Source organism: Choloepus didactylus, chromosome 18 (assembly GCF_015220235.1).
Source record: "Choloepus didactylus isolate mChoDid1 chromosome 18, mChoDid1.pri, whole genome shotgun sequence".
NCBI lineage: Eukaryota > Metazoa > Chordata > Mammalia > Pilosa > Megalonychidae > Choloepus > Choloepus didactylus.
In genome coordinates this window covers 62,962,364-63,172,249 of record NC_051324.1, presented here as the reverse complement: position 1 = coordinate 63,172,249, position 209,886 = coordinate 62,962,364, and the positions used below count along the sequence as shown (strand labels likewise).

General features: G+C 44.3%; 5 protein-coding genes across 24 annotated transcripts; 2 read left to right on the top strand and 3 right to left on the bottom strand.

Annotated features, from left to right (window-relative positions):
* Nucleotides 1-21,213: 21,213 nt before the first annotated feature.
* Nucleotides 21,214-23,008, bottom strand: LOC119513987 (coiled-coil domain-containing protein 86-like). Its single transcript, XM_037809477.1, has one exon. The coding sequence runs from the start codon at nt 22,968-22,970 to the stop codon at nt 21,909-21,911; it is 1,062 nt and encodes a 353-aa protein (XP_037665405.1). The 5' UTR covers nt 22,971-23,008; the 3' UTR covers nt 21,214-21,908.
* Nucleotides 23,009-25,080: 2,072 nt separating this feature from the next.
* WIPI1 (WD repeat domain, phosphoinositide interacting 1) lies at nt 25,081-55,088 on the top strand. The gene is made up of 13 exons (XM_037810801.1): nt 25,081-25,246; nt 29,136-29,218; nt 30,678-30,847; nt 35,155-35,251; nt 41,587-41,684; nt 42,375-42,467; nt 43,157-43,227; nt 44,965-45,072; nt 49,248-49,412; nt 50,154-50,261; nt 50,938-51,056; nt 51,513-51,613; nt 54,565-55,088. The coding sequence occupies exons 1-13, from the start codon at nt 25,167-25,169 to the stop codon at nt 54,610-54,612; spliced, it is 1,341 nt and encodes a 446-aa protein (XP_037666729.1). The 5' UTR covers nt 25,081-25,166; the 3' UTR covers nt 54,613-55,088.
* A 12-nt stretch (nt 55,089-55,100) lies between these two features.
* ARSG (arylsulfatase G) lies at nt 55,101-177,757 on the bottom strand. Of its 9 annotated transcripts, XM_037810794.1 has the most exons (13): nt 177,524-177,751; nt 133,340-133,471; nt 123,860-124,681; nt 103,500-103,687; nt 100,287-100,334; nt 96,285-96,396; nt 93,594-93,731; nt 84,995-85,191; nt 84,033-84,113; nt 72,853-73,000; nt 67,074-67,194; nt 62,400-62,490; nt 55,101-56,182 (listed from the first exon to the last, which is right to left on the bottom strand). In XM_037810794.1, the coding sequence occupies exons 3-13, from the start codon at nt 124,075-124,077 to the stop codon at nt 55,908-55,910; spliced, it is 1,617 nt and encodes a 538-aa protein (XP_037666722.1). In that variant the 5' UTR covers nt 124,078-124,681; nt 133,340-133,471; nt 177,524-177,751; the 3' UTR covers nt 55,101-55,907. The 9 variants fall into 9 exon arrangements, 8 of the variants coding, with proteins under 8 accessions (XP_037666722.1, XP_037666721.1, XP_037666724.1 ...); XM_037810793.1 differs by lacking the exon at nt 133,340-133,471; XM_037810796.1 differs by lacking the exon at nt 133,340-133,471 and having other exon boundaries at nt 72,892-73,000; nt 177,524-177,749.
* Nucleotides 139,065-155,506, top strand: SLC16A6 (solute carrier family 16 member 6). 4 transcript variants are annotated; one of them, XM_037810789.1, is made up of 7 exons: nt 139,394-139,690; nt 144,214-145,489; nt 146,050-146,288; nt 148,282-148,425; nt 149,387-149,515; nt 151,565-152,380; nt 153,291-155,506. In XM_037810789.1, exons 2-7 carry the CDS (start codon nt 145,338-145,340, stop codon nt 153,539-153,541), a joined length of 1,731 nt encoding a protein of 576 aa, XP_037666717.1. In that variant the 5' UTR covers nt 139,394-139,690; nt 144,214-145,337; the 3' UTR covers nt 153,542-155,506. The 4 variants fall into 4 exon arrangements, with proteins under 4 accessions (XP_037666718.1, XP_037666717.1, XP_037666719.1 ...); XM_037810790.1 differs by lacking the exons at nt 139,394-139,690; nt 144,214-145,489 and adding an exon at nt 139,065-139,267; XM_037810791.1 differs by lacking the exon at nt 144,214-145,489.
* A 1,954-nt stretch (nt 177,758-179,711) lies between the features above and the next one.
* AMZ2 (archaelysin family metallopeptidase 2) lies at nt 179,712-191,512 on the bottom strand. 9 transcript variants are annotated; one of them, XM_037809686.1, is made up of 8 exons: nt 191,375-191,512; nt 190,777-190,885; nt 189,551-189,789; nt 189,024-189,197; nt 188,809-188,937; nt 184,410-184,573; nt 180,961-181,137; nt 179,712-180,056 (listed from the first exon to the last, which is right to left on the bottom strand). In XM_037809686.1, exons 3-8 carry the CDS (start codon nt 189,729-189,731, stop codon nt 179,901-179,903), a joined length of 981 nt encoding a protein of 326 aa, XP_037665614.1. In that variant the 5' UTR covers nt 189,732-189,789; nt 190,777-190,885; nt 191,375-191,512; the 3' UTR covers nt 179,712-179,900. The 9 variants fall into 9 exon arrangements, with proteins under 9 accessions (XP_037665614.1, XP_037665612.1, XP_037665608.1 ...); XM_037809684.1 differs by having other exon boundaries at nt 189,551-189,843; nt 191,375-191,511; XM_037809680.1 differs by having other exon boundaries at nt 189,561-189,843; nt 191,375-191,511.
* Between the last annotated feature and the right edge of the window lie 18,374 nt (nt 191,513-209,886).

Genomic DNA, 209,886 nt, shown 5'->3' with positions numbered 1-209,886 from the left:
CAGAGACATGAGCTTCATGAGAGCATGTTGTAACTCCAGTGCTTACAACAGTATCTGACACACACAAGATGCTAAATAAATATATTTTCAATGAGTGAATGAATGAATATGAGAAAGATCATTAGCACAGGAGAAAGTCAGAAAATACTGACAAATTAAAATATTTGTAAATATTCCTCTTATTACATAGCATAGTGCCATGCTAGATAAATTTTGATTAACTAATTCGATGGCCTTCATTTGAAAACTCTAGAATATAAAAGTGCACCTGATGGTAGTCTATTTCTCAGTGGTAGAATTATGGGTAATTATGGTTGTTTATATTTTTCTGATTTTTATTAATAAAACAATATTTTGAGCTCACAGTGCTATGTATGTACATGAATGTCTTATTGAATGCACACAACATCAACTTTGGGAAGTAACTAACATTAGTACACCCATTCACACTTAGGTAACTGAGGCATATTAAGATGAATAAATTATACAAAGTAACACAGCCAGTCAGCAGTGGAGCCGGAATTCAAACTCAAGTTTGAATCCAGATCACGTAACCACTCCACTGTGTTGCTACTTTCACAATGAGCATCATTTATTTTTATGATATGACGAGGGAGGAAAAGCCTTATTTAAATGAAGGAGGAGGAGAAGAAAATAAGAGAGCAAGAATAAGAAGAACAAGATAAAATGAACAAGAAGAATCTCATGGTAAAGAGATCGTGCCTCCTGACACTACAGCCTCATAATTTTCATAGAACAGCCTCCTGGAAAGCACTGATGCTTTCAAGACTCTATAGTCCTATAGAATCAAAAATCCCATGGGATCTTCTCTGCATAGTCCAGAGACTCTGACTAATGTGAAAACTGATTGCATAATTGGTGGATTCCTGGGAGAGTCTTCTGCTCCGTTTTGATCAATCAACAGCCTGTCAAATCACCAAGTGTGTTATGGACTGGGAGACTTGAACATTGACCTTAAAGTATGTTTCTTTAGGTCAATGAATTAAACAGAAATTTTGGACATGAAGAATATGCAGCTCTTGAGTCTTTTGAGAGAATAATTGGAATGTTTCCTCCTTCACTCACCAGGGCCTCTATTCTCCAAAAGCTTCTGATGCAAAATGAAGTCTAGCTCTGTGGAGCAGGCACAGTGGCCATTTTACTAACAGGGGGAGGGGAGTGGGAGAATTTTAAGGGTCCTATTTCCAGAGCAAAGGATCAAAGGCGGCCACCAGAGGGAAATATTTTTAGAAGGCTTAACTCACTAGAAGCAACAAATGTCTTCTCCTTTTTCTTTGCCCTCTCTCTTCTGCAAAGCAGGCCAACTTACCTAGGTCTAGGACAATATCCTTGTACAATATCCTTGAACAATATCCACATTCAACTCTGTGTGGATGTGAAGTCAATAATTGTCTCCCACTCACTCTCCACCTGGGTTGAGCTGACCTTTAATTTTAGACAAGTAGTACCGTGTGCACAAACTATTGCCGATGATTTTGTGGGTAAAATAATCAGCAGAAAGGCAGACCACGGTTGGTCCTTGAGTCTAGCAAATCCCAGAAGTTCAGGCTGATCTTTGAGTCTTTAGCAAAACATGTTTACAAATGTCAAAACATTCCTTTAAGTAATATTTGGATCAAAGAAGTGACCGTAATAATGGAAGTGTTTAGGCCTGAGCAACAATGAAAAGACTACATATCAAAATGGCTGAGATGAAGCTCAAACAGGAGCTAGAGGAAATGTCCCAGGCTACGTACTTCCTTCTGTACTTTGCTTTATTTGCTCAGCATTGTGGTTCTTGAGATTTTATTGTCAAATGAAGATTTGGTTCATCCATTTAACTGCTATATAGAGAGGCGTTAGGCACACTTGTCCTGCCTGACTCAATGGACATTCTCAAAGGAAATTTATTTGCTACACTTTTTTGGTAGATATTTTTTATTAGGTTTAGGAGGTTCCCTTCTACTCCTAGCTTGTTGGACATTTTTATCAGGCATGTGTGTTGAAATTTATCTATCCACTGAGAGATCTATTTCAAGGACTGTGTTTCCCACTTTGTCGATTAATATATTAAAATTGCGTTAAATGCATTGATTTTTTCAAATGTTTAAACCACTTTTCATTGTAGAAATAAATCCAAGTCAGATTTTAAAAGTGAAAAAAAAAGACATTTAAAAATGTTGATTGATTGATTGATTTAAACAAATAGGGACACTCTGGCAATTTGATTTTGAATGTCAGCTTTCTTTGATTTTTATTTCATGAGCTGATTGAGAGACACCTTCCCTGGGAGCTGCAGCAGGCGCCAGCTGACACTGGGTTCGGCTGACCGTTCGTCACGTGACCGGAGGCCCCCACTGCCTTCCTGTCGCCAGCCTTCTCACTATGTGTGACATCAAGGCCACCGGAGATGAAGCAGGCTCCTGGGACGCTGCTGTCCAAGGCACCCAGCCCTCAGACGATGCCTGTGCACACACGCCAAGTCCAAAGCAGGAAACAACCTCCTGTCAGCATCCCCTTCATTCATTAGGAAGCACACTTCACCTTATTAGAACAGCCACAGTGACAGCTGACTCCCTACCTTTCCAAAATTTAGTCCCAGGAAAAAGCAGAGTCAAGCTGACTTAATGCTCTAAATTTGGAAATGTTCCAGGGGTAAAATTTTTCAGTTGAATCAGAGACAGCTAAACTATATATAGCTACATATAATAGAAAATGAATACAAAATATATACTCAATGATTTTAGAAGGATGAGCAAGAATCAAAATATTACCAATGATCACCTTTGAGTACTAGGATTGTAACATGCATTTGTTTATTGTATGATATTATTGTATATTATATGATTGTAACACACATGTAAATGACTTCAACATGCATTTCTTTCTCTAAGAGGTCTTTTTCTTGTTAAGTTTTTAAATCGAAAAATTAATACATGCACATATTTAAAAAGCCAAACAGTGCAAAATTATACAAATGAAAAGTAAATTCCCTCCCACCTCATTGCCAAGGCTTTGGAGAATGGGAAGGGACCTGAAATCACTGTTTCCAGTTTCTTGTGATTCTTTAAAAAATCAACAATGAGTATCCAAGGGAGACAGAACAATTGATTGGTAGATTGATAGATTAGTGGATAGATCAACAGTTCTATCTTTAAACAGAGACAGACTGCTAGATTTTTTTCTTTCATGCAAATGGTAGCTTGCTACATACACTCTTTGGCTTCTTATTTTAATTTTTTTTTTTAACTGTTGTTTAACTTTCTTAAAAGTCATCTACTGGTTCTATTTTTCATAATTTTAATTGAAAAAGTATGCACATGACAAAAACTTAGAAAATATTGAAGCAAAAATCAGTCCTTTTCTATTCCTTAGCCTGTCAGTCCATTTGCTTGGAGACAACCACTATCCAGCTCCCTTCTAGAAATACTTTATACATATAAAAATTTAGCAAGGCGCTGTGTGGGACTTTTCTTGTTGTCTCTAGATTTTGGCCAAAGTCCCTAAACTGAAGACAATAGGTGATAAATACCTCCACATTCTAAGAGAGGGGTTAGAAACACCCACACAAGACTTTCTATAAGATGGCAGAATTGGTACAAGTATCCATCTCCATCACCCTGAAGGAGGGAATCTTTGGAGGCGGCAATTTTAGGAGTGGAGAGTGCTATTCTCCTCTCCCAAGGAAGGCAGGAACGGGTATGTGACCTGTGCAGTCACACGGGGCCACGCACCTGCTTTAATGCTCTGTCTGCCGCCATCTGGGCATTCTTAATCATTTTGTTTTTGGACTTCGGGGTTTTAAGTGAAGTCAAACCTGACAGTAGAGCAGGGGGTGGAGCAATGCTAACGTGGGCAGGGACTCAGTCCAAGGGCATGCAGCCCAGCAAACGGGCTGACAGTCCAGGGTGTGCGCGCACACGTGCACACACGCCCCTGGGAAGTGTGGGGTGCCACAGGACCCCCAGGGTGGCCGGGCCAGGATGGATGGGAGTCACAGTGATAGCAGCAGCAAAAGTAAGTGTCCACATGCAGGCAGCACTGGACCCACCATCCCTGTGGTGTCTAAACAAGTACTAAATCTGCAGCCTGAGCGCCAGGCGGGAACGGCCAGCACACAGCTAGTAAACTTTGTCAGTGAATTATACAAAATAACAGGGTCACATGGACATTGTAACGAAATGTCAGGGAATGATTAGAATTCTTCAATGAGTTTGGAAGTTCTAATTTTGAAAACTGCTGCAACGTTGCAAAGCAAATATCCACAGGCTTAGAAGCAGAAATTATATTTCAATGTCATCACATGTGATGGAAAAGAATGCTATTTTATATGATGCTTCAGAGGAGCCAATTATTAATGAGGATAGTAATTTTTAATATAGCTTTATTGAGATATATTCACACACCCTACAATCAATCATCCACAATGTACAGTTATTGACACTACAATCATATAGTTGTGCATTCATCACCAAAATCAATTTCTGAACATTTTCCTTCCTCCAAAAAATAAAAATAAATAAAAATAAAAGTAAAAAGAACACCTAAAACATTCCATCCCTCCCATCCCACCTGTGATGGTTAGGTTCGTGTGTCAGCTTGGCCAGGTGATGGTACCCAGGTGTCTGGTCAAACAAGCACTGGCCTAACCATTACTGCAAGGACATTTGTGGCTGGTTAATAAACCAGAGGCTGGTTTATTAAATCATCAGTCAGTTGGCTGCAGCTGTGACTGATCACATCAACAAAAGGAGTGTCTTCCACAATGAGAGAATCCAATCAGCTGGATTTAATCCAATCAGCCGAAGACTCTTAAGCTAGACAGATAGAGGACCTTCACTTCTTCTGTGGCTGACCAGTGAAGGTTTTCCTGAGGAGTTCATCGAAGTTGCCAGTTCGTGGCCTGAGGATTTCATTGAACACGTTCATCGGAGTTGCCAGTTTGCTGCCTGAGGATTTCATCCAACATCTTCAATGTAGTTGCCAGTCTGCTGCCTGCCCTATGGAATTTGGACTCATGTATACCCACAGTTGCGTGAGACACTTTCATTAATCTTATATTTATAGATATCTCTTGTTGATTCTGTTTCCCTAGAGAACCCTAACTAATACACCACGCTATTTTTCATTTAGTTTTTGTCCCCATTTTTCTACTCATCTGTCCATGCACTGGATAAAGGGAGTATGAGCCATGAGATTTTCACAATCACACAGTCACACCGTGTAAGTTACATAGTTATGCAATTGCCTTCAAGAATCAAGGCTATTGGGTTGTAGTTTGACAGTTTCAGGTATTTCCTTCTAGCTGTTCCAATACACTAAAAACTAAAAAGGGATATCTACATAGTGCATAAGAATGCCCTCCAGAGTGACCTCTCCATTCCATTTGAAATCTCTCAGCCACTGAAACTATTTTGTTTCATTTCTCTTCCCCCATTTGGTCTAGAAGATTTTCTCAATCCCACGATGCTGGGTCCAGGCTCATCCCCGGAATCATGTCCCATGTTGCCAGGGAGATTTATACCCCTGGGAGTCAGGTCCTACATGGGGGGAGGGCAGTGAGTTTCCAGCTGAGTGGGCTTAGAGAGAGAGAGGCCACATCTGAGCAACAAAAGAGGTTCTCTGGGGGAGACTCAGGCACAATTATAAGTAGGCTTAGCCTCTCCTTTGCAGTAACAAGCTTCATAAGGGCAAGCCCCAAGATTGAGGGCTTGTCCTACTAAATTGTTAGTCCTCAATGTTTCTGAGAATATCAGTAATAATCCAGGTGGGGAAGACCAACATTTCTGCATTTTTCCCCAGTTCCTCAGGGGGGCCCTGTAAATATATTTTTATTCTCTGCCCAAATTACTTTGGGATGTATCAGGATTTCAGACTAACCTGTACAAAACTATCAGATCTCACTTCCTATTCAAAGTTCCATGTAATTATGGTGTTTGAATAAACTGACCATACAAGTTAAATTATTTAGTGTGCTGCAGAAAATACAGATCCTGCACCAAATAAACATCTCTTTCCTTGGTCTCATACAGAAGTTGAAGTTTTAAAACACAGTCAATATCGGAGGATGGCAATTTTTAAATTAATTTTGTTTTTTGTAATAGAAGATATAGCTATAGAATACATTAACAGGGTATTTGAGTAATATAAAAAGCAAAAAGCCACTGTGGGTTTCTTGTGTGACCTCCACAAGTTATGGAAACGTCAGAGGCAACATTAAAATGCTGTTGTATCCATTTACATTTAAAATAAAATTCGGACACACAAAAATGATCTGTATGAAGAGTTAAATCTATTTTAGAAAAATTATTCCCCAGGAATCATCAGCTTTAGCTGGATATACTAAAATTTTTATTTCTAAATAATTTATTAGAAACATCCCAATGTTGTCCCCAACATAAAATACTCTTAACAGTTCCAGTAACAGTTACATCAGCAGAAATATGCTTCCCCAAATTAAAAATTATCAAAAATTATTTTCAATCTTGTATTTGCCAAGAACAACTGACTTCACTCTGAACTATATTGGTTGAAAATGAAGTTGCTATAAGTATAAATTTTGATAACCTAATAAATGAATTTGCAGAAAAATTAGCCAGAAATATCTAATGGTCAATCAATATATCATATTAATAAACTATTATATTAGATAAAATTATGACACTAAAATATTTTTTGCAATTTGTAAGTTTATGTTTATACTCGTGTCATTATCACATTTTATAAGTAACAAATTTTTTTTAATAGTGAAAGCATTATAGTATAGTGCCATGAACAGCACTTTTTCCTGCTTTTGTTAACAGGGGATCCTGCATTTCCATTTTGCACTGGGCCTCACTAATTATGTAGCAGGCCTTGGCTAGAAACTTTGTCGAGCTGCAAAGAAAAGACTCACAGGCCCATCCAGTATAGCAGAGAGAGGGGAAAGCTCTTGGGAGTTTGGCCTGTATCTCCTAGGATGTGGGGGGCAAGGATTTGAACATAGAGCCTGGTGGCTGCCTCCTTCCAGTGGGTAATACAGAGAGGGCATCAGTGGGGCAAGACTCTACTCCAAGCCATGGCAAAGGAAGGATTCTAAGTTTCCTGAGTAAGGGAGCCTGAGGACGTTATCAAGGTGGGCGCCATTTTGAATGGCCCCGCCTGCTGGCTGCCAGAGCCACTGGTCCCAGGAGAAAGAGGCTGCAGGTGAGCACAGGGGAGGGAAGCTGAGAGGGAAAGTCTGCTGAAGAGCACATCGCTCGTATCAGGAGCTGGGCAGTGCAGAGGGTTCCTCAGGAGTTGGTTGAAAAACCACAAATGGGGCCATTAAGGCATGTGGGTTGCTGCCTGTTATGGGTTGAATTGCAACCCCCCCATCCCCCCAAAAAAGACATGTGCAAGTCCTAACCCTCCACAGCACCGTCCTGTGAATGTGAACTTATCTGTAAATGGGATCCTTGAAGACATGATTAGTTAAGATGAAGCCAAACTAGATTTGGGGTAGGGGGGTGGGGGAGCCTGATCCAATACCACTGGTGTCCTTACAGGTAGAGGAAATTTGGGTATGGACAGAGAGAGAGGGAGAGAGAGACAGCTATGTGAGATTACATTATGGCGCCACAAGCCAAGGCCCACTACGGACTGTGGTCACCCCCAGGAGCCAGGTCTGGGGCATGGAACGGATTCAACCTTTTGAGAGGAAGCCTGGCCCTGCCTTCACTTGGCAGACTTCTAGCCTCCAGCACCATGAGATAAAAAATAATTCTGTTGCTTAAGCAGTCTGTAGTACTTTGCTATAGGAGCCCTAGCAACTAAGGGCTAACTAAAAAACTAATAAATAACTAGTAGAAGAGCGTTAGGCAAGAGAGAGCTATCTACAGGAGCATCTGAGCACAGACTTGACCACTCCAATCTCCTCCCCTGCCTCCAACTCAGGAGAAGATGGTGATGGAGTAGGGAGTAAGAGGTGGGGAAAGAGGAAACAAGGAGCTCAGAAGTTCTGAATTGGCTGTGAAAGGAAAGTTTTGATAGTAGATATAACTGGATATTCTACTCCCTGGAAGGACTTGAAAAGTTAGGGAATCTGCCCAAGTTGTGTGTTTGAGGACAGGGAGCTGTAATTACCAAAAAAATATACTGGCTCTTGTTTGGGCCCCTACTGAGTTCATATAAGAAACCAGTTATGTGTGTACATTAATACACACATTTTTAATACAAATAACAGCAGATTATAGACCTTCTGCCACCTTGATTTTTTCACATAACAATATATCTTAAAGATGATTCTATGTCAATACCTGTAGAGTTGCCTTCTTCTTCTTAATGGCTGCATAGTATGACATCTCTAGATATGCCATAATCAATATAACCTGTTCCCCATTGATGAACATTTAGTTATTCTTTGATCTTTAATGCATTGGCTTTTTTATTTTTGTTACACATCACTGAAAGAAAACAAAGAAAATTGCATTTTTGGATTCCTTGATTAATTTAGCAAAATAATAAAGAATAACTTATACAGTGAATTATTAATTGTTTCTGTTTTCCCCCCATGGTGTGATACTCTGGCATTTGATGGTAAATAAGCATATGATTTTGGAGTAAAAGACACTCCAAGTGTGGCAGTGACCACTTATTCACCTGGTGACCTTGAATAAATTAAGTTTTCTGAGCCTTCATTTCTTTGTCTATGAAGTGGGGATAACAATTCCTACCTGCAAATGTTGAAATAACAGTTAAAGAAAATCTTTGGAAAATATGGAGTACATACTACTTGCTCAGTAAAGGCATGTATGTGGATGGTGTGTGGCTGCAACACTTTTTTTTTATTCAGTTGTATTGAGATACATTCACATACCATACAGTCATCCATGGTGTACAATCAACTGTTCACAGTACCATCGTATAGTTGTGCATTCATCACCCCAATCTATTTTTGAACATTTTCTTTATGCCAGAAAGAATCAGAATCAGAATAAAAAATAAAAATAAAAAAAGAGCACCCAAATCATCCCCCCCATCCCACCATATTTTTCATTTAGTTTTTGTCCCCATTTATCTACTCATCCATCCATACACTGGATAAAGGGAGTGCGATCCACAAGGTTTTCACAATCACACTGTCACCCCTTGTAATCTACATTGTTATACAATCATCTTCAAGAGTCAAGGCTACTGGATTGGAGTTTGGTAGTTTCAGGTATTTACTTCTAGCTATTCCAATACATTAAAACCTAAGAAGTGTTATCTACATAGTGTGTAAGAATGTCTACCAGAGTGACCTCTCGACTCCATTTGAAATCTCTCAGCCACTGAAGCTTTATTTCATTTCATTTCACATCCCCTTTGTGGTCAAGAAGATGTTCTCAATCCCATGATGCCGGGTCCAGATTCATCCCTGGGAGTCATATCCTGCATTGCCAGGGAGATTTACACCCCTGGGAGTCAGGTCACACGTAGGGGGAAGGGCAGTGAGATCACCTGCCAAGGTGGCTTAGCTAGAGAGAGAGGGCCATATCTGAGCAACAAAGAGGCACTCAGGGGGAGACTCTTAGGCACAATTATAAGCATGTTTAGCCTCTCCTTTGCAGTAACAAACTTCATGGGGTCAAGACCCAAGACAGAGAGCTCGGCATGTCAAGCCATCAGTCCCCAGTGTTTGTGAGAACATCAGCAACAATGCAGGGGAAGAAGTCCAACACCTCCACATCCTCCCTGAGGGGGGGCCCTGAATATATTTTCATTCTCCACCCAAACTACTTTGGGATGTGTTGCTATTTCATTCTAACCTATACACACCTACCATATCTCACTTCCTATTCAAAGTTCCACGTAATTGCGGTGTTTGAACAAACTGGCTGTAGAAGTTATATTGTTTAGAAAATATAGATCCTACACCAAATAAACATCTCTTCCCTTGGTCTCAAGTGGAAGTTGAGGTTTTAACACACAGTCAGTTTCAAACTTTACCCTTTGTCCCGATTTGCCCTAGTCTTAACCAGATCTGCTTCATTCATATCTCTAATTGAAGTCTGGGCTCTTTTTCAGCTTTTTTTTTTTTTTTTTTTTAAACAGTTGCTGTATGCGTTAAAACTGACATTCGTATCTGCCGAGCTCTAGCTCTGAGTTTCAGGTGTCACACAGATACCCAATATTCCAGAGACCAATCAGTTTATACACCAAGGGATCAACTTCTCAGAGTTTGGAGATAGCCATTACAATTCGGGAATAGATTTTGACTGCTGTAAGAGCTTACAGTCTAGGGGCCATTACAATAATCATTTCTGTGTTCGGCTGTACTATAAGATTCAATTCTTAGTTTAGACATTGTAATTAGTCCATATCAGTGAAGCATTATAATGTTTGTCTTTTTTTCTGGCGTACTTCATTCAAAATGCTGTCTACAGGATCCATTCACCTCATGCGTGTCTCACAACTTCACTCCTCGTAGTTGCTCAATATTCCATTGCATGCGTACACCACAGTTCACCATTCTGTTCCTCAGTCAGTGTACCCTTAGGCCACCTCCACCCACTGCAAATCATGAATACTGCCTCCATAAACACCAGTGTGCAAATGTCCATTCATGTCTCTGCTCTCAGATCTTCCATGTACATACCCCATAACGAAGTTGCAGGACCTTATGGCCCCACATACTTAGCTTCTTGTGGAACCACCACAGTGACCTCCAGAAAGGCTACACCATTCTGCCTCCTCATCAACAGTAAATAGGTACATCCCTCTCTCCATGTTTTCTCCAGCACTTTTACTCCTATTTATATTTTTTCCTATAATTTAATAGAGAGATATTCACATAACATACAATTATCCACAGTGCAACAGGTTTTTAACCTTTGGTTAGCTTTTCCATCACTATGCATCTTGATTGCCTTTGGCAATGATATATTCATGAAGAATACAAATATATTTAATATTAAGCTAAGCAAAGGATATTGAAGAGAAAAAACACAGAATTTAAAGATGATGCAGTTCAAAGGCAAAGAGAAGTATTTCCATTAATACCAATCGTTTGTTCTCAAAGTATGCTCCAAGGGCCTAAGCAAGACTCTCTCGGGGGAATGGGGGGTCTCTGAGGTCAAAACTATTTTCAAAATAATACTAAGATGTCAATTACCTCTTTTGTTCTCTTTCTCTCATGAGCACACAGTGGAGTTTTCTAGAGGCTACATGATGTGATAACACCACAGATTGAATGCAGAAGCAGATATGAGAATCCAACTGTCTTCTATCCTGACAGACATTAAAGAGATTTGTAAACTGTACAACAATGCCTCTCCCATCACTATTGTTTTGTTTGTTTTGGAAATAGAAAAATGGTATGCTATTAATATTAACATATAATGGGCTGACTATTTTTAAATAACAATAAATATTTTAAATTATTCTCCATTTTAATTTCTACTGTAGTAAGTAACGATAGATAAAATCCACATGAACAAAAGCTCCTTGGGGCACTCAATAATTTTTAAGGGGACAAAGTGGGCCCCAAAAGTTTGAGAGCTACTACTATAGCTCTAACATAGTTATTGTTATTTAACATTATAGTTAGTAAACAGTTGGTACAATATCATTGTTCAAGAGAGGTCAAAAAAAAAGGACAGATTATAAGTTAATGGAAAGCTAATTTGGGAATGATTTTTTAAAATTATTGATTCTGTGATTCACTCAGCAAATATTTCACGGGCCCCAGCAATATGGACAGATACTGCTGTGGGTGCTGGAAGAGATGCACAAGATCCTGCCCTCTTGGAACTCACATTCCCTGTAGAGGATACAGACGGAAAACAGGCAAACAAATAAATAAACACAAAAATTTCAGGTCCTGATAACTGCTTTAAAGGAAATATATAGGCTAAGGTGATAAGAACCCCTGGGGGTGGAGGGAATCGGGCAATTGCATACCTCATTTCACAAGGACCTCAGACCCCACTCTACATTCATGGATTGGGAGTGTGCAAGAGAGGAGAATAATAGACTGTCACGTAAAGATTCACTATATAAAATGGTGCAAAATGAGTGATTCTGTCTTTGGTGTGAGATAATCTCCTTTTCTCAAACAACTATCTCACTGCTCCCCGGGAGTCGCTGAAGCAGGATTCTTTCGAGAGTTCAGGAGAAAGAGAGTCCATCAGGAATGTGAACAGAAGGACATGCTGATGTCCCCTGGAATGAAAGTCAGAAGCAGCAGAGCATTCCGGAGTGCAGTCAGACAAGGGTCATCTGTACATGGAGGCTGACTTAGACCCCCACATGTGGGACAAATCCCCAGGGAGGAAGGAGACAGAGAAGAGCTGAGGGCTTATGAAAGGGTCACTTTAAATTTTTTAAGATTTGCCTTGTCAGCTTGATGTTTTTCCTTAGGGCTCTTAACTAGTCTCTGAAACTGAACTTCCATAAGAATTAGAAGCCCACTAAAGGGTGTTTCTGACCTCAAAGAAATAATGAAAACTCAATTTTCCTGCTTTAAACAGGCAGCAGTGAAAACTTACTGTCATGTTTTTGGAAACCACTCCAGCTTTTTATTCCTTATGTAAATTTGCAATCAATAAGGAAAATAGGAGAGCATGTACATAATGTGTGCCAAAATAAACTGGCACAGTCAGTTTTAGCCAATGAGCATTTGCCAGTTCACATTTCCATTTATAACAGAGGTTCTCACTCATCAACAATGTGTGACTTAGCACTGCTGAGTGTGACTTACAGCTGCTGCAGCCAGCTCAGTGCACAAGCCTGTCTCCTTTCTGATAGTGTTCCTAAAATTAAAGGAATTTTCAAAACATCAAACCAGGACATTTCATTCCAGTTCTTCACCAACTGGCACATTTTCCATTACATCTCCTCTCCTCTCCTGACTTCAGCTACTACCTCTTAATTGTTGACTCCTGAATATATCTCTCCATTCCAGATATTTCCCCTGCACCCCAGATATCAACTGCCTCCTAGACATCCCCTCTTTGATGTTGCACAGAATCTTCATATAAAGGGACAAGTCAGGGTTCTCCAGAGAAACAGAACCGATAGGATAGATAGATTGATTGATTGATAGATGTAAATATTATGAAATTTATTATAGAAATTGGCTCACACAACCATGGGGATTGGCAAGTCTGAATTCCATATGGCAGGCTGCAAGTTGGGAACTCCATTGAACATTTCAGTGATTTCCCCAGGAGAAGCCGGCTGGCTGAAATAAAAAATTCTCCCTTCTGACTGCTGAAATCATCAGTTCTCTCTTGAAGGTCTTCAACTGATTGGATGAGACTTCTCTCAATGCTGAAGGCACTCCCCTTTGTTGATTGCAGATGTCATCAGCCATATGTACAATCAACCGACTAGTGATTTAAATCCACAAAATACCCTCACAGTGAAAATCAGGCCACTGCCTGCTCTGCCAAACAACTGGACACCATAACCTGGCCAAGTTGACATATGAACATAACCATCACTGGGACCAAAGGTTCAGGTTCCCAAAAGCTGTTTCTCTTTCTGTATCATGTACCCTAGTGATCAGCCCCACTCTCCACCTTAAGCAGAAACCTGCAGAGTGGAGACCACCAGGCTGAGTCCAAGCTGGGATGCAAAACCATGTTCCAGCCTATCTGAAGAACTGGTGGTGTACTGAGGGGTTTTAGCTAACAGAATAAATGATAATAATGAAAGAACAGGTCAGGGAAGGCAGCCCAGGATCCCTTAGACATAGATCCCTTGCCTTGGCCCACGTCCTCCCATCTAAGCTTTATGAAGGGAGGGGGCTATGCATTTAAGATGAACAAACTCCCATATGTGCGTAGCAAAAAGAAACCCAGCACAGAGAGAGGTCTTGCCTTTGCCTTCAACTTCTGGGAGGTAATATCTAAGCCCTTGGAACGTCACACCTGACAGCAGTATCTTCGTTTGCCTGGGGGCTTTGGGTCACACCAGATAATAACAATGTGATTTAAGATGGGGGCTTTTGGGTCACATGGTAGTAATTGACCTGGATACCAAGATCAACCACATAGATAATCAATCAATCATGTCTACATCATGGGGCCCCAATAAAAACTCTGGACACCAAGGCTCAGGTGAGCTACCCTGGTTGGCAATTTTCTGCACATATTGTCACACGTCTCTACTGGGAGAATAATGCTCTCCTGACTCCACTCAGAGAGGACAATGGAAGCTCCGTGTTTGGTAGTTCTAGACTCTGCCCTATGTGCTTCCTCCCTCGGCTAATTTTAATCTGTATCCTTCCCCTATAACAAAGCATATCCTTTTAGTATATTACCAAACATGGGTGGTTTGCGGAACCCACTTGTGGTGACTTGGAGCTATGTACCCCAGGAAGACATTCTTAATCTTAATCCATTTCTATGGGTGTGAACTCTTGTAAATAGGAACTTTTGATAAAGTGTGGCCCAACTGGATCAAGATAGGTCTTAATCCTATTCCTGCAGTTCTTATAGTCTATACCAAAGGTCTATACTGAAGGTCTGTACTGAAGGCCACAGAGACAGAGAAAGCTACAGGAAGCAGCCGAAAGCTGAAAGTCAACAGAATCAAGAAGCCAAGAGAGGCCACCACGTGCATGTGACAGAAAAGCCAAGGACCAAGATTGCCAGAAACCAGCCTCAGAATGCCACAGTCTTCTGGGAGAAAACATCACCTTGATGATGCCTCAATTTTGGACTTCTAGCATCAAAATTGTGGGCCAATAAATTCCTGTTGTTTAGGCCAAACATTGCGTGGTATTTATTTCAGCAGCCAGGAAACTAAAATACCCCCCAATTTTGTAGTTGGTGTCAAAAGTGAGGCTGGTCTTGCAGAGGAGTGTGCACCCTCTAAACTGTACCATTTGCTCTAAAACACTCACAAAATGACACAAGGCATTTGACCCAGAATGGGGAGAGAGACTTGAGGATAGAGGGTGGCTTCGGCTTGGTGAGAGCTCTGGGGGATCCAGTACCTCTCAAATGTCCCAGGGTTTGCAACTTTGCAGGTGTGGCATGAAACTTGTGTTGTCACAGTGGACACCAGCAGTCAGGGCAGCAGTGAGGTATCACCCTAAGGCCCTTCACCAGCAGGGACATCCACGTAAGCATATCCAAAGGGCGGGTCCCCTGCACGTATGAGGTATTCCCAGGACCGGGAAAGCCTTTGAAGGTTGCCAAATGTCCCAGAGAATGTAGAGGCAAGAGTCAGTGAAATTTGGGTAACTCCTGATAATGCAACCACATTTGTAATAATAAGCCAGTGTGGCCTGCAGGAACCCAAGTTACTCTAACAGCCACTCTACACACTGACCTATCTCTACTCATTCCCGCATGTAATTGACCATTGAGTCCCAAAGATTCTACCTCCATTCCCCAGCTCCCGGCTGATTTCTGGTCTCATCATCTCTGACCTGGACTTACACAGCAGCCTCCCACCGGGTCTCTGCCTCTAATGGCCTTCCCTCTTCCACATCCTCTCCCCCACATCTGCTGCTGCAAAGAGCTACCTAAGATGCAAGTCTGATTTTGTGGATCACCATTGCTTATACTCCTGCTACAATACAGGTTGTACATTGTATGTTGTTTTGCCTAGACCCAAATCTGGGCCTTCTCTGGATGTCTGTCCATTGCCTGAGAAAGTCCGAAGTTCAGGGCAGGAGGGAAGGGTATTAAGCCCTGATCAAGCCAACAGAGTTCATAGCACAAATGTTCAGCTAAAAATGTCAGCTGGATGAGGACCCAGACAGACAAGAGGCACCAACAAAAATAATACACAGTTGTTTTTTTTTAATTGACAATATAGTGCTCATTCTTTTTCTTCATGATACAAATTGGTACACCCAGACATTTTAGGTGGGTTGCAATGTTTCAGCTTTAGAGTCACAGAATTTTAGAGTAAGAAGCAATCATTTTGTCCAGCTTTTCTCAAACTTTCTTCTCTGAAACACTAGGTTCTGATTACACCTACAGGTAAAAACAACCAGGAACGAACCTGGTCAATGTTGCTTTATTAACTTGCTACTGCAAGGGGTGCACACTCCAAATGAGCCATGTGTATCTCAATAAGAGGCTGTGGAAAGGGGCTTTTTGTAGGGCTTGGTTTTGTGCTAAATGATTCTACGGGGAGATGGGTAGGAGAAGCAGGAATCAGATCAGGACTGGACGATGTCACAAGGCAGGGCAGGTTAACAACTGGATATCTCAGAAATTTTTGTTCAGGAGGTAGAAGGAATGAATTGCAGATGGGGAAGTCATTGACAAAAAAGAATTTATCACTCAATATTATTCATTATGCAATGGCAGTGTGGCCTTGGGATAAATACTGTTTTCCACTGCTCTTGTGCTGGACTTGTTTGTAACTGTCAGGAGCATCACAGTCTGCTCATGGGGGCTGATTCTCACTTTCTCAGGTCCCACAGGAAGTTAATGGGTTTTCCTGGAAGAAAGGGGTTTTAAATAAGCCTGGGAAATACTTGTTAAACAATGCTAAATAAACATAATGCTGGGCTTTCTGGAGCCTTTAACATGCTAAAGTGAATTGTGAATCTCCTAAGACACCTTCAATTTATTTTCAACACAGTTGCTTGGGTGATTCTCTTTAAAGGTAAGTCAAACTTCCAGTGGTTTCTCATCTCACTCAGAGCAGCCCCCCACCCCATTACCTCTCTGGCCTCATCTCCTATTATTCCTACTCCCCTCCCCCACCTTGCCCTCCAGCCACACCTGCCTTCTCGCTGTTCCACCCAGTCTTGCTGTTCCTTCCGCCCCCGAGCTTTTCCTCATGTGGCTGCGTGTCACGCTCTCTTCTCTCCTGCAGGACTTTGTTCAAATGTAACCTTCCAGTGAAGCCTTCCCTGCTCATCCCATTTAAAATACAAACTGCACACCCTCCCCCCACCCCCAAAAAAAACAAATCCAAGGGCCCATACCCTGCTTTATTTTCTTTCTGAGCACTCATCACCATCTAACGTACTACATATTTTATTTATTTTTCTTATTTATGGTCTCCCTGCTCATGTGGGCAGGAATTTTTACTTGCTTTGTCTAATGGTATATCCCCAGCGTCTGAAACCAAGGCTGGTATATAACAGGCATGGATGAATACTTGTCAAATGAATGAATGAATGTGTGAGCGCCTTCCAAACTTCTCCTACAGAGGAAGCAGTGAGGGAGGCTTCTGTTTTGTCCATTTACTGACGGTAAAGAGGGTATGGAAGAACACATAGGGGGCCCGCAGGACTCTTCTTTCAGGGCTGTTGTATCAACTATCGGTTATCTAATCACTCAAGCCAGCCTTCCCCTGAAGGTCAGCCTTGGCTAGTGTTTTCCCTCCCACCTGCCAGGAACTAAATACTGTGGAGCACTAGATGGCGCTGTTCACCAACAATCGCGGGATTCTTCGCCCCGATGGCCTTGGAGATCACCTTCTTCCCAAAGAGGTGATGAATTCCGAGGAATCTTTACCACTCATACACCATCTCTCTAGACTAGGAAGAAGCCCAGAGCCACAAGGTGCCACTTCTCAACTACCCACCCCCACCCAGAAGATCAGGTCAACCCTTTGCTTGGGAGGGAAGGATGTTTCTGAATACCTGTAGTCATACCCTTGGCAGACATAAGCACAGCTTCGGTCCCCTTTGGAAAGCTGCAGGACTGTGCACCGTCCTCGTTGTGCTTGGCTTGTGGCCGTCTTGGCACCATCCTGTCTCTTTCTCTTGACCCTTGCCTCTTTGTCCCTTTATAGGATGAAGTACAGGTTAATATGCCAATTCTATTTCTAGCTTGAACCACGGCAATCTCAGAGGCAGCATCAAATGGCAACCTAGGAACAGAGCAGAACTGACAGCAAAGTACAATTGCACCATGAGCTGCTCTAGGACCATCGGAACTTAATGAACATCTCTCAGCCTTTTTGCAGCTGTGTGATAAGGATAAAAACTCCTGGACAAGGCAGATGAGCATTTGATGAGGAAATGTGTGAGGCTCCAAACCAAGCTTTCTTTCCATAAAGTTTTGTTTCTCTGCCAGGCATCATCTATAGTTACACTCTAAAATCTAAGTCAGCGTGATTGGTTGGCCTTCTCAACCCTTCTCTTCATTCTTGGCTGGTCTTAAGATTTCCTAGTGAACACAAACTCCATTCTATGAACTCCTCTGCATTGTCTTGGGTGGTAGACCCCTAGTGGCCCATATGTCAGCAAGTGTATACTTGGAAAGCTACCATCTTCACGAACATCAGCTGTGGGGTCCAAGGGCCTGGGCTCCCCCTCCCTAATGGGAATGAGACCCCAAAGCACATGGCAGCCTGCCTGACTGGGACAGAAGTTGAAGATCATCAGACCTCTTCAAGGAAGAAAGCGTGTACACAAGGTATCGTAAACAAAGCATTGAAACTCCCCTCCTCTGATCACTGTTGATAACAAACCTCCAGACCCCTGTGTCACAAGACTCTACTGAAACAGTATTCTCATACCCTATGGAATGTCTTTGTCCTAAACTCTTATAAGCTGCCCTTGCACCATCCACCCTTGCAGAGCACTGACTTCCATTTTCTGGCCAGCTGTCACCAGGAAGAAATCTTTCCTGTTCCTAAGTCCTCATAAGCTCATGTCGTACTCTGTGCCTGGCATGTTCTTTGGTTTTCGGGCAGTGCTGACCCAAGTCCTTCAAGAGCCGGGTTGGTCCCTCCCACAAGGGACATGACTCCCAAGGGAACGAATCTCCCTGGTGATGTGGAACTTGACTCCCAGGAATGAGTCTGGCCCTGGCAGCAAGGGATTGAAAATGTGTACTTGACCAAAAGGGGGAAAAAGAAAAGTAACAAGCTGAGGTTACAGTGGCTGAGAGATCCCAAATAGAGTCGAGAGGCTATCCTGGAGGTTTCTCTTACACAAGCTCCAGCTAGACATCCCGAATGGCCACAGTATGCCATGCCCTTACCAAAAGTAGTCCCCAAATACCTAGGTCCCGACCTGAGATTCTATAAAAGAGTCACTCACTAAGTTTTATCTTTCAGAAACTTAAATCCACCAAAGTGTTTCTATACCAGACAAGTCCTAAAACCCAGAGGCAATAGCCGCTTTTAGAACAACAATCAGACACATCGCCCTTCCCCATACTGTCAACACCCCCTTTCAACATGAACAAGTTAGGGTGCTCACTGCCTAGACACCCCTGATAATGTCGAGAAAGAGATTAAGTGAGAGGAAGGGGTAGCAACAAACAAGATAAGATTTAACAAAAGTCTATCAATACTGAAACTTCATATAAATGTATATATTTTTTAGATGCTGGGGTGTTGGAATAGCTGGAAGGAGGTAAATGATATCATAGAACTATAACCTATTAACATTCTTTGAAATTTTCTCTATAGCTACTAGTTGAATTGCCCTTTGGAAGTCTTCATCGTTCTGTATATACCCTATATTTCATAATAAGGAAAGAACAGAAACTGTGGAACTGTAACCCATACAATTTTTTAAATTACCTGTATAACTGTTGAGCTGCACATCAAAAGTTAACACCTTTCTGTATGCATGTTATATTTTACAAAAAATGGAAATAGCTGAACTCGTGGAACAGTGACCCATGACATTCTTTGAAATTTGCTAACTACTTATTAAATCATACCTTGGAAGTTATCACTTATATGTTAAAGTTCACAATAAAAAATGCATTTTTAAGAGATAAAACAAGAAAAAAATAAAATGCATTGGAGCATTAAAAAAAAGAGAACGCTAGGTTGGAACATCAGCCAATCAGCAAGTATTTATGGAGAAGCTGTGATTTCCCTTGGTATTTTAGGAAGATAAATCTGGAATCAAGAATAAGACAGATGAAGGGAGAGATTGAAAACAAAAGACATCAATTTTGCTCTTAGTGAAATGCCACTGTTTCTTACTCTTGTGAGCAAAATAAAAGTCAAGGAATATTAGAATGATGGTTGTTTTTGTCCCCTGTCCCCTTTTTTAAATCAGTAAAACCAAAAATAATGGTTCCGTTTGGGGAGCACGGGCATATAATCAGGGCTGTTCATTCATAGTGGCCAGGCTTTCCCACTCAGGCTGTGCCTAAGATTAGAAACAGAAGTGTCCAATGCAACCTGCTGCTCAGCTGGCTCTCAGCTCTCTAGCTGGGGCCTTTCTGTTTGCCAAAGTGAATCATCTCCTTTCCCAGAAATCACCCTAAAGCCCAGCCCCTCCTCACTTACTCTAGAAATGTCAGGCTGACTCCTGCAGCTTCCTTCACATTGTGACACAACACCCTTCCCTCCCCCCATCCCCAAATCTTGCCTACTCCATATTGTCCCCAGGGCCCTTCCTCCTTCGCCCTTTCTCAAATTACTATTACACACTTGTCTATTGTGGTTCAGCTCTTCCTCAGTTCACGTGCTGAGTGCTGAAGACGTACCAGGAAACAAAAAGGAGTTCATTTCCTGTGACTTGGTTTGATAAAAACAGAAGAGATTTTTTAAAAGGAGAGGACAGGAGTGGTGCTGGTTCACCTGGTAGTTACCCTAATTACAGACGTCTGGGTGTTATGGGCAATCGCACTGGGTGACACGAGGGTTGCATCAGACAGGATGTGTCATTTTCAACTTCATTTGTTAATGCCCTGTGCATGTCCTAATCAGCATTTTACAATTACAACCCGATTGTTACACAAATAGGAAGTCTTCCCATTAGCTGAGGATGTTTAATTCCCAGATCCCAGCTTGATTATCCCAAATTTTGCTGACTGTTTCCCCTGGAAATAATGGATGTTTTTCTGGGAAAAGACAGACATTTAGGAATTTCAATTGGAAGAAGAAGAAAAAGCCAAAATCTTGTTCCCATTGCATACAATTATGTTTTGTTTGTTTGTTTGTTTTCTTCTTCTTATCCTTTGTCACTGTTATTTAGCAGAGAAATTTCTGTTCCAAGAATGTGGAAGGATTAGGATGGCATAAGCTCAACATTCAAATCAGAACTTTTCTCTCCCATAGAAGTAGAATTTTTTTTAAAAAATCAGACTGACATTAAGTTAACTTAGTATTTCTTACTTATAACCTTTTCCTTGGCTTTTTATCGAATGGACTTCCAGAAATTTTTTTTGGAGAGGAAAGCCTCTCAAAACAGCTGCCTACACCTCTAGCATAGGTCACAAACTGGCCCTCCACAAACCACATCCGGCCAGCAGATGTATTTAGTTTGGTCCACATGGTGTTTTTTTTTTTTTTTTTTTTTTTTGGATTTTACTTGTTTATTGTCTGTTGTTCCCCCTCAGAATGAAAGCTCCTTAAGGGCGGGGACTTTTGTCTGTGGCCTGTATTCCCTGGTACCTGGAGAATTGTGCCTGTATACAGCAGGTATTCAATAAATATTTTTCTTGTTGCCTGGAATGGGTGTTGAGTTAATGAGATCTTTGGGGCTGCTGGAGAAGCTGGTACAGAAAGAGGATGATGGAGGGAAACCCTGTTCCCTGCATCCTCCCCATTTTACACTTGGAGGGGGGGCGGATTCAGCTCACTGGGTGACAGGGTCGGCGGGGTGCAGAGGTACCCCAAGCAGCCTGGGTTGGACCTGGGATGCTGAAACAGGACATTTGGGGAGTCACCTTTGTCACCAGCTCACTGAGGAACTGGAGGAATTTACAGTTCTTGATCTGAAGGCACTTGGAGAAGGAGCCGGAAGGAGACAGGGAAGAGCTGACCCTCTTCCTGCCACTGGTCTCTGCCAGGCCCCCAGGTCCCCTCCAGGCCTCTGTCCCAGAAAGACTTGCCCAAGACCCCCCAAAGGCTCGGGAGCCCCATCGGGGATGGGGTGGGGTGAGGGAGTCCCTTGTTTAGGAGCCCAGGAATTGGAGTGCTGGACCCAGCAAGGCGTCTGACCACAGGCATGAGGGGTGCCATGTCTGACGTGGTGGCTGGCTGTGGAAGATCTCGGGGCTGTCCTGAACTCAGATCTTGGCTGCTGGCCTCTGGGGCGGCTGCTTCTGCAGCAGGGCCAAGGTGTCCCGCTTCTCGATGGAGCGCAGCTGCTTCTTCTTTGCCCGCTTGAGCTTGGTGGGGTTTCGGATCACTTGGACAATCTCTGCCTTCCGCTCATTCTCCAGGCGGCGCTTCAGGTTCTCAGCCCGGCGCTGTTTCTTCTCCTGTCGGCGCTTCTCCTTCTCCTCCTCCAGGTGCCGGGCAAAGTCCTTGGCCAGGTTCCTCTCCTGTCTCTCCTTCATCTTCCGCTGCCATGGTGTGCGCAGGGGCTTGTCCTGAACCATCTGGGAGAACCTCTTCTTGGAGCGATCCTTCCACACTCGCCCCGACTTAGGTTTCCCCTTTGGGATCATGGGAACCTCCTCCTCCTCCTTCTTCAGCTTCTTGGACGCTGGGGCCTGGGCTGAAGAACCTCCTCGCTTCTTTGCCCCGAGGTCGCCTGCCACGGCCTTCCTGAATGGAAATGGCTTGCTGGACTCGGGCTGACCACGGGGGGAGTCGGGTGACTGAGGTGTCAGTTCCTGTGGTGGCCGCGAGGGCTCCGGACCTGGTGCTTGATGAGCGGGGTAAGGCTCTGGTGATCCTGGACCCGGCTGCAGCTGATGTCCGGGCGTCTCCGGGACTAGCTCTTCTTTACTCTGGGCCAGCTCAGGGTCCGGTTCTCCCTGGTCCTGGGAGAACTCTAGTGACTCCCGACTTGGCTTTAGCTGACTTCGGGGGGATTCAGGGCTCGGTTCTGGCTGTCTTTGGGACGATCCCAGGCCGAGATCTTGCTCCAGTTGCCTTCGGGGAGACTCCAGGCCTGCACTCTGCCGGAGACTGGGTGATCCGGGGCTGGTCTCCGGCAGCCGTCCGGAGGAACCCAGGCCCGGCTGCGGCACACTCAGAGGAGACCCGGGCTCCCTTGTTTCCTCTGGCTGCGACTCAAACTCCACAAGGGCCCGTCGCGCCCGTAAAACTGAAGTGGGATTCTCGAGGGATTCAGGCATTAGGCCTTCCAGACGCCGGCTGCGTCTCAGTGGCGTATCCATTGCCCAACTTGAAAGTTTCCAAGTCCAAACACACGTGCAGACACCCCACCTGGTGTTTTTATAAAAATATGTATTTGTTGTCAACATTGCTGCAACTGAAAAATGTACACTGGATTTCCAACACTTGGTACTAAAATAATGTAAGCAAGGCCATTAATAATTTTTTATATTGATTACCTGTTGAAATAGTATTTTTGATAGACTGTTTTAAATAAAATATTCTCTTACAATTGACTAGCCTGTTTCACCTTACTTGTTTTTAATGTGACAACTAGAAAATTTTAAGTTAAATACAGGGCTCACATTTGTGGCTCTCATTATCCTTCTGTTGGACAACACTGCCTCAAAACATCTCTTGGAGTTTGCCCTAACATTTCTGGTGTTTCTGCCTTCACATTAGCCAATGTTTCCTCCACTCGTAGAATTTCATATTCCTCCCCTAAACACTTCTAGGTTTCCCCTCTTCTAATCATTTCTGCACATTCTGGCCCAGTTTATCTGCCTAGCACATTGCTTTTATCATGAAACACTGCTGCTCAAAAACTAACACCAGTTCCCAACTCTACTCTATGAAGGTCAAACTCCTGAAAATGATAGCTTTCACTTTAAAAACCTTACTGTGCATTTTGTGTATATTACTTTACATAGTCCTGGCAACAACTAGCACCCAGCATGCTAGAATCTTGTTATTGTTGTTTTTTTTAATATATAGAACAGATAGGACTGCAGCCTTTGGCTGAACTGAGGGGATAATGTAGAGACAGAGAACCTTTACACAGAGAGGCTACAAAAATGATGCAGTTAAAGCATCCAAAGAAAAATTCTTTTCACTTAGGATGGCTTATATAATACCACACCACCAACTAATGAGGAATCAACACCTGTGGCTCTATGAGAGGAACTATTTTTATATCAGTTGGGAGAAAGAAAAACAGTTGAGAGAAGAAACTTAAATTTGTGTCTCAGAAAACGGAAACCAAAAATCCAACCCCAGCAGGAGCCAGCAGGTAGGGCCCCAGCCACAATCCAAGCAGCTTAAGTGAACTAGTCCTCTTCATCTATCCATTCTGAGTTCAAGGTTCCAAAATATATATAGCTTGGCCACAAATTAGAGAAATTTGAACTATGCCAATTTGAAATGCTGTGACATAAAATAATTAAAATATTTTATCTGCAAAATTTGAAAAGACAAATTAAAAATTGATCAAGAATTAAATAAACCCACAGCTGGTGGGGCAACTGATTGATAGACGGTGTTGACAGTAATTCTATTATGGCAACATGTATTTAGCTTGGGAACCGAAATCCTAGGTCAGGATTCATCTGGAATTATGTGAGTTCTGAATTGTGCTAGGTCTTCAAGACTGCCTCCTTTCATAAAATATGCCAGCTGTGTTGCTTTAGGCTGCAGTTGCCTCTTCTGTAAATTGGAAATAATAACACTTTCCTCACAAAGTATTACAAAAATTCATTTAGAATAAATATAAAATACAGTCCTTGGCCTGTAGCAAGAGTTGTCAAGAGCAGGGCAATGGATAAGATGACTTCATATCTCTCTGGCCCTAGCATCCTCATTTTAAAAACTTCTCAAAGCAGCTTGAAGACTCTACAGAAGCGGGGCTTTGGCGTCTAACGCGGTTTGCTGAACTCCAGTTGCTCCCTTAAGAAGTTTAATAGGCAGAGAGCTACACATGACAGGGGTTTGCGTGGGATGGAAACGTGCGCGTCCGCCTGTCCCCTTGGCAGCGGCCCGGACGCAGCTTCGGGGCCCGAGCCCGCATATCCCGCCCCAGCCGCGCTAATTCCCGCCTCCTCCCTTCCCCAAGGCTGCTCTGGCAATGAAAACACTACCACGTGGCCTGCAGCCCTCGCGTCACGCGCCTTCGCCCAATAGGGATCTGTGTCACGGGGTTAGGGGCGGGTCGCCAGAAAGGCGGTCCCGCCCCCAGCCGCTGTGGATTGGCTAAGAGGGCGGTGTCCGACTGCTGCGTGGCCAATGGCGGCCGGCACCGTGGGTCCCGCCCAGTCAGCAGCTCAGCTTTGCGAAACCGGAGAAAGGGGAGGTGGGGGTCGGTGGTGCGCGGGCCCAAGTGGGGCGGGGTGAGCAAGGGGCGGGGCCCGCCGAGCCGGCGCGAGCGGACTGCTGAGCTGGCTGTCGCCGTCCGGAGCCGCGGCTTCCCGGGGTCGAGCCCCGCAATGGAGGCCGAAGCCCCGGACAACCCCCCAGGCGGGGTCGAGGCGGCACTCAGCTGCTTCTCCTTCAACCAGGACTGCACGTAAGCAGAAGGGCCAGCCCCTGCCGGGGTGGGCAGGATGGCTGCGGAATGCCGCGACGAGGGGGTGTCCGGTCGGCCCCGGGAGGTCCTCCGCAGGACGACACGTGGCTGCTTGGGACGGGTTCGGGTCTCGCTATCCCCGCTGCTCCTCTCTTTCCCGCTTCCTCCCCGGAGTGGGGGAGGGGATGAAGTCCCCCCACTCCCCCGCTTTCCCCCACCCTCCCGGCTGGCGGCCGAGAGCCAAGAGAGAAGGAAGAGAATTAGCCGAGGGAGTGGGGCGTGGGGCCGCAGGGAGGCGAAGGAATATGGGGGAAGGGGCCGGTGGAAAAGCTAGTGACCCAAATGGAGATCTGGGAAGGAAGGACAGTGGCCAAAACAAAGGAGATGAGGTGGGGGTGAGGGGTTGAAAGTTGACCCGAGACGATGTAGTGGGGCCCAGGAAGGTGAGAGTAAAGAATAAACTTTCCCATTTGTCCTTGAGCATCTCAACGTGGCATCTGGGCAGGGCCTCGGACAGAGACAACCTATCCCTTTGGCCAGGACAGCCCCTGTCCCAGCCCCAACCCAGGGCATCTTGCCTGGCCGCTCTGGATATGAGGCTTTCGATTTCTCTTGCTGGGTTTTCCCACAGCCCACCCAGCCAGGCTGAATCTTCTTCTCCAAGTCACACAGCCTTCTCTGGGAAGCACGGACACTAGCCTGTTGCTTTTCAGAGGATTTTTGTTTAGCTTTAATGTCCACATTTAGACTTTGGCCAAAGAGTGGGTGTTGCCCAGCTGTGTTTCAGGCATCTTGAGGATGCCAAGGATTCTGTCTCTTGGAAGCCAATTCCTGCTTTCTTCCCTCTTTCCATGAAATAGTTAGAAGCCAGCCCTCAGCACCATATGGAATAACCTCTTTGGAATGTGCTCCAGAGCATCAGGCAGGGATGATGCTTCCCAATTTCCCACTTCCTGCTGTACCAGTTTCTGTTGTGTTCCTTTTTGGAGTCCCTTTCAAGCTTGTACCTTGGCTGCTCTAGACAGAGCTGTGCTAATATTGAACATTCAGTGGTGTGATTAAGGTCACCATGTGCCATGAGCAACCCTGGCTTCTATTCCTTTTGTGTTTCTGTTTAAAAACACCCTGTACAAAACAATATGCCTTTGTTTGAAAAAAACTATGTGTAATCATGTAATTGAGTAGCATGACAGCTTGGATAGATGAGGGGCTTTCAAACTCTTCTTGCCCACAACCCACAATAAGAAATGCATATTACAACATCACCCAATACCCATGTACATATAATATCACCAAAAAATGAGTCATTAAATAGTATTTACCTTACTTATTAATTACACTCTGGTGTTTTCAATTTCTTTTTTAAAAATCTGCTGACCCATGAAATTGTTTTTAGGATCCACTTGTGGATTAAGACCTGCAGTTTAAGAAATGATGGTCTAGATAAAATTCTGATGTTTTGTAAGAAACATTTTGTAAGAGGGTATGGCATGTCTGTTGAAATGCCCAGGAGTTATTTTCTTCTCAACTGAACATAGGTTAAAGAGGGGTGTTTGTTTGCTTTTTAGCAGTAATTGCTCTGAATTCTGCTGTGTAGCATTGTTAATTATGTTTGAAAAAAAATGGTGTTAATTTTAACTCTGGTTATCAAATAATATGAAGTCCCAAATAGCAATTAGATAAGAATGCTATTTTCAAAACTGTAGGTGCTTTGAAAGTTAATTTCTTTAGTCCCAACTGTCAGTTCTGTTTTCTTGGATGGAGGCTCTGCTGGACAGCTCTGTCTCACCTATAAATAAAAATTCTTGTCACAGTCAGTTGCTCTGAGCCATGAAAGGATATGACATTGGATTTTAAAATAAGTCAAGCCCCTTACCGAAGACATTTGGGAGTATCTGTGTGTTTTCTTTCTATAACAGGCTGAGTTTGGGATCCAGTATTTCTGGAGAAGGTGAGTGAAAGTAACTAAGCTTTACTTATATTCTACACTCATACTTCACGATCGGCACTGTGTTAGACACTTTGGGCACACTTTTCCTTTAATTAGTAACATGTTAATATCCCAAATCCTATTCCCATGAGAGGTAACAAGAATTTTTTTTTTTCCCTACAGAAAGCCTTATGGATAAAATAAGTCTAAAGTCTGAATTCCTTGATTCAAAGTAATATTCCTCTATGGCCACTGATCAATCATTTAAAACATAATAATGTTCACACTCACATTTTGTCAAATGTAAAAGTCTTCTGCTCCAAGAGCAAGCAGGGCTTATGTTCAAAATCACTTTAAACTGCTAGCTCTTTTGGTTAATCACGTAAGACTCTAGTTACAGTATTGTTTCTTCTTATAAGCTTTACAAATCTGTTTGCAATGAAAAGCGTCTATATTTGTGTGAAAATGCTTATGTGAAGAAAGTTTAAAAAGTCATCACTAAGAGTCTGTTTTGAAGTTTTAAGATGCTGCTGGCTTGCTTCTGCAGTTGCTGTTTGTCATTGTTAATACCATGTTTCCAGATGCCAAACCCCAGTTCTAACTGCACTGCTGGTGCTATACGAATGTCTAACATACCAGTTTGGCTACTCAGCAAGTTGGAAGATTAAGGGACAGGACCCTTGCTGCTTAAAAGTTGACTGTCATTGCCTATCACTGTGTCCCAGGGAAGAGCAAATGTTTGGGTAGAAAAAAAAATTCCAATAAAAAACATGTGTTCTGATTTTCAGGTTAGTGAAACAAGAGCCTTGGCCATCCAGGCTCGTAGTAGTAAGTTGCTTATTTTAGTATGTGCTTCCCTGTGAAGAACAAATCTCACCTCTTCATAAATTTGTTTTGAGTGAGAAAGTTGGACTAAAGCATCCATGTCAGCTCTAACATCCTGTTTTCCCAGGGTGGAAGTTCTCAGGGCAGACTGCTTTCTCTGTGCATGTTCCGCTTCAGATTTTGTGGTCCACTTAGGTGTTGAAGGCAAAATGGGAAACAGCTGGTTGGGATTCCCTAGCCCAGCTGTTGAGCAAAGTTGACTAGTTTGTTTTCATCACCAGGCCAAGGAAATCTGGGTTCACGCTTTGCCTTTATCTATGGGTTGAAAAGTGAGATCAGATTTTTTTAGGCAGTGTAGCCTAAAATTGTCCCACATAAATGTTTAGTTGCGAAGTTGTTTTGGTTGACTCTGATGATAGTTTTGTTCTCAACCCTGCTGCACATTAGAGAACTTAAAGGATTAAAAAAAATCCAATTAAATATAAATCTTGGGGTTGAGAGGGGGAATAGGCAGTTATCGGTAATTATCTTTCAACTCCCCAGTTGAGTTTAATGTACATCTAGGGATGGGAGCTACTGGTATAAAGTATCTGGGATATTTTCATGACTTTTAAACTGATGAAAGGAAGCATTTATTAAATTTTGCCTATTAATGACCTCCAATGCCCACTATGAACATGTGTGTCTTTTTTAATCAGGAAAAAAAATGTCACTCAGGAAATAAAAATAATTTGCCCCTCGGTAATGCACCTCTCAGATGAATGGATCATCCCTAATTATTTTGGGAGTAGAACTAAGATGAATATCCTTAAACATTCCAGTTTTTTCTTTCTGCTGAGTAGTGAAAGCTTGGTCTTTGAGAGGTTTGACATTTGTTTGATGACAGAGCTCATTCAGGTTCACGTCTCTAAAACATTTCACGGTTTTATTTTTGTCTTTGACCTTTTCCCTTTTACTCCGTCTGCCTGACAAGGTGTGCTTTATCATTTAGGAAGTTATCAAGTATCGAGGCTCCTGAGTATGTAGGTTTCCCTGTATCCCATGAGGACAGGGAAGGGTGTCTATTTTCAGACCGAGGTGTGATTGGAATACAGTACCTGTTAACCATTCCCATGCCGTCATTCTCTCCCGCAGATCCCTAGCAATTGGAACCAAAGCCGGTTATAAGCTGTTTTCCTTGAGTTCTGTGGAGCAACTGGACCAAGTCCATGGAAGCAGTAAGTGTGTGTGTGAGATCTCAGGGACACCAGATCCCCCCTCTAGACTGTAATCTGCAGTGTGACTGAGCTTTCTGCTTTCCCCTCCCTTAACTGTCAAACTTAAGGAGTCAGTATTTTTCAGATTTAAATACAAATTGTCTCCACTTGCTTAAAAAAAAAAAAAAAAAAACCCACAATGAAGCCCTTATTAAGATTTGGCAATAGATTAGGTAACTTTTTTCTGTGTTCTGAAACTCTTTGTTTGAAATCATATTGTTGACACTTTTCCGTATACCTATAGGCCCGGCCATCAATTTTTAATTGTCACACTATAAAGGTCATTTGAGATTTCTTTTTGCCATTATATTGGCACTGTAGGCTATTGGTAACATTTAATCAGTCATAGAAGTATTTTCTTTCTTTTAATAAAACAGTACTCTCCTATTTATGCAGTCCATATGAAAGATGTTGAAATACTTCCAGCAAATATTAAAAATAATTCTGTGATGAATGCACAGCTATATGATAATACTGTGAACAACTGATTGTACACTTTGGATGATTGTATGGTATGTGAATATATCTCAATAAAATTGCATTTAAAAAAATAATTCTGCTTAGAAATTTACTTCTCTTATTTTCTCATGGTAAGTAATAGTTTATGCCAGCATGATAGTGAAGAATGCACTGCCTTGGGATTTCCTGGAAAGAAAGTGGTTTGGTAAATAAAATTTGGGGCTCCTAATTTACTTGTAAGATCTTATTTTTAGTGTTCCATTTTCATGGATAGTTTGCTCTGCATCTGCCCCATGTCACTCCCTCCGGGACTTGTCCATGCACAAGAAAGGCATGCCTATGACAAGCACGTCCTCAGAAAGACACAAGATGCTCAGGAGGTGTTCTACTGTACCTTCTTGCTGAGTACAGAATTATTTTCCTGGTCATAATACCCAGGTCAAGATTGTTGCAACAGGACAGGGAATCCAGGGAGGATCAGGGAGCACAGCAAGTAGAGGTTCAACTATGTCACTCTCGGCCCATGGTGATAGCACTCTTGGCCACAGAATCAAGAGGAAATCTGAAAACCAAGGCTCCCAACTGTGGTCCCCCTTTAGGGTATATTTTGTCCAAACCTTCAAAACAAACGATGGAACCCCAGTGCCCCAGAGGGGTGATTCCACCTGTGCAGAAACCAGTGGGTGTCAGGAGAAGCTTTCAGAATCCTGGCTCTGTGTTCTAGTCACCCTCCTACGTAAGAGTTTTCTTTACTTTAGGTAACTGAAAAGGGGTTAGAACTGTAACCTCAGGAAACGATGGCGGTCCCACCATGGGGGGGAAATACTGTAAATGCACGCTAACGGAGGGCACCCAGTAAGCAGTACTTTGAGAAAGTTCCATAAACTGGCGTGAGCTGTGCCTGGTGTTTTGAGACTGACACCCTTCTCCCGTGTGACGGCGCTGCCTCTTGCCCTCCCAGACGAGATCCCAGATGTCTACATCGTGGAGCGCCTCTTCTCCAGCAGCCTGGTGGTGGTGGTGAGCCACACCAAGCCACGGCAAATGAACGTGTACCACTTCAAGAAAGGCACCGAGATCTGTAACTACAGCTACTCCAGCAACATCTTGTCCATACGGCTGAACCGGCAGGTGAGTGTGGGAAAGCCCTCAGGGCTTCACAGCTTCTGCTAATTTGAGCCAAAGACGAACAAGCATCACAGTTTAAAGAGGACTTTAATACTCAGGCCTGGGCTTATAGGAATATTGTGAAGAGATTTTACTCCATGCGCTTATCTTAAAGGTGAGTCTTCTCTGGTCCGTCTGCCTCGTGTTCTTTCTTGAACTATGGCCACTGGAACTTTCCCCCTGGCGCAGGCTGGAACCTGCAGGCACCTGTCGGAGCTCTGGCTCTAAGCGCATCCAGGGGCCCCCCCACAGGTGGCCTGAACCCAGAGGCACCCTGTTCTGGTTCAGCCCTAGACGGTGGCATCACTGCAGGCTGGTCGTACTGCTTCTGGGAATGAGACTCCCGAGGAAAAAGTGGGTCCTCCCGGGTCGGTTCTGAGGGCAGTCAGTAAAATTGCCCCATCTCTTGCCGTCTGCTTGGGTTTTCCCAGTCGTCCAGGTTTCCATTTCCCAGCTAATCCTTGAAGACTCTTTCTTGTAGTGTTCTCTTTGTTGAAGGAAGGATTATTCTTATCTTGAATGTGCAATGTGTCTTTAAAAATAAATTCTTGTTAAATAAGTCTTTAGGGTATCCGCAGAGCTTCCCTGCAGTTACTGGATTTTCAATCCTATGATGGCAGGGGCTGTGTCTGTTTTGATCACTATTGTAGACCTGGAATATAAGGCAGGGCCTGAAACATCCTCAGTAATATCTGTCTACTGACTGACTGCTGCCTAAGTAGATAAATCAATGTAAAGATTCTTTGTATGACAGTACATCTCTGTCAACTCAATTCAATATTCTCAGGAAGGTGGAGGTTGTTGTATTCATTGAGGATGATGATTTTTTTCTTCTTTGTGTCTAAACTGTTCAGAGCCTATCAATTTTTTTTTTTTTTCAGCAAATAAGAAAGTACTTTCTTAAGTTGATGAGAAGGAAGAAATTTTTTTTCTTTGAATTGATCAACTATTTTGATTGAGTATCCATTTTAAGTCCATATAAAACAGTGTGGTCAAAAATAACCTGAAAAATAGAATGTGGGAATTGGGGTAAGGCGTTAGCAGGAATAAGGAAGAAAAGAAACCCGGGTTCTGGGCAAGGGAGGGAAAGACAGTTTGAGGGTTTTCTATTGAAGGCTTTTAAGTGAAAGTTGTTGCTTAAGCGCCTTATGTGATATATGTTAGTAGCACATTAAATTTCATTGCAGAAGTTTTTATCTTTGCACATAGTAGTAACCAGAATATGAAGATGAAGTATCTGTGTTTTTGTTTTGTTTTATTTTTAGCACTTGGTTATCTTTTTAAAATTGTTGAGGTAAATGTTCTGTACTCTAACCAAAGATCAGAATTCTCAAATAGTATCTATTGTATTTAGTATAACTTCTCCCTTACTCTGATATGTTCATTAGCAAATGGGGAAAGGAAGGATAGTTCCAGGGTCTGAGTCTAGTTAACCTTTGGTGTCAGCCCTCCTCTCAATAATACTCATTAACTTTAAGGCTCTCCTCCCCCACCTGCCAAACAATATCAACACACCTGTGTTCCAGTTTGCTAATACTGCCTTATGCAAAACACCAGAAATTGATCAGCTTTTATAAAGGGGGGTAATTTGGTTAAAAAGTTGCAGTCTTAAGGCCATAAAATGTCCAAGGTAAGGCATCAACAAAGGGTACCTTCACTGGAGAAAGACCATTGGCATCCAGAAAACCTCTGTTAGCTGGGAAGGCACGTGGCTGGCGTCTGCCCACTCCCAGGTTGTCTCAAAATGGCATTCTTCAAAATGTCAGTGTCAGCTCCAACAGCCATCCTCAAAATATCTCTCAGCTGCAGCTATTCTCTCAGCTCCTGTGTGTTCTTCAAAGTGTCCCTCTTGGCTGTAGCAAGCTCGCTCCTTCTGTCAGAGCTTATATAGTGCTCTTGTAAACTAATCAAGGCTGAATGGGCAGGGCCACACCTCCATGGAAATTATCCAATCAGAGTTATCACCTACATTTGGGTGGGTCATATCTCCATGAAAACACTCAGTCAAAGAATTACAATCTAATCAACACCAATACATCTGCCCACACAAGATTGCATCAAAGAATATGGCTTTTTCTGGGGAACATAATAATATATACAAACTTGTACACACCTACAACTACTCAGCAATTAATGGCAAAGCTAATTGGAAGCCACATCTCACAGTTCTTACATCCTTTAGCATTTCTTCTCGTAAGCAGATGAATTGAAACATGTATGGGAAGACTTTTAGGTTTGCTTTCCTTAAAACATTCAGGTTTGGGATATAACTTTTGATTCTAGAAAATAAATATTAGATGACTGCTGCAGCCTCTCCTAACCAGGTGTGGGTGCACTGAGGTCCCGCAGGCCCTGCTGCCCCCCCAGAGGGGATGAAAAGAGGGGAAGAGGCAGCACTTCCTGCTCCATGGTGGTCAGCCCACCTTTTCATGAGTCCTCTGGACAGCGGAGTTCCTTTAAAAAAAAAATAATCCAAGTTAAAGATTTATGTGGGGAATCATGAGAATACAAAATCTATATTTTCCTGTAAGTATATAGAAAGGAAGAATACTTCCTACCTGGTATTTTTCCTTTTAAATTGATGTTATCCCCATTTTATCTAACTGAGGAAGTGTATTTTGTGGGCAATAAACCAGATGTATTTGGATATGTAAACACAGTTCTTTAACCATCTGCTCCAAGGACGCTTGTTATACAGATGGAGGTTGATTGGCTCCAAAGCCTCCAGCGCTAAATTGATAATGCTCAAGGGAAGAAGCTATAAATATATTTTGTAATAAATCAAAGGAGTTATTTATTATAAAACCTAGAAAAATGGATGCGCACCAAAGTGTCAGGGAAGGCACCGAGTTTAAGGTAAGACCCCAGTCTGCTGGGACTGAGAGCTGATTATTAAAGAAAGCAATTCCAAGGGTCATGTTTGTTCCAGAAGCACACCGTTCTGGTTTGATAAAGCTGCCGGAAATGCAATATACCAGAAATGGATTGGCTTTTACAATGGGGGTTTATCAATTCACAAATTTACAGTTCTAAGACCACGAGAATGTCCAAATTAATGCATCAAGAAGTAGCTCTTCTCTGAGGAAAAGGCCAATGGCATCTGGAACACCTCTGTCAGCTGGGAAGGCACGTGGCTGGCCTCTGCTGGTCCTTTGCTCCTGGGTTGCATTGCTTTCAGCTTCTGATTCCAGTGGCTTTTTCCTTAAGCATCTATGGGTTCTCACTTAGTTTCTCTGGGGCAAACTCTGGGCTTCATCTTTAGTTTAGCGTCTCCAAATGTCTGGGTCTGTGTCGGCTCTTAGCTTTCCTCAAAATGTCTCTCTCTTTTATCCTCTCATAGAGGATGCCAGTAAACTAATGAAGACCCACTGTGAATGGGCAGGGTCACATCTCCATGGAAATAATCTAATCAAAATGTCCCACACACAATTGGGTGGGTCACATCTCCATGGAAACAACCTAACCAAAAGATCCTACCCCAATAAGTCTGCCCCCACAAGACTGGATTAAAAGAATATGGCTTTTTGTGGGGTATCACTCAGGTGGGCTAAAGCATTATATTCCTTTCAACACCCAACACAGTAACACCTCGTGACCTCTTTTCACTTGGCCGAGAGCACTGCCGTTGGAAAGAGGCTCTACACCTGACGAGCTGTCATTTGAGAAGGAAGGGAAGGGTCTCCATCACTGGGGAAAGAGCTTCCAGAGAGGGGGGCTGAGTAACAGGGTTGCTGCCAGGGCATGCGGGGCACGTGGATGAGGTGTAAGATGAGGATGAAGGGCTCCTTGAATTCCCTTTGCCAGGGCTGGAGGAGAGTTTGAATGGAAAGAAGTAAGATTTGATGATAAAGACAGAAGAAACCCACATCTGTATAAGAAGGAGACCTTTCTTAAGGGCTTTGACAGGAGCCTGTCAGATGGGAATACGAATCAAAATGATTACCCAAAATTGTGTTAAATGGCAAAGGGAATCTGATCAGGAAGTATTCCAGATTCCCTGTTCTAAGCGAAGGGGAATTTTTTTTAAAAAAAGATGATGAGGAGGAGGAAGAAGTCTCAATTTCAAAATAAAATTCTTTATTTATGCGTTTGTTTACGTGAATAATTGTATGTATGCGTACATAAGCATCATCTTCAAATTGCATCCTCAAAATTCTCTCCTTTAGGATTAGAATCAGGTTAGGTCTTCATAAGAAAGATGAGTGATGTGGGTTTGGATTTGCATTTCCAAGGAATTAGTCCAGTAGACTGACGAGTCTGTGTGATTACAGAGGCTGCTGGTTTGCCTGGAGGAGTCCATTTACATACACAACATTAAAGACATGAAGCTCTTGAAGACCATTCTGGATATTCCTGCCAACCCAACAGGTAAGCTCCAGAAACAAAATAGATGCCCCGAAACCTCATGCTCCTTTCACAAGCTCTTATTCCCACCTAAATTGAAAACCTGAAGCAGTGTTTATGCTTTATAAGTCATAGAGGTGTTTTCCTTGAAGCCCTGTTTTAATGATGGCAGATTATATCAGGCTATGCGTCCTGCAGGAGGGCTGGGTGGTCACCACTGCAGCCTTAGATAAACTCCCTTCATCTGAGACCCATTCTCAGCATACATGTCAAATCATTTAAGCTAGACAGGCAGGAGATTTCATGCATGTGAGGTTGAAGGGTGTTTACCCTAATTATTTTTTGTGCTTCTTCAGTAGGGAGTAGGTGTAATAATTAAAACAGGTTTTAATTTGATGTGTCTGCATGCCTAGAAGAAAGGTGACCAGAACCTTAAAGAATGTGTTTTCTGACATTTACAAGGAAATCTCTCTATTTGGATGATATATATGATAGGATGTTGGGCTTCACCATGTAATAAAGTTCTGGTATTTATAAATGGGATTAGTTTGGACTTTTCAGATTGAAATAGCAGATGATGATGTTCTATGAATTCATTGAGGTAGATATAAAGAAAAGGAAGTCCTTCATTGTGTGGTAGAATGGGTAGTCATCACCTTAGAACAATTTCTGTATCTAATGATTCTGATTAATATTTGTTAATTGTATTCCAATTCAGTATCATTAAATGACCACTACAGTTTACAGTAGAGTTTATGAAATGCTTTCATTATGTCCTGTAGTTTCCTAATTCTTTAACTTTCAATGCATTTCAAGATGCATGTGGCCCAGGGCAAGTCACCTAGACTCTTTGAGCCTCAGTGTCCTGATCTGTGAAATGGAATAATAATACCTGTCTCACAGGATCAGCTGGGAATTAAACAAGATGTTAGTGAAAGTGACCAATACAGGGCCCGCCATGCAGTAAATATTTCCTGTGCCTCATTTCCCCCTCTGTACCTCAGTTACATAGATGGCACTTTGCTGTTGATTTCTGGGCTTTAAAGTTTCAGCTAAGACAAAATGATGTTTTTAAAGAACAAAGCAGTTAGGGCTGTTAGAAAGTTCTGTGAGATAATGACTTTGAACAGATTTCACAAAATGGAAGATGCTACATGAGGGAGCTAGGGGGTGGTGGTGGTGAGTGTTTTGTTTTAGGAATGAGAGGTTGAAATAATCTGGAAAAGTATCTGTTGGAGACCTACTATGTGCCTGGCACCTTAGCAGGCTCCATCAGGTATAGACAGGAAACTACCCATCAGGAACCTCAAATCGAGCCAGACACCGGGAGACAGGATGCTCTGTAGGAGGCGCGGGAGACAGGTGTGCCAGCGGCCTTTGGTGGAGCTGGAGCCCCGCATGGAAGCGAAGTGGGCTCCTCTGTTGGGAGGCGAGAAGTGCCCGGGGAGCTGAGCCCTCCGGAGGGGCATGGGCCGTGCTGGGCCCTGGCGGATTCGGGGAGGGAGGGGACCTCCACGCAGGCAGAAAGCAAAAAGCTGCCTCTGGCCTCTGTTCCTTTGAAAAGAGGGGAGCTGAGCAGGCTCAGTGCCCTCTCCAAAGCGGGGGGTCTGTGGGTCAGCGCGGCCGTCAGCTTCCCTCCCTCAGCTCCCGTCAGGCACCCAGACACCTCAGGCAGGAGGATGTTGCTTCCCTCGGGAATGAGGCACTGTTCCTGTGGGAAATGCGAAGTTTCTTCCCATTTACTTTTATTTTTTAGCAAATGCAGTTGCTTTTCTCAGCTTAGGAAACTCACTGGTTGCCTCACCTTTTCTTCAGCTTAAACAAGGAGAAAATAAGGTTTAAAAGTGTGGGGCTAATTGTGTTTTATGTTAGAGAGAATGTGTCTTGTTTGTAAATGGAATGATTTTTATCTCAGGAATAAATAAGAAACAATGGAAGGGTTTCTCATTGTCTCTGATGAACATTCTGAATGGATTCAGAGCTAGATTTAGCCTTTCTTTCTGGAAAACCAGGGGAGGGTTGACCTAAATGTGTCATATTACTCCGTTGACATTCTTTGGAGAGAGAGCCCAAGACCTTTGCAAGTCCTCAAATGTATAATTATCACCTCACCTTATAGTTATCTCACCTTCTTCTTCAGTAAAATGGAGATGATAATTTTTACCCCACAGGGTTTTTGTAGTGAGGTTTAACTGAAGTCTGTGGAGTAAATGAGAGCAAAGCATTTGCCCTGCCGGTGCGGGACGGTCAGCTGGGCTCACTCAGCGCCCAGCCTCCACCCTGGGGACAGCGTCCCGCAGGTCAACCTGTGTTTCAGTGACATGACCATTTCCTCACTCCAGGCCCTTCAGAGGACAGTGAACTTTCAAAGTCATGGGTTTAGAAGCCTCAGATGCCAAGTGTCTCCTTTATTGGTTCTCACTCTCTAGTTTTATTTTTTATAGGAAAACATAAGACAAAAACTGTCTCTGAATTTTCTAAGTCCATAGTGGGTACACAAGGACGACAGAATCACTTGTCTAATTGGCTTTAACACACAAAATTCTGGATGTATTTTGACTTGATGAGTGCCAAACAAATTAGCTATGCAGAGTTCTGCCGTTGCATCATGCTCAGTAGCTAATGCAGCTGTAAATTTCCTTCCTTTTGTCTATGTTTGTGTCATGCCCATTCCTGTTGTGTCAAGGATTGCAGGCCATTTCCTTTAAAGAGCTTGGGCCAGACAGGGCTCAAAGTTAATTTCCTGCTAGCACAGCAGTCAGTGCACTGAGCAGTTGAGGGTGGAAATCTCCATAAAAGATCTCCCAACTGCAGAACTCAGGTAGTTCACAGGCTTTCAGGCTCTTTTGCAATGTTGGGGGAGCAGCCACATAGCCATGTGTTTAATAGAACAAAAGAGTGGTTTCCTCCCCAGCAAGTCCTCTTTTTGACAGTGGTAACACAGGTCAGGTAAAACTCTGTCATTTGTCGTAGTATAGAGCATTTGCAGTACAGAGAACATTTCTTTCCTTTTTATTTTCGAAAATTGGAAAACATTTTGAGATGATAGCCAATTCAGAGGGAACTGTATTTTAGAAATCGCTGTTAACTGCCTTTGAGTTTGACATGTAATACTATAAAAACCAAGCTGAGAATGACTTAGAATCATAGACTTTCCTTCTGTTTCCAGCTGATGATGACATTGGCTCTTGAATCGATACCAGGCACTTCTCTTCCAGCTGTAGAAGAATTACAGCCAAACCATGGCAGTGAAATTATAGCCGCCGATGATTTATGGAACTATGTGTCGAGTCTAAAACAAGTCCAAAAGCCACATCAAAACCTAACTCCCATATAGAAAGACACTGGAAGAAAAGATGCCCCAACATCAAGAGTAGGGGTGTTAGCTTGTGGGTGACTTTCTTCCCTTTCTTTATGTTTTCTATGGCATCACTTTTATGCTATAAGATAACAGTAAAGAAAAAGCCCATTTCCTTCCAAAAATAAAGTTGGTGTGACAGCTGCAGTGGGGACAGGGCACTGATAGAATGAGAAAGCCTGGAAAAAAATCTTCCTGCTTTCCCTGGGTGTTTCACAAGGTACATTCCTGTAGCCGGTTGATTTTGTCTGAGACTTGGACAATAAGAAATAGATGGAATCGTGGTAAGCCTTTCCAAGGATCTTCATTGCACATCCAGAGTCGGCGTGCAGGATGCTTGGCTAAATTTCTATGGAGTGGCATAGGAGCAAGTCCTGAAGCAAAACCATCAAATATAGGGTATGTGTCAGGGTGAGGACCTGCCCTTGCCATTCTCCTCTGTCCCTCTTTGTTAGAATCGAGTGTCATCTAATTTGTATTAGGTATAAGCCTTTATTCCTTTCTGGATATGTACATTTTAACCAATCTAAAAGATAACTGGAAGAGTTTGCCCCAGGGCTTCTGCTTAAAGACCTCCTGGCTGTCTCTGACACAAAGATGTGCCCCAGTATTTTCAGAGGGAGGAAGTAGGTAAATGAAGACTTGGCAACTTGGAGTGTTAAAGCTGGGTGGACCCCTAGATCATCAGGACCCCCTTCCGGGCCACAAAGAACTCAGCCAGAGTTACACAGCAGGTGGTCAGGTCCCCAGCCATCTCTGCCAGATAAATATTCTTAAAGCACTGCCTTTTTATTTTAACAGCTTTACCAAGATATTATTCATATACTATACAGTTCACTCACTTAAGGTGTATAGTTCAGTGGTTTTTAGTATAGGCAGAAAGTTGTGCTACTATCACCACAACCAATTTTAGAACATTGTCATTATCCCAGAAAGCAACCCTACACCTTTTAGCCGTCATCCCCCAATTTCCCCATCCCCTCAACCCTAGACAACCCCTAATCTACTTACTGTCACTATAGATTCTGGATATTTTAGATAAATAGAATCATACAATAGGTGACCTTTTTGGTCTGCCTTCTTTCACTTAGCATAACGTTTTCAAGCCTCATCTATTTCGTAGCGTGTATCAGTGCTTTAAATATTCCATTGTAAGGACATACCACATTTTGTTTATCTCTTCACTGGTTGATGGACATTTGGGTTGGTTCTACCTTTTTGCTATTATGAATAATGCTGCTGTGGACATTCATTTACGATTTTGGAGGTAGACATACGTTTTCTGTTCTCTTGGGTGTATATCTGGGAATGGAATTGCTGGGTCATATGGTAACACTCTGTTTAACCTTTTGAGGAGCTGTAAGACTCTTTCCCAAAGCGCTGCAACATTTTACATTCCCACCAGCAGCACGAGGATTGTGATTTTGTCACAGCATCACCGACACTTGTTTTAACCCTTCTTTTTTATCCTACCCATCCTAGTAGGTGTAAAGTGGTTTCTCATTGTGATTTTGATTAACACCACCCTTTTTCAAACATATGTGCTCAGAAACCTTCAGTAGTTACCCACGATATTTGCATTTTAAGATCTTAATTCTTTAGTTTGGCACTCAAGTTCTTCCACAGTTGCCAATTGTATCTAACATCTTTCCCACTAACTACACCATGGGAACCCATCACGGGAGTCAACCTGACCTCCTGATTGTCTTCCCTCCCCAGTTTCCCAAGACCAGAATGCCTTCTGCCTGCCTAGCTGTTCTTGAAATTACATTTGGATTGCAAAGAACTCAGATGAGATGCGGAACTGGGGTTCCCAGAGCATAACTGGGAAGGTATGAGTAGTCTCTTCTAAGATCAGGGCCAGGAGTGATCTTGTATGTGCGAGGGGGTGCAGGGGTGCCAGAGTGTGCAGTGAAGGTTTCGGGGCCCAGTCACTTTCCTCCTATAGGTCTGTGTGGCTAATAAGGGTGCAGCCCTGGCGGTGTACTTGACAAAGCCATGAGAAGGTGGGGCCTTGGTTCCAATTCTAAATGTTTGATTATTTCTCTCTGATAAGGTAGGGCATGTTTTAGCCTGATCCAAATTTTTTCCTTTATTTTTATATAAACAACCCATTTAACATACTAACATAAGAAAGAAGTCAGTTACCTTTTTATTTAAAAAGATGTCTCTCTTGCATAGTTTTCTCGAAGCTCCTACTCTGGTGAGTGCTTTGGCTCTATCATATATACCTTTATTAATCTAAATCATTGTTGCGAAAATCCTTTATTTAAAGGCTGTTGAGATAACCCTTCCTCCCCCCTTAAATCCCCTTGTAAATAAAACTGCTTATGTCAGTTCACTAGTGTGATTGGCTGGTTACTCTTCCAGAATGTTGAAGCACCTTAAATTCACACTGTCCACTTTGTTTAGCTTTTTTCATGGCTAGGCACACCGTCTTAGCTGCCAACACAGACCTTAAATGAGCTTCCACCTTTGGAGGCACCCATTTCCCTTATCAAGGCAGGATATATGGCTCAGAAATGAGCGATTTCTAAATGGGACCTTTGCTTCCCATCTCCTTTTCCCCAAATTGAAATTACTGGCCAATTTTATGTATTCACCTGCCAACACACCAGAAAAGCCTTTGGACAATGGAAATAATTATTTCCGTTATGAATAAGGTCTCCTGTATCCCTACTGGGTAATGGAGTTGGAAGAGAAGCAGCTGTTGTTTAGAGCCCTTGGCGAAAATGTGAAGAAGAGCATTTTTAATATTCTAAACTGTGATTGCTTAGTTGCAGAAAGGACATGACCAGTGTGAAATCAGGAGCTTTTTCCCCTGCAAATTGACCTTTATTTCCTTTAGCTAAAATCATCAATGGGAAATAAATGTCTACAAAGCCGTTCCCCCACTGCCCAGTAGGTGTCACTGTGGTCGTACTGTTTACAGATGCCCTTTCTCACCTGCGTTTTCTCTCCATGGACACTGGCTTTTCATCTCCTGTGTCTTCCTTGCCAGGTTTATGTGCCCTCTCTATCAACCATTCCAATTCTTACTTGGCCTATCCTGGAAGCCTGACGACAGGGGAGATTGTGCTTTTTGATGGACACTCCCTGGTAAGTTGATGGTGATCCGGATGTGACCCAGCCCACCCACCATGGCCCTGTGGCCCCTGGAACGTGAGAAGCAGGCCCTGTTGGGGTGGGATGGGGCGCAGAGGTGGGAACAACCCAGGGCCGGGGGTGGTTCTGGCCACAGCGGGTGGGTGTGGAGGAGAGGGTGATGCCCGGTTATCAATGGCACTTGCTCGGGGCTGGCTATCAGGAAGCATGCTGGCGAGGCAGAGTGCCAGCTGCAGGCAGACGTCTGTGTGTAATGGAAAATGCTTGCCAGCTGAGGGCTGTCTGGTTGAATGTGTCGCCCTGCGCCTGTCACACTGCACGTGTCATGGCCCAAGGCAGAATGCAGCTGCTTCTCGTTTCCTGTCCTCTGGCCTCTGTGGCTGCACAGGACGGGCCAGGATTGCCTTGGGAAGTCCCCTAAGGATGTACGAGGGAGAGCCGCGATGGCGTCACCACCTCCTGGGAGCAGGGAAGGGATAGGAGTGGAGTGGTTCTGGAGGCCAAGTCTCGATGCACCGGAAAACAATGTACAGCTTCCATGCAGATGGTCTTGTGGAAAGAGGGAGAGACCAAGGGAGCCCAGCAGAGGAAAGAGTGTGTCTCAGAAGGAAAGAAATGAGGGGGAGACGAAAGCCATCTTCCTTCCTCCTGGCATCAGTAGCCATTTTTTCTTTTTACCAACAGAAAACCGTCTGCACTATTGCTGCCCACGAGGGGACGCTGGCTGCCATCACCTTCAACTCCTCGGGCTCCAAACTAGCCAGCGCATCTGAAAAAGTGAGTGCGTCCTGGCACCGTCTGCACCTGTCGGGGGTGTTGCTGGACAGTTCCCGCCGTGCCCAAAGACCCGATGGCCCAACACTGGTGATACGAGGACTAAGCCATCTTGGGCCCACTGAGAACATGTTTCAGAACGACCCCTGCAGGTCGTTCATCGGTTAATTCAGCAGACCCAGGGCCGACACTGTGCAAGATACTCTGCACAAAAACTGAGGCCTTGTTAAGAAATGCATCTGCAAATGCCCCGTAGATACAGCGAGAGGCTACGTTTCATAAACACAGTATGAACAAAAGGCTTTGTGCCTAGCAGGGGAGAATAATCAGGCAAGGTGATCCAGTTGAATTTCAAATGCCATGAAAAGCAGATGTATTTTGACAGGCAGCGATGGGATGTTCTCAGAAGGCAGAGCCCTTTGAGCGCAACACACACGCACACAGGCGTGTGCACACAGACACACAAGCCTTGGGCCGGGGTGGGAAGGGAGGAGGGAGGAGGTTACTTGCACATGCTCTAAGAAATGCTTTTGGGGCACATCTACACACAAAAGAAAAGCCTCCATGAGCAACACTTTGTGTTTCCTCCTCAGAGACAGATGTTCAAAAGCAATAGAACAAACCTCTCTCTAGAGGGGCCTCTGTGTGAAGCCTTTCATAGTTACAGAATGTCCATCTGTTTTCTTCTCCAGGGCACGGTCATCCGGGTGTTCTCTGTACCTGACGGGCAAAAGCTCTATGAGTTTCGGAGGGGAATGAAAAGGTCTGTGTTCAATGTAAAACCCACTGTAACATACCCTCAGGAGCCCTGCAGTGGACCCTGGCAGCCCGAGGAGAGGCCGGGTGTGCCCGCCTCTCACCTAGAGGAAGTATAACTGTACTTTCTCAGGTAACTGCCTTGGAGGCTCCACGAGTGCTTAGTAAAACCGAGAGCATGGATGCTGTTTGAACAGGGAATTCAGCCAAGAGGGGCCTTTTTTTTTAATAATTGATTTTATTAGAGCAGTTGTAGGTTTACAGAAAAATCACACAAAAAGTATGAAATTCCCATATACCCCTCCCTCCACACATACACACTTAGTTTTCCCTATTATTAACATTTTGCAGTAGTGTGGTACCTGTTTTACAATTGATGAAACATTATTATTATAATTATATTAGATGTAGGTATTTTGAAGATGTCCATTATTGAAGAAGTTCCCTGAGTTTTTGTTGTTTTGGGGTTTCTTTTTTTTTGTAGTGCAGGTGTGCCAGTGATGAATTCATTCAGCTTTTATATGCATGGGAGTCTTTCCTTTACATTTACTTTTTTTAAAATTCAATTTTGTTGAGATATATTCACATATCATACAGTCATCCAAGGTGTACAATCAGTTGTTCACAGTACCATCATATAGTTGTACATTTATCACCCCAATCTATTTTTTGAACATTTTCCTTGTACCAGAAAAAGTAAAAATAAGAATAAAAAATAAAAGTAAGAAAGAACACCAAAATCATCCCCCCCCCCATTTTTCATTTAGTTTTTTTGTCCCTATTTTTCTACTCGTCCATTCATACACTGGATAAGGGGAGTGTGATCCCCAAGGCTTTCACAATCACACTGTCACCTCTTGTAAGCTACATTGCTATATAATCATCTTCAAGAGTCAAGGCTACTGGGTTATAGTTTGATAGTTTCAGTTGTTTACTTCTAGCTATTCCACTGCATTAATACTAAAAAGGGTTATCTGCGTAGTGCGTAAGAATGTCCACCAGAGTGACCTCTCAGCTCCAGTTGGAGTCTCTCAGCCACTAAGACTTGATTTCATTTCATTTTGCATCCCCCTTTTGGTCAAGAAGACATTCTCAATCCCACAATGTCAGGTCCCGATTCATCTCCGGGAGTTATATCCTGCATTGCCAGGGAGATTTACACCCCTGGGCGTCAGGTCCCACGTAGGGGGTAGGGCAGCGAGTTCACCTGCCAAGGTGGCTTAGAGAGAGAGAGAGGCCACATCTGAGCAACAAAGAGGCACTCGGGGGGAGACTCTTAGGCACAATTGTAAGCAGGTTTAGGAGGGGCCTTTTTTGATGTGTGCATCAGTGGCTGGCAGAGGGGAAATGAGAGAGCTAGGGGGTCACGAACCAAGAACAATTTCTTCCGTGGAAACAGAGGGTGATGTGAAGTGTGATTGTTTGGGATCTTACAGCTGTGGGGTTTGCAGCAGTATTGGTGCACAGAGCAGCCGGGAGGTCCCGAGATGACTGTAAAGAGCAATTCCTCCCTCCAGCTGACTGAGGAAGGGCCCTCCCTTGTTCCTTCTCACCTGTGAACATGCCCTTTTATGACTCCTTCTGGCGTTAATTTCTAAATAATGACTAGCCTAAGGTTGAGGGGATTTTAGAATACGTAGCCTTCTTCAGATACGTTTAGTTTTCATATAAAGCTGATCTTTGAGCTCTAAGGCAGTGACCCTCATTTTCTGGCTAATGAGCCCATGTGTTGCCATGTCCCTAGGTATGTGACAATCAGCTCTCTCGTCTTCAGTATGGACTCACAATTCCTCTGTGCCTCAAGCAACACCGAGACGGTGCACATCTTCAAGCTGGAACCTCTCACCGATAGGCAAGTACAGCGCCCTGTGCCGACAGAGACCGTGGAGCGGACCCCCGAAATGCCCATTAGATAAAGAATTCAGGCGCTGGGTGGGGGTACTGTACTGCTGTCCACTGCCAGCATAGCAGGTATCTTTTGCCATAAATGTGGTTTTACTTGTTCACATCTTCTGCAAAGTGGTAAGTGGATGCTAGTGAAGTCTTGGTGGCATATGCACAAAAACCCAAAACCTGGGGGCCACCTGTTGGAATTGGCATCCCAGCTCTGCCCCTTATGAGCTGTGAGATCTTGAGCAAGGAACTGAATCTTTCCATACCTCAGTTTCCTCATCTGTAAAATGAACCTGACAATAGTGCATGCATCTTAGGGTTGTTGTGAGGATTAAACAAGTTAGTTGACCTAACATGTTTTGGATAGTGTCTGGCACATAGTTAGCACTAATAAGTGTGAGCCTGTGTAGCTATAAAAAGTTACGTATTTATTATCGCTATTAGCACCACGACTGCATGGCTGGCAACAGTTTTAATGCCTGAGAGTGTAACTAGCAGGAGTGGGGAGAAGACTGACCATGTAAAACATGTGGTAGGTGGCAGCCAGTGGTGTGTACATTTGTTTTCTGTTGCTGTTGCAACAAATTATTGCAAATTTAATGGCTTTAAACAGCACACATTCATCTCACAGCTGTGTAGGTCAAAGCCCCAGATGGAACAGCTGTGTTGTCTGCTCAGAATCTCACAGGCTGAAATCTGGGAGTTGGCCTGCTGTGTCCCATGTGGAGACCTGCGTCCCCTTCTGAGCTTGTGCCTGTAATTGGCAGAATTCAGGTCCCTGCAGTCATAGCAGCAAGGTCCCCGTTTTCTTGCTTGTCTTCATCTGGGAGCTGCTCTCAGCTCCTAGGCACTGCCCGTCTTCCTGTGCAGGTAGCCTTCAAATCTGCAGCATCATGCCATGGATTCTCATGCTTTGGGTTTCTGACTCTACCAACTGGAGAAAGCTCTCTGCTCAAGGGCTCATGTGATTAGAGCAGACCCAGCTGGCTCTCCCTGTCCAGTCAGCCACACTGTGCATCCTACCAAAGTTGTGGGAGTGATAGTTCGTCACCTTCACGTGACCTTGGGGGCCGTTTCTAGAAATCCTGCCCGCCATAATGTGTGAGCTTTAGTTTCTAGCTGTTAAGTGGTGCATGACCATATCACTTATACTCGGAGGTATTTTCCACTAGAAAACGATGAATTTTCCTTCCCACCGGCCGTCATCCATGGCAGTGTCACCTTGCCCAGCCCCCTCAAGGCAGCTCACCCCTTTCCTTGGGGGACTTCCAAGACCTTGTGTCCCCCAACAATTCTCTTTGGTGTCAGTGGAAATTGAAGCATGCGGTCTTAGTGATATGCTCAGTTGCATTCTAAAAGCAGGTGGTAGAGTCAGCAAGAACGGCACTTTCACACTGGTCTAGCACGTCATGGTCTGGAGAGAGCATTTCCAGGCTTCTTCCGTGGGTGCCGGTGATGTTCCTAGACAGCAGGCAGAGCAGGAGACGTGATTCCCGTCTCGCAACTGAGAAAGCTGAAGGCCAGTGAGGTTCAGAGCAGGCCCCGTCTCCAAACCCAGGATCCTCTGTGCTCCATTATCCACGCCTGCAGGCTTCTTCAGAGCCGCCTCAGAGCATCAACTCTGGAAAACTTCTCTAATAAGAGCCCTGAGTATGTGGTCCTGGGCTGGATTTCACAGCTGTACCACAAGCGGCCTCTGTTCTGTGACTGAGAAGAAAGAAATTCTTCTCCTAATGTCGTAGAACTTCCGTGAGAAACGTACTCTTCCCTCCGAGCTGGTGTGAGATGGTGCCTGCCCTCCGTCCCTCGCTCCACTGAACAGCCTGAGGTCACCAGCAAATGCAGCGGCTCTTTCAGCCCTGACCCTGCCTTTCCTCTAGAGGCCGAGTGCAGCGCTTTGAAAACGCCCTTTCTCCTGAACCGTTGCCCCCAGCTGGCATCTGTGACTGGACTGCTGCCCGCGTGTTCCTCAGCCTCCCCTGGAGGCTTCCGTGTGTCTGTCTCCCAAGGCTCACCGCTTGGCCAGTGGTTCTTCTCACTCTGTGCCCTCTCCCCGGCGACTAGATCTGCTTTCAGGGCTTTTCTTTCACATCTTCAGACAGCCTCTAAAACGTAAGCCCTGATCTCTTCCGAAGCTTAAGTTCATCGTTGCCGCGGTGGCTTTGAGCAGCGGGGGTGGCGGGTGGCGGAACTGCGCGAGACCTTTCACGCCGGGCATCACCGAAGGATCTCAGACCGCTCACTCCGGTTGGGTTTATTGCTGGTATGTAAAGCCTGAAGTGGCCGTGCAGACTCATTATCTTCTCCTGTCAGTGGTCTCAGGTGACAAAATCTTCAAGTCTGGACCCTCCCCTCAGCCTGTACCTGAAGTCTTCGTATGTCCCTGACCCTGTGGCCCCGCGGCCTCCTCGGCCCTGGCCCTCTGGCCGTCGCCCTAACCGGGTCTCCAGCATCCCCCAGCTGGTTGGTTTCATTCATCTTCTGTTCGGTCTCACTCCTTCCGGGCTCACCTTACCAGCCATTCTCTATCTTCTTGCCAGGTGAATCTCTTAAAATGCTCCTTTGACCATGTCACCTCCCTCCTCAGAGCCTTCAGGGACTGCCCCTTGCCCTCGGGAATAAAGCCCAGCGGCTCCTCCCTGGCGGCCAGGCTTTCCTCCGCGGTCCCGGCGCCCTTCTCTCCTGCTGCAGTCCCCCGACTCCTCCGCCTCCGCCTGCCCAGCTGGTTTGTGATGCGTTTCTCACCTGCGCCCACATACACAGTGTCTGCCTCCAGCCCCCCACAGCTCTGAGCCACACCTGCCTGTAGGGCCCACCCAGCGACCACCAACCCCAGAACCTCTTCACCCGCTCCAGCCTCGGGGACATCTTCTGATACAGTAGCATCGCCATGTACCTGGCACCTCGCTAAGCTTCCTCTTCAGTCTCGCTGCAGCCGGATCAGGGTGGGGGGTGACTGTGGCTAGCCCTGTTTTACAAATGAGGAAACGTGGGGTCAGAGAGATTAAGGAAACTCGTGAATTACCCATCCTCTCCCTCCTCTGGGGCCCTGGAGTAGCTGCAGCGTGTACCATTTAGGTGGCACCTTATATTGACGCCTGAAATTTTATTAATTTTAAAAATGTGGGCTATGTCTCCACCTTGGATGCGGGATCCAGATGTTATACCTCCCTGTAAATCCCACCCGTTAGCGCAGTGCTCTGGGGAAAGCAGTCCAGGTGCATTCCGTGCTGCTCAGGGCCCTGGATCTCAGTGGGGCGCCTGCTGGGTCCGAGCCACTTTCAGGCAGGAGCATCAGGGCCCAGGGAGGTTTTTCCAGAGATCACCTAGCAACTTGGTAACAGAGTGAGAAATAAACTCCACAACGTCTGAGCCCTGGTGTGTTCCCCACCAGGGGCTAGTCCGTTAGACAAGCCGTGTCTCAGTGGGGTCCTTCTGGGAGCCCCCCGTAGCAGCTCTGGCCCTTGGGGTGCTGTGCTGAGCACTGAGACAGGTGACTCCAAGGCCATTCTCACGTCTCTCCCCAACAGCACAGTCACCCCCTTTATCCGACAGAGACCCTGGGATGAAGCTCGATGGCTGCAGGGAAAAAACCAGGCCCATTTGAATTACGCTCACCATTTTGAATCGCTGGGGGCTTGGGTGGCTCCAGGGCTGTCCTGAAATACTGCCCCAGGTGCTTTGCCTGTAGGTTTGCATCCCACTCAGTCTGGTTCAGGAGGCCTTAAAATTGAGATCTGTCTGTTCTCTGTGAGCCCGGGACAAGGCTTGAGCTTATTTTACAGAGTTCAGATATCATTTCCATCTCATTCTCTACCCTAGTCCTCTTTGGAAATCTAGGAATCAGACTAATCACCAGATACAGCTTTTGCAATGCTAGGAAAGCAGTAGCATTGGGAACCTTTTAACAACTTCACAACAGCCCTTCTGAAGGACAAACAAGCCCTTGGTGCTATTTTATTAGTGCCAGAATAGCATGTCCTGAGTTGTTCTAGGTGGGCAGAACATTATGCTAAGGTACAGTTTCTTCCTGTGGCAGTGAGTGCAGCTAATGACACTTGGGTGTGTGGATTACTGGATAGGTGCCAGCCCCCGCAGCTCAATCCCATCTCTGCCTGTGCACTGCTCCCCTAGTCGACCGGACGAGCCTTCGACCTGGAGTGGCTACATGGGAAAGATGCTCATGGCGGCCACCAACTACCTCCCGGCCCAAGTGTCCGACATGATGAATCAGGACCGGGCCTTTGCCACCGGGCGTTTGAATTTCTCTGGGCAGAGGAACATCTGCACCTTGTCCACGTATGTATGGCACCACTGTCTCCGAACCAGCAGGAACCTTTAAAAATTTGTTTTCTCAAAGCACAAAATGCCCAGACTCGCAAAAAGAAAGGAAAGAGAAAATAGGCAAGCAGCAGGGTGGACAGCATCAAAACCCTGTCACCCTACAGTCTCCCATCAGCACTTTTCCTATTTGATCTTAGTATGTATTTGCACGGGGTGGCTGGAAGCCGGCATGGGTGTTTCAACCTTTTGGTTATGGTGACACTGTCTTGAAAAAATTCCTATTTTTATGTAACTGTGTAAAAAGCCTCTAGTTCCATTGTCTAGGTTCAGATACCTATGGGGTTGACCGATGTTTTGTTTAAGGTATTACTTGATTAAAGAAGTTTAAACATATAAAAAAATATAATAAAACTAACCAGAAAGGATGGTGAGCCAGCTTTGCACTTTCTCCCTTTCTGTCACTGTTCATGGCAGACACATACTAGTAGCTAATGCTTTTGCTGGTGGTAGCTTTTCAAAGAATAAGAGTGTGCTTTATCTCAGCCGGGCCATTATGTTCCTAGACAGGAAGGAATCCTTAAAGTAGAATGTAAAGAAGTAGCCAGAAATCCAGACTCTGGGATCAGTGGGTGAAGGGCTTGTACATGACAGGAGAAAAAGTTAGTGGCGGCTGGCATGAGCGAGGCTTTGTCAGTGAAGGCTAGTCTGTCACCCATCTTTACCACAGTCACACTTCTTGTTTTACTTGGATTTTAGGATCCAGAAATTGCCAAGGCTGTTGGTTGCATCATCCAATGGATACCTTTACATCTACAATTTGGACCCTCAAGATGGAGGAGAGTGTGTTTTAATCAAGACCCACAGGTGAAGATACTAGGTTTCAAAAGCTGGATGTGTAGAGTTGTCACTTCGCCAAGAACAATGACCAGCTTCCGGGCCCTTGATTTTATTTCTTCTTCATCAGCAGTCTCTGTAGCAAACCTTTGGCGGGCAGCTGCTTTGCTTTGGGCCCTACGTCGGGTGCCCTCAGCATGGCGAACTCTCCTGGAAAAGTGCCACCATGAGTATCATTCAACGTGCAGTCTCTTCCTGCTGGGACTGTGCTCCTAGTTCAGTCCCTAGCACATAGTGGGGGCTCAAAAATGAAGCCAATGGATTGGATTGGATTGAAAAGTCTCCCGACTTCTGCTGTCAAGGGCAGGGCCACCTTTTTTCCTGCTCTGGACAGGACATAATGAGCTGGCACTGCTGCCCCCCTCATTGTTCGCATATGTTAATGTCCATGCCTGAGTCCCAGGAAGACCAAAGGACCAATGTGGGTTTATGAAACATAAGAGAAGTGGGTCATTTTGAAGTTCAGCAATTGACCCCTGCTAAATCAAGGTCCCTGGGGCTCATGACGACCTGGCAGTGTGCCCATGGGTCTCATTTAAATCCAGGTGGCCAAGCATGTGCTACCTAGTGCTTTTCCTTTTGACGGTGTTCCGCATAACGATGATTTATTTTTTTTCTTCCTTTCCATCTTAACTGTTGCCATCAGCTTGCTTGGCTCAGGAACAACAGAAGGGAATAAAGAAAAGGACCTCAGACCTTTATTACCTCAGTCTTACGCAGCAACTGTAGCCAGACCAAGCACATTTGCAGCCTCCACGGTGCCGGGTGAGCGGATGGGGCTGACTGGGGTGAAGGGGCTGGAAGACAAGGGTGGGGAGCGCCCCTGACACGGCCTCATTCCCCTTTGTTGTCATCAGTGGGTGGTGCGCTCTCCCTGAGGTGTCTCCTTACAGGTGAGGCCACGGTTATAGCCCTTAAACTCAAGTCCCTAAACGTGGCAGGCGTAGCACCAGATGATCCTCTCCCTAACAAGCAGCCCTTTGCCTCTATGGGAATCCCAAAGAGGGTAAAGTGGTGGGCACGTGGGTGGAAGGGTGGGTGAGTCTTCCCCACCCACCAGCAGAGGCCGAGAGGGCGCCAGTGGGGGTAAGTTTGGACTTCAGCGCGGCCTCCCTGGTCGACTTGGATCGCCTCTCTCTGAGGACCCGGCTCCTGGTTAGTGGCTTAAGAACAGCCGCATGGCTCCTCTCATTACTGGTGTTTCTTGTTCTTGGTTTCCAGGTTATTCCGAGGATGGCGGGGCGCTCCGAGGAGAGGTTATTCCCGAGCACGAGTTTGCGACAGGCCCAGTGTGTCTCGATGATGAGGATGAATTTCCCCCTGTGAGCAGTAGGAATCCCTAGAAGAGCAGCTCGCTCAGTCTGTGTGCTTAGAAGAAAGCCTTGGGAGAAGTCACTTTCCCTGTTACCTCGTCTCTAGCTACTAATCCTCTCCATTAATGTTCTGAACACCATAGAAGGCTTATTGTACTTTGTACTCAGATCCTGCAGACTAGCCCTTAGGTACTGGACTACACTCTGACAGCATTAGGATAACCAGACACAATCCAGGGAACCCCTGGCTGGCCTCACTGCATTTGGAGGCCTGGAGTCCTTTACTTCCGCTTCTGTAGCACTCTCTTTGCTGCTCGTAAGGTAGAAATTTAGTCTGTATAAAGCAGGTGCTTTTCCAGAAGGCTGCCTTCGTTGTGCTGAAGGTGATGCTTTTACAGGGACAGGCTGTTGTTCACAATGAGCTGGGCTGCCGCCCTCCACAGGTGGGCCCTCGCCTCACCCCTCTCAGCCTCTGAAGCGGCAGAACTGACCCACCCCAGGAGTGGCAGGCACTCATCAAGAAGCAACCAAGGAAGGCCAGGGCCAGAGCTGCAGTGTGTGAGCTCACTGGCTTGTTTAGCTGGGCTTCCCAGCACCCTGCCCCAGCTGTCTGGCAGTGAGGGCCCCAGGCTTGAATGGGTGCAAGGCTTGGCTCCGTCTGTCTGCAGCTGGAGAGAAAGAGTCTTCCCTGGCTGGTGGCCAGGGCCTCCTTGGCTTTGGATTCTTAATGCTTCCATTTGGGGCAATGCATAGATCCCTTCTATGAGCTTCATTAGAAAATATTCCAGATAGTCAACCCGAAATCATTTAGAGAGTGGAGGCTGTGTTCAGGCCAACACTTGGAGAGCCAGCTGAGCTCAGCCTCCAGGAGCTAGAGAAGAGAAGTAGCTGTTTGGGCATTCAGTGCCCATTAGGTCTTGGCAAATAATGTTTTCTCCTGATCATTATTTTGGGTTAGTTGAGATTCCATTTGCAAAAGAATGATGTGCAGGCCTGGCTTCTTCCTCCCACATATCCATGGGGCAATCTATAAGCATATTTGGCTAAAAAAAAAAAAGCTGCTGTGGGGCCCTTTCCTGCAAGACCAGGGGCATCTGCCTGCCTTTTTTCCTGGCTTCATTTGGGGCTGTGGATTGCAGCATGAGATGTGCAGTTCTGGCTTTTAGTAGGCAGGTTGCAAAATATATTGCCACTGGTGGCGAGCAGTAGCTCTTTAAAATACTAATTATAATTAACCAACATCTAGGGACTTGCTGCTTACTTGTAAACCAGCCATGTGCCTTTGCGTTCTCCTGGCCCTGGCTATCCATAAAGGGCTTTTTGTCTGTCCCCAAAGTCGGTGGTTATCATGCCAGAGCCGGAGAACTCACTCTAAGTCAGAAGCAGTGGGGAGGAACACAGCCAGCTTCTTAGGGTTTAGAGAGTTCAGACACTCCTTAGGTTCTATTTTAGGAAGTTTGGTAAAAGCCTGTGACTGCTTTAAAAGACTATTCGATTATTAATCAGATTCTTAACTGTAATCAGAGTAAACCTCACAAGTTCTTATATTTGCAGAATGGGGGGGTACTTTGGATATTGGCTTAGGAGGTGGTTTCCTGCCAAAGAAAACTTGTGTAAAGCAATAGGTATCCTGTGTGAACCATCTGTTTGGGGGGTGGGAGTGGCAGGGATGGAGAGGTTTAAGAGCTAGTGCTAAAAATTGTCAGGGGGGCCAGGTCACCTCCATTCGGCTGGAAGCAGTGCCCAGGTGTCCTGCCTCCCTCGTTAAGGACCAAATGAGTAAAAGTTGATTTACGTTGCCGTAGGGATTTTTATTTCTGCACAAGGAACACTTCCTGCCAGTGAGATAGTTGAGCACTGAACACAGTTCCCCATGGCAGCTGTGCTGGGCAGCCCCTGCGTGCAGAGCTGGGGGCGGGAGCCGTGGATGGCTTCACGAGGGCTGAGAAGCTCAGCCTTGTTTTTGAGCCTGCAGCTTCGCCGGGGAGCAGCCCGCAGTGTCCTCCTGAAGCGGTGACGCAGTCACAGGGAGGCTTCCCCCTCAGCACCCCAGTGTCGGAAGAGTGGGTGCAGCTGGGATGCTCTCCAGCTCGGCTGTCTGGGGGCCTGCCCCTGCTGACAAAGGCTAAACCCGAGATACTAGGCAACTCCCTACTTTTTGCCTTTATTCTGAATTGTCATGCCTTTTGCAAGTGTCTGTCTAGCATCACAGTCTTAATCATGTTCTTTAAAAACTTCTGGGAGTGTGAAAGGATTTTGGGGTCTCGGCCTGGTTAAAAATCACCTCTTTTTAATACAAACCTAGGCTTACCTGGATAATCTCCATCAGGGGCTCAGAAACAACGATCCCCCCCAGGCCCTGGCCTCAAGTACGGGGTCATCACTAGTGATGTTTTATAAACACACTGACACTTTCCTGGCTGTGATCTGTTATCTCCTTGGGCTTTACTTTGCTCCAAGAACAATGAAACAAAAGAGAAGTGCTCATTTCTTGTACCTCAAAAAGATGCCATATCTGGGAGGACAAGCAGCTTCTGTTTCGGGAACAAGCCAGCCTTCAGGAGTCGGCATCCTTTCTGAGAATAGTCTTAATCTTGTGAACAAGGTTAAGGAAATTGGGACCAGAGTATTCGCTGATTTTTTAATAGTGATTTGGTTGTCTGTGTTTACAAGTAAGACAGGCCTTTTAAAAAATGCACATATAAACACACACACACACACACACACACACGCACACACATGTTTTATATATGGTCAGTATTTTCTGAAACTGTGCCATATTAGCCTGCACCTAAATGAAAGGGGTGGATTTTCTGTGGCCACAAGTGTGGGGTCAATCTGGACAGACCGAGCAGCCCTGCAGGGCCCAGCCTCCCCCTGTTGACCCTGCCCGGACACAGAGCTGTTGCTAATACAACCTTCCTGGAAAGAGTAAGGCCGTTCTGTTTTGATTTTGGTAGATAATCTTATGCCGCGGAAGTCAGAAGGGCAAAACGAAGCAGTCCTGATGAGAAGCACACCTCAGAGATCAGGACATCCCTGTCAGTGGTTTTGGAGAAAACAAGGAAGGTGGAAGAGCGGAGTGCAGTTGTGTGCACGGAGAGGGGGGCAGGAGTCCCGGGGGGCTCCGCCGCTTAGGCTGGACCTGGTTGACTCCTCGCCAAAGTCTCCCCAGCCCTGGTTGCCAGTGGGCATTGCATACATTTTATGCACATTATGCTATTTAAACTATGTTAAAAGGATTGTGTAAATGCCAACTAACATTATCGGTATATAACCAGAAATTTGTATTAAAAGGGGCATCCTTTTTAAATGTATGCTGTGTAAAAATGTATTTAGAGAAAAATCTCTTTGAATTGTATTTCTTGTACATTACAGAGAGAGAGAGAGACTATTTTAGCCAGGCAAATATTTTTGCAGTGATTGGAATAAATCATTTATTACCTTTGAGTCCCATTTAGGACACTAATAATAAAATCATGGCAATGCATCTTTGTGATTTTGAAATTATTTTTATTTTGTTTTATATCTTTAAGGGCTTCAGAGGCAAGAAGAACTCCTAAAATCTTTAAAGTACAGTCATTTGACCTTTAAAAAAAAGGTAGGGGGTGGGGAAAAGGTCATTGGTTATCATGGCCTCTTCTCCTCCGAGATCTAGAAACAGACCCGACTTCGTACTTTTTACTCAGGTTATCTCCTAGAAGCTTCTAGAAATGTGGGATCCTGGGCCCACCCCAGATCTACTGAGTCAGAATCTGCATTTCCACAAAATGCCCAGGTGATGTGTGTGCACGTTAAAGAAGGAGCAGCACTGCTGGACAGAGCTGCTGGAATGAATCTGTGCCAAGATGGCCATAGCTACTGGGGCCTTAAAAAGGAAACCAGCGTGTCCCGAGCGCCTGCCTCCACATCAGGCAACATTCCAGATGTGTTCATTTATTGGCATATTTAACACTCAAAATCAGCATGCAAGGTAGGTGCAAGCTATGTAAACAAGCTAAGGAACTTCTGAGAGGTTAAATAATTGCCCAGGTTCAAAAGCAGGGATTTGAACCTGTGTCTCACTCCAAAGCCTGTGCACTTTCCATGACATCAAGCTGCCCCAGGGCCAGTGCAGGGCCAGTGCAGGTCAGTTGTCCTCCCAAGCTGAGCCAGGACATAGCCGGCATGGGGAGCGCGCAGGGGCAGCATAGGATGTGCAAAATGCTGGCATATGTGACCACAAAGAAGGCAAAACTGAAGCCTGGAAGTGAACTGGCCCCATCCTACTTCCTGATATTCCTCCTTGTGGAAAAGCAGCCGGTTACACGGTTTGGCAGCGGCAGACAACTCGGTGGGGATTACAGCAGGGAGCTGCTAAAGGATCCTGGGTGTAGTCTGCTCTGGAGACGTTGTCATCAGCAATGTCTTGGAGAACACCCGCGAGAACCTGCCTGATCCTAGGCAGTATGGTCTGGTATTCAGCACTACCTATTTCCAGAGGCACTGCCTCTGCAACGTCATCTTCCAGGTTAAAAATAAGGGGGGGTTCATGGTACTGCTGGGGTCCAATGCCCCCATCACAGGCTCTGGCTCCACCTAGAGAGGACAAGACAACAAAGAAACTCATTAAGTCCTCCTGGGCCCTATGGTGTAGAGCAGAGCTGTGATTGATTTTAAATTAATTCCAACATGCCAGCACTTGAACATTCAAACGACTGCTCTCCCTTTCAAGGATATTACCATTGGCTCCTCCCAGGGATACCCCTGTTGTCCAGAATGATTTTGGAGTTTCTCCTTGGAACCCCAGGAAAATATTCATTCAAATCTTTTCAATCTCTACCCTGTAGAAGTAAAGTTTACTTTTTTGGAAATTTGATTTTTTGAATACCCAAAGATATTCAATCGGGTGAATAATTCTTGTATGGATTAGAGCCTGCCTAATAAGGCAGTCCCCAAAGAGGAGTGACAAAAATGTTCAGGGTGATGACTCCAAACATCCTTGGTTCTTATGATTCAGGCAAAGTTTTTTTGTCTTTTCCATACAAAAAGCAGTTAAAGTATCTGTTACAGATGAATATAAATGAATAAACAGAGGAATTAAAGCAAAGACGAGCTCTCAGAAATACAAGAGTCCCTGAACACCTCCTTTGGACTGCAGATCTGCCTTTTAGCTCCTTAGCAGCCCAACATTAATAAGATAAAAAAAAATAAAAAATAAATAAAAATTTAGGAATTGCTCAGGGGCAGCAGAGCTTTTTTTCTCCTGGAACTGAGGTCTGAGAAAAAGTTCCCCACCGGCTCTTCCAAAGGGGACCCTGTGTGATGTCGTGCTCAACAGCATCCTTAAGAAAAATACAGCTGTGTGGCGAGGGTGGTCCAGCCAATGACTTCTCGTCTCCTCCTTGGCCATGAGTCACGGGCACAGTGCCAAAGTGCAAGTCAGCAGGGGTCAAAGCCATTCTACCTAAAGGTGCAGCTCTCCGGCCCAGTTTGGCCAGAAATAAAATCCGAATAATGGCGAAGAATGGGCGGATTGCATAACCTGTAGGCAGCTTTCCAATAGTGGTTTTCCACTTGTGATTGAGATTCAGCTTGTTCAGCAGAGAGTAAAAACTATAGTCTTTCTCTAGAGTCTGGAGTAGAATCTGACCATTCTTCATTGCTTGTAAGGGGCAGTGACATGAGCTTTAACCATCACTGAAGTAAAAGTTGGGTTTGACTCCTTGTTTAAAAATTGAGGAATTCCACTTCAGGGAATGGTGGAGTAGCTTGTATGGAATTAATCCCCCCCATAGATAACAATTATCAAATCTAAACAACATATTAAAAAAAAAAACTGAAGGCACTAGAAAATAATCAAGACAAGCAAAAACCGGAAGGGATTCGACCCTTGAAAGAAGGGAAACACGCTGGGTTTGGCCCATGTTTTTAATGTTTTAAGGTTTTTCCCTTGGGGGCACTCCCCAGTCTGTGCAGCACGGAGCAGTGAGAACTCAGGCAGTTCCTTTGGCTTGAGGCGTCAGAGGACAGAGTTCAGGGCTGCCAAAATAGCTGGAAATTGATGGGGGAAATCCTGAGAAGGAAGGAGGCTTAGAGAGTGTGGTGGCTTGGAGTAACGTACCCCAGAAAGAAAAAGTTACTAATACATTCCTGTGGGCGTGAACCCATCTGTAAATAGGACTTTTGAAGATGTTAGTAAAGTGTGCCCAAGCTGAATGAGAGTGGGTCTTAATCCCATATGGCTGAAGTCCTTATAAACAAAGGAAGCTGGATACAGAGAAGCCATGGGGAGCAGCCAGAAGCTGGAAATCATTAGAACCGGAAGAGAAAGAGAAGACACCGCCATGTGCATTGCCATGTGACGGGAAAACCAAGGACCAAGGATCACCATCAGCCAGCCACAGAATGCCACAGTCTTTGGGGAGAAAGCATCACCATGCTGATGCCTCAATTTTGAACTTCTCCTAGCCTCAAAACTGTGAGTCAATAAATTCCCATCATATAAGCCAAATCATTGTCTGGTATTTGTCTTAGTAGCTGGGAAACTAAAACAGAGAGAAAGCCCCTAAATCTGTATACAAACTCCCTTCAAATCCTTGGCTGACCCCTGAACTGTGCATGCCCAGGGGACACTCCGAGGAGCCCAACATAAAGCAGCAGCTAGAAATTGACCAGCCTTTAGGTAGACTGTCCAAGGAAAACAGAGAAGACCCAAATTACTAAAATTGGGACCATAACAACCAACAATACAGAAATAAAAGGAATATAAGGGAATATGCTGAACAACAAGTTAGCCTAATGAAATAGACAAATTCCTAGAAACACACAAACTACCAAAACTAAATCAGGAAAAAACAGAAAATCTGAAGAGACCTATAACAAGCAGAGATTTGAGAGTGAGCAAAATCTTCCAGAACCATGTGGCTCACTAGTGAATTCTACCAAAAATTTAAAGAAGAATTTATACCAATCCTTCTCAAAGTTTTCCAGGAAATCGAAGAGGACAGAGAACTTCCTAATACAGTCATTCTACGAAACCAGTATTACCTTATACAAAAGCCAAAGACATCACAACAAAAGAAAACTACATACCAATATTCCTTATGAATATAGATGCAAAGATTCTGAACAAAAATACTTTCATACAGAATCCAGCAGCATGTAAAAAGGATTCTACACCATCACCAAGTGGGATTTATCCCAGGAATGCAAAGTTGGTTCAATATATGAACATCAATCATTGTAAAACACCATATTAATGGAATAAAGAACCAAAAACTCACATGATAATCTCAACAGATGTAGATAAAAGCATTTGACAGAATCTTATATCCTTTCATGATATAAATACTCAGCAAAGGAGGAAAAGAAGGGAACTTCCTCAACCTAAAAAAAAATAACGTCTATGAAAAACCCACAGTTAACTCATCATTTGTGATGCAACACGAGAAGTTTTCCCCCTAAGATCAGGAACAAGACAAGATGTCTACACTCACCATTGCTACTCAACACTGGAGCTTCTAGCCAGGGAAATTAGGCAAGATGAAGAAAAAAAGCACCTAAACTTGAAAGAAAGAAGTACAAGTCTATTTGCAGATAATATGATTTTAGTCCAAACTCTCCAGTTAAAAGGAAGAGATTGTCAAACTGGATAAAAAAGCAAGACTCAACTCTGTGCTTTCTACAATAGATGCACTTTAAATATAAACAAAGGTAGGTTGAAAGTAAAAGGAAGAGAAAAGATGTACCATGGAAGGCACACGGAGTGGCTATATTAATATCAGATAGCATATACTTCAAGCCACGGAGGACCAAGATAAAGAGGAATATTTCATAAGGATAAAGGGTCAATTTATTAAGAACACTGAACTATAAGAACATATAGACAAATCCACAATTCTAAGTAGAAAATTTAATACCCTTGTCTCAGTAATTGATAGAACTAGACAAAACTATCATAATGAATACAGAAGATTTGAACAGCTGCCAACCACCTTGACCTAACTGACATTTATAGAACATATATCCAAGACTGCAGAATGCACGTTTGCCTCAATACAACATGCAGTGTTCTTCAAGCTAGACCACGTGCCAGGCCTCAGAGTAAGTCTCAATAAACTTCAAAACACTGAAACCTTACAGAGTATGTTTTCTGACCACAACAAAATTAAATTAAAATTGTCAAAAATAAGATAGCTAGAAAGGCCCATAATTTGGAAATTAAGCAACACATTTCCAATTAACTTCTGGGTCAAGAAAGAAATTAGAATGGGAATTAGAAAATATTTCCAACTGAATGGTAATGGAAATAAAACACATCACAATTCGTAAGATGCAGATAAAGTGGGCATAAAGGGAAATCTATAAATGCTTATATTAGAAAATAAGGAAGGTTTAAAACCAATTATCTAAATATTTACCTTAGGAAGCAATAAAAAGAGTAAATTAAGCCCAAAGTAAGTACAAGTAAGAAATAATGGAAATAAAAGCAGAAATCACTGACATAGAAATAATAAAGAAAGCAAACCCAAAAGTTGTTTCTTGGAAAAGATTAATTAAAAAGAAACTAAGGGAATATTAGGAACAATTTTATGCCAATAAAATTGGCAACTTTGATGAAATGGACAAGTTTTTTGAAAAGAAACTCAACTTACCATAGCTGATACAAGAAGAAATAGAATAGCTTAATAACCTTTTTAAGAAATTAAATTTATAATCAAATACTTTTCCACCAAGAAATCTCCAGTCCCAAATGGTTTCTCTGGTGAAGTCAATCAAACATTTACACAAACCCTTTCAAAAAACAGAGGAGAAGGGAATACTCTGCAACTCATTTCATGAGGTCAGCAAAACCTTGATACCAAACTCTGACACAGGTATTTCAAGAAAGGAAAATTATAGAATGATACTCCTCATGAACACAGATGCAAAAGTTTTTAACAAAATCTTAGCAAATCAAATCCAGCAATATGTACAGCAATAATACATCTTGACTAAGTGAAGTTGATCCAGGAATGCAAAGTCAATTTAACTTTTGAAGATCCATCAGTATAATTCACAGTATAAAGAGATTACATATGCAGGTATACACATTTACAAAAACTTGTCACATTGTACATTTTTGATCTGTGGCTTTCACTGTGAATAAAGTTTATCTTAATTACCTAAAAAAGGAAAAACAATAAGGTGCGTTAATTCTAGGCTACACCAAAACACACTAGTCTCGTTTAAGGCACTCCTAGTTCCTGACCGTAAAATCATATACTCACCAGAGAAGACGCATCATTCTCTAATGTAGTAGATGCCAATTCATCTAGCTTAATCAGAAGCAGTTTTTTTTGTGTATTTTTTTGTTTGTTTTTTTAGAAGCAGTTTTAAATAGTTAAGGAGAGGAACAGAATATATCCCTGTCTCCCACTACTTGGAATTTTCATCTGATCTGTTGACAGTCCTGTCTTCCCCACCCTGATTTTTCTGAGAGTTTGGTGATCCTCAGGCCCACAACCCCTCCACCCCCTGGGTAATACAACTCCTGACTGTGATCATTTTAAACTGTCCTATTACTGCATAGGAACACTTAGGATTCCAATATTGTGGTGCCAAGGCCTTTTTGGCAGGGTTATTACTTCTGAAATCAATTCAGCCTGGAGCTCCCATACCTCTTAGATAATGTAATGTAAGGATCCTAATCTTGGAGCTTTCCCTCTGAAAGCATAACAAATATCTTACTGGTTTGCATTTTAGGTTTTGGAGAATCACAGATTTGTGTGACATTTTTAATATCCCTCAGGTTATGAACTCAAAGAACTTGTTTGGTTTTTATGCCACATTTTCTTCAGTGTCATTTATTTACACTCAGAGAAAATAATTTTTGCTCTTTATTACGTAATTCTTTGAAAAGCTCCAATAATAAAGAACTGAATCAAATTGGGATCTGCATCAGATCCCAGAATTTGTTTTGTTTTGTGTTTTTCATTCATTAAAAAAAAAAAAAAAAATGTTGGGCTTCTCCTAGGCACAAGATTCTGTGGCAGGCACTTCAGGAAAACAAAGATTAAAGAGCTGAATAAACTCTGAGTTTAAAGAGCTTAAAACTAGTAAGAGAAATAAGACATGTACATAAATAGTTGGCATATTTAACAGAATGTGATAAATATCAGCCTAAAAATCCTATCCAGCCGAGGAGGTGAGAAGGACTTTTATGAGCAAGGTGGTATTTGATTTGGGTCCTTATAAGCTGAGCAGGTTTTTAATATGAGGGTCAGGGAAGAGGCCCCAGGATGGAAACAGTCCAAATTCAGTGGGTGGCAAGAAGCAATGAGGGATTTTGAGAACCATTCTGACCTACTATGACATTTCTAAAATATAGATTTAAGCCAGTCACAGAGCCAACCAAGAAGCAGAGAGACTTCTGTCAGTTTGCTAAATAGACCTCTAAAGTCTATTTTCTGAGACAGTCTACTGTTAAGTAAATGACACTTGAAAGCATCTCTAGGCTTCCATTTAATGATCGGCCAAACTGGCATTTAGGGCATAGCAGTGGAATGAAGTGTTTTTCGCAAGAGGAGGAACAGTATAAATGTGCTCGGCTAGCTCTGAGCTAGCTGGGAAATTCAGCCAGACAGAAGAAAGATCTCGTTGGAGTATTTGTGGGTGCAGGGGGCTGGTGTTGGGCCCTTCTGCCAGACCCAGGGTCTGGGCAGCACCTTCAGAGGGTGGCCCACACCCCCTGCCAGAGGAGAGGGTCCAGATGAGGTGGCCGGAGAGACAGGGAACCCCAGTCCCCGGCGGGGCTGAGCGGCCCCTCACTCACCGGTGACGTAGAAGGCCTTGTGCCGCTGCAGGCGGACAGTCTGCAGGGCTCCGAACTCTCCGGCTGCCCCACTGTTGGGGTGAAACAGCACCTGAGGAGGGGTCGCAGGACTTCATAAGAAAACCACACCAGATACTCCCTGGGAAGCATTGCCGGCTTTGTCCCGGTCCTCCCTCCCCACCACTACCCCTGTTCCCACCTGCTGCCTCTTGGAGCCTCGGCACTGCAGCTTGTGAAATGGCTATTTTGCTGGTTCATTAATGGGAGTGGGTTACAGCCCTGGACCAGCAGGTGGAAGGTCTTGCTGGGTAGACCAGATTCCTAGGCCCAGGACACATATTTGCAGGGCCCAGTGCGGAATGAAAAAGCAGGGTAACTTGTTCAAAAATTCCTAAGAATTTCAAGACGGCCACAGCAGAGCTTTAAACCCAGGGCAGAGCCCTTCCATGTCTGGGGCACTGTGTGACCACACAGCTCGCAGATTGCTGAAATTAGCCCTGCCTGAGCTCCACTCCTCGGAGTGGCTAATTCTGTGAGTGTGGGATGGGGCCTTGGAATCTGCATGTTTAACAAACATTCCCAGGGGTTCTGGTGCAGGGATCCTCAGATCCTTTTGCAAAAGCATCCCATCTATTTTATAACTCTCACTCAAGCAAAAGTGGCATAAGAAGATAAAGATCAGGGGAGAGGACAGCTCAGTATGATTTGGGTTTGGGAACTTGAAGGGGAAAAAAAATCTCTAGAACTGGGCACAATCTAACCTCTGACCACTGATTTCCTCCTCACCTTTGACTCAATCCTATTCTATTTGGACCAAGGACATCTTTCCTCGCCAGGTCACAGATGAAAGAATTACTCCCCAAAAGATTGGAAACACCAAGTTCTGGGTTCCCACTGGAAGGATTTGGTCAAAACTGAAATGAACAGTGTCCCTGGTAGGCTGGTGAGTCTGGGCTTGAAGTTTGTGTCTGCCCTGGAATGAGTCATGACCGTATATACCACTGGAAAGACGCCTGTGTGATTCAAAGTTTCCATGGGGGTTTTAAAAAAAAACTAAAAATGAGAAACATCTGGAGGACAGTCAACAGCTGTCCCCCCGAGTTTCACAGCCCTGAGAAGATGCCCTGAGGGTGGGGCTCCTCCCACACCTGCTGACCTCGGGGCTCTCGTGACAGTCCCTACAAAGACCAAGCATGTGAGTGTGATGACAGCAGGGGCCTTCCAAACAGGAAAAGAAGTCGTCGCTCAAAAACCCTCATTCCTTCCATCCCTGCAGAACGCCAAGCCTCACGCCACAGGAGGCTGTTTTATTTCCTTCTTGGGGAGGCAGGAAGCGTGAGACTTGGAAAACCTCTTGCCAAGTGATCTCTGATGCACTCAGACATCCAGGAGACAGGAGTCAGGGTTTGCTGGTTCAAATCATTGATGTTATTTTGAGTCTCAGTAACAGAAATTGGGAACGGGCATTCGGTGTTACCAGAGGCAACTTCCAAAATCCAGGAGGAGGCAAAACTGGAATACCCTCATTCTCAGAAACGTGGATGGATTTTGGAGAACTCATATACATGCTCCCCCACCCTTAAGCAGACTGAACTGATTACAGCATTCTTGTCTGTATCAACATAGGGAGGAGGCTGGCAAATTTACACCTGAATCGAAGCTGAAGATATTTCCTCTGCAGATGCTTGGTGCAAATTTCAAAGATGACATTATCTTCTGCAAAAATGTTGAGCTTTCTCAGTGCCTTCTTTACCTGTGTGCATGCTTGCTTTGCTTTATTCTGTTTTGTCTTTTAAGTGGGCAAGCATCTCCTCACATTAGGTCCTGGAGGCCGGTGCTTAGAGTAAGCCCAGCAGGAGCAGGGAAGCACAGCTGGTTCTCCAACAGGGGTGGGTGAGGCCGACAGTGGTTTCCCGGCCACCCCTGACGGCGTCTCTCACCACTAGGGGCCTCCCTAAGAGAAGTGATCGGTGCTCGGAGACTAAAACCCAGCTGCTTTAACCTATGGCCACGAGGGCTGTGCCAAGCATTTTATGACCCACAGCAGCCCAGACTGGCCTGGCCTGGGTAGATGCACAGCCCTTAGGGAAGCCTTCCCTGTGTGGACAGTTTCTGGACCTGGTCATGACAACCTGGGGCTGAGAGAAGACTCGACCATGTGGGGCCATTACAACTTCCCTTCCGTGTGGGAGCTGGGAATGCAGAGTGGACACCTGGTTCCTGATGGTGAACCCGGCCCTTCCCTGCTCTCCTCCCTCTCTTTGTAGCTGCCCTCTCTGCCTGGGCTCAAACCCATTACAATCAGAAGCAGAAGGAGCAGCAGATGCAAGAATAGGTGACATGACGTGACAATCCCAAGGCCGATGCAGGGGGTGGTGGGAAGACCGTCCAGTGTGAAGACCCACAGCTCCTTTTTTGCCATTACACCTCTCAAGAGAGGGCCTAGGGAGGCAGCTAGAGGGTCCGTGCTCTTGGCTGCTTCATCTCTTCAACCCACTGTTACTACTTTTGCAAAACAGTGAAGAACCCAGTTGCTGAGATTATTTGCATATTATTGTCTTGAACTGAGCTTCTTGGGGTTATTTTCAGCTTCTTGAAACTGGGACAGTCTTCTAAACCAACCCACATTGAAATCCCTGTAACCTAGGACATATCCGAGGGTGAACACAACTAAATTGTGTTTATTTAAAAATATGTATCTAAACATGCATGCATGCGTGTGTGTGTGTGTGTGTGGGTGTGGGTGTGTGTACACATGCATAAAAAATCACTAATATGTTTACCTACTGGCCTTCCCCACAATCATTGCAAATTCAAGACTATTTAGTCTCTGGAGTCCTTTTACTTTGCTTCAACAGAAGAGGGCTCCCCAGAGAAAACCAAACCCAGATTCAGGGCCAACTACTCATTTGCCCTCAAATAGTCTCATCTTGAGTGTCTTCATTTAACACTGCCGGGACCTAACGCTGGGAGGGGCTGGGTGTGCCCCCCAGGTGCCAGCACTCATCTCCGGAAGATCCCATCGGCAGCTGTCTGCAAGTGCTTCCCTCGTGGCTGTCTCCTTCTGGGCTAGCAGGTGTGGTCTGGGAGCAAACCGCCAGCGACTCCAGCTGCGTTACCACACATCATAGGAAAACCCCAAACAGTGCTGTGACTTACATCTGCTTCTCTTTACCTGTTTCCGGGGCCCGACCCTGTCGGGCACTAGACCCAGAACCCTTAGCCCCGAGGACGGGGCCTCCTGAGCCTGCGGAAAGCTGCAAGCTGCTGCTCCGCTCTTTGCGGAACGAGGCGGGGCCCTCCCTTCTGAGAGCGGAAGTGAGCGCGCGAAGGACGCGGCTTCGACAGCAACGTCAAAGAGACCGGAGCCCTTGAGCCCTTCCTGGTGACCCCAGTCACTCTATTAGTAGCCATGGCAATAACACTCAGGAGCACCTCTCCGCTGACGTCTTTGAGTACCCCCCCAGGGTCACAGGCTGCTAACTTCCAGCCTGGAGGCGGAAACCATCTTCCTGCCTCGCTGCTCGGGAGAGGGGCTGGGGGGTGCTCTGCCACTCCGGAGCGGCAGATATTCTCCGGGAGCAGCGGTGCTTCCTCAGAGGACATTTCAGGCATAATCTGACAACCCCTAAAAATGGCGCCACTGTTTACAGGTGCGAAGATGACCCGCCGAGGCCCGGAGCTCCGTCCTGCAGGGGAGGCTGAGCGGGAAGGGCAGCGTCAGCACCCGCGGGGGGGGCACTGAGTCACTTCCATGTGACCCCCCGGGACAGACAGGAATAAACCCTTTGATGTCTGGGTCCTAACTGAGGAGCCTTGCGCTCTCAGGGCCTTCCACCGGGGCCCCCGCGGGCCTGCGGCACCTTCCCCCCTCCCCCCTCCACTTCCTTTGGGTGAGAGGAAAACACACGGAAATGACAGGGAAAGGCCATCAGGCCTGACATTTCCTGGCCATCAGTGCCACCGAGCACTTCAGAGCACACGGAAGAGGGGAGGGCCTCCGAGGAAGTGACGCTGGGAACTGAAAGCCCAGAGCTTTTGCTCGGTCAAGAACGGGCAGCAGGGCTGTGTGCTGGGCCTAAGAGTCAGGAGGAGTGTCGGGGGCTAACGTCCCTCACTGGTCCTGCAGTCCAGAGGCCATTTCTCCCTTCCTTCCTTCCTGCATTTATCCATTCATCCAATTCAGCTTTCCTGAATGCTGGCTAGGTGCCAGGCATGGTGTAAGTGCACTGAGAATTTGGTGGTAATCCCAATAGCTTCCCTACAGGAAGCTTCTGTTTTAATGGGGGACCCCCATGATAAGTGAATCACAGAACTAGGCAGACACTCTTCCAGCAAAAATGGACTAAGCACCTCCTTTGTGTCATAAAATTAAATACATGTGGAAAAGGTTTCTCATACATTATAGGGAATAAGCACCCAAGTATACCCAGCCTAAGCCAGGTTAGTTAAATGTAAACCTGGATTGACAAACTGGATCAACACTAGGGGAAGATGAGGAGGGGAGTGGAAAGAGAGGCTCCTCTCAAAGGAGTCACCCCTTGGGGTGTCTTAGACTGGGTTGGAACCGGCCAATACAGAGGAGGGGAGGTTCCATCTGTGCAAATGCCTGGATGAGGGATGGCAGGTCAGCCTCCTGGAGAGCAGGGGAGGGGCACCCCCTGCCCCACTTACCCTGTGCCCAGTCTGCAACCCACCAAAGAGCACCTCGGAGACATCCAATCCATCAAAGTGCCGGCCGAGGGGCAGGCTGGCCCGGGCCAGGGCCACCACCGTGGGGAAAATGTCCAGCACACTGCCAGAAGAACAAGACAATGTCGGCCCCGGCTGCTCCCAGACTCTCTCCCTGGCGGTGCTGTGGTCAACACCTGCCTGAAACTGCCCAGACCGAGCACCCGCAGCCTCCTATGTGGCCTGCCTAGTCTCCTCCTGCCTCTCCTTCCAGTTCCACCCTAGTAACTGCTCCTGCAAGAGGCAGTGGCCTGGAGGGTCAGCACCCAGACTGTGCAGCCTGGTCGTTGCCTGGGTTCTAATGCCCACCCTGCCACGTCTTAACAACTGTCTGGTTTCCCACTGCCTCAGTTTTCAACTCTAAAATGGGCATGATCATAACGGTGCCTGCCTCACAGGGTGGTTATGTGGATGAAAACAACTTGACACGGGTAAGGCCTGGCACTGAGGAAGTGCTTGTTGAATGTCCACTACCCTATCTTTCTAAGATCTAACAAGTTCCACCTGCCACCAGTGAGGCCCCAGCCACGCACTTAGAGGGACCAGTGTGTGACAGATGCCTGCAAAAGAATGTTCATTTCGTTTCTCATTCTCTGGGTCTCTGCATAGTAAATCGTGTTTGTTGAGAATGCCACGATCCATGAAACATTCTACCCCCTTTCTTTAAAGTTCTTTTTCCTCAATACAAAATAATGTATGTTTATTGTAGAAAAAATTAGAACATACAAAAATATTTAAAAACATACACACAAAAAACAGTCCCATCACCCAAAGGCAACTGTTGTTAATGTTTTGGTGTATTTTGTGAATGTAATTTTAATTTTTTTTAAATATGTGGTTCAGTCTTACCCAATGGCATAACACAGACCCCTCTGGCCTACCGTACTGGTATCAGGGAAAACTGCTCAGCGAGAACAGAGGGGCTGCCCTTTCGACAGAGCTGGTGATTTGAGGGCCTGGAGGGCAGCGTCAACGTGAGGCTAGACTTTGCCAGGAAAAACCTGAGGGCTGAGCACAGAGCGAACTTCAGGCTCACCTCCAGGGCCTTACCTCCCCACTTGTCCCACCCTGGGACCTGGGGAGGGGGTCTCCGGCCTCCAAGACGGAGGCTGCAGAAGGGACCCGCCCGCTGAGCTGCTCCTCTTCCCCACCTCAGGTAGACTCTCCCTGCTGATTACAGGACGGAGTGTTTCTGATTTGCCTTCAACTTTCACAGTCCACATAGCTGGTGGCTTATCTCCAGATATCATGCTCCAGAGCTGGCCTCCCCCATGAATGAGAGTCGAGGGGTGCGGGCTGAGCACTTGCAGGGTACAGAACAGTCCAGAACCTGTCCAAAGCCCAAGGTTCCCACAGCAAATCATGCGGCGAGGACTGCAGCACCATCTGAGAGAGCTGCAGAGGCTCCGGGCTGTTTGTTTGCGCCCTTTCTAAATTGCACCCTCCAGCAAGGCGCTGAGTGTCACAGAAGGGTCAAATCAGTGAGCAACAAAGACAGGATCTGCATTAGATTTTGGATTGTGTGGTGTGCTTTCTTCCCCCATATTATGTGTGTGTGTGTGTTTCCCCCCCTCTAGCATCCTAATTATATAGCACTGCACCTCATGCTCACAGGATCCTCAAGTCCAGAGTCTGGAAGGAACTTCAGAGGCACCTAGTCCACCAGGGGCACAAAGAAAACTTCTTGCCGAGCGCTGGCCAGCTCAGCCTGTCAGAAAGTTCTTCCTCGTGTAGAGGGGAAGCCAAGCCCGGGAGAGCAGCTCTGCAAGAGGCAGGGCTGGGCCCCGGGCTGGGCACACATTTGGGGAAGGAAGCTCAGCTGCTCCAAACCTCAAACAACCCTGCCCAAGAAACTGGTCCTGGGAGTCCTTGAAATCTTGGAGAGAGAGACAAAAACAAAAACAAAAATACATCAGCAACTTCCAAGTTTCCACAGTTCGTTGTGAGGCTTGGGATGGAGGCCTGATCTTTTGTGGGACTTTCGTGGGTCTCCTCCTCCATAAAAAAAAAAAAATACATGTGCATATTAAAATTTACTTTTGATGACTGTGTTGGGATGAAGACAAAGAAACAAAAATTATGTATTAAACGATTTTCTTCCACCCGAAAGTCCATTTTTATTTTCTTCTGATTTTTAAAGAAATTAAATCATTCTCACTAGCCCCTAAAGGTACCGCGGGACCTGGCATGGTGGCTGCTGGGCCTGCCGGAGCAGGTGGCCGTGGCCTCCGAAGGGAGGAAACCCCACGTGGACGGGTCTCGTGGTTAGGAGAAGGTGAGGCCAAGAGCCTCCCCACGAAAGACGAGGGTTGAGGTCGCTCTGCCCAGCGACCTGCCGGGCTGTCCCCTGAGTGGGCAGAATGACATCCTTGCAGGTTCTGTTGCCCAGATGAAAGTATTTTCTCTTTTCTTTGTGTGGCTTCCGCCAGCCCAGGGCTGAGGGCTGTTCGTGGGATGTGCACACATTTGCTCTCACCCAAGGAGTAAGCAGCAGAGCCTGGGCAGGGGCAGGGAGGCTGCAGCTGTGCCCTGCCCACTGGACCCCAAAGTGTGCTGCCCGCAGAGCACAAGGGCCCCAGGGGTCTCCCCCCAAACCCCGGACCTCGGGACACAGGCTGATAGGAGTGGAGGCGCTTTGCTGGGCTGTCCTGAGTAGAGGGAGGGGCTGGGGAGAGAGGGTGTTCCCCAAAAGCTGGGGGCATTTGACTGTCCATATGGGAAAAGGCAAATCCGATGTGAAGACAGAAGTGAGAGGGGTGAGGGTTGGGGGCACTTGGGCATGGGCAGGGGGGAGGCTCTTTGTCCCTGTCTCTTAGGAGTGAGGGAGGGGAGAGCACAACTTCCTCCAGACAGTGGACAAGTGGAAACAGTCCCCGGGAAGTGAGCAGCAGTTCTTTTTTTTAGCATTTAGTTGTAAGTTTCTTTCTGCATTTGGTTGTAAATTTCTTCCTGCATGGGAATCCCCTCTGGGTCTCCCCAAGCTCCCCCCCCAAGCTCAGTAAAGCTCTTTCCCCATTCCAGCCTGGGCTTAGCTTCGCCACGGAGATCTGAGGGGCTGGCCTGCGTCCACACCTCGCTTACCGGCTTCTCCCGGCCCCGCTCAGGTTCCTCCTTGAGGCCAGCAGGGCCCCAAACAGCACTGTTCTCAGGGAGAATGGGGGTCCCAGTGGGGCAGGAGTGCTCGCCAGCAAAACATGCCCGTCCGCTGCAGAGTGGAGAGAGGGGCTAGAGTGGGAGAAGGTGAGTCCAACCTCCTGCCCACTGCCAGAGGCAGGAAGAAGCCACTTTGAAGGAGGAGTGAGACTGGGTCCTGCCCAGACCTAAGCTTCATCTACTGTAGCTTCTCCTTCCGGGGCCTGTTCTGTGCCTCGAGACAGTACAGAACTGGCCAAATCCCCTCCACATGACTGCCTGCCCCCCAGAGAGCTGAAGGGCAAGACTTGCTCCCCTGGCTGCCCAGCACCTTTAGCTGCTTTTCAAATGAGATCGTTTCCAGTCCTCTAGAGCATTCTGGTCACCTTAGATGTGTCCTAGCTCATCTCCAAAAGAGTGGTCCTCTGCTCGGGGCAGAGATGGGGCCTTCCAGCTCAGACACAGAGCAGGCCCGTCCCCTTCTTGTATTTGGCTAATAGAATTTATATTAAAACTGGACTTCTCAACCCCAGGGGATGTTTGTGGTATCTGGATACATTTCTGGTTGTCATGCTTGGGGCCGGTGCGATTGCTAGTCGCATCTAGTGGGAAGAGGCCAGGGAATCTGCTAAACAGCCTATGATGCACAGGACAGCCCCACCCTGCCCCAAACAAAAAATGACCCAGTCCAAAATGTCAACAGCACCGAGGCTGAGAAACGTTGCATTACTTTTAGGTTAAAACCACCAGACCTCTTCCCCAACAGCTGCCAAAATTCTGTCCTCCTGAAGGTAAGTGGCCTCCTCCATAGTGGGGGCTTTGAGTCTGATTTCCTCATAACTCCATCCCCAGACCCTGGAACAAGGCTCGACCCAGAGTTGGACCCAACAATAAATATTCGTGGAATAAATGAGCTCTCCCCATTCTGTAACTGCCGTCGGGCTTTGGGGTCATGGGCAAGACCATTTTTTAATCTTATTGCATCACCCAGGGGTACACCAAAATATTGACAGTGGCTATCTCTGAAAGGGTGGGGCTTCGTGTGGATCTCCCCACACACACTCAGACACCTTGCTTTTCTGTATTCCTGATATTTACATCAGCTTGACTACTCCCCGATGCCCATGATCCCTTGGGGCCACTGGAATAAAGGTTTAAGGGACCCTGGCTCTGGCTCTGAGTGGCTTAATGGAGTTATCTCTGATCTGGAAGAAGCTTTCTATCCCTCCAAGGGATAACGTGCTGGAATCGGGGATAAGTAGCTTGGAGCTGAACCGTCTGGCTGGGCTCCCAAGAACATGACGTAGGAATGTCAGTTTCTTGATTAGGGATCATAATGTCTTTCTTCTGTCAACAACAAGTCCCCGAGGGACTTATGGAAAGAGGCACTAGAAACACGGCAGCTGTTCAGGCAGGGAGAAAGCTCCACCCAAGTTTTCCTTATGTGACTTCACATAGGGAAATAGCAAGAGGGTGAATTCTATTAGGACAAAACTTCCCTGCTTCCACACAGACTAATTTAACACCAAAAAATACTCTAAGAGGGGCTGCACAGGTATACTGATACAGTCTTGGTGAAATTCTCCCTGTGGGGCCTCAAGCATATGTTACTTTGGGTCAAAACTTGCTTCCTTGGGTCCCTAAGTCAGGTGCCACCTCTGAGCTCTGAGTTCTTGACGAGCTGATGCAATCTTACTGTGGGGCAGGAGCTGACTGCAGGTGCAGGTGTGTTCTCAAATGAGAAGCATGTGCTTGGTGTTTGGAGACGCAACTGGAGAGACTGCCAAGTTATGTGTGCATGTGCAACCCAGCCCAAGGAAGCTTGGCCCCTCCTGAAGAGCTCTCGGACTACATCAAGTCAGCCCTCTACAAAGCTGCCCTCCTGGCCCTCTTCCCGGCCTGACACCACAGACTCCAGGCAGAGCTGTTGTCACACCTGCTGGCCCCCGCTGACAGCATGCTGCCTCTCCTGATTGTACAGGGCTGACCCAGACATCCTGGGGCCCCACAGGCTGACAGGGATGATGCTGACCCTCCCCCTACTTTGGCCATCAGAGCCGTCCACCCTTTCCTTCCCCAGTGCTCCACACTCTCCTCTTTCTGCCCCTCAGCCTGGAGGTGCTGGCAGATGCCCGTGAAGCTTGCTTTGCCCCCCCAGGCTGTGTTCTTTATGTCAGAACCCATCTCTGGCTAATGGTGAAGAACCTCTGGAACTAGGAGATTAGGCTTTAACCAGACCCAAAACTCTGAGCATGTGAACAAGCAGCAGGTTCTGCACGGAGTCCCCCTTGTTAACTGCCTAAAAGGCAAATTATTTGGCTACCAGCAAATCTATGCTGCTACAATCAGAGTTTTGATTCCATCTGGGAACACCTGGTTTCCTTTTGATTTGACATCTCTTCCTTCTCGTTTCCTCCCTCTGAACATCTTTTCCCCAGGGAACCCTCTGGGCCAGCAATCCCCAGGGCTCCCCAAGGCTATTTTCCTTGCTGCTGTCCCTCTCCCTCCAGCCAGCCCTCCCCACAAAGGCACATGGTGGGGGGCACTTTCTGAGGTCTCTGGCCACCTGTGCATCCACGATTTTTCTCACCTGAAACTCCGAAGTCTCAAGATAGTTTGGGTCTCGTACCTTAACAAGGCAGAGCTGGTGACATTCACGGGGACTCTGCCGGGCCAGTAAGCCAGAGCCGGGACCCGGTGCCCTGCTTCCCAGGTGGTCTGCTTGGCTGGGCTTCCCCCTGCCAGAGGAGGGAGGCATTTGGTTCATCAAACATTTGGTTCATATTATCGGCACTTCTTTTCAGCTAAGAGAGGGTCTCCGGGAGCTCAGCCCTCTCCCCAGGCTTCCAGTAATTTCAATAAAGGAATGACTTCTCTTAGTAATCAGCTATTTTTACCCAACTAGCTGATTTTTCAATAAATACTTTCATTTTCCTGGACTTAAAATATGTAAACAGTTGCCTCAGTCATACTGAATATTGACTCACATCACCATAATTTCTTCGTTTCACATTCACCACTTGAAATTAACTTGTTAACGACTTGCTTATTTAAGTGTGTCTCCACACCAGGAAAGCAGGAATTTCCTCAGTTTCCTTCACTCTAATAGCACCTGAGACACAGCAGGTGCTTAACAAATACGTGTTGAACAAACGAATTTGTCCTCCTACTGATCATAATATAACTGTCTTCCTACTGATCATAACATAACTGAAAACATACAACTATTTGAACGGAGAGATATTCGGAAACTTCCCCGGCTATGTGATCTGCCCAACAACAAGTCTGGCATAGATTTTATTGTTGTATTTTGTTTTGCTTTGCCTTTCCTTGAATCACTGAGATGTTTTGATGTTGTGGAGACAATGTCATTAATAGCTTGACCTCTTGCCTCTGGGGGGGGGAGGGTAAGAGCAGAGGTACACTCCAGGAACTTGACTTTTGATAATTAAAGGAATTATTTTTGTAACCACTGAGTCAAAAGTGACTGCCAGTGTAACGATGACCAGCGGGTTGGAAGAGATGAGGTCATGTTTTATGGAAACATCCTGAATAAACGTTGCATTGAATTAACCGTGACCATCTCCCCCACCCACACACGCTCCCCCACCCTCATCCTGGCCAAGAATTCCACAAAGTTAGCGTGTAAAAGCCCTCCCAAGGCAATCACTCTATGGAGCTCACACATACCGTGTCCACGCAAGTTCCCTATGTTTGACTGGTGTAAATAACAAAAGGAATTACAAGGAACCTTTGATGTCCCTGGCCGAGCACCCACACCGGAAATGCTTGACATTCTCAGGACTTTCTCATAACCACTTTTGGAGACCTCCCCCTCAAGTGTTAAGCAACAAAACACAAAACAACTCATGTCCTATAGACTGTTTATGTTGAACCAATTGGAGTTCGTGCCGGCTGAGCAAGAAGCCTTTTGATCTTGCCCGACATTTTGCAAATACATCCAACCTCACTGAGAGCCATTTCTCCCATAAATACATAGAGTCCACTCCCAATTATTCATACACATGGAATGAAGAATGCAGAGCTGCAGCAAACATAAAACGTATTTCCACGTGGCTCTGGAATGCATGACTTATGCTTCGGCTTAAGTCCAAAGAGCAGGGAGGAAGCCTCCACAAATGCACTCCTGCCGGGGCTATTTGCATGGAAGCTTGAGGTACGGGTGGAAGAAAATATGGAGCCTGTTTATCTGCATGCCTGGAGTGTACAAAATTCAAACAGGCTTGCTTATCCTTTGAGGACAAATGCTAAGGAAGGATGACGACTTCGTTTGGTTCATAGGAACAAGCCATTAGCTCTGCTGGTCGACCAGAAGGCAGAAGCGGAGAGCTGGCACTGTGGAAGGCCACGGGCACCAGAGACAACACACAGGATGTTTCCAGAAGAGTCAACTGGCCCATAATTAATAAATTTGCTGATTGGTCCTCACCAGTAAGGATTCTGCTTGTTTACACAAACTTTTGTGCTGCTGTTTGCATTTGATTGACTTTCTTCACACATTTTTCAGAGAAAAATACTTAAATGTGTTTGCCCTATTTCAGCAGAGGGCTCCAAACTGGAGGGGTTAGGAGGAAGTCAGCCAGTTATAGAACATGTACGTGACAATAAAATGGACAATCCATGGGCAGAAATTCAGGAATTAAAAGAATGAGAGAGAAGGACTGATGGAGAGAAGCTCCTTGGAGCCCTCGCTTAAGGGGCGATCTCTCTTTATGTAGCCAAGACTGCTCAGATAGTTCTGGCTGAATCTAGGCTTCTAGCTTTAACAAAAAGATAAAATTCTATACTCCAGCCATGCAAATGATCACAGGCCCCCAGACCTCGGACTCGGAAGGAATTTATCTCAAAAAGAGTCCACCATATGGGCAAGCAACTGTAAAAAAAAAAAGCACCCACAACATGAATATCATCTTTCTCCAAATCCCAGTCTCTCACTGGCCCTGCTAAGGATACACAGAACTTTAAAAATCCAACTGGCATTATCCATGAGTCCAATTATCAGATGCATGTGCTCCTATCTACCCATGCTCCTTGTGGTCTATCTGCACCCAGGAGAGCTGCCCCTTGTTTCCCTTTCTCTTCAGTGATACCTGCCCCTACGAAGGGAAACTTACTCCTAGTTAAACATATCAGTTACAGTAACAAAAACATCTGTGGTTTACTGAGCACGTAGCCCCAAGTTAAGACCTCCTAAGCATAATGCTAAGTGAGGCCCTGCATTATCTCATTTAATCCCTATGACATGCTTGGGCGCTAGGCACTATTACCTCATTTTCCAGATGAGGAAACTAAAGCTCCGAGAGGTTACATGATTTGCCCAAGGTCACACAGCTAGCAAATGGTAGAGTCAGGATTTTAATCCAGGGCTAACTTCACAGCCAGAGCCCTTTTCCTCTAGATTACTCCATCTCTTACAGGCAGATGCAGTTTAAGAAGTGAAGTTTTCTAGGACAGCAGTTTCCATCCCTGAAAGCATCTTAGAATCACTTAGGGGAGCATTTAGAAAACGCCCATGCCAGGAACCCCTCCCCAGAGACGGTGATTTAATTGGCTGGGACACCGATATCTTTTAAAGCTCTCCCAGTGATTTAATGTGGAGAGTGACTATTCCAGGAGAAAAGAAGGAAAGGATAATATTGGGAGGAGGACGCAATGCAGTTCAAAACTAAATGTGACTTACATACTTTTTAATCTCAGGCTTTATATTGCTGCCTTTTACCTTAATGCCATAAAATCATAAATGTGACCCTATGATTTACAGTAAGAATAACAGAGAAATCCATACATTAAATTTCCATGCACTTTTCAATATCAAAAGCTATTTGTTGGTTCAGGTGGACCTCAGAGCTTCGATCAGCGCCCGGCACATCAGAAGCGTGGGCTGCATTTGGCTCCCTGCCGAGGAGTGCCCGTGCATGACCAGGGGAATGCATTTCAATGCCCTTGCAGACAGTTATGACTCCAGTTAAGGCAGAATCTCTTCCTTAAAGCAATAAATATTTAGCCTCAGCAAACAAATTATAAACAGAACCGTGATTCATGAATTCGCTTACTTGTTCTTCCCTGGCCATGGAAGCGAAGTGGTATTCGTGATGCATCAAATTCAGGCAAGCTGAGGACAACTCACGCTTAGGAATAGCAGTCCTTCTGGGGCAGGAGCCCACCGCTACATTCCACTGAGTCAGAAAGGCAGGGAAGCTACTAAGGAGGTTCGCAAACTTCTCGGTGCAGTCGAAGCACCAAGAAAACTGATTTAAAGTTTGGATTCCTGGGTTCCACCCCTAGAAATTCTGATTTCAGAAGTTGGGGGGTGGGCTCTGCTTCTAAGTGATTCTGAAGCCATTGGTCTGAGAACCAACATCAAGAAATATTAGCAGGATAAGTAGGAGGAGGCCTTTGGTGCCAGACAGATCCGAGTTCTAATTCCAGTGCCCCCAACCCTCACTCCTAACCACGTGGCAGTGGGCAGAATTCTCAACCTCCATTAGTCTCAACCGTGACTGTACTCCTCTCAAAGGGTTGTGGGAAGAGTTACATAAGATAAGGTATATAAAGTTCTAAGCAAAGTTCTTTGGCATTCAGTGCCTGCCTGGGAAAGTACCCAACAAATGCAATAAAAATTAAAATAAACACACAAACAACTGAATAAAACAAGACAAAACCAACATAACAGGTAGAAAATAGCATAACTCACAACCTGGCAGCTCACACACTGAAATCAGCCCTTTGATGGTTTGATTTGGCAGGCATAGTTGTTTTTTTTTTCTTAAACTATTAGTGAATGTCAATAGAGAGGGCCCCCCTCCAGTTGACTGAATTCCTAGCACTCCCCACCATTTACAAAAACAAACATTAGTTTATTTATGTTACCTGCCTGACCTACAAAGGCATTCGAATTTCTTACTTGGGGCAGAAGGGCACGCCTGATCTGTAATCTTCGAAAGCAGCAGGCTTCGTCTCTAAATATAAATCTGTGCCCCTGCCAAGGGCGTCCATAGCATTACTGGCTCTCTAGAAAGGACCTAGGATTCTGGCTGGCCTGGGGTGGCCCTGAGTGTGGGTGACGGGGGCTTTTGCCAAAGGTCAGGCAGGAGCCCCGACTCGCCTTCTGCTGGGGCCCCGTCAGCTGGCCGTGCCCACGTCCCCGTCCCTCGTGCCCTCACCCAGCAGCACCTCTTCCCCAAATGGGATGGAAGGCCCAGGATGCAGAGGCCACTTCCTAGGGAAAGGTTATGCAACAACATGATAGCATAAAACCATAAACAGCTATGGTCCCCCCGAAGCCTCGGAGGCCAAATTCAACAGAATGTTTCCTCATCACCAGGGGAGAGGAAGGAACAGTTCTGCTCTTCAAATAAAACAAGAAAAGATTTTCCAGACAGTGGAGCAGTCAGTTAGGGGAAAAACAAGGTGCAGGTTCTGTCCCGGGTACGAAATGGATCTGGACCGGGGAAGGGGGAGGCTGCTCCGAGCCAGGCCTCCCCTGCCCGGGCTGTGGGCTGGGGGTCAGCGGTGGGGTCCTCTCCATGCCCCATTTCTTTGGGAAATGGCTGGGCTGCTCTGCTTTGTCTCCCTCCTCCCCGACCCGCCTTCCCAGTTCAGTGTCTCTCATCCGCGCAGGACCCAGGCAAGCCAAGTGGAGCATCCACACTCAGAGACGGGGTGAAAAGATGACTCCAAGAGACGCTGCCTCATCCCATCAGCTGAGCTGGGTGGCTTGGCCAGGAAAGGAAAGAGAAGACAAGGAGGGGGGCCCAGGGGCCTCGGGAACAGGGGAAGGCAGCACGCGGCCTGACGCAGCAGGTTGGCTGCGGGCAGAAAGAAGCAGGAGTCCGGGTACTGTTTGTCCTGCTCTGTTGCGAAAACATTGATTGTCTTCTCTCTTTCATCTGCTCTCAAGACTGGCCTCCTGCTGGATGTTGAGACATCCCACTGTTGAGGAACCTGGGTGAGGAGGGGCAGGTGGTCCAGAGGGACCACAAGCCCCTTTCACCTGAGCCCCCCACCCTTGCCACACACCCCTCCCACAGTGCCTGGCCCTTGCCCAGCTCCCTGCAGGGCTCTGCCTCGCTTCCCAGAGCCCCCAGCAGGGTTCCCAGCAGAGAGGAAGAAGGAGGCCTTGTGGTTGACAGGAAACTTGTTTGGACAATGAGGAAGGGGAAATGTTTACCCTTAGGCAAAGTTTGCTTTCAGACTCTCCTGGGGGGAAAAAAAGGGACTGACATCCAACCTCCACCCCACCAGCCCCACCACAAATTCAAGCCCTGGGCCCCAGAGATACCACATCAAGCTACAAGGATGGCGGCAAGGCCCTGCCCAAAAACGAGGAGCAACTGAAGTCCAGCTTCAGAGCAAAATTCCCAAAGACAGAAATCCAGAACAGTTTTAAAGTTATCCACATGGTATTGTAAGGTGCCCACATATTTGAGGAGGATCTTCATAGTGTTTTCCAAGCCCTTTCCAGTTCTCTTCTAAGAGCACACTTAGTTTGTTTCCTTTAGCAATGAAGAAATAGACCCTTTGAGGGGCTGGTGGAGGCCAAGCCCAAGGCTGGGTGCTTCCTGTGCAAGATCGGGGTTGATTCTCGCAGCCTCCAGCAAGGGGGTCTATCACCCCCACCTCACAAACCAGGATCAGCTCTTCCTCCCAAGCTGAGTCAAGATTCAAGCCCCACTGGGCCTCCAAAGCCACTAGCTCTTTCCACCACGCAACTCTGTCTCCCACAGATGTCGATAGATCCGGACTGTCGCAGGGGCTAAAGACACTCTCCTTGTGACCATGTGGTCCAAAGAAGCTAGACAGGAGTTTCCAGACAGTGGAGCTCGGGTGTCACAGGGTGTCGAGGTCAGACTGTGTGGCTCCCTCACCCGCTGGCTGGCTGGGGTAGGCCCTGCACCCTCCCAGGCCTCCTTTTCCTCACCTGGCCACACAGGTGGTTGGAATAAAGAGTACTAGTGTATCTTTCATCCCTGGTGTTCTAGTTTGCTAATGCTGCAGAATGCAAAACACCAGAGATGGATAGGCTTTTACAAAATGGGGGCTTATTTCACTACACAGTTACAGTCTTAAGGCCACAAAACATCCAAGGTAACACATCAGTAATCGGGTACCTTCACTGGAGATGGCCAATGGCGTCCGGAAAACCTCTCTTAGCTGGGAAGGCACATGGCTGGCGTCTGCTCCAAAGTTCTGGTTTCAAAATGGCTTTCTCCCGGGATGTTCCTCTCTAGCAAGCTTGCTCCTCTTAAAAAACGTCACTCATAGCTGCACTCCGTTCTGTCTCTTTGAGTCAGCATGTTCTATATGGCTCCACTGATCAAGGCCCACCCTGAATGGGTAGGGTGACACCTCCATGGGAGTATCCCACCAGAGTCACCACCCACAGCTGGGTGGGGCACATTGCAAGCAAATCTAACCAGCACCAAAACGTCTGTCCCACAAGACCACAAAGATAATGGCAGTTGCGGGACACAATACATTGAAACTGGCACACCTGGCTTTCTTTGAGGCCTGGGGGTTTTGTTCCCGGCTTCTCTCATTTCTAATTTTTGGCTCAATGGACATGAGTCTTATTAGCACTTGCCCCTCTCCCCACCCCCGGCCCTACAGATGTTAGGGGGATCTTTTAAAATCAAATAACATGCTGGAGGAAAATGGGATGGGGGGTGACTGCCTGGTTTCTTCTGGGGTGATGAATATGTTTTGGAACTTGACAACAGCAATGGTTGCACAACATGTGACGATACTAAACACTACTGAATTGTACACTCTAAAACGGTTAATTTTATGCTATCTGAGTTTCACTTGAATTTGTAAAAACTGAAGGTTGCTCTCTTAAAATTCTTCCATGGCTCCACATTTCCTTAGAATTAATGCTAAAGTCATTAAACTGCAAGAAACGACCTGCTTTTCCTTCGGCCTCGTCTCTCCCTTCTCAACCTGCCCCCAACAAGGTCCAGACACACAGACGCCCGGGCAGCTCCCGAGGGCAGCACCAACCTTTTGGGCTCCCCACCTCCGATTCCTAGCTCTCTCCTACTCATTCTTCAAGACCCAAGCCTCTTCAGGGAAGCCTTCCTGCCCCTCTCTTGTCTGGGTGAGAAGCCCTTGTGCTCCCCTCAATCATGGAGGTATTATAATCACCTCCTAAAGTACTTGCTCCCAGCACTGTCCAATAGAACTTTCTACAGTGACGGAAACCATCTATATTTGCACCGCCCAGTAAGAAAGGCACTAGCCACATGTAGCTATTGAACCCTTGACGTGTGGCTACTGTGACCAAGGAATTTAATTTTAAATTTAATTTTAATTAATTTTAATTTAAATAACCACATGTGGCTAGGGGCTACCATATCAGACAGTGCAGCTCTGGGCAGATGGTTCTCAAATTTTAGCCTGTATCTGAATCACCTGAGAACTCATTCAAGCACAGATTGGTGGCATGTGTCCTCAGAGCTTCTGGTTCAGTTGGTGTGGGATAAGGCCCTGGAATTTCTTTCTAACAAAATGGTACTGATGCTACTGATTTGGAGAGCACACTTGGAGATCCACGAGTCTCCAGTTCTAAGTTTTAGACTCAGAAGGTCTAGATTTGGATGTTCTAGACTGGTGCTTCTCAAAGCATGATCCCTGGACCAGCAGCAGCAGCATCTCCTGGGAACTTGCTAGAAATGCAAACCGTCCATCCCTACCACAGACCTATGGGTCAGAATAGCTTTTTGACAGGCCCACACATTTAAGTCTGAAAACTCTAGATGGTGATCCCTGGGGGTCAGGGGCTTTGTCACCAGCATCCCCAGAACTGAGCACAGCTCCTGGAACGTGGTAGGTGCTTAACAAATGCTTGTAGGAGGAAGGAAGGAAAGGAGAGATGGCAAGGGACTTCCCCGCTAGTAAATGTATTTCAAATCGGGCAAAGTTCTTCTTCCAAAGAACATGCCCCCAGTCCACACCCCTAAACCTTACCCACTATTTCAAAACTGCCTCACAGGAGGGAATAGACAAGAAGAGGTGGGTCGTCCAGATGGGAGATCAGCAGAACAGAGAGCTCCCCGTGGAGGAGGCGGCTCACTCACAGATCTGTATCTCCTGGTCTCCATGCTCTCTGGACTAATGCCCTGTAGGGTCTGATTTCTGAGCTCTTCCAGGCTTTCTAACCAGCCTGGCCTGAGAGTGTCCCAGGTCCAGAGAAGATGAATTATAATCAGTTAATGCAAAACAAAAAAAGCTCAAACAAACAAACAAACCCACCACTCCCAACCCACAATGCATTTCTCCAGGTCACTGTTGTTTTCAGGCATTGAAAATATTTCCATCCACCTCCAAACCTCCCTAGCATCTTCCGCTAATCTCACTCTCCAGGAATCAGAACATACAGCGCAGCATTCTTTAACTGGAGAGAACCAAAGAGATTAATTTAGAGAGAGAAAGAAACACCAATATCCCGAGAAATTAAGTAGCTCAAGGTCACTGAGTAGAGGGGGAAGGTGACACCCAGTTCTTCTGACCCCCAATTCAAATCTCCAGACGCAAGACATGGCCACAGTTCCGGTGGCTAACTCACTTGCAAAGTCCTCAAAGGACCTGATCCAAGGCCTGCAGGTGAAAGGTGAAAAATAAAAACAAATGCTCAGCACTTCCTTCTCACCACCAGCCACGAGGTGCACAGCTGTTCTGGTCTCTAGGGAGCTACAGAGATGCTGTCAAACTGATGGGAAAAGGAGCTCGTTGTCTTCAGACCAGCAGACAGCTGGGGCCTTGGCTCAGGAGCTAACTGGACAGCAGGCAAAACCCAGCCCCAGACTTTAAATTCCGCCACAATCCTCAAAGGGAGTAATAAAAAGGCAGGCCCATTTCTGAACCCCTTCTATATGGGTACCTTCCAAAAGTTTATTTTACCTTTTTTTATACAAATAATACCAGTTTGTTGCGGAGGAAAGAACAGTAGGAAAATAACCTTTAAACCCTCCCTCCCTACCCAGAGGTAATTAATGCAAACTTTTGTTACCATTTATTACCTCTTTCAGGATTTCTTCTGAGAATATAGAAGCTTATTTTTATAAATGAAATTTTTCCTTTTATATTGTTTTGTCACCTGCTTTATTCACTGAAAAACATTTAATGCAAATCTTTCCAGGTCAATAAATGTGCATCACTTTAGGGGCTCCTCAGTATTCCTTTGAAAGATGCATTATGATTTCTTTTAGCAGTCCCCTGGTGCTGGGCACTTGGGTTATGTCCAAACAGTTTAAAAAAAAAAAAAAAAAAAAGACAAAGAAGAAGAAACTACCGTGATAAACATCCTTTTACATACATATTTGTGCACTTGGCTAATTATTCCCTAAGAAATTTCTTAGAGAAGGAATTGATGCCTCAAAGGCATGCACATTTTTCAAGCCTTTGTTCCATGCTGCCAAACTGCCCCCACCAGAGTCGCTCTCTCAGAAAGTGAGATCCTCATCTGAGTCTTTCCCAGAGCAGGTGGGATCTGAATTGGAGGCTAAACGATGGTTACAGAGAGACAGAGGGAACAGCAAGAGGGAGTATTTGGTGGTGAGGAGAACACCAACTATGACTTCAGTTAAAAGTCTGGCTCCAACATTGTATTAAAATGTCAGTGCCCTTATTTCAAATTCAAATGCTGACAGCAATGGGGTTATTTTAAATAAAACTGAGGATTTCATTTCCTGAGGCTTGATTCTTTAGAGGATGGCTGCCATTTTTGTTTTTTGTCTTTTAATGTTTTGAAAATAAACTGGAACTAATTTTAAAAACAAGGAATTAAAAAAAAAAAAACATTCACTGTCCCTCCTTGTATGTACATACAATGGAATATTTTCCGATCATAGAAAGAAAGAAGTTCTGACACATACTGCATGAATGAAACTTGAAGACCTCATGTTGAATAAATTAAGCCAGACACCGAAAGACAGATGCTACATGATCTCACTTTGCGTGAAATAACTAGAATACGCAAATTCATAGACAGAAAGTCGATTGCAGGGTATCAGGGGTGGGGGTAGAAGTGGGGAATGGGGAATTGTTTAATGGGTACAGAATTTCTGTTTGGGATAATGGAAAAGTTTTGGTAAGGGGATGGTGGTGATGCTAGCACAACCCTGTGAATGTAGTTAACACCATTGAATTGTATACTTGAATACAAATACAAATATTATGTTGTATGTAAGTAACCGTAATTAAAAAAAAAAAAAAAGTCTGGCTCCATCCTCAAAAACTGTGTGTCCCTGGACAAGTTACTTAACCTCTGTGAGCCTGTTTCCTCATCCATAAATATTTCACTGTTGTAAGAATTAATGTATGCAAAAAACCTTGCATAGCTGTGCATTAAATGCTCTTGAATGAATGAAACAATTAATGGTTGGATGGATGGAGGGATGACTAAGGAAAAAAAAAAGGAAGAAGAAAGAGCAAGGGCAGCAGGATAAAAGCAAAGGCAAAGCACATTTTTTGGAAGGCCAGTGGACTGTCTTGTTGGGGAGAGGACTGGTTCCTTTAGGGGAGACCCAGGAGAAAAGGAGAGAAAGGGATGGTCCACGCTGAACAGAAATTTTCCACCCCAACTTGTTCCTTCTTCTCTGGAGGCTAGTAGGTGAGCAACTTTGTCCCTGTTTCACAGCGGTGCCCCTAAAGACCTGGATATAGCTTGGCCCTCCTGGAGGTACAATCCCATGCTCCAGCCTTGCCTCAGTATCCACAGTGGGGTCCACCAACCCCAGCTGAGCCCCCTACCTTGGTGAGTTTGCCACGATCCGGTGAAGGGACCCACACTTCCTGCCAGCTCACACTTCTGAGCCCAAGGACCGTTGTCTCCTGGAAACCAAAAGAGCAGCATAGAATGGTCAACAAGGTAGGGGACCATTCGGCCCGTATCTCTGTGCACAGCAGGGGACTGGCTAGAAGGACTTGTAAAATCAAATATGATCCCTACCCTCGAAGGACTGACTTACAGATGAGGCCTGCCCCTGTTTTATCAATCCCATCACCATCATCCTCATGCCTGTTGACCGAGCAACTATTTATTGAGCCCCTATTAAGCATCCAGTGCTTCACATACATCATCTCATAATCCCCCAACAACGCTATGAAGAAGCTTCTATTATTAGTTCAATTTTGCAGATGAGGAAACAGAGGTCGGGATTAGAGAATGGATTCAAACCCAGGTCTCTATTTGACCCAAAAGCAGTGCTTTTAACCACTGCCCTCCATCCAACCAGGGGCCCGAGACCCACAATACCCGTGTCAGCCCTTGGGAGGGGCCACAAGTTCAGCTCCACTAAGGCCCCTCAGCCGAAAGCTATGACCTGGTGACCTGTGGCACCGGGAGTCCTGGGGACCAGGGAAAATGGTGAAGAGGGAGCCTGAGAACCACCCAAGGACTATGTACATTCACAATGTCAGGGTCATTCATTAGCAATTGAGAGCAACCCTTAGATAGCCCTAATCTCATACACAAGGGGCCCACAGAGGGGCCTCCTCTCTGTGCAAACCTTTCCAGGCTCAGCCCTGCAGGCCCCACAGATATGCACTCAGCATTCAAGCCTCAAATACTAGCAGGGCCCCAAGTTCAATTCAAAGCAAGCTCCCCAGCCTGTTAAAAGTATCACTTAGCCAGATGCACCTCTTCAAGGGACTTGTGTGGGGTTATCTATTAGAGCTCAGTCAAGCTGGCTGGTTTTTACTCCTTTCTTTACCTGTAAACCAGAGGAGTGTGTTTTCCTTTGCTGTGCGGTCAACTTTGTCCTTGATCTGGCCCACCAGGCTGTCCATCTCCCGGAGTCCTGCTCTGTACGCTCTTCGGCCCGGTGGGTCTGCTGACAGCGGGGTCCCGGATAAGGGCACGTGCATGTGGGCCAGTCCCATGTAGAGCAAGAAGGGTTTCCCACTGGTGCTGAAATGGGAAGGCCAAGAAGTAACTCTCCAGAAGGCTCTCCTGGCCTGCCCAGAGCTCCTGCAGCTCTCCCTTGCCTCGGCGGAAACCTCCAGAACATCTTCTCCATCAACAGCCACCCCACGTGCTCAGAAAATACATGTTTCTCTATCATATTCCAAGAAAATGTGGGAATAATCTGGTTAGCCAAGTGAAAAATAGCTTTAGTTGTAATAGTAATTAGAAATAATTGTAATGATTTTTGCTGTCATGAACATTTATTGAGAGCTTATTTAGTAAACTCATATTGTCTAGTTCATCTTCGGGATAACCCCCACGTTATCTTTTTCAGGTGCAGAATCAGAGGCTTAGAGGGATCGAAGGATTTGTCCAGGGTTACACAATTAGTAAGTAGCAAGACTAGATTCAACTCAGGTCTGGCCAAGCACTAAGCTCCTACCCTTAACTGCTGCACTCTGAAGTCCAATGCAAAGAAATTTTTACATTTTATCTGCTGTTTTGCAGCTTCCAGGCTATCATGTCCAGCCCCAGCCTTCACCCTTATGAAGAGATAAACAGATGGTTCAAGTAGGCCACAGGAGATTCCAAGAGTGAACGTTACCACCAGAGAACATCTACATCAAGTCTCTGTTAGAAGCCCAGGCACCCGCCACCTCTGTTTTCATCCCAGATTCCCAGGGAAGACATGGAATGAAAGGCGTGGGGTGGGGGGGACAAGATCAAGGTCAGCTGAACAGCCTTTCCCCTTTGGCAGCAGCAGGGACATCCCCAAAACCCTCTGCTACAGGTTACATCCTCGGTGGGGTGGGGTAGGGGTGACTTTCAAGAAGACACAGTGTAAGATGGTGGGTAGCTCTCAGTCAATTATGCAAACAGTGGCAATAACTCTTTTTTTACACCAGCCAACCCAGAGATTGGTTTTTCACATTGCCTCCAATCACCTTCTTAACTTACTCAGGCTTACACTGCCCCACATTATGTTCTCCGAGTCCTCCCGGCCTCAGCTCTGCATCAAAACTACCCTAAGAGGTCCCCCAATTGCAGCAGTGGGACTGGTCCTGCACTCAGCTGTCTCTAACAAGCACAAAACCCCAGACGCAGTTCCGGAGAGACGGTCCTCTGCCTTTCCCATTTTAATTCGGTTTCTCGGCAAAGTTACTGGAGTTGCATCATTCAATGCGGTGGCCACTTGCCATATGTGGCTATTTAAAAGAAAATTAATAAAACTTAAATAAAATCTAAAATGCAGTGTCTCTTTTGCCCTAGCCACATTTCAAACGCTCATGTTGCCAGTGGCTACCATTTTGGACAGTGGCGATATCGAACATTTCCTTCATTGCAGAAAGTTCTCCTGGACAGTTCTGGTCTCGAGCCTCTGCTGCCCACTCTCCACGGGGCAACCATGAACAGTTGTACAGTGCGTGTCCTGTATCGGATGTCCTGCTGAGGGGGTGAATGGGGCTTGTCTCCAGCCCACACTCTCCTGACTGAGCTGGGCATTTGCACAGGTCGGCTCCCACCAAGAGGGGGCACCTTTCTCTAACTTGTAGACAGGCACCAAACTGCTGTGATGTGCTACAGTGGGCTCCAATTTCAGGCCGGTTGTTAAGCACGGCCATATTAAAAATTAAATCATACACCCTACAATCAAATAAAGCATATTTAAAACACAGGTAATAAATACAATTTATCAGATCTTAATTCTTTTACATTTTATTATTACCTATGTTCTTGAGATTATTCATGTCTATTGTATCTGTGTGGTGGAAATGCTATATAATACAATCAATGCTATATAACGCTATATAAAATGCATTACTGCCCATCTCTTCCCAATTCCACATTCAGTGACATCGCGTTGGTGGCTTGAAAGCAGCCATAGTAAGAGTATTTACACCACAGAAATTGGCGAACTCTACAAATCGGGTCTTTTCTCCCCAGAGAGTTAGCCATGAAACATGAACTCGCTTACTTCTACATATGGGCTATGGGTGGTTCCATCGCCAAACTCCCACATATACATGAGTTTCTCAAGGCCACTCGAGCACCTTGGGACAGAGGCCGAAAGAGGGGACTGTGAAGAGAGGAGGAAGAGTGGACTGGAAAAGATCTCAGGCTTTGCAGACCTGCACCCAAATCCCAGGAGTTTTACTTTTCATGATTGTGTGACCCTGGGTGACTAAATTAACCTCCATCATCTGCAAAATGGGGACGTCAAACATCTCCCACACGGTTGCTGAGATGGCTGACTGCCCACAATGCACATTAAATATCCATAATTAATACTTAGGATGACACAAGCCAGCAGGAGTAAGGACTGATGGCGCCGGGCGCTGCTTCTTTCCTGTGTCCGGATGCTGTGCTAGAATTCACCAAGATGGAGCTTTGTGGGCCCTGACAGACTGGCCCCTGGGGGTATTTGTCCCCCAGGCCACCCCTTCTTTATACCCCTCGGCTGAATGGGAAACAAGGTGGATGGGGGGAGACCTGGTTTTTTTTTTTTAAGCCACATACAAACAGAATTGTTCCATTTCTGTTTTAAAAATATGTTTATGTTTCTGCACAGAATAAAGCTAAAAAAGGATGTACGTGGACCTGCTAAAGCAGGTTGTCTCGGAGGGGTGGGATTTCAGGTAAATTTTTTGTTTGTTTGCTTATCTCTGTTTTCAGAGATTTCTAAAGAGAGCACATGTTATTTATGTGGCAAAACAGGTGGAGCAGTGAACAGAGAAGAAAAAAAACAAATGAAATGCCAGAGGAGACATTCCAGGAGAAAGCAGATGGAGCAGGGCATGAAAATACACTGAAGATTAAATCCCAGGACAACCAAGTCTGGAAAAAAGCACCTGATCCGAAAAGGAAAAGGGCAGGTGAGAGGCACCCCCCTCTCAGGAGGGGTCCCCAGACAGTGGCCGGTGGCTGGAGAAAACCATGCTGGAGGTGCAGGTGAGACTGGGGGTTCCCACTCCAAGCTCTCTCAGCTCTCCTGCAGGGGTCCCCCGGGACTGAACAGACAAGGGGCCTCTCTGGAATGGCCCGCTGCGGTAGTCACTCGGCCCCCACATTCCTCTGTCTACCTCTGGGACTTGGTGTTACCGATAATGTTCAGGAACCCACATGTGATTTGTCAGTTTTGTTTAGAAACTTTCTGGAGCTTGTTGTAGCCGTTGGGGCCGTTCCCAATGCCCCAGCCCCACATCTGAGAGCCTTTCCAACCAGGTCCTTCCCAGCCTTACCTTCTCCCCTCTCACAGGCTCCTACAAACCCCTCACCTGCTTCTGCCCTTCAGGGCACTGATTATGCTATTCTCGCCTTGTAGTTTTCCCCCAAATACTTCATCAATTCTTAAGACCCAGCTCGAAAGCCACCACCCCTGGTGAAACCCCCAGCTGCTCCCACATCAAGGATGGCTCCATCCTCCCTGCTCCACCCCCACCCCCAATTTTTGTTCCTCTGTTACACTATTGCTCACAGCACAAACTGCATGAAAGCCAGTTTTTTACATATCTGAGCCCTCGCTAGCCTGGGAGTTGCCCGAAGACAATGACAAGTCTAATACATCTTTGTCTCCCTAGTACAGTGGTGGCACATTTTTGGGGCTGGATTGAGTAACTAACCCATTTATCCATTCATCAGTGAAAAGGAATTAAGCCCAAACTCTGCCCCGGGCACTGGGGATAGAATGATGGACACGACAGATATGATCTCTACCCCCTTGGAGCTCAATGTCTTGCGAACAGGAGAGAGAAAAATGCAACTAAAAAGTAATCAGATGATGTTTATGAATTTAGTAGTTGTGAGAGAGGAGAAACACAGGGGGCTGTGGAAGTGGTAACCAGGGACCCCAACGGGGCTAGGGGAGGGGTGGAGAAAGGTGAGACCCCTGAGAAAGGGGGAGCTGGGGGATGAGTGACTGATGAGGTCGGGGCTATGCCTGTGCACGGTGGGGGCTTCCCAGGGAGGGGAGGGAGCTGAAGGAGGAAGGCCTTAGACGTAATTGCACAGCTGTCCATTAGTTCATTCATTTACTCATTCTTCAATCATCCTGGGCATCCAGACAGAAGAAAGAAGAGACAGGGCTGAGAATTGTCCAGGTGTTGAACCCAGAGCCCCAAGGGTAGGCTGCAGGTTGGTGAGTGTTGGGTGAGAAGAAAAGACACTTGATTGTATACCATGGATGATTGTATGGTGTGTGAATGTATCTCAATAAAACTGAATTTAAAAAAGAAAAAAAAAAAAGATAAGGAGATGTCCAAACCGAAGGGGAGCAGCTATACAAGCAGGGAGCAGGAGATTAAGTAAAAGAGGGAATAAAGACGTCATGGGTGAGCCCAGGTTCCGTTCGGGGAAAGCTGGGACTTGCTTTCCATCTGTGCACCTCGAGGACCCGGTTCTGAACAACAAATGCCCGAGAAGGTGGACCCAGGCCTCAGATTTCCCAGGCAGCTCTGACTTCAAATACCCTAGGCCGCCCCTCAGACTTCAAATACCCTAGGCCCGAGACGTGCATCCTTGTCAAACCCTCTGTCCTCTATTTAGGTTCAGTGCGGAGTCCCTGGGAGAGGATCAGCCAGCTCTGCGGCCCAAGAGCTCTCTTCTTTTCCACCTATTCAGAGCTTTGCCTCCTGCTTTAAAAAATCCAAATCAAGGATTAACCTCTGCATTGATGCTTGGTGAAGGATCTAAATTCAAGTAAAGACCCAAGTAAAAACTTTCAAAGAAGTCCTAAGTCAGCCCCCTTGCCATGCCCAAGCCCACTGTTAGAGTCCAGTAGGGGTGGGGAGCCACACTGGAGGGACACTGGGTGGCTCTGATCAGCAGGTTGGGGGTGGGCGGAGCACTGGTGGTGGGGGCGGGGCCCGTGGAGGAGGAAGGGGCTCAGATCCTGGGGCCTTTTATGCCCACCTGCAGAAAAATTGTGGATGAATTGGCAGGCCAAATCCTAAAGAAATCCGCAAGGTTGAGGTTTATCTTTGGTAAAGTTAAAAGCCAACAGGATTCATGTGACTTTTAAGCTTATGGCTAATTAATAAATTAGCAAACTCTTCACCCTTTTCAGATGATAAGGGGTTTGCTAGTTGATTTGTTTCTCCAGTGACTAAACAGTTAAGTGGCAGCTGTCTGGGCACTGGGTCCATTCCAGAGCTCGGGTTAAACTGTCCCCATTTGCCAGGCACTGGCCTGTCCTCCCTCTCAGAAAGGAGTGGGCTTTCCACACTGGCCAAGAAACATTCAACAGCAGGAACAGAGGCCTGGAACCATCTCGAAGTTCAGGGAGCTGAGAAATGCTCACTCCTCCTGATGGGAAAAGGGACTTTGCCCGTCTCATATGTGCAATCGGGGGTGAGGGTGGGGGTGGGGGCAGTGTTTCTCGAAAGCCCTGAAAACCCCATAAGAGCCAATTTCTGAAGCTGCTCCCAGGGTTGAGGTCTCATGTAGGTTTTATTATCAAGAAGACATGGTGGCTGGATCTGCCTACCTTGCTACCTGTCCCCTCCCTGCTGATCTCTCTACAAAGTCCAACGTGACTGAGCAAGAAGAGGTGGGGAAGAGGAAGGAGGATGGGGTTGGGGGAGGTGGGTAGTTCCTGCACATTCAAAGAGCTGGTTCAGCCCCAATTATCCACGAGTGGAATCCACTTTTGATTCTGTGCAAGTGCACAGCCGCACAGCACATTTTTCCCTGCCCACATAGGAAAGGCTGTGAAAATACCAAAGGACCTACTGGAAACCACGCCACTGCCCTTGAGGGGCTTATAATTAAGGGAGACGATAAGACTAAGGCACGTGGGGTCCTTAGGGACTAGCACAAGGGAAGAGTTATGAAGGGTCAGGACAAGCCCTGAGGTGGCAGGGGAGGGGGCAATTGTGCATGTGTGTGAGTGCACATTCTCACACCCCATGGCCTATGTATGTGAAGCCAAGGTCAGTGTGACAATTTGGGAGCCGCCCATTGTTTCACAATGTCCATTCTTTTCCCTGACCTGACAGAGGCTGCAAATCAGCAGCCCTCAGTCAGACATGACATGTTAAAGACACACTGTGGTTTGGCTTGGGTTTTTGCTTCTTGTTATTTTTCATTTGCAGTAATTGCCAACATTTAAAGATCAGGAGATTCTGCATAAGAGCCAGATATCTTATCTGTCTGTAAAATGGGTAGATCTGACAATGCTTTGTTCCCACAAAGCAACAAGCAGCTAGAACTAGGTAGGGTGCCCCTTTACATGGGACAAGCTTTCAAATTCACCGCAGACCCCACCACTCCCTAGTGCCCTATACTCTGCCTGTTTCTTTCTTTAAGATTACCTCCCTGGGCCCTGGAGATGCTGGAATTTGTAACCCCTGTGTGGTAGAATGGACCCCAAAGGTGCTAACCCCTGGAATCTGTAAATGTTCATTTATAAGGCAAAAGGGCTTTGCAGATGCAATTAAATTAAGGATCTCAAAATGGGCAGATTTTCTTGGATTATCTTGGTGGGCCCTAAATGTAATCATAAGTATTCTCATAAGAGGCAGAGAGAGGGCAATTTCACTACAGAAGAGGAGAAGCAACACAAGAAGGGAAGTGGAGATGGGAGCGACGCGGCCCTAAGTCAGACAGTACAGACGGGCACCAGAGGCTGGAAGAGGAGGGAACCAGGCTCTCTGAGCCTCCAGGAGGAACCAGCCCTGCTGACACCTTCATTTCAGCCCCGTCAGACTCATCTCAGACTTCTGACGTCCAGAACTGTTCAGAATAAATTTCTTTTGTTTTAGCCACTAAGTTTGGAGTAATTAGTCACCCTAGCAATGGGAAACCAATACACCCTGAGAAATAATGGATTCGACAAATGACTTGAGTGGCTGAAGAAACAGTGGACAGGCCTATCCCCAAGGAGCTTTTACCCCAGTAGGAGAGAACAAAATCATCATGAAATGACAGCAGTGTGTGAACAGAGCAGGGAAATGGGGAAACTCCTAGGAGCTCTAGAAATGCAGCTTCTCACCCAGGCCTGGAAAGACTTTTATTTACAGAAGACACACATGCATCTACCTTTGTTGAGCAAAAAAAACCCTGCCATAGGTCTGGTTAAGACCAGGGCAAGCCAAGCCAAAGGGTAAAGGTTGAAACTGATTGTGTTTTAAAACTTCAACTTCAGTGTGAGACCAAGGGAAGAGATATCTATTTGGTACAGGATCTAAATTTTCTAAATGGTACAACTCTACAGTCGATTTGTTCAAACACCACAATTGCATGGAACTTTGAATAGGAAGTGAGATACAGTAGGTTAGTATAGGCTGGAGTGAAATAGTCACACATCCCAGAGTAATTTGGGCAGATAATAAAAAATATATTTACAGCCTCCCCCTCCCCAGCCCCGAGGATCTGCGGGAAGGTGCGGATGTGTTGGACATCCTCACCTGGACCGGTGTTGATGTTGTCACAAACATTGGGACTGGCGGTTTGATGTGCTGAGCCCTCAATCATGGGACATGCCCTTATGAAGCTCGTTACCACAAAGGAGAGTCTAAACTTTCATGTTGTTGTGCCTAAGAGTCTCCCCGAGTACCTCTTTGTTGCTCAGATGTGGCCCTCTCTCTCTCTAACTGAGCCATCTCAACAGGAGAACTCGCTGCCCTCCCCCCTACATGGGACCCGACTCCCAGGGTTGTAAATCTCCCTGGCAATGCAGAATATGACTCCCAGGGATGAATGTGGACCCGGCATCGTGGGACTGAGAGTATCTTCTTGACAAAAAGGGGGATGCAAAATGAGACGAAATAGTTTCAGTGGCTGAGAGATTCCAAATGGAGTCGAGATGTCACTCTGGTGGACTTTCTTACGCACTATATAGATAACACCTCTTAGGTTTTAATGTATTGGAATAGCTAGAAGTAAATACCTGAAACTACCAAACTCCAACCCAGCAGTCTAGACTCCTGAAGACAATTATATAATAATGTAGATTACAAGGGGTGACAGCGTGATTGTGAAGACCTTGTGGATCACACCCCCTTTATCTAGTGTATGGATGAGTAGAAAAATGGGGATAAAAACTAAAGGACAAATGGTGTGGGATGGGGGGATGATTTGGGTGTTCTTTTTTCACTTTTATTTTTTATTCTTGTTCTGGTTCTTTCTGATGTAAGGCAAATGTTCAGAGATAGATTGTGGTGATGAACGCATAACTATGTTATCATACTGTGGACAGTGGATTGTATACCATGGATGATTGTATTGTGTGTGAATGTATTTCAATAAAACTGAATTTAATTAAAAAAACAAAACAAAACAAAAAAAACCCTGCCATGGCTTTGGTGAGGGCTGAAACCAGGAGACATGGTGTGTGGGAAATGTGTGATGGGATTGGGGGTTGTTGAAAGGGATGGGGGCCAGCCCTCGAGGGGCAGGGGGTTCCTTGCCTTGCACGCTGGATGAACTGTGTAGCTTTCTCGGCATACTTCTGTGCGAGGCTGCTCAGGTTGACCGGCTGCTCCACGATGGCGAGGTTCTCATACAGAGGAAGCGCCAGGTCTGTGTAACAGTCCCTCTCGGGGGGCCTGTGTGGAAACCACAGGTGGGGTGGGGTCATTTCCATGGCCTAAGGAGTCACGGAGTAGCAGCAAAATGTCTGAATGTAGGGATGCCCATAAATGCAAAGCCATTAACACCAATTAAATCCAAGTGATTTAGAAAGCGCTTTGCCATTTCTTCCAGGTGTAAAACCAATAAAATAGTTTCTTCCATTTCCCACAAATACATGTTTCTGCTCCTCGGATAAGCCAACCACTCAGTCAAGCTGCCATAACAATTTCCCACAAAGACTATCCTCAGCTAGGGACACTAGTAATCGCATTTTTGCAAGAGGAGTCTGGGGTTTAAACAGGGTAAATAACTCAAGCCGAGTCCCTTCCCCAATGAGTAGCCCCATCTCTGGCTTTTTCCCACTCCTCTCCCTAATTGATGACCCCTGGGTGTGGTGTGTAACATTCAGTATTTTCCTAAATCGACAATTGGGATTTCATTTGATATGAAGTCCACCAATGGGACAGAATATACAAGATGGCCTGGGAAAATTTTCATGGTTTGGGGGATTTGGAGAAACTTTAGCAACTGTAAAAAATAGGTGTCAAACCAGTAACATCTCCTGGAAAATCTAACTCAGCTCTGGGGCTTACAGAGCCAGACAGATCTCATACAAGGACACCCGATCAGTACGTGCTGAGTAACAAGCTGGCCATGATCTCGGGTGACTTCCCCAACCTCTCAGGGCTTGAGTTTCCTCATCTGCAACATGGGGGTGCTCCTGCCCACCTTACAGGGGATGGGAGGACTGACTGCGATAACAGATGGTTAGTGCCAGGCACACGGCACAGCACACACCAGGAACGCAGAAAAAACCAAAGCCCTTTGCCCTGGCTGCCACAAAGGACCAGGAGAAGCTGAGAGAAAAGGACAGGGAAGGGGGCTAATGGGAGGCTTCTCAGCCAGACGAATTCTTGTCAGATGTGAACACGCCTTCTTGAACAAATCCAAACACCCTGCTCACACATATATGCACATACACCCTGACAACAGGGTAACACCGAGTAGACCATTTCCAAGAACCACAGTTTTTGGAAAAGAGTTTAAAAAAAAAAAAAAAAAAAGAGCTATCAGGGTGTCAGGCATCAACAATCCTTAATCCCATCATCTGTGTCGCATTTTCAGCTTTTCATTATTTTGTTGCCACTCCACTGTCATTTACCTTCTCCCCTTTTCTTCCCCTCAGCCAACCCATCTATCTATTTGATTTTAATATAGATTAAAGAGGGACTGGCTGGTGTATGTCAAACCTCATTCTGGCCAGAGAATTCCAGGCTTGACTCCCAGGCCAGGGTCGGTAACGAGGGGCAGCGGCTGCGCTTCTCACCCTGGACTGTGCACGCGCATCACCTGGGCATCCTGCTAAAACGCAGACTCTCGGGGGCAGCCCGCAGATTGAGCATCTCTAAGACTCCCAGGCAGCACCTGTGCTGCAGGGCCAGGGACCCCACCTTGAGAAGCGAGGCTCTAGAGGACCTGGACTCCAGACTCAGAGATGCTCGGCTTGTAATTGCCATTCCCACCTCTTACCCAGCTCCCGGGAGACCTGGGAAAGGTGAGCTTCCTCACCTGTACAATGAGGTCAAATACTGCCTCCCACAGTGCAGTTGTGGATCACAGATACATAGAGCGCCTAGAACCTGATTCCTCAATAAGCGACCATTATTATAGCAACTGTGTTGTTATTAATGAGCCAGCTGAGACTCAGCTTCCTCAAGGGGTTCAGACACCTGCGGCCTTACAAATAACAAGAGTGTGCTCTCCCTATAAACAGAGCACAGGGTTTGTGTGGCTTTATTAATCGAATAAGATTTATTTTCTTTTTCAGACAATAAACACATTGCATGCTCATCACAGTGCTGGGAAAACTCAATGGAAAAGAAAGAGAAGGAAAACCCCATCACCCTAAAATGTTGAGAGGACTGTTGTCAACATTTTGGCCTGCTTCCTTTCAGTCTCTCAATAAGGCTATAGTTAGAGATATGGAAATGGATGTAGTTAAGATCTCATTGTTGATGATATGTTTCCTGCTTTTTTTACTTACTATTAGATTGTGAGCATTTTCCCATTTCATTGAATAGGTGTCAAACACATCCTGTTTAATGCCTGCACAGCCTGCCAGCACCAGAACGCTGACTTAACGTTAGCAAGGATGAGGAAGGGCTTGAAGGAGCTTTTGCACCCTCTCTCTGTCTATCATTCCTCAGGTCCAGGAGCAGAGCCAACAGGTAGAAGAGGAGGAAGGCCCACCTGTGTGAGACCCTGGCAGTACTAGGCTCTCCCCAGGTGATCTCAATGGTCCAAGGGACCTGGAAATTTCCAGCAGCAGAAGTCCCTTGACCTCACCTTTGCAAAAAGTTTTCTGGCACTCAATGCAAATAATGCATTTACATTTGCACTGAAGGTATAGCCCACCTCACATGCTGTCTTCACTGTCCCCCATCTTCTCTCATTTACTTCTGATGGACCACCCCCTTAGGACTTCACCTTGCTCTAGAGCTTGGAGCAAAAGCCTTGCATAGCATTACCTTGATGGTCCCTTCCCCAGTGGACACGCCGGACACGGAGGGTGGTTGTAGCCTGGGCTATCAGTGCAGCCCATATCGTGACTGTAGGGGATTCCAAAATAATAATCGAAACCTGGAACAGAAGCAATCAGTTAGCACCCCACTTGGCTGCCATGCTGTGTGCCTGCTTTCTTACACCCATGGCAAAAATTTAATTTCCCATGATTTAATACTGCAGAGCTATGAGGTATGTAATTAAAAGAGGATTTGATTAATATCCCTTTGTAGTAGGCAAAGAAAAGCACTTTGCTGGGTTCTGGTTGTAAGATTAGATTTGCAGAAACATCTTGTGATTAGAGTTAACCCAGACTGGGAGGAAGTGGAGAGAATTATTGAACACCTAACGTCCTCAGAGCAATTACCAACATGCTCGGTGAGTATCTGGTGAAAATCTACTATATGCCTGACAACTGAAGAGATAAAATAAATAAATCCTGTCCTCAAGAGACTTTCCATCTGAAGGAGAGATGAGACAGATTAAGCTACAACAGATTGCTGGGTAAGCTAACAAGAGAGATCAGAGGACAGGGTTCCCACATAGTGGGGGTGGCATGGGGTTGGGGAAGCAATCTTGAAATGCTTCTTGAAAGAGATAGCACTTCAGCTCAGACTGGCAGGATCTGGGTTTGAGGTGGTTGGGTGGAGTAGGAGAAGGATGTGAACATCAAGGTGAGAACTGAATATTGTGCATTGATTTTTTTCCAAGATCTTCTCCCTTCTCTTCTCCAACCCACACTTTTATCTCAAGGATACAGCTACATATGCAAACAGAATGCACAGTTTCTCCAAAAAAAGGAAACCTCCCCTCAACTACCTGGATAGGTTCTTCAGTTCTCTTTATTTCTCCAGAGATGGAGAGAACTTGAATCTCTAAAAAATTGTGATTTATCAATGGCCTCAAACTTTAGGCCCAGTGAACAGAGAGGCATTTCAGCTTCAGCTCCTGCCCCTGCATCTGCTCCTTGACCCACTCCAGGAGCATATTTCCTAAAGTAACCAACTTACCTTTGGTCTCCTCCCCTCGCCTTACACCTCGGTGGCCCAGTGGCCTTGCCTAGAATTCGCTTCTCTGTGTCTCTAAGGGTGAAACTTTATTGGTGTTTCCCAGCCCAGTTCTAGTGTGAAGTTTTCCATATAGCTGCCCTGTCCTCACCCCATCCCACTCCATTCTGTTCCTCCAATCTATTCATACCCCTTGTACAGCTGAAAACTTTCCATCATCATCATCACGGACTACACAGGTCTCCCCAACCTGTGAGTGCACTTCTTGAATTTGCACTCATATTTTATCTTTGTAAACCCAATACGTGGCCAACAAATGTTTGCTGTGCTGAAAAAAATTGGTGTCTCCATGCTAACCTGGCTCATAGTAATAGAAAGACATGGATGTCCCATCCATGAATGTCATAGACCTAAGATGTAGACCACTAATGCCTTTGGTATCAGGAACGAGTCTAGACAAGGACTCAGCAAACTTTTTCTATAAAGGGTGAGACAGTAAATATTTTAGGCTTTGAAGCCAGATGGCGACTCACCTCTGCCAGTGTAGCACAAAAGCAGCCAAACAATAGGTTAACAAATGAACATGACTGTTTCCCAATAAAACTTAATTTACAAAAACAGGTGACAGACTGGATTTGGACCGCAGGTATATACCATATACCACATGTATACCATAGGTGTCCTCAGATGCCAGAGTTGGAAAGAGGTCTCATGGGTTTACTGGAGCCCTGATCTGAGAAACAACCAAGAGCAGGAAGCATCTGGATGTAGAGAGGGGATGTGTGACTATACTGGGCATGCTCCAAGGAGGGTTTGGAGGGACAGCCACCAAGATGATGGAGAACCAGAAAGGTGCACCACGGAGAGTGGTGATGGGTAATTTTATGTGTCAACTTGGCTAGGTGGTGGTATCCAGTTGTTTCCTCAAATGCTGACCTAGTTGTCATGTGGTGGTATTTCATAGAAGGGATCAGCATCTGCAATCAGTTGATTTTAAGCAAAGGAGATTACCCTCGATATGCAGGCGGGTCTTGTCCAATAAGTTGGAAGTCTTAAGAGGAGGAACTGAGGGTTCCAGGAATCAGAAGGAATTCTGCCTCAAGCCTATACTCTCCACTCCTTCCTGAGTTCCCAGCCTAAGGAATTTGGACTCTAGACTTCAGCACCACTCTTGGGAAATTTTCAGTCTCCTGTCTGCCCAACGGAATTTGGAATTGCCAGTCACCACCACCATGTAATCTGATTCCTTATAATTAAATCTCTTATTATAGATACACATATAACCTGTTGGTTCTGTTACTCTGGAGAACTCTGACTGATACAAGAAGGTACAAGAGGAAGGACGGTATAGAAGTGAACTGAGAGACAGGAATCAAGAAATCAGAGTCTGAGTCAGAAGGCTTTTAGGGACTATCTGGTCTAGTGACAGCGAATGTGCAGGAAGTGCATCTCCACTCTCTGCCCACTCCTTTGGCAGACACCACGAACCCATCATGGCGCCACTTCCTGTTGAGCAGGACCAAGTCCCAGTACCCCTTCCAGATTAGGATGCCAAGAATGCACACTCAAAGTGTTGGCAGCCTGATCCAGTCTGATCAGAGAGGAAAAGTAAACTCTGGAGTAGTTTTCAACGAGTGGAAAAGCCAGATCTCCACTTTCCCTATCTGCCATGTTTAAAAAGCACACAGAAGATGCCAGGAGGGCCCAAGTGGGAAATGGGCGTGAGGGAGGAGAGGGGGTGGAATGAGCACAAAAGGGGAGGCAGGAGTCTGAGAGGATGCAGAAAAAGCCACTTCAGTCAATGAGGCTACTGAGCAGTGGGGACCAGGGGGCAAAGGCCAGCTTCAGGCCAACTCTCTGAAAGTCAATTCCTCAAGTCATTTTCCAAATCCAAAATCCTTCAGATGCATACCTCCATCCAGATCCAGGACAGAGCAATGCAGCCCTTTCCCATGGAGACAGGGAGAGATATTAGAGCAGGGGCAGAGTAGAAGTCTACAAAAATAGAAGATCCCACTGAAGGGTCTTCTGTTTATAAAATGGCAGAAGCAGAAGCAGAAGGGGAAGCATACATAGGGGCAAGAAAAGAGGATAAGCCATGAAAATTGAGATAATGGGCAACCGCTTTGAGGAAAGGGCCCGTCCATTCCCATGTGAAATGGAAGAGGCAGGACAGGGAAAAGGGGAGACGCAACCACAATTTTGAAAAAGCTGTCAATAATTCAGTGACTTGGATATTCAGAGAATCTGTCATTGAACAAATTGATTTTCAGAGGATGGGCTTTTGGCAGGTTGATCTCAGCTTGCTTCACCAGGGCCAGAGGACAAGAGGTCCAAGGAAGCAAAAGGCAGAAAGAAGCCACGAGGGATTGTCTCTAGTTTGGGGCCATAGTCAGTTCTTTGCTTATGTGACCCCATCAGATGACTTTTACTTCTTATTAGATGAGATGTGGCTGGACGTCAAGATGGCAGAGTGTTCCTAGAGAGCTCAACTCTGAGTGTTCCCAGAGTGATTGTTCTTGGAGTCCTGTGCTAGAGGGAGTACTGAGACTGGGCCCTGCTCAACAGGAAGTGGTGCCATGATGGACTCATGGTGTCTGCCATGGGAGTGGAGAGAAGGAGTGGAGCCATACCTCCTACACATCTGCTGTCACAGGACCACACAGCCCTGGAACTGGGAGCCAGCAAGAACACGGACAGGCCCCCTCAGTGGGGAAGCCTTAAGGGCAGGCAGGCACCAGTGCAGGAAGGTCTAGAAAAGGTGTCAGGGGAGAGGGACATGAGGTCATGGGGGAGTCCTGGGCACCCTAAACACACTCAACTGACCCTGTGAACGAAGGAGTCCTAACATAGAGGGCAAATCCCCCAGGGGCAGGATGGCTTAAGCGTTAATGGAGTCCTTTTACATGGGGATTTGTATTTTCCATCTCCCAGGTAACAAATCCCCCAAAGAATTCTTACCACGAAAGTTGGGGTGATAAGAGCCATGGTGCCCAAGATGCCATTTGCCTGTAGAAAAACAAGAGAGAGACTTTCAGAGGAATCCCCATAGGGACTCCCAGACCCTCTGGGGAGCTGATTAAATACTCAGTTCTCCATCGGCTTTCCCCTTTCCTGAGGATAAGCAAAGAGAGCCTGCAAGTGTGGTTGTGAAAGCCAGGCCTTGCTCTCGCGGACTGGGAGGGAGACCAGAGGAAGACAGCAAACAAGTGAGGATGACTCAGGACCACGCAGAAAGGCCCGTGGTGAAAGGGGAAGACAAGACATCACCAGGGGCCCAGAGAAGCCACTGGCCTGAGCCTGTGCCCCTGGAAGGGCATTCAGCACCCACGGGACCCCAAGCAGCCCATCGCCCCCTCTGCTCTCCCCTGCTGCCCTGGGAACCGCAGAGGCCCCCACACCTAGGGTTCAGAGCAACTCCCCACACAGTCTTGGAGAAGCCCCCAGGCTGGTTTCATCATCTTCCTCTCTGGCCAGCGTCAGCGCCCGCTCAGCGCCTGCAGAGGCTAGGAGAGCTGCCCCCCCTGCAGTGCCAGTGCCAGGGCATGTACCAGGCCAGCTAGTGAGGAGACCCACACACATGCTCCCTGGAAAGGGGTTCAGTCGGGGAGAAAAGGGGCAAGTGAGAGCAAATCCAGCTCGAGAAGAAGGCAGCTGCTGCCCCCCGTTGCAGGGTAAGGTTTTGGCATCATACTATGTGGGTGGTAGGGGCTCTGACAATGCTGGATCCCTCCAACCTGCCAATGTTCCCAGGAGTGTCCCCCAGGGAACCCACCCCCAAGGCAAGGGGGGACAGAAAAGAATGCTGTACAAAGACCCAAACAGCATCAATGTTAACACAAAGGAGAGAAAAAGCCGAAACAGATGACCACAGGAGCATGGGGCTGAGCAAATTAATTTATGTGGCCTCAAAAAAAAAAAAAAAAAAAAAGAAAAGAAAAGAAAAGTAAAGAAAAATACTACCAATACTACCAACTCATCTTTTAAAGACAAATACCTGTGGCAAAATTTTAGAATCAGTGGATATCCATTACTCCCTTCTTGCAAACTGCTTTGTAGTTCAAAAAAATTTTTAAGTAAAAAGTTGAAGAGGAAAAAAAGACAAGTACATGGATTCCATTACAGAGAAATATAAAAGAATAAAGGTGGGGGGAGGACCAAGGCATATGCACAACTGTGTAAAAACACATGAACACGGACCAGGATTAGCAGCAAGTTGTGGGTGGCATAAACAGGCTTCATAGTCCTTTGGTGGGTTTTAACAAAGTTTCCTATAAGTAGGTTTTAGTTCATAACGTCAACACATGGACGTGCTTAAATATCGTCTCCAGGACATAGAAAAAGGTAGTAGGTGGTGAGGGGTAGGAGTGGCAGCTAAACACCTGCCCCATGACCAGTCGCTTGCTTGCAGTTTAAAGGAATAAAGAAGGAGGGGCAGGTGAGGGAACCCAGCTCAGGAAGGCACCACTGCAGCCCCCACTGCAGAGTGAGGTCTCCGAGTCACACTACAGACTGGCTGCGAATGCTAAAATACACGGATGCAGGAAACGGTCCAATAAAGAGTCTCTGCCCCAAGCGGGAGCTTCACAAATGGTTGCTGTTGATGTAGATGTTAACACTGGCGTACCTTGGGGTGCAGGAAGAGAAGGGTTGAAAAGGGCTGGGCCTTAACTGGTCTCTCCTCCTACCCACTGGGGCTTGTTCTCCTGGGACCAGCAGGGCTGCTCTCCAGGCTCCTTGACCCACTGCCCCGGCGCCTCCCCTCTTCGGGGTAAACCGACCTCCTCCCTGCTCCCCGTTCGTCCTACACCTTCCCTCGCCATTTCCCAAGCAGCGGAGGGAGGCAGCGATCCCGCCAAGCCCAGCTCTTTGCGAGCCAGCAGATCAAGCACAGGCAGGCGGAGGGTGCCGCTGGGACAGCCCCCAGGTGGCCCTGCGGGGAGATGGCTGCGAAGTGATGCAGGTAAGAGCGCAGGCTGGAGCCGGGCCACCCGCCCAGGCCTGGCCTCCACGCTCCTGCCTGGGTAACTGAACACCTCTGTTCACCCGTCTGCAACACAGTTTTCTCACCTGTGAAGTGGGGTAAATTGTACCAGTAGTGCCAACTGCACTGGATTGAAGGGCATCCCCCCCACCCCAAATTCATGTGAAAAAGGAAGGAGGGATTGGAGGGACGCGGCACCAAGCCAAGGAACGCCAGGAGTCACCAGAACAAGGGAGGATTGTCCCCTCGGGCTTTTGGATGGAGCGTGGCTCTGCCGATACCTTGACCTCAGACTTCTGGACTTCAGAACAATGAGAGAATAAATTTCTGTTGCTTTAAGCCACCCATTTGTGGTAATTTGTTCCAGTAATCCAAGGGAATGAATACATCATTAATCTCAGATGGCATCCCCATGCCCCAGTGCAAATAAACACTTAGCCCAGGGCCTGGAACATAATAAATATTGAGAGGTGCCCAAATAATTAAAAACGGAAGGAAGTTGTTGGGCAATATGGCAGACACTGCTGGCTACTTCCCCTATTTCCATGTCCCCATTTATCCTACTACCAGAACTGTGTTTTTGTGAGAGATCAAGGTGTCCAAATCCAAGTCAATCCGTATAATCCCGTCTCCAGTTTCCCAGCCTTCCTTGCAGCCAGGGGTGGCCATGTGATCCAGCTCTGGCCAAGAAGACATAAGTACAATTCAGCTGGGGAAGGCACAGAGCCTGAAAAAGATTTGCTCTTCTGATAAAAGTGGACAAATGAAGCTGGCACCACCTCTCCTCTCTTCCTTCCTTGAAGCTAACTGTAGTGCACGGCGCTGCAGCTGCTACACTGCAACCATGAGGCAACAAGCCTGAGGATACAATGCAATGTACTAAGGATGGCAGAGAGACAGAAAAGACCTGGGTCCAAGTGACGTTTTTAAGCAGCAGAGCTAAAGCAAGCAAGCACTTGCTTGATGCCATCTCTAAGCTTGACACAATGGGAGGGAAATAGCTCCATATATGTTTTAGTCCACTGTTAGGTCTTTTTGGTTACTTATAGTTGAAATCATTCCTAACCCATACAGCAAGAAAAAAAAAATAGCAGAAAAGGTGGCAACATGTTGGGGCGACGCTAACACAAAGCAGTCAGTGGGGTAAAAGCAGTGGGGAGATGGAGCTGGGCCGCGGGCCGCAGCATTACCTATCATGCCGGTGACGTAACCAGCCTGCTGCAGCACCTCGCCCAAAGTGGTCTCGTTGAGCGGGAGGCCGCCCACGGAGGTGACCGCAAAGTTGTGCGTGACTCCATTGCGGATGCCAAGCCGGCCGGTGAGCAGGGAGGCCCGGGAGGGCGAGCAGGTGGAGGCGGCTGCGTGGAAATCCACAAACCTGCACAGAAAGAAAACTGGTCAGGACCCTGCCAACCATGGGACGCCAAACCAAGGGAAAATGCAATCCCCACTCACTTCCCGGGATTCCAGTGCTGGGAAAGAGCACAAAGATCACCTAGTAGCTGGACTAGTAAAGAAATGAAGCCCAGAGAGGTGAGGTGACTAGTTCAAGGTCACACAGCTACAACAGCCACTGTATGCCCAGCCTTTTGCCAGACACTGTGCCCAGAAAGTAAAGAAGTCTTAGGGGTTGTCCTACCTTCAAGGAACTTCAGCCTCATTGAGAAACAACATGTGCACAAACAGCAGCCATGCAAAGCAGGATGTAACTAAGACCCCAGATGGGTGACAGAGAAGATGGAAAGCAGAGATGACAGACATCCTAGGATTGAAATTGGGAATGAGAGCTCAATGAAGTTCTAAGCCATCCAACAAGACCCCACAGAGGAGGTGGGCGGTGAGTTGGGATCAAAAAGATGAAGCGGTTTAGAATAGAGTTGCTGTATTCCATACCCTTTTCCAAAAGAAACTTCATTCTGAATCCCAAAATATAGAACAGATAAAATCTGGGTGGCTCTGTCTGAAGCAGGAAAGGGGAGACTGAGCCCCATTCTCCAGCTCCTTCTGCAGAAGCTCAGGGCTCTTGTGAACAAATAAAAGATCTCAAGCAAGGGCATTCCTGGGGGAAGACTGGCAGATATTCTTATTTTTGCAAAGGGAAACACTGGAAGGATGAACCAGAAACTAATAAAAAATTATTTTCCAGAAGGAAAATGAGGGGTGGAGGAGAGGGGTGGGAACAAGAATTTTCTAGGATATGTGGCTTTGACTTTGAACCACGTAAATGTTTGATTTTTTTCAGAAAGTAAAATTAAATCAAAAAGGCAAAACAAGCAAACCCTATAAGGAAAAAAAAAAAAAAAAAAAAACGGAAACAAATGTGCCTAACTATATACCAAATTGCTACTATGACCACACAGAGGAAAGACTCCTTACAAGAGGCCTTGCACACAGTACATTCCTAGTGGGATATATTCTAAGGACAAAAAGAACAGCAAGGAAATCTTAAACTTCATAGCTGTATTGTTGGTGGAAATATTGGTATCGTAATTTTGAAACTATTTTATGTATACAGCAAGATAAAGCGTGTAGTTTTAATAATGTTCCTAAAAAGGAACCAGGATTTTCAGTGTAAGCAAAAAGAAATAAAAATATAAAATAAATTAACCCAGAAGAAAAATTCAGTAAAGTTAAAATTTAATGAAAATGTCCTTATGAACTCATGATTTTACAAAATATTTTTCCTAGCTATACTCCTCTAAAGAGGCCTCAAGGCACTTACCCTCCAGTAGCAAGAAGCACACCTAGCACCCCAATCACTGTTCTAGATGCTGCTCCCAATAAAAGGAGTCAGGTCTCCCTGGAGAAACAGCTAATTCCAAGTCTGGGGAAGGACAGTACCAGATGGATCTGGGACATACAGAAAACCAGGTCACAGGATCCAGCTTGAAGGGGCTCCCACTGGCTAAATTTAGGACAATTTGGGGATCAAAAAGAATAATCACTGTAACTGATTGTAAGCCATGAATAAATAAAAATCCATGAGTCCATGTTGTCATAAAAATTTTTTTTAAAATCCACGTGTCCATATTGATACTCAAAGCCAAGGCATTTGCCACCATTGGGAGAGAGCAGTCTACCAACTCCTCACCGTAAAAATTAGTAATTACAAGGAAAGCACTAAACACTGACTCTGCCTTTTTAGGAGGACCTACAGCTAATGCCAGGTGATGAAGGAAAGGAGCTAAGGCTGTGACAGAAGACTGGCAGCTGGCACACGTGGAGGACAACAGGATTCAGAGTTCACCATTCCTGCCACCCCCACAATAACTGATAATCATGGATGTGCTGGGAGTGAGTATTTGCACCCGGGCTTCACCCTCAGTCACTCCTAAACTGTAAAGCACAGGCAACCACCATGTTATTAACTGATAAAACTCCATGCCATTGATAACCAGGCAACCTGACCTCACTGGCCTCCTGATGGCATGTAGAATGAAGTTCACAACATCATGGACTCTTGGCAAAAATGCTTAACCTGAATTTAATCAAGCCTCTGCACTTAATTTTCAGGTTACAGGAAACATAGCTCATAGAAGGACAAATTCAGTGTTGCCACGATGAAATGAACTGACAACCCAATATCTAGACATTCCATGAGACAGTCAGGTTTCTTCAAAAAGTCAATATCATGGGGGAAAAATATGGGGTGGGGGAATGTTTACATTAGAAGAGACTAAAGAGAGATAACCCAAATGTAATGCACCATTCTTGATTGGATCCTGATTCAATCAAACAAGCTAGAACACATATTTGGAGGAGAATTAGGGAAATTTAACATGATATGGGATAAAAAATAATATCTGGGAATTATTGTTTTATTCTTGGGCATAATAATGGCTACATGGGAGAATGTTCTTCAGAGATGCATATTGTATTTACAGTGGAGGATCAGGATTCAGAAAATAAACTTACTTATAAATAGAGAAAATAAAAGCAGAAATGGTGAAATGTTAACAATGGTTGCGTACAGAGGTGTTGATTTTACTATTTAAAATTTCCTTTATGTTTGAAAATTTTACATTAAAACTTTTTTAAAAGTTTAACAGTTCCACAAAAAGTTAAAGAGAATTACCCTATGACCCCATAATTCCACTCCTGGGGATAGACCCCTAAGATTTGCGAACAGGGACCCCAACAAGTACATGGACACACACACTAAGAGCAGCACTGTCCACTGTCCCCAAAAGGTGGAAACAGCCCAAATGTCCATCAGCAAATGACTGGATAAACAAATTGTGGCATGACTATTCCATGGCATATTATTCAGCCATAAAAAAGAATGAAATTCTGATATACACTTCAATGTGGATGAACCTCAAAGATATTACACTAAGTGAAAGAAACCAGACACAAAAGGTCAAATTTTATATGATTCCAGTTAGATGAAATATCTAGAAAAGGCAAATCCATAGAGACAGAAAGAAGATTGCTGGGGGCTGGAGGGAGGTGAGAGAGGGAACAAACTGCTTAATGGGTGTGATGGTTTGGAGATGCATGTACCCCAGAAAAACATGTTCTTAAACTTAATCCATTCCTGTGAGTGTGAATCCATTGTAAGTAGGACTTTTTGATGAGGTTACTTCAGTTAAGGTGTGGCCCACCTCAATCAGGATGGGTCTTAATTCCATTACTAGAGTACTTTATAAGCAAAATGAAATTTAGACACAGAGATAAAGCCACAGGAAGCAAGAAGCTGAAATGCAGTGGAACTAGAAGAGAACAGAGAGGCCGCCATGTGCATTTCCTCCACGTGACAGAGGAGCCCAGGACCAAGGATCGCCGGCAGCCAGCCCAAGAACACCAGTTTTCGGGAAGAAAGCATAGCCTTTACTTGAACTTTTTCCCAGCCTCAAAACCATGAGCTAATAAATCCCCATTGTATAAGCCAACCCATTGCACGGTATTTGCTTGAGCAACCAAGGAAACGACAACAAACAACGTGTATAGGATTTTACTTTGGAGCAATGGAAGTGTTTTGAACTAGATAGAAGTACTGGTTGCTGAACGTTGTGGATGTATTAAATGCCACTGAATTGCTCACTTAAAAATGGTTAATTATATGTGATGTGAATTTCACCTCTTTCTCTCTCTACACACACACGCATACACACACACACACACCCCGTCTCATTTTTAAGTCTAAAAGAGAATGGAAGTCTGGAGTTTAGAATGAGCAATCAGTTACAGAAGGGGTGGCTCCCACAGTTTACTGAGTGACTCAGGAAGCGGGTAGCAGGCCGTTCAGAAAGCAGAAGGGAGCTCCTGAGGGAGCGAAAAGGGAAGCTCACAGAGGGCAAATGCAGAAGCAAGCAAGGAGATGTTTTGATTGGCTGACATTACGTTTCCATTTTACCTAGGGGGCTGTGCTACAGAGTGGGGAGTAGATACGCATCAATTAGTACAGTAAGCTTGTCCACTCTGATAAACTCTCTCTACTGGGACAGAAACCAGTTTTATCACCAAGTGTTGCCTATAAGCAACCCTGTAGGGTAGGTTCTGTTTTTCTGGGCAAACCCCTGCAGGCCAATTGATTTTGTCTTCTGGAAAAGCCCTTCTTGGAAAAGGGTCTTCTCCTGGCCATGCCCAATGCAGGAGGCCATTTTATTTTCCTTAACGGCTGTGAAAGCAGGCCTGCAGGGGGCAGGTCAGAGCAGAAGGGCACCAACCACAGAGCCTGCCACCACCCCTCATCTCAGGCTGGTTCTCACCTAAGTGAGAGCCCTCAGGGCTTGGCAATGACCCGAAACCTGGAAGACAGTGCTCCCATCATCTGAACTGGGCCAGCACCCCCACCAACCTGGCCAATGTGCTGGAAGGCTAATGATGGGGTTGATGGAAAATCTCAAAGGTCACTTTTTCTTGTTATCTGTTCCCCTGACAGAGGATAATTTAGGGCAGGAAAATGGGGAAAGACTCCGAGGTCCCTGTTTCCTCTGACAAGCAACTCTGGAGGAAGCCTGAGAGAAGAAGGTGGTTGAAATATGATTTCGAGAAGATTCCACCCGGAGTTCATTTATGCAGCCTCTGTCTGGGGGCCATGACCTCCATCAGTCAAAATCCTATGAGTGTCTAATGTTTTTCCACCCCATGGAGATGCCCCCAGCCTGAGCTCTTGCCCTGCACCATGGCCTTAGCATTTGTGGAAGGGATGGCCCTACTACTGTTCCTTTCTTTTCTCTTCTGGTTTCTTTCCTTTTTATTTATTTATTTTTTTCATATTACAGTCAAGCCTAGAGATCATAAGGAAAATCTTTTTTAAAACCCTGTAAGGAAAATGCTCAAAGAGAACTTCTCAAGAAGGGACAAAGGCCCATTGAGCTGGGTGTCAGCCAGTCTGCAGGTCTTCAGATGAGAAAGTTACTTATTTCATTTATTGATTCAATCATTTATTCTAAAAATATTTATTGAGCAGCAACTATGGGCAGACATTGTGCCAGATGCTAAGGAAGCAAAGAAACAGTTACTGTTCTAGATTAACTTACGATTTAGTTTTCACAAAAAAGTCCTATGAGGCAAGTTCCATTTCACTACTTATCTAGCACTAACTATGAGCTTGGTACTTGTTAGGGGTTGAATTGTGTCCCCCAAAAAGATATGATGAAGTCCCATCTCCTGGTGTTTTTGAAGGTGACCTTCTTTGGAAATAGAGTCTTGGCGAATGTAATCAAGTTCAGATGAGGCCATACTGAGTTAGGGTGGTGTTCTGGTTTGCTAATGCTGCTGTTTCACAAAACACCAGAAATGGATAGGCTTTTATAAAGGGGGTTATTTGGTTACAAAGTTACAGTCTTAAGGCCATAAAGTGTCCAAGGTGAGGCACTAACAATAGGGTACCGTCACTGGAGAAAGGCCATTGGCATCCAGAAAACCTCTGTTAGCTGGAAAGGCACGGGGCTGGCATCTGCTTGCTCTCAGGTTGTGTTTCAAAATAGTGCTCTCCAAAATATCTGCATCAGCTTCCAACGGCCATCTTCAAAATGTTGTCTCAGCTGAAGATAGCTCCTTCTGAGTTCTTCTTATAGAGTGCTCTAGTAAACTAATCAAGGCCCATGCTGACTGGGTGGGGCCACACCTCCATGGAAATTAATCAGAGTTCACACCTACAGTTGGGTGGGTCACATCTCCATGGAAACAACCCAATCCAAAGGTTCCAACCTAATCAACACTAATACATCTGCCCCCACAAGATTGCATCAAAGAACATGGCTTTTTCTGGGGGACATAATACAGCTAAACCAACACAGGTGGGCTCAACCCAATGATGGGTGCCCATTTAAGAGGAAAGAGACACAGACACAGGGCAGACGGTCAGGTGAAGACAGAGGCTGGAGCGCCGCTGCCACCGGCCAAGGAATGCCTGAGGTCTCCAAAAGCAAGGAAGAGGCAAGGACGGATTCTTCCTCTAGAACCATCAGAGGGCACGTGGTCACACCAACACCTGGATTTCAGGCTTCTGGTCTCCAGAAGTGGAGAGAACAATTTTCTCTTGTTTTAAGCCACCCATTTTGCAAGACTTCATTTTGGCAGCCCTAGGAAGTAATTCAGCATTTACACGTTGTTAGTATGTTTCATCCTCACGGCAGCCCAAGGATGTGGTGTTATTGTATTATTATGATCCCCATTTCACAGATGGGGAAATCGAGGCAGAGGAAGTTGAATGACTTGCCACAAGTGCCATCAGGGGCAGAGCCAGGGCTTGCACCTGGGCATTTGGCTCCACGGCCCACACTCCCGGCCACTGCATTATACAGCCAGGTGTTCAGGGGCATGCCTCAAAACCTGGGCGGGTCTGATTCAAAATCCCACACTCCTGCCATTAAACCACAGTGCCTCCATTAGGAAGTTGAGGGGCTGATCTCCAAAGTCAAATGGAAAGGGCCAGGGAGACTCACCTACTCTACAGCCAGTCTGGGGGGAAACAGAACCCAAGAAGACAGTGAGGTTTAAAGTGGAGAAGAAAATGTGCCCAGGCCCCCAAAGTTCACTGTAAAGAAGGAGAGGCTGGACTGGCCTAGGTGTGAAAAGAGGCCTGGAGACCTAACCATCCGGGACACACCCACACACATGCAAAAACACCCACATGTGCACACACATGCACATCGATGTGGACACACTCATTTCCAAATGCAGCTGGTTGTGAATTGAGGAAACAGTTGACTTTGATGGCACATCAGAAGAACTTCTTAAAATAAGATGATGAAACACTGGCGCTGGCTTTTCAGGGAGGCTGGGGAGCCTCCGACCTTGAAAGCCTTCCAGAGAAAAAGCAGGCATCTGAACACCTGAAGGTTTTCCTCAGAGACCTGCCTGAACTTGAGAGTCTGCAGCCACAGCCTCAAGATCCCTTGAGCAAGTCATGTGATGATTCTAGGAGTGCACACTTAGTTTCCTCATCTCTGGGTACCCCTCAGCCACTCCAAGCTGGCTCTCTCAGCCTCTGCTCCAGTCCATTCAGAGTAGCAACTCATCCAGACCACTCTCTCTTGACAGATCTTTTCTTCTGGAACCTTCCTCCTCCGCCTTCCAGAAGACCTGTCCTCATCCTCTTTGAATATTCCCGATGGCTCCATTTCTACCTCCATGGTAGGTTTGTCTTTCTCTGACCATTTTTAGATGGTAGAGGTTCTCCAGGACTCCTTCCCCAACCTGCTTTTATTCTTACTTCTCACACCCCTTCTGGGAAATCCTGTACAATCCCTCTCCCTCAACTAATGCCTGTGAATGAGATTCCCAAGTCCATAACCCCAGCTCACACTCACCGTAGAGCTCCAGACCTTCACTCCCATCACCTCCTGGGCATCCTCATCGGACACCTTAGATGCAATCATCTGGGGTCGAATTCACTGTCTTCACCTTCCAAGCTTGCTCCAATGTGCCATCTCTATGAGCGGCACCGCCCTACTCCCAAACCATCCCGGCAGAGAACTCAGGGACCCTGCCTCTGCTCTCCACTCTCCCTTACTCCTCACATCAAACTGGCCCCCAAGTTCTATCAGTTATGCCTCCTAAATGGCTCCCTCCTCTCTCCCATCCACTATCACTGCTCCAACAGAGGCTGTTAGGAGTCATAGTCAAAATTATTACAAGAACTTGGTCTCCCTGCTACTCCACATCAGCCTTCAGGCCAATGTAAATGTCTTCCTAAAACACAAATCTGATTGTTCCAATCCCTTAGGGAAAAACATGCTCTCCCTTTGCCTGCTTCTCGAGGCTCAACTGTTGCCCCTTGACTCTTCCATGCTCCATGTTCCCAACACAACCGTATTATACCCAAACCTCTGTGTCTGCTCATGCTGTTCCACCACTGAGAATCCCTCCCTCCCCACTATCCCACTATCCCCTGACTGACAGGTCTTAACAGCCTTCTAGACTTAGTTCAACTGTTCAGATGTAACCACTTCCATGGCACCTTCCTTGGCTGTTTTAGTTTCCTAGGCTGCTCAAGCAAATACCATGCAGGGGGATGGCTTAAACAATGGGAATTTAATGGGTCAGGGTTTTGAGGCTAGGAAAAAGTTCAGATAAAGGCTATGCTTTCTTCCCGAAGACTGCTGTTCTTGGGCTGGCTGCCGGCGATCCTTGGTCCTGGGCTCCTCTGTCACATGGAAATGCACATGGCGGCCTCTCCGTTCTCTTACAGGTTCCACTGAATTTCAGCTTCTTGTTTCCCATGGCTTTCTTATTGTCGGAATTTCATTCTGTTTATAAAAGACTCTAGTAATTGGATTAAGATCCATCCTAATTGAGGTGGGCTACAACTTAAGAAACCTCATCAAAAAGTTCTACTTGCAATGGGTTCACTCCCACAGGAACGGATTAAGTTTAAGAACATGTTTTTCCATACATACAGCTCCAAACCACCATACTGACTCTGCTTTCCCCCTCCTATCCAAACCCCCATGACTGCATAGAATCAGGGGCCCCCATTCTCCATGTAATTAAACCACATATAGACACCAGCATATCCCTTACAAGAACGAACTGTAATTCTTCTATTTCATGTTATGGCAGATTAAAGATGGCCCCAAATTCTTTAACATGACTCCCTTTTAATCTCCCTTTGTGTCCCCTCTTCTTGAATCTGGGTGAGATCCATGACTGCTTTGACTGATAGCTTAATGTAGAAGTGACATTTGTTGTGATAGTTTCTGGGGCCAGGCCTTTAGACACCAGCAGCTTCCACTTCCTCTTTCAAATCACCATGTGAGTTGCCATGTAGGACACTTGACCACTCTAAGACCACCACGCTGGAGAGGCCATCTGTAGGTGGTTTGTCAATGACTCCAGCAAAGCCCAGGCTTCCAAACATGCCTGTCTAATGTCAAATCATGTGAGTGAGACCATCTAGGATTCCCCAGCTCCGACCATCTGCTTGCTGGGTACCCCCAAGTAACCCCAGTCAATACCATGTGGAAAAGAATTGCCCAACTGAAAACTGCTAAGAACTCCTGACTCAAAAAATCATGAGATATCAAAAAAATGCTCATTGTTTTATGCTACTAAGTTTGGAGGCAGTTTGCTACATAACAACACATAACCAGAACAAAGCCTCTCTCTCTCACTAGACATTATTTTGTTCACTATTAAGTTCCCAGCACCCACACAAAGTGGATGCTACCAAACGTGTATTGACTGGATGACTCCAGTCTCCTCTTTGCTTTTGTCCAACATAAGTCTTGCTAAGGATGCCTGATGGTGCCAGCCCCAAGAGCCTGACTCACATCCATTAAAAACAAGGGAATGCTGTTTCCCAACTGACTTTCAAGAACACCATGGGAACTGTGGTGGTGCTCAACATGTTTTCTTCTCGTGCATGAGCTTCATGGGAAATTAGTACCTGAAATTTGCCCTGGTGGGTGTGGAGTTACTAAATGCTAAGGGAATTCAAGTGGCTCACAGAGAAAATGCTTCAGTTTGCTAAGCTTGAGCGACTTTTGTCCACAGTGGACTGACCTTCTCCATTGTGGCTGGGATGCTCAAGAGCTGTTGACCGCAGTAGTCCAAAACTTCATTGCCTGAATGCTATACCTGCCTCTCTGTTTTTGAATGGGCTGCCCTGAGTTTTGTCTCTCCTTGGACATGTTAATGCCATCACCCCGGGAACAGCTCTAGCACTTTTCTACAGCAAGATGTAGCTTGGAGCTCTTTTGCAGACCGCAGGTTCGGTGAAAGCAGCAGGGCTTAGAGTTGCAACTCCATCCCTAAGCAGCTAGGTGCAGTGCAGTCGGGCTGCGCCATCAAGATGGTGAACAAACAAAACTTGAAGAGAGAAACTCAGGTCAAATGGAAAAAACTCAGTTCATTTTCACATCATCGCTTAACCTGATGCTTTTAGGGCTCACTTCCTTCCCATGGTGTGCTAAATTTCCTTTATTTCCCAGTCTTTGGAGGGACCTGGTGGTACTCCACCCCCCAAAAAGCTCACACCACCCCATGCAGCCCAATGAACTGACTTCCACATCACCCTTTTCCTCTCTCCCTGCTGCTGTCTCCATTTCGTGGAAACTAATTAATAAGCAATAAATTGGTCTGGTTATTTGGAAAGCTTTTTTTGTTTTTCCCCAAATCTACTTGGGCAGGCTCAGGCCAGTTCACCAACAGGGGTCCTAATTAAAGTCTGAAAATAAATCATAAAGCAAAGCTGGAAATACAGAGCCAGACATTATAGCAGACCTGTTAACAAGAAAATTAAGACTCACCCAGACAAAAAACAAAGCAACTTGCCATTGCATAAATTACGTGTATTAGAATCAGGGAGCGTTCGTGCTGTAAAGGCCGTCAGCGAAGCCTTGGAGAGACATAACATTATAAAGTTAAGCATGTCCAGCCTTCATTTACAGGGAATTTAAAATAGGTGATGATTCTTTCTGTGGCAGTGCTCTAAATTGCAATGTGACTAGAATAAAAACAATGCTTGCCCCATTCATAATTTAAAGGTTTGGAGGTGGAAATAGGTTTCGAAAATAATTAGCTGTAGCCTTTGTGTGCACAGAGGGTGGGAGAGGGGAGATGGGAAATGGAAAGACACTGAAGTAGGATTTAGTCACACAGAGAACATCAGCCTTGACGTTGCCTTCTGTTAAATGGGATGAAGATAGTGACTCACCCCTGAGATGAGGAGCCGTAGGAGCTCACTGAGAACATGGATATGGAGGCCCTTTGCAAGCTGCAAGCAAATGTGGCAGCAAACAGTGAACTTGGTGTCCTTGTGTACTCACTCATTCATTCATTCATCCACTCATACTCTTGTCCTTGTCAAAAAGGGATTCCTGACAATTGAGCTCAGTGTGGGCCTTAGCAAATTTTCTTCTTTCCTTGTCACATTCTTGTTGCAGATATATGTGTATTCACACTCGAAGGACACACACAAGGAAAATGACAATGGGACACACACATGGGCATCTCAGTGCCTCCTGGATCTGACACTTCTTTCCACTGCCACGACCCTGAGCCAAGGCATCCCTGAGGTTCTGGCAATATGTCCCCTGTCCCCAGTCTAGTAAACCGGAGCAATGCAAGTTGCATGATTTCAGTCCTTCGGGACTCCCCATGGCCTTCAGGATCAAGACCAAACACCTGACATGGCACACGATGCCCTTCACCAGCTACCCCACCCATGTGTCCAGCCTCACACTCCCTGTCTGAGCTGGACTCAGCCACTAGAATGGAAGCCCCAGGGGAGCAAGGATTTTCATTGTTTGGATCATGGATATACTCCCAGAACCCAAGACAGTGCTGGGGGAGGCTCAATGACTGTTTGTTGGGCAAATGGACACAGTCCAGTTCTGGGTCTTTGGTCATGCTTTTCCTTCTGCCTACAAAACTCCTTCCTCCCTCCTCTTCAGGCTACTTACCCTCATCCTATGGTCTAAACTCACACAGGTCAAAATAGATGACATCATTAAGTACCTCTTGATTTTGCTCTAAGTAATGGCCTTTCTCTTCCCGTGGTGCCCCCGCCGCCCCCGCAACCAACCCCACCCCACCCAATCCCCACCCCACGCCCACAGCTCCTTGCTCTGAGCTTTATCAGCCCAAAACTAAGAAGCCCAGACAGGGCCTTTCTCATTGCACCATTTGAAACTATTATGGACCCCAGAAGAGTCATGCTCTTTTAACCCAATCTTGTTGAGTGGAACATTTTGATTGAGTGTTTCCAAGGAGATGTGACTCACCCAACTGTGTGTGACACCTTTGGTTGGGTTATGTCCATGGAGGTGTGGACCCTGCCCATTCAGGGTGAGCCTGGATTGGTTCACTGGAGGACATAAGAGAGCTCAGGAACCAGTACTGATGCTGACGCTTGGAGATGCCTGGAGATGCAAGCAGAAGGATGTTTGGAGATGCTAAGTTAAGAGATGAAGCCCAGAGTCTGCCCCAGAGAAGCTAAGAGAGGACCCCCAAACGCTTAGAGAGAAACATCCTTGGAGAAAGAAGCAAGGACGCATAAGAGCTGAGAGAGAGGAGCTAAGGCAGAAGCCCAGAGACATTTTGGAGAAAGCAATTTTGAAATACAACCCAGGAGCAAAGGACCAGTAGATTCCAGCCACATGCCTTCCCAGCTGACAGAGGTGTTCCAGAAGCCATCGGCCATTCTTCAATGAAGGTATCCTCTTGTTGATGCCTTAGTTTGGACACTTTTATGGCCTTAGAACTGTAAATGTGTAACCTAATAAATCCCCTTTATATAAGCCAGCCCATTTCTGGTATTTTGCATAATGGCAGCTCTAGCAAACCGGAACATTCATTCTTGACTGTGACCAAGTTATAAGTACTGAGCTAATCCTATCCCCCAAGCTGTCAATTCAATTAGCTCTAACTCATGCTATAAAAATACCAGAGCATATAAAGACACCAAGTACATAGACACGTGTGTTCACAGCAGCGCTATCCACAATTGCCAAAAGGTGGCAACATCCCAAATGTCCATCAGCAGATGACTGGAAAAACAAATTATGCTATAATCTATACAATGGAATATTATTCAGCCATAAAAAGGAATGAAGTTCTGATACATGCTACATGTGCTACAACATAGATGAACCTCGAAAACATGGCTAAATGAAAGAAGCCAGTCACAAAAGACCATATACCGCATGAGCCCATTTCTATGAAATACGCAAGAGAGGCAAATCCATAGAGACAGAGAGCTGGAGGCTTCCAGAAGCTGGAGGGAGGGGAAATGGGGAGAAACTGCTTATTGGGTACGGGGTTTTACTTTGGAGTGAACTGTTCACTTGAAAATGGTTAATTTTATGTTATGTGAATTTTACCTCAATATATTATTTTTAAAAGATAAAAGCATCAGGGGTGGGAGGCACCTCAGGATTTCCTGCTGTTACAGCACATTGCCCTTTGCTGACTTCTAAAAGGTGATTTTCTTGTCTTTGCTGCCACCAGGCCACCAGCCTCTTAAGGGCAGAGCTGGTGGTGGTCTCCCAGTGTTTGTCCCACGACCTGCTCGTAGGAAGGACGAGAGGGTTAAAAGAGGAACTAGCAATAGCCACTGGATGGGCAATGCTGAACAACTTGGCACGGGCTGACACTGAAGCCTTTTCTCCAGGATTGTCTGCTGTGCAGATCACGGTGCTCCTGCATGTCCTGAGCTATTAAACAGAGCCACCCAGGAAACCGTGCTGTCCCCTTTCTGTAGTATCACCTTCCCCCCAGCGGGTAGATGGGTACAACAGAAGTTTTCTATCTATTTGACCTTTATACCCATGTGCAAAGACGTAAAGCAGACTGTCACAAGACACTGAGCACTTACAAGAAGATAGGATGGGACCTCCCAAAATAACATCTCAGAGTTGACAGCGAAAGTCAAAGGCCAAGAGGATTTATCCCTGACGGTGGTCCTCCCAACCCTGAGTGTGAGTTACTGTGTCGGGGAGGGATAAAGCTGGAATGATGTGGGGAGGCTCTTCTCTCCCTCCTTTAAGCCTTGTTCCGAGGTCCTTTCTGTCCCATCCCCTGTAGTGCCCATAAGACATCAAGACACCATCGCCATCTCCTCAGTTTAGAGCACTAACCTAAAACTGATCTTCAGGTTACAGCAAAATCCCAAAGGGACAGGAGGGCTGAGAAAGAGAGTACTGGAAGTTATCAGGGTGGGTGAATTTTTGCAAATAGCCAATTCTGAAAACAGAAATCAAATCAGGTGTTTGATCGAATTGACAGCTCAATTCCTTCCTCACTGAGGTTCTTTTTAGAAAGAGCCCCAAGCCCCTGGGAGCCTCTGACCTCCCAGTGGTGAATACTGATCCCTGATTCCTAGCTAAGTCACCACCTACAACTCGCAGCTTGAGAAGCAGCAGCAGCAGCAACTTGACTCAGAATTAAACTGGGGACATGGAAGGGGCAATCAGGGTGCAAAGCTAACATCCTGCAAATCAATTTACGCTGTAGACGTACTTACTGTCAACTTGGCTTCTGAGCCGGCCTGATGGACAATTGAAGTCACTGAGCATCTCAGGGCTGCTCTCTCTATCACTCCTTATCCCACCCTTCCACCCCCTGAGAGTTCTGGGTCATTACTACTCAGGAGCTCAAACCTCCTAGGCAGGAGTCACATACAAGTTACCTTCCAACCCAAGAACTGTCAAGAAATAGGTTGCTTGTTCAACACACACGAAACCAGCGTCAGTCTTTCCTGGGTGTGCAGCCGCCGAGAACCAAACCAGCATCCAAGTTTTAACTAGCATTATCAAGGTATTCACAGGGTTTTCAGGGTACTTTAAATATTTTTCAAACTATTTTGAAGAGCTGGAAAAGACACCAAAGAAATGTATGTGTCCTTTCTTCTTTTTTTTAAAGCATGAGCAATTCATTCCTCGATTGCAAATTATAATGCAAGTTGCTTTACATTTCCTCCTTTTCTAATTGTTTGAAAAGTTTAAGTTTCAGTTGACTACTAAGTCCCTGCCATTTTTACTTGAATGCCAATGTTTTTATTTTCTTCTGCTTATCGGATCATTTTTAAACTCACAAATGTTCAACAGCACTGTCCAGCTCAGATCTGCACAGGACACTGGCAAAATGACAGCCACCAGCCAGGGCAGGTGAAACATTTTGGTTGCTCAGGCTACTGACAAGTGCCAGGACCACGCCTCCTTGCAGTGCACACAAGGGCATTCATCCAACCCTGGGGAGCTCCAATCGACACCCTCCGATAAAGAGATATTTGCTGATTTGTGGTAGCTTTCATTTTTCCATTAGTTTATCATTAATGTTGGTAATCTGCAAACTAGTTAATGTACACACTAATCTTCTCTCACAAGGTAGGGCCTCACTTTCCCCATATGTGATATGGCGGTGTGGTTGGTTTTTACCTGTGCTACTGTGAAGGTCAAAGCTCAAGGTCATGGGGTCTTAGGCCACAATCCCTATTTTAGCTCCATGTAAATGGAGTTTCAGGAGTCTGAAAAGGGATGCCACAACATAAAGGCACTGAAAGATTCTGCTTTTCTTCCTTAAAGGATTCCTTTTTTATCTGCAACAACGGATGACATCACAAATATATTGTGACTGGGGCCCATTCCATCCACAAAATTGGCAAATTGCATCTATCAAAACCAAGTTTAAAAATGAATGGTGTATCCTGGCAGGGGAGTAAAAAAAAAGGAAATGCTATAGGACCTTTATTTCAGTGTGGCTCTGGGGATCTGGTCTAGGAATGAGCAGAATCAAGCAGATTCCAAGAGGATGGCGGAGCTCTACAGCTCGGCTTGGGGAGGGATAAGGCAGGTCCAGGCAAGCACAGAGCAAGATGCTGTTGGAAAATAAACTGAGAAAAGAGGCATGACCTTCCAGCCAAGGGAGGGAAACAAGGGGAAGGGTGGTGGGATAGTGAAGCCAGTGTTCAGGGGATAACAAGAGCTAACACATATCAAGCACCAATACATGCCAGATACTCTTTCTGCTGCCTTTCAGGGTGACTCATGTACTTCTCAAAGCAACACCATGATGTAGATGCCTTTATTGCCCCCATTTTAGAGATGATCAAACTGAGGCTCAGCATTTAGTAACTAGCCCAGTGTCCCAGAGCTAGTAAGTGCTAGACCCAGGCAGCCTGGTTCCAGATCCCAGGCTGTGATTAACTCCTCTGCTCATGCCCAGGTTAGATTTAGGGGTCTAAATACTTGAACAAATATTTTCTGGGCACCTACTACCTGCCAGGCATTGTTTTAGGTACTGGAGACGTGAAGACGGTAGATAAGGCCACTCCTCTAAGGCAGCCAGTGAAAGAGACAGGCAATAAACAAGTAAACGAAGATCATTTCAGTGGCGATAATGAACTAAAACAGGAGAGGTTAGAGACATGCACAGTGAAAGGAGGCAACGCTGCAAAGAGAGCTCAAGGCTTCCCCGAGGACAGTCGCAGCACCTGAGCTAAGGCAGAAAGGATGCAAGAGGACCAGCCATTCAAAGCCTGACAGGTGAGCTTCCCAGGCAGAGAGAACAGCCAGTGCAAGAGCCTGAGGCAGGAGAAAGCGTGTGCTAGGAGCACGGGGAGGGCTTGGAGATGAAGCCAGAAGTAGACGGGCAAGATGGCAGGCATCTGCGATTACTGCAATCACACATCCCTTTTCAATGATTGACATCTCAACTGCATTTCTCAAGTTATCACATAACTGGACAGCACAAAAGTCCTTTGTCACAGAGTCGAGACGTCATTCTGCAGGTTACTCTTACGCAAGCCTCAGCCAGATATTACAAATTGCCACGGTATGTCAAGCCCCAATCAACAGTACCCCTGAGAACCCTAAAGAAAACCCAGGGCTCTAAGACTCTATAAAAGTTTTACTTATTAGGTTTATTTTCCAGAAACTTAAAACTTCCAGATTGTTCCTATGCCAGACAAGCCCAAAACGTAGCGGTAACAGTCTCTCCCAGAACATCAACCGGTTGAAATCCCCTATCCCATAATATCAACACCACTTTTCAACACGAAGAAATTAGAGTGGTCATTGCCCAAATATCCCTGAAGACTGACAAAATGACCAAATGAGAGGGAGGAGTTGTAACAGAGAAGCTAGGATTTAACAAATGATTATGACTATTGAATCATTATATAGATATTTCCTTTTAGTTTCCAGTTTATTAGAACAGCCAGAAGGAAATATCTGAAATTGTGGAAGTGCAGTCTATACTATACTTTGAAATTGGCTCTATAACTGCCTGTTAAACTGTATTTTGAAATTTGTCACTTTTCTGTATATATGTTATATTTCACAATAAAAAATGTTAAAAAAAAAAAAAACAAAACTCCTTTGTCGGCACAAAAGGGAGACAACATGTCGAGATCCCAATCTCCTTTTCTTCAGTGGCCCCATGGCAAAGCCTGCACAGGCCTTGAAGAATACTTTTCTCTAATTCCCTTCTTCCTCCCAGCCCTTAAGGAAAAGGTTCTGGAATGAAGGAATCTGGGTTTGAATGCTGGCTTGGTCAGTCACCAACTCTGGCCAAGTTATTTAACCTCAACATCCTCAACTGTGAAATAAGAGAAACGTGGGGTGGTCGCGAGAATTAAATGGGGAAGATGCCCAAGGCCTGGCACTTTGGAAGCACCCGGCAAGGGTGAGCTATTTTTGCAGTCGTTGTGTCAAGTCATCAAATACAGGCAGAGGCCCAAAGGCAAAGAGGACCCTGGAATCCTTTGCAAGCCACCCCCCTAGAGATAAACAGGGATTGATGCCCCGTCCCCCATCTCCTCCTTCCATGATTTATCATTTGAAGCTTTCGTCATGCAAATCGGCCCATTCACACTGAAATTCAAATTGGCATTGTTTATAAAAACTCATAAACAATAATAGCTAACACAAACCTCTGAACCACGTGTGCCAGGCACTGTGCAAAATGCTTTCACTTTTCATTAAGTTCATGGGTCAACTTGGCTGGGTTAGTGTCCAGGCGTTTGCTCAAGCAAGAGCACGCTGGTTGTTACTGAGAGGGTATTTCACAGGTGGACTTGCACCCATAATCAGTCAACTGTATCTTCGGCTGATTGCATCTACTATCAACAACGACTGCCCTTGGCAAAGTGGGGAGTCTCAAGATCCATTCGGTGGGAGGTCTTAAAAGCCAGTACTGAAGATTTCAGAAGTCAGAAAGAAGCATTTCTGCCTCCTCTTTAGCCAGCCGGTGTCTCCTGAATTCAACTTTACGTCACTGGGGTTTCCAACTTGAAGCCTGCCCTCTGGAATTCGGACTTGCCAATCCCTATAGACTCATCATATATATGAGTATCATTTTAGATACATCTCTCTATATCTGTCAGTTCTGTTTCTCTGGAGAACCCTAACACTCACGGATTATTTAATTTAAGCCTGACAGCACCCTATGAAGTGGGTGCTATTATTGTCCCCATTTACAGAAGAGGAAAGCAAGGTTCGGAGGGATGATATAGCCTGCCCAGGATCACACAAAGAGGTGGCAGAGCCTGCCCTGATTCAGCGTGGCTCCAGAGCTTATCTTCTTTGGCATGATATTTAGTCTCCAATGAAGCCAAGATTTATTGAGCACCAGCTAAGTTACAGACTATCTGTAGGATATAGAGATATGTAGAAGAGTAAATAAGAAGGAGACAGTAAAACAGACGTTTTCTGAGCCACTCTCAGACCCCGCTGGGCAATAAGAGTGCAGTCAGAAGGCCGTGGCTCCCCCAACCGAGAGAGGCCAGTGATGAGTCAATCACGGCTCACAGGAAGCATGGTTTTCCTGTCAACAAAGCACCGAGTGAAAAGCTGTCGACCTCAGACCAGAGGGCTGACTCCTTGGCCGCTGTCACAGTCACAGAGGGGAGAAGAAAGGAGCAGCGCCCACCAAACTGCGTTTGCATCTGGCCCCGAGATGCCCTTCCTCTCTGGATGAGAATGTGCCGCTGGGCACAGCTTGTGAGAACGTCCAGGCCTCGCAATCTCGGTTAAATAACAGGTTTGGTATTTCCCCACCAACCCCCTTAAGAATGAAAGCAAGGGGGGGATTTAAGTATTTGGCAACCCAGGTCCCTGGGAGGATCCCCTAAAAGCCATGGATTAATGTGCTCCTCAGAAAAAAATTCCCAGGTGCAAAGTTTGGGGTGACATTTCAGAGCATCTTGGATTCCTAAAACCTCTTTGTTGACAAATATTTATTAATTCCACCTAGGTGCCAGCCCTAGGCCGGATGCTAGGAATATTACAGGGGGCAGAACAGACAGGGTCTCAGCCTTCCAGAAACCCGGAGCTAGAAGGGAGGCGAGGCAAGTAAACAAGCACCATGAAGGGTGACAGGGACAGCAGAGGGAGAACAGAGGTATCTGAGAAAGCGTTCTTGATGTGGAACTGAGACCTAACTAATGGGTAGAAACTAATACTAATTAGCCAGGGGAAAAGGAAAGTAAACCAAGAAGAGGGAATGGAATAGGGAGGCCCAAACAGAGGTGGGCAATGAGTGAACACAGCTAGAAGACAGAAGGGGCAGAGCAGAGAGCCAGTTAGGAGGGGGAGCTGGTCTTGTTAGATGTCGCACAGTCTGATTTTATCCTGAAGCCAAAGGATGCCTCTAAAGGACAGGAAGCAGAGGACTGAGTTTCTATAAAGTTCATTAAGGCTGAAGTGAGGCAGACGGACTGGAGTAGGTTGAGGCCAGAAGTAGGGACCTCAGGGGTTCTGTATCTCAGGAAAAGTTCTCAGCTTGAGGATGCGAGTGGTCAGAAGGCTGTGGAGTCCCATGTGTTGTCCTAAGGAGCCATCTAGAATTATTCCCATTGAGCTTAATGGAGAAGTTTAACCCTTTGCAGCCAGGACTGGTGCTGGTCCATCAGATCAATGTTAGCCTAAGAAAAACACCCTCAAGTCTGAAAGCTCTGCCCTTGTTCTTGGTCTAAGCAAGGGAAGGGGCCAGGCATTAGGACAAAAGTCTGTGCTGGCTCCTTTACAAACATTTCAACCCATCTACATGCACCTCCCACCCCTTTTGTGGTCCCTTAGAGTTAAGTGTACCTTAAATGGACTAATACATCATGTCTGCTTATAAATAACTCCTTTTGCCTTTGTGTGTGGTGCTAAATATTCTGTGTGAAAGAAGTCTCTCCATGTTCCAGTGGCCTAGTCGACTCTTAGTTGCTCTCCAAAGGTCACCTTCGTTCTTGAACCCCTAGGCTGGGTTCTACACCTTCCCCTCTGAACTCCAAAAATTCCTGATGCGGCCTCTTTCACGAGACTGTAATCATAACTTTCATTTTAACCTATCTCCTCTACCAGACACTAAATACCTTGAGGGAAATGACTTTCGCCTTCACCTCTAGTTTCCCTTTTCCCTACATAAAATACAACAATAAATGTTATTGGCTGGCTGGCTGGCTGGCTGGCTGGCTGGATGGATGGATGGTTTTCTCATGCTATACTAGCTTCAAACCAAAATAATAATAATAATAATAACAATAATAATAATAAACAAAAAGTCCACATGGACCCATCAACTGCCCTTCAAGTGCTTTCAAGGGCCCCCAAGAGTTTTCACGGTAAGACATCCAAAGAGATGCCACCTTGACATCTTCAAGACTCACCTCATTCCCTCGGCAGCCATCTTATCAAGGCGGGCAGTGTCCTTTGTTTCAGCCCAGTTCACTCCCAGGTCACCCCAGCCCATGTCATCAGCCAAAATGATCACGAAATTTGGTTTCTGGTCTCTTGTTTCCCCATGGAAGCAAAACTCCACAGCAGGATAAAGAAATCCTGAGAAACTCACCCCCACCAACAAAACCTTTAGAAAAAGCCAGCCCATGGTGGTAAACAGAGGATTCTGATTGTCTGGGGTGATGGCGAGCCACCACTAGAGACTTTTCCAAGAGATCCCTTCTGCTCACTTTCAATGTGGGAAGTCCATGGAGAGCAGCAGTGGAGTTTGCAGGGAGAAAGTACTGGTGGCAGTGCTGGTGGTGATGGTGACAGGAGTGGTAGCAGCAGCGGTGCTACAGAAACGAGGCCCCCATCTGGAATTCTGATTCAGGAATCAGGACACTTGCAACTCCTCATTTGGTTTGACCCTCTTCAGTCAATGTTTCCCCACCAACAGCTTACAGCTCAGTAAGATAAGTGGTTGTGTGCAAGAATGAGACATTCAGCATCAACAATTACTCTTTTTCACTTGGATTCTGTGAACTGTTCCAAGGTTGATCTATCATGGCCACTTAGAAAGTGACTCTTCTGTATTCACCGACTTTTAGAGCCGCAGCTCAAGCCTCACATTTGTTTGGGACCCCAGCTGGTGACTGCGGGGTAAGTTCTTGCATCTGCAGGACACCTGGATAGTCTAGAAGCCGCAATTGGCCCCTGAATGAGTTTCTAAGTTCCAGATGGCAGTGGGCTTCATGTTTCTGTAAGGTTTCCTGAAAGAACAAAAATTGACAAGAAAACAGAGTTAAAACTGCCAGTGCAGCTGTGTTGTACACAGTAGCTTAGGAAATAATCACTTTTCCAGGCCAACAGATGTTTTCCTTCTTATTCAAGTATTTAACTGGCTCATCATTTTCTCCACCTGAAAAATAGTGATGACAATAGTATTCACAATGGACCACTAGTCATTAGAGGTTGGGCAGTAGAGATGCTCTCTCCCAACCCACGCACTGTACAAATGAGAATACCGAGGCCCAGTGACCTGATGGATAAGGATCAGCACCCGGTGCTGCTAAATTCCAGGCCGCCCTCCCCCTCCCCACCACACTTCTCTGATTCCCAAGAAATTTCCAAATTAGTTGTGACCTTATCAAGTGCAACGAAAATTCTAGAAAAAAAGGTAAGACTCTTATTACCAAGATATGATTCTTTATAAAAAGTCGTGCTATAAACTAGCACTGCTATATAAAATTCTTGATAGAAATTAATTTGGAAAAAATGGAAAGGTAAAAAAATGTTAATGGTAGACTGTAGGTGGCGGACATATGGGTGTTTGAAAATTTTCATAGTAAAAGCTTTTTTTCTTTTTAAAGAAAATGTGTCCTATATTCTGACAAGGTAACTTTTGATAAGAAAATCTAAAGACTTGCTAGACCAGTGCTTCTCACACTTGAATGTGCATATGCATCAGCTGGGGACTTTATTAAGATGCAGATTCAGTAGGCATGCCCCCAGGGCCTGGGAATCTGTATTTCTAACAATGACCAGGGTGAGGCCAATATGGCTAGTCCTTGGAACACACTGAGTAAGTAGCAAGTAGAAGAAAGCAAATATATCATGAATCTGGTCTTAGAAGAAAACGGACACTGCTTAACCTAACTAATGATGACTCAGCTTCAGCAGACAAGCACAAAAGCAACAAATCAAATGGAGCCGTGAAAGACAGGAATTACAGCCTATGTTTTTAGCTGCAGGTTATAAACGGAGCAGAAAACAAGATCATGTTACCTTTAGTTCATTTTAAAACCCAAAATTTACAAGGTTATTAAGGAGACATTGGGAGTTAAAATTTTGGAGCAAATAAGAATCTCAACCCGAACCATGAAGGGGATTAAAAGAGAACCAATTTATAGCACATGAAGATGCTGTTAGCGCTGTGACTGCCATGGATGTTATCTCCAGTTGTGTATCCATGCCCTTGAGGAAGGAATGCAGAGCTGACGAAATCAGCCAGCCAACCCAATGGTCAACCCAAGGGGATGGGGGAGGCTGGAGGTATGTAAATTCAGGAAGATCTAGATAAATTCAGAAGGATGGGCAGATACATAATCAAAATAAAAGGAAGTCCAAATAAACTCATGGTCATCTGGAGGCCAATGAATCAATTGTTCAGAAATGGAAACTCTACCATCTTCCAAAAGGAGAGTTATTTTTTCAAACTCAATTAGATTCAACCGGTATTTGTTGATCTTGAGGCCCCGAAGACTTCTCTCTTTCTGCAAAAATGAGCCCTTGCTCAAGGAGGGTGCTTAACAAAAACTTGTTGACTGGCTGCTTGATTCTTAGCCTCACTCTACTGGTCCTGGCCATGAGCAATGTCACAGGAGGCTTTTCTTCTTAAAGCTACTTAGCTTGGAACACCAGAGTGGCCTCATTCCTCATCAATAATCCATTTTGGAATGACCCAACACACAAGACTTCAGGCCAAAAAAAAAAAAAAATTCACTTAAGAAAAAAGTCAAAATTAAGGTGGGAGCATAAATAAACAGATTGTTTTTCTTTAGCATTCCATGGTAAAACATTCCTTTGAGGATTTTCAAAGAGAATCATTAATACTTAAAATTTTCATAGAATGGAAATAAGCTAATTTAACCAGTATGGCCATTGCATTATCCTTCACGCCAACATGTCCAGGGAGACATTTAATTCTTTCCCCATTTATTTTTTCAACTAAAGGGAAAAGACAAACCAGACATTCAAAGAATGGATTCCAAACCACGGAATGCAATTAAGGTCCAAGCTGTGACTTTAAGCTCAGGTGCCTTGAAGAAATTGGCCCAAGTTGCTGCCCTCAGACCTTATCTGCCGTTACTTCTCAACTTTTTCTTTATGTGTCACCCTCCCACTCCCAGAAAAGAGTGAGCACAGGCAAAGAGCACTCCTCTGGACTAAGAAAGAAAGGAGGAGTCTTTGACAAATAAAGCATTCACCCTTCTTCCCAATGGGGAGGCAAGCACTGGACCCTGTTACTCAAGTCTCACAATGGAGGCCCATTTGTTTCATCAGCACGTAATTGGCTATGGGAGATCCTTGCTGCTATGAGTTGAATTGTGTCCCCCAAAAAGATATGTTGAAGCCCTAATCCCCAAGACCTCAGAACACAACCTTTATTTTGGAAACAGTGTCTTTACAGATGGAATCAAGGCATTTGTGAGGTCAGACTGGAATAGACTGGGCCCTTGACCTACTGTGACTGCTGTCCTTATGAGGACAGAGGAGACACAGGGGCAAGGCCATGTGACAGCTGAGGTGGAGATTGCAGTGATGCTCCCACAGGCCAAGGGATGCCGAGGATGACCGGCAAACCACCAGAGGCCAGGAAGAGGCAAGGAAGGACACTCCCCTACGGGTTTCAGAGGGAGCACGGCCCTTCCAACTCCTTGATTTCAGACCTCCAGCCTCCAGAAGCAGGAGACCATGAATTTCTGTTGTTCTGAGCCACCCAAATGATGGTCCTTTGCTACGGCAGTCCTAGGAAATCAAGAGACTTACTGAACCTAAAGACAAACCACTCCCCATGCCTCAGGTGCCGGGTGGGCAGGAGCAGGGTGAACTTTGGTTGCCAGTCAGCTATGCCAGTGAATCTTGTTCTTCTCTGTGGACCCCGTTTTAAAGCTGGGCTGCTGGGTATGCCAGAGCTGACCTTCCCACTTTCTGGGCTGGCTCATGGGTAAAGGCACTGGTGAGCACAGAAGTGACCAACGGGTAGGCTGTAGGGAAAAGGGCTGAGATGCAAAGGGCTGAGGTCACCTGCAGACGGGAAGCCCAAGAAGTCCTTGGGCTTCCTGAGCCAATTTGCCCCATCGGCTGCCCCCGGTCCCCCACGAGCCAAGCATCCTCTCCAAGAGCACTGGACAGAGTTGAAATAACAAGACAGTCAGGCGGACCTTTCTGGCAGAGGGCTCTGTTGGTTTTCCAGAGACAAAAGCTTCTGATGAGCTGAGGCCAAAAAAGACAAAAGAGCAGGGGGCAGTGGGAGGCTCTGGTTGCAGAGCACTGTCGGGTTACCGGCTGACTCAGAACCTGCTGCCGGGTGCTGGCTGGGGGGCCGGAGGTCATGGAGGGACCCTGGACATCAGCTGCCCAAGTGCCATCTGAGATGACAGCTGACCTCGTGTATGCCCTCATTCGTCCACCAAATGGGTGCCGAGAGATAGGTCCTAACTTGGGCAGTGGCATACATAGCGAAGGAGACCGACAAAAATGTCTGCCCTCCGGCACTTTCTTTCTTCTGGGGAGAATAGGCAAAATAAATAAAATAAGCAAAACCTAAGTGCTGTGGACAAATCGAAACAGAAAGGGTACCAGTATTGTGAGGGCGAGCAGGCCGCAGCGGTAAAGAGGGCGGTCAGGCACCTCCTCTCTGAGAAGGCCAGGTGTGTGTAAGAACTGAAGGAGGGAAGGGAGTGAGCAATGTAGCATTCCGGGAAACGGACATCAGACAGAGCACATCAGAGAAACCAGCCAGGGCAAAGGTCTGGCCCATGTTTGAGCAAGAGTGGCAAGATCTGACTTACATCCTAGCAGAATCCCTCAGGCCGCTCTGCTGAGAAGCAATAAAGGCCCTGAAGAGTGGCAAGGGAGGAAGCTGAGAGGTTAGGAGCCCATGGCCTCAGTCCAGGTGAGTCCAGGTGAGAGACAGTGCCCCCTCAGGTGCCGACCTGAGCTTGCACGACCCTAAGACTCAGGGCTGCCTTAAGTTTTGCACCCAGCGGGCCTCGCTTGCCCCAGGTGGAGATGAAAACCCAGTTACCACGGTAGCCAGGAGAAACGGTTATTTAATGTCAAAGCATAATAAACATCCTCTCGCTCCTTCCCTTGCCCCTAGACCTCAGCATGTCCGTTTGGGGCTGGCCCAAACACAAAAGATTGCATGTTATAGTGTACCTGGGGGGCCTGCTCTTAGCTCAAAAGAGGGTGCAGAGAACATTCCTGATTGCCTAGGAAAGCAGTTTCACTTAAATAATTAGCAGCTCATTGAAATGCCTTTTTTCTTTTTTTAAGCTTGGAGACCTCAAGCCAGACCCTGTTAATTGGGAATATCACTTCAATGAACCAAACAATGCCAGGAAACCCATCCAGAGGGGCACGTGACATCCAGCCCAGTTTCAGGCTGGGACCACCTGTCAGGGCCGTCACACACCTGGCCTTCTCAGAGAGGAGGTGCCTGACCGCCCTCTTTACCGCTGCGGCCTGCTCGCCCTCACAATACTGGTACCTTTCTGCTTCGATTTGCTCCACAACACTTAGGTTTTGCTTATTTTATTTATTTTGCCTCTTCTCCCCAGAAGAAAGAAAGTGCTGGAGGACAGACATTTTTGTTGGTCTCCTTCGCCATGTATGCCACTGCCCAGGTTAGGACCTGTCTCTCAGTACCCGTTTGGTGGAGGAATGAGGGCATACATGAGGGGCAGGGGCCAGTCTGGGAGAGCATTAACCTCCCCTTTTGTGGGACATAACACCCAGGGGAGTGAATCTCCCTGGCAACATGGGACACAAATCCTGGGAATGAAACTGGCCCTGGCATCAAAGGATTGGAAGTGCCTTCTTAAAAGGGGTAAAAGAAAGGTAACAAAATAAGGTTTCAGTGGCTAAGAGACTTCAAATAGACTTGAGAGATCCTGGAGGTTACTCTTATGCAAGATTCAGCTAGATATCCCAAATGGTCACAGTTTGCCAAGCCCTAACCAACAGAGGTCCTAAAATACTAGGTCTCTATCTGAGACTCTATAGAAGTTTCACTCACTAGGTTTATTTTTCAGAAACTTAAAACCTCCAGACTGTTCCTATGCCAGATAAGTCCCAAAACCCAGAAGCAACAGCTGCTTCAAGAATGTCAACCAGATGCAGCCCCCTTCTCCATAATGTCAACACCCCTTTTCAATATGAACAAGTTAGGGTGGTCACTGCTGAGATATCCCTGAAGATTGAGAAAGTGATCAAATGAGAGAGAGGGGTAGCAACAGACAAGACAGGATTTAACAAAGGATTAGGATTCCTATACTGAATCTTTATATAAACATATATTTTTTAGATGCTAGGGTATTAGAATAGCTAGGAGGAAATAACTGAAATGGTGAAAATTCTTTGAAATTTGCTCTATAGCTACTCATTAAATTGTACTTTGAAAGTTATCACCTTTCTGTATATATGTTATATTTCACAATAAGGAAATAGCTGAAACTTTGGAACTGTAATCCATAACATTCTTTGAAATTCGCTACATAAATACTTGTTAAATCATACTTTGAAAGTTGTCACCTCTCTGCACATATATCTCACAATAAGGAAATAACTGAAATTGTGGAACTGTAACCAGTAACATTCTTTGAAATTTCCTCTCTAACTACTTGTTAAATTGTACTTTTAAAGTTATCACTTTTCTGTTTATATATTTCACAATAAAAAATGTAAAAAAAAAAAAAAAAAATTCAGCCATAGCAAACTTCCCCAGCACCAAACACAATGTGAGAATGAAACAACCCAACACAAGGGAAGCCTAAACACAGTGCCTGCTCAAAAATGTGCTCAGAAACATTGGCTGTTGTTATTACATCTCTTGATTTTTTGAGGATAAACACAACGAATATGAAAACTTTTCAAAAGTATGATGAAGCCCAAAGCCTTACTAAAATTAATATTAAACAAAACTATTGTGAGTGTAGATGGTGAAATCCAGACTCCCTGCAGCTACTGGCTAAATTTTTGCCAGAACCGTTTGTCTGTGTGCTCCGCTGTTTGATTCTGAACCCCAGAGAAAGTTGAAGCTAAAAACACCACTGTCACAAGCAATGTCAAGGACAAAGTGAAGAGTCATTCTGGTTTGCATTTTCAAAGCCCTAAACTATGTTACCTTCTCACACAATCCCCGTGGCCTCTTGTGCCGTCTTGGCTAGAACTGAGCCAAGTATCCTTGGCTGGGCAGGCTCTGCTGACAGCTAGCATGATTCTTGAAGAGCAGTGCCTACCAGAAAATCTGGTTTGGGACAACGTCACTGTATGGGGCCAAGTCAAGATGTAAGGTGGGGGTGAGGGAATCCCCCTTTGCTGACACCACTTCAAAGTGGGAAATACATTTCACTATCAGAACGATCAGAAAGAAATAGCCCATGGCACTAGGATCAGGTGCCCTAGCAAGAAAGATACACAAATCTAGGATATAAGGTCCAGGAGGGCAGTGACATTTACTTCATGCACTGCATAATCCTGGTACGTAGGAGACAGGGTGTTCAATAAATATTTGCTGAGTGACTGCATCTAACGTGAACAAGTATGGCCACACAAGCTCTGTCCTGCCTTGAACATCCAGCTTCATGTCATCATTTCCTCAACCTCAGATGACCTTTCCAAGTTGTCTTTCCTCAGAGATGCTCACTTATAATTCTCACTTGTAAAAACCTGCACTTGTTGAAATGCCGCTTAAAGGAATAACCACACGCTTGTCCTGTCTTCTGAAGTAGACAGTACACACTTTGCAAGAAGGAATCGCATCCTCTGGGGTGTGGCTTTCAGGTCTGGGAGGCGACCGCACCAGCAGCACTCACGGGTGGGCTGTGAATGAGAGCAGCTGAGCCGAGAGAGGAGCCACGGGCGTGGAATGAGCAGATTGGGTTCTCAGGACTCAGTCCGGCCAGGTATCCCACCGAGCGTTTGACACACCTCACCTCCTGTCCCCAGCACAGTCCCGGAGCACCCTTCTAGCTTCTTGGTGTCACCCCCCGACCATCTAGAACTGCGTGGATGCACTGCCCCTAAAGGGTTAAAATGGAAACTTAACTCTGCAGACTGTTCCAGGAAGAGTGAACCCAGGGAAGCAAGCAGCAGGACCGGCAGTGCGTGTTAGACAGGACGGAGGGAGCCATCATCTCCCTTCAGCCAGGAGACGAAGCAGGAGAGCAGGTTTTCAGTCCTTGGGCCCTGGGGAACAGGGCGGGTGGGGCAACTTCAACCCTCCCAAAGAGAGCCTTGTTTGATCGGGGTGAAACCCAGTGGCCCCGTACACAGCAGTAATCTCAAACAGCACTTTCCAACACTCCCCATTAGACTGCATGACCCACAACCGTGTTGTAAAAGTTCAATACGACGTAGTCATTCCTGAATGCGACATGATTAAAATGATTTTGTTCTGAGTGTTTTTTTAAAAAGATTTTTGCCACAGGCTGGAAATAACTTATAGAGGCTTCCTCAAGGCGATGTTCTCTCTCTCTCTCTCTTTTTTTTTTCTCTTTAAGGCGTGAGAAGATGACTAAACCACAGGAGCAGTAAATTGTGAAGACTGAACAGTTTGGGAACAAAATTCAGTATTGAACTCAAATCAAATTTGCTCTAGAGTTTATGAGACACACCCAGTGATACATCATCAATACTGCACCCAACGTCAAGCAGGCGTGATAGCAGTCAGACCATGATAGGTCCCCAGTGCTATGGGTGGGGAGGGTCCCTGCTGTCCCCGGATACAACATGCCCGTTCCCACCTCCCCCCGCCTTCCCTGCTATTCGCCACCCACCCGTCCCTCACCAGCTCAACCACCCCCTTGCCAGTCCTCACAAGGTCTTTCTCTCCTGCCCTGGGCCTCCCTGGTCTCCACACTTCTCAAATCCCCCAGCAGTTACAGGTTGAAAGAGTTTCCAAGCAAGGACTGTGGAGCATCACAGCCCTGAGCCACTCACGGGCGTCATCTCAGTTAACCGAGCAGCATAGCGCCAAGTCCCGTGTACATCAGCCCTGTGAAGTCAGTGTTATTCTTAGTATCCTCGATTCACAGATGGACAGACTGAGAGGGGACATAGCTAGTGAGGGCCGAGCTGGGATTCCAAGTCGGGCTTCAGAGCCTGTGTTCTCATGCTTCTTACATTTACAGCATCCTACATTTGCTCTTGGTTACTTATCCCTCTGCCTCTCACAGCTCACTATAGTGTCTGGGGCTTGTCTATCTCACCCGAAAGAAATTAACTGTGAGGGTGGGGACCACACCTTTCTGTCCTCCTAGTAATAGGGACTATACTCAGTGGCTGTCTTAGGTGGCCAGGACCCCTAGAACCACAAACCGGTTGGCTTAAAGAACAGGATTTATTGTCTCTCAGTTTTGGAGGCTGGACGTGCAAAATCAAGGTGCTGGCAGGCCATGCTTTCACCAACGCCTGTAGCGTTCGGGTGGCAGCTTGCCGGCGACCCACAGCTCCATTGCTGCCTCCGCCACATGGCGTCTGTCCCCTCCTGTCTCCTCCTCCTTGGCTGTCTGTCCGTTCCTGTCTCTTCCTCCTCCCTGGCCGTCTGTCCTCCCCTCCTGTCTCCTCCTCCTATGCCCTCTCTGCTTCTGTGGACTCCACTCTTGTTGGATGGAGGACCCCACGGTTCAGTTTGGCCTCACCTGAGAGGATCTCTGAAGTTTGTCCCACAGGTCCCGGGGTGAGGACTCGGACATGTCTTCATGGGGGGACATGATTCAATCCACAGCAGTGGACTTCAAATTCCTTTTGGTTGGGTATCTCCTAAAACAATTCTGAAAAACAATCAACCCTCTCACCATTTTAAATTATCTCAAATGTTTCACTGGAGCTTTAAGTAGCTGCAAAAGATACAATTTTGATTGCATTTGTAAATGATGGCTTTTGAAATAAGACTATTAAACCACTCTTTTAAATGTACCTGGGGTAATATAAACACCACAGAACTTGATATCCTCTGCTTTAAAAATTGCAGTTAAGTTGGAAATTTTACATCGTTTCTTTTTCTCAACACTGTATTTCCATTCTACTCCCCTTTCAGAATTCTATCCCTATATGATTTTATGTTCAAAAGTACTTTATTGATGACCTAATCCTACTTCCCTATGCGGTCGTAGTTGACTTGTCTGGGGGGGGGAGGTGGCGGCCGGTTGCCAAATTCTAGGCTTTTAGGATTGCTTGGAGGGTACTGGCGGCGGGGGCTCTTTCCCGGAGGCGAGGGCGAGGCGGGGGACTGGGCCCGGTCCCCGGCGTAGGCGTGCAAAGTATGGAGGGCGGCGAGAAAGGAACAGGCGGGACACGGTTCTTTTAGGGTGAAGAAGCCAAGAGAGTTTATTAGGGGAGAGTACAAGCTTATATCGGGCGTTTAGAGGGCGGGGTAGCTGTAGAGGTTAAAGGCTTGGATTGGTTTTGAGAGGGCGCGGAGGTTGATTGAAAAGGGGCGAGAGTTGCTCCGGTAACGGTGTCTGGCAACAATGTATGCGCACTGGTGGTGATGGGAGTTGCACTGGCAACGGGGAGTGTCTGGGCAAGATAAGGGGGTGGGGAAAAGGCGGTTCCCTCTGGCAAGCCTCCCCTAACAGTGGTATTTTGGGTGAGGAAATGGGGCCTGCTTCTGGCCTCACTTTCCCAGGCCCAGGGGGCTGCGGAGGGCGCTGTCGCCCGTGCCCACCACCCTCCCCAGGGGCTGATCAGGTCCCCCAGCCCAGGCCCGCCAAGTTGAAGCACGTAATCAGTGTCCCGCACCCTAATACAAACTCTGCATATAAATGGAAATTTAAGTTTTTACACTTTTCTCCCAGAGCAAAAAAAAAAAAACACAGAAAACCCTTCTTGATTGAGTTACTATCACTATTACTGTAAGTCATGATTTATAATAAAACAATGTATATTATAAATTCTGACAAGTTGTTATTAAACATAAAGGTAAATGTTATTGAAAATTCATCTTTAATGAGATGGACTAGGCGGGGGTAGAACAGATGGACTTGAAGAAAGGTTTCCCCAATATCAATATTTTGATGTTCCCCAGAGGTTTTTACAGCTGGAGAAAAACACCATAGTAAGACGCAAACTGGAGAAGGTCAACTGGGCAGGGCCACCAGCTTTGTACCACAGGCAAGTTCTCAGGCAGATCAGTTTTAGGAAAGAGCTGATGTTCTGAAAACTGATTCCCTAAAAACTATCTGTGCCCAAGAACCCCTTGGCAAATCTTAAAATTCCCCCAGGAGCAAGCATTACTCGAGTTTGAAGGCCCCTGCCTTCCTTCAAACCATCGGATTTGGGGATGGAGAGGTGGGGAAGTCCACAAACCACAAGATAAACCCAGCACGCCTCCCTGGAATATCTGCTCACTGAAAAGTCTTCTGGATGGAAAAGTGTGAGAGGCTCTCCACTGTCTAGAGAAGCAAATATTAACATTTTACTGCAAGACTCTGCTTCAACGGAGTACAAGTCCAGCACCCAGAAGTAAGATGAGGTGCGGGGAGAGAGGCACAGGGACAGGAAGGGGGAGAGTGGAAGGGTAGGAGATCAAGGCCTCCTAAGAAGGTCCCTTAATACTCCTCTCCTTTACTGGCTGCCCTGAAGACCCAGCTCTGAAAGCAGGCTGGTGGGACCCTCTCCTCTGAGCTCCATCCGAGATTCCTTTCAATCTACTTACCCCAAGTTGAACTTCTCACAGGCTGGTAAGTGTGGTGAGCTTATTTGCAAGCCAGGGTCATATCTGCCTAGCAACCCAACATGAAGACTCCTAGGACTACAAACGTTGACAGAGAACAGGCAGGCCAACTTAGCACAAAAGAATCTGTTCTCATGCAAATGACCCTAGGCAAGAGGGCTAGAAAAGAGAGAGAAGTGGGGACAGCTCTGGAGAGCCAATTTATTTCCCAAGAAGATATCTAGGGACTTTTTAAGGGCATCGTTATAACCTTGCCTACTGTAAACCAAGAACCAGAGGGGGCTCTGCCTGCCAATTGGGTTGCAACAGACAAAAATGAAGAGTCTAAGAGGGGAGCTAAGAACTTAATTTCCTGATTTGTCTGGTTCTGTACCCCAGATTCCAAAGGTTCCTTTGTTCTTATTTAGAACTAAACAGAGTTAGTTTTGTTTGGGGGGAATTTTGATTAGCATGGTAATGCAGTGCTTTCCCTCTCTTTGCTTTCCTTGGAGGAATGAAAAAAGCAGGGGTTTTCAAGTTTGGTCTAAGAAGGATTGAGGGAACAAAGTGAATCCAGCCTCTAATCAGGGCAGGCAAAAGTTAATGGTTTGCAGCTGGAGCACTGGGCAGACGCTGCACATCTGGCCACCTCCCCATCATCCAAATACAGATGGCAAATGTCACCTTTGGGCGAGCAGAGAGGGGCTCCAGTTGCAAAAGAGCCAGTGTGTATCTACAAACGTGTAACCTTAGGCAAATCCCTGCCAAGCTTTCTGCTTCGCTTTTCTCATCTGTAAAATGGAGATACTGACAGTGTCTTAACTTTGCCAGGGCTGCTGTGATAAATACCCTACAATGCGTAGGCTTAAACAATGGGAATTTACTGCCCCCCAGTTTTGGAAGCCGGAAGCCCAAAATCAAGGTCTCAACAGGCCATGCTTTCTCCCAGTCAAGCGTTCTGGTGCTGGCTTGCCACACTCCTTGGGTTCCTTGGCTTGCATCTCTGCCTCTGTCACATGGTGATCTGCCTCATTCTCTGGCTTCAACTGACTTCCGGCTTCTACTTCACCTGCTCTGTCATCTTCCTCGATTTCCTCTCCTTATAAGGTCTCCAGACATATGAATTAAGGCCCAGCCTGATTTAATTTGGCCTCATCTAAACAGGATCATCAAAGATCCTGTTCACAAATGAGTCCTCACCTTAACTAATAACATCTTCAGAGGTCTTATCTACAAAGGGGTTCACACCCGCAGGACCTGGGTTTAGGACCTGAAAACGTCTTTTCTGGGGAGCACCAGCAGGTAAGTGTCAGATTCAGAAAGCTGCTGATGGGGTTAAAATTAGATCATGCTGAGTATGGCACTTAAAATGGTGTCAAGAACAAAGCAAACATGCAAAAAAAAGTTATTATTTATTATTATTATTATTATTATTACAATTATGCCCTCCAAAAAGCCAGTGGTTTCACTTGGTTGAATACTCAGATGTAACCTTTCCAATCATTCATTCATTCACCCCTATGCCTTTTGACATTATTTGTCTGATTTTTAACATCAGGAGGCTGAAGCACCAAGATCTTAGGTGACTTGCCGAGGATTACCCAGTTAAAAATGATGGTCTGTGCCCCTGGGTTCCTGAGCAGACTCAATACCACACGTTCAGTGTGATGTTAAACATGGCAATGCCACCTGAGTTCAGCAGCAGGTCTGATACACTGGAACATCCTAAGATCAAAGGTGGCAAATACCATCAGTCCTGTTTTAGCATTAAGTGTTTCCACTTTAGTGATTAAAATCAGTTTCTACATATCCTTACACATGGATTCTTTGAAGAACGACTCAAAAAAGAATTGCTTGCAAGGCTGTGCTGGAGCCAGCAATTGGACTTGGTAAGCCATGAATAAAAATAGCAATAAGAGCTTATGAGTCCTGAGGAGTTACCAGATGCCAGTTACTGTGCTCCCGGCTTCACACCGTAAACAGAATTTTGCACTCTGGGGAGTCCTGCCATCAACTCCATTTTACAGATCTGGGAATTGATGCTCTAAGAAGTTACACCTATGAGGCTGCAAAGCTACTCAGTGGCACCCCAGTTCTACAGTACTGGCTCTAACAGGGCACTCGGCACCAGCACAACTGCTCCCCACCTAACCCATGCCAGGGCATGTTAACAGCAACGGATGGCATTTAACCCAGCAGACCCTATCCCCAAATCATGGGAAATCAGGCAGCGAGCAAGAAAGGCTTTTTATTAAAATTCAGATCCCCGACTCTGTCCCGGTGGCGACTCCGTGCACATAGTCCCAAACCAGGCTCTCTTGAGTTGCCGACATAAGACTCATCCCCCAGAACATCAGTGAAGAGGACAGCCTGTGCCAATGTCGGCAGAGGAGGGCGAAGAATAAAGCCCGTGCTTTCGAGCAGATCCCAAGTCGGCCCTGGAGATGTAAGGTGGACACCAGGAAGCGCCCCCGCGGGCTCTGAAATCCCTGGGACCCGACACACTGCTTTGTCCCCACGAGCTCGTAATTGAGGTTTCCTGTGCATCATCTGCTTCGTTCACAGTGACCTTGGGGTCGGGGACTTGGGGATTAGGGACACATAGTCCCCAAACCTCTGGGTCCCCTATGGGGAAGAAGGAGGTCCCCCTCTGCGGGCAATCGGCCGTGCACCTGTGTGGACGTAGCTTCCCGCCTGGGCTGGAGGGTGCGCGCGCGCCCCGGGCCGGGATGCTGACTCGGCCCGGCTGCTCACATTCCTTTCGCATCCCTTTCGCGCGACGGGGATGCTGTTGCTGCAGCAGCATCACCAAAGGGGGTTTGGGGGAGGGACAAGGAACCGTAGGAGCCCGGCCATTCGCTCCCTAGGGCCCACTGCGGCAGTCGCGTCCGCCCCCCACCTCCCGGAAGGGGAACGGTGGGGGTGCGCAAGTTGACGAAATTGGGGGAAGTGGGCGCGGGAGGAGGAACTCAGGGTTCGCGGCGCCGCGCGCGCAGATCACACCCAAACTGGAAGGAACCTGTTCTGCCCGGGGCGGGCGCCCAGTCGCCGCAGCCGCGAGCGCCGTGTGAAACCAGCCCTGGCGCGCGCGCGCCACCCCAGACCACCCCTGCACCCCCTGCTCCCGACTCCCAAGTCTTCGGGGTGCGGGCTGGGCGTGGGTGCGCCGGAGGACTGCGAGACGGAGCGGCGCGTCCGGCCGGGGGTGCAGGGAGGGAAGGTGGCAGGCGCCCCCGGATACCCCTGCCTGCCTGCGTTCCCCGTTTGCACTGCAGCCGGGTTCCTGGGTCTGGGTCTGGTCGAGCAGAGCGCGCAGAGCCCTGCCCGTGGGGAAGGGGGCGCCGTACCCAGGACCCCAGCGGCACTAATGGGGGCGGCCCTGCGGGCCCCCGCCGCGGCTCGGGGAGAGAGATGCCTTTACCTTGCGTGACCCTCAGCCCCGGCCGCAGGCGGGAGGGCGCGCGCCCGGCGCGGTCCCGACCCACGTGGGCCCGCGCGCGCACGGCAGGCCCCCTCCTTCCCGGCGCTCGCAGCACATGGTCGGCGGCGGCGGCGGCGGCGGCGCGCCCCCGAGGCCGGCGGAGACCGGCTGCAGCCGGTATAGGATAGGAGATAGGCAGCGGCGCGGGGCCGGGGCCCGGGCAGCTCCACCCGCGGCCCGGACGCAGGCAGCCAGGGCGGGGGTGAGGGTGTGGTCGGAGTGCCCAAGGCGCGGGAGCGGGTGGGGGCCGGGGCCGGGCCTCTGTCCGCCCGGCGCGCCGGGTTCACCGGCCGACCCAACTTGTGATAGGTTCAGGCCCTCCCCTAAGGGGTTAAACCTTTCTCGTGTTATGAGCGGTTTATAAGGAGGGGGAGGCCAAGCCTCCGCCTTATCGGGAGCCTTTTGGGGTTTATTCTCTTCCCTTCTAACTTGGTGAGTTGGTTTTATTATTTTACATGTTTAAAAGTTTGATTGTGGGGTTTGGGGTTTGTTTTAATCTGTTAGGGGTTTTTTTTCTTATCTTTTTTTTTTTTTTTTTTTTTGGTGAGGGAGGCGAAGGAGAACACTTAATATCTTAATATTTTGGAGAGGTTAGTCCGCAAAATCTTGACAGTTGGGAATGCTCTGGGCCACCGGCTGACGCGCTCTCGCCGGCGTGGGTAGCCGAGAGTTTGGGTGTCCGTGGCCCTGGTACAGTTTGTGTACGGAAAATACATAAGTAAGGCCTGGTCTCTGAGTGCCCCCCCCCGCCCCGGATTGGGGGTTCCGGGCCATCGGGCGTTATGGGCGGCGGGGCTGAGCCCCTGCGTGGATTTCCTCATGAAGTTGCCGGCGCGTCAGAGCGAAATGTCAGAGGTACCTTCCCCAGGCTCGCGCGCGCGCGCGGGGCGGCCGCTGAGGCAGTGCGAGGGAAAGTGAGGCTCCCTACTCCCCCTTACGACACGCATCCCCGGGGCAGCCAAGGTGAGCTCCCTAGGGGAAGGCAGGGAGCTCCCTGCGGAGCGCAGATCCAACACCTTGATCGTCAGAGCTGTCAGCGGCTGACGGCTGGTCCCGCGCAACTTCCAAGGTTCCCGGGGCTGCCAGCTGCAGGAAAGCGCCGTGCAGCTGACCAGCAGTGCGGCGAGGGAGGATGGTTTTGCAGAGGAAATGGGTTATTTCCTTCTGGGTGGTGGCTTTCTTCTTCTTTTTTAACTCCCCCAGCAGACAGGTGATAAAAATGTTAGGTGACATGTAAAATGTCACCAAACGCAGGGGGCATCAGTTTTAGAAAAGGCTCTCCTAAGCCAACTGGGGAAAAGCAATTACAAGTTTTCAACCTGGAAGCCGGTTCTGTTTGCTCAGTTAGACACTTCATGCCAGTGCCTTCTTGCAGGAGATTGGCTTGTACCCTGGGGATGAGATTTCTCAGTGATCTTACTGTTTTTGCAAATCATAGTAAGATGGGTCTCGTTTGCCAAAAAAGCTTAGTTCTTACCCTGAAATCTCTAAGTGATGCAATTCCCCATGTTCAAAGCACCATTACGTGGCATTTGGGGGGATCAGCAATACATCCTGCCTGTCTGGTGGATATAGAAATACCTCTTCTATTTATGGAAAGGGTGGCCAAGATAGAAACCTACAGCATGTAAATAAACAATGCAGACAAATGGAAAAGCTCCCTCTATCTTAATGAATACCAACTAACCCAGAGTTTTCCTTCTGTGGTTTCCAAAAAAAGGACTTTCCTCAGTGGAACTCCTGAGGAGGACACTTAAATTAGGGGCTTAGGTTTCAACATCATGGTCTTGTAAAATGGATGAATCAGGTTCTATCAAATGATTCAGAGCTGTTGAGGGAGCAGTTCCAGACAGGTTTGGGATTTTTTTTTTTTTTTTTTTTTAAGAAAATTCAAATGGAGAGCAACTAAATACAGACCGGTTTTGTCAGAAGCTGTTGTCCAGGCTATGCAGTTAAGAAAAACATACATTCAGTACATTTGCTGAGGCTCTCTGCTCTTACCAGCAGCCTTCTCCATTTCCCCCCAAAGCCTGCAATTTGAACTTTGTTCTGAACTGACTTTGGGCTGACACCCTTACAGTCGATAGGAATCCAATATTCTACATTCTCGATGCCCTCCAGTCAAATCCTTTCTCAACAAGTACACTCACAGTGAAACTCCCAGGCTTAGCAGACTCCTAATCCTTGACCGAATACCCATTTATTAAAGGTGATGGTTAGTGACAACTAAATGCTAATAGAAAATAATCCAACATGCCCAGCATATTTTGTCATTATACTTCCTTCCAGACAACATTAAGGTGATCGAAAGGTGGCTGTCCAGAACACGTTCAGAATTGTATAATTTTACAGCTGAAAGAGACCTGATACTGCCTTGTCTAACCCCCTACTCTTACAGTTGTGGAAACTGGGGGATTGAGTGATTTCCCCAAGCTTGTACAGCCAGAAATTCAACAAACATTGCCCAAGGGTCTCATGACCACACGCCCTGGACCTTGCTTTCAAATGATTTAAGTGAACTGAGGATGGAAGAGTATAACTTAGAGCAAGTCTGAATCAAAGCTGTGATAGAACTGTAGCTGCTTAGGGCAGGAAGAGATCTGAGATCTTTGAGTTCAAACCCCTCATTTACAAGTTGATGCCGAAAATGCAGTGAAGAAGATTCCCCCAAGGCCATGGGGTTGACCAACTTGCATCATCAAGTTAGATCCCCACATGGTAAACTAATATTCCTTCCCATTGGAGACAGTCAGCTGACCATAAAACCCAGAATGGGACAGATGCTTTCTGCATCCCGGAATTCATAGAGGCTTTTAAGTACCTGAGTTTCAAACTTCAGGCCTCAGTTACTTGCTTTGTTTGCAGACACAGAGGGTTTCTTAAGCCAGCTGGCCTTCTACTGGGCAAATGGAATAAAGAAGAACCCAAAGAAAGGAATTTTTTCTGCAACTAGGGTCGCCCTCACTTTATGACTTGGTTTTATAAGGACAGGGCTGTGCATTCCTCCAGGGGCACCTCAAGACTCAAACTTTGTGTAGTATACTTTCATTGAGCACATACTGTGTGCCAAAAGCTTTGCCAGGCATGAGGTCTGGAAAGAGCAGGTACTTTTCCTGAATGTACCTTCCCAGTTGGGTCTTACATTCAAAAGGCAGAAGTTCTTGTCTAGTAAGTTTTAGGAGTCAGGTTATTCTGTTATTATTCTATATTGTGATCTAACTTTCAAGTTAAATGTTGAGGACACAGGAGGCTTTAAAAGGATGATAAAGGCATAGACGTTGGAGTAGGTATAAGGTGTCATCTTTCCTTTATGTTGATCTCAGAGACAATAAGAAAGAGCACCTGTCCTCCAAAAAATCCGAGATTGCAGGGGAAAGTTATTCATTAGTAGTGTAGACCACAGATGTAATGCAAAGTTAAAAAAATAATAATAAAAGAATGAATCACTCTGAAGGGGCTCAAAAAGTAAAGTTAATAGAAGTGAAGCAATCAAAAGCTCACTATCTTCTCACCAGTTTTCATAGATCAGATCCATCCAATGTCCAGCTACTTTACATCCATGTTTGCAAGAATAATACAGCACTTACACCCTTCTCATAGCTTGCTTTCCTTGTGTCATCAGGTTTGCCCAAAGAATCAGTTGCTTCATAGACCTCAATGCTAAAAACAGACTTATGGACTCTTAAGACTGGGTGGAACTTTAAAGATTATCTAGTTCAACCTCCTCATTTGCCTAATGAGGTCAAAGTGACTTTCCCAAGGTCACATAAATGAGTGGTGAAACAGTTCACATCTCTTTCCACACATGAGTCAAGGCGGTTTTATCTTTTTAAAAATGTGTTTCCTCACTGTCTCAATATAAAACCTCTCTCCCCCTGCCCTTTAGAATGCTATCCTGCTGGATGATACTGCAGGGTCCTGGAGGGTAGGAGATCCGATTCTGGACCATTCTGCCAAGTCATGTCACCTCTCTGGGGCTGTTTCCTCATTTTGCAAACAGGAGTTGGACAAGATGAGTTCCAAATTCCCTTTCAGGAATCTAACTCCATTCCATGGCTACCAGTTGATCTTGATTCCAGCCATTTCGCAGGTGCAAACCACTGATCATAAAGGCAAGGGAAGAGTGAAATGGCCACTCTGCATCACTAGAACTGAAAAATTAGCCTGACACAGAGCATTCTGATGGTGGATAGGTAATTGCGTATTAATACAAAAAACAGCAATATAAAACTAGTCATCTAAGTGCAGTCCAACAAGATTCTGTCTCTTGATCCTGCAGTGATTTTAGGTTAGGTAGGGATTCCGTTTTTCTTTCTGGGCCTTTGTCAGTTTTATATATATTTATGCAAGTTCATCCCAAGCCCTCCAGGAAGACACACGGGGTGCCCTCCCAGGTTTGCACAACCATGCCAGTATGATCTTGGACTTAGTAGCCATTTGGTTCTGACTGCTTGTCAGGAACATACTGAACTCTGGGAGGAGGTAGCTGAATGGTTTTTAATATGATGGGTTTCAGTTTTGAGGTTCCTCATTATTATCATCAACAAATATTTAAGTCCACAGAGGCAGATGCCATTGATCTGTCATTTCATTGTAGTATCCCCAGTGCCTAACGCAGGGCCTAGCACTAGTAAGTACTCTGTTGAAAAAAATAGCTGAAAGCTGTGTGCAAGGTACTGTGGGGAAATACAGAGAGATGTAGGCTCTTCATTTTGTTTCCCAGAAATGTATAAGTTAATTGACAAAATAAGATATACACACAGAAGTAAACGACGGCACATGAAGAAGAGAGGCCGTGAGGTTGAGTCGGTCAGAGGATGCATTACAGAGGAAGGGGGATCTGACGAGCAGGGCCTTGAAGGTTATAGGCTGCCAGCTGAAGGGAGGGCCAGAAGGTGGGGGAAATGACGTGGCCAAAGGCGAGGTGGAACTAGAGGGCCAAGAAGAGCCCAGTGTGACCACGGCAGGTGCATCAAGTCTTAGATAAAGCTACAGATTGGTCAGTCCAACTATGAAGGACAGCAGAAGTCAGCCTTGTTAGAGAGTTTTATTCCTTGGAAAGAGAGAAGCCGTTGAAGAAGTCTGAGCAGAAAAATGTCACGACAATGCTGTATTCCAAAAAGATTCATCGTGCAAGACACTACTACTCAAGGGCTTCACAAGAAAAAGCTCCAACTCATGGTCTGGTAGGGGAATGAAATGGAAGGGACAGAGGCTGAGGACCCTGACAGCTCCAGGCCTGCCACCATCATTTCCCCTCCTTCCCACTCCTTCACCAGAGATTAACACTATTCTAAAGCCAGCAGTGGGTATACTTTTTCTTTTTTTTCTGTCTTCCAAATCTTAAGCCTAGTGTTGTTTTCACTCCTCTTCCACAGCTGCCTCATCTTTAGAGCAACTTTTGAAAGGCTGGTCATGGAGGGGGATTACGGAAACTTCATTGCTGAAGGGCTCCTGGATCCCATCCTAAGTCAGTGGCCTTCGGTGTTGGGGAACACTAAGGACAAACTATTGTGGAACTACTCACCCTACATCTTGAACCATTTAACTGCCCTTCCCACCCTCCATTTACTCTCAGGCATGACATATCACAACACAATACAAAGGTCTTTGCCACAGAGAACACAAGCATCTTAAAGCATCTTAGGTCGCATTTTATGCAGCCAAATATTTACCAGTAATAGGGTAAAAAGTGAATGTATGGTCCTTATGTATGGCTGTTATGGGAATGAGGCTATCCCTAGGGTGACTGATATTAAGTTAGGTCAGATTTGCTGCTTTTTAAGATCTGTAGAATAAATTCCAAGTATTAGCTCAGTATCAGAAATTGGCAAGTCTACTGCATAGATTTGAGTTGTGCCCTCTTATTTTTCATACAGCCTTCCATCATCAGTAACACCCTCTGCCTTGGTACTTGAACACGACAACCTATGGCTAGAAAGAGGATGCACATGCATCCTGAAAATTCACCTGCATACAAATGTATGATCATAGAGAATTCTTAAATTTAAGGTCGGTGGCCACTAAAAGTTTTAAGACCATGGACTCATTTATTTTTACAGGTGTCATTAGTTTTTAGTTGGGCTAAAAATACACGTCATTGTTTCAAAGAAAGGCTTTGAAAATGACAATGTTCATTTGCTAGCGCCCACCTGATAATCCAGAAGACTTCAAGTAACCCCCCTCCAGTGTTACATACAGTGTCACCTTTTCCTTAATGGTGTTATGGCACAGGTCTGCTTGTTCTGGTGTTTGTTGAAATTTGAATGGAAAGGCATGGGGAAGTCAGGTGTCACTTGGTTGGGTCAACTGGTTACCCACACAGAGTCCCACAAGTTGGCTGTGCCTTAATTTCATCACTCTCAAGTATTTGTCATGCACTCAGAAATTCAGTTGCTAATATAGCAGTGGTGATCAACTTTGAGGAACCTACTCAGGCTAAACAAACTCCCTAGAAGACAGAATTCGCATAGTTTGATGTATAGTTAGTTACATTCTGTCCATGAAGTTACATCCCCATGAGACACTAACTCATAATCAGAATGTTCTTACAAGTGGTGGATGGGAACAAGGAGAGTGGTTGGATGTTCTCAATGGCCAGTCGCTCAAGCAAGTGGACATGCTTATGGTATCTCAAGCACTCATCCATGGAAGGTAATGGAAACAAACCATCAGTGTTTGCCTCTCAACCTCCCTTTTCTAGGCTTCGTTTCCAAACAACACTCCTAATGATCAGTTCAGACTTGACCTAACTTGCCTCCTTCAAGGTCAGCATTGATCCGTGATCTGGTGGACATGATGTGTCCTTCAAATGCCTTTGAATATTCTGTTCTGATTCCTTATGCTTGTTTATTTGTTTTTCCTTAACTTAACTGTCACAGGGAAGTCTTAATTCCAAGTTCTCTGGGGGCCCCATGTACAATATAAAGAGTTGAGATTAGATAGATAGATAGATAGATAGATAGATAGATCTTGCCAATATATACATATTACTGCCCAAAGAATAATTAGCAGGCCAGAAACAATGAAAGAATAGTTACAGGCCAGAAACAATAAAAAGAATCATATGATTTTATACTAACTGCACATGATTTAAAATATCCAACAACATAAGAAATGTGGCAAGTTCATATCTGTTATGTTAGCCAAAGAGCTTTAGAATCATCAACCCTCCTGCTAATACTGGCCTGATTTTTTTTTTTTTTTAATTTCAGATTAAGAATGACCCAAAAGAAATCAAAGATTTGTTCCAGAGCCAATGTTTATACTCAAGTGCCTGACGGAAGATGGGGCTGGGCAGTGGCCATTTCTTTTTTCTTCATTGAAGTCTTTACCTATGGAATCATCAAATCATTTGGTGTCTTCTTTACTGACTTAATGGACAGTTTTAGTGAATCGAATAGCAAGATCTCATGGATAATATCGATATGTGTGTTTGTCTTAACATTTACAGGTTAGTACATCTTTCAGGTTAAACATGCTTATATAAGCCTATGCCCCTTTCAATTTGCCTGCCAATTTAATGGGACTCGGTGTGTGACAGCTGTCATTATAGGATCTATTTGCCCTTTCTAGCCTCCATTAAGTCATATGGTTTGGGGGGATGGGAGTGGGAGTGGCAAAAAGAGAAGAGGCACTGAAGATAAAAGTCTTATTTGCTATCCTTAACTGCTTTCAATTTTGCACACATGCATTAAACACCCACTATATGCACGGTCTTAAGATACTGTAGATTATTTTGGGGGACAGCAGTAGACCCCAGTTCTATGGAGACATAGTTATTTTCTGAAGAAGACCGATAGGACTTGGTGTATCAGGCCCTGGTCTCATAAAGGGCATGCTCAGCCACACAGGTTGGAAACATGAAAAAGCAGAGGCAGAAGAAGAAAGATGGAATGTGTAAAAGGATACATATAACATAAAATGACAAATATGGTCCTGAGGTGACACTTGAATTCCAAACAGCTGCTTTTCTAAAGGACTTCATTATTCACTATACAACACTCCCAAATCCAACAGCATATTATAAAATGGGATTTTTAGAATCATTTTTAACATACAGATTTCACTTGAGCCCATACAGGCCTAATTTGAACACGCACACCAGATCCCATGATGGTTCATCTGTGAGGGGCAACACCAAGGGTTTTCGGACATGACAAGGCTGTTGAACTCACCTCAGAAAGTTAGCCAGGCTGACCTTAAACTTCCCCAATTTCACGCTAATATCCTGCCGTGGAACTATTATCTCTGAAGTTATTGAAGCCTTCCTTTAAATGTAGTTAGTTTTCAGCCATATGATGTCTTAAAGAAGCAGCTCTATGTTTTCACCTATTGGGTAAAGTAAAAATTTATCTTATTCGTCCTAATAAGGTCTCCTACAAGTTTCAAGACAGAGTTCCTGGTTCCAGTTTGAGCATTAAGATACTTAATTTTTAAACTGGAATGTTTATTTTCTCAGAGAGATAACTGAAATGAACTAGAACCACACTTTTACATTTAGAAATGCAAGCAACAAGAAATTTCTTTTATACCAGAAAATTTCTATTATACCAGAAAATAATTCTTCTGAATGCTATTTTTCTGGTAGTTAATGCTTTGAGCCAACATACTCAAAGTTGATAACGGTTTCTTTCTGAGCTATATTTAATATTAGTTTACATTCTAACAAACATAATAGATGTGTATGGACCAACCCAGCAAAACTTAATCCTTTTTTTTTTTTGCACCTCCTACCCAGCATGCTCTATGTTCTTCCTTGCCCCAATTCTCACTTGTTCATTTATCTCAATATATTAAAGTCAGTATTAATGTTAGCCTAAGTAACATATGGTTATAGACCTAATTTGCCAGATTTAAATGTACTAGGGGATACAAAGTATAGAACTAAGCCGAACAATTTATAATTCATCAGGCATTTTGACTTATCTTTCCTAGAGTTTCCCTCCTTTCGGTGTGAAGAGCTGAGAACTTATGATATTTTCACCACGTAATCATTTTCAAAAAAAGTCAGTTCAGAAACTAAGGTAGAATTTGGCCCTAAACAGAGCTTTTTTAAAAGCATCCAAAGCAGTGACTATAGGGGAAAAAGAAAAAAAAAAGATTGATGCAACCATAAGAAAATCACTTTTTATTAGAGAATCATATAAATGCAATCTAATTTTGTAGGCACTTCAGGGTGAGTCAAAATATTTCCTCTACAAATACAGATATAAATTTCATACAATTACTCTGGCTTTCTCTTGAAGGGGCCCAGAGAATATCGTCCCATTTCAACAAATGCTAAAATTAAATTCCTGAACTGACTTAAGTAACCACTGCATCAAATGTATTTGATATTTTCCACTGCCCCTCGGTGTCCAAGACTTAAAGGAGGGAATCTTATCAACACTTAAGCATTGATGAGTTAAAACATTACTTTACGGTCTGTTTGTTTTTTAACCCAGCACCCCTCTCCACCATCCTGAGCAGCCGGTTTGGCCACCGTGCGGTGGTGATGCTCGGGGGGCTGCTCGTGAGCACGGGCATGGTCTTGGCTACCTTCGCCCAGGCCGTTTACCACCTCTACATCACCATCGGGATCATCTCTGGTAGGTGCTTCTCGGCCCAGTGGCTCCCTAGAGACTTGGTTTCTCTGGGTTTGGAGATCCAAGAAGAGAAAAGAGAGAATAACACTCAACTTGTTTTTCTCTCTCTCTCTCTCTCTCTCTCTCTCTCTTTCCTTTAAAATTAAGAATGTCCCAGATTAGTGGGTTTTGAACTGGACTGTACAGACTCTAGGGGACATGAGAACCTGTTCTCAAGGGCCCAACAGTGTTGGTTTGATTGTTTTTAATTTTAATTTTTTTTTTAATTTTAATAATGGTGAAGATAACATCTCTTTGGCTATAAATTTTCAACTGAAAGACAAAATTTTCACAAAATAAGATTTGAATGTCTTTAGGCAGTATTTCTTAAATTGGGGTCTAAGGATCCGGGGCTGTGAGAGAGGACACTGTAGGCTCAACTTATTCCTGGGGATCTGAGAACACTTTTTTTCCCTTTAAAAGGAGTCCATACATTACTCAGAGATTTTATATAGAGAGATATACAATATGTGTGTGTACATGTATATATATGTATAGACATATGCGTGTGTATACATATATATATGTCTAAATATGTACTTAAGATTTATAAACTTTAAAATTTTCCATATATTTATGTACATATCAAAGGACTCATTTTATTTCCAAGTAGAATTCTTATACAAAAACTATATTCAATAAGTTTTGTCCACTGTGAATTTATAAAAATCTGAAAAAGTACAGAAAAGGAGAAGAAGCCAGAAAACATTATTTTTAGAATCCTGGCACCCAAAACAAGTGTTGCAGTTTATCCAACCTTTAATGAAACCCATTTTTCTTTGCTAGGCCATCTTTCTCCAGAATGAATTACTTGGTTGCTAAAACTTGTGATTTATAAAACAAGAACAAATTGCCCGGAGCTTTGAACGTGCCCTTCCAGCCTCAGGGTGTGGTCCTCACGGTTTGGTTTCACTTTCTTTCACAGGTTTGGGATATTGCTTTAGCTTTCTCCCAACCGTAACCATCCTGTCCCAGTACTTTGACAAAAGACGCTCCGTGGTTACTGCAGTTGCTTCTACGGGGGAGTGTTTCGCTGTGTTTGCTTTTGCTCCAGGTACGTGATCTATGATGGTCTACATATCGATGAGAAACAGGGGAAGCAGCTGTCCTTGTGACCCCAGCTTTCTTCAGTGGTCTGCAAAGGGGTGACTGTCACTGTAGGTCTCATGCAAGGTTATTTGCCTTCTGTTTTCCAGCACATTTTTAGGATAGATCTTCCCTAATCCCCCATTTTAGGAATTCAAGCCATTTTAATAGTAGTTTGAGTTCACATGAATAGGAAGATACCTGGTAAATTTTCAGTGGTCAGGCTCAAAACGTGCATTTCAAAATAAATCATTTAATGTTCGGGGGTTAGGTATACTATTGTTTCTCTCCTGTGTCAAAAGAGCTACGTATTCAACATGGATTTAAATTAGGTTAAGAAAGTCAGTTTTATTATCTCCTTGTGGCTAATCTCACAGTAAAAGTTTATCCTGGGTTTATTTCTCTGTCGTTAGGTTAATTATAATCTAACAAGTGGACAGACCACCCTGGAGACCCAGAGGTATCCCTTACCCTGTCATTTTCTGAGAAATAGGTCCACAGACTGTGCTCTGATTTTGGAAGATATATGTAGAAGTATTTAAGGGTGATGCATCATGAGGTCAAATGGCTTAGAAAAATAAATGCACGTGTGTATATAAATACAGAGAGAAGACAGAGAGACAGATGGGAGCCAGAGAAAAATGTTAATTGTTGAGTGTAGGTGAAGAGCAGGCTTGTAAGTGTTCTTTCTACTTTTCTGATGGTTTGAAATTTTTCAAAATAAATTGTTGAGGGGAGAAGGAATCAGGGGACCGTGCATACCCTGGAGGTAGAGCTGGGCTGTGGCCAGCTTTGTCCCCAGCCCTGGGCACAGTACCTGGCACCTGGTGAGCACTCAGGAAATGTTCAATGTAGAAAGGAAAATCAGACTGATCATTGCAAGGTGAGAATAAAGCACTTTGAAATGCCTAGGTCTGAAATATTTTGCAATTCTAAGTTTTTCAGATGTGGGGGGTGCACAGGGGAGATGTGAGTACAACACAGGTTACAAAGTAAGCGGAGCCTCGCCAAGGATTGGGGGGCTTTCCTGCTGAGCCTGTATTCTGGTTAACTGAGTTACCATAGCTGTCATACTTGACTGTCAGCTCTCAAAGAAGCAGAATATAGTAAAATGAAATTGTATTGGCCATCATTTAATCTATCTGGAATGATGAAGATACTTTAAGATCTTTCGGGGTGCCTGCGTTGTCCTGTGGTAGCCATGGAGCTTCAGGCTCTCTTTGGCCACATCCTTAGCCTCACGGGATCTCTGAGGTATCTGGTCTACCCCTCCAGTCAGCCTCTCAACAGTAGCCTGGGACCCAACATAATGGCAGGAAGGAGGAGAACTCAGGTAATTAAGGACATATCACCAGGTAGAAACTGGAGAACTGTATCATTTAATTCTGGGATAATCATATGAGCTTTCAGAGTCTTAGTCCATTTTAAATTTAATCTATTACTTCTAAGGATTGAATGAGTGGATGTATAATGATACGTAGATCTGAGGTCGGCAAACTCTTTTTGGGAAATGCCAGAACATAAACACTTTAGGCTTGTGGACTGTGTGGTCTCTGCCACAACCACTCAACTCTGCTCTTACAGTGGAAAAACAGCCACAGACTACAAATGAGCAAGGCTGTGTTCCAATCAAACGTTATTAACAAAGCAGGCAGTGGGTCCGATTTGGCCTGTGAGTTGCAGTTTGCTGAAACCTGATATAGGTCACAAACTTAATTTACTTCTTGTACCTCTTCCTGGCAAAATGCTACCCACCAAAGCTCTTCTGGAGCCCTGGGCTGAGAAATGTTATTTTATGTATGATGATCATGATGTAATTTTCTCCTTATTGATTCAAAAAAGCACTAAAACCTAGAATAATGCATGGTACAGGTTGACAGCATTCACCCTGCTCAGCAAATCTTTACAAAAATTATCACTAAATCTGCATCCACATTTCTTCTTGACATTTTCTCCTGGGTCCTGAGTCCATTACTGACCTTAGATTTTATTTCCTCTTTGCCACTGCCTATTCAAGCAATCACGGCTCTGAAGGAGAAAATCGGCTGGAGACACAGCCTCCTCTTTGTGGGCCTGCTACAGTTAAATATCATAGTCTGTGGAACGCTGCTGAGACCAATTATTATCCGAACGGCCGGGTCACCCAAGATAAGCACACATGAAAATCGGAAAGAAGTGCAATATATGCTTGAAAACGAGAAAACACACACCTCAATAGACTCCATTGACTCAGGAGTGGAAATAACTACCTCACCCAAAACTGTGCCTTATCCCGCTAACACGGAACTGGAGCCGAAGGCGGACACGCAGCAGATCCTCGGGAAGAACATCTCCAAGCAAGGCGTTAAGAGAGCTCCATTGTTGGACTTCTCGATTTTGAAAGAGAAAAGTTTTATTTGTTACGCATTATTTGGTCTCTTCGCTACACTGGGCTTCTTTGCACCTTCCTTGTACGTCATTCCTTTGAGCATCAGCCTGGGCGTTGAACAGGACCGAGCTGCTTTTATCTTATCTGCGATGGCGATTGCGGAAGTTTTCGGGAGAATTGGAGCCGGTGTCGTCCTCAACAGGGAGCCCATCCGTAAGATCTACATTGAGCTCATCTGTGTCATCTTGTTGACTGTGTCTCTGTTCGCCTTTACTTTTGCTACAGAATTCCGGGGTCTTATGTCATGCAGCATATTTTTTGGTTTTATGGTTGGGACAGTAGGAGGCACCCACCTCCCACTGCTAGCGGAGGATGACGTGGTGGGAATTGAGAAGATGTCATCTGCAGCTGGAGTCTATGTCTTCATCCAGAGTATATCAGGACTGGCTGGACCACCCCTGGCAGGTAATGTGAAGATGTAAAACACAAACCTTTGTCTGCTACCTCCTGAGTACTTGTGCTAGCTTCCTGTTCTAGCCTAAAAGAAAATCTATTGATTTTTATACTTCCACAGAATCTTAGAGCTGGCAGGGATTAGAGATTACCTGAGCCAACCCTCTTGATCTAAGTATGAGGAAACTGAAGGCTAAAGAATATAATCCAAAGGTCCAATGGTAATTGAGTGACCAAATCACAATTTGAACCCACGTGTGCAGTCCAAGCAGACCCCAGCCCTTTCCACCATCTTGCCCTGCGTGATGTTAGAGGAGAACCCGTGGATTTGTGTTATTACTCATCTGACTTTTGAAATAATGGAACTAAAGGATTTCTGTACATCATCTCGCCATCTTAGGAATAGTGTAGGGGAACTGCACGTGTAGCAGCTCTCCTAAATACTTAATTGATCACTACAGAATATTATTTCCTTGTAGGAGGGATGTCGGTATATTTTATATCTTAAACCTGAAATAGGTCGTTATAAGTTACTGTGATTAGAAATCGCATTCCATATTAAAAGATACCTGTAGTGAACTCAAGTGAAAATAATACAGCTCTTTACTTAAGAATATTATATTTTCAAAAAAGCATGCATCTCTAACTGTCCCATGTTTTAGATTCCCTGATGGGACATATTTAGCCTATGACGAATGTGTTGGCGACTTAATTTTCTCAGATGCTGAGTATTCTGTATGTTAGCGGGGTTTATATTTTCTCTCCCGTCTAGAAAAGATTCCTACCTTCAGCTCCCTTTTTTTCTTTAGAGAAACAAAGTAAAAAAAGATGCCGAGAAGTTTCTGAATTTGATGGGAACCTGGGTGAGAGAGGGTCTGTGTCCTGTAAATATGCTGTTGACAGATATACTGCTTTCTCCCAGGTCTGCTGGTCGACCAAAGTAAAATATACAGCAGAGCCTTCTACTCCTGCGCAGCCGGCATGGCCCTGGCAGCCGTGTGCCTCGCGCTTGTGAGACCGAGTAAAAAGGGACTGTGCCAGTGTCATCGTTCAGCTGAAACAAGGGCGGAGAGTCGTCGTAGGAAAGCTTTACAAGACCCACCTGAAGACTTTCTTGAAATGGATCTTGGGAAAAATGAGCACAGAGTTCCTATGAAAATGGAGCCCGTATGACGTGCTTTCGTGTAACATCAGCCACTGTGTTGGCTGGTGGGGAGGAAGGCGTGAGATGGGATGGGGGAGAGGAGTTAGGGGAGCTCCACTCTACCCCACAGTCAGCTACATTTAAAGGGATGTCCATGGGAACAGCACCACCACCATTGTTTTTCCTTTTGTTTTCCTTTTTGCTTTTTTAAGCCAAAACGAAATAACCAAATACTCTTCCATATATAAATCTGGTTGTATTCAGTAACAATACCAAGATACATAGAAAGACACTTTGGTTCACATTCCAGTTTTAAAACTTTGACATGAATTGGCAAAGTGGTTTTAAGGGCTCTCGTATGTGATACACTACTATCTTATAAAACATCTAGCCCAGGTCATCAAAATGAAATTGCCCATTCAAAAAATCTTAAATCGTTTTTTAGGTTTCTAATTTTTAAAAATAAATGAATAAATTGTTTAAAACCCTTTTAAAAAAGTACTGCAGTTCCCATTAACAAATTATGGCCTCTTAATTTTCCAAGTATTTCATGGATATGAAGTATGGTTTAAGACCAAACATTTGACTAATGAACAGAACTTTAAAAATATATACATATGACTTGAACTTCATAAATGTGAAGATTACGACTTCTTTTTATGGCCAGTCTTTACCACAAGTGTTTCAATACAAAACACAGAATGGCATTCAAAAATGTGTTTCCTGTTGCTTTTAATTATTCAGAAATATGTGATTGTAATATCTTTAATTTAAACCAATATTTATTACTAAGTTATTCTAGGAGAGGAATAAAGTAATCAAAAGAAATAAAATCTGAGCATACGCAGCATTTTTACTGCCTTTCTGCAATCCTCTGAATGCCTCAAAGAAGACTTCTTCATCTTGTAAAGTTACTCTCCTAAAAGGCCAAATTATAACGACTCTTAATATGTTTCAAGGCAGAGTGCTATTTAAAGGGAACAAAATAATGAATAGCAAACTGCCTTCGTTTTTAAAATATTTTTTGTCACCTAAAAATGCTCAAGGATCATTTTTGACCAGAATTATATTTCATGGTATTGTGGAAGCATTTCTGATTTTTTCTTTAAACATCCAGCTGTTGAAGCCTGTCTGCTATTTCATGTGGGGAGCAGAGACATTTGATTTACCATCATGAGTAATAAGTGACGATTTTACATCATATGTAAAACGTGACTTGATCTAAGTTGCCATAGGCATCAGACAACTGGTCACTTGTTTGTGTGCAGTTACACTACATGTATACTATTTCTCATTTTAACATTTTTTTGCAAAGAGGGCAAGTGTGAGGACAACAGAGAGGAGCTGCTTACTTACTTCTTTGTACCGAATCTCATCCTACAGGTGACGGTCAATGCTCACTGCCCCATACTTTCTCATTTTTACTGTTAATTTATGACAACTCAGGGGGAAAAATATAAACAAGCCTAGTTTGGTTACAGGTACACACAAGCTTGAATATTTCTCTGCACTGAAATCAGAGTGGCATAGTTCTTCACCTGCTACATTTTATAGTGTTTTATCAGCCATAGATATAGGACAATCTATAAAACTTAGGGGAGGGAGGGGATGAAAGGACAAAGTGCCTGTCAAAATCAGGCACGCCTAAACAAGGTGGATGTAGCAAATCTTCTGTCACTGCTTGAGGAGGACTTTGAGCTTGTGGCAGTTTTGCAGAATTACATGACTTCAGCACTTTACAACCTATTTTTTACTATGAATGTTCGATACCATTTAATATTTGTAACTGATTTCTGAGGGATCCACTCTATGTCCACTCTGTACACTGCATGAAAAAAAATGTATGGCAATTTCAGTATGCCAGTAATCAAAGTTTTAAATGTTTGGAAGAAAACAAAATAAGACTGCTGATTTGTTCTGTATTGGTGACATTCTGGTACTTCTAGATTTGCAATAAGTTTATGGCTTTTTTATTTAAAAGAGACTGATTTTCTTCTGCTGTAAAGTGTTTTTTTTTTAACTGACTTATAATCTTATCAGCATCATTGTTTGATTCAGTTAAAATTATAGGAAGCCTGAGAAAGAGTCATTTCAAATAGCTTTTGTAAACACTTTTCCCTTCTGCAAAATCTTTTTTTGCTGTTGTTTTGTGTTTTTTTTTGTTTTTTTGTTTTTTTTATTCATTTTATTGAGATATATTCACATACCACGCAGTCATACAAAACAAATTGTACATTTGATTGTTCACAGTGCCATCACATAGTTGTACATTCATTACCAAAATCAATCCCCGACACCCTCATTACCACACACACAAAAATAACCAGAATGATAATTAAAGTGAAAAAGAGCAACTAAAGTAAAAAAGAACACTGGGCGCCCTTGTCTGTTTGTTTGTTTGTTTGTTTCCTTCCCCCACCTTTCCACTCATCCATCCACAAACTAGACAAACAGGATTGTGATCCTATGGCCCCCCCAGTCCCACTGTCCCCCCTCATAAGCCACATTTTTATACAATTGTCTTCAAGATCATGGGTTCTGGGTTGTAGTTTGATAGTTTCAGGTATCCACCACCAGCTACCCCAATTCTTTAGAACCTAAAAAGGGTTGTCTAAAGTGTGCATAAGAGTGCCCACCAGAGTGACCTCTCGGCTCCTTTTGGAATCTCTCTGCCACTGAAGCTTATTTCATTTCCTTTCACATCCCCCTTTTGGTCAAGAAGATGTTCTCCATCCCATGATGCCGGGTCTACATTCCTCCCCGGGAGTCATATTCCACGTTGCCAGGGAGATTCACTTCCCTGGGCGTCTGATCCTACGTAGGGAGGAGGGCAGTGATTTTACCTTTCAAGTTGGCTTAGCTTGAGAGAGAGGGCCACATCTGAGCAACACAGAGGCACTTGGGAGGAGGCTCTTAGGCACAATTATATGGAGGCCTAGCCTCTCCTTTTCTGCAAAATCCATTAATTCTACTAGAGACACATTAAGGTTTCCAACAGGTATTTGTTGAACTTAATTATTTCTTAATGAAAAAAATATGAATGAAATGATATCATAATAGCCTCAGAAAGTAACAAGATGAGCCTATCAAAAGTAATAAGTGTGAACACTTAAGACTGTCTAAGCCATCCTTGTAAGAACTGTTCTAACTTCTAAATAAACAGCACAGACTGTCTATGCCAGGGCTTGGCAAAGTTTTTCTATCAAGGTCCAGCAAGTACATATATTACTTAGTCTTTGTGGACCACGTGGTCTCTGTCACAGCTGCTCAACTCTGCCGTTACAGCACGAAAGCAGCCAGACAACACGTAAATGAATGACCATGGCTGTGCTGGAATAAAACTTTACTGACAAATATGCAATGTGAATTTCATAACATTTTTATGTCATGATTTTTACATCTTTTGACTTTTTTAACCATTTAAGAATGAAAAAAAAAAAAAATTTTTAGCTCACAGGCAGCAGCCTAGAATTGGCCCAACCATTGTCCTATGCAGCCGTGTCACTGGAATGCTCAGTATTACCAACAGTGACATTCTGTGAGCCTGAGTCTGACTGATACGAAAGGATCACTGTGGTCAAAGCATACTTTAGATCAAAGGTGCCAAAGATAGGCGAGATCAAACAGCTGATGGTGCATTTATTAATTGTCCCTTTTCATTTTCTGTGGCTAGAGATTCTGCTTTAACCTTGCTGATGTAATAACATTGCAGTATAAATGTAAACGGTTTCCCCCCAAAAGTAAAATGACCCCAGTTGTAAAATGAGTTAAATCATGTGTCCTCTTAAGACACTACATCCTTAACTTATACAATGTTTCCAAACTTTTTAACAAAGTTATGGATTTTATACTCCAGATGATGTGTAATGTCACTGCTATACATTCATTTGCCTTTCTTTTAGGTTAATACCTGGAGATAAAATAGAAAGTAGATTCTGAGTCAGAGGCATTTATTACATGTAGATGTCCTTACTCCATTCCAAATATGCTGAACCAGAAAACATCATCAATCCTTATTTTAAAAAGCTCCTACAGAGAGGGTAAAGACTAAGGTGGCAGTGTAAGATGCTACAAGGTGCTGTTTCCCCACAGAATCTTTGAAAAACTAGCAAAAACTTGCAGAACCATTTTTCTCAAAGCTCTGAAAAATAGTTAAAGGGTTGCAGTAACTGGACAATTGCCAAATCAAGAAATGCAGTTTTCTCCTACCTTTAAATATGGTAGGAGAGGCAGAACTGTGGGAAGGTAGCAAAGTAGCAAGCTCCAGGAATCAGTCCCTCCACCAGAACAACTATTAAACAGGCAGGAACTATCTGAATCAACTATTTTAAAATTCTGGAGTCCAGTAAGTAGAGTATTGTACAGCACCCAGGGAAGTGCAGAGAAGAAGGCTGATAAAGGATAGTAAATACCAGTAAAATGCTGTCTTCACATTGCAGTAACCATCACCCCCCCTTCCCACCCACCCCCAGCCTCACAGCAGGCAGCAGTGAGGTCTAGCCCATGGTGTAGCTCTCTGGTGCCAGAGAGGGACAAAAACCCCAAGATCTGTGGGAGGGGTGGGAGCACTGCTGGACACTGCTTTCAGTTAGCTACTCTGGATTTCTGGGAGCCATACTCCAACCTGCCCAGACGAAGGCAGCAGAGGAGACTTGCAGACAGGGCACTTCCTCCTTCATCCCGCCCCCCCCCCCCCCACAGGAGCAGACTGAAGCTCCCTTTGTGGGTCCCTGGCCTTGTTCTGGTTGGGAAAAACTGACTTGGGAAACTTCTTTCAGACATGACCCCCTTCCAGAATTTGCCCTCCAGGCAAAAGTAGCCTGAGACAATGAAAGCAATGTAAGAAATAATTGAGGTGGACAGCCTGGGGGAAAGGCTTACCTGCTTTAAGTCCTGCAGTGGAAGACCCAAGAGAGGGAGAAGGTCTGTTTCCTGAGAAGTAGAGGGGGCATTCGAACTACTGTAAACAGGGGAGCTCATAAGGCCACAGCCCAGGACAAGACACAGGCCCAGAAAAGTCAGGGAAGACCATGCACTTCACATTTGCCTTAATCTCACCTTGCTGACAGGAGGACTAACCTCTGAAGGAAAGCACCAACCAATGCAAAGCCAATCTGCAAAGATGGTGAAAGGTGTTTTTTTGCTTAGGTTTGCTTAGTTTTGTTAGCTCTTGACACGCAACAAAATCTCTGTCATATCACTAGCTGTTGCAAATTCAAGAAACAGACATCTCAAGGAATAAATCCGAGTTAACACTTTAAAATATTAAAATGTACAGTGTCCAACAAAAGATTACAAGACAGACAAAGAAATAGGAAATGATAGCCCATCCAAAGGAAGAGGATAAAAATTCAGAAAACATCAACAAAGATGACCAGATTGTGGACATATCAGACAAAGACTTAAAAAAATGATCTTCAATATTCTCAAGGAGATGAAGGAAAATACAGAGAAAGAACTAAAGGATATCAGGAAAACAAGGAACGAATAATGTGAGAATCCCAGTAAAGAGATAGAAATTTAAAAAAGGAAACAAACAGAACTAGTGGAGTTGAAGAACACAGTAACTGAAATGAAAAATTCCTAGGAAGCTTTCAACAGTAGATTGGAGCTGGCAAAAGAAAGAATCAGCAAACTTGAAGAAAAATTAAATGAGACAGGCTAAGGAGCAGAAATTAAAAATAATTATGAAAAAAATGCCTAAGAAACCTCTGGGACACCATCAAGAATACCAATATATGCATTACGGGAGTCCCAGAAGAAGAAAGAAAAGAACAGAAGGGATTTCAATGAAATATGACAGAAAACTTCCCAAACTTAGCAAAAGATATGAATATGCATGTCCAAGAAGCCCAGAGAACACCAAACAGGATAAACTTGAACAGTATTCCCTATTGCATACTGATCAAACTGTCAAATGCAAAGGACAAGGAGAGAGTTCTAAACACTGCAAGAGAAAAGCAACATGTTATTATGTACAAGGGAGTCCCAATTACATTAAATGCTGCTTTCTTATCAGAAATGATGGAGGCAAGAAGGCAATGGGATGAAATAAAGTGCTGAAAGAAAACTGCCAACCAAGAATTTTATATCTGGCAAGAATTTCTTTCAAAAATGAGGGTGAGAAGGTGGGGCAAGATGGTGGAGTGGTGAGGTATGGAATTTAGTTACTCCTTGTGCCAGTTTGAATGTATTGTGTACCCCAAAATGCCATTATCTTTGATGCAATCTTGTGTGGGCAGACGTATTAGTGTTGATTAGATTGTAATTCTTTAAGTGTTTCCATGGAAATGCGACCCACCCAACTGTAGGTGATAACTATGATTGGATGATTTCCATGGAGGTGTGGCCCCGCCCATTCAGCGTGGGCCTTGATTAGTTTACTGGAGCACTGTATAAGCTCAGACAGAAGGAGTGAGCTTGCTACAGCCAAGAGAGACACTGAAGAATGCACAGAAGCTGACAGAGTAGCTGCAGATGAGAGACAGTTTGAAGATGGCTCTTGAAAGAAGACTCTTGCTCTGGAGAAGCTAAGAGAAGACAAACACCCAAGAGCAACTAAGAGTGACATTTTTGAGGAGCTGCAGCTGAGAGAGGAACGTCCTGGGAGAAAGCCATTTTGAAATAAGAACTTTGGAGCAGATGCCAGCCACGTGCCTTCTGAGCTAACAGAGTAACCAGTGAAGGTACCCAATTGTTGATGTGTTACCTTGGACAGTTTATGGCCTTAAGACTGTAACTGTGTAACCAAATAAACCCCCTTTATAAAAGCCAATCCATTTCTGGTGTTTTGCATAAAGCAGCATTAGCAAGCTGGAACACTCCTCTAGGGCAGCTGGTAAATAGCCAGGAACTGTCTGGAACAACTGTTTGAGGGACTTCTGTAACCAGACATACATCATACACAAGTCTGGAATGGGTGGAACAGCTGAGATCACAGCGAAGAACCGTAAACTTCCCCAGGAAGGGGGCTAGCGCCCCTCCCCAACAGGCACAGCAGACTATCTTGTAACTAGTTCCCCAAGGGGGAAAAAAAAATCTGTGCTGGGAGCAAGGAAAGGGGCTCAACCCAGCCCCAACTGCAGAATTAATTAACAAATTCAGACTGCTGAATAAAATCGCCGAATAAAAATAAATGAAGAGCAAACACAAAAGGAACGAGGAGGTTTCTGCCTGTCAGAGAGGAGGCGGCACCACCACCAACAACAAAACAGAGACTTCTGGAGTTGGAAACACTCAGAATACTCGAAAAGGGCAGGGCCCTAAGAAAAAGGGGCACATAGAAATGGGTACAAACTCTAGCTCTTGATTGACAAAACTGGGGAGCTGGGGTCCAGCTATGAAAAGGGTTTTTTCTTTTCTTTTTCTCTCTAATTCTTTGTTGTTTTACTTTTCAATAGCCCAGTAGAGCTGCCAGAACTTTCTGCTTTCAGCACTGCCCTGGGCAAGGATGGAATTAAAGTTGTCTGAGAGTCACTAATCAGATGAAGGAGATAATTCCCTAAAGGGTGTATCTTTAAATAGTCAATACTGGGAGAAAGGGAAAGTGGCTAGGCAAAGCTAAAACTGTGGCTTTAATCATGGCAGAGAGGAGGGAGGGCTGACAGAAAAAAATAAAATGAAAAAGTAGTAATAAAAAAGAATAAAGACGGAGGCTTTTGGAGTCGGCTGAGCTCAGAGTGCTGGAAAGAGGCTGTACCCCAAGAAGTGGGGTGCATGGAGCCAGGTACCTGCTCAAGTTCTAGTCTGGCAAAACTTGGGGGCTGAGGAAAGGCTCTGAAAAGGGATTTCTTTTTTTTTTTTTTAACTATTCTAAGTAGCTCAGTAAAGAAAACCATAGATATTTTCAACTGGCAGCAGACCCAGGCAAGGGTGGGGCTAATATAGGTCTGAGAGACAAAGCAATGAGTCTAGTGGGGGAGATAATTCCCTAAAGGGCATAACTTCCCCAAGAAAAGGGGGTGCAGGGCTCAGCTCAATTGATGGACCTTCTTCAGAGAACTCAGATCCCAGGGGCTGGAAAACAGAAACAGCATGAGTCAGCCACACCCGTGGCAGGGACAGGGTCTTCAGAGAATTAAAGGCACTGCATTTCGTTACACCAGTGTGGAGCTGTGGGCTGAGAAGTGCCATCTGCTGGACGGGATAGGAAAAGTACAGAGTCTAGAGGCCTCACAGGAAGTCTGACAACCTGCGGGACCTCATTCTCAGGGAATCTTTATATGAAGTATAACTTCCTCCTGAGATCTGGGCCTGTCTGGACAGGGAAAATCTGATTGGGGTTGCTCATATCTGGGGAGACCCCCTCACAAAAAGGTTACATGGAGGCAGGGCAAGAACCAGAAAAACAAGAGCTGAAAATTTCTGATCAACTAAACAGAAGCTATGTTAGAGGTGTATGGTAAGTTGAACTGAATGCCACAGAACAAAGCCAACCAACAGAAAACCCTAGGTGAAAGAGTGAAAACAAGGTCCAGAATAAACTAATCAAGAAAACCAGATGTTTAGACAGCTAAAAATAATGAGACATACAAGAAAACATGAAAATATGGACCAGCCAAAGGAACAAACTAACACTTCAACTGAGATACAGGAGTTGAAACAACTAATTAAGGATGTTCAAACAAATCTCCCAAATCAAATTAATGAGCTGAAGGAATATGTGGCAACAGAGATGAAGGATATAAAAGACGACACTGGATGAAAATAAAGAAGAATTCATAAGCTTGAAAAAACAAATGGCAGAAGTTATGGGAATGAAAGGTACAATAGAAGAGATGAAAACACAATGGAGACAAACAACAGTAGATTTGAAGAGGCAGAAGAAAGGATCAGTGAACTAGAAGACAGGACATCTGAAATCATACACACAGAAGAACAGATAGGGAAAAGAAGGAAAAATATGAGCAAGGTCATAGGGAACTGAATGACAACATGAAGCGCATGAATATATGTACTATGGGTTTCCCAGCAGGAGAACAGAAGGGAAAGGGGGCAGAAAGAATAACAGAAGAAATAATCACTGAAAATTTCCCAACTCTTATGAAAGACATAAAATTTCAAATTCAAGAAGCACAGCATACCCCAAACAGAATAGATCCAAATAGACCTATTCCAAGACACTTCCTGATCAGATTTCCAACGTCAAAAACAAAGAGAGAATTCTGAAAGCAGCAAGAGAAAAGTGATCCATCACATAAAAGGGAAGCTTGTTAAGACTACGTAAGGATTTCTCCACAGAAACCATGGAGGTGAGAAGGTAGTGGTATGATATATCTAAGACACTGAAAGAGGAAAACCGCCAACCAAGAATCCTATATCTGGCAAACCTGTCCTTCAAAAATGAGGGAGAGATTAAAATATTTTCAGACAAAAAAATCACTGAGAAAGTTTGTGAATAAGAGACCAGCACTACAAGAAATACTAAAGGGAGTGCTACAGGCTGATAGGAAAAGACAAGAGAGAGAGGTTTGGAGAAGACTGTAGAAATGAAGATTATAAGGAAGGGTAAAAGGAGAGAGAGAGAAAAATAAGATATGGCATATAAAACCCAAGACAAAATGGTAGAAGAAAGTACAGCCTTTACAGTAATAACACTAAAAGTTAATGGATTAAACTCTACAATAAAAAGACATAGACTTGCAGAATGGATTAAAAAACAGGACCCATCTATATGCTGTCTACAAGAGACTCACTTTAGTCACAAGGACAAAAATAGGTTGAAAGTGAAAGGTTAGAAAAAGATATTTCACACAAACAAAAAAACAGAAAGGAGCAGGGGTAGTTATATTAATATCAGACAAATTAAATTTCAAATGAAAAACAATTAAAAGAGACAAAGAAGGACACTATGTATTAATAAAAGGGAAAATTCATCAAGAAGACATAACAATCATAAATATTTATGTGCCAAGACAGAGTGCCCCAAAATACATGAAGGAAACACTGACAACACTGAAGGGAGAAGCAGATACCTCTACAACAATAGTTGGAGACTTCAATACACCACTCTCATCAATGGACTGAACATCTAGACAGAGGATTAATAAGGAAACAGAGATGTTGAATTGTATGATAAATGAAATAGACTTGACAGACATTTATAGAACACTACACCCCACAATAGCAGGATACAGATTTTAATTGAGTGTTCATGGATCATTCTCTAGGAGAGACCACATGTTGGGTTACAAAACAAGTCTCAAAAACTTAAAAATATTGATATTATACAAAAAATTTCATGGATCATAATGGAATGAAGTTGGAAATCAGTAACAGGCCATAAGGTTGGAAAATTCACAGATATATGGAGGGAAACAAGACACTCTTAAAGGAAGAAATTACAAGAGAAATTAGCAAATATATTGAGGCAAATGAAAATGAAAACACAACATATCAAAACTTATGGGATGAAGCAAAGGCAGTGCTGAGAGAGAAATTTATTGCCCTAAATGCCTTTATTAAAAGAGCAGAAAGAGCAAAAATCAAGGAGTTAACTGTTCACCTGGAGGAACTAGAGAAAGAACATCAAACTAACCCAAAAGAAAACAGAAAGAAATAACAAAGATTAGAGAAGAAATAAGTGAAATTGAGAACATGAAAATAATAGAGAGAATCAACAAAACCAGAACTTGGTTCTTTGAGAGAATCAATAAAATCAACAGACCCTTAGCTAGGCTAATGACAACAATAACAAAAAGAGAACAGATGCAAATAAATAAAACCAGAAATGGGAAAGGGGACATAACTGCTGACCCTGCAGAAATAAAGGAGATAATGAGAGGATACTATGAGCAACTTCATGCTAATAAACTAGACAGGTTAAATGAAATGCATAACTTCCTAGAAAAGCATAAACAACCAACAGTGACTCGAGAAGAAATAGATAACCTCAACAAACCAATCACAAATAAAGAAATTGAGTCGGTCATCAAAAAGCTCCTCAAAAAGAAAAGTCCAGGATCAGATGACTTCACATGTGAATTCTACCAAGCATTCTAGAAAGAATTAGTACCAACCCTGCTCAAACTCTTCAAAAAACTTGAAGAGGAAAGAAAGCTACATAACTCATTCTATGAAGCCAACATCATCCTAATACCAAAGTCAAACAAAGATACTACAAAAAAAAAAGAAAATTATTCACCAATCTCTTTAATGACTATAGATGAAAAAATCCTAAAAAAAAAAAAAACTTGCAAATCAAATCCAGCAGCACATTAAAAGAATTATACACCATGACCAAGTGGGAATTATTCCAGGTATGCAAGGCTGGTTCAACACAAGAAAATCAATTAATGTAATACACCACATCAATAAATCAAAACGGAAAAACCATATGATCACCTCAATTGATGCAGAAAAGGCATTTAACAAAATTCAACATACTTTCTTGATGAAAACATGCAAAAGGATAGGAATAGAAGGGACCATTCTCAATATGATAAAGGCAATATATGAAAAACCTACAGCTAACATCATCCTCAATGAGAAAAGACTGAAAGCTTTTCCACTAAGATTAGAAACAAGACAAGGATGCCCACTGTCACCATTATTATTCAACATTGTACTAGAAGTTCTAGCTAGAGCAATTAGGCAAGAAAAAGAAACAAAGGCATCCAAATTGGAGAAGGAGAAAACTTTCACTGTTTGCAGATGAAATGATCCTGTATGTAGAAAATCCAGAAAAGTCTACAGCAAAGCTACTAGAGCTAATAAATGAATACAGCAAAGTGGCAGAGTACAAGATCAACATGCAAAAATCAGTAGTGTTCATATACACCAATTATTAGCAACATGAGGAGGGAGCCAAGAAAAAAATTACATTCACAATAGTAGCCAAAAGAATCAAGTATTTAGGAATAAACTTAACCAACACCACAAAAGACCTATACACAGAAAACTACTAGAAATTTCTAAAAGAAATCAAACAGGACCTTAAAAAATGAAAGAACATACTGCGTTCATGACTTGGAAGGCTAAATAAAGTTACGATGTCAATTCTAGCTAAACTGATTTATAGATTCAATGCAATACCAATTAAAATTCCAACAACATACTTTGCAGAAATAGAAAAACCAGTGTTCCAGTTTGCTAATGCTGCTGTCATGCAAAATACCAGAAATGGATCAGCCTTTATAAAGGGGGGTTATTTGGTTACAAATTTACATTCTGAAGGCCATGAAAATGTCCAAATTAAGGCATCAACACGAGTATACCTTCATTGAAGGAAGGCCAATGGTGTCCGGAAACCTCTGTTAGCTGAGAAGGCATGTGACTGGCATCTGCTGATCCTGGGTTGTGTTCCAGCTCCTCTCTCCTCCTGTGCATTCTTCAAAATGCTGCTCTTCAGGTGTTTTGTCCTTTCTTGGCTTCTCTGGAACAAACTCTGGGCTAGCATCTCTAAAACATCAGCAAAAGTCTGCTTTCAACAGCCATCTCCAAAATGTCTCTCTCAGCTGCAGCACTGAGCTCCTTCTGACTGAGCTCTTATAAGGCTCCAATGATTTAACTAAGACCCATGCTGAATGGGTAGGGCCACACCTCCATGGAAATAATTCAATCAGAGTTATCACCTACAGTTTGTTGGGTCACCTCTCCATGGAAACAACCTAATCCAAAGATTCCAACCTAATCAAGACTAAATACACCTGCCCCCACAAGACTGCACTAAAGAACATGGCTTTTTCTGGGGGACATAATATATTCAAACTGGCACAACCAATAACCAAATTTATTTGGAAGGGCAAAGTGCCCCGAATAGCCAAAAAAAAATCTTGAGAAAGAGGAATGAAGTGGGAGGTCTCACACTACCTGACTTTGAAGCACATTACAAAGCTACAGTGGTCAAAACAGCATGGTACTGGCATAAAGATAGACATATTGATCAATGGAATCGAATTGAGAGTTCGAAAACAGACCTCCAGATATTGGGCCGACTGATTTTTTATAAGGCCCCCAAATCCACTGAACTGGGATAGAACAGTCTTTTCAACAAATGGGGCTGGGAGAACCAGAGAGCCATAACCAAAAGAATGAAAGAGGACCCCTACCTCACACCCTATACACAAATTAACTCAGAGTGGATCAAAGACCTCAATATAAGAGACAGTATCATAAAATTCCTAGAAGATAATGAAGGGAAACATCTTCAAGACCTAGTATTAGGAGGTTACTTCTTAGACCTTACACCCAAAGCACAAGCAATGAAAGAAAAAACAGATAAATGGGAACTCCTCAAATCAAATGCTTCTGTACCTCAAAGAAATTTGTCCAAAAAGGTGAAGAGGCAGCCAACACAATTGGAGATAATATTTGGAAACAATGTATCTGATAAGAGACTAATATCTTACATATATATTAGTTGTATAAAGAAATCCTACAACTCACAACAATAGTACAAATAGCCCAATTATAAAATGGGCAAAAGATATGGGAAGACATTTCTCCAAGAGGAAATACAAATGGCTAAAAAACACACGAAAATATGTTCATCTTCACTAGCTATAAGGGAGATGCAAATCAAGACCACAATGAGATATATCATCTCACACCAATAAGAACAGCTGCCATGGAACAAACAAGAAACTACAAATGCTGGAGAGGATGGGAGAAATTGGAACTCTTATTCATTGCTAGTGGGACTGCATAATGGTACAGCCACTCTGGAAGACAGTTTGGCGGTTCCTCAGAAAACTAGATATTGAGTTACCCTATGATCTGGCAATTTCACTTCTCGGTATATACCCAGAAGATCTGAAAGCAATGACACAAACAGATATTTGCACACTGATGTTCATAGCGGCATTGTTCACAAGTGCCAAGAGATGGAAACAATCCAGATGTCCTTCAACAGATTAGTAGATAAACAAAATGTGGTAAATACATACCATGGAATATTCTGCAGCAGTAAGAAGGAACAAGGTCATGAAACATGACAACATGGATGAACCTTGAAGGTATAATGCTGAGTGAAATAAGCCCCCCATACAAAAGGTGAGATATTTTATGTTACCACTAATGTGAATTCCATGAAAAATGTAAAACAAGTGTCTTATAATGTAGAATATAGGGGACTTGGAGATAGATAGAAACTAGTGAAGGGGAAATTATAATCTGATATGTAAAGATATGATAATGAGGGTGAACTTAATGGTATGGGAATGGTCAAGAGTGACTATGGTTCGTTAATGGGATTATAAGTTATCAGTGACTCACTGAAGTCAAACATGTTTGTAAATGGTTGTTTAAAGGCATATAACACACAGAGTAGCACCACAAACCTACATAAGCATCAGCATGATATAAGGTGTGACACTGGTGCAGAGGGTTAACAACAGAATGGTATATGGAAAAACTATCCATTACATATTAAAGATATGTTTAAAAGAAATATCTTATCAACACTACGCTAATACTAGGGATGAATAATTAGCAGCTGACAAGAGCTCTGGGGTATATTATGTTATGATAATTGTTTAAAGTTGGGAGTGATGAGGATTGTACAACTAAGTGAAGATAATGTAAGAAACTGACCATTTATCTTGGAATAGAATATATATTAAGTGAAATTAGGAACACACTACTTAATAAATCAAGCCCTCAACTTGCGGCTTGCTCTTATGAAACTCAGAGTTGTAACTGGGAGGCTGAGCCCTCCTATAATTATGCCTACGAGGCACTTCCAGGGAACCTCTTTTGTTTCTCAGATGTGGTCTTTCTCTCTCTAAGCCCAACTCAGCAAATAAATTCATTAACTTCCCCCCTACGAGGGACATGACTCCCAGGGGAATAAATCTCCCTGGCAATGTGGGTCATGGCAGCAAGGGATTGAAAATGCCTACTTGACCCAGAGGGGGGAAAAAGAAAGGTAACAAGCTGAGGTCACAGGGTCTGAGAGATTCCAAATAGAGCCGAGAGGCTATCCTAGAGGTTTCTCTTATGCAAGCTCCAGCTACAGTATGCCATGCCTTTACCAAAAGTAGTCCCCAAATACCTAGTTCCCTACCTGAGATTCTATAAAAGAGTCACTCAGCAAGTTTTATCTTTCAGAAACTTAAATCCACCAGAGTGTTCCTATGCCAGACAAATCCTAAAACCCAGAAGCAACAGCTTCTTTAAGAACAACGATCAGATGCAGCCCCCTTCCCCATACTGTCAACACCCCCTTTCAATATGAACAAGTTAGGGTGCTCACTGCCTAGACACCCCTGAAGATGGAGAAAGGGATTAAGTAAGAGGAAGGGGTAGCAACAAACAAGATAAGATTTAACAAAGGTCTATGAATACCAAAACTATATATATACATATATAGATGCTAGGGTGTTGGAATAGCTGAAAGGAGGTAAATGATATGGTAGAACTGTAACCTATAACATCCTTTGAAATTTGCTCTATAGCTATTTGGTGAATTGTGCTTTGAAAGTCTTCACCTTTCTGTATCTAGCCTATATTGCATAATAAGGAAAGAATTGAAACTGTGGAACTGTAGCCTATAACAATTTTTGAAATTGCCTATATAACTGCTTGCTGAGCTGTACATTGAAAGTTACCACCTTTCTGTTTGCATGTTATATTTTACAGTAATGGAAACAGCTGAAGTTATGGAAGTGTGACCCATGATATTCTTTGAAATTTACTCTCTAACTACTTGTTAAATTATAATTGTACCTAAGAGTCATCTCCAGAGAACCTCTTCTGTTGCTCAGATGTGGCCCCTCTCTCTAAGCCAACACTGCAGGTAAACTCACTGCCCCACCCCCTCATGTGGGACTGACTCCCAAGGTGTAAATCTCCCTGGCAATGTGGAACATGATTCCTGGGGATGAGCCTGGACCCAGCATCATGTGATTGAGAAAGTCTTCTTGACCAAAAGGGGGAAGAGAAATGAAACAAAATAAAGTTTCAGTGGCTGACAGATTTCAAATGGAGTCGGAGAGGTCATCCTGGAGGTTATTCTTATGTGTTACACAGATATCCCTTTTTAGGTTTTAGTGTATTGGAATAGCTAGAAGGAAATACCTGAAACCGTTGAACTGCAACCCAGTACCTTGATTCTTGAAGACGACTGTATACTATTTAGCGTACACGGTGCATCTGTGTGATATTGAAAACCTTGTGGCTCACGCTTCCTCTATCCAGTGTATGGACTGGTGAGTAGAAAAATGTGAACAAAAATTAAATGAATAGGGTGGTGGGGAGGATGGGATGTTTTTGGTGTTCTTTACTTGCATTTTTCCTCTTATTTTATTTTTTGGAGTAATGAAAATGTACAAAAATTGATTTTGGTGATGAATGCACAAAAATATGGTGGTACAACATGGATGACTGTAGGGTATGCGGATATAGCTCAATAAAACTGAATTGGAAAAAAAAATGACACAATAAAGACATTCCCAGAAAAAAGCTGAGGGAGTTCGTCAACACTCCACCTACCCTACAAGCAAAGCTAAAGGGAGTTATCCAGACTGAAAGGAAAGGATACTAGACAGCATTTCAAAGTGGCATAAAGAAATAAAGAACTTGGGTAAAGGTAACCATTTGGATAATTATAAATGCCAGTATTATTGTATTGTATTTTTGGGTTATGTAATTCCACTTCTTACTTCCCACACATGCTAAAATGCAGATGCATAAAAAGGAATGATAAATACGTGGTTTTGGACACACAATGTATAAAGATATAATTCGTGACAAGTATAAAAAAATGATGGGGGGACAGAGGGATATGGGAACAGTGTATGTGTATGCTATTGAAGACAAGTTAGTCTGAAGTCGAATATGACTGTAACATATTTATGCTGTTAAATTTTAACCCCATGGTAACCACAAGGAAAATATATGAAGAATATATCCAAACAGAAATGAGAAGGGACTCAATATGATACAATACAAAAAATTAAATCAACATGAAAATAGACATTAACAGAAGAATGAAGGTTAAAAAAAGATATAAAAAGCAAAATGGCAGAAGGAAGTCCTGCATTATCATTAGTGACCTTAAATATAAAAGGATTAAAATTTCCAGTCAAAAGGCAGACACTGGCAGAATGGATAAAAAAGCACAATGGAACTACATGTTGTTCACAAGCGATTCACCTTAAATTCAAAGACAAAGTGAAAAGATGGAAAAAATTTACTATGCAAGTGATAACCAAAAGAGAGCTGGGGTAGCTATACTAATATCAGATAAAATAGACTTTAAGTCAAAAACTATTGCAAGGGACAAGGATGGTCATTGTACCAATGAAAGAGTAGATTCAATAAGAAGATATAACAATTATAAGCATATATGCACCTAAAAGCAGAGCCCAAAAATATATGAAGCAAATGCCAATACATTTGAAGGGAGAAACAGACTGTTCTTCGTTAAAAGTAGGAGAATTTAATACACCACTTTCAATAATGGATAGAACATCTAGACAGAAGATCCATATGACAATACAAGACTTGAACAATACTCTAAACAAACCAGACCTAACAGAAATATATAGAACACTGCACCCAACAACAACAGAATACACATTCTTCTTGAGTAAACATGGATCATTCTCCAAGATAGACCATATCTTAGGTCACAAAACAAGTTTCAATAAATTCAAAAAGCATTAAAATCACACAATGTATCTTCTCTGACCACAATGGAACAAAGCTAGAAATCGATAACAGAGAGAGAACTGAAAAATTCACAAACACGTGAAAATTAAACAACATACTCTTAAAACAACCTACGGGTTAAAGAGGAAGTCTATGAGAAACTTGGAAATTTCTTGAGGTGAATGAAAATGAAAGTACAACAAACCAAAAAACATATGGGATGTAGCAAAGGCAGTGCTGATAGGGAAATTATAGCTAAATACTTACATTTAAAAAAAGGAAAGATTTAAAATCAGACACCTAACCTTGAAACTGGAAGAACTAGAAAAAGAAGAGCAAACTAAATCCGAAGCAAGCAGAAGGAAGGAAATTAAAAAAAAAAAAAAAAAAAAAAAAAAAAGAGCACACATAAATGAAATAGAGAATTAAAAAAAAATAGAGAGACAACAAAAACAAAAGTTGGTTCTATGAAGAGATCAATAAAATTGACAAACCTTTAGCTAGACTGATGAAAGAAAAAAGAGAGGACACAAATAACTAAAATCAGAAAGGGTGAAGATTATTAGAAAGGGTGGACATTACTACCAACCCCACCGAACTAAAAAAGGACTATAAAAGGATACTATGAACAACTGTATGCCAACAAATTAGATAACCTGGATGAAATGGACAAATTCCTAGAAACATAAAAACTACCTAAACTGACTTATGAAGGAACAGAAGATCTCAGCAAACCAATAATTAGTATAGAGATTGAATCAGTAATCAAAAACCTCCCAACAAAGAAAAGCCCACATGGCTTCACAGGGGAATTTCACCAAACATTCCAAGAAGAATTAACACCAATCCAGCTCAAAACCTTCCAAAAAATTGAAGAGGAGGGAACACTCCCTAATTCATTCTACAAGGCACCAATATCACCCTCATACCAAAGCCAGATAACGGTACCACAAGAAAGAAAATTACAGATCAGTATCTTTTATGAATACAGACGCAAAAATCCTCAACGAAATACTAGCAAACCAAATCCAACAGCACATTAAAGGAATTACACACCATGACCAAGTGGAATTTATCCCAGGTATGCAAATGTGGTTCAACATAAGAAAACCAATTAACGTTATACACCACATTAATAGAATGAAGGAAAAAGACACATGACCATTCTCAATTGATGCAGAAAAGGTATCTGACAAAATCCATTACCCCTTCTTGATAAAAATGCTTAGAAACTAAGAATAGGAGGAAGATTCCTCAACATAATAAAGAGCATGTATGAAAAACCTACAGCTAGCAACCTACTTAATGGTGAAAGACTGAAAATGTTCCAAGATCAGAAACAACATAAGGATGCCCACTGTCACCACAGTTATTCAACATTGCGCTGTAAGTCATAGCCAGAACTTACCAAAAAAAAAAAAAAAAGGCATCCAAATTGGAAAGGAAGAAGTGAAACTTTCCTTATTTGCAGATGACATGAGCCTAAATATAGAAAATCCTGAAAAGTCCACAACAAAGCTAGAGCTAATAAATGAATTGAGCAAAGTAGCAGGTAGTAAAGAGTCAAATATCTATGAATAAATCTAACCATGGAGGTAAAGCACTTGTACACAGAAAACTACAAAACACTGCTAAAAGAAATCAAAGGAGACTCAAATAAATGGAAGAACATTCCGTGTTCATGGATTAGAAGACTAAATATGTTTAAGACTTCAATTCTACCCAAAGCAATGTACAGATTCAATACTATCCCAGTCAAAATTTGAAAACCTTCTTTGAAGAAATGGAAAAGTCAATCATTAAATTTATATGGAAGGGTAAGGGGTCCCGAATAGCCAAAGTCATCTTGAAAAAGAAAGAAGTTGGAGGACTCATACTTCCCAATCTTAAAACTCATTACAAAGCCACAGTAATTAAAACAGCACAGACATGCAGACCAATAGAATCAAATTGAGACTTAAGAAATCAACCCTCATATTTATTGTCAACTGGTTTTTGACAAGGAGGCAAAGATCAGTCAACTGGGAAAGAATAGTCTCTTCAACAAATGGTGATGGGAAAACTGGATCTCCTTATGCAAAAGAATAAAGGTGGACCCCACCCTACCTCACACATCATATTCAAAAATCAACTCAAAATGGATCGAAGACCTAAATATAAGAGCCAGCACTACAAAATTCCTAGAAGGCAACACAGGGAAGCATCTTCAAGAGCTTGTGTTAGGCAATGGTTTCTTAGACTTTACACCAAAAACACAAGCAACAAAAGAAAAAATAGACACAGTTAGAGACTTGTGTTTCTCAAAAGACTTTATCATGAAAGTAAAAAGACAACCTACACAATGGGAGAAAATATCTGGAAGCCACATATCCAATAAAGGTTTAATATCCAAAATATATAAAGAAATCCTTCAATTAAACAACAAAAGACAAATAACCCAATTTAAAAAGGGGCAAAAGACTTTGAATAGTCATTTATCCAAAGAAGATATATAAATGGTCAAAAAGCACAAGAAAAGATGCTCAACATCAGTAGCCATTAGTGAAATGCAAGTCAAAACCATGAGGCACCATTTCACAACCACTAGAAGGGCTCTATTTAAAAAAAAAGTGTTGGAGAAATAGGAACGCTCATTCATTGTTGGTGGAAATTTAAAATGGTGCAGCATCTGTGGAAAATAGTTCAGCAGTTCCTCAGAAAGTAAAATATAGAGTTATCAAATGACCAGCCAAGCCCAGTTTTAGGTATACCCCAAAGAATTAAAAACAGAGACTCAAACATGTATTTGCACACCAATGCTCCCAGTGGCATTATTCATAATGGCCAAAAGATGGAGACAACCCAAGTGTGCATCAACCGATGAATAGATAAACAAAATGTGATATATCCATACAGTGGAACGTTATTCAGCCATAAAAAGGAATGAAGTTCTGCTACAAGCAACAACGTGGATGAACCTTGAAGATCTTATGTTGAGAGCAATAAGCCAGACACAAAAGGACAAATATTGTATGATCTCACTGATATGATACAATTAGCATAGGCAAATTCACAGACTCAGCAACTAGAATACAGGTCACCAGGGGCTGGGGTGGGGAAAGGGAATGGAGAGTTTATGCTTAATGGTCGCAAAGTTTCTGTTTGGGGTGATGGAAGAGTTTTGGTAACGGATGGTCATAGTATTAGCACAACATTATTAATTTAATTAATAATATTGAATAAGATATTTGAATATGGTTAAAAGAGGAAATTTTAGGTTGTATATATGTTACTAGAATAAAAATTTTCCAGAAACTACAGAACTATACAACACAAATGGTGAATAATGAACTCTAATGTAAACTGTGGGCTATACTTTACAGTATAATTACAACAACACAGTTTCATCAACAGCAACAAAGATACCACATTAATACAAATTGTTAATAATTAGAAAAACTGCATGTTTGAGGGGGATATACAGGATCTCTGTATTTCATGCATGATTTTTCTGTAAACCTACAGCTTCTCTAATAAAAAATAAATAATTTTTTTTAATGCCCCTAAATAAGGGGTTCACTGGTAGGGATCTATTGTTTAGAAGCCACTTGCTTATGAACATTACTTAAAACCACCAATTTAAAGACAGTTACGCTAAGATCTCACTGCCATGGTTATTCATTGCATTGAGAAAGGAGAAGCTGCTTTGTTTTCTGATTTGTGTTTATATGTCCTAGTGACAGCTAAGGTCTCCAACAGGTGGCCAGGCCACTATTGCTATAAGTAAGGAAACTAGGGCCCCCTGGTGTTCACTTTCTGTAACGACTCCCTGAGGCTGCAGCAGAAGAAAAGTGGCAAGTAATTTTGTAATAACAAAAACTTGTAATTTTGCCTTTCATGTAAAAAATTCTCACACCCAAATCAAAATTACTTCAGTGAAGATCGATTTCCTAGAGGGGAAACTAGACAACAAAACTGAAATCCCAGAACACTTAATCTATAAAAGCTTTTCAAATTCAACTCACCGAAGATTACTGAAAGAAATCAGAAATTGTAGACATGGATGTATATCATTTATAGAGTGCTCCAGGACCTCAAGAAAAGAAAAAGCACACTAACTATTCTAACTTACTACCCTTGAATTCGATCCCAAAGCTTTAAATACCTTGTCTACACTGTGGGGTCCTGCTCTAAGTCCCAACCTTGACCCACACTTACATATCCAATGTACACCTGGATGCAAACTACATCTCTGCAGCTTGAAACACCCTCATCAGAACTCGTGAACCTACTCCCCAAACCCGATCCTCTGCGAATCCAATTGGCTCTATTTTCTAAATATATTCAAAATCTGACCACTTTTGCCATCTCCACCACTACCCCTGATCCAAGCCAATATCTTAGCTGGATTTTTCCAACAATCTTCTGGCTGGTTTGCCAGCTCCACTCTTAAGACACACACACACCCACACACACCCACACACACCTGTTTCCGTTAACCCCCTCCTTGCCTTGATTTTCCATTGAGTAGCCACAGTGATACTATTAAAGCGCAGGTGAGAACATGGTCACTTTTAAAATCTAAAATCTCTAACAGCGGGCCCCTCGTGAACTCCCTCCTCCTCTCCTTTCCCCTCCCATTACTTTCCTGGCTCCCACTACTCTCGCCACACTAACTGTTCCTTGAAGACATCTGGTTTCCCCTTCCTGATACACTCTTCCCTTAGATGTACATACATAGTGTGACCCTTCAGTGTGGTCCTCTCCAAGGTGTTACCTCCCCAAGGAGGCATTTCTGACCATGCTACCCAAAACACTACCTGTTTCTACCCCTTTACCCTGACATTATGCTATAAAAGTATTTATTTGTTTACTTTTTATTATCTGTCTCTTCCACTAGTTCATTAGGATAGTAGGGTTTTGTTCACTGCTATATCCCCAAGGTTTGAGCAGGGCCTGCTACATAGCAGGTGATGCTCCATCAATATTGTTGAGTGGATGAAGAGGTGAATGAATGAATTCTTCATTATTTATTGAAATATATATATATATTAATTACACAAAAGAAAAAAAAGTTGGTTCCTATTTAAGACTATAGCTCCGGAGGGCCTGGTACTGGTGTGAAGCAGTTAGATGGCTACAGAACATGTCCCAACACATGAGGGGGCTCTCAGAGCAGCCAGCTTGGTTCCTACATGGTGAGGGTCAGCTGGAAGAAGAAAACACGGACCCCTGAGCAGAGACGAAACAAAAAGTAGGAAGAAATACACACAGGGATAGGTGTACAAATGGAGGGCTGTCAGTTTTAACACATGGCCTGAGCAGGTTTTTTTAAATTCATCTATTTTGCTGTAGACATTTCCTTAAAGACACTTTTTTCTAATGTCTCCACTGGTAGCAAGTGCTTTTCTGGATACTGAACTTCTCTTTTGGGGGAGCCATGGCAGAACTACGTAGATAGCTACTTTCAGGAACTAAAGTTGGCCCCGTGTGAATAGAAAAGAAGTTGGAAAATATGTTTAATCTTATAACTCCTCCTAAAAACAATCTGAAAGAAAACCTGGGTGGGTTTCTGGCATGGCTATTACTTCTTATGGGTGAAAACAATGCAGAACTCGAAACTGGGGCAAACTTGGGATCTGGTCCCATGTTGGCCATTGGTTTAAGTACATGCAAGTTTGTGCTTCAGGCTTATTTCCTCAACTGTGAAATGGACTAAACAATCTCCACACTATTAACATTTTACAACTCAGATTAAAAAAAAAAAAAAAGCGCCTTTAATGGAGATACCAGGCCGTTGGCAACGGGAAGAGGAGATAAAAACCACCTGCCACAAGTAGCAAGAACCAAAGCTCAGTCAGTACGGAACCCGGAAGCCTTCACAGTTAGTCTCCACACCTTTCAGCTTAAATGTCAACACACACTGCACTGCCAGGAAACCTGCATGAGTTTTTCTTTAAATAAGCTTTTTGTTGCCTATTCACTCAATTTTCCAGATCCACCTTTCCTTGTAGAGTAGAAATTGGTACTGGAGCTATGCCGTCCAATACCGAGCTACCGGCCACGTGGTACTGCACGACTGAGCACTTGAAATGCGGCCAGTGTGAACTGAAATGTGTTGTAAGTGTAAAATACACACCAGATTTGTAACACTTAGTAAGAAAAAAAGGACACAAAATAGATCAATATTGGTTACATGTTGAAATGATAATATTTTGAATGTATTAGGTTAAATGTGATATTTACTAATATTAATTTCGCCTGCTTCTTTTTGCATTTTCTCATGTGGCTACTAGGAAAATTGAAATCACCTATGTAGCTCATATTATATTTCTATTGGACGGTGCTGTTCTAGATTTCAGAACTTAGGAAGTGACTAAGATTCAAATTCTAAAATAAAACAGTTCTTAAACGCTCTACCGAGAACCGGTTACACTCACTGCTCTGCTGACGCCGCCATCCTGATTTTCGAGGGCCCCGCTTAGGCTTGCTAAGCGCGCGCGCGGCACACGTGAGCGCCGCGGGACCCCTTCCGCCAGTCCCGCAGGGGAGGGGAGGCCGCACTTCCCAGTCCTCAGGGGGGAAGTCCCCCGGCGGCCGGAAGCAGGTGTGGCGCGGGCGGCTCCGACCCCCTCCCGGGCGCGCGCAGCCGGGCCGCGCCGCCGCTTCCTGCTCGGGAAGGGCCGGAGCGCAGGGCGGGCCGGAGCGGCCGGGCAGCTGCCTGCGTCGGAGTCAGCGCTCCTGCCCCAAGGCCCGCCATGGGCCCTCTTCCCACAGAGCGTTTGAATTTTACAAGTATCCGCATCTAGGGAATTTGGGCCTCAAAGAGCAGACCAGACAAGACCCAAGGGATCATCCTTGCTAAATTCTTCTAACCCTCGCCATTAAAAGCCTTGGTGGACTGAAATGGCAACACATCTCTTTCCCTTGACCACAGGGAACCTTCTAATTCCATGGACGTACAGCATGGTTCGACCCAGTTTACAACTATTTCTAAAATAGCAAACAGTGGAACTATTATTCTTTGTAAAATACTTTCCTTCATTCAGCATTTGCAGGGCAAAATCTGCTTGAATTTTTGCTATTGTGTGAAAATTATTTGTACAAACTAAGGGGATTTAACTATATAGTACATAAAATGAAGTTGCAGTAGACAAACCATTATTTTTATCTTTCACCCTACGAAATTGTCCAGAAGTGACCACTGCTGAATCCATGCCTGTTGCCTAAAACTCATGTCACGTTCAGTCCAACTTTTAACAAGAATGAGTGATTTGTCTCTTTAACAGATCCCCCCCCCACCCCACCCCTGTCTCACAGTAGGCACAAATGGACTTTGTGTCTTGTCCAAATAACTGTGACTCCCTATTTACACATGTAGCCAAATCTGAGTTCTTTTAGGTTTGTCACTAATGCTGACCTACAGGACTACTTGTCTTGTAGAAAAATGAAAATTGAATAGAATAGGCAATAGTTAGAAATACATTATTCAAGGAGGAACTGAAATCTGTAAAAGAATCCGTAAAATTCCATGCTGTCAGTTCGCTTATCAGTATTAAAATTGACCATGTAGTCTCTCTGCAATTAATTTTAATGACAAGCCACCATTTTCTGAAATGATTTAGAGGTTTAATAAGTAAGAAACTGAATCTAAGGGAAACCATTGACTCAGTATAAAACTTTGCTTTAAATCATACTGCAGAAATAATAGCAATAAAATAATTTAGGTTTCAAAGTACCAAAGGAAAACAAAACAAAATCCTTCCTGTAAGTCATACTCTCATGGCAAAATGGGAAAGTGGGAAACGCGTTCTGCTCTCAGGCATTCAGTGTAATTATGAACTCTTCTAGTGTGCTATGCCAGGATATGATGATCCAGCAGAGGCAGTTTGCCAAGGCTGAGGTTTGCAACCTGCTTCCCACCAGGGCAGTGGGGCTGATGATCACTGCCTGGCGGATCATCATGGGCATGCATGGCACTTCAGCAGGCAACCCCATTGCACTCTTTTCCCACTCAAGCAAACCCTCCAAATGCAAAGTGAAAAGGACATTATAGGGACAAATCAAAAACATGCTCTAAATCTACAGAAAAGCAAGAGCAGTCACAAACATAAGTATCATTATAACAAATTATTTACAAGACCCCTTGCTTATGACTGTCACCCCCAAAGGCTGCTGTGGTTTGAGTACCACTGCTATTTTTCACTTGTAAATATTCTTAAGAGGAGGTCACAATTTAAGCTGTTAAAATAACAACTGAAATTAGCTGTTGCTTCTTTCAGGGATAAGCTAACAACTAGCAAACCATAAAAGGAGGTAAGGCACCCCAGCAAGTAGGGCAAGTTCACAGAGAAGGGATGTGAATGGAGGTCAGGGTCCATGAAAGTTCAGCAATGTGACAGCTGGGCCTAACACAGGGTGGGCATCTAGTCTAAAAACTGAATCAAAGATCCCCTCCTGAAAATTACATTAGCTAGAAATTTTTCCTTGGGACATATAAAGCTATTTTTAAAGTATTTATTTACTTACTAATTACTGCCAGTCATAGTTGTCTTGTGAGACATAAACATATTTTACGAATGGAAATGACAGGCTGGCTGTCATAGACCAGACTATCAAGATAGAAAATAGAGTTTATATAGGGTTTATTATTCAAAATGAGCCTCATTTCAAAGTTTAGGTGCTTTAAAAAAGGTTCTATTCTGTTACTTTGACATAGTACACAATCAGTAAACAGTTTATTCCGATGAAGTACTCCACCCACATGAAAGCATAATGTACAAGCATTTTATTTTAATTACTCCTATTTGAAGGTCCTTATTTTTGGAGAACAGCAAGGCATTTTATTATCCACTCTCTCCATTCCTTAAAGGCTTCCACAGGTTTTGGCAAATGCACATTATCCTCACGACTATGTTCCAGACTTTCTCCAGGTATGTCAGCAGATTCATCATCAATCCACCTCACCAACACCTTGAAAAACAGAAATATTTTAACAAACCACAGCACAATAGTTTTAGGCAAAAGAAAAATATTGGCTTCTAAACTGTTCGTGTAAATCTGTGAGTTATGAATATTATCCCATCAAGATGTTCCATTTGATAAAGATGGTATTATGAATATGAAACAACCCTCATGATACACAGTGAAAAAGCATACGCTAAAACTACACAAACTATGATTACAAATTATAGTTTAAAAAAATATGCAAAGAAAAGGTTAGAAGAAATACACTAATTCTTATACTGTGTTTTGTTTTTAGGGCGGTGGGATAATGACTTTTCTTTTCTCAACAATGTATGTGTGTAAATACATACATCAGGGTACACCTAGGTGTGGGCAGCATGTATGTGTGCAGTTGTATGGATGAGTAGTCATGTATGTATAGTCACGTGGAGGCTTATACTGACATGTCTGTGGGTGTGTGCACGCGCGCACACACACACACTGACTTTAGATCCTTTCCCTCTTTCTTTTTCAAAAAAATCATCCTTTTCTCCTCATGAACATCACATCTTCTGCCCCATATTTGGAAGGATTCATCATCTCCAAACATTTATATAGTTTAAATAAAAAAGAACTTGGCCAGACAGATCAATATTCTGTTCCACAAAGTAAAGCTTTCTTGCCCTAAAAGGATGGGAAAGAGAGAAATCTCTTCTACCATTTCTCATTGAACTATATGTGTAAAGCCCTCACAAGCAAGTTGAAGTAAGGATGGTTCTTTGTTTTTTTTTCTCTTTAAACCACAGTTTCCTGCTTATCTTTGCACTAATTTCCTCTGATAAATTACAGCTCTAGAGACTGGCCTAATAGAAATCGGCAGTTTCCTACCTAAACAGCTACTTCCCCCCTCCAAGCCCCCCTCCAAACTCACTTTGTATCTTTCTACAATGCTGAAGCCAAGAGCACACTGCAACTTGCGTAAACAGATGGGGCAAAGGTTCAGAGGGCGGCGGTCAGCTTCTTCCAAGTGGTTGGAGCCTTGCATGAGGCATGAGAGCCACTGGCAGTGTCGCAGTCCAAAAATGTGCCCAAGCTCATGGCTTAAAGTCTGCAAAACATTCACAGTGAGGCTTTACATCGCCACCATCACAACAGCAGCAGCAGTGAGTTACACATGCCCTCTTCTTGCCCTTCCAAGAAACAAGTGTATAGGAGCAACTCCACTCACCATCATCACCAAAACTTCAATCGGGTAGCTTCAAACCTTCCTGTCTCCCTAAATGCCTTACTGCCTTCCTTACTATACTTAATTCCTTCCCCTGGACCAGAGTTTCTCAATCTCCATATCACTGACAAACTTGGAGGTATAATTCCTTTCGGGGGTGGGAGGGTGGGGATGGGGGCTTGCCTGTGCAATGCAGGATGTTTAGCACCATCTCTTTCCCATTTGTGACACCAAACATGTTTCCAGAAATTGCCAAATGTTCCCTGGTGGGCAAAACTGTCTCAATTATTTCAGATTCTGGGGCCCTTCTCCCAGAGATGCTGATTCAGTAGGTTTGTGGAGTGGGGAGGGGTGGGGAGTGGGGGGCTCTACCTGCATTTAAAAAAGTATACCAGATGAGGAAGTCCATGGAACATGCTTTTGAAACACTTCTCTGAGACAAGGAGTTCTCAAACCCCTATGAACAGTACCAGTGACAGCAGAGCTTCTCTGGCCATGGAGAAAGGGAATATGAAGAGACAGGCTTTCCAAACAGCAGGAGCAAGGGAAACATCAGGAACTGTCAGAAGGACTGCAGTCTGAGATTTCACCTTGAAGCAGACTGGAACCCAAAGAATCCCATTCTCGTTGAGAAAGCCAAAGAGCAGAGGTCCAAAGACTGCAGAAAAGCAGCTATACCTGATAATCATGGCAGAGCCATGAAGACATCACATACCAAAAATTCTCTACCATCCCCCAACTAACAAATTTCTGCCCTAGAACAAACTGATCTTGATTGCCTTACAAATGGAATAGAAATTAAAGGGTGTGGTTATCACCCTGAAGCACTGGCTCTCAAACCCTCAGGGCAGCAGCAGTCCAACCGCTTTGAAACCTGAGAGACAAGGGAGAGTGTTTGAGTTTTCCAGAAAAGCAGGGCAAAGTTAAAGTTATTGGTCATGTCAGAAGAAAGACCCTTGTGGATCCAACTTTTTCTATACCACACTGACCAACTTCAGTGGGCCCTTCAATGGCACCTAACCTAAACTCCTTACCCTGGTTTTCATGCCAAACACTATCTTATCCTTTGCACCTCTGCTCTAGCTGTCTGCCAGGAAGAGCATCCCACCGTTCCTTATAGGTATCACCTGGCAGTTTCATCACTCTACTGCACTTAAATATTCATGTATCTATCTCCCCTACTAGACTACACACTTCAAGGGCAAAGGCTCCCTCTTATTCATTTTTTTGTTTCCCTAGCACTTAGCACAAAGTCAGGTATATAACTACCACCACCACCACCAAAAAAACGGTGAGGAGGAAGCTCAATAAAAGCATTTATAATGAGCCCCAGAGAATCTAGCATTTAATTGTTCTTTGACTACTTATGTGACTGTTATCTTTTTCAAGCAAGCACCTTAAGGATGGAAACACTTCTTTTATGACATTTGTATTCCCCCCCAGAGTCTGATACAGTTTGCTTTATTTAGAACAGTGGTGAGCAAACTATAGCCTACAGGCTAAATCTGGCCCACCACCTATTTTTGTATAGTCCACCAGCTAAGAATGGTTTTTACATTTTTAAAACATTAAAAAAAAATTCAAAAAAGAATCATATTTTATGACATGTGAAAAATGAGATGAAATCCAAATGTCAATATCCATAAATAAAGTTTTATTAGAACACAGCCATGTGTACTTCTTTCATATTGTTTATGGCTACTTTTTGTACTACAACAAAAGAGGTAAGTAGTTGCAACAGACACCTATGGCCAGGAACACCTAAAATATTTACTAACTGGCCCTTCACAGGAAAACTTTGCCAACTCCTGATTTAGAAAATATGACTAAAAGAAACTATCAAAATAAAAAACTGTGCCAAAAGCAAGGAAGGTAAAAAAAATTCTGTATTGATTATTTAACAAGGAGATAACATAGCTGTATGGGTTAGGATGTATTATGCCTCCCAGAAAAGCCATGTTCCTTAATGCACTCTTGTGGGGGCAGACTTGTTAGTCTTTTGATAAGGGTGTGAATTCTTGATTGAATGTTTCCATGGAGATTTGATGCCTGCCCATTCAGGGTAGGTCTTTATTAGTTTACCAGAGTCCTTTAAAGACAGCTCACACAGAGAGCAGATAGAGGAAACCACCCCAAGATCTGCTAAGCCAGGACACACAGAAACTGAAGGAGCTGAAAGAGATGCTTAGAGATGCTTGGAGATGCTAAGCTAAGAGACGACCCACAGATGCCTAGAGAGAAAGCCACTAGAATCAAGCTGAAAGCGAGGCAACCCGGGAGCAAAGGACCAACAGACGCCAGCCACATGCCCTCCCAGCTAACAGAGGTGTTCCAGGCACTATCGGCCATTCTTCAGTGATGGTATCATCTTGTTGATGCCTTAGTCTGGACACTTCTCTGGCCTTAGAACTGTAACTCTGTAACCTAATAAATCCCCTTTATAAAAAGCCAATCAATTTCTGGTATTTTGCATAACGTCAGCTCTAGCAAACCCGAACAATAGCAAGGAGGAAAAATCTTGATGAGTTTCTATCAGTCTGATTAATTTAAAGAATATTTATATAAAGGAAAATCATCCAGCATTTTAGAATTCTACATTCTCTCAGATATATCTGAGTTTGGAGACAAGGATTTTGAAAACTGGGGAAAGAGTTTTTAATTGTCATAAAAGAGAACATGACTAGCAATACTCTAAATTACGTTAAGAATTAAAATAAAACATACAGTGATTATCACATGACTGAAAAAAAAGAACAGAATTCATGTTTATCTAATCAGTGACACAGGTCTCCATATTACCAGGGATACTTCTGGGCATCTTGTTACCAAGAACCATCTGCTAATAATACTTACCAGCTTGAAAGAGTAGGTTACCTATTCATAGCAGAATTCTGGAGTCAAATTAACAGGATGTGGGTTACAGCAGAGGCTATGTGTAACTAACAGGATGAAAAATTAGCATGGATACTGTAAACTTCAACATTAAGGTATCCATTTAAATTCTGTTTTTATTGACTAGTTATGTCAAACAATATCCACCAAAAGTATGCACATGATACAAACTCATTTATATATTAACTTAAAGACTATTTATATACAATTTAGGTAATTAAAATCTCTTAAAAATTCACCCAATGCTTTTCGAAACAACTTACCTTACAGGATCGAAGCAGCAAAATACTAGTGATTTCAGGAATATAATAGTTATCAAAGACTGAATAGTCACTTGAAGATGTTTTCTGCAGCTTCTTCACTTTGCCTTTATAGTTTGCACTATAAAAATCACTGCCATACCTGGCAAAGCTGAATATCCCCACACCTACAGAAACATGAAAAGCAACGAGCAGAATGAGCATAAGATTCCAGAAGACAAAAAAAAAACAAGCCTGCTAAGACATCATTCAGCGAGCACCTATCTGCACCACTGTGCACGCAGTCTAATATGCTTAAGGTCTGCCAAAAAAAGGAGGACCACTGCCCCAGACTGCCCTATCAAAATTTTCGCCTCCTTCTGTTATCCAATTTGCCTCACCCTGAAAAACTCAATGGACTCGAGGACAAAGTCTTGAGAAAGCAGAAGTTTCAAAAGAAGTCCTTTTCTCAAAAAAAAGAGTCCAAATCAAGTGCTCCCAAAGGAGCAGTGGAAAACAATCACATGAACGACACAGTCGTGTCATGAAGATAAAACTAAGAGGGCCAGATTCAGAGGAACTATGAAATGATGGGCAGTTGGCAAAAAGAACACAGAAAGAAACAGAGACCCCACAAGCCAGAGAAATCACGAGACCCAGGAGAGGGAAAGAAAGAATAGCCAGCCCCTTAAAATGCCTTGGCTCCTGACAACTTTCCATTTCTAGGTTCATTTTATGGGTGTCATCACAATAAGCCTCCCCCATTATTTTTTTCCTTTGAATAACTGTAATTATAATAGCTAACCTTTATCAAGCTGTTACCAAATACCAGAGATGGTACCTGGTGCCTTACACTCATTTTCTTGATCATAGTAACCCTATGAGATTGCTACTACCTCATTTTGAGGCACAGGAAACGGAGGCTGAGAAACCTGCCCAGGGTCACATAGGATGAAAACAGTCAAGTCCAGGAAGTCTAACTTATCTACTATATCACTGCAAACAGAAAGCCTTACAACTAAATGTAGTCCAAAGAACAGAAGGAGAGAAAAAGACTCTTTTTTACATGTAACACAATTTGTATACTTAAATAAATGGTATGGTTTCAGACGCTCAAAAATATATCAGAATCACTTATAAATGTAGATTATACCACCTCTGATAAGACCTATTTAAAGGTTCCCTCAAATTCCATCCCACTATTTTTGTAATGTGAAGGGGTTCATTCTTCACACATATGATCTCCCTGTATAGGAACTCTATTAATTTTCTACCAATGCCACATGCAACATTTACTTGCTATCAACTTAACATATCAACTCCACCAGCAGGTAAAGCTCTACAACTTCAACAGCTATGGTTCTCTACTCTAGTGAGCAAGAAATACCTGAGACATCTGCTTAAAATGCATTTTTTGGGCCCTATCCTCAGACTTTCTGATTTAGTCTGAAGGAGGCCCTGGGATCTGCATTTTAAGCAAATTCCCCAAGAAACTGTGATGAAATGCAGGTATCCAGGCACCATCCCCAGAGTTTCTGATTAAGTAGTTCTGAAGTAGGCCCAGTAATTGCAATTTTTAGCAAAATTCTCAAAGTAATTCTGATACCTGAACTCTTCACACTCTACCTTGAGAAACTGCAGGGGAGCAGTGTTTTTCACACAGCAGGTGGCAACCAAGTAGTGGGTCCTAAAATAAATTTAGAATTTTTTTAATGAAATCAAATAGAAAATACCAGGGTTCCTTGCACACAGTACATGCTAAATATTGTTTTGTTAATCTTTCATCTCAGATAAACATATCCTCCATATCTAGAGAATATATATTTATAAATATATGAGCAATATTTTTCTATATCTTTTTATTTATATATATCTAAATAATCTTAAACATACACACATGCACATTCTATTTCATTTCTTTAAATTGCTGGTTGTGACCCACCTAACTTATTTCCCAATCCACTAATGTGTGTGAAAATCACTGTTCTAGGAAACAACAGCTGCATTTCTTCTGTACCCACCACAGTGGTGGGAACATAGAAGGCAATTATATTATTATACAGAAACCAAATTCATTTGTACATACAAGAGGCAGCTAGAACTCCTAATTAAAAGTTGTGATATAAATTAAATCTTCATTAATACTCTCAAAACTTCCTGAATAATACTGAATTAACCTAACTTCTAACTCCCTTTGGCTAAACAGCACTTTAAGAAAATACTAGGAATCCCATGTGTATACATATGAAGGAACAAACATACCACTATATTTCATTCTGTCTGTGCATACAAATACCACTTAAGCAAGGATCGGTAGCTGCAGAACATAACATAGCACAAACAAAAAACACAAAGAGCACATCCTTCTTTCCAGTAACAGTCAATCTCAGTAAACAAAAGGGCTGAGATGCTTTGGAAAGACTATCACTGCCCAGCTCACATGAATTACTTTTGTCCTCTGGTTTCGCAAAGGCCTTTAGTCTCACCACCCACCCCACCCCCTTTTTAGCACAGCACAACTGTATCATGTGGGTGGTATCTGGCCATCAGAATAAACACCCTTGTAAATGACTTCCTGTGTTTCAGTTAGAGTTATATCAACCATCTTTGCATACACAAAGAATATACAATTTGATGCACAACTCATTCTACAGTATAGGGGAATGCTTTATAACTCAACATGTTTAAATTACCACTTTTATTTATGTCTGTCAGTTGTTATTTGAAAGCGATTAAAGCAATTTTTTGAATGGAAGTTTTTTACAAACTCATGGAAAGTTTGCCCAATCCATTTTCATTCAAAGAGAAAGCCCCTTGCCCCACCATGAGAAAAATTCAACTGAAATTTGAAATTTAGAAAATGACAGTACTCTGGAAGTTAAGATAAACCTATTCATGTATCACAAGGGCCCTCCTAAGGCCAAACAAGTGTGGGCATGCATATTTCACTACAATACCACCTTTGGCAAGAACATTTTCTTCTTCTAATCATCCTACAAATAGAGGATTATTTTCTTTAGTAAAATAAATGCTTCTGCCAATCTTTGTAAACTCGGAGAAAACAAGGTCACTTGTCGTAAGACACTGTCTTATTGCCTAGCAGATAAATCCTGCTATTTTACTACCTCTGGTCTTATGGCATACAATATTTAGAAGACTTACCCAAAAAGCAGAACAGTCATTAGTACAAAAAAGATTAAAATGTGGATATTTTTCTACTGTAATAAAGAAATGTGGATCATTCTTAGGATGTTCATTTGATTATTTGTTTCTTAAGTATGGATTAAAGCAGAAATAACAATTTTGGGGAATGTTTCCTAGCCTACTCAAATGCATAAAATAAATTAGCTAGCAATAACTGATTAATTGCTTTTTAAGTTATTTTTAATGTTTCCATCAAAGGAGAGAATTTCTGATAAAAAGCGAGCTCACACCATAAAAATCAGGAAGACAGCAGTAAACCCGACTCCCCAAGAGCATGTAGACAGCGACAGGGTGATGGTGGGCAGAACTATACAGAACCACATGAAAATGGGGAATTGAGGATGAATGGGGTAGGTGGGAAGAAGAGATTCTAAACCCTTCTGATCAGTGACTAAGAGAGGGAGCTATCTAGTAGAAAGAAACATTTATCAGAGTCCCCACTCCCATCCTACCCAACCCCAAGCCTAAAAGTAATATCCAGATGGACCATAAACTCTCAGTACAGTCCCTGGCACTTACTCCCCACTCACAGAATACTAAGGGACAACCACTCCCCTTAGCTCATTGGTCTTTTCCCCTTGGAGCCTGTCCTAGATCCTGAGAGATAGAGGATAAAGAAAGGAAGAAAGAAAAAAAAGTAAAAGTTTGATTTGTTTACAGATCCTTTCCCATCCCTAATATTAGCATGGAGGGTTCCCAATCAAAGTTTATTATGTCTCATACAAACACAAACACATATATGTGTGTGTCATAAGATACATAAAGATAAAGAAGCAGACACTTAAAATCACACCATCGCTATGCCACCTACATAAAATGACAACAAAAAAATACAAGAGTTGAAAAATAATTAGGAAGATTTTCACTTAGGTTAATGATGGTTCAAATACCTTTAATTTGTTTAATTTGCCTTGCTGCTGAATTACTTATGTTCAACCTCTGTTGTTCTGAATGCCTACATATGTCAGGGATAGTTAGGTCGTTTTTATAAATGATCTTGAAGCAACTCTGCAAAATAGGCACTATTACCTTCATGTAGCTAGTGAATGGCAGCCCTGGAGAGAAACCCAGATCACTAGTGCACGGCATGATGCCACACTGAAAAAACTAGTTTTAAGTAGCAAAATTATAGTTAGTGGCAATTTCTTCCCTCTTTTAACATCTTCAGATACTCTTAGCAAGCTGAGGAAGTTTCCGCCAAGAAAGTAAATAAGAATACCATCTGTCAAAGAAGCTTGTCCAAAGACAAAATTCCAGGAGTCTCTTGGATAAAGATCAATCATCGTTATCCCCACAACACAGAAGGCATTTCTAGGTTTCTTCTTTTTTAAGAACTTCAGGATGTCCCCTGTTTAAAAAGAAATGTGTATGTGTAGCTATGATATATATATTTTTTCCTTTACTCAATTCAAATCGTAAAATGGTTAAATTCACCTGCATGAATTTGGAGGTTTTGTGTGTTATCATTGACTCTAAAGGAACACTTTGTTGCAGAAACGGGAACCGGTTCTAGGAGTTTTACTGTCAAGCCATAGAAAAATGCTTCACAGTAGCCCATGAGCCATCTGACATATTCGTCACTGATAATTCTAGTGTTCCCTAGAAATCCTACAATGGCGACAAAAATTAAAAAAAAAAAAAAAAAAGTTAAGATGATTAAAACAGTCTATAATTTAGAAATCTGGAATTAGAAACAAAACCAACTCTATAAATTTTCAGTGTATCTTCAGCATATCATCAATGAGTTACATTGATGTTAGTATGAATTAAAAAGAAACAAAACATCCTGTTTTAATTCAGTTTGGCTACAAAACTTCCACAATTGCACTGAACGTCAAAAGTGACCACCCAGTATAGTTATATATAACACTATAAAAACTGCCCACTTGAATCAGACCAACAACCCCAACTACCCCTGACAACAGCACCACTGCAAAACCAAACCAAAACCAGTATATTACCAACATGTACCAATGGACTGTATATAAATAATGCATTTCTCAGGAGAGGGTTTCTTTCTGTAAGGATCATTGAAAAACTGTTCAAAATCTTGGGGAGACTCAGGATGCGAGGTGATCCAATCTGATTTCGAATGCAAAGTGATAGGTCCAAAGAGATCACTGGTTGGCTGGAAGGCCTCATTCATCAAACGCCGTTCCCCAGCATCTAAGTTCTCATACTGCAACACAAGCCCTGGGGACTTTGAGATGAGAGCCGTTTTTAGTGTCTGTTCCGAGTGCTGTATTGTTTGCATCTACCAAAAAGATACAAGTAGTCAATTATAAAATGCATATGCTTAGTGGTGACATTAATCTACCTGCTCTCCATACACATCTCTAATTTCTCCCTGGAATGGAAAGTAAGTGATTGATTGCTAATGCCTGAGACAGGCCACACCAAACTGATGTTCGGTTCCCCCATTTCCAACCAATTTCTTGGGGAGGGTGTCTGAGAAATTGAGCAGAAAATCAGGAAATTCATTTTCCCATTTCATAAGGAACCTGCTCTCATTATTAAAACTAGTGGTGACCGTAACAGCATGACCTGATATCCAATTTTCTCCTGTCTCTGGGGTAATAATATTATGAATTGACTCATTAGGGCCACATGAAAAAACTCATCCTTTCCAATGTGACTCAGAGATGTTCAATTTCAAACAAAAAGAGAACTAATGTAAGTTCTGCCATTTCTGTGATTTAACTGCAGGGTTGACAAGATATATCTCAGTCACTGAAGTTTACTGCCTCAAACTCGTGTTACTGGAGAAGACACTGGGTGACTAATCAAAGCCAGACTCAAAATGACAGGCCTCTTCCATTCACATGGTGTTCCTAATCAGAGATTCCATCCTTCCCTCTGAATGGGTCAAACAACTGTTCCACCAGGAGACTGAGTTAGAAAAGGAAAAACTGAACACCCCGGTCTGGATCCTATCATATTCACTAATTATCTAGCTTTTCCAGTTTAATGATAGACACGTGATGGGAAAACTTAAGCTAATGGCTATTCTGACTAAACATCTGAACCCTAGGATTCAAGAGTAAGGCACGAACTCCAAATCAGACATCTATATAGTCAAAGCTCGGAAGTGAGCACAGAACCATCCTCAGGACTACAAAACTGGGCAGAATTTGACTTCTGCTGGACAAAACAGAAAGCAAGCTGTGACCCCTAGTCTTCCACCTACCTTCAGGGAGGAAAGCTCCCATTGAAGTTTTTACCGTAGGAGGACTGGCATGTCTGGGTCTGGCCTGCCTGGGGCTGGCTGTAGACGTGGCGTGGCGGGCACCTTCAACCTAATATAAACAAGTCAGTGGGGAAGATCAGGAGGCCTCCTCCAGCCTCCCAGATTTGCTCTGGGAGGAAATGGGCAGGGAAATTAAAACGGGGTCACATCAGAGGGCAGGACGTCTGGGACGCTTCAGAGATAAAACCGGGAACATCCCGGGCAAACCGGGACGCGCTGGTCACCCCGGCTGTTTGCTTATGGCAACTCACACTTTGGGCCTGAACCTGTGCAGAAACACCCAGTCCCTGGTTAGCGGTGGAGTGGGGGCCTCCCCCAGGAAGCTCTCGCTTCGCTTTTACGCCTGGGGGCAAAAGGCCTCACAGGCCAGGAGACACCGCCGCCCCCGCTGCCCTGCTCTCCCCGCTTCCACCCCGGCCGTCCCTCCCACATCCTCACCCCTCCCCGCGGACCGCGACAGCAGCCCGCCCCTACAGTGGGGCTGCCCAGCTCAGGAGGCCTCTTCGGAGCTAGGACACCCCCACGCAAAAAGCCTCACCCCGCAGGGCCGCAACGACACCGAGCCCCATTGCAGCGGGCCCTGTGCGCCTGCGCGGCACAGCACGTCGCGCACCGCACCACGCCACGGCTCGTCGCACAACGTGCCCCACGCGGCGTGCCGACCCTGCCCCGCCGCGCCGCGCCACGCCCCACGCCCCACGCCACGCCGTACGCCCCACGCCACGCCACGCCACGCCCGGCGAGCGCTGGCCTCTGCCCTCTTGCCCTAGGGCGGAGAAGGGCCGCGAGCGCGCGTCCTGACCACCACAGAAACTTTTTGGCCTCGTGGGGGCGCCGCGGCTGGGATTTCAAAGCGCGCGCTCGGGCCGGGCCGGCTTCGCGGATGCTGGGGCAAGGCGGGCAGAAGCGCCCAGCTCTGGGGCCTGAGTCTTGCGACCGCGGTTCCCTGTCCCGTCCCAGACGCGGTGGCGTCGCCGGGTTTGCGTGTTTGTGACTGTCCTAGTGCGCCGTGGGTTGGAAAAGGCGCAGTTGGCGTCACTAGTTTTTAAGCAGCCGGGTCCCCAAAAAGTTGGCCGTCGCCGCAGGTTGACGCACAGCCTCGGCGTTCGCTGCCGGGTGCCGTCACTCGCGGTGCTTTCCCTTCTTTACTTGGTTAGAGCGGCTCTCTGCGGCCGGGCACGGGGGAACCGAGACCGGCAGGTGGAGCACGAGGGATCGCAGGCCGCGCGGAGGCGGTGTCCCGGGCAAGTCGCCTTATGTTGCAGGGTTTTTCAGTTTCACCTAGGGATGCCTCCCCTGGTGTCTCACTGGCGGAAAACACCAAAATGCGTATGCTGAAGAGAGGCTAGTGGAGTTAAAAAAAAAAAAAAATTCAGTTAGGACTGAGCTAGCTGTGGCTTTGGGCAAGCCGTTTCACATCTGGATAATGAGAGGATGGAACTCTGATCCCTAAGGCCTCTTTCAGCCCTGGAAGTTGTATCATAGCGCAGAATCCCCTAACCCACTCCTGTAAAGCCCTCTCTTGCATCCCAGCGCCCATTTAGACGTTAAGACACCGTCGCTAATTAAAGCCACTGAGTACCCCCAATTATGAATCGCCACCTAGCCTGCACCCCCTCTGTCTTCGAAGCTATTGGCCAAAAGCCGGTCTCCAAATAAGCCTCCCCTGCCTCCCACCATTCTTCTCCAACTCAGCTTCATTGTTCCCCAGATTCGTTCCATGCTCTCTACCACTTTTCTCCTAGCATCTCCTACACAAGAACCCTGAGGTAGCCCTAATCGATTATAAACCTGTTTCCTCAAACCACCACCTTTTACCAGTGGTTCTTTTCCAAGTCCCATGGGCACCCAACTTTCCTCCCTGGACACCACCACTCCTATTTTAAAAATACACGGTATGATCATGTTTTGTAAATATTTGTTTTATCTATTGACATTAGGTTAAACTTTCTAATGTTCTTGTTCAATCATTCTGTATCCTTGATGAGTTTTTTAATCTCAATCAATCGAAAAATACATAAAAGTTGTCAAACATGAAAGTGAATTAGTTAGCTTGTCTTTTGGTTCTGTTGATTTTTGCTTTATGTATTTTAAAGCTATATTATAAAGTTCATATAAGTTTCAAAAAATATGCAAATAAAAGTAATAGTGATTACCTATGGATAATGGGAATCTGGGTGGTTTTAATTTCTGTCTCCATTATTCATTTCCACTTTTTCAAACTTTCTACAGTAAATATGTATTATAGTCAGAAAACAATGTTCACAAAGTAAATAATGTATTTAGGCATTCTTGAATATACAAATAACCTATAGGCACTACAGTTTCTTCGTGCTTTAGAAAATTCAAGGCATTTAAGGGGAGACAGGAAAGACAAGAAAATGTAGAAATAGTTCAGAGGAGGGGACCTCAGAGCCAGATTCTTCTCCCCAACCCATTTTCCCTTCAGTTTCTGAATTTTAGTCACTTCTGACGTTCCACTAATTAGAGATTAATTTAGATTAACAATCAACCTATTGCTCTTTTTTTCCAATTCATTGATTTCATTTTAAAATTGCTAGATATATGAACTTATTCCCAGTACATGTTTTTAAAAGCCAAATAGTACTAAACAGGTTGTATTAAAAAGTAGCAGTCCCTACCCGACAGGCCAACTTCCTAGAGGCAACTGCTCTCAGTTTTTCAACTGTTTTCCCTGGTCTTTATCTCCATATTTCTAAATAATGTGTGTATAGTGAGATTTCTTGATCTGTCAGTTTCATATAATATCTGTTGATCTATTGCCATGATGACAAAGCAAACATTGTTCACTGCAGAGTTACACAGTATACTATGACCATGTTTTCTTGTAGAACTCTTCATTTTTGCCCGGAATTAATATCATTTATTTTATTTGATTTATTTTCTTTTTAAAATTATATAATATTCATTTGCCTAGTTTTTATGGTGCCTTCTCTGATTTTTCAAAATGCTTCATCATTTCTGTTATACACTTCTTGATAATATTTTCTATATGGCTTGAGCACAACTACTAAATTTTCTTTCTGGGACCTTCATTCTGGAAGTCTCCATCGCCCTATTCCCCTCCAGACTCCTGCCTGGCTGTTATCCTGGAACTGCACATACACTCTGGTCTGTCAAATCCTGTATCTTAAATTCTGTGCCTTCCTCTTTGTTGCTTTACTCCTTTGGCTGCACATCCTCCAGAAGTTTCTAGAATAAAGGTTCATCAATATTTAAGGATCTTGCATGTCTGAAGATGTTCTTATTCTACCTTCACACGTGATTGAGAGTTTCCTGGGTAGTGTGGAATTCTAGTTTGAAAATCATTTTCCCTCAGAATTGTAAATAGTTTGCTCCATTATCTTACTTTCAATGTTGCTACTGAAATGTCAATGCCATTTTGATTCCTAATCCTTTGCTTGTTACCTGCTTTTTCAGGAAGATCTTAGGATCTTCTTTAAGTTTAGCATTCTGAAGCTTTATAAAGTGCCCTAATCTGGGCCTTTTCTCCCATTAATTTTGTTGCTCACTCACTGGGCTCTTCAATCTTAAATCTCTTATCCTTCCATTCTGAGACATTTTGTTGCATTATATCTTTGATGACTTCCTTCCCACCATCTTTTTTCTTTTCTTTTTATTAGACAAGTTGTAGGTTTACAGAAAAATCATGTAGAAAGTACCAAGTTCCCAAATCTCCCCCCCCACACACACACAGTTTTCCCTGTTATTGACACTTTGAATTAGACAACTAACCCATTTTTAACATGAGATTGCATTAAGAGGGTCCAGAGTTCCTCATTCACCTGGTAGTTTGAATTCCTCTGCTCAGTTTGCTTGTCCTCCAGCCCTTAGCTGATATCAACTGTCCTAAGGAAATGGAAGTCTGATGGGTTAGAAGAGGGAGCAGGGGGTGTAATTTGTAGCCATGGAATGCCTGGGTGGGAGAGCAGCCCAGAGGAGGTAAGGCAGATAGGGGAAGGGTGCTGCAATCCAGGACCCGGGACCTGAATGCCAAAAGGAAGGTGGGAAGATGGTAAAAAAAGTTCACCTATATTTAAACTGTGCTCAAAGCTAGGGCTATATGCAGAGGATCAGGAGTTGACTCATTTTTTGGCTTCTGCCCTACAGTGAACCCTGTCCCCAAACACCCAGCTTTCAGATACCATAGGGGTTGATTAGGACTGTGTAAGCAAACCTGAGAACCCAATCACCCTGGGAAATACAGTTTCTATGAGAAAACACTCTCTGCATTCCAAACACCCAACTTATAAATGATCTTTTGGACCGTGTCCTGCTTGCTAACTGGGGCTTAATTTGCTTGGAATGGGCCAGCCCTGGCAGTTGCTTAGGGAAGAGAGGCCATTAGCAGAAATGAAAAGCAAGAAGTCCTTTAGTCCATTATAAAAGAGGATTTTTCTACCTTTTATTATTTATGATTTGGGACTTCAGTTACTTGTTTCCTGGAACAAACAAAATGTTGCAGCTCTACTTCAACTTACTGGAGCAAATAGATGCTTATCTTCAATCACACATCAAATTGCTAAGCCCTTATTACTAAGGCTTACTTGTCACTAAGGCCCTCGGTGTCTTCTGTGGCTTCTCTTGCAATTCTTTGATATCTTGTCATGCGAGTCATATTCTATGCTTCGGGCAGTTTCCACAAGCTACCACAATGTGCCTTTTTAATATACACAAAAATGGTATGCTATATGTATTTATTATATATATTTGCTATATTATATATAGCAAATAAATACAGTAAATGATGGATTAAGCAAAAGCAGACTTTATTTTTTACTGTAAGAATGACACTTCCTGAAAAATAAGTATTAGGGGGTCCCAAGACTTCCTGTGTTGTTTAGGAATCCTTCAGTGGGCTAAGAAAGTTAGCTTTAGGGGAGGGAAAAAGACCCAGGTCAAGTGCTCCCGCTGACCGCTGGGGTTTCTCCGGCCGCTGCTTTAAGGAAGAGAGTGTGATCTCTTGTGCTACAGCTAGGTCTGAAAATTTCAGTTTTTTATTTTTTCATGTTCCGCTTTTTTAGTCTCCAAGGGGAGGGGAAGCCTGAATTAGACACATAAATGAAAGAGGAAGTGCCTCAGCACTAACCGAACATGAAACGGAGCCCACTCAATCAGTGACCTCCATGGAAATACTGAAACCATCCTTTATGTCCTTTCAGACTTCCTGCGGGAGGGGACAGCGGCCACCCAGTGTCCTTTCAGACTTCCTGTGGGAGGGGACAGCAGCCACCCAGAAGAAACCAGCCTCGCTCTGGCCAGGTCAGTGCAGGGAGCAGCCACAGACAGGTGGGCGCTTACCTGGCGGTAGAAGGACCACCTTCTGATCTGACAAGGCAGGAAAGGCTTTCTTGCAGCTGGCATGTCCTCAAGACCTCTTTCCCAGAGGCAGGAAGCACTTAACTCACAGCAGGGAGCTGCTGGGGCTGTGTGAAATGCAGGTGCCATTGAGCAGGCTATCCCAGGGCTATGAGGCTGTAACACCTTGCCTCAAATTGACACTCCAAGTCATCCAACAACTACCCACCCAAGCACCTGTGGGGTCCAGCTGACGCTAATGTAGAGACAGGACCCAAAGGTCCCTGAGAGCCCTGGAGGGACTGACAGCTCTTTTTGACAGAGAGGACGTGAGGGACGTGAAAACGAGCAACAGAATAATGGAGAAAACCAGGGAGAGAGTCCGCGAAGGTGAAGCCTGAGTGGTTAAAAAGTTTATAATTCTTGTGCAATGTGCATTTCTACTATGTCAACATAATGAAGAGGAGTAGTAATACATACATATTATAGGAAAAAAATGGAAGGACAGAGGAGTAGGCAAAAGAACAAAATCACCCTGGTCCCTCAGCCCAGGGAATACTGTCTGACAGTGTAGATTTTTTTTGGGGGGAGGGGGTATGCACTCTTTAACATAATTGTAATCACATGAGACCTCCAAAATTGTACATGCTGATTTTCCAGTCTATTTATTTCTTATTCCAAAACGAATACTCTGTGTATAAAGATGTTCATCACAGCACTGTTTATAATACTAAAAAACTGAAAATGAGTGTTCATCACTAGCTCTTCAGTCAAATAAATGAAGTTATAATTACATAGTAAAATATTATGCAATCATTAAAAAGATTGATCTTGTGCTATATTTATTAATGTGGAAGGATGTCTCCAAAATTTTGACAAACTTTTTTAAAATTAGGTTTCAAAATGGTATATATAATTTGTGCCTGTATAATATAAAAACATGGGTGTATATGGATATAAAGAAGGATGCTTGTCAAAATCTTAACTGTTCTCACTAGAGTAAGTACTTTCAGTGCTGTTTACTTTCTTCACCTTTTTCAGTACTGTTTGAATTATTTTTGCAAGGATCATTTACTAGTTTTATAATTTAAAAAAACTCATTTTGAGTAAATTTTATGTAAATCTATATTATTGATATAAAGTATATCCATTATATAGTGAGTGAAAATGAGGGTTATAAAACATATACATCATATGAGATCATGTTTCACATAAATATATATATATATATATATATATATATATATATGTATCTTTATGTATCTATTACACATAGAAAACCGCTTGAAGGATATACTCCAAAGTGTCACAGAAGGTAGGTCTGAAGGATGGGACAATGGTTGAGTCCTCCTTTTCAAAAACTTGTAAATTTGCGTTTTGGTTTTCTTATTTTAAACAATGCTATTTCCATTTACGGCACGGAAAAAAGCAGTCCTTTGGGCTGCGTCTTGGAAGAGCAGGGATTAACCAATCCAAAAAGCAGGGAAGGGCTGTCTGGGCTGAGGGAACAGCACATACTGAAGCCACAAAGCCACAGCAAAGCACAGCATGTCTGCTGGAACACATCGCACCTGGCACCCATCACCACGGGGTACCCCCTCCTTCTGGAAACCCTCCTTGCATTTCTGGGTCACTTCTCTCCAGGCTGCCCAGCGGCACCTGGCAGCCAAGCAGGCACCTACAGGGGACCCGAGGGAAAGAGGCACAGGCTAACAACTAACAACTCAGTAAAACCTGGGTGCAGTCTCCGTGGGGATCAGGAAGATTAATCTGGCCTGCTTCTCAATATTCCAGAAGCTCGGGCCCGATACCATGCTGGGGACATCCTGGAACCCATGGTCGGTGGGCTTGGGTTCAAGCTGAGGCCCCACCCCTTCCTCGCAGGCCTCGTCGTGGACATGATCCTTTGCCTCTAGGAGACTCAGTGTCTTTATCCACAAAATGGGGGCAGTCAGAACCTCTGCCCCAAAGAGTTATTTGAGAGGATGAGATAAGACAGGGAAAAGCCCCTTCCAACAAAATGCTCCTCTCCGGAAGGAGTCTCCTCTAGGAATAATGGTTACAGGGCAAAACCCAAAAGGCAAATACACAAAGACCTGGTATTTTAAGAGGTCAGTTTTTGCTGAGAAACCAGTGCTCATGACAAGCACTTGTGATACGTCCTCGTGGTTGGACATGCTGGTCACAAGTTCTAATTGTGGAAATATTCACTGACAAAACAGCCCGTTGGTGTGTGTCACTGGAGGTAGTTTAACTCTCTAGACCTGGAACTGTCCTATGAATGACTTGGAGATTATAGATATATTTCTTTATTAACTAAGAAGGAAGCAGTTATTTATAATCATTTTCGCAGAACAAGGATTAACTCACAGTCTAGATAGAAAGCAGAGCTCCTGAAACAGCAGGAACTAAAAGTAACTAGCCAGGGGCTAGTCCTCTTTTCTTCCTTCCTGCACCTTCTCTCATATTTGCTGCTCTTTGGCTTCCCTCACTTTTATGTCCACACCTCTGTGGATTCAGAGTCCGGCCTGGCAAGCTGGACAAAATAATTTAAACAGTAATTCAAATAACTTTGTCCTCATAAAACACGAGAAGTTTCTGGGCATGTGGATGGCTATGAAGTGCCTTCAAAACGGATTAGGCTTTTCTCAAGGGACCTGGGTATGAGAGGGACTGATGACGTTACTTTATTTCAAGGGTGAATGTTTTTTCCTCCCTAATATTTGGATTTCTCACCTGATGTCTTCTTGAGCTTGTTTTCCAAATTGTCAAGGTATTTGTTAACCTTTAAAGCTCTTCTCCGCATGACTCCATGGCAGGGCAGTAAGGCGCACAGACGTCAACTTCGGGAAGCCAGGGGGTTGGGGCCTAGCCGAGCCACTTGCTGGCTGTGTGGCCTGGGACAAGGGGTCATTGAAGTACTCTAACTCTATTTCTTTATCTCTGAAACTGGGATAGGGTGTCCTATAGGGTGTAGTAAGCATTCCATAAACGTTAGACATGATTATTATGCACTCGTGCCCTAAAGAAATGGATTCTGCCATTTACTGTAATTAGAGACCCATTGTCATCATTGAGAGAAAACTCTGGGCGTCACCTGGTGTGTGATCCAGCACAAGAATGGATCAGTCTCATATTATCCGCACTCACAGAGAGAAGGGTGCAAAAAAACCCCGATGCCATTTATCTAATGACCACCCTCAGAAAGCCAAATACCTACGCTTATAACCTGGCACATTCACTCCCAGGGTACGTGACAAGCCACATTCAACCAAGTTTGCTTGGGGAATTCGTGGATGATTCCAATGGCCCTTGCGCTCAAAGGCCTGGTAAATTCATCTCCACGATCGGTCAGAGCTGTCCCAGACCTGGAAACTGGTGTTCCTGGGACAACGTTAATGAGCATAACCAACGTTTGTCTTTTTGACCTTCCACTTTCTATTTGTTGATCAACCCCCTTCTGACTGGCACATTCTTAAGATACAGTACAAGAAGACCCCAGAAGTGTTTTTGTAAATATGCTTTTTCTTATTTTCTCCAATTACAATCAAGTCTTGCAAAGGGGCCCCTTCTGACTTATTAAGATAAAATATTACATATTTCTATTCCAATCCATTGTGTGTTAGTTTTATGGTTTAACTCTCCAAGTAGAGTTGCCAGATAAAATACAGGATGCCCAGTTAGGTTAGAATTTCAGATAAACAATGAATAATGTTTTGGCATAAGCATGCCCCAAATATTGCATGGGACATATACTTACACTAAAACATAATTCAATGTTTATCTGAAATTCTAATTAAGTGGGCACCTGTATTTTTATTTGCTGAATTCCCTATCTCCAAGGGAAGTCTTATGTCCTTATTTCCAACTTCTTGGAGGGATGGCAACTTTATTGTTTCTCCTATAACCCATGCACAGTCCTGGGAGGTGACTCCGTGTCAGCTTGAGGCCTGTGCCTCAAGCAGGGCAGTGGATTCCAGTTTCTCTCCTGGGAGCCCAGAGCCGTCAGGCAGCAAGGACTGTGAGGAGAGGCCACGAGGGGAGGGGAGACCCTGAGACTCTGCCAAGGAGAACCGGGGTGCACAGCCTGCAGCCAGAACTGAGGCCCCAAGGCAGCTACCACCACCCCCGCCCCGGCTTGAGCCATTCCAGCCGCCCCAGTCGTCCAAGTCCAACTGGCTGAGACCCCTGACACAGGGACTCGTCTTAGACAAATTCAAGCTATCTCCACTGTGCCCCGATTAAATTCCTGGCCCAGAGTATTGTGAGCAAATAGCATGGCTGTTGTTTGAAGCCACTGCGGCTTTAGGTCGTCTGCTACTCAGCAGCGCTCTCAGGAAAGGTGAAGTGCACGGAAAAATGTCAGGGATCTGTGCCGTCCAGCTGGTCTGGTTCCTGGGGATCAGAGAAAGGAGCTGCCCAGCATTGGCCGCTGGAGGCTGGACAGTAATTCCCCTCCAGGACCCTGGTTTTCTGGGGTGGGAGTGGGCTGACCAACACCGGGCATTTCTCATTCCTGAGCTGAGGGACCCGCCCCGTCCTTGTTCAGCCACAGCTAACACTTCCCCCAAAGAGGCAGCGCCATGGGGGGCCGCACTGGAGGTGGGGGTGGGTGCCACGGAGCCAAGGGTGCCGCCAGCGGGCAGACCCCTGTCATGCCCCCCACCTTCCAGGCAGTGGCCAGATCTCCTTCGTTCCTCCTGGAGCAGAAAGCAGGATGGGTCACCGGGCCTCAGTGGACCCAGGCCCGGGAAGGGGACACGTGGGGAGGGTGGCTAAATCCAGGGACCAGACTGGAGGGCAAGGGAGGCCTCACAGGAGGGGTGGGCGCTGGGCTTTGGACTGCTCAGAAGGGGACAGGCCGTCTGTCCTGCATTCCGGGGACTCCAGTCCTGAGCAGGCAGAGAACCCCAGCTACAGAGACGGGCGTTTTGGGGGCAGTGGAGGGTTCGTGGGAGGCAGGAAAGGCAGGCAAGAAACACAAATGCCAGGGCAAGGCAGCGTAGGCCCAGACCGTTCTTGAAGGCAGGGCGTGGGTCTGGTTCACCCTATGACTTGGAGGTGTTAGATGAGAAGTTTCTCTTCTGCTCAGAGATTTGGTGACTCGGAGATTTAGTGACTAAAATAAAGTGTGGGTGAGGTGGTGCCAGGGAAGGGAAGAAACTGGAAAGGTCAAAGACAGTTCTGAGGAGGGTTATGGAGAAAATGAAGTGGCTGCCGACAGAAACAGGAAGTCAGAAGGGAGAGCTGAGCTGGGAGGGAAAGATGATGTGTTTGCTGTTGGGGAAGTTGGGAAGTGATGAGGGTACAGCTCCATTACTGGCTGAGGGAGGCTGAAAAAGAGCCCCCCCCAAAGCTCTCCGTGTCCAAATACCTGGACCCTGTGTTACCCTATGTGGTGAAAAGGATATCCTTACAGATGTGATTAAGGATGGGGAGATTAGCCTGTGTTATCCACGTGGGCTCAATGTAATGACAAGGGTCCTTAGAGAGAGACCGAGGAGATCGGACCACAGACAGAAGAGAAGAAGGTGAAGTGACAATGGAGCACAAAGCGATTTGAAGGTGCTGGCCTTGAAGATTAGAGTGACATAGCCACGAGCCAAGGAGTGCCCAATGGCCACCGGAAACCGGAAGGGGAAAGGAACAGATTCTCTTCTAGAGCCTCCAGAGGGAGTCCGGCCAAGCAGCACAGATTCTGGTCTTTTAGCTTCTAGAACTGTGAGAGAATAACATTTCTGTTGTTTTAAGCCACCAAGTTTGTGATCATTTGTTACAGCAGCCACAGGAAACGAATACACCAGTCATCCCATAAATCACAGGCTTTAATGCACAGCCGGGCCCACCAACCTGGACATCAGGTTGACGGCTTTCCTTGTGGTATCTCTTCATCCTCGGATAATCCTGTGGGGGAGGGGTGGTTCGTACCCCCTTCAGAGAGGAGGAGACTGAGGCACAGAGAGGGAGAGTAGCTTTCTCAGGGTCATGGAGCTGGTCGGTAACCGAGCCCAATTTATGCCGAGATCCGTGTGACATTGGAGGTAACTTTACCTTCTAAACGCTCTGCTGTGTCTCCTAGCTAAGAGCATTTATTCCTAAAAATATTATACATGCAAGTTTCAGGGTCTGTTAACCAAATCAGTGCCTTACTCTCTGTGTCCAGTGTCTTGAAGTTATTGTGTACAACAACTGCATTTCGAAGCCCCGTCTCCGTCCCGGGGTTACAGCTTGCTGTGCTGGAATGGGCATGTAAGCGGCTCTCTCCTACCCCTGGCATGTCACAAACTGGGACCCTAAGGGGCAGCAGCTTGTTCAAGGTCTTCAAGCTGGTCCTGTGATTTCAGAGCCAGAATCAAAAGCCAGTTCAGAGCTTTCCCACCTGACAAACTGAGTATATTTTAAGAGCAAATTAGCTTAAATGTGAAAAGAAATGGGGGCTTGGTCACATGACCCTTGCTGTTTGAGACAAGCCCACTCTCCAGAGGTGAAGGGGAAAGCAGACACACTTTCTGTACACTGGCACACTGGACAGGGAGGGTCCACCCTGCCACACCCACCTTCCTCCTCTGGGAAGTAAGACCAGGAACTTGTTAGCTCACTGATGGGTTGGGGGGAGGACCCCTGACCCAAACTGGCCCATCCATTGGCTGCCGGGTGGGCTCCCTCCAACCAGCGAGTGAGCTGGAGAATTCGGAGAGGATTGGACATGAGAGAGGAGGTGGGGGAGGGAGACAGAGACTGGGAGAATGGAAGCGAAATGGTCTCATTTTCTCTCTATCGATTGATCTTGCTTGACTTAAGTGTTTGAAAAATGAATGTTAAGAACTTTCAACCACTAAGGAAAGTTTAATGCCTGCCTTGACACTAGGTTAACTCTAAAAAATACCAGTTGTTTGTTTTCCCATGGTAAAAATAGAGTTGATCTGAACTTTTGGTCATTGATTTAAAAATGGTTGATTCCTGTGGTGCTCAGCCAACCACAGGTTGGGGTGCATACAGATTTTGCTTACAGATCCTAATAATATGAGACTAGACTTTTCCTTCTTACCATTTCCCTCTTAAACCACCAACATCAACACAACTCCTAAGCCAGGGAAGCTTTAGTTCACAAGTATCACCACTGCCAAGTGATATTGTAGCCTGAGAACTTCACACATCAACTTCCGGTAGCTCTGGAAGAAACTTGGCAAGGGGAAAAACAAAGGAAACGAAGAAGATATGAGAAGGAAGTGGGGGAAGGAGGAAGGCAAAGAAATCGAAGGAGCTAAAAAGCAGATAAAAAAATGTTTATAGCAAACTTACTGGGAGTTAGAGGTGTCATAGCTACGGCAACAGACACCCAGAAAGGCTCAGTCATTTCCCTGAAGTCACACAGCCTGGGAAGTAGAGAAGCTAGGATTTGAACCCAAGAAGTTCATCTTACCACAAAGCCCATGTTTTTCACCATCCAATCACAGGAGTACCCACATTCACTCCTTAAAGAGCCTTATAAATAAAAGGAAAAAGCAGAAGAGTAATTCTCTAGAAAAGCCATTATTCAGAGTTGAAAGCCTGGGTGAAAAATTGTGGTGAGTTATGTTATATACTGGAGTTGTGGGTTTGGACCTCTTGTATAATTGAGCCAAAAGGCCATTAAAGAAATGGATCCCACAGAGGCTGCCAAGAAAATGCAGCCCCTCTGGGCTTCCTGCTAATAAGGACTTGTGGCTGGGGTGAGAGCATCTTGACACCACGAGTTTAGCATAACTCAGCCCTGCGTGCCTTTTGGTGGGGATCCCGCTCAAGGCTAACTTCTGAAACTCTTTTACACTTAAAACACCACCCCAATGAGGATGTGCTTTCTTCATTTTTTCCAACTTTTCATCATGAAAAATTTCAAACATACACAAAATTTGAAAGAATAGCATAATGAACAAGTAATATTTCTCCATTTGCTTTCTCTTTGTCTTTTTCACTGTCTCTCCCTACATATAACCATATATGTATGTATCTGCAAATATATGCCTAATATTTCCCATCTTCTAAGAATATGTATTTTTAACTACATAACCATCATATTCCATTATCACACTGAGAAAATGAATAATAAATCTATAATACCATTGATATTCAAAGTGTCCTAATTGTCCCCAGAATGTCTTTTTTTTTTTTTTTTTTTTTTACAGCTTTTTAAAACCAGGAACGGATCAAAGTTCACCCATTTTATCTGACTGTATGTCTCTTTTGTCTCCTTCAGTCTAGAATATTCCCCTCTCCACACTTCCCACCACACATCTCTTTATTTCCCCCCCAACCTTGACTTTTTGAAGCATCCTGGCCAAAGGTCTTGTAAAGGCCCTGCATTCTGGATTTCATTTGTGTTTGTTTTCCCCTGATGGGATTTAGTTTGTTCCTCCACCTGCAGTATTTTCTAGACACTCAGAAGGTAGATCTAGAAGCTTGATTTGAGTCATATACAACATTTGGGCGGAATTCTCTGTTCATATTTCATCACACCAGGAGGCACATCACACCAGGTTGCCTCAGGTTATTATACAGCGTTTGACGACTTAGGGTGGTGGCTGCCAGCTCTCTCCATTGTAAAGATGCATTTCCCATTTGCAATTAGTAAGTAATCTGTGGGCTAATACTTTGGCACTGTACAATACCCTATTTCCCAATGCCTTCACCTAATCACTTTAGCATTCATTAACTATCCTTGCCTGAATCCATAATTACATTGGAAGTTGCAAAATAGTAATTTTCTAATACATTCTTCTTTCTACATTTATTAGTTGGTATTCTTCTGTAGAGAAGAGCTTCCCCCACTCTCACTTGGGACCACTTGAGGCCAAAATGTACTGTTAATTTCTTTTTTTTAAATTAAATTATATTTGAGGTCAAGTAAAACATGGAGGGATGTGCTGGTTTGGATGTATTATGTCCCCGAAAACGTCATGTTCTTTGATGCAACCTTGTGGGGGCAGACACATTAGCGTTGATTAGATTAGAATCCTTTGATTGTTTCCATGGAGATGTGACTCAATCAGCTGTGAGTGAAACGTTTGATTGGATAATTTCCATGGAGGTGTTACCCCTCCCATTCAAGGTGAGTGTTAATTGGATCACTGGAGTCATATAAAGGAGTTCACAGACAGAAGGAACTCAGAGCAACTGAGGGTGACATTTTGGAAGAGCTGCAGCTAAGAGAGGACAAAACGCCCCAAGAGCAACATTTGGAGAATGCCTTTTGAAACGCAACCTGGGAGCAAGTGGACACCAGCCACGTGCATTCCCAGCTAACAGAGGTTTTCTGGAAGCCAGTGGCCTTTCTCCAGTGAAGGTACCTGTTGTTGATGCCTTACCTTAGACGCTTTATCGCCTTAAGACTATAACTTTGTAACAAAATAAACCCCTTTATAAAAGCCAATCCATTTCTGGTATTTTGCATAATGGCAGCATTAGCAAATCCGAACGGGGGAGATCCCACTATGGACTCATGGATTTTTATTTATTCAATTCAAACAACCAATTACGGTCAATATTCTTTTGATGTTCAAATAGACCCAGACTCAGCCAGTTGGAACTCCTCCAGTCTGGCTCTTGTGCCTGTTGAACATGACCCCATTGGTTTTGAGTGTTTCCTTGATTCAGGACTCAAAATGTCCAAGGCTCACCTTTTACTTTCTTAGCTCTAGACGTGGGGTCAGCGATTATTCTCAGGAGTGCTTGTTCCTTCAGTGGGGAATGGCATTTAGAGACCAAAATCTATGTGAAAAGTGTGCCCATGACTCTTGGGATAACATTACTTGTAGGCCTTCTCAGTGGATATGTTAAAAAATACAATTTTTAAAGTCATGAATTTATTTTGCTATTTTCATTCAAATTTAATATTAGACGTTTTTTCTTAAATTTTATGTTATGTTTACCTCTTTTCTCATTACATCAAATATCTCGGTTACTAATAATGCTAATATATTTGTTATTTGCTTCATACTATACATAGAATGGCTTCAAATTACAATATTAGTACCTATAGATAAGGTTTAAGACTTGTTTACAGTTTCTTTTGTCTTTGTCCCACTCAGGATATCAATTCATGGTTCTGTACTGTATTCAAAAGTAACCATAAACAGTATTTTGTGTAGTAACATTATCAACATGATATACAGATAGATTCATTTGTTTCAGTGTGTTTTCAATATTGAGTTTACTTTTTCTTTTAAGTTTTATTTTTTGAATATGCAAAATATCCATATGATTAAAAAGTTAAAATGGTATACTCAGAGAACTTTTGCTTCCATCTCTAATCCCTTTACTCTATTCTCCAATCCCCAAGGAAATCAATCTTATTAATCTCCGATTTATCCTTCCAGTTTTTCTTTTTCCCTTCTTTCCTACCCAATGGTGGCATACTAAATGAGATTTTCTGCACCTTGCTTTAGTCACTAAACAACACATCTTAGGAACCTTCCATCTTGGTACACAGAGGTGTGATCATTTTAAAACATGAATTGATTATGTCCTTTCCCTGCTCAAAACCCATCAAGGGTTTTTACCTCAGAATAAAGTCTGAAGGCCTTATGTGATGTATAAGGCCCTTCTTGATTTATCATGGAATTTATGCTCTAGTGGTGGACACCACTAGTCACATCAACAGTCATATAGTTTCAGGTAATCAACATAATTGCACTGAAGAAAAAAATAAGGTAATGAGATCAGAGTCTGACTGTATTTGGACCATTTCAGAGACTGGACAAGAAGGGCCAGCCTGGGCTGTGGCATTGAGGGACCTGAATGACACGAGGGTCTTAAGTGCTCTGAAGGCAGATGTGATTTGCACCACCTAGGAAGTAAGGTCGAAATACTAATTAAAAGGCAGTTTAAGATACTCTCAAATACAAAACAAAACAAAAAAAACCTTCTAAAGTTATTTAAAACTGTCAACATTTTACTCAGTGGTTGCAGCATCCATCTTTTGCTGGAGAGTCTTCCAGAATGTACGACACAGGGCCAGACAGTTATGCTCCGTTTCTTTCCAGTCTCCCCTGATGACTCACTTCTCCTCCTGGCCTTCCTCTGCATATTTCTCTTCTAGAGTTTCTCTCTCTCCTGTTGCTTCACCTTGGGCTATTCCTCTACCCTCCCTTTAAGGGGGAGACTTCCCTGCTAACAGACTTCTCTTGTCACTCTAGGCAGTCAGAATCTATGACAATCTCATCCACGCTGTTGGCTTTAGCTACAGTGTTTTGTGTAACTCACAATCTGTATTTTATATCAGACCTCTCTACTGACCTTGAGCATTGTACATCCAACTGGAGCCCAAAAGGACCTCAAACTCAGCACCTCAGTCGGATCCCATGTAGCCCACCCATAGCTGCTTCTCTCCTTGTATTTCCTACTTCAGCAACTACTCCATACCACGGCTACAGCCAGGAACTTGGAGGTGGGGGGGGGTGTTAATCTTACATTCCATATTCTTCCTTCCACCTGCTACATCCAAATGCTCAACTGTATTTTCTTTCCTATCTTTTTAGTCCATTTCCTCCCAATTCCATTGCCCCTACACTAGTTTGGGTTCTTGTTTTTCCTGTATTTCAATGGCTCTGACTCCAGGTCTTGCCGTCTCCAATCTAACATCCTCACTGGCACCGCTGCACCACCACTTGGATCATGCCATACCCCGTCTCACAATGTTTCTGTGGCTTTTTATTCCTGTAGGATAAAATCCAAGGGCCTCAGTCTGCCATGCAAGGCCCTCTATGATGTGTTCCTTGCTCATTTCTCCAGCTTCGCCTCTTGCCACTCACCCACAACCATCCTATTTACAACCATTTGAAGTTCTTCCTGCTGCCCCGACTTGGGCCCTCCACCAAGCCTCAGTCCCTTTGCACATGCCATGCCCTCTAACTATAACTCCCTTGCTCACCTATGTCTACTCATCTTTTATCATAGCATTTCACGTTTTTCTTTCCCCTGCTTGATGGTGAACTTCTCAGCAGGGATGGTGGGGTTGTTTCTTCTTTTTACTCCCAGTGTCTAGCATAATGCTGCTAGTTAAAGGAGCTCAGTCAAAGCTGGTTAAATGAATGAATGCTGTCCTGTCCATCTCACATTGTTGTTCTCCTGTTCCTTATGCCCAGATATCCTTAAGGCATCCTCAAAGCCCAGCTCAAATGCTTTGTTTTCCTCAAAAGTGTCCCTGATTCCACCTCGATGGACGTAATTGCCATCATCTAAAGTCCCACAGCACTTTACCTAGTCCTCTTGGATGGTATTTATTACTGTTTATCATTTTTTTTAATAATTCAATTTTATTGAGATATATTCACATACCATGCAGTCATACAAAGAGTACAATCAATTGTTCACAGTACTACTGTATATCTTGGTTTAATTATTCACACACCTGTATTTTCTCTCCCACTTGAATGTAAGCCCCTTAATTTCAATGCCCTGTGTGGATCACTTTCTTATCACTCAATGTATCTAACACATAGGTGACATAGTAGACATTTAACAAACTTGATAAATTTTGCAAATATCTTTTGAGTACATGTAAGTATCCAGCAAGCTATTAGACTCCAGGACACAGAGGTGAATAAGACACACACAGTGGGCTCTGTGCTCAGCAGCTTACAATCTGATCTACCAGTCAGACTGGAAAACAACTCTTAAACATGGATGATTGAGATCAAAAGAGCAGCAGATGATAACAATGTGATTATACCAAGAGCCACTGATTGTACACTTAGGATGGATTATATGGTGTGTGAATAAAACTGTTTAAAAAAAAATAGCCCCAAGAATAAAAAAAAAAAAAAAAAAGGAAAGAGCAGCAAACGAACTGTTTTGAAACAAGTAAGGAGAGGCTCATGCTTTGCCTGGTCAAACGCAGGGGTGATTTTTTGCTTTTAAATGTTTATTAATGTTTATTAATTTTTTTTGCAGAAAATGTAGAAAACAGAAGAGTGTAAAGAAGAGAAAATCACTCAGAAACAAAGTTAACATTTTGGTGTGTTTCAATCTTGTTACTGTGTGATGAAGAGCTCAAATTCTCTCTCTCTTTCTAGCAGTTGTGGTAAGATATAATTCACATACTTTAAAATTCAACCATGTAAAGTGCACAGTCCACTAGCTTTTAGTACATTCACACAGTTGCACAACCAACACTAGTATCTAATTGCAGAACATTTTCATCATTCCAATAAGAAATCCCACACCCATTAGCAGTCACTCCCCATTCCTCATTTCCCCCAGTCCTAGCCAACGAACAATCTACTTTATATGTCCAAGGATTTGCCTATTCTGGTTATTTAATATAAATGAGTCATATAACATGTGGCCTTTTGTGTTTGACTTCCCCCAAGCATAATATTTTCAAGGTTCATCTATGTTGGAGTGTGTATCAGTACTTCACTTCTTTTAATTGCCAAATGATATTCCATTATAAGGATGTTATCACATTTTACTTATCAATTCATCAGTCATGGACAACTGGGTTGCTTTCACTAGCACCCAACTCTGTGTTTGGTTGTTATGAATAATGCTGCTATGAACAATTACATACAAATGTTCATGTGGGCACGTTTGCATTTCTCTTGGGTATATATACCTAGGATTGGAATAGCTGGGTCATATGGCAACTTATGTTCAACATTTTGAGAAACTGTCCAATTGTTTTCCATTGCGACTGCAACATCTTACAATCTCGCCAGTAGTGCATGAGGGTTCCAATTTCTCCACATCCTC

Coding starts and splice junctions, on each gene's coding strand:
- LOC119513987 (XM_037809477.1), bottom strand. CDS start 22,970: ATGGATACGCCACTGAGACGCAGCCGGCGTCTGGAAGGCCTAATGCCT.
- SLC16A6 (XM_037810789.1), top strand. CDS start 145,338: ATGAAGTTACATCCCCATGAGACACTAACTCATAATCAGAATGTTCTT. Junction 145,490..146,049: donor CAAGCACTCATCCATGGAAG/GTAATGGAAACA, acceptor TTTTAATTTCAG/ATTAAGAATGACCCAAAAGA. Junction 149,516..151,564: donor TGTGTTTGCTTTTGCTCCAG/GTACGTGATCTA, acceptor TGCCTATTCAAG/CAATCACGGCTCTGAAGGAG.
- WIPI1 (XM_037810801.1), top strand. CDS start 25,167: ATGGAGGCCGAAGCCCCGGACAACCCCCCAGGCGGGGTCGAGGCGGCA. Junction 30,848..35,154: donor CCATACGGCTGAACCGGCAG/GTGAGTGTGGGA, acceptor GTGTGATTACAG/AGGCTGCTGGTTTGCCTGGA. Junction 35,252..41,586: donor TATTCCTGCCAACCCAACAG/GTAAGCTCCAGA, acceptor CTTCCTTGCCAG/GTTTATGTGCCCTCTCTATC.
- ARSG (XM_037810794.1), bottom strand. CDS start 124,077: ATGGGCTGGCTTTTTCTAAAGGTTTTGTTGGTGGGGGTGAGTTTCTCA. Junction 103,688..123,859: donor ATGGCTGCCGAGGGAATGAG/GTGAGTCTTGAA, acceptor CTTTCTGTGCAG/GTTTGTGGATTTCCACGCAG. Junction 85,192..93,593: donor CAGTTCATCCAGCGTGCAAG/GCAAGGAACCCC, acceptor TTCCCATTTCAG/CACCAGTGGGAAACCCTTCT.
- AMZ2 (XM_037809680.1), bottom strand. CDS start 189,843: ATGCAAACAATACAGCACTCGGAACAGACACTAAAAACGGCTCTCATC. Junction 189,198..189,560: donor TATTTATATACAGTCCATTG/GTACATGTTGGT, acceptor TCGCCATTGTAG/GATTTCTAGGGAACACTAGA. Junction 184,574..188,808: donor ACAAGCTTCTTTGACAGATG/GTATTCTTATTT, acceptor ATGTTTCTGTAG/GTGTGGGGATATTCAGCTTT.